The sequence below is a fragment of the Camelus dromedarius genome, chromosome 8 (genome assembly GCF_036321535.1).
Source record: "Camelus dromedarius isolate mCamDro1 chromosome 8, mCamDro1.pat, whole genome shotgun sequence".
NCBI classification, from domain to species: Eukaryota; Metazoa; Chordata; class Mammalia; order Artiodactyla; family Camelidae; genus Camelus; species Camelus dromedarius.
The window spans coordinates 50,321,778-50,610,135 of NC_087443.1; the positions used below are offsets into that span (position 1 = coordinate 50,321,778).

At 39.5% G+C, this 288,358-nt stretch overlaps 4 protein-coding genes across 9 annotated transcripts; 3 read left to right on the forward strand and 1 right to left on the reverse strand.

The window, feature by feature from the left end:
* Positions 1-5,706: 5,706 nt before the first annotated feature.
* LOC116155668 (anthrax toxin receptor-like) lies at positions 5,707-10,856 on the forward strand. Its single transcript, XM_031460779.2, has 4 exons — positions 5,707-5,963; positions 7,199-7,237; positions 8,345-8,425; positions 10,574-10,856. Exons 1-4 carry the CDS (start codon positions 5,712-5,714, stop codon positions 10,799-10,801), a joined length of 600 nt encoding a protein of 199 aa, XP_031316639.2. The 5' UTR covers positions 5,707-5,711; the 3' UTR covers positions 10,802-10,856.
* A 19,925-nt stretch (positions 10,857-30,781) lies between these two features.
* PANK1 (pantothenate kinase 1) lies at positions 30,782-135,447 on the reverse strand. 4 transcript variants are annotated; one of them, XM_064488200.1, is made up of 9 exons: positions 134,743-135,447; positions 122,676-122,823; positions 88,747-88,856; positions 54,976-55,328; positions 46,689-46,942; positions 41,175-41,351; positions 40,532-40,655; positions 36,256-36,381; positions 30,782-32,275 (listed from the first exon to the last, which is right to left on the reverse strand). In XM_064488200.1, the coding sequence occupies exons 4-9, from the start codon at positions 55,309-55,311 to the stop codon at positions 32,216-32,218; spliced, it is 1,077 nt and encodes a 358-aa protein (XP_064344270.1). In that variant the 5' UTR covers positions 55,312-55,328; positions 88,747-88,856; positions 122,676-122,823; positions 134,743-135,447; the 3' UTR covers positions 30,782-32,215. The 4 variants fall into 4 exon arrangements, with proteins under 4 accessions (XP_064344270.1, XP_031317234.2, XP_064344269.1 ...); XM_031461374.2 differs by lacking the exons at positions 88,747-88,856; positions 122,676-122,823; positions 134,743-135,447 and adding an exon at positions 83,798-84,804; XM_064488199.1 differs by lacking the exons at positions 88,747-88,856; positions 122,676-122,823; positions 134,743-135,447 and adding an exon at positions 82,891-83,409.
* Positions 87,509-121,368, forward strand: LOC105102841 (proteasome subunit alpha type-1-like). The gene is given in 4 exon segments (XM_064488596.1): positions 87,509-87,568; positions 89,502-89,567; positions 120,208-120,615; positions 120,617-121,368. Coding segments are annotated over 4 exon segments (984 nt in total). The 3' UTR covers positions 121,067-121,368.
* Positions 135,448-135,605: 158 nt separating the features above from the next.
* KIF20B (kinesin family member 20B) lies at positions 135,606-203,209 on the forward strand. 3 transcript variants are annotated; one of them, XM_031461373.2, is made up of 33 exons: positions 135,606-135,717; positions 139,128-139,275; positions 146,824-146,910; positions 147,018-147,134; positions 147,631-147,769; positions 148,340-148,524; positions 150,240-150,276; positions 150,766-150,993; positions 151,960-152,071; positions 152,974-153,045; positions 153,130-153,276; positions 153,961-154,123; positions 154,681-154,971; positions 157,395-157,534; positions 157,804-157,942; positions 159,090-159,198; positions 160,057-160,109; positions 161,485-161,604; positions 166,292-166,445; positions 169,368-170,607; positions 170,923-171,061; positions 176,244-176,363; positions 179,750-179,810; positions 185,114-185,239; positions 185,934-186,061; positions 187,681-187,836; positions 191,444-191,620; positions 193,536-193,646; positions 195,049-195,246; positions 197,806-197,907; positions 198,287-198,437; positions 201,692-201,834; positions 202,962-203,209. In XM_031461373.2, exons 1-33 carry the CDS (start codon positions 135,695-135,697, stop codon positions 203,037-203,039), a joined length of 5,394 nt encoding a protein of 1,797 aa, XP_031317233.1. In that variant the 5' UTR covers positions 135,606-135,694; the 3' UTR covers positions 203,040-203,209. The 3 variants fall into 3 exon arrangements, with proteins under 3 accessions (XP_031317233.1, XP_010994592.1, XP_064344273.1); XM_010996290.3 differs by having other exon boundaries at positions 158,970-159,198; positions 202,962-203,176; XM_064488203.1 differs by lacking the exon at positions 193,536-193,646 and having other exon boundaries at positions 158,970-159,198; positions 202,962-203,177.
* The last annotated feature ends 85,149 nt before the right edge of the window (positions 203,210-288,358 follow it).

Below are 288,358 nucleotides of genomic sequence, written 5' to 3' on the forward strand. Positions count from 1 at the left end.
TCCCTTGAGAGGCAAGGATCTGAACCGCAGGAGTCTGCTGGTAGGATGTGGAGGCAGCCCCAGGGCCCTGAGTCTGTGTCAGGTGCACTGGTAGCTCTCCCAGGAGGGTGCGGTACCTTGGATTGAGAGAGGATACCAACTGGGCCTGGAATCCTGGCTCAGGCCCACATTACATGTGTGACCGTGACCTAGTGAGTGTTCTGTTGTCAGCCTCTATTATCTGTACTATAAAATGGGACCAATACGGCAGGTGCGCTAAGTACTGTCATGAATGTAAAGCTGCTATTTGGAAATACTCAGGCGTCAGGTGTTCCTCCATGATGGGTTCGTGGCCTGAGGAAGCACACAGCTGGGGCAGCATCTGTGCCCTCGGCACTGAGGTCCCTCGGTGCTGAGGTGGGGCTGATATCCCCGCCCCACAGAGTGCTTAGGGACAGTGGGACTTTCTGCTTCCCCCTTAACTCTCCCAGTAAGCTCCCTGATACATTGGTTTGATATAATTAGATGACGTCTCATTGCAGGGCCATCTGGTCAGCCCAGAGCAGCACCTCTCACCCAGCACATTTCTGGGCCAGCTCACCTTCATCCACGGGTGAATAGAATGGGCAGGACTCTGCCACTGCCACACTCCTGCACCACACAGTGTGTAGATGGCTTCAGGGAGTTAGAATCCCCTTGGTCTGTATTTTTTCAAGAGTGGTTAGGAGCTTAGAAAATCATTTACATGGAGAGCTAATGTTTACTGAGAACCTATGACATCAGTTAATGTGCTAAGTGTGTTATATACATTATCTCAATTAATTCTCAAAAGACCTGTTGTTATTCTTTTGTTTGGATCTGGAACCAAGGGAGGGGTGATTAACGTGTTTGCCCAAGGCCAGGAGTTGGTGCATCAAGAGGTGGAACGAGGACACAGGTGATCTGATTGCCTAGTCTGGACCTTCCGCCTGACTGATGACAGTCCTTGAGTGAAGCTAGACACAGCCTATCCTCCAAGAAGCGTGTTCAGATGTTTCCTCTGCTCCTCAGCAGTGTTGTTTTCCCGCCCTGGAGATCACCAGTGTTTCTCTCTGAGGTAGACCAGCAGCGAGTCTCACACAGAACAGCCCATCCCACAGTCCTGGGCTGCCTTGCTGATCACCCTGCTGCATGTAGTTGGAGGCTGGCCAGAAGTGGTGGATCAGAGCTGTTTATTGCCAGGAGCCCTGATGCACCAATGAGGTTTGATTTGGTCTCTAATTGTATTTCCCTCTTATTAAAACACCTGGGAAAACATTTTAGCAAACATGGAAAAGCATAACAAGTTTTAAATCAGTATTTCTATGTTTTATTGTCAATCTTTAGTGTATTGTGATTTTATATATTAACAAATCTTTAAAATATGGCAACGGAATTATTTGGTTTAATCAGTTCATATCGGTTAGAAAGCTCCTCCCCAGTCAACCATGCTTTTCTGGCCCCTCAGTAGGCGAGGTGCCTGCCCTCCTTCTCGCTGCTCTGTGAACGCTGTGGAAAGTTCATCACATTTCCTTGGGGTTCTTTTCACAGTAATCCCAGCCATCACACCCCTCAGGCACAAATGCTTTCCCTCACGCATACTTGGTGATTAGTTTCATTGTCAGCACTCATGAAAGGATAAAACAGTTCAGAAGTTCATAGCTAGTCTGACAAGTGAGTCATGGCAAAAAGCTGGTCACCTAGAAGTGAACCCTCCGTAGGGAACAGGCCTGACCTGTGGCCACAGTCGGGGGTGTGAGGAGACTTAGGGCTCAGGAGAGAGAAAGTTCCACAGCTGCCAGCTGTGAACTGTCTGAGCCCCGTGAGTGCCACCTCCCAGCTCTGCCAAATAACAGAACACACACCCACACAGAAGCCCTGCCCCCTCCCCAGGCTCCCCGGTGTCAGTAAATGGCACCCCCACCCCCAGGAACTCAGGTCACTTACCTGCACATCGTCCTGGATCCCCCTTGGCTCCCACCTCCTCATCCAGTCCCCCCCGCATGTCCTGCTGCCTCTGTGTCCAAACACATCTGGACCTGTCAGCCCCTCGACTGACTCTCTGTAAAGCCCCAACCCCTTTCCAGGGCTCCCGAGGCCAAACCCCCCCCCCACTCACCTCTTTCCCCTCAACCAGCTCAGCTAGTTACACCTCAGGCCTCTGCACAGGCGCCCACAGCCTCGGCCTCTCTCCTCTGGGACTTTCCCTGGCCGTCCCCTCAGCTGGCCTCAGCTCCAGGCCTACCACCTCAGAGAGACCTTATCTTACTGGGAATTTTCAGTAATATACAAAAGTATGAAAGTTGTACAGGGCACTTGAAGCCGCCTTCACCTACCTTCAGTGATGGTCAACCCCAGCCAGTCTAGTTTTACTGATCCCTCACCATTGATTATTTTGAACCAAATCCCAGACATCACACCATTTCCTGTATAAATATTTCACTTTCTCTTAAAGAAAAATTGTCTTTAAAGACAGGACAGGTCACCTGTTCTTAAACAGCTGTCCCTTCCCTTGTGTATTGACGTCACAGCACTTTTCATTTTAGCATTTGTTTGTTCATTGTTTGTTACTTTATTGTCTGTCTCCCTCCCCAGTCCCTCCAATGTCAGGCCCTGGAGAGCAAGGTGTCTTCCTGTCTTGTCCCCACTAAACCCCCGAGCCCTGCACAGTGCCTGGTGCACGGGAGGTGTCAGAACAGGGCAGAGAAGAGAAGCTGCTCCTGCCAAAGTGTGAGCTCGGCTCGCCAAGGGCAGGCAGAAGGGGAGGGATGGATGGATGGACAAGTCCATTGACATTCTTTTCTTGTGGTTTTCTTTTAGCTAAAAGACCCAACTCTGTGACTCATGAGAAAATAATTTGCGATGGACATGTTTTTGAGAAGCGTGGACAGTAAGTGTTCAGGGCTGGGAGCCATTTAGGCAAGTTTTGCCACCACGAGAAGTCCAGAATGTGGGATGCACGCTTTTCTCAGGCAGCACGTGTCTGTCTCCAGGAGGGTTCAGGGCTTCCTCCATACCTGCCCTGGTTGGTGGTCCCCTGGGATGCTCAGGGATCTGCCATGGTCCAGGCTCTGCAGAGGAGGGCAGGATGTGTGAGATGATGTGCAGCAAGGATGGTACCTTTACTCCAGGCAGCTTTTTCGAGTGAAGCCAACATACTCAATAAATACAGAGGAGTCGGGATGGTGACACTGTAGTGCCATCCCTGGTCACTTAGCTCATGGCTGCGAGGTCCTCTGATTCCACACAGGACTCCTCTTTGCCTGGGCAGCCTTCATTGCAGTGGTTGACTAGGTAGTGCTTGGGGACGAGCTCTCCTTACCCTTGCTGTCTGCCCTCCGGTAGCCCCGAATGCCTGATGTTCAAAGTCATCACAGCGAGGAGAGCTGGGGCTACAGAATGAGCCAAGTGTGAGAGCTGCGTCAGTCCCAGCTCCTGGTCACATCTGCACTTTCTGTGCTTTAGGGTGGTTGAGGTTGATTACACTCTGGACCAGGGCAACTCCTTCAGTGAGCGAAGGTTGAAAGTCACCAGCAAGGACTGTGTGAGTAACATGTTCGGGCTTCAGCCTCCCTCCAGGGCTGTCCAGAGAATCTGCTCTTGAGGGGCAGATAACCAGGGGATGCAAGACAGGGGAATAAACTCACTAGGGAAGGACCAGCACGTAGCCTCTGCAGACAGGCACCTTGGGCAGCATTTCACAGCCAGCTCAGTGCTCTTAGCCCTTTATTGGGAAGTTGTCCCCCCACTCAGGTTTGTGAAATTCCCTGGAATGCTTCTATAAGACTCATGGAGTACAGCCAGCCATCCAGGTCCTGGAGAAATTCTGCTATCTCTGTGAACCAAGTATCGTTGAAGGCACGTGGAAGGGACAAATTAGAGAACAGACTTCAGAAACAGTGCTGAGGCTCTGCCTAACCTGGACACACCTGGCCACCCCCACTGGCCCAGGCCCTGTGATGGGGAGCTCTGAGGTCCATCCTGGATTCCAGCTGCGGTGAGCAGGAGAGGCTGGGACACTGTGTCCTAGGAGACAGAGTGCAGGACCTCTGGGACGCTCGGGTCCTCCAAATCGGGTTCCCGGGCACAGGGGTTGGGAGGACTGGACCAGCTGTGGCCGAGCACAGTCAGGGACTGTTTCCATGTTGGTGAAGCAGCTGGGAGGGCTCTGAACCCACTCCTGACCATCACAGCCCCCACCTTTTGAGCCTGTCTGGAGACACTGGCTGTCACTTTGCAGATATCATCAGCCACCCTGTGCCTCTCCTCCTTTCTCGTGCTCCTCAGCTGTTCCTCTGTCCTGACTCGCTCTGGTCTCTGCAGAGAGACTCTCTCCTCTGTCGGTGGGGAAGCTGTCACGGCCGTGGGGAGGGCGGGGGTTCATCTCGGGGAGAGGAAGCTGGGAACACAGGGATGCTCTCCTAAGACCCACTTTTCCAAGCTCCGCATCATCTGGGCACCTTAGACCGGGGCTGCCCAAAGCGGACCACAGAGAGCATTAGGCTGGAGTGAGGTTTCCCCCGGGGGGAAGGACACCTGTGCCGAATGGCCACCACCCTGGTGTCCAGTACCAGCTGGTGAGGGTTCCAACCATGTGACAGTCTCCCTGTGTCTGTCTCCCTTGTCCCTGCACATCCCCCTGCAGATCAGAGACTGAACCTACACATTTCCCACCAGGGTCCCACTCCCTGCAGCCATCCATCTGCAGGCACATTTAAGAGAGAACTCAGGAGCAGCCTGGGGCACCGGCCCAGCACAGGGTCCCCTCAGCCTGACTGGACCTCTGCTTTTGGCCGCCCTGTTTCCTGGGCACAGGCTCTCTCTGCCCACATCCCTGCCCTGCTTCTCTGAAGCAGAGCACTTGACTTAGGGAAGGCTGTGCAGTGCGCGAGACCTCGGATGCAGCACACGTGCCCGTGGTTATGAACAACAGCACAAGAACAGATCTCGTTCCTTAAGCCCCCACCTGGGCCTGGCGTGTGCTGGGACTGTCTGTGAGCGCTCTCTGAAGCTCTCAGGTGCCCGCCATTTCCTCACTGCAGGTGTGGGGACAGAGGCTCAGAGAGGTGGAGTAGCTTTGCTTAAGGTTGCATAGCTGGAAAGAGGGGGAGAGAGACTACAGAGATGTGATCAGGATGTCCTGCCTGTGTTCTTGCACCCCACCTCTCAGGGGGCCCCAGCCTCCCCTGCCTCATCCGTCTGTGTATCATAGCTCTTTGTGGTCCTCCCAGAACCCCTGTGCTCTCAGCCAAGGCAGGCTGTGAGGACTGGGTTGTCACTGCTTGGAGGACTGGAGTATGGGGGGAGCCACTGAGCCAGCACAGTGGTGTGATCCATGGCCCAGGGCTCCACAGGGGCTCTCTGGGTACTGGCTCTGACCCCCTAGCCCTACTGTGGTCCCCCTAGATGAGGCAGCTGGAGGGGAAGGCTGTGACCGTGTTGTGGGGTCTACTGTGGGAAATGTATGTTGGTTGCACAGGAAGAGGTCCCCCAGGCCCACCCCAGGACTTTGGCGTGTGTGCCCTCTGCAGCTTTCGCCTACAGAGCCCACGACAACAAAGACAACAACCACAACGACAACAACGACCACAACAACGACCACAACAACCACAACCACGACAACCACAACCACCACAACGACCACGACCACACCAATGACCACAAAAATGCCAACGACCCCAACGACCACGACGACCACGACCACGACCACACCAATGACCACAAAAATGCCAACGACCCCAACGACCACGACGACCACAACGACCACCACAGTTACTACCATTCTCACAACAACCACAGTGACGACAGTTGTCACGGAGCCTGAGGTTGTTCCAGAGGAGGAGACCACAGTGGCCATTATTGTCACTGAGAGCCCAGTTCCCAGCAGTCCTCTCTTGTGCCTTGCACTCATCCCATCCTTGCTCATGATCCCGTTGCTCCTGGTCTGCATCTGCTGCTGCAAGAGGGTGAGTGGCCCCTGCCCGCACAGCCTGTGACAAGCCCTCATCAACCTAGCGGACCATCAGCCTGAGACACGTGGACCAGACACATGTGTGACCCAAGATCCTGCCAGTGGGTTCCCATCAGCGCCGGGTCCTCATACCAGCAAACAAGGCACAGACTCTGCCTCCCATCCCGGGATAGACACAGCCTGGACTTCCAGGGGGCCGCCTGCCTCCTGCTTTCACAGAGAGGTGGCCTATGGGCTGTCTCAGCCTCATGGAGTAGGGACCCCAGGCCCCCTGAGACCAGAGCTGCCTCACAGCAGTCAGGCTTCTGGGGTCTCAGGTGGACCAAGGCTGGAAGGGCTTTTGCTCTTGGGGGAAGAAGAGGGGTCTGCAGGGGCACTGATGGCCTGAAGGGAGGAGGATGCTAACATCAGGGGAACTGTGCCTTTGAAAACAACATGGTCCCTTTCCGTCACTCCTTCCTCAGTCATTACTGTGTCACCAGGATGTGCAGGGCCCCAGAAATGAAGCAGCCCCACCCCTGCCCACAGGAGCTCGTGGGCTGTGGCTGGTCTGGTATGGGAACCTGGGAGGCACTGAGGGTAAATGTCACCTTCGGGGGTGTGGCAGGTCTCCTGATAAAGCAGGAGAATAGCCAAGGGCAGAGATTGGCCTGGGAGGGAGGGAGGCAGAGGCACTGACTGGGTGGGTTTGCAAGGACACAGGCCAGAGAGCTGGGTGAGGAAAAGGAAAAAGCAGAGCTGAGAAAGAACACGCAAACCAGCAGAGGAGCCAGCAGGTCAGGTTTCTGCAAAGGGGGAGAAGTGAGGAACGACGGGGGGAGAGGGGGTGGACTGGCACCCCTGAGGGCTGGGAGGCCGGGGCTGCAGGGGACGGAGGTGAGGGGAGAGGAGGAAGGGGTGGGGGTGTTCTCTTGTCTTCATATGACATCAGGGCTGTTCATGAAACTCCCAGGGGGGCCTCTACTAGGGACCAGCTGCCTTAGTCTGCCTGTCTTCCCCTCCACCCTGCAGGGAGGGACCGATTCCCCTTTGATAACTGAGGAGCCTGAGGCTCAGGAAGGTGGAGCGTGTTGGTTACAAACCCCTAGGCAAGGGACACCCAGACCGATACCCCAAAGCCCTTGTTCTGTCCCCCTGCTGCCGCTGAGCAGGGTCCCCTCCTGTCCTCCTGGCTGAGCCAGAGCCCCACATGCCCTTCCAGCCTATAATTACATCTTTTTAACATTCTAGATCGTCAAGGAGCCACCAGCAACCCAGAAACAAGAAAAGGTAAGTGGAGTATTTGGTACTGATGTTGTCAGCATGCCTGATGCACACACTGACCTGCACAGAGAGGCCTCCTGCCGCCGATGGGGAGACGTCCTCCCCTACCTATCTTGGCAGAAAGAAGGCATGACAGAGGGTTATGGAGGGGCCCAGGTAAAGAAGTGCCACTGAGACAGTATTCCTGTACTCCCAGCATGGCATGATCCAGGGTCTTTGTCACCGAATCAGCAGCGTGGCTTAGCCTTTTTTGGAAACTACTATGGTCCCTCCTGAAATAAATGGGCTTTTTGTCAATTCCCAAGGGACTGTTTGTAGGATGAGCCTTCCCCAGGACTCCAGAGCATCCTTTTTGGAAAAGTACCCTCAGGTTTCAGGGATCTGGTCCCCCTTCTCCAGGCTCTGATGTCCATCGGGCTCCATTTCCTTGTCTTCATCTCCGTGTCATGTCAGGGGGAAGGTCTTGGCTGGGGGTGGCCTTGAGGGACATGGGGCTGAGGAGAGGGGAGGGAGGAGGGCATTGAGCTGTGAAGGGGGTGCAGCCCAGGTGAGCACAGGGACCAAGGGACAGGGGAGCAGGCTGTGGCTCACCAGGGTAGGCGCCCAAACCAGGGCCCATAAGAGGCAGTTGGAGCAGGGGCATGGTGTCCCAAGAAAGGGGACCTAGGCCTGAGATCTGGTGGGAAACAGGGTCCCTGCCCAGGCTGGCAACTGCGCTGGTTGCAGTATGGCCTGAGGATGCTGGATCTGTCAGAGTCAGGTGAGTACCACCCTGTCCCTGCTCGTGACCCGCCACCCCACCCCCACAGCCTCCACCATGTGACACCGCCCCAGGCCCAGCTTCTCCAACAAGGGCAGCTCCGGGAACCAAGGGGACAGGACAGAGTTTGTTGTCCTTTAGAGAAGAGACATCTTTGTGAACCAGAAGGGGTTGGCTTTTTTTTCACACGGAGGACTCTTTCTTACTGTGCCCATTGCTGCTCATTTGTCCCTGATTCTCCAGCAAACATTCCCTGAGTGACCAGAACTTGACAGGTGCTGGGGCCACAGATGTCATGTGTCTGCAGCCAGGAGCTGCCAGACAAGGAAGCAGACAGGGTTTTCTCTTTCTAGAAACCATGTGCCATACAGCCATGTACCAGGGTGATCTTTCCCCACTGTGAGTGCCAGGAAGACAGCACAAGACCAATGGAGGTGAGCAGGGCCCTTGGGGACGGAGGGTTCACCCCCTCCAGTAGGAGGTGTGAGGAGAGGGGAGCCAGTTCAGACCACACAGGCTTGGGCCTGGAAGGCGTGGCTTGGATGGAGACGAGCTTTATGGGCACTGGGCTTTGACCATTTGTAACACAAAAAATTCAAAGACCCTCCCTATCCTAGTGGCCCAGGACAGGCCAAAGGACTGAGGGCTCAGGCACTCACCACGTCCAGGTGTCCCAGCACCAGGGTCTCCCCCTTGGATCAGGCCCAGAATTCTGGATATCGGTGGCTGGCTCACAGCTGACAAGTCCCTGGTTTGCACAGAGGTTGTCATCAGCTCCAGCACTGATTGAGTTGGGTTTCAGTAACTATCAGGTGGGTGACTAAAAACATACCAAATCAGAAACAGCATTACGTAGGTCAGGGAAGAAAAAGAAGAAAAAGAAAGAAAGAAAGAAAGAAAAAGTAAACTTCTGAGCCACGTCCTAACCACCATTAAACCACCAGGAGGTTCCCCAGCTCCTGCTTGGTGAGGGGAGGAGAGCGCTCAGTGCTTGGTCCTTGTGGCCCCAGAGATGGGTGACCAGATCCACAGGGAGGAGGGGCCTGAGGACACTTCCTTCCCTGGGGAGTAATAGGCCCATTCTGGTGACTATGATCCCAGTCCGGCAGGGGGCAAGAGACGACACGGATGGAGAGGGTCCCAGTGGCTGGTGGGAGGAAGAAAGAACCCACTATCTGTGCCCAGGTTTGCCCCCCCAACCCCCCTACCCCGCATTGCCCTCCCCCTGCAATACACCCCCTGCCCCTGTCCTGCCTCTGTCCATGGTCCTATCCACTGCTTCCTCCTGGGAGCTTCAATAGCAGCTGGAGGGCCAGAACCATGTCTCTCCTGACAGTCAGTGTGGGGCACAGAGAAGCCACATCAGCCCTTCCGGAGAGGGAGGAAGCCACCTGCCTGGGGCTTGTTCCTGATCACAGGGCCAGGCCCCCACCCCCGTCCCCCCGGGTCCTCTTTCTTGTCTGCTCTTGGTCCTCTGGAGGAAACTGGTTTGCACAGCAGTCCAGTCTTTTGTTGGACTGGACCACGTGACCCAGTGGTCAGTGACAGGCCTTCCATCAGTCTCCCAGCAGGCCATCCAGGCCAGAAGTCAGGAGCCTAATCTCAGCCACCACAACCCCCCTCCCCAGTTGTCACAACTCCCCAGAGACAGACAAGTAATGATAAAGTCTCAGAGATCAGGCTTCTTGCTCAAAAAGAAACACGATTTCAGGGTTCATAAGAAAGACTGAGTAGGAACAGTCATTTTTGTTGGAAATGAAGTTAAGGGGATTCATAGACAAGGCAGAGCTTAGGGTGAGTCTTAAAAGGTGAGTAGCAGGCCACTAGGCAAACAAGATAAAGAAGGACACTCCAAAGAGAGGGAATAGCTTATTTAAAACTTAGAAATATAAACTAGTTGTTCCAGGAAAGAGTTTTATCTGATTGCCTGTGTCGTAAGCAGCCCAGAGACGCTGTCAGCTTGTCAGTGAACCCAGGCTCTGTCACACCCAGGACTCTCATCTGGGGACAAGGGGAACATGACAGCAAAGCCAGGGATAGTTGGTGCTACAAACAGATTATGCTGTCTCAAAGGGTCTGCATCCATCTCTACCCAAAACAGGGGACCGGTGTGTGCTGCTGACTTCACAGTCCATCACCCGTCTGAGGGTGCCCCCACCTGCCCTTGCCCTGCAGGCCCTGAACCTAGCCTGAAGGTTGTGGTGAGGCTCATCCCTTCAGCACACACTCGCCAAGAGAGCCTTGGTGCTGGTGTTAAAGTGGGTGTCAGGCCTTGGCCTTGCTCCCCAGGCTCCCAGTCTAGCAGGTAACAGACAAGTTCAACATCAGAGCAGCGAGAGTCAGAGTCAGAAAAATGGGGCTCCCTAGGAGAAGGGAAGGCAGATGTCCAATGCCTAAACAGAGTTTACAAATAAGAGCATAGTCTTGAGGCCAGCACCCAGGGAAAGGAAGGGCATCAGAAAAGCCCACCTTGTGGAGCCTGACAGGTACTGAGCCTCATCCCCTGAGCCAAGGAAACCACAGCCTTCGACTCTCAATTCCAGTGGCTTCTCAGCAACCCCTTCTCTTTCCTCTTCACACAGGGGAGAGGCATCAGCTGCACCTTAATGGAACGCCACCCCTCGCAAATGCTCTATGGCCCAAACGTCTGCCTTCCACCCAGCCAGGAGCGCTTCCCCCTCAACAGCTGGTGCTCGCGTTGTCAACATGCTCCACCCATATGCTCTCAGCCACCCTCCAGGATGCCACTACTGATCCCTCCCCGTGCCCTGGAGCTCTGCAGAGCTACTTTGTCACTCCCACCCCCATAGCCCAAAACCCAAAATACCAAAAATACAAAATTGTTAAGAGCCCCTTTTGTACTGATTTGGACATATATATATTGTGTCTTGGTTTATAGTCAAAAGGAGTTGGAATTTGCTGCTGATCAGCAAGAGAGTGTTACCTAATGAGCATTGCTCCACTGTATGAGAAGCAACTATACTGCTCCTTCCAGGACAAAGCACCCTGGTGGCCTGTGGATGTAGGCATGATGAGTCCGTTTCCCCACAGACAGGTCCTTATCTGTCACCAAGGGATGAGATGCTTGGGGTTTTACCCAAAATATGCTCTTTCAAAAAAGCCCCAAATATCTTTGATGTTTGAATACAATCTGGTGCCCATTACTCACTTGCTGTTACTTAATCTCCTGGACAATTTACTTAATCTCCTTGTGCTTCAATTTCCTCCCTGAAAAGATGTGGATAATAGTGTCCTCTACAGGTTGCCTTGAGGGTGACAGTTAACTGCTGCAACATGCTCAGCATAGGGCAACACTTCTGGTAAAGAAACCCATTTGTTAATGTCTCCCCTCCCTGCACCTGGAGAGGAGAGGATGATGAGCTCAGAGATATCAAGAAGTATGTGGTGAGGACAAGGGTGTCAGAAAAAAAAAAAATCATGACTGCGCCTTTCAGCTCTGGATACCAAGATGTGTAGTTGGCACATGTGAGAATTCTATGTAAACTGCTGACCACATGTGGGTTAACATCCAAGGCCACCACTCATGTAATCTTCAAAACATCATCAAAAAAGTTCCTAATGCCTACTACCTCCTTCAGAAATGTTAGTTCCCTTCTGTTACCTTAATATTTCTCATAATATAAAGGCAATTCCTAGTGCCCAATTTTCCAAGCTTTCAAATCAGCTCCTCCATTGACAGAGACGGACCTCCTAATTTTTCAGATCCCTCCTGCAGAAGCCTTAGAAGACGTAAATTTCTCCTTACACACTTCTATACTAGAGGACTATCAATAGACAAGAATTCACTGTGAAAATCACAGAACAGGTGTAAAGATGAAGCAACACCCTGGACCACAAAGTCCAAGAAGGGAAGAAGAGACTGCTTATTCAGATGTGCACATACCAATGCAACAAATCAGGGACCATGAAGAATCAAGTAAACATGAAATGATGAAAATAAATAAATCTCTAATAATTGTCCCTAGAGGAATAGACATCTATGAACTGTCTTACAAAGAATTCAAAATAATCCTCTTAAAATAGTTTAGGGAAAAACAAGAACACACAGACAAACAACTATATGAAATTCAGGGGAAAAAATGCATGAACAAAATGAGAAGTTCAACAAAGAAACAGAAACCATCAAAATACTAAATAGAAACCAGAGCTGAAGATTACAATGACTGTACTGAAGAATACAATAGAGATCTTCAGCAACAAATGAGCAAGCAGAAGAAAGAATCTGAACTAAAAGATGGGTCACTTGAAATTATCCTGTCATAGAAGTGAAAAGAAAAAAATTAAAAAGAGTGAAGAAAGACTTTGAAACATCAATAGAAATAATAATGAATTTGGGGGCCCCATAGGAGAAGAGAGAAAGAGAAAGTATATTTAACCGAAAGGGTTGAAAACTTATAAAACATGGAAAGAAAGATGGACATCCAGATTCATGAGGCTCAAAGGATCCCGAATAGGTTGAACCTCCAATGGCTACAGCAAATTACATTGCAAGTAAATTGTCTGTGGTCAAAGACTTAGGGAAGTTTGAAAGCAACAAGAGAATAATGAATAATCACATGTAAGTCACACGCATGAGACAAGATGGATTTCTCAATAGAAACTTTCCAGTCCAGGAGAGAGAGAGAATGTATTCAAATATAAAAGAAAAAACCTATCAAACAAATATATGGTACCCAGCAAACCTGTTCGTCAGAAATGAAGGAGACATTGAAAACATACGAAAACCAATAAAGCTGAGAGTTCATTACCAGAAGACTTGCTGTACAAGAAATGCTGTAGGAATTTCATCGAGCAGAAATAAATGGATAATAATTAGCACTGTGAAAACATAAGAAGTTTCTCAAACTCTTCCAAAGAAATGAAGAGGCGGGAACACTCTCAAAGTCATTTACAAGGCCATCACTATCCTGAATCCAAAGCCAGAAAAGGGCATTACAAGAAAACTACAGACCAATATCCCTGGTGAATATAATGGAAAATTTCCCCCCAAAATACTAATGAACCAAGTTTAGCAGCACCATTAAAAGGATCATGCAGCATGACCTAGTGGGATTCTACCCTGAAATACAAGGATAGTTTGACACGCACAAAACAATAAATGTCATACATCACATTAATAGATTGAAAGAAAAAATCATACGTTCATCTCAATAGATGCAGAGAAAGCATTTGACAAAATTCAAGATCCATTGATGAATACAGACATGAGCCATTAACTCCCTAATATGAGCGTTCACACAGCTTTTGTGAAATTATTGAATGTCTAGGGCAACCTTGAAAATAATCTTTCCACTTAGAATTCTGTGTCTAACTGAACTGGTATTCAAGAGTGAGCACAAAACAGATATTTTTACATGTACAGAACCTAAGTTTAACATCGTCACAACCTTGTTGCTGAAAAACCCACTGACTATTGAGAATAACTGTGTACTGAAAATCACAGGGACGACCACCAATTTGGAGAGTTTTTCTCTTGAAAAGGATGGAGAGCACGAAGTAGGTTGGTTAGGAAGAGTCTCAGAGGGTAGAAAAGTCTCAAGTGAGTTTCAGCCTTGCAGATGGGGAGACTTGGATCCATCAAAGGAGACTGAGCTCTCCTACACACAGGCCGGCATCAGTATCCTTGCTGAGCTCAGCTCTTGGCTGGCAGCAGGTACTTGCCTCTGTTTGAATGAGGGGGTGGATTGTGGTGGTGGATGGTGGACCCAGAGCACCCTCCTCTTCAATTATACTCCCTACTGTCAGAAATCTGAGTGGTGCATTTTCAAGACACCCACTATGTACATGGACTTGACCTAACAGTTAAAGACAGAGTTATCAGATTGTTTATAATTCTAGGTATATACTTTTAAAAGGAAACACATCTAATACATAAGAACAATAAAGAGTGGACTGTAAAAGAATGGATAGTGATATGCCAGAGATGCTGGGAAAACCAAAAGGAGGCTAGAGTCTTCAACAACAACGACAAAAACAGCATTAGGGCTAAAGAGGGTAAGTTCCTAACAATAAAGTTTCATTTTTTACAAAGCTACAAAATTGTTAAACTGGCATGCACTTACGAAAGGAAAATTATAACTGATGAGAAATTGCCAAATCCACTGTTATCCTGAGAAAATGTGAACAATTATCAGTCAAGACAAAATATTACTTAAACTGTAGAAGATTTGAACAGTACAATAAACTTGGTATAATGGGACTGGAAAGAATCTTCCACTCAGTCATGTATTAAAATAAGTCCCCATAAAAGTGAAAGAAATAAAAGTAAAAGACCATATTCTCTGATCACAATGCAGTTCGTTTGGAAATCAATGACAAAAAGAAATTTTGAAAAAATGCATACAGCTGAAAATGTAAAACCATACATGTAAATAATTGTGGATCAAAGGATAAATCAAAACTAAAATTAAAATATTATCAGATAATAATTGTTACCTGTGAAAACACATGACATATACAGTGAAAGAAAAACTTAGGAAATTTGAGGCTCAGAAGTTTCATATTACAGAAAAAAAGGTGAAAATTAATGAGCTAATAATCCAGCTAAACATTTTAGAAAAAGAATTATAAAATACTCAAAGAAAATAAAGATGTGGAAGAAAGAACAAATACATTAAATAGAAAACCAAAATTCAATAGGGAGTAATAACAAAACCAATTGTTTGAAAAGTTTACAAATATAGATAATACACTAATGGAATTGATCAAAAACAAGACAGTGTTTCCCAACCTTTTTTTTTTTTTAAATGAACATCCCAGGAGCTTTTTAAAACATTTTTTTCTTACAGCCATGCCCTCTCATGAAATTTTAGTACCGCAGATCTACTGTTTATCACTTGTGTGCTGTGCCTCATACTTCAAAAGAGAAAGGCAATTTTTACCCCCTTGGGGCAATATCCTCCCTGTTGTGAATGCATGGAATAAGAAAAGATACAATTAAGTTATAATAGGAATTACAAAGAAGGTATAAATAAGGACAGCAGAACCATAAAAATCGAACATATTCTGAAAACCTTATACCAATATTCATGAATAGATGTTCAAATTCCAAGAAAAACATGATACTTGAAATGACTGATAAAAGAAAAAGAGCACTAAAAATCCTATGTGTTAGTCTGCTCGGGCTGCCACAACAAAATATCACAGAAGAGGGGAATTAAACAACGGAATTCCTTTTTCCCACAGTTCTGGAGCCTGGACATCCAAGATCAAGGTGTCAGCAGAGTTGGTTTCTGATGAGCCCTCTCGTCCTGGATTGCAGGTGGCCGCCTTCCCTCTGTGTCCCCAGCTGCCTCTTCACTGTGACCGCGTGGACAGACAGCTATGGGGACCCCTCCTCTTCTGATGAGGACACCAAACCTGTAGGATTAGGGCCCAACCCTTACGACTTCATTTAACCATAATCACCTCCTAAAGGCCCCACATCCAAATGCAGTCACATTAAGGAAAAGGGCTCAATATATGAATTTGGGGAGAGATGCACAATTCAGCCCATTGTGTTTAGTAAATAGTAAATAGTAAATAAAGTGTACCAGTAGTTTAAAGACTTCCTTCAAAGAAAACACCAGGTATAGGAGATATCATACCAAATATTCAAGAAGTGGATTATTGTGATCATGTTCAAAGTTTTTCCAAAGACAACATAAAACACTTCCAGATACATTTTATGAGGCTGATATTACCTAATATCAAATTCAGATAAGAACAGCACAAAAACAGAAAATTACAGGCCAGTTCCTCTCATGAGCAAAGGCAAACAAAACAAAACAAAACAAAACCCAATAGTAATTGCTAAGACAATGCTTTATTTTTGTTCTACATGTTGAAATATCTATTTTAGACCTATTAGAGAATGAGTTTTAGTATATATCAATCCTTTGTGCATATAAAAGAAAATAAAACAAAATAAATTGGTTAAAATACTTCTAAAAATTTGTACATACACAGTGTGAGTTTTTGAATCACTTTTGACTCAGAGTTGTTAATGCCCAATGTTGATTCACAGAGCAGAGACAGGCCATCCCCACTCAGCCCTCTCTGATTTCTCATCACAGAAACTGTGAGCATAATAAAATTGTTCATTTGTTGCCCTTCAGTTTGGAGTGGTTTGATAGCAGAAGGTAACAGGAATGCCCCTCATTCATAAGAGACTTTGACATTCTTGCTGGACCTTCTTCCTTTTCTGGATCCTTCCATCCACTGGGTCACAGGAATGACCACTGCCACAGTCTGGACTCCCAGGTCCTTGACCTCCTTCGCGACAGTGATGTCCTTATCTAAGCCACCACAGCTGCCCTCTTTCAGCCGACAAAAAATTTCAATAGCTTAACGCCACTTCAGGGCAACTGTAATGATCATTTTTTAAAAGGAATTTGATCAAAATTGTTTAAAAACTCACCCAGAAAAACAGTTAAGAATTTTTGAAGAGGAAAATCAATGTGTGAAGATTTACCATATCCTAGACTCCGCCAATTAAAATAACTAATGTAATGGGCCCATAAAATAATGGCCCCAAGTCAAACGAACACCAGCTGGAAGAGATTGTATAAATGAAACGGAGGCTCACACTGCTAATGGCGCATGTTTGAGCATCTGTGTGTGCGTGAGTGCTTGGCTGTGCTTATATACGTTTAATGATTCCTAACATGGTTTTGTAAAATTTGGCAAGCTCTTGAGGAAAAATATAAAGGCGATTTCATGAGCTACTAAAAAAATTCCGAACGTTTTTAAAAGTTAACTATTTTATATAGGGCATTTTCAGGCACAAGGAAAGAGATAGTATTAACTGTAAAGAAGAAAATCGTATTGTCCAGTAAAAATCTCCAAACCCTATAGCTGTTTTGAGCTGACAGCAACATAGCTCTAAAATTCTTTGAATTTCTAAAAGAATGTGGTAATAAAAAGTGAAACTATCAAAAAAAAGTTAACTATTTTCAAAGCATTACTATTAATAACTAGAATAAAATACAAGTAAATAAATACACAAGAGCCAACAGATGATGAATGAATGGCCTAGTGTCTTAAATGCTCCAAGCCTTATCTTTCTTATCTCAAAAACAGGAATAAAATAATAAAATAATGCAGTTATGAAGAGAGCTAGGTTTTTGATGAGGCTAAGGGAATATCCATGTGAGCCTGAATAGTCCAAAGGCCAAAAGTCCTGGAGTCCCCCTGACAGATCCAATGCGGGTGCCTACCAGTTATTCCATCTGGTGGTAGTTGCCACTCCAGCCTCAGTGTAGACAGGGTTTGGTTCTGGCTCCTCGTTCTATCTGGGATGGACATCAGGAGAACAGCAGCATGTCTAAGAATCTCCCATGTTCACTGTTGCCCGTCTCCTCTTCATGCTTCTCCGGGAGGATGATGAAGATGGGGACCCACTCTTTGCCTCCTGTTCTGGAGAAGAGCTTATCTGTTGGGTCCTCACCGTGATGATGTACCCTCCCTCCTCACAGTTGGAAAGGGAACAAACTTAACCCCCAACCCAGGAAAGTCACTTATGGCATTATATTTCAACTTGTGGCATCTCAGTCTGTGTTCCTATGGGACTTATTCTTGAGGAATAAAGAAGACGTGGTGTGTGAAAGCATCTGGCATGGAAAAACGAATGTGGAGCTCTTAGGAATGAAGAAAGGGAAACTTAAAGAAGAAGGAAAGAAGACAAAATATCATCTGAGGTGGAACATGCCTGGAATGAGGTGGTGAACAGGAGACAAAGCCTTGGCACTGCAGTTGATGGATGCCATGGGGAGACAAGTGGTCAGCAGCTGGCACCACCCCTGAACCTCGGTCCCCATAGCTGGCACCTCTTCCTCCCTCAGTGACTAGCACAGGTGGCTCCTTTCAGCATCACCACGGACCCTGCAGCTGGGTGGGAAGAAGCTGAGGATGACAAAGGCCCACCCTTTCCTGGCTCTTGTCCTACCTGTCACCCAACAGAACAGGATGGCTTATCAATTATTACCCCAAAGGCGATGCAGCTATAGGAAGGACACATAAAGTAGGGATGGCCTGTCTGCTTCAGAAGTCATCCTACGTAGGCCCGGTTTATGCTAAAAACATCATGGTCTCTAACCTGTGCCTTAAAATATGTGAGGAGTACAAAAGGGGAGACAATCAATGAGGGGGATTTATTCTGGAGGCGATTGGCTTGCATCACGGTCCAGCTTTTTGTTGGACTTAACAGTGTGAGCTGGCGGTCTATGTGACAGGCCTCTCCTCAGTCTCCCTGCAGGCCATCCAAGCCAGAAGGTAGGAACTTGACCGCCTCCACCCCTCAACTGTCACAACTCCTGGGGGACTGACAGATAATGAAAGAGTCTCAGACCTCAGGCTTCTTGTTAGAGGACCTGCACCAGGAAGACAAGTTCCTGGAACATATGGCTTTGAGAACAAGTGGGACTTATATCCAGGAGAGCTGGAAGGCTGTAGGAAACTGAGATTTCTAAAGAACTAACACACAAATTCACCCACTCCAACTCACAGCACAGAGGCAGCAGTATGAAAATTGCCTAGGTCATATACAAAGGAGATTCGTTGACTAATTTTACGTGGAGTGCCGAAGGGGCAGGAATCTGTTGGAACACTATCTGAGGGCATAAACTCTTGAAGGTGCCACTTTTTAAATTCTCCCTCTGCCTAGCTGGCACAGCACACAAATGAGTGCCGTATCTGACATGCACCATCTACCTTGTTAACGTCATTCACCCTATCCCAGCATTCCCCTGCACACCTGTCCCAGCTGGTGCCTCCTCAAAGCAGCTCCCACCATGCCAAACCCAGCAGGTGGGCTCACCTGGGACTGATGCTGCCCCGGAGGGGCTCCCATCTCTCTACACCCAATTTTTGGCCTCACCCAGACCAGCACCTCCCTCAACTCCCACTCCAGAGGATTAGACCCACCTACCAGCACACCTGCAACCATTGCAACCAGGAGCCCCGGCCAGCCTGAGCAGAGCCAGTCTCATCCACCGTGGTGCCCACAGCAGCTGCAGCAAAGTCTGGCAGAAAGCCATGCCAGGGGCAAGCCACACTCACCAGTATGTCAACAATTAATAAAAGCTTGCTTTGAATAGAATTTTTAATATAATATAAATATTTATTAATGATAAGATATAATAGCAATCTATGAACACATTGAAAGTCCACAAAATAGCTCTACAGACATAGACGTAGATAAATGTATATACTTTTGCAGTGAAATGATTCATATACATGCCTTAAGCTTTCAAAATGTCTGGCCTTGTACTTTCAGAATAAGAGAGTGTCTACGGAGCCAAAACAAAACGTCAGATTTTTTCCTTTATATTTTCACTTCCCTTTCACCTCTAAGCGGGGGGGTGGGGGGGGTGGGTGTGTGTGTGTGTGGGGTGGGGGGACATGTTTCTGGTTCTAGATAAATTACATGACCCTGGGGAGAAAATTTTTTAGCAATTACATAGTAAGAGGGGAGACAATATGTTTATTTTAATGATTTTTAATTTAATATGGTACATGTTTTCAGAGTAATTTCCAGGATCTACTGGAAATTAATAGAGCTTTGTAAAAATAACGAAATACCCAGGTGAATTAGTGATTTGCAGTCATCTGGGAATTTTGACATTTCAGAGCCTGAAGAGTTTAGAACAACAATTCCTCTCTTCTCAATTCATAAGAAGCACTACATTTTTTTTTTTAAAGAAGTGAAATTTGGGGGAAATGAAAAGACATCTTTCAAGATACTGATAGAGCCTTGGATTCTGCCAACCCAGAAATGGGATTGGGGATGAAACACAGAGCCAGGCTCATGAGAGGTGATTAACAAATTCTTGTTGAATTTAGTAGCTTAACTTCTGCCATGGAGCCCTCGATGAACATGCTGTCTGCTAGAAAGCTGAGGGTTTTGGTCAAAGGTTTGTGCTGTTGTTGGAGAAAATTTGGAGGATCCCTAGGTGTAGCGAGACTTCATGATGGCTGTGTTCTATAGCCTAAAATAATTATATCACAGTGCTGCCTCTGCCAGTTAGTATAAAGGTCTTCGGGGAAGAAAAGGGATCTTTAAGTTTCTGCGCAAATTGTCCTTAAAGTCTGCAGTGTGTTTAGAGAGCACTGCAAAATGCGAAGTGTTCGTTCAGTAATCAGAGGTGGCAGCAACAGTAAGTGCAGGCTGACCTCATGGAGGTGTCTTTTGTCACTTCCACACTTGGAGAGGGGACAGTGGCTCACCCGAGACGAACCTCGGACAGTCTTAAGCAGAGTAACTGCCCAGCGAAGACGTTCCTTCCACCCTGCAAACTGAACTCAGAACGCCAAAGGATGTATTAGAAAAATGTGGGAGTGGAACAGAAACCGAAAACCAGGCTACAAAACTGTACTGTTTGTGTCGGTTGTTTTGAGGGGTGCTGGTCATTAGGTAGTGGCCACGGCTGATGGACGTCTACGTGGTGTCGTCGTGTTGAACAGAGACAGCAGTCAGGCTTACTTCATCAGTAGCTGATCATCAAACAGTGCTGTTTCCTGCATTGGGTGTCACCTGCTGGAGACTGAAGAAGGTTTGTTTCCAGTGTGGATATGACTTTTTAAATATGATTTTTAACGTTGGTAGTAACATAACCTCTAAGACAGTGATTCTCAAAATTTAGGTTTTTAAGGAGAAGATTTTTTTTTTTTTTTAATGCATTCTGGGACTCCACTCCCAGAGATTCAGATTCAAGTGTGAGGAGAAGGCCTCAAACAGGCATTTTAAGCAAACTCTCTGGGTTGTTCTGGGGCATATTGGCCTCCACCACACTTTGATACTCTGTATTCTGAGCATCTCCTTCTATAAACGTCATCTGACATCTGAGATGTTACAATTACTTAAGCTTTTGTGCTGGGCTGAGTTATTGAGAACACAGGATTCTATTTTAAAAAAGAAAACTGTCTTCGACCTACATCATTTCTAGAGACCAAAAAAAATTGAACAGGACTGAAAATAACTCAATCAAGATTTCCTTTCCAACTATCTTTAACAATGGTGATGGATTTAGAAGACAAACTCTCCTTAATATAAATAATAATCGAGACAAAGTGATAGCTCATTTAAAAATTAGTTATTGAAAAGAGATTTATTTGCTGAAACTAAAAATTATATTACCACTAAAAATTAAAAACCTAATAAAAATACTAAAAGCCAAATACCAACATTTCTATATACCTCTTTTTCAAAATTTAGTAATTGAAAGATTAGTTTAAAAAATCACATCAAGATGAACTGTTTTATGAGAAATATAAATTTTTAAAAGTAACATCATTTAGGTCATTTTTTTGAGACTCCACATAAAAGTGATATCATATGATATTTGTCTTTCTCTGTCTGACTTCCTTCACTTAGTATGATCATCTCTAGGTCCATCCGTGTTGCTGTAGAACTTATTTACAAAACAGAAACAGATTCACAGACACATAAAATAAATCTATGGTTGCCAGAGGGGAAACAGAAAGAGAGAGAAGTTAGGAGTTTGAGATAAGTAGCTACAAACTACTGTATACAAAATAGATAAACAACTAGGTTCTACTGTATAGCACAGGGAACTATATTCAATAACTTGCAATAACCTATTATGAAAAAGAATATATATATTTATGTATAACTAAACCACTATGTTGTATACTAGAAACCAACACAGCATTGTAAATCAACTATACTTCAAAAAAAAAAAAAGGAACATCAGAGCTAAGAAATGTAAGTTATTGACTAAAATAGCAATTATTTCAAATCAATTTAGAGAAAATTGGTGTAGAAATCAATCATTGTTTCATTTTGCAAAAAAAGAATTTTGCCCTGGGTCTTCACAGTGACAAGTCAGTATTTTGTTGACTCAAGTATTTCTTCCTGGACAAGATGAGATACATATTATTTAACCACATCAAAGTTCAGTCAATAAGCTTTTGTTTGCTGTTTTTTTTCTATGCACTCTACAATGTACAAATCTGGTATCAATGTTTGTGCAGAGTGTGGTGGAGGTAATGATGAAAGAGAAGAAGAGAGAAGGCCAAGTAAGGGTGTTGACATTAACTGAATAACAAAGAAGGAAGGCCCTTAAGCGAGGACCTCAGACCAGCCAATGTGAAATTTTGAGTCTGAGCATGAAGAAATCTCATTGAGATGAATGACAGGAGGCGTCAGACATGGCGCCTGTACACAACCCCTTTTGGAAAATAGAAGCAAAAATCTGGGCCATGGGGACTCAGAGAAGCCTTGATTTTTTTCCAGATGGCCATCTCAGGATTCTTGATGACTGGTACATGATCATGTTCCTCTCCAAGCCTCAATCTTTTCTGTAAAATGAAGACAGGAATCCTACCTTGTTCATTTTCTGGGTACCTTAAAGGAGGTCATGTACTGGAAGAATCAAGCCCATGAAAGGCTTAATCCCTCAGAGCTGTCATTGTAATGAACTCTTTTCTGTGTAAATATCGTCTATTCCCATGTGATAACTTTGTGAAGGGCAGGCTCAGAGCCCGATTCTTAGAATCACAGAAGCTCAGTTTTGAAAGGACAGTAAAGGTCTCTTTATCCCAAGTCCTCCCTCTTCATCCAGTGCCAGGTCAGAACTGTTTAAGAGTTCAAAGCAGGATAATAATTTGGCACCTTTCTAACTGATATTCCCTCAACAGTTGTTCAACATTTCTTTAGGAATTTAAAAATTAGAATAAAAGCAAAAAGGATAATTTCTACTTCTCATACTTGGTAACCTTGCTTTGGGCAAAGCTTTTAGCATAGTTTTGCAACTTACCACTTGAATGATCAAAATCAACTTCTGAATTGAGATGTAAGACTCCACTATTGCTTCCAAATTCTCTTTTGCAGCAGTGGATTGATGAGTGGCTGCTGACATTAAAACGTGAGCAGTAATTATTGAATAATTAACATTATATAATGAGTTAATGAATCTCTACATCTTAAAGTTGGCATGTCAGTATATTTGGGATTCACTTGGCATCCAAAAACTAGGCAGAGTTTGGCGTTTTCTTGCTAAAACAAATCTCAATGTCATATACCCTTTTAAAAAGGTTCATTTCTTATACCCAAGGGAGGTTATGTCTTGGTAGTATCTTTCTCGATGGCCACTAAAACAAATTATGCCACAGATGAAATGGTCCCTAAGGTCCTCTGAGAGCAAGCATTATAGCAGACAGGAACCCTTACAGCTTGATTTTGCCGAGGCAGTCATCATGGTTAATTAATGACCACAGCCATGACTGCCACGGACAGCTGAGGTCAGGCATGGACTGTAGAAACACAGGCTAAGGAGTGGGGAGAACTGCATAATTAACTAAATGTTCAGGGCACAATCAACAAAACTCAATTGTTCTCGACAACCAAGCCATTTTCTCTGCAGTTGCTAAAAGTTGCGTGGGTCGGATCTACAGAGAATTGCCTCCCTTCTCCATTTCATTTTGCCTGTCTAAACATTGCATAAATAACTCCTTGATAAATTCAATGTTGATGTTGGCGCATGAACAGACTGACAAGAGTGACTGCTTGTTTCAAAATTTATAAATCCAGTAGAAATAGTAATCAAACCCCAACGGAGAATGCTTAAAAATAATCCTGTTTAACATTCATTCACCATCCCATTTCACTTGTCTAATTTCAGCCCACACACTTGTGGAGCTTCATACAAAAACATTCTTGGCCTATATTTAAATAATGTGACATTTGACAAACTGTTCAACTGCTGAATTTAAAAATACACTCTGCGTAAATTATGGTTTTAATATAAACTCCAGATCCATCACTTGCTGGATTAAATTGGGGCTGATCTCCTCCCCAATACACCCTATACACACACACACACACACACACACACACACACACACACAAAACGTAAGGCTAGAAACATAGTCTGAGAACATACCATGAAAAAAATTTAATATGTAAGGCTAAATAAACTTGAGTAGTTAATGGAAAACAAGTAACTTAAAATTTAAGTTTTCTTTCAGATTACAGTGTAAGTATCTCTTAAAGATACACAAGAAGACGTAGACCACCTGCCTCACTTACGGAACGTGCTAAAATAGACGTAATTCATTAACCGTGTCATGGCAGCCAAATGGCGTGAATTCTTTAGATGCCGAACCTGGTTAAAATAGCAATGGCAAATTTCATGAACACAGTGATGGAGAGAAGAGAGAAGAAAAAGTCTAACGTAAAAAAAAGTCCAGTGCTTTCTAGTTGCTTTAAAACCTAACGGAAATTTTTAAACTCGTCTTCATAAGCTATAACTGCAAAAATTTAAAAGGAAACCCATTTGTTTAAAAAACTAAAACTGAGACAAATGGGGCTGAGGCTGCTGACATTTATTTTTGCTGGTGTTTATTATCTATCCTTGTAACCACGTCAGCTTTGGGATACACAGATTTGACTAAGTGCGCCTGGTTGTGTCTAGAAATGTGATAATTCAAGGAATGCACAGCGAAAAGATGGTGGAAAAGCAAACACAAAAGTAGAATATTTTACAAAACTGAAAAATGTCACCAGCTAGGTTAAAATAAAGAACATCCAATTAACATACATAATTTCACTTTTGTGCTATATAGTTCAAGGAGTTTTTCAACTTTCAAATTTGATTTGTGTTTGAAAAACAGCTTTATGGAAACATAATTCACATACCATTTAATTAATTCGTTTAAAATGTATAATTCAATGATTTCTAATTGAGTTGTACAACCACCGCCTCAATCAATTTTAGAATATTTTCAACACTAAAAACAAAACCTCATAACTTTTAGCAGTAACTTCTCATTTCTCCAGAAGCCTCAGCCCTAGGGAACCACTAATTGACTATTTATTTCCCTGAATTTGCCTATTCTGGACATTTTATGTAAATGGCCTTTTGTGACTCTCTTTCACCTAACAGTATTTTCAAGGTTCATCCATGTAATAAGTATCATGGATGACTTTATCTCTTCAGGCTGTTTTTTTCCCTTGCCTTTTAGTCTTTTATTGAGAAACAGGTTAAAAGGCCTTTAGTATGAGGTTTATGGTCATCTGGCTAGAGGTGGGCTGTGTTTAATGTTTCTTGTTCTGATGTCCTTTTTTTTTTTTGGTGGTGGGGGTAGGTAACTAGGTTTACTTATTTTTGGAGGAGGCACTGGGGATCAGAACTCAGGACCTCCTGTATGCTAAGCATGTGCTCTACCACTTGAGCTATACCCTTCCCCTGCTCCCCTGTCCTTGCTTTTGACTCCTCTATTGACTTTGGGTTTCCCTAATCACTTCTAATTGCATAGAGTCTGCAATCCATTGCATCTGTTATACTATAGACCCCTATTGCGGTGGTGTAAGATGTGAGGAGAGGAAGCAGTCCGTAATCTTATGATTAAATCTGTCTTTTAGTGGACCTGTGTTCCAGGGCTGTGATTTTCACAAGCATTTCCTAGCATTCCCATTCCCGGTTCCCCTCCCCAGCTGCACCCCATCCCCCGTCCTGCCTTAGATGAACTAGGAAGGCAAGAGGAGGCTAAAGCTGGGTAATTGCTGTTCCCCCCGGAGATGAGATTAAATCCCTGATAAACTCTTGTCTCCTGGGAAGCAGCCCTTTAATACGCCGCATGTATTTCAAAATGGTTACTTTCCTTTTCACTCTGCTGGAGATACAAGGAATTTTTCTTGGCTCGTCACCGTGAGAACCTGTTGGGGCTCCTGGAAATACAACCCATGAAACTATGGAGAACCCTGCTAAGGCTGTAGCCCCCAAAACATTCCTCACTCTTACGTTAGTCCACACTCAGCCTCCACCAAGTTGTCAAAAATGACCATTTACGTAAATTGATTTCAGCTGTGATTTTCTTTATTTTCCTGTCTCTTCAGGTTTCTAAGTGGTGATTTGCCCTCTGACCTCAATTATCTGATGGGTCCAAGAAAAGTCTTTGATTTTTCAATTTGTTCAGCTTTTTTCTTGCGAGGATGGGAGCAATGAATCCCAAGCTTTATACATCTTGGAGCTGAAACTTGAAAGTCAAAAAATTTCTAAAAGCTTTCAGGAAAGGGGGGCGGGGGTGGGGGATGGTCACATACAAAGATCGGGAGCCAGAAGGGCATCAGGTTTTCTCACAACCGTAGTGGATGCTTGGCAGTAATAGGGCTATGCCTTCAACCTTCTGAAGAAAAATAATATCTAACCTAAAATTCTGTACCTTGCCAAACGATCAGTCCGGTGTAAGGGTGGAATAAAAATATTTTTAGAAAGTTTTAGACATGCAGGCACTTTAAAAAAAAAGCTACCCTCATCACCCTATCTTCTTTCCTGGGAAGCTGCTATGCTCAAAATGGTGAAATAAAACAAGAAAGAAAAGACATGGGTACTGCTATTTTTCACAGTCTTGTGGAACTGTTAGAGCAGGCAGATAGCTAGATATGAGCAGAGAAAGGGGGACACAGACCAAATGGCAGGAATTGGGCAGAAAGGAGGGGCACAGGCCAAATGCAGGAAACCACACATCATGTAAGCAGCAGGGATCCTTGGGCAGAGAAAGAAAAGCAGGAACCTTAGGGCTGATAAGGGATCATGCCTTTTGGGATGACAAGTGGCCTGGAGAAGAACAAAGATAGGTGAGAAAAGGCTGGAATTTCTAGTGTCCAAACGTAACCTTTTGCTCATTATGCCCTCATTTCAATAAAATTAGCCTTGCAGATCAGAAGTACCCATCATGCACCGACGCCATGACACTTCTGATCCAGACTAAATAAGGACAAAAATCCCTCCTCCCTTTGGGAAGGTGGAGTTGGGATGATTATCAGGGAATACGACCCCAAACCCTTCCCTCCCCAAAGAATATTCCGCCCGTTCATTTTTACACCCTATGTAACTAACTTGCCAAAGAAACTCCGGGCAGCCGCTCATCTAAGCCTGCCCGCTCTCCCCTGAGAGTGTACTATCCATCCTTTAGTAAATCCTCACTTTACCTCTTTTTAACGTCTTGTCTCTGAGTTCTTTCTGGGACGGGACAAGAACCTGGAACACCGGTTGCGTCTATCGGCAACAGAACTATCTGACTTCTTAGGTTACGTGCATGTAAAGCTTGTTGAAATTAAAAAAAAAAAAAAGAATTCTCACTGGGGACTGGTTGAGAATTGTTTGGTGACATTAACTGAAATTACTTCAATTAATTCTAGTTTGGAATGTGAGTGAGTTATATAAAGAGGCAAAGAATTTTAGTAAAAATTTGCTTTTATATTTGTATTACATGTGATGAATACTTGTAAGCTAGCCTTTAAAAAAAAAAGGCTCTCCACAAATAGTGACATTATCAATATACAGCTTTTGGAGAATGAAACAAGCAATTGAGTCCATTATGGAGCAGGTGCTATGATTTGGTTAAAAAGAATCCAGTGTCAATATCACTCACAGATTCAAAAGTGCTGTGTGTCAAACTTGGAGTGCTCTAGAAGCTACTAAATGACTCTGGTCAGGACAAAGGTACTGGTAATGAAAATTCAAATAATATTGTTTCAGCAAATGAGTGAGTAGGAAAAAAAGATACATTACTAAATTAATATATCATTTCATGTAACATATGGTTTTAAATACATATGTAAACTAAATTAAACACTCTAAGTTAAAAAAAATGGATTAGTTATCAAACTGCTTCACCCCAAATCTTTCGTTTTCATTAAGAAGGTGGTAATGAACGAAAGCAAGATGAACTTGACTGTCACTCCTCAGAAGCTGAGGCCGTAACTTAATTCATATTTGTATTTCATGCCCATCTGACCAAGGAAGTCTTTTTCTTTCCTATCGCATCACTGTGTTTCTTTCTCTCATAGAAGTTATTACTATCGGATTATTTTCTTGTTTATTGATTGGTCTATGTGCTTAAAGTCAATTTCCCTCACCAGAATGTAAGCTCAGTGAAAGCAGGGATCTTGGTGTCTTATTCACAAGTGAACGTGTCCTAAATGTTACCCAGTGCCTCCCAGATCACAGGCATCTGATCAAAGTTTAAAAGATGAAGGGTGAATGAGTGAGCACCTGGTAGACCCAGAAGAAAATGTGCATTAATTAAATCTTCTTCAACAAATTTGGGAGGGTCATCTTCTAATCACCGGGAGGAAAAGTGCCTAGTCTCTAAACAGTTCTCACCAGTAATGGAGTTTATGGTGATTGCTGGTGTTGAAACCTTCCTACTCACTAAACACTTTGAAGCCAGATCAACTCTAGTTTCATTTTACTGGAAACTCTCTGATGACCCCACACCGACTGCAAAAAAGACCATCTTTATCATGGAATACGAGTCCTTCCATAATCTACCTGTTTTCTCCTCTCCCTGTATCTGGTTTCTCTCACTGACCACGCTCCCACTGAAGCAAACAGAATCCAGTTTCCTGAAAAAGCCAAGCTGTTTCTTCTCTCAATCTGCTTTCTCTGCTTGGGAAGCCCTCCCCTCCTGCTCCGCTCGGTGGTCTCTACTTGTTGGTTAAGACTCGATGAAAACTAGGGGCAAGGATGTAGCACAGTAGTTGAGTGCATGCTTAGTATGCAGGGGGTCCCTGGGTTCAATCCCCAGTACCCCCATTAAAAGAAAAAAATATATATATAAATAAACCTACCCCCCTCCCTACCAAGACTCTATGAAAACTTTCCTTACTCTCCTCCAGGAGAGGGGACCACTCCTCCTTCAAGTGCCGCTTTCCACCCTCATCTGTGCACTTTGGATAGGACCTGGCTCGTGGCTACTCCTAAAACTGCATTCCCGCCACTCTCTCCATTGTTTGCTCTAAGCACAGCAGCCTCCTTACAGCTCCTCAAAACCTCCCGTCACATTTTTCAGGAGTGAAAAAAATTTCCCCCGGGTATTATACACGGTGTGTTCTCAAACTTCATTCAACTCTGCTTCAACCTCACCTCCTAAGAGAGGTTGTCCTTGCGCACTCTAACACAAAAAGTGTCTCCACTTCTCATTTTCTAAATAGAACTACCTCCCTCTCTAGCCCTCCTACCTCACTTTTTCTCTTTGTAGTACTGACCTAACATTATATTATGTAATTAGTAATGTGTCTGTCTTTCCTTCTAAAATATAAGCTCTGTGAGGATGGTTCTTTGTTTTGCTCACTGCTGTTAAGTATTTGTGAATGAATGAATGACACCTGTGATACTTAATTGCACATGTTGGATTAAGACTTCCCTCCCCCACTGCCTGACAGCAGGGGTTGTATTCTATTCCACCTAGCCTCCTCAGCTCCTTCCTGGCACAAAATAACTTCTTGATAGTCCTTGTATGATCGAATGATGTCAGGTATAAATTACCTGTGACAATGATTCCCAACAAAGGGACTTTGAATCCATGTATACTACATGAGTCGAAACACAAGTAAATATTTCCACAATCCCCGTATCTGAAACTCGGGACCAGATGTGTTTCAAAATTCAGAATTGTTCCCTACTTAACCCCTAGTAGGGGTAGTACCCTGTAATCAAACACATTAATAGCTTTGCCACAAAACATGTGTAGAGTATTCCAAAGTGTGATCAATAACGTTCAGATGGGTTCCCCACATTCCAGAAGGTTAGAAATCACCAATTTAATGCATTAGTTTAAAAACATCTAGTTTTTTCAGTACAGCAAGCATTCATGAGGCATTTACCATGTGTCAGCGCTTGTGCTAAGCTCTTTGAAAATGTAGGTAAAAATTACTCTTTGCCGCACGTTATGAGTGAGGAAACTAGGGTTTAGAGAGAGGGTTAGCCACTTGCCCACAGAGCTTGTCAGTCGCGGAGCTGGATGCAAACTGAACCTGTCTCACAACCAAAAGCCATACTCTGGATCACCTGGCCACCCTGACTTCACGCAGGTCAAGACAAAAATTCTTTAGTCTTGTCAAGTTTCTTCATGATGTTAAGCCAAATGATTGTAAAGAAATTCAAATGATTGTAAAAAAAATTCCTCAGGCTACAAGTCCTTCATTGTAAAACAAAAAACAAAAACCAAAAAAAAGCTGGCTATAAGTAGCCAACATTTAACTGATATTTGTACAATGGAATAATTTATTTCCTCAGCTAAACCAATGTTTTAAACATTTGTAATGAGAGATCAAGTGATTCCAGATAATTAAAACAATTATGTAATCACACTAACTTGCCCTGATTTATTTTGCAGAACCATGATCCAAGAGGCTGCTGTTCCCTGACAGATGAGAGTAGGCTTGGTTGAAGAGAAGTCTAAAAAAAGGCACTATCCCAGATAATTGTGGATTTTTACACTGATCTTTTTCAAGAACATCTTAGTTGCTTGAACTTTTTTTTTAGCATTTAAAAATTATTTATTTATTCACTTTTGTTTATTTTGAGGGGGAGGTAATTAGGTTTGTTTGTTTGTTTATTTCTTTAATGGAGGTACTGGGGATTGAGCCCAGGACCTTCTGCATGCTAAGCATGTACGTTAACCACTGAGCTATGCCCACCCCACTGAATTTTTTTTTAAGCCAGGTGGAAGTTGATCAAATGTACTTGTGACGACCAAATTTTGAAACTCTTTTGGAATTATCAAATGTAGTAGTGATCTTTGGGGAATAAGGAATCAATTCTATAAGAAATATAAAGCTATATTAAAAAAAAAAACACCCTGCATAGACTACAGCATCAACTGAAGACACAGTATTTTGGACCTTACCACACTTAAGTGAATGTCTCATATTATGAAATGCAGAGTAGCAAAAATACAACACACATCCATTTTATGGTACAAAAGCAGATAATATGGACATGAAGATTAAGAAATGAAAAATAACATATACACTAAAAAAATCACAACAGAAACAGGCTTTATTTCAACCAGACAAGTGAATACTTCAATTAACGACAACTTCTTCAAGACCTGAAGATATGGAAATCAAAGATGGTGCCCAGAAGGCAGAGAAGGAAAGTTTCATTATGGAGCAATTATACTGCCCTTCAAAAATCCCTTTCAACAATATGCTCAATTCAAAAGATTAATTAGTTCCTAATCATTAGATTTCATGTGTTTCAACATTGGTACAAGATTCTCATTTGAAAGTTACCCAAACAGAAAAAAAAAAAAAGAGATCAGTATCACAATTGTTTTTTAATTTTAGAAAGTGGGATTGAAATAGTTTTCAGCTTAAAATATTTCAAATAAAAAACCTTTATTATTATTTAAGATGCCTTGTTACAAAGCTCCTAGGTACGTACATATACAAAAAACATAGATTATTACTACATGACACCTCAACCCATGACTTCTCCTGAACCTCCTGATGTGAACAGTTACTCCTCTGGGAGAATTTCCCCTGTAAATTCCAACATCTGGCACGAGGATTTGCTGCCATTCATATGCTGTGCACAAACGAGGACATTTCATCATTGAACATTTCAATTTAATATAACCTAATATAAAATAAATCCAACACAACGTGGTATATTCATAAGGGATGAGACAAAATTGCATATAATTTTCAGCTTTTGCTGGACTTACTAAACTCATGAACACTTTTTCAGAGTTTCTTCTTCAAGGGCACTTTTGCGAGCTTTAGATCTCATGCTTTACTTTGTCTTGAGTTGGTCAGCACCTTGATTAAAAATGAACAATTACATTAAAGAATGATATGGAGGGGCACAGGGAGTCATCCGAGGACAGAAACGGGGAAGGATTCTTTTTCCATAAGACATTCAAACAGAAAAAAAAAGACCAAAAAAAAAGAAACAAAAAAAAAAAACAGGTCAACGAACAAACAAAATAGTGTTCACAGTAAAACATGCCAGATTTGTAGTTTCATTTGAAACCAACAGCAAATCATGAAACGTCATGAAAAATATAAGTAAAGGTAAAATCTCCTAGAGTAATTACTAAATGAAGTTAAAATTACCACACTGATCAGTAAACCCCAGAAGAAAAATAAACAGCACTTACATTTCAGGTCCTTCTTAAACACCATACAATTTTTCAAAGTCAATGCATAAAATTGGTAGGTTTGGCTACACTGCACGAATTTTTTTTTAAATGCAGTATACAGAAAAAAATTCTTATATTCCCCAATTTGAATCATAAGCTCAAAATCCAAGAGTAAAAGATCAGCTAGAAGGATTTTAAAGTATTTACAAATCCAGCAGGTTCATCTTCCATAATGGCTTGGCTTCCATCCCACAGTGGCTTTCACCCTCTCCAGCAGCAGAGCTCAGTTCCCTGTTCGCACAGAAGGCTGTTCCATCCATGGCTCGTCTCTACTGGTCATCAGACATTTTGAACAGTTCCAGCAGTGCCCCAACAGCTCCAAAATAACCCTACAACAACAAGGGGAAAAATTCTGTACGATTCTTCCTGAACCTTAGCCAAATTCCTATTGTTTTTCTTTTCTTTTCTTTTTTTTTTTAACAATTCTAGGAATGTTGCCCCCTACTGCTGTAGATAAGGGAAATTTAAAACCTAAACTCTGCCAAGAAACATGATATAATAATAATAATAAGAGCATGTATTGGGTATCTACCTGTTTATACACATTAAATAAGTAAACTGATGTAAAGGGCTTATAAAAACGTCTGGCACCATAGTGTGTGCTACATCAGTGCTGGGTCTTTTTAGTAGCATGATTAGTTCATCTGAATCCTTGTCATGGCAAAATTCACATTATTACCCCCATTCCACAGATGAGAAATGGAAGGTAATAAAGTGAATGACCCTTTCAGGGTCATATGACTTAGGCCAGGGCTCAATCCCAAATCTCTGTGACTTCAAAGGTGTACTGTCTCACTGTAAGCGTCTCTCAGTAGATCTTGGGAAGGCATCTAAATCAGTCCAAGCAACATTTTGCTCATCTGTAAAAGAAAACCCCAAGTATCTGTGAAAATGAAAGAAATCGAAAAATAGAAATTTTTAGAGAACCTGGCTTCCAAAAGGTAGGAGACTCTACTCCTCTGGTATCTGCTTGATATACCAGTTAGTTACTGCAGAAATGGGTGGCAGATGTCAGAACACCCCATGGCAGGACCTTTGCCTCCACCGCCACCAGCTAACATTTATCGAGCGCTCTCGCTATATGCCGGAAATTGTTCTAAGCACTTTACGTGGATACTCAATCTTCACACAATAACTTTATGAGACAAATACTCCTGTCACCCCATTTTACAAACACAAACAGAAATGGAGAGGTAGAGTCACTGCCTAGGGTCTCCAAGTCGGTGAGAGGCTGTGCTCTGAAAGGCGTGGCTAGCCGCCCTTCTCTTAGAGATGCTCACTCGGACAAGCTGAATGAATGAGAGACTGAGTGAGCGCTGACTCTGAGGCAGGGCAGGAAAGCCGCCTCACCAACTCTCTCAAAAGTTCTCTCTGCATAATATCCTCCAGTACGACCTGCCTGAGCCAGAGTGAACCTATGAATGCCAATAATTCTCTGAGAAATATTAAAAGGAGATATAAAAATGCTCCACTGTCATTGGCCACAGAGACTGAGTTATGATACAAACCAAAGCCATTATCCAGAGACCTTAGCTTGTACAAAGTGATATGCATTTGTACCCAGAGAACTGGGTTTCCCTCAAACATTGGATTTCATCCCATATCTTACCATCAATTAACTACCTGGGTGCCCTTGTAGATAGCTTTTAATCCCTGATGGCTTCCAGGATTTGTTTTCTGCCTTAGTCCAAGAAGCTCTAAACTTAGGGTTGCCAAATAAAACACAGATAAATGTCAGGTAGAATAACTGTCGTGTATTTTGAATCGCTACATCTGGCAGCACTAGATGGACCAGAAGAGTGGTTTCTTTTTTCATTTTAATTGTTTTTTTTTTCCAACAAAATCTTACAAGGAAAATCGATAAATAAGCAGATAAAAAGGGAGCTGCTCTGGTTGGGGGAGGGGGGTGAAAATTCTGAGACTCTGTTGCCCTTACCCCCTACGAAAACATTACAGCACTTCGTACCTTGGCCTGCTTAAAAAAACAAAACCAAAAACTTTCTTTTGTATTAATTTCTATCACTGAGCTTTAAAACTATTTAGTATTTAACTTCCTATTGTTTTATGTGCTTTGATAAAAACAAGAAATAAGTTTAGAGAGCTCTAAATAACTTATAAATGCATTGGCAACTTTTCAAATGAATAATTCAGTTTGGAGATGAGAAAAATGCCACAGTAGTTATTCATTACATTTGAAATTTATGATACTAGTTTTCCCAATGTTCTGTCTGCTGCAATACACCCAAGGCATTAAGTACCTCCTGTGATAAACAGTTACTACTCTCTATAGCATTGATTTTATTTATTTTTATTTAAAAAAATTTTTATTGAAGTATAATCGGTTTACAACATTGTGTTAATTTCTGGTGTACAGCATAGTGATTCAGTTGTACATATATACACACACATATTTCTTTTCATATTCTTTTTCATTGTAAGGTATTATAAGGTATTGAATGTAGTTCCCTGTGCTGTACAGTAGGACCTTGCTGTTTATCTATTGCATGTAAAGTAGTATCTGCAAATCCCAAACTTCCAATTGATCCCTCCACCCACCCTCCCCTTTTCCCTGCTGGTAAACCAGAAGTTTGTTTCCTATGTCTGTGAGTCTGTTTCTGTTTGGTAAATAAGTTCGTTTGTGTCATTTTTTAAAGATCCCACATATAAATGATATCATATGGTATGTTTCTTTCTCTTTCTGGCTTACTTCCCTCTAGATACATGCCCAGGAGTGGGATTACTAGATCACAGGGTAAGTCTATTTTTAATTTTTTACAGAATCTCCATACTGTCTTCCATAATGGTTGCACCAAACTACATTTCCACCAGCAGTGTAGGAGGGTCCCCTTTTCTCCACAGCCTCTCCAGCATTTATTATTTGCAGACTTTTTAATGATGGCCATTCTGACTGGTGTGAGGTGATACCTCATTGTAGTTTTGATTTGCATTTTTCTAACAGTTAGTGATACTGAGCATTTTCTCATGTGCCTATTGGCCTTCTTTGGAGAATGTCTTCATTGTCTTCAGTGGAGAAATGTTTGTTTAGGTCTTCCACCCATTTATTGATTGGGTTGTTTGTTTTTTTGTTATTGAGTTGTATGAGCTATTTGTATATTCTGGAAATTAAGCCCTTGTCAGTCACATCGTTTTATAGAATTAATTTTAAAGGGGGATAGAGGAGGTGGGAAGAGAGGAGGACCCCTCACTCACTCTTAGAAAACCTCCAATTTGTATTAATGTAGACACTGGATATAAGGGACTCTCTGAATTAGGCGAGCTCCCTAGTTCTCTTTAGGAAGGCTGGCTCACATTTAGGCACACCAGCCTCTCAAGGCCACTGGCCTACCCTTAGTAGCCCAAGCAAGTCGATTCTCACCAGCTGGGTTGTTTACTTGCCAAGAGTCAGCTGTGTTTCTCCTCAAATTTGTTTATGACAGTTTTATTAATGTAATCCATCTGATTTAATTATATGCCACCTAAACCAATACAAAGAGGACAAAATGAATGGTCACTTCTGTGAAAATCCAGTTGAATTCTTGAAGAAGATGAAAATGGTAGTTAACAATAGTGAAAGTTGCTAGGAGAGTAAATCTTAACAGTTTTCATCACAAGGAGAAATAAATCTTTGTAACAGTATGTGGTGGTGGATGATAACTAAACTTATTATGATAATCATTTTACAATATATATGCATGTATCAAATCATTATATTGTGTACCTTAAACTTATACAATGTTGTACGTCAACTATATCTCAATAAAATTGGGGGAAAAAATGAAACAAAGCTTGGAAAAGGTAATCACAAACCACTGCCGTCTATTTAGGTGCACACTGCATATGAAAGATTGGGGGGAAGAAAATCTAGGATTCTGCAACTGAACTGATTCATAAGTATCTTTAATTTCTTGATCCACTTTTAAGAAACAAACAAGAAAACAAAGAAGGTACCTAATACTTGTGCATTATGGGGGAGCAGGGGACAGTTACAAGCTCTGACTGGCAGAACCCTTGCTCAAAAATAGGCCTTGGTCTTACATCAAAAAATTGGTGAATGAATGAACATTTATACATTTTGTATTAAAACAGAATGGTGAAAGTAGGGAGATATTTTTTAATGATTATCTATTTTAACTGATTTAAAAAAAAATTAACCAACGACTACTCCTGACTGTTGGATAAGACAGTTTCCATTTTATATATTGTTCTTCCTTACCTTTTGCATAAATGCAAATGAAGGCATCTGCCCAACCCGTAGACAACCCAAAAAACTTCCATGTAGGAAAATTAAGTCCATGTGAGCTCAACCTACCTCATGTTCCAAAAACAGAGCTTTTAGCTGTCCTTTGGACCAAAAATCCATGGCATATGCTAGCAGCTTCATGGAGACCATATTGATTCTGAGAAAATTCCCAACAAACACAACTCTGTCAATATTCTGGAAAAAAATAAGAGAAAAGGGAAACAATTGAATCATGGCATAAAAACAGCATTTAGCAACGACCCAATGTTTTGTACATCATTGTACTCCAGGATCTTACAGAGTGAATTTCTTTTTTTAAGTGGAATTATTTCAGGATTTCCAAGATGAAGCCAAACAAACCTCACAGTGCGTTCCACAAGAACACAAGGGTGAGACTCTGCTTGGGTGAGGCAGAGACTGACACTGGGCTTATTTACAGGTAATATGTTAGGTTGCCTTAGGTCTGACAAGAAATTAAGCTCTCAACATTCATATGTAAACTTGCAACTGGAGTTCAAGTTCAGCTAAATTTGCTTGTGCAATCCCCCAAACTTCCATCTATAAAACAGTATTATTTACAACTCATAAATAAAATGGCTAAGGTATGGGTTATTTAGCTAACGAGTTTGGTCAGGTTGCTCTGTGCTAATCACTGGGAAACCAAAAAAGAAACAATACCCAGTCTCTACCTTTAGGATACATGGTGAACTATCCTGTTAGGTCAAAATGTGGGTTATAATACGATAATGAAGAATGTATTTCAATTTTTGTTGTCATGGATACAGATATGCATTCTGAACACACACGTCACACTGAGCTCAGCTGGTCAATCACACAGAGGCTGCTCACCATGCACTCACTCACAGAGCCAGTTGCTATGGTCACTCATATCAAAGGGAGGAGAGTCTTAGAAGCTGGCATTATTTTTTGTTCAGTCTATCAAGAGTAATCAGGGTCTGGGAACATTGCCCTTTAACTGTCTCAAGTTTTAACAATGCATCATTAACCACTGTGAACATTTTCCAGGGGTAGAAGGGTGGGAGGTAGTTTTAATAAGCTTCCACAAATAACAACTGTAGCCACAAACTGCCCAGACTAAGAAGGGGCAGGGAATACTCAAAAGAAGAAACAGATTAAAGAGGAATTTAATTAAAATAAGGAGTTTCACCTTTTCCCTCAAAACAAGGGCATCTGAGATATGTCTTGTTCAAAGCCTCAGTCCTGCACTTCTCTGGTGGAAGGTCAGAAGAAATAGAAATGGCATTAAAAGCTAGTGGATATTCCTCATTTTAAATAAATTCCAGGTGGGTCAAAGATATAAATGTTAAAAAAAAAAAGGAAAGAGAGACTAGAAGTAAACATGAAAGACTTCCTTTTAAAAATAATGTTGAAGAAAACATATTAACACTCAGAATCCATTAAAAAAAGACTGCTATATTTACTTCAAAAATCAAGTATTTATTCAGGGGGAAAAACATCACCATGAACAAATCCAAATGGAAAGCAATAAGCATAAAAAATATTTTCAGTACCTATCAATAGGATGGATTAGTTACCTACAAATCAATAGGGAAAAAGACCAACAATCTAATAGAAAAAAAATGGGTGAACAGTATGGATAGTTCACACACGCACAAAAGGGGAAGTGCTGATGGCTATTAAATAGATGGAAAATGCTCAGCCCCACTTATAAGAAGACAGATACAAATTAAAACTAGGTAGCATTTCTTACCTATGAAATTGAAACAGATCAAAAAGTTTGACAGCTATCTGAGGGAAACTTGTACACTTTGCTGGTGGGAATATAAATTAGACCCATCTCTGTGGAGGGGATTTATGCCAAAGTACAATCAGCATATCCTTTGCCTCAGCAATTTCCATTCTAGGAATATATCCTATAGATATACCCAGATGTACATGAAATGATATGAAATGTTTTCCAAATATATATATACACAGACTATATATATATATATATATACACACACACTATGTATATATATATATATAAAATATACTACAGATTTTAAATAATAGCGGAAGTCTAGATAATGCTCTATATCAGTAGGAAATTGATCAGTCTTGCTAACTGCTGGGTCAGGGCTGATGGTTACATGGGGATTCTTTATACGCTTCTCTCTCCATGATGTATGTTCACCAATTTCCTAACAAAAAGTTGATAAACAAACAAGCAAAGCAAGATGTAAAATAGTATGTAGAGCGTGAACTGTTGGACATGTGATTCTATCTCAGTAAAACTCTTGTTTAGACATTGTAAACTGACAACACTTCAATGAAAAACAAAAATTAAAAAAAAACCCCAAAAAACCTGTTGTTTAGAAAAAGAATTTATATGGAGTTTGCTACCTTTGGAAGGATACGTTTATCCTATCTTGCAAGCAATGTAGAGTGAAAACAAAACAAAACAAAAAACCTAAAAACAATGGCTGCCTCTAGTGAGGTTAAAATTGAGGGAGCAGGTGGAAATGGTGACTCCTCTGCAGACCCTCCTTCTGGTGTCTTCAGGGCTCTGTATTATGCGTTTGTACTTTCTATTCAAAAAAAGGAACAACAAAGTTATTTCTAAGTTGATGGAGAAGCATTTCATAGCATTCCAATAATGACAGAAAAAGATTTTAGATTCAGGAAATGTGGTGTCTCTCTATGGCTGGAATCAAAGCTTCTCCAATCAGCGACCCCAGGGAGCAAAGCAATGGCTGAAGAACCTATGTCACGTCTCACGGGGGAGCGTGACACTGCCAGCTGCTCGTGCGGCCACGGGGAGCCTGCGCTGGCACGATGCCAGCTAACCGAGCCCTTGCCCCGGGCGATCCGTGATTCCTCTCACTCATTCAACGCCACAGAAACTAAAATAGTTCCTCCGACAAGCATGTAACCTGGCTACACTTTCAAACAGCCATTTTTGCTATACTCCAACAATAAATGGCATTGAAATTGAAATAAAAAGTGAAAAATAAAATCAGTTGCCCTCTCCCTAAAGTGATTACGACACCTGTAAAAAGACCTGCTGGCTTCCTCAGGCTCTGTGGAAAGCAGGGGAAAGGGCATCTATTGCTCTGTGGGGCAGGAGGCAGCACATTCAAGTGACCTGTGAGAGTCCACGAGTACAGCCAACTACACACGTGCTGGTCTTAGGGTTTGTTTGGCTACTTGGAAAAACTCTTTAGAGGTTAAAGTCAAAAAACAAATGCTCTGTTAAAATGGGTCTCATGACCACAGTGGACTTTGAGATGGCATGTCTCTGGAATACATTCTTTCACCCAAATGCCGGCCTCGTGTTTAAACTCCAGCTGAAACGGGGACTTACAAAAAGTATGACCCTGATCCATGGGCCAGTGACAGATTCTGTTCAGTATTGTGAAAGGAGGGTGTCTCTCTTGTAACCCCAGCCAGCGTTCAAAGGCAGGGCTGTCATCCACCTACGGTAAAGACTGCCTCAGACCTTGTTTAACACGCCACTATGCAACCAGAAAGGGGGCTGGAAAGGGCTTCTGCAGGACCTGTAATGTTGCTTCTTGATCTGAGTGGTGGCTACACAGGTGTGTGTGTGCGAGTGAAAATTCATCAGGCTGTACACTTGTGATTTGAACCCTCTTTTATATGTATGTCATATTTCTATTAAAATTTGTATTTTAAAACTATTACTGGAGCATTATTACCGATGACTCTTTAATACTTCTCCTATGATCTATTCCTTGCTCCGACTCCTCTTTCTTGTCTTCCTAACACAGCTCAGTGAGATCTGGTCTACTTGACTTGTCTCGTATTTCAGAAAAGGGTTCTATTCTTTCCAAAGGAATTCTGCAATGTTTTAAAACCTGTTACCAAAGCTTTGTCTGTCACCAGCTCCGCCCCTTCTCGTGCCTGGGGCTCTGCCTGGCTGGCCTCGGCTGCAGCAAGCTCTCTGTGCTTTGATAGCCCTGTACAATGCTGCTTGAACTCCATGCCACAAGGCAACACTGTAAAGAAGCTGAAAGCAGAGAGAAAAATCAAATATCGCAAGTGGAATCGTTTACCTGCAACTATTGGGCAGGAGGCACTTCAATAAGTGCGTGTCCATGAGGCTGGAGAGGCTCCGGCATAGATGGCAATTTTTACCATGCTTCCATGGTTAGATGGTTTTGTTCTCATCCAGTGCCTACTTAAAAGGTAAACACATACTCCTCTCACTCCCCCAACACACACCCTTCACATGCTACAAGGTGTGACTCCATTGGAGGGCGGGTTTCCCAAGGATCCGGAGTTTTGTGAGGGTCAACAGTGACTGCACTGCCAAAGACGATGTTTATGAATGATACACGGCTTTCCCTGGTTAAGGCCTTACCTCATTCAATGCACACATCCGAGCAATGGAACCGATGTTGTTGGTGATGGTGACCAGGGTGGCTCGGGCGAGGTCTTCCTTGCTGATGGAATCTCGCTTTTCCTTACTCATCATGTTGCCAAAGCTATGTTGGAAATATTAGCGAGAGTGTTCAAAATCGTCCTCAGGCAGGCCCCATGCTTCCACCAAAGTACTGCGGAGAGCTTTATGAGCAACTCTGATCACGCTCAAGTGACCTGACTTGGCTACCATGGTTTACAAGCAGACAGGCTTATGATATGAATGGTTGGCTGCCCTTTTCTTAATAGGAACAAAGTAGCATGGCTATTAATGGGGAAAAAAAAATTTAAATGCCTCTAGATATCTGGACAAGAATGGAACGGGGGAAACTGTTGCAGTTTTCCAGAACCTTCTTTCAAAGCTGCCTTATTTTAAGCACAAGCATCAAGAATTAAACATCTCAGTGCTTCATCAAGGGCAGGAGATCAAGTCTGAGCTCCAATACCATAGATCCTTGCACCAGGCTGGTGGGTTGGCATTAAAAAAAAAAAAAAAAAAAAAACCAAAAAAACTAAATGAACAGCAGGGGTGGAGAGGTTGCCTTGTCTTTAATCACTACTGCTCCTAGCTACTCAGTCTCTACCTTGATGCTACCGCAGATCCTTGAAGGCCAAATCGCTCATAGTCTCCTCCGTAAATGTCCTTCACCAGCTTATCAACATTGGTGCTGTCGCCTTTAGCTGCCATTTCCAGAGCTTCTTCAAAGGTCTCACAACCAGTCAGCAAGCAACATAGGCCTAGGAATGTTCCACCTCCAAGACTGAAGGAACAATAAGGTTTATTTTTAAGTTTTACTTTAAGAGATGCCCATCCAAATCCCCAACTACATCAAGACCATGAATATGGGTTAATAAAAACAGGAGAAAAACAAAGGGGCACTTGAGTTTAAGTGCTGGGTGAAAAAGAGCTTTAGGGTAGACTGGATTTAAAAAAAAAAGAGGGCAGAGACTAAAAGAAACATCAAGGAAAATTTGCCCTGAAATTGAAGAATAAAACCAGGGAAAGACTCTCACTGCTTTCTGTTGTGAGACCTTCAACTAGCTATTTACCTAAGTGCCTCATGCGAACTTTCCATCTATAAAATGGGGCCCAGGGGGTGGTGATTAATAGCTCAGTGGTGGAGCGCATGCTTAGCATGCATGAGGTCCTGTGTTCAATCCCCAGTACTTCCATTTAAAAAGAAAATTATTAAAAAAAAAGGGGTCAAATCATGACCTATCTCCCTTATTTGGGGGTTCTGAAAGCAGCAAATAACCAGAGAAATGACTATTATTAAAATATATATATACATATATACAAATGTAGCTAAATCAAACATTTAGAAAAAGAAACTGTATACGTGAAGCGTAGTCCACATCTATAAAGCCAAATTCTGTGATGACAAAACTGAACTGGGGCTCCGCCAGAAGCAGCCAACCCAAAAGCTGTGTCTTTCACTTGACCTTGCTTATCTGGCAGAAATAATCTCAGTTAAGCACCTCAGAAGTTTCAAAAAAGAAAACCACTGATGGGTCTCATATTGGAATTTTTCTAGTAAACTCTAGAAAAGGTTATCAGTATTTTACTTACCACTCAATAGTCAAAAAATAGTTAAAAAAAAAATCTTAAAATGGTTCCAATGCTGAAACTAAGTTTTAAAAGCTTTCAGCTGTTTGCGGGGAAATTCCTTGAAAACAGTCTTTTAAGACAAAATTAGAAACCAAAGATGATAGCTGAAAGTGAACTCAATTGTCTGTTAACACCAAAGTTACCGGAGAGGAAGAAAAGCAGAATCAGAACAAAGCTGTCACCAGTGAACTCCTGGCACGAAAAAGAGCACTGATGGGTCTTACTCTCTGTACCATGCAGAAGGGTAAATGCACACCAGTTTGTTCTGAAGCCCCAAGAGCTGCTAGCCCTGGGAATTCCATGTATTTGGGTACTGGCTTTTAATTCTAAGAGAAAATTCAAGTTAAGATTGAGGTTATTTTTAAAACTTAAATTTGAAAAAAGAAATCTAGGGAAAACTCTATTTACTGTCAATAACCGGTAACAAGAAGGTACCAGATTCTAGCTAGACACAGTTATTTAAATCACATCTAAAGCAGTAACTGTAATATTTCTTAATAGTGATTCTTGATTGAAATGATGGGTTCTCGTGGAAAATTAGGTAGCTAGGCACCACCAGTCACAGCTATCCAAATTGTAGGTGCAGTACCATGAGGACTAAAAGAGCTCTGTTGGCATTACTACCTTAACAGCTCAGTCACAGGAGAAATTCTGGATTTCCTTTAAGAAAGTTTGCCTTCATTTACTTTTAACATGGCGGGTCTTGATACATTGTTGTTTTCAGTCGACCCTACAAAGCTAGTGGTTTTAACGGGAACACTTCTTGGTTTGAGTGTCATCTGAGTCTGTCTTGTTTTCCCTCTGTATATTTTTTAAAAATTTTTGCTCATCTTTCTAGCTTCTATCTCTCATCCACATGAATAACCCTTCTTTGAACCTCAGGTGTTTGTATTTATCGAGGTGTTCAACAACCAACTCCAAAAATAGACACCTGAAGACACTGGCGGACTTAGAAAGAAGGCAACTCATCATCTGATGGGTTGGTATGAGTGAAAAAGGACAGGGGCTTTGTATGACTGGAAAATGACAGGTGACTCCAGACACAGAATCGGAGCTGAATGGGGAAAGCGGGCATGCACGGGCACAGCTGGGACACTGCAGAGAGGAGGAAAGAATGAACAGTCGCAGAAGAGCACTTTATTAACATCCTCAACCTGCTAACCATTATTTCATCTAGTGACTCTCTCACTCACAATCAGATACATCTGTTTGTTTCAGCAGACACACAGCAAGACCCTCACCAAATCAGGGTCCAAAACATCATTACTTTAAAAAAAAGAAAAAGCCCAGCAACCTTGTAGTGAGGAATTTTAGGGAGAAGTACAAGAAAATCTTCAATTCCTGAATGCTCATGCCCTTAAAACAGATTCCAAAAGAATGAAATAAGCTGCACTGCTCATTTCATTGAAGTTTTAAACTTCTTTACATTCCTCTTTCAATAGATTACACATGCTAACAGCGTCAGCTGTTAAGTCCTGCTTTTTTCATTGACTTCTATAATAAAATTGGAGCTGTCAGTAGGAAAAAATGTTGCTACTAATTAGGATGTGATAAAATTACATATAACACTGAATCGAACCATACAAAATCATATGTTTAAAAGAAAACTGATCCTACTGTATGGCACAGGGAACATATTCAATTTCTTGTAATGAGCTGTAATGGAAAAGAAACTGAAAAATATATATATGTATGTATATGTACAACTGAATCACTTTGCTGTACACCTGAAACTACCATTGTAAATTGACTACACTTCAATAAAAAATAAGAATAATAATTTTAAAAATTCAGAGAAGAGAAGAAAACTGATATCCTGTAATGATGTGGCTTCCTAAAAATAAAAGTTCTTATATTGGGAATAGAGGGTCTAGGTGAATACCAAAAACCTAGTTATACCTGTCGGTTCACAATAGGAGCAGCAAAACTTAAAGCTTAAGCTGTTTGCTTAAAGCAGAGTCTCCCAAAGTATGTTCCACACACTGATGTTCACTGCTGACCAAAATACAGGCACACCTCATTTTACTGCGCTTCACTTTATCACACTTCTCCGATGTTGCATTTTTTATAAATTGGAGGTTTGTGTATCCCCAAGTCTATAGTGCCTTTTTCCAACAGCATTTGCTCACTTTGTGTCTCAGTGTCACATTTTGGCAATTCTTGCAATATTTCGAACTTTTTAGTTGTTATTATAATTGTTATGGTGCTCTGTGATCTTTGATGTTAACTGTTGCAAAAAAAGATTCATTCCCTGAAGGCTCAGATGACAGCATTTTTTGGCAATAATGTATCTTTTTAATGGTACTTTTTTTTTTTAAAGATGTAATGCTATTGCACACTTAATAGACTACAGTACAGTGTAAACACAAATGTTATATGCACCGGGAAACCAAAAAATCTGTGTAATTCACTTTATTGTGACATTCACTTCATTGTGGTGGTCTGGAACCAAACCTGCAATATCGCTGAGGTGTGCCTGTAGTTTAGATCTGTGGTTTTCTAACTTGGATTAAAAAAAAAAAAAAAAAACCTTTGGTAGAACAATTCTGGTTGGACAAGGAGGGTCTGGGGCCCACAGATTTGATGTTTCATTCACCTCCCTGAACTGTGGCAGTCCTGGAAAAGGCTCTCTATGAACCTTCGGTCTCCTGTAGCACATTTCCAAAACTACTGCTTAAAGAGAGCTTATAAGAGAGCTTGGACATCCAGACAGGATTTATTGATGATTGCAAAGCACTGGTTAGTAACAGGTGTTTACCAGTAACTGCAATTTATAGGCATTACTGCATCTGTAACAGAAGCCAAACACCACAGCTGGCTCATTAGCAGACGATGACCCAGATCCTTGGAATCTCCAAGTTCAAGAGAATCTAACTGTGATATAATTCATGAATTTGTTACGTGTTCATCAACAAAGTTATAACTGTCTCTAATTGTGGGGAATGTTTACCTTGTTGTTACCCTGGGGCTAGCTCTACCAACACAATTACTCCTTTTGGGAGGAAGTTTGTAGTTTCTTAAAAATTATACCTTTCTCAGGAGATCACTCTCAATGTTAAACCAGCTCAGCTGAAATCTTCGTTTGTCTCTGATACTTCCAACAGTCCTGATGGGGCCCTGGGGCTAGCTGTGACTCTTCTGTGAGCAAGTGAGCTTAGTTCTGTTTTCTCGGTGGGAACGTATTGTCCAGTGGCAATTAACTTAGACACCAAAGCCTATGTTCTGGACATGAGCAGGACCAGTCAGAATGTGTGTGCCAGGGTTTCTGAACATCACTACTATTAGCATTCGGGGCTCAATACTTTTTTGGTGGGGCTGGCCTATGCAATGGAGGATATTTAGCAGTATCCCCAACCTCTGGTCACTAGATGCCAGTGTCACCCCTCCTCCAGTTGGAACCACCAAAAAATGTCTCCAGGCATTGCTAAACATCCCCTGGAGGGGCTCAACTTTCCCCTCCCTGGCAGTGAACCACTGATCTATGTAGCCCCTTCACAAGCCATGTTAATACGGAAGAAAAGCAGTGCTCTCCCCCTAAGGGGTGAGCAGTACGGCAGAATGTCAGTGCTGGGAAAGCTGCAGAAACTAAGAAACAACTCATTCATGGCACGGACAAGGGTCCAGAGGCCCAGAGAAGTCACACGATTATCTCCATCTATCCAAAACAACGGTTTCAATATCATGTCCCAAAGCACCTGCCACAAAACACTAGTTTCTTAAGTTGTTCCTCCAAAAATGCTTCCGTGGTCCAAGAAGTTGAAGAAACAATTCATACATAGCAAATCCTCTTACAAGTAAGGAAAACCTACCTAATTTTGTTTCCACTAGGACTTCTCAAAGACTTCTGACCCTGGGTCCTTCTGACCCTGGAAGCTGAGCCCACGTGCCCTTGGGGTGTGTATGCTAAGAAACAAGGCACTCTGCCCAGCTGTGTCGCGGGGCTGTTTTCCTGTTCACTACACTCTCAGATTCTCTGTGAGGAGTGCCGACTACTCCAGTTTGCAGCTGGAGCATTTACCTGAGGGTAAAAAACACTCTGTGTAAATCCAGTTTAGCTCACTGACTGCAATGACATTATTTCAAGCAATTTTCCCTGGACTAGGCACCCAGGTAGTTCCAAAAGAAGGTTTCCTCTGAAGCCCTCTCTGACCATCCCCAGCATCCTTCCCCCTGGATTCTGCTGTGCTTTTGGTCCCTGCCACTCGCCTGGCGCTTAGCAGGCACTGCCTTTGGGGAAACTTCTGGTATGTGGGACCCTTATTCCCTCAGTCTGACCAGTTTCCAGCAAGAGCGAGGGCTGTGTTTTATTAACCTTTACATAAGTCACCCTGTGTAACATATCCAATAAATCCTTTTTGTTTGGCCGAGGAGGGTAAGACCTTTCTTTTACAAATGTATTCAATGTAAATAACCTCTTGATAAACTGGTCTTCAAGCAAGAGGCCTGGGTTTAAGCAGAAAGAGTTTCTCCTAGTGGAAACCACGTTTACCTGGTCCCTGTAACTCTTTTATAGTTGTCCTTGGAGTACACGGCTAGGATGCTGACACCTGAGCCCATGTTCACCAGCAACATAGGGTATGGGTTATCGAGGCAGTACGGCTTTTTTTGACACAATTCGGGATTTGTGGGGTTCTCAAAATAGTAACATTCCGGCTTGCCGTTGAAGCCCACGGAGTCAACGTAAAGCAGGCCCTGAATCAGACAGTCCAGTTCATCCAGCTTGTGGAGCTGCAGGTCAGCAATCTGAAAGAGAAGGAGACCTTGTGAGAGAGGCCGCCACCACCTCAGGGGAAGCCCCGCAGGCTTCCAGCTGGACTTCCTGTGTGTTGTTAACGCGAAAAGGACGGACACGTCCTTAGAACACTGCCCCGTTGTGCAGTCTTGCTGACAGTCAGTCATTCCACTGGAAAAGCAGCCTCTGCCTGACCAGTGCGTGCCAGAGGACAGGACCCTGCTTGACGGCTGGCCAAGCACCCACTAGCATGGGGAGTGCCTGTCCCTGACAGACGGAGCCACGGAGCCTCATTTTCAGAACCTGTGAAGGTTACCTCATTTGGAAAAAAGGGTCTTTGCAGATGTAATTAAGGATCTTGAGATGAAGAGAGCATCCTGGATGATCCATGTGGGCCCCTAAGTCCACTGGCAAGTTTCCTTCTGAGACACAGGAAAGATCTGATAGACCCAGAGGAGGAGGCCACAGGAATTTGGGAGGCAGAGACTGGAGCACTACACCACAGGCCAAGGAAGGCAGCAGCCACCAGACGCTGGGAGAGGCAAAGCATGGATCCTGCTCAAGGGTCCCTGAAGGACATGTGGTCCTGCCAGCAAAACCCAGATTTCTACCTTCCAGCCTCCAGAACTATGGCTGAATAAATTTCTGGGGCTTTAATTCACTAGGTTTGAGGTATGAGAAACTAACACAGCATACCACAGGGTGAGGAGAGTGCGAATGTTCTAAAAGCAGAAAGAAGCTTCCACTTCCTGGCAGGATATGAGGTCCTGGGGAGGCACAGTGAGCCTGGGAGTTGGGGACAATCTCTGGCTCTCCTTTTCCCAGGCCTGGCCTTTGGAGATGGACCTGGCATTGAATGCTAGCACTAATAGTTGCTTAACTGAGGGATGTGGGGCAAGCTACTTAACTTCTCAAGTCTCAGTTTCCTCCTCTGTAAAATGGGGCCAACACCCACGGCATAGTGTTGTGCAGGTTATGTGATAGTAATATATGTAAAATGCTTACGCAGGGCTTGGCATGTACAAAGGACTCACAAAATGTTGGCTCTTTTACTAATACCTGAGATGGTTCCAGAGTGCCCTTTAACACTCCTATGAAATAAAAACTCCTATTCTCCTAAACATAGGAGGAAAAAAAGCAAAGAGGAAGTGGGCTGTGGGCTAGCCTTAGGGAACAGTGGGCACTTTGTATCCTCAAAAGTCTAACCCATGTTCCTCAAGAGTGATATTACTGCTGGTCCAAAAAAAACACACCAAAATTTCTAACAATCACCAAATGAACAAAGATACTTATATGGTCTAACTTAAATATTTTAAAAATTTCTTTAAGAAAATAATATCTAGTATTTTTTGTTTACTATAGGCCAAGCACTTGTAACAGATCATTTAATTCTCACAAAAACCCTGTAAGTCGGTACTATTATCCTTACTGTATGGTTAAGGCTCACGGAGCTTAAATCAGTCTCCCCACGTGGTACAGCTAGCAAACGCCTCCCAATGACCCGCTGTTCTCCTCCTGTCTTCGTTCATAATGAGGACTGCTTCTGGGATCTGGAAACCACCTACACAACTACTGTACGTAGACATTTTGCCCAAAAGGCATCACCTTCATTACAAAAGTTAACAGCTAGAAGAAAACTCTTGACTTTTTATCACTCATCTGAATTTCCCATTCAACAAAATCCACTGAAGCTACACCTGCAGAAGAGAATTAGTGAGAAGGGGTTAACCAGCAAGATGGTAGATGTGTTCTTGATACACAGAAACAATCATTCTAAATCACACTTGGTGATAAAGTAAATCTATCTCATAGATGATTCCACACATTTCATTTTTTACCAAGTGAAACTTTTGGGTGAGATGCATGTAATTATTCACAGATTCAGGGGGTAGTCCTATTAGTATAAGACTATCTGGAGACCGAAAACACTACAGCGAGACAGCGGTGTAAGCGCCATCTTCTCAGTCCTCCTGGATTCCTCAGCCCTGCCCAGGTCTTCCACCACATTCATGACATGGGGCGCATTCTAGCTTGTTTCCTGGTTCATTGGGTGCCCCTGAGCATCACACTGGAACTGCTTACTAAACATTTGTTAAGTGCAACGGAGAAAGCTATCACCACCTGGATCATCTCAAACTGAAAACTGGTGATTTCGTCAGCCAGTCTTGGGACCACAAGTTAACCTGCTTAAAAATTAATCAGAGGTCCATCAACAATATTGATAGCAATGCCCAGAACCAACATCACAGACAGGAACAGAGAGACAGTTTGTCCAGCTGGATATCCTGAAACGACGCTCAGGAAAAAGAAACACCTGTCAAGGCAAATAAACAAAGCACACAGCTTTGCTCTGAACAGAAAGGCTGTGATTTCACCTTTCCCCTCAAAATCGCTTTCAAATAAAGGCCTAGCAGCAAACAAATATCTCTTCTACACATTTTACTGAGGGGGTGGCTATTGCTTGAAGTCTAAGGTCATGCATCTTCAAACTGGGAAACAGAAATATTAGTCACTTTCCTTGAGACTGAGAGAGACCCCCCTCAAAAGTCTTCCCCATCCAGGAAAAAGGACAGGCTCCCAAGACAGGCTCCCAAGTGTAAGCAGTGAGTGAGATCATTTCTGGGGCTTTCTAACAGGCCACCTGAAATTCAGAACAAGACTCTGGAGGTCTTAAGTAGAACTGAATTAACTTTGTGGAAAGCCTAAAACAGATCAGCATGTTCATACTACAGAGAAACTTTCTCTGGGCTTAGCTTTCTTTAAATTTGGGATAAAGCAGATGCCTACAGGAAACAGTAGGAAAACACAAAAAAGGTAAGTTCCTTGACTAAACATTAAAGTGACAGAATGGAACTCTGTATTTTCTGCTCAGTTCTGCTGTGAACCTGAAACTGCTCTAAAAGAATAAAGTCTATTAAAGTGACAGAATGATGGGGATTGTGACGCACAAGACAATCCTCACATTTAAAATTCACCTGCAGCCCCTGGTTGCCATGTGGTAATGGGGGGCTCAGAGTGGCCAAATGATTCCATTTCTCAAGAGCCAGAAATCCAGATTTTTTTCTGAAATATCCCAATTTTAAGTGCTGGCAGCTAATTTTAAATTTTAAAAACTGTTGAAGGCCGACAAAACACATCTGTGGGTTACATCTGACTTCCTACTATGAGGTAATCAATTCCTCCTAATTTTCCATACATTCTAATGTTGATCTCTATGATGGGTCTTAAATGGTGATAGATCTGAAACATCAGATCCAGCCAACATGCAGATGAAGCTTCAGCTAATGTGAACGTAACCTTGTAACCAAGGTGTGCTGGTAAATGTTTAAGAACCAGCTCTCTGGGCACAAAAGCCCTGGTTTATAGCTCCAATTTCCATGGTATAATCACCCCCATTGTGGCCAATTTCAAGTTACTAACACGATGTCACTAAACACAAGAGTTGGGAAGACGTGCACACAAGGGGCTCCCAGAAGCCAGCAGCAGCCGACGCCAGCACTCCTCTGCTTGTAACTCCTTAGCACTTTTGGAAAGAATGAGTTCTGCCAGTTCCTAAATCATTACGTTTAAACTACCCCCCCAGCTTAAAAACAAAAAACCAAAGCTGGCCCTGAGACTCAAACTCTGTAAATAACGGAAGTAGGGGAAAAAATAAAGTAAAAAGAAAAACCATTTTTTTCGAACTAAACTATGATAAAGTCACCCAAACAAGCATGTGCAGTGGGGGGGGGGGGCTCAAATTTTACATTCCATAGGGGTTGTTAAATCACAGATTGCTGGGCCCCACTCCCAGAGTTTCTGACTGCATTTTTAATTTAATTTTTTTAAATCATTTTGTCCAACTATTTTATTTTTTAATTATTTTTTATTTTTATCATCTTTTTTTGGGGGGGAATAATTACGTTTATTCATTTTTTTAAAAGATGGAGGTACTGAGGATTGAACCCAGGACCTCAGGCACGCTAGGCACGTGCTCTACCATGGACCTATACCCTCTCCCCGCTCTGACTGCACTTCTAACAGTATCCCAGGTGATGCTGATGCTGTTGGTCCTGGGACCACACAGATTTTGAAGCTGAAAGAGCAGGGATGAGTCTGTCACCACACTCCAGCACAGTGACAACAGACGTTCCGTAAAATCACAGACTCTCCCTGGTAGCAGCGGCCCTAGCTAACTTGCAGGGCTGTTTTCAAGAATCAGATGAGACGGCCATGAAAATGCTTTGGAAACATGAGTTACACGTGAGCTATAATTACATGAGAAGTAAAATAATTCAGGTCTTCTTATCTCAAGTGGAAAAACATTTGGAAACACCATTTCTAAACTAAAGACTCTAATTTCTCGAAAGAATTCAGTGATTCCCTGTAGGCCAAAATTAGAAAAAAATACGGATTCTAAACACAAGGCATGTTCCAGATACAGCTGTTTAAGAGGTTCCCCTTATATGCTTCAGCTCAGTCTGTCAAAAATCACTAAATAAATAGCTAAATCAATCAATCTGGTAAAAACCATCATCCCAAGAGGTTCCATACCTACTCTCTATGAGAATATTCTGTGGACCTACCCCGAACCAGGTACGTCACTCCCCTGTGCTTGAGAAATGAGTCACCGAATTGTTTTCCACAAAATGAATAAAACACACATCTGTATGATACCTCACACTTCCCAAAGTGCCTTTGCTGACAGTGACTCCATAAATCATACTGAAAGTGGCATAAAAGGTTATCTGACTAAACCTAGAACAATCTGCATATAAAATGGTTGATTCTGAATTATAAATTACACTCAGGGCTCTTCTCTCTCCACGCAGGAGAGCTAACAGAGACCTGAGAGAGATGCATTTCAAACACATTCTGTGAGTGAGAAGAATAACAAAACCTCCAAGAGATGCCTTCTTCCTCCTGGCACCCAGTGATAAAAGGGGCCGTGCATGAAAGGTCAAGAGGGTCAAACTAGAATGCAATGGAGAATGATGCTGTCTACCAAAGCTTATACGTCTGCAATATCATGAATCAGTCCCCAGATTAATAATGATAAGTGTTCTTGAATGGGCACTTAGATTTAGATCTTCACATCCACAATTACCCTATCCCCTCCTTATTTTTCACCCTTATTAACTTGTTTTAGATTGTGTCCTTGGAGATTTCTGGCTTAATGAAGGCTAATTTTTATGTTCTCACCTTGGAAAACATGCAGTGAAAGCAATAAGAAAATCTATTACTGTTCTCTAAAACTCCTGTCAAGCAAATAAGACTGTTGCTATATCCTGCTTGTTTAGGAGGTAGGTCCTTGGTTTTTTCTTTTTTCTTTTTTCTAAATAATTAAGAGTCACTCCTAACTTCTAATAAATGTTAGTCTTGTACTGAACAAAACTCACAAGGAAAAGTACCTCTCGTAAGGAAGAGCTAAGTGGACAAAAAGGATGATTTTTTTCTATAAAATTTCTATTGTTAGAACACTTTGCATTCGAAAGAGGACTCTTGTTGAAGTTAGGAGGTGTAGTTGTGAACAAAAATATTAGACTTGGTACATAAAACATTCTGGTAGATATATATATGCACCGCATTATTATTTGTCAGATTGTTTACTACGTATAGTACTATAGATTGATCCTTGACAACTAAGTATGCACCTTCAACTTTCCATTCTGGAAAAGGGAAGAGCTTGGATAGTCTACATCTAAGGGCCTTAACACTTACTGTTCCCTCTGCCTAAAATACTCTCCCCACTACCAGCCTGGTTTGCTTGATTACTTCTTCTGGTTCCTGCTCCACTGGGACCACATCACACAAAGACCCTCCCAACTCCCCCTATGCTCCCAAACTTATAGCCGTTTGATATATTCTATATTCACTTATTTGATTACTGACTGGCTCCCTGCACTAGAATATAAGCTCCAGGAAGGCAGCGGCTTTGTTTTGCTCATCATGGTACTTGTTGCATACAAAGAGCACGATGAATACTTGTTGAGTGAGAGAATGAATGCTTAGGAACGAGGATGACAAAACCTATTCATCCTCACAAACTCTGGAAGGATAAGAGCAGGTCACTGAGTGTACTGACAAACAGGCTACAGGAAGAGAGCTGTCTTCTTCAATTCTGTCTGCACTTTGGCCAAGACTGAGCATGGAAACAGAAGGCAGCCCAGATACCTTCTTTTATAGATGGCCAGGCTGTTTTGCAAACACCCTGGCCTTGCTCCCCACACCAGTCTGTTCACGCGGCTCCTGCAACCTGCCTGAAGGAGCAGAAGCTTCTCTATCTGGGTTGTAACAAGATATGACCTTTCTCAGTTCAGACCCTTGAGAAACACGCTTGCTTGTGGCCAACATATACTGAGTAACTTTCTTCCAGGACACTTCCCCAGCAGAGGGACATGGAGCTTCTGATAAAGCTGGCATAAGTGCTCCAGGTCACCTCGGTTCATTTCAGGCTCCCACATGGAGACGGACGCAGAGGGTGTCCTTGAGGGACCTGGGGAGTTCACAGCACTGGGGGTTGGTCAGCGTTTCCTGAATCAGAATGGAGCCGACACCCCGGCTCTAACCTAGGGGCACTACTGGCTCCTCTTCATCTCTCTTTAGCTTTAGTTTCCTTATCTGTTGTAGAAATCTTACTGCCAGCTTCTGAAGATAGTGAAACTGAGACCCAGAGGAGGGACATGTCTTGTTCAAAGTCACCCAGCTAGTTAAATGCAGAAGCAGGACTAGAATTCAGGGTTAATGATTTTCCATTTATACACCTGCATTTAATTTTCAAGTCCTTGGATCTCAACCTTCTCAGTTTCAAAACTCTTTTGATCACTGGGTCTCTTCGGTGGGAAAAAGATCTCATGAATCATTTAAGTAAGTGGCAGTGTCAAAATCTACTGCTGGGGAGGGAAAGGGGACACAAAAGGAAAAGTCAAAACCTGAATGTAATCAATCTCACTTCAGATAATACTCTAGGACTCACTGCCTACTCTTGTAGAAACTACTTACGAATTGAGATAAACGATGTTACTTCTGCTGATGCAAATACAGTTTGCATTTATAACTGTATTAAATACTGTGAATAAAGCACTGATTTATTAATTGATTCATTAATATTAAATTTTCTGGCAAGACTAAGCCCCAGATCTTCCAATCCTTCCTTCTCCTGTGTTCAATCACTTCTGTTAATTTAATTTTCTTTATTTCTCCATTTCTTATTTCTCTTTATTCTCATTTTATTCCTGTGAGATGCAGCTGGACAGTATAAAGATTACCTTGACTGTAGAAATGAGGAAACTGGAACACATAAGTGTTAGGTATTACTCAATAAAGAGAAAGTTAGGATTTCATGTCACTCATCCGTCTCTTCCATTTAGCCAAATTTGTCAAATCTAAATGAGCAACACGGAGTTGGAATGTACTGCCAGTCAGGCTACAGCATTATTCTTCTTATGTAGAATCATATCCCCTAAATTATATTCATCAACAAAGTTATTCACTTATAAATAATATCAAAAATTTCATTTTTCCTTGTGAGCAAAACTTCTGAAGGACATTCATAAAATGAAAAAGATACAGAGCACATGGGTAGACAGAAATAATAATGTTCAGTAAGATTTATAAAAAGCCTTTCCTGCAGGCCTCAGTCTGTACATCTAGAAAGCTGGCACAATGATTACGCCTTACATGAAACTGTAGTAAAAACAGTGGAAAACTCTAAAATACTTCAGAAGCGGATTTAGATCACCTTATCTTTAGCATGTTTTACGGGAGCAATTGTAACAAGAATGATGAGGCGGTAGGTGATATTTATTGAGCGTTAACTAAGGGCCAAGTACGTATTATCTCACTGAATCCTTCCAGTAGCAACCCTATGAGGTGGGAACTATTTTCATTCTCATATAGATGAGGAAACTGAGGCACAGACAGGTGAAGTAAGCTTGTCCAGAGTCCCAAGCCTAGGAGTCTAGTTCGTCCACAAGAGATGCCAGGATCATGGTCATGTGAGAGGTTTTCCCTTCTTTCTCTAAGAGGTGGTTCTGACGGTTGAACAGGGGTAAACGGGACATACCGTTCTGAAGTCCTCTTCGAACTTGAAGGCGCCGCCTCCCGTGGCACAGAGCGTGGTGTGCAGGCTGGAGAAGTTCTTCTCGCTGCCCATCTGGATGAACCTGTGCATCGCGCAGCTGGGAAAGCGGATGAAGTGCAGGTTCCCCTTCCGCCCACACATGGTCAAGTTTTTCAGTTCCAGGTGGACGTCTCGGATCCCGGTTTTGCCGTAAGCAGTGTTAGAAGTCAAATACTTCCTGATGCTCTTCAGGTTTTCCACTTCCTCTTGCTCCTCTTCAGCTGTAATATCCTTCGGTTCAAAGTAGACCAACTTAACCAGCGTCCCGCCAATATCCATGCCGAACCACGGGAATGCTAGGGGACAGAAAGACAGAGGGCCCTTGAATTCTGTACATGCAAAGAACCCAGCAGGTTTTGAGTATTCAGTGTTGAAATGCAGTGGTGTCCCATCTGTTTGCGCATTTACCATTCAGTCTACCTGAATTCACCTGTCTCTGCCTAGGAGAGGAGACAGGTGAGAAGGAATTTAAATGGTGCCCATGATTCTGCCCATATGCCACTCAGAGTCAGCCTTGGAACCGAGCAGGTAAGAATAGGATTCCCTAAAGCCAGCCTCAACTCCCACGTGCTTCTCAGGGCTCCAGAATCTCACCGAATGGAGACCAATTCCAATACACATTTTGCTTACACCCCGGCTCCCAAATGCTACTTTATCAGAATCTCAGCCAAAGAACCAGTGATCTGTTTTGATGCCAGGGGAAAAACTGGCTATGCTAGGTGTACTAACAGATGGTACATTGATCTCTAAGCCTCACAGTGTCTTCTCAGGGCCTCTTTAATGATCATTTTATAGTATTCAACTTTTGCCTTCATGAATTGACTTTATATGATGTGACTCCACTGGTTTAAATTTATTTATGTAAAAAACTTTTTGGGAGGAGGGAGTAATTAGATTTATTTATATATTTATTTATTATTATTACTTTTTATTTAACAGAGGTTCAGGGGATGGAACCCATGACTTCGTGCATGCTAAGTATGTGCTCTACCACTGAGCTATACCCTCCCTCCTCCACTGCTTTAATCTACAGAAGAAATAGGAAGGAGGAAGGGAGAGAAAGTGGGCTATGAGAGACGAGGGGCAGGATTCTCAAAAGAACACCCCATGTTCCGACTCATTTCTTTCTTCATTCAGGAGGATTACTCTCTCCATCTCAAACGGCCTGCCCCCAAGTCCTCAGCTCGGCTGTGTCTCCTCTCCCACAGGTTCTGATTTAATCCTGGGGTGGGTCCGGGGCCTGAGGGTATTTTTGAAAGATCCCCCAGAAGTTCCAGCTTGCAGGCTTGTGAACTACTGTGAACTCCTCAACCACAGGAACCAGGACCACTGACAGGGGAGCCCACAAATGAGCACAGGTCCTGACCAGTCTGCAACACAAAGGCGTGCTTCATGGTATATATTTATGTATAAATACATATTTATATTTAATCTGCGGGAGAGGTGTATCTATGACAAAATGAATTTCCATCATAATTCTTTCTATTGTTATTAAGAGAAAGGGCTGAACTCCCTGAACAGGCTGACGTTATTCAGGGGGAACCTGAAAAGTTGCTGCTGGCTGCTCAGATGCTCTACAATAAATACTGAGTAAACCCAAATGGGAATCCAAACTCCCACAAAGATCAAGAGGAGCAAATTCCACTGACAAGACCAAGTTAACAAATGTCCTGTCATCTTTGCAGAAGTTTGCAAAGCAAATCCCACACAGCCCAGTGTAGGCTGGGGGAGCTCGCTTACCCTAGCAGGAGAGAACAGAAGACAGGAACAGTTCCTCCCTAGCAGTCAGCTGAGCTCACAGATGATGTTTCTTGGTCCATTCTCTAAAAATTAGTGTCAGCATGGCCCACAGTATAGGTAATGCATAAAGCTCCCATTCAGAATTCAGAACAATTGCCTCCCAGAAGCAGCAGCCAGTAACTAGCTCACTTGGATTCCCTCCATCTCTCTGAATCGTGATTTCCTTATCTGTGAAAGGGGTGGATTGCATCAGAATGGCCTCCGATTCCCTCCTTCCTATAAATAAATTTTCCATGGATTCTTTAAAAAATACACAAAAAAATCACAACTACCCCTAATCATTATAGGCCAATGAGAGTCCTAGTTTTAAACCCCAGTGAAATACACGATAGCACGTCAACGGGTGCCTGGGCTATGTAATCGGTGTTGCCGTTGTAATCCTACACCAACTACTGGACAGGATGGGGCAGGGTATTCTGGAACATGACTAGGATAACTATTTTTGAAAGACTCTGGCAACATCTATTACAATTAAAAGTACGTATATTTTAAATGCAGTTAATCCCTCTCTTGGACCATATAAAAAAAGGAGCAGTATTGGAGGACAGGTATAGGATGTTCATTGTAGCACCCCTTTGAGTGGCCAAATTTAAGAAGAACAAAAAACCAAGTTCCAAACAAATTGGAAACAAGGTGCATGCCCTTTAACAGAGAAACTTTAATACTGTATGACTTCCAAACCGTGGAATATTAGGCAGGTGATAAAAAGAATGAATGAGATCTATACTAGCTGCCTAGAGAGATATCCCCAATTGTCTCTTTAAAAGCAAGAGATATCTGGAAGTGCAAGTAATTTATTTACCCCATCTGGTTTGGAAAAAAAGGAAAAAAAGGAGGGGAAGAAGGAAAGAAGGAATGAAGGGAGGCAGGCAGGCAGGTGGAAGGAAGACCCTTAATGGTTATGATTAGATAAGCCCACAGGAAGGTCTAGAAGGCCATCCCTCCAGGTTGTTAGTGATGTCAGAGGGCAGCAGGATAAGCAGGTTGTACAGGTAGAGGCTATAAATCAGAGGAGGGGATAGAGAAAATTCTTCACATAAAATTTTCAGTACATGAAGAAGTGGAGAAATAAGTATTCAGTGATAAGGGGAAACAGGAGACATCTCAGCACAGAATGGACAGAACAAGCTGTGTGAAACCCAGAAAAGACCCCACATGGCCTTTTATTTGGCTGAATATTCTTAACTACAGGCAACTGAAAAGAAGTCTCATTTTTTAAAATGCTACAGAGGATAGCTGAGCATTTTGCAAGTTATTTTCAATTTGGTTTCTTCTTCCTGCTTCACCTCCTGCTCATTTTTGAGCCATTTCAAAGCTTTCCTTAGCAACTCAGCAAAACAGGGGGAAAAAGTGTAGAGTTTTGAAAATTCAGTTTAGTGTCACATCAGCAATTTGGGTTAAGATAAAAGGGAACAAGGACTGGAATATTTATCGTTTAAATGGCAACAGAAATTGCTTTCACTTACCTACTCATTTCTTGTCTTCATGACAAGTTAAATCCTCTCCTATTCACATTTTAATGCTTTTACAGGACACTGTCATATTTTAAATGTTTTTGTTTATCTTCCCTTTTTGGGGGGGGTGGTAATTAGGTTTATTTATTTATTTTCAGAGGAGGTGGTGGGGATTGAGCCCAGGACCTTGTGCGTGCTGAGCACGCATTCTATGCTCTGTCACTTGAGCTATACCCTCCCCCCTTATTTATCTTCCTGATATCAAGGTCAACCTAAACTGTACTTTCCATATGCAAGCAGTGGATGGAAACAGAAGAGAAGGGAAAGGAAGAAATCCCAATCCATGACTCATGTGTTCATTAATCCAGGGCATGCAGATGCTTTGATAAATTCAGCTGAAGTACTGATAAGAGTCTGTTCTGTGTTTACTAAAAGTAATGTTCACTTTAGACACAGAATGTCTGCATTTGCACTTTTAAATCCAGATGTCATTCTAAAAAGTTTCCAGAATATTCATCAAGGATGTTTAGCAGTAGACCGAGTTCGAACTGCACAAGAATTCCACTAGAAGAGTTAACTGATCCACTCATTCAAACTGGTTTCCTCATGTAGTGAATGAATTAGAAGCTGATGTTCACAAAACAAAGTGCTACAGTTAAGTAGCTACCTTGGGGCCCATATTCTCTCACTATATTTTAACGAATAAAAGGAACTATTTCCTAAAGAAATTCTTGCACATGTGCACTAGGAGACATATAAAGATGTTCACTTCAGCAACGTGTAATAACGAAAAACCAGTAACAATCTAGGTGTCATCAATATGTAAATAAAGTGTGATACACTTATATGGTAGAATACTATGTAACTATGAGAAGCAACTAGATTTATGTCTCCAGATAGAGAGAGCTCAAAAACAATGCTGAAGGAAAACTGCCTTAAGGGTGAGCGGAAGTGATGTGGAGGTTGTCACTTCCAGGCCAGAGTATTTAATTACAGGCATGAGACCTTCCAGAGCTTTTCCAGAGCAATGGGAAGCATTCCAGATAGCAGCTGATCTGTCAGCCTGGGTCCTGGAAGCAGTCAGTCTTCAAGACACATACAGCACGGGTATGAAATAAACCTTTGTTCTTTAAACCACTGAGATTGGGTATTGTCTGCTACTGCCAAAGAACCTGGCCTATTCTGACTGCTACTTGAAGTGGAGTGCTGCTTTAACAGCTAAAAAAAAGTGTAGCACTGGCTGAGAGGCCAGGCAGCGGGGAGGGAGGCACTGGGTTTTGGAGGCTGGCAATGCAGCTAGTGAAACCATCATGTACTTGGAAGGAACATAAGGTACCTGAAGAATTAGATCTCATGCGAGAGGCTGAAGTCAAATGTTAGTAGCATGTGTTGGCTACTACTGGCTAATGTTGGCTGCATTTTAAAAGGTGTAACCCTTAAAAGAGAGATGTGCTCAGAAAGTCATTGACTGGTCTACAAAGAAAAAGGGAAGGGAACAATCCATCAAGTCAGACTTGCAGGGTTGGAAAAAGCAGCTGCTTCTTTTCCCTCAACAGATGAATAATAAAACTGGGAAGGGAAAAAGGTCAATTAACCCATAGTTTGGGGGTGAGGGTCAAAGGAAGGGAATGACTATCACCCCCTCTTCACACTCTGAAAGGGTTAAGATGTCTCCAAGAAAAGATGCAGGTAAGGTTGTGGCTTCTGAGTGAATGCTTGCAGTTAGAATAGCTCAGGGGAGAAGAGACTTGAGGTATGGCCTCCCCAGCAAAGCCTGACAGGTTCAAAGAATCATCAATTAAGTCAATAAAGAAAGGCATGGAAGCAAGAGCACAAAGGCATCCTGTGAACATAAGTGTGCCAAGAACTGAGGGCTTGACTACTGGCATATGGAAATAAACCGGAGGTAAAGAGATAAGAAACCTGCTTCCTAAAGAGTTGTCCTACCAAGGAAACCAAGAGCCTGAGCCTGGGAAGGCTGGGGAAACTGTTAAGACCTAAAAGAACTCTGGAGCCCCCAAACCTCCAGAGTCAAGAAGCACCTGGGAAAGCCACTCAGCCCCTTACGGAACGTATATTCTTTACTTAAGATGCATGAGGCTACTGGAAAAAAACCAAGGGCTGAAGAGGACAATGGACCAGGGAAGCCCTCCCAGAGAGAAGAATCAGGACCCCAAAGGGACAGTTTTCACCTACAAGACAGGGATCTCAGAAATGCTTCAGCATTGTAGAATGACCGAGGACCAGTGAATGGATGTGTCTCATTCACCCCCTATTCAGAAAGAATAGCACCATTAGATATTAATATAAGCATGGGGGAGGGAGTCAACGGCAGGTTGACTTTTTTAGTTCAGAAGTTTCTAGATCAAGAGGACCCCCATTCAGAGATGATGTCAAAATGACTTTGTACCTATCACCCCCTAATTTAGCACCTCCTGTGCATCATCCAGATGCTTTGACTGGGTGGGACTGCGGGGGTCTCTCCTTTGGGGAAGGGATGAGTATTTTACCTGCAGGTGACAAATATTTGGTAATCAGAAGAGGAAACTGTGTTAGCAGTCACTAATGCCGCTTGGTTCCCTTCCTTCCCGGCCCATGGGGTCAGACTGCAGCTCCTGGCCATTTTCTAATGGAGCTGGGCAATGTGCCTAATCTTGCCCATGAGCTGGGAATGGAAATGGCGGGGGTCACTTCCAGGCAAGAGCATTTATGGCTAGTGTCAGACCCTGCAGACCTCTTCCTCGGTTACTCTAACCAACAAAATTCAAGATAATGATGGTGCCGCCAGCCAGCAGAGTAAAGATGAGCTAGATTGGAACCCCAGGCACCTGTCAATGGACTTACAGTGTGAATGAGAAATAAACCTTTGTTGTTTTAAGGTACCAAGGATTGGGGGTTGTTACTCCAGGATGATCCTGCCTATCCTGACTAGTATGCTTTCTATCAAAATCTTTGGTTAGGTATTTCCCCCTGGAACCCTCGCTGTCCTGCAGAGCCAGATGCACTGACTGCCAGTGTCACTGATAAACATGTAGGAACTGAGTGTTCATAAAAAGGTACGTGGGTAACATTTCCATCACTCCCCAAGAGGTGCAGTTTTCGAATTCCCAGTTTACCCCTTCCCACCCTCTTTGCCCCCTAGACACTATGGAAATGTTAGCTATCTTGATTGTGGTGGTGGTTTCATTGCTGTTTGCATCTATCAAAATTCACCAAATTGTACATCTGAAATATGTGTAGTTTACTGTACAGGAATCATACCACAATAAAGGTGTTAAAAATAAAATAAAAGGTACATAGACTCTTGCATTTATTTGTCTAAAAATTTCTCCCAATAAGGACCTGAGTTGGCAATCTGATAGTAGTTAAAACCCTGAAATGAATCGTATTCTAAATAGTGGTGAAAATATTTTAGAATTTTATTGGCAGTTGATGGCTTTAAGACAAAGCTTGTTTCTTAAAGACCTTTTCAGAACACTGGAATAGTCACTGAGGAACAGTTAAGTTTCCTGCAGAAAATATCAAGGGTTACACAGGGAACTCCAAATAGCATAAATGAGTAAAGACCAAATAAAAAACAAAAACAAAAAACCAGAAAGAGAAAGAGAGAGAAAGAGGTTTCCTACGATTCAAAGAAACAATTTTAGAGTTAAGGGAGCCTGACAGGAGAAAATCTACCTCCTCTAGAGCAACCAGCCACAGAACTTTAAGAGATGTTCCTGGAGAGGTAAGGCAAGGGTCCCTCCCAAGTATATTTTCTCCTGTGTATAAATTAGGCGCTCAGGGCTAAGATCAGCTCCTCTGGGCTTGCTTGGGTCTGACTCAGCAAACCTGCAGCTGTCACGGACAGTTTAACAGTTCTCCCTAGGTTCACCAAGTTAAAATTTGTTATAATAATTGTGAATAGGGAGTGAAAGGATGGAATTTCATTCTCCACTACTTGTTAACAGATTTGTTAAGCAAATTAATAGATGGAAAAGATGTCTGAGGCTTTTGTAATCAACAGGAAAAAAAAGACTTTTCAAGCACTTTAGAGATACTTTTACACTATGTGAATCCCCATTATGATCAAGTTGCCTAAGAACCCCTGCAAGTTAAAACAAAAACAAAAAAAAACAAAACAAAAAACCTTTAACTTAGATCCAAGTGTGTAATATGAATTATATTTCTTTACAAATTTCCTGAGCGCTAGCCTTCTCTTCACTACGTCTTAATTTGGTTGATAGTATAATGGAATTCCTTGCTAATATATTCATAAAAACACTGAACTTTTAGAGGTGGAAGGGACCTTTGGTTAAGCCCAACTCCCGGTTTACAGATAACAAAACTTAGGGGTAAAAAGATCAAGGAATTACCCAAGGTCAGTCACAATAGGTATAAGAACCTACATTCAGTTTCAGGAGCCAACAAATTCCCCATTTCGCTAGGCTAGTCTGAGTTGTCTGTCACTTGCAACAGAGAGGATTGTGGGCAGGTTTCCTTCCTGAGCTACTTACTAAACTGTAAGATGGAGGTGGACTAACCCATCACTAAAGTTCTGTCTAGTTTTCACATTCCATCACCCTAAATACATGTACACAAAATCCTCCAAAGTCATACTTTTAACAGCATAAAACGTACGAGCTGAAAACCTAACAACTATTTAAGGATCATGAAGAAAATGGTAAATGTAAAATTTAATAAAAGGGTTTCCATAACATTGCAAAGAAACCCATAATTATTGCACACAGAGCAATCTGCTAAACATTACTCTATGCAAAGAAACTTGAGGTGTGGTTTCTTTCAAATTAATGCATACCAGATTTCTTCAGTTTGAATTTCAGTCGCGTGGTTATACCCAGTGTTGGCAAGGGTACAAGAACATAAATACTTACAGGGTACCAAGGAAAATGTAAACTGTTGCAATCTTCCCTCTGGACTATTTGGAAATATATATTAAAAAGCTCCAGATTTCTGTACCTTTTGACACATTAGTTCCACTAAAGAAATAATTATGCATGCATTCAAAAATTTACCTTAAAAAATCATTAAAGATTTACTACTAATAATGAGAAAACAAATTTAATGTCCAAAAATAGAAGGCTGGTTAAGTAAATGATTATCCATTAACACAAAGGAACAATACATCACCATTAAAATCACTTTGTGGGATGGCAATTAATGACATGAGGAGAATATTCATTATATATCATTAGGTGAAAAGTGCAGGTGATTAAATGGTATATTTCATATGATTACAATTTTGTGTAAAAAGTAAACGGCTATTTGTACCCAGAAAACAAGACTAGAAACTTCAGTGATAACAGGTAGTATGGATAGTGAATTAGGGCTTTTTCTTCTTCTGGCTTTGCTGATGATGCTTTTTGATTTTTTACAATCAGTAGGTTTACTCTTCTTAATCAAGAGTTATTTTAGAATTCTCAACCAAAAACTTCTCTGTAACAATGCAAAAGAAAGAAAAAATTGTTCTTACTTTGCTTCAAGGAACTCTGGTCTTGCCCACGAAAAAGCCTGCATTCCTCATCTCAACAGTTCCTTCCTTCCTCAAGCGATACTCTGCCCATATCAAACCTGTTACCGAAATCCATTAGACACAAGCCATCAAGAATGACAGAGAATGGACGGGCCAAGATGGCTAGAAAGAGCCCAGCTCACCCACCTCCTCTGATGAGCACACCATATTTAATTTGCAGAACAGCCATCATTGAGAAAGACCAGAACCGACCAGAAAACATCTTCCACAATGAAAGATATAAAGAAGGAACCACAACAAGATGGGAAGGAGGGGTAGGGTCACAGTATAATCAAGTACCCTACCCCTCAGGTAGGCCACACACAAATGGGAGAATAATTACAACTGCAGAGCTCTCGCAAAGGAGTGAGGCGTCTTAGCCCCACAGCAAACTCCCCAGCCTGGGGGTCCTGCACTGGGAAAAAGAGCCCCTAGAGCATTTAGCTTTGAAGGCCTGCAGGGCTTACTTTCAAGAGTCCCAGAAGAAGGAGGAAACAGAGATCTGACTCTCGACATGGGTACAAAATTCCACATGCTCTGGGATCAGGGGCAGAAGCAGAAATTTGAAAGGAGCCTGGGTCAGACCTACTGCTGATCTTGGAGAGTCTTCCAGAGAGGCAGAAGGCAACTGCAGCTCACAGGCTCTGGTAGCAGCAATTTTGGAATCCTCCCGCCAGCTTATTAGCCAGGCCAAGCAACTAACTGGGTCGGGGGAGGGGACAGGACACACAGCCCTACCCATAAGCAAACAGGCTTAGACTCCCTGAACCCACAGCCACCCCTTGACACAGCCGTTCCCCTGCCCAGGACCCAGCCCCATACACCAGTGTGCAGGCACTAGGCCCAGGATCACCAGGGCCTTCCAGCCAGAGACTCTGAGACCCAGCTCTACCTATCAGTGGGCAGATACCAGCCCCAGAATCCTCTGGGCCCTGGCCTGGACCTCCAACCAGCCTGTTGTAGCCTCGGCACCAGCCTCACCCACCAGTAGGTAGACACCAGACAAGGATGCCCACTCTTGCCACTTTTATTCAACATAGTATTGGAAGTCTTAGCCACAACAATCAGAGAAGAAAAGGAAATAAAAGGAATCCAAATTGGAAAGGAAGAAGTAAAACTGTCATGGTCTGCAGATGATGATTCTATACATAGAAAACCCTAAAGACACCACCAAAAACTACTAGAGCTCACCAATGAGTTCAGTAAGGTTGCAGGATACAAAATTAATATACAGAAACCTGTTGTATTTCTATACACTAATAATGAACTATCAGAGAGAGAAATTAAAGAAACAAACCCATTTATAACTTTATCAAGAAGAAGAAAATACCTAGGAGTAAACCTACCTAAAAGGTAAAAGATCTGTAACTCAGAAAACTACAAGACATTGATGAAAGAAATTGAAGACAACACAATTTGATGCGAAGATATACTGTATTCATAGTTTGGAAGAATTAATATTTTCAAAATAACCATACTGCACAAAGCAATCTACAGATTCAATGCAACCCCTATTAAAATACCAATAGCATTTGCACAGAACTAGAACAAATAAGTTAAAAATTTGTATGGGAACATAAAAGACCCTGAATAGACAAATCAATCTTGAGAAAGAAGAACAGAGCTGGAAGTATATCACACTCCCTAACTTCAGACTGCACTACAAAGCTACAGTCATCAAAACGGTATGGTACTGATAGAATAACAAATACATAAATCAATGCAACAAAATAGACAGTCCAGAAATTAACCCATGCGCTGATGGTCAATTAATCTCTGACAAAGGAGGCAAAAATATACAATGGAGAAAATACAGTCTCTTCAATAAGTGGTGCTGGGAAAACTGGACAGTTACATGTAAAAGAATAAAATTAGAAAATTTTCTAACACCATATACAAAAATAAACTCAAATGGATTAAAGACCTAAATGTAAGACTGGAAACCATCAAATTCCTAGAAGAAAACATAGGCAGAATGCTTTTTGACATAAATCATAGCAATATTTTGGGGGATCTGTCTCCCAACCAAAGAAAACAAAAGCAAGAATAAACAAATGGGACCTGATTTTACTTAAAAGCTTTTGCACAGCAAAGGAAATCGTCAACAAAATGAAAAGACAGTCTACAGAATCAGAGAAAATATTTGTAAATGATATGATCAATAAGGGGTTAATATCTAAAATATATAAACAGTTCATACAACTCCACATCAAAAAACAAACAACTCAATTAAAAACTGGGCAGAAGACTTGAATAGACATTTCTCCAAAGAAGACATACAGATGGCCAACAGGCACATGAAAAGAGGCTCAACATCATTAATTATCAGAGAAATGCAAATTAAAAGCACAATGAGTTATCACCTCACACCTGTCAGAATGGCCATCATCAAAAAGACCACAAATAATAAATGTTGGCGAGGATGTGGAGAAAAGGGAAACTTTTTACACTGTTGTTGGGAACGTAAATTGGTACAGCCACTGTAGAAAACACAATGGAGGTTTCTCAAAAAACTAAAAATAGAACTACCATATGATCCAGCAATTTCACTCCTGGGTAGACGTCTGAAAAAAACAAAAACACTAATTCAAAAAGAAACGTACACCCCAAGTTCACAGCAGCATTATTTACAACAGCAAGGTTATGGAAGCGACCTAAGTGTCCATCAACAGATGAATGAATAAGAAAGCTGTGGTACACACACACACACACACACACACAGGAATACTACTCAGCCATAAAAAGGAATGAAATTTTGCCATTTGCAACAACATTATGCTTAGTGAAGTAAATGAAACAGAGAAAGACATACTATATGTTATCACTTATATGTAGAATCTAAAAAATAAAACAAACTACTGCAATAACAAAGAATAACAAAGAAGAAACAGATTCACAGATACAGAAAACAAACTGGTTACCAGTGGGGAGAGGGAAATGGGGAAGGGCATGATAGGGACTCAGAGATACAAACTACTATGTATAAAGTAAATAAGCTACAAGGATATATTGTACTCACAGGGAATATAACCAATGTTTTATAATAACCTTATTTTTTAATTTTAATTTTATTTTTAATGGAGGTACTGAGGATTGAACCCAGGACCTTGTGCATGACAAGCATGCACTCTACCACTTGAGTTATACCCCACCCCCATATAATAACTTAAAATGGAGTACAACCTTTAAAAATTGTGAATCACTATGCTGTACACCTGAAACATATAATATTGTACATCAACTATGTCTCAATTTTTAAAAATTAAAAAAAAAAAAAAAAAAGAATGACAGGGAAAGCCTGACGCCCAACAGCAGAGTTATTTCGCCAGTTAGATGCTTGACACCAAGGCTCCTCCAGGTCAGAAGAGACCTGATTTACCCATCTATCGTCAGGGAAAGCCTGTATATTAAACTTGGCAATTCAAAACACACTTAAGGGGGCACAGGTGTGTTTGTGGGAATGGCTTGCCGTGGGAAAGGCCACACACCCCTGTGTGACAGTAACCCTTCTTCCACTGGCACAGCCTTCGATCCCCATCAGCTTTCTCCCTCTCACCCAGACAAGGGTGGGAACAAAAGAGCTGATCATATTCTCATCCACGAAAGGGGAAAAGAATAGTGAGGGTTCCTTTTAGAACTTCTGAACCAGGGAGAAGTATTATCCCATCAGCCACCAGAACTAACTTCTGGATTTCACCACCTCTGCCACGCAGGCTCAAACTAACCGTTTGGCACAACAGTCTCAGTACTGTCGACTGAAATAAAATGCACAACCTAGAAGCTGAGAGTTAGCTTTTACTTGGTGGACATTGCTGAGGACTTAAGCCCGGGATGACAGCCTCTCAGATCGCTCTGAAGCACTGCTCTGAAGTGGCAAGGCAGGAGCCATGGTGTATGAAGACCAGGTAGTTGGAACATCAAAAGATTACTGTTTAAAGAAAAAACAGGTATCTCAAGTTAAGGAAGTTAGTGATTTTATGTATGGGAAGGTGCAAAGGTCTGGGTTCCTTGAAATCATTCCTTTGATGCACATCTAGCTATCTAGGACCAGGATCCCGTTCTTTCACACGCCAAGTTTCCTCACGGTGCACCATTCGGGGTGGCTGCAGGGGCTGGGCTGGCTGCTTGTTTGCAACCCGAGTTCCCTCCGCTCACTGTCGGCGGGTGACGGTAGCTGATGGCTTGAATGGTTACAGCATTTCTTGTTTACTAACATGGCTAGCAATATTTTTCTTTCACAGTACCTATAATATTTTTAGGCAATCAAGAAAATACTGCAATTTTTTTTTAAATCAGAAGAAAACATCTGAATTTTCAGGTCAAAGAAATGCTGCAATACATTCATCTTTATACCAACAGAGTCATAAAATATAATTGTATTTCTTTCTTTCTTTTTTTGGAGCAAGGGGCCCACAAATGCAAAAGTGACTGAGTTAAGTGACAAAAGTTAGTCTCTGTTTACATTTTGCTCTACATACAATCCCAGGTTAGAATTGACATGATATCTGACCACAGTCCACTTTGCATTTGCAGTTTGAACTGGATCTCTAGGTTGTGTTTACAATTGTATTTCTTAGAGCAACTTCCATTTTAGTATTTTATGCAACTAAATTTTAAAGTCAAATGTTTCAATTGTATTTATCTTTGAGAACAACTGGCTGCATTCAACCTCATTGTTTCTCAAATTTGCCTCATCGTGAAAACCACCTAAGGCACTTGTTAAAAATACAGAATCCCAGGTCATTGCTGGGAGAGTCCCATGCAGTGGGACTGGAGAAAATGTTTTCAACGAGGGGCCTCTGGAATTCTCATGCGTCAAGTTCAGAACCACTGAGCTCGCCCACTGTGCTAGCCAAATGGAAATGAATGCTCTAAGTAGCTAGACCGCAACTTGAAAGTGAGAATCAGAGTTTGAATGAGCTGCCCTTCCTCGTAACTGCCAGGGCACTCAGGCTGCCAGCTGAGGGCAATGCACGCTAATGACCCGGCAGACATCCGTGTTCCCAGCAGGGACGTGAAAACATCTAATTGCTTGTTAATGAAATTATTTATGGACACTTTAAAACATGAGTGCCGCAGGTGACCTCCATATTTTAAATACAGTTTCTGAAGTTTCCGGTTATCATCCATCCATGACTAAACCCTATGGATAGGAGTCTAAAAACAATCCACATATAATTAAATTTCTTCCGTGCTCTCCACTGTCCCAGTGGCTCCCATTTTAAAGGTAACCACACATTTTCCATCAAGAAGGGAGTTCAGGATTTGCAGATACTAATTACTATTTATAAAATAGATAAACAACAAGGTCCTGCTGTATAGCACAGGGAACTATATATATTCAATACACTGTAATAGCCTATAATGAAAGAGAACATGAGAAGGAATATATATATATGCATAACTGAATCACTATTCTGTACACTAGGAATTAACATAATATTGTAAACTGACTATACTTCAATTAAAAAAAAAAAGAAGTACGCAGTGGCAACAGCACTGATGTATTAAGGTCTTTTAGGTCAGGCAGGCAGACCTTTGATTTGCAACCCATGACACAGACAACCACATGAAATTAGAAGAACAAACAGAAACACCGACAGAAAAGCTATGTTACTTTTTTTTTTTTAAGGTTAGGATTTGGGAGGAAAAAAAGGTCTTGCAGGGCGTCATTCTGGTGGCATCAGTAAATGTATTCTTAGCTTGGACCTGGGCCAAGAAGCAGCAGGGCCAAGTTGGACACTGACATGAGGGGACCTGAAACATCAAACCCATGGGTTAAAAAAAAAAAACATTTCCTTGCGTCTCTTCCCCAAGTCCCTAAGAAGCTCAATGAGATGCAGTTTCCTAAGGTCCTGGAGCCTCTCCACTCCACCTTCTTAGGAGAGAAATCAGAGCAGACAGAGGGCTGGCATTCCAGGGACCACCGAGCTCATCTTCTCTCCATCACCCCCACAGTCAAGCCCTGTATTTCTGTCTCTGGCCTTCAGTAGGGGAAATGATAGGCAGATGAAATTTGTTTCCCATTCCACAGTAATTTCTCAGGCTGAGCAGGCGGGAGGAAAACACAGTTATAGACAGCCTCGGTCATCATCCTAATTTCTCATGAAGAAGCTGCCTGTCCCACCCAATCTAGAGGTAACAGAACGTGTGTATCAACCTTCCATGTGGTCTTCACCTTTAATGACACCACCTTATTCATCTGAAATACAGTCCCCGGACTAAAAAGAAGAATCCATAGTTTTGCGACTGCAGAGATGTGCCAAGGCGACACAAGTACAGTGCATCTACCTCTCTGACTATCTCCACTGCGATCATTTCAGCCACAAGAGCTGATCACAGCGTCCACCCAGGAATGGTCCTTCCAGCTACCTAATGCCCTGCCCTGAGGCTCAAGGTGGTAATCTCATTACCTGCTTAAACAAATCCCAGTTTAAACCACCAAGAGGTTTAGCTTTCTGTCTTGGCAAGCCACGAGAGCATGCTTACTTACTCCAGGGATGCTGTTGACAATTTAATACCAGGGAGTGGTTTAATTAAAGAGGCTTCGGGGAGAACAGCATTGCTAGGCGGCACTGCAGGGCAGAAGAACAGCGCTACCAGAAATGGGCTCTGTCCATTTATCTTTGCTCGACTGTGAAAGCCCAGCAAATCCTTCAAGTCGTGCTGGGTGGGGAATGAGAAAAGATGTGCCGACTACTCACATGGCAATGCAAGCTGAAATAAAGAGGAAGTAACAAGCTACATGCTTATGCACCCATTGATTCATTGTTTGTTATTTTGTTCCTAGACACGGTGAGGCTGTGGCACCGAGTCAGGATGTGGCAATGAACCTGCCCACCGGCACTTACATTCTAGTCCGCAAGGACTGATCATTAATCAAGACAGTCTGGAAAGAAGGAATGAAAACTCTACTATAAGTGAAATCCACACTGTCTAGTACGAGATGGCACTTAATTAAAATAATCCTTTAATATTTACAAATGGTAGCAGCTCTGTGCAAGGTTCCCTCTTCAGCACAGTGACTAGCACAAAGTAAAGTGTGACACTTCCTGGCCATTCAGAACCTTATAATTAAACTGGAGATGATGCTGGAACCCACAAAAAGTTTAAAAATCACAGGATGTTGGTGCTAGAGGGACTTAAGAGCTCTTTAAGGGAAATGCACATCAAAACCACAATGAGGTACTACCTCAAACCCACCAGGATGGCTATAATTTAAAAAAATGGAAAATAACAAGTGTTGGTGAGGATGTGGAGAAACTGGAGCACTTACACACCGCTGGTCAGGATATAAAAAAGTACAATCTCTTTGGAAGACATTCTGGCAATTCTGCAAGAGGTTAGACACAAGTCAATACATGCTCTAGCAAGTCCACTCCTGGGTAGTAGGAGGTCCATGCTTGGGTCCACCCAAGAGAAATGAAAACACATGCCCACACAAACTTTTACTGTTCAGAGTGGCATTACTCATGATAGGCAAAAAGTAGAAACAATCCAAATCTCCATCAACTGATGCATGGATAAATAACATGTATCTCCATACAATGAAATATTATTTGGCAAGAAAAAGGAATGAAGTATTGATACATACTAAGACATGGATGAGCCTTGAAAACACTATGCTAAGTAAAAAGAGCCAATCACAAAAGACCATATATTATATGATTCCACTTATGTGAAAAATCCACACTAGGCAAGTCTGTAGACAAAAAGATTAGTGGTTGTCTAGGGCTGGGAGTTGTGGGGGAACAGGGGAGTGACTGCTAATAAGTTTCTTGGGGGTGAGGAAGAATTCTAAACCTGATTGTGGTGATGGCTATGCTCCATGAATATGCTAAAAACCACTGAACTGTACACTTTAAATGAGTGAACTGTATGTGAATTATATCTCAATAAAGCAGATTTTATAACATATATAAAGCTCTGGCCCAATCCCTTCATTTTATTGATAACTTTTAAAATAGAAATGCCAAATTATAATAGTTACTGAAGAAAATCTTTCCAAAATGCAAGACCCATTTTCTCATATTCTTAAAGAAAATAGAAGAAAGTCTTAGTTCTTTCTCATGCCTTAGGGTCATCTGAGAATCAATTATTGTGCCCACTATATACTGATGCCCTCCAGAACCACATAAACTTGTGCTTCCCAGGCTGCTATGGTCTGAGTTTTCTTCTGTCTCTATTACAGCTTTCTATGTCTTGCTTTTCAGCTAGTGCTGTTAATTTCTTAGCTGTTGTCAGTGTACTGCAATGTTTATCCCGAACCTGCTATGTATAAATGCAGAGAAACCAGAAAATCAAGTCTGTTAAAGCTGTGACTTTGGTAAGAGTAAACAGACTCAGAGAGAGCACAGGAAGTACTCCAACTGTAAAATGCATAAGCATCTCCAATTTTATCTACTTTCCAACAGTGATTTTGGTGGCTCAGAAGTGTCTGCTTCTTTCCAGGTTCTCAGCTGCCTTCTGGGTTATTGCTGCCAAGATGCCAGAGTGATGATCACTGTGATTAGTAATAAATGTTATTTTTTTACCATAACAAGTTTTATCAAGGGCACAGCTAGATATAATATCTAATTGGAAAAAGAAATTAAAACTTTGAAAATATAAATATGAGTATTCAAAATACTTTATTTATCTTATGCCCTTCTCTCTCATTATGGTAAGATTTTCAAACTCTTCAGCATTGGAATTTTTTTTTATTACATCTTAACTCTGGACCTCATACATGAAAGAGATAAAAGCAACATCATTCATTTATATTGGCTTATTTTATAAAATATATCATGTATTTAAGGTAAAGTTAACCAATGAGAACGATGCTGTTTTGCTGAACATAAAGGCTGGAAAATTGTCACTTACAGATAAGAGCTGCAGTTTGAGGAACTTCAGCATCTAATTTATTTCTGAACTGTGGATTACACAGTATGGAGAAAAGCTTCATTCACAGAGAGGAGGTGCAAATCCTAACTGTCTTTGAACAGCTTTCCTTGCAATCTCAGGAGTTTCTTGAATCAAAACTGATTCAGTAGCTTGAAAAGATTTACTGAAAGTGTTTCACAAAAGAGCTGAACACTAAAAATAACTAAACTCCTCAGTTTGCTTGTAATGAATACAAATATCAAACAAAAAGCATCTAAACCTTAAGATAAGTGCTAAAACTCTAGGACAACATTGTCAGGACTTGACAGGTTACCCACTTATTTGTTATTACATAACTGACCTAAGCCAGAGTGAGAGCCTTTGCCAAGCAAATGTGCCTAAGCGTTGCCCAAAATTTAATCGAGAATGGTATACGTGTGCTGAAGTGGTATACTAGCTTGTTCAAATTTATGTGGACATATATGCACAAGTCAAACTTTTGAAAATACTTCAGAGCCACAAACTTGTCAATTAATGATCTGTTCATAAGAATTCAGAAGCTTATTCCAGGGCCTATGAAAACATAAGTTAACCCAGCAGCAATACTGTACCAAGGAACCTTAAGGGCTGACTACGTGACAGGTGCTGAGCTAGGGGCTTCACATGCAACATTTAATTCTCATTGCCCAATGAGGTAGGCAATATTATGCCCATTTTATAGATGATCAAACTAAGGCTCAGAGAAGTTAAGGAACCTACTCAAACACTGGTTAGGCGGTCTCCAGCTTTTTAACTACAGCTTTTTAAGTAGATAAAAATATTTTTAAAGAAGCATTTTGGACAAAATATTTGGAGCCCCTGAAAGTTCTGTTCTGTATATAGATGATGGATAACAAATATCCATGGACTGGAAAACAAAAGATCAAACATCATTTTGTACACCATTACTTACACAACCAGCATAAAAACTGGTATTAGTGATGTTCCCTAAATTATGAGATGATACTAAATGATACTCATTATTCCATCAAAGAAGGCAAGATGTATAAAATGCATTTGAAGCACCTTTTTCATAAAACTGAAAAGAACCACAAAACTGACAAAAGTAAGCCAGTTCTGGCAGTTAAACAGTTAAGAATTCACTGATGTTTAACTGGTTTGATCCCTAGGAATGCTCAACAAACAAGAGTGGTACTAGAGAGATAAAGGATCCTTTTCTTTGTTCTTGGGGTTAACTTGAAATACAGGGTCATGGGTGGAGAGACTGCTTGGAATCTTGAATCTCATAAATTTCAGCAATATCCCTCCTGGTTCAACCCTGAATCCAGCACCTCCAGATTCCCAGGTCTGAGCACAGACCTACATCCTGACTGTCTTCAGGATGAGTGCTAGCTTGCCTACTCTCACCCTAATGATTCCAGATGAAAGAAGAGGGGTGTTATTCCTAACCTCTCAATCTCAGGACAAACACTACATAGGAGATTATCAATCACTTCTTCCAGTGATTTTGTGGTGATCCTAAAGCACCTATTTGGGGGCACAGGATGATTTCATTCCAAGAATGAAGTTTCAAATCTCAGACCATGAAGAAATGGTTAAAAACTAATCCTAAACAAACAATAAAAGGTACTGTTAAAGGAATCCTCCAGGGCAACACAGTATCAGATTTTCATGCATCAACGAAGAAGATGTAACAATTTAAACTGTGCTTAGATAACTGAATTTATTCATCTAATTGTGCCTCAGAAAATACTGTGGTCTCAACTGGATATAACACACTGTCCACACTTTCCAGCAAATAACATTATGGTTATGTTTCTGTGGTGAGATAACTAAAATTATTCACCTAATTGTGCCTCAGAAATACTATGGTCTCGACTGGATATAATACATAGTTCACTTTTTCAGCAAATAACATTACAGTTATGTTTCATTAGAGAGTTCTCATCTTTTAGAAACACATACGAAAATATTTACTAATGAAATGATGTGATATCTGAGATTTGTGTCAGTATCATCCAGTTTACGAGAGGAAGGTTTGCATATAACAGACAAAATAAGACTGGACATGAGCTGATCATTACAGAGGCTGACTGATGAGCTCTTCAGTTAGTTGTACTATACACTGTAGTTTTGTATCATGTTTGAAATTTTACTAAATAACAAGATTTTTAAAAAAAAATTCTAACACTCTCCAAATATTCCTTCAGGACAGTGAAAGGGTAAATGGAGCACACGGAGTTACTCTTGGAGTAAAATGCAAATGGTGGGGCAGTCCCTCTTTTGCCTCACAGATCCTGCTTTGGAACCAAACATACATACCAAGCTCCTTCTCTTGGCTGGGACAAATTTCAACCTGCCCGCCTTAACCAGAAACATGAAATGAAGAAGTTCTGGCAACTCCACCCTGCTGTTTCAGCAGCAATAAATTACAAATCACACTAGAAAAGTATGAGGCTTAAATGGGGCCAGATTCATATCTATTTAAAGAAAAAATTAGGGTGTCCCCCAGTCCACAAGCCATGAGCATGTAACCCAAAATAATTCAAGTAACAGTGAATCATAAAATAAGTGCAAAGAAGCCCACAGCTACGATTTTCCTATAATTACTACTTTGGTACATACATGTATCTACATATCTATACACATAAAGACACGTATGTTGTTTTCTTATCCTTTTCTTGGTTCCTGTGCTTTGTTGCTGTTATATTAGCACCTGTTTGTTCTACCTACTGGGTAATCCAGCTCTGAGCCCAACTGTTTTTTGAGGTAGGAATTTCAGAGGGAGAAAAGGAGGCAGATAATACAGTCGCCCATCCATATTCAAGGGGGATTCGTTCCAGAACTCCAAACCCTCCCTGTCAGTGGACACCAAAATCTTTCGATGCTCACATCCTTTATATAAAATGGCCTATTATTTGCATATAACTTACACACATCCTCTCATATACTTTAAATCATCTCTAGATTACTTTTAATACCTAATTACAATGTAAATGCTATGTAAATAATTGCCAGTGCATGGCAAATTCAAGTTTTGTATTTTGGAACTTCTTGGAATTTTTTTTTTTTCAAATATTTCTGATCTGTGGTTGGATGCAGAATCTGCAGATCCAGAGGACTGACTCTGTAATGTGATTCTAAATTCTACCCTTATACTACAGTGGGCTCTCAAATATTTGCAAATATTTTCTTTCCTGAGAATGACACTCATCCAACTTCTCATCTTCTGGCCTTCTCCTAGCAGAGGACATGGTGAGCTTTTTCTCCAATTCTCTGCTTCAAATGCCTTAATAATTTAGTTTGTATCACTGATGCTCTTGGAGACCTTTCTCTCAGTGACCTGTGACCTGTATTCCAGTCTGTGGTATCCTGGTAAATGTTTAACAACTGGATCTCTGAAAATAAAGCCCTAATTTTCAGCATTTGTCAATTTCCAATGTGTAAATACACCTACTGTGGCCAATTTCAAGCTACCAACACAAGGACATTGAAAGTAGAGTTGGAAGTGACGTGTACAACCAGCCTGTAGGGGCCGGCTCCAGCACACCTCTGGAACTCCTGGTTTGCCCAAGTTGGTCCTGGCATAGTTATTAATGCTACCCTCTACCACTCTTAAGACTGCTGATGAAATATTATGTGGTCACTCCAAAGAATAAATCACACTTGGGCCACTTCCTCACAGTAGAAAACTTCTATAAAAAAACCTCTGGGGACTGGCTTCAGGGTATCTATTTCTATGGAAGAAATACTTCCACAAACATAAAAACTTTTCTTCTATAGTAGGAAACATTTCTATAAAAGGTAAGAAGATGTGATATCCTATCTCCTTGGCCAAACCGGTATTACCTTCCTTCCCCTAAATACACAGCATCTCTTTAGATGTTTTTCATCAAACGTAGGTAAGTTGGAGAAATATGAATGGTAAACAGCCTCAATGATGTTCAGGTCCTCTGACTCATACACACAGTTTAATGACTCAAGGAACTGCCGTAGCATTTGAGTAAAATCAAACCCCGTAACTGTTCAGGCTACACTACGGCTTGTTACCAATTGGTTTAGCACAGTGCTTTGCCCAAAGGGATAATAACTAATTGGCCCTTGTGGGACCCATGGGGACTATTAACTCTCAGGGTTCAAGATCACCCAGGTCAGTCCTTACCTGATCTCCTTCATGTCAACCCAAAGAAGCCACCCTGCAGCCTAAGTTTTAAAAACTTCTGTCAACTCAATACAACCTGTACTGAATCACATGGGTGATGGAGTCTGGCAGGTGAGAATGTGGCTCTTGGTTTTTCAGAGGGTGGGTCAGGGAAAAGTTAAAATAAAGTAGCTATCTTTAAATATCTAATGAGCTGTTATGTGGAAGGTAGATTAGATATATTGGAATGCAGAGTAGAAATTAGCAGATTCTGACTTAGTGTAAGGAAGGATATCTAACATCACCACCCATAATTTTTATTGAGTGCTTATGTTCTGACAGAAGACTCACCAGACTGCTGACCCATACTGAGTTTCAAGGCAACTGCGTCTTTCTCTGCCTCGGACCGCCTATCTCAGGCTGTAAAGGACTTATTGTCCAGAAGCCCCAGAGGACTCCTAGTAACTGGCACTGCCCAGGATGGCCCCAGCTCACAGAGGTTCACGCAGGTCCAGACTGTCTTGAGCCACTATCTAAAGTCCCGTGGCCTCCAATTCAGCGTAGAGTCAAGGCCAGGCACACCAGGTTCACATGCTGCTCTTGCAGGCAACAAGCATCCAGAAATACTCATCTCATCATCTGCCAGAACGAAGTTTGCTGGGCTGAGGGTTAAAAAGAAGGTTCGAGAACTCGATGCAGCTGTTCTGAATTCCGAAGCCTTGTTCAACTCATGCAGCTTTTTATAAAGGAAACGTGTTCCCTTTCCTAATCTTTCCCATTGCTCTCTTGTGTCTATCTGCCTCACTCAAGGGCTGAGATATCAAACAGGAAAGATCAAAGGAAGATACTTCCTCTTTTAAAAATAACTTTGTCCTGACACTAGATTAGCAGTGAAATAAATCACAGTCTTCTTATTCGCAAAGTTGCCAACATCACTTCAGGCAGGGCACGCTTGTACTCGGTCTCAGGAGTTGCAATGGAGCAAGCTATGAAAGTGACAAGGAGGTCAAGATGTGACACAGGCCATGTGTTCTGCTTCTAGAAACCTCAGAGGGAAGCTGGGAAGCTTCCATTCAGGACGTGATGTCAGATCGGGCAGGGTATCCACCCTGAAACCCAGTCCCCAGTTCTCAGTCGAGGATGAAAATCCTGAGATTTTAGAGAGTTTTAAAAGCCCCTATGACTTAATAACAGCAAAAGTATTAACATTAACTACCCTTTACTAGTAGTAGCCAGTATTAATAGTAAAATATCTTTTATTATGCATATACCAGAGGGCATTCTACTCTAGACTTTATCTACATTTTCCACATTTGGTTCTCACAACTGGTAAAATGAACACCGTTATTTCTAGTCAATATACCGAGCCTCTGAGAAGTTAAGCATCTCACCTGAGGCTACACTGTTAGTAAGTAGAAGAATGAGGGTCTGAATCCAGATCTGGCGGCTCCAAAGCTGCTACAGAACACAACCCACACTTCCTGGGAATTCACCATGGTCCTAAGTCTGGTCCCTTGGCCCAGCAGAGTCAAAATCTGAACTCAGATAGTTTTCCCCCTGAGTCCTAGAGCCCTCCCTCTGTTTATTCATCTGCAGAAGGAAGATCATGATAGTATCTGTCTCAGGCCGTTCAGGCTGCTATCACAGAAATACTCAAGACTGGGTGGCTTAAAAACAACAGAAATTTATTTCTTACAGCTCTGGAATTCAAGATCAAGGCATTCGCAGTTTTGGTGTCTGGTGAAAGTCTGCTTCCTAGATGGCTTTTTGCTGTAACCTCTAGAGAACTCTCTGGGCTCACCCTCATGACCTAATCACCTCCCAAATGTCGCATCTCTTAATACTATTACCTTGGGGGTTAGGATTTCAATACGCGAATTTTGGGGGACAGAAGATGTCAATATATAACCTATCTCACAGGATGCTGGAGGAGATAATCTATGTATATAGTGTTTAGGGGGGAGGGTATAGCTCAACGGTTAGAGTGCTTGCTTAGCATGCACAAGGTCCTGGGTTCAATCCCCAGTGCCTCCATTAAAATAATTAACCGACTAAATAATTATCTCCCTCTCCCCCTCAAAAAACCCCAAACAAAATTTAAAAATTAAGTGTTTAGCTTTCTGGCAACATTAAATGTCCCTTAGTGTTGAATACTGTTAACTTCCACACACACATGAATGAGCTTTTTGCCAAAGGTGTACAGATTGCATCCACTTATCTTTTCTACACATTTTACAGAACACACTTCTTTTCCCCCAAATAATATGCTTATTGTGCCTTAAAAGAAAGCCAGCTAGCTGGCAATGGAGTTGAGACTTGGTTTTGAATTCTAGCCCTGTCATTCACTGTCTTCAGGTAGGTTGCTTCACTTCTGAGCCTTTCTTTCCCCATCTGTAAAATGGAGCGTGAGAGTAGTAATCGCACGCTTTTGTAAAAACATGTACAGAGCAATGGGGCACAAAGCTGTTGCTCAATATGGCTACGCTAATTACTCAAAGTGATTAGGTACTCACTATTGTCACGCGTCTTTTCACTCTTTCTGAACTATAGAGGAATCTGTTAGAGGGCCAGATCATAATTTTGATGTAACTGCCTCTAAAAATAACAATCTCTCACCCCTTGGAATCTTCAGCTGCTTTCAAATATATTCCCAAGGAGAAAACACAGACACACGTGTGTGATTAGCCAACTCTAAGCATCTAAAAGATGTCATAAATTAAGTAATGAGATACCAAACTTGACAGCTGCACTATCTAGAGAAAAGGTCTACTTAGAAATTCTGTGTGCCATAGCTGATAGAGAATATTGTCAGTCCAAGGTGAACAGTGGCCTACATAGTAAAGCTAAAGCACCTAATTAAGTATAATGGAAGTCAAACCTTGATTGATTTTCCTGGTAATTGGTTTGTATTAACACACACACACACACACACACACACACACACACACACACACACACAATTGAAAGTCAGGCTATCACACACATACAAAAACCAACCCCAACCTGCTAATTAAAACCAGTACTCTTTTGTTTCCCTACCAATTCTGTCTCCAAAAACCATGCTGGATTTTGCTCTATTCACTTGTTGAATGTCCCACATGTTAAAAATTAACAGCACTCTTTCCACCTTTGGTTACCATGCCAAACACAATATGCTTTGTATTAATGTTGAAACTCACTTACTGGTCTTTTGGGAAAAGTGGTGTTCATGTGCCTAACAGACCCTGATACCTGACTTAACCACTTGGACACTGGATAATTGGGCCCTTAAATTCTTAAATCTCCAGATCAAATGTGCATCGTACAATTCCTAAGTACACTGACAAACTTGGGAATCTGACCTTACCTCAGAAGGAATTCTAGAGTGTGCCCTTGCTTTCCATCTTAGTCTTTTGCTCTTGATTTGCAAAGCTCCCCGTCCATCTAGAAGTTCTGATTATGTTTAAAAAATGCTCTATGCACATACAACTAGAAAATTCTACCTATTTATCTCTTTATTCTCATTTTTCTATCTGAAGTAGGGGAAATTGTAAGTGCCACAGCTAAATATCCCAGTATTTGGAAAATTGAAGCCTTATACTTTCACAATGGTGGTTAGCTAAAACTGGTAACAGATTTGGGTTCCTTCAGTTTCTACCCATGAGTGTGTTACATGCATAATGAACTCTCACCCATTTTCTGCAAGTGTTCTATCTAGATGATCTAAGAATTCAGAACTTTCACCAGGAGGCCGCAGGCACTGATCCAGCCCTCATCCCTGCCTGTTGCCACACACTGGGCAGGAAGAGGATAGCGCACATCCTTGAGTCTTCTGATGAAATGCAAATATTTGCCTTTCTGCAGCTTAGTGTTTGGTGGCTCAATTATCTCCTTCGCATTTTTCTCCTCTCTTCACTAGTGTGGCTCATCTACAAGTGTCCTTAGGATCTAAAATATCCAGGATTTCAAGGCAACAGCTATATACTATTGTGTGCCATTTCTGTTTCTTCCATTAAAAGTATATATTCACCAATTTCACCAAAAATAAAGACTTATGTACAAAGTTGTTGCTACAGCACTGCCTATGATACATAGAGATGCTAGCTACAGCCTATAGCTCTGAGAGACAGGTTAAATTAATTATGGTATATCTATATAATGGAATGTTGGGAATATGATACAACCATTAAAATGTTTTAATGCCGTAAGAAAAATAGCATAAGGCAAAAATAAAAATTTAAAAAAAATGCTAAAAAAAAAAATGTGGCAGACCAGATAAGTAGGGAGAAGTCATGTAGGAAGAACTGTCGGTTCTGAATTATCTTAGAATTTTTGAAGGTACAAGAAGCAACACTTGAAGACCATCCAGCCAACTGCAGCACTCCAAGATGAGAGCTAACTTGTTTAAGGTCTATAGCTGCTAAGTAGCAGAGGAAGGTAAAGAAACCAAGGAAGTTCGATGAAGCAGTTAGTCTTAGAAAAGCTTTCCAAGGTTAAGCCGAGTGAGTGAGGTGATGGTAATTTTGATGACAAAACTGGACAAGGTTCCCCTTTCCTGATTTAGCAAAATTACCCTGCCACTATTCTGATTTTTGGACTACAAGATTATGAATATTCCTTGCACTGAGGGGTCAGATTTAAATTTTTTGAATAATCAAAAACTACTAAACTGTTTCATTCCATTCATTGCTATTAAAGATTAAGTATTTTAATGTGTATTGCACACTATCCAAAATACTACCAGATAGAAACACACTTGCCCACGTATGCATTCCAGGTGCCTATATGAGTGAAGTGATATCTGACTGCCCTGAAACATCTCTGGTTTGGAGAGGAGCAGGTGTCTGAAGTTGTAAATTCTAAGTAAGAATTAATTATTTCTCCAGCTTTGCTTCTACCACTGACATCCTCTTAAGTTGCATTTAAAGCATGTAAATAACTGCTTATGTAAAAGCTATCAGTCATCAGAAAAATAGGGATATGCATAAGTCTAAGTGAGTTTGTCTTAGATTACCTAAGTATCAATTGATTGGGCAATATATATATATTTTTTAATGAAAAGATACCTGAATGTTAATAGGCAAGGTATAAATATACTAAATTAAGCCTGATTTTAACAAATAAATTGTGGTAGTAAACAGCAGATGTGACTCAGAACATTTACATTTATTTCAGAAATGTTTGCTCAAATTTGAGAAAAGAAAACATTGTGGGATAATGAAAAGTCAATTCTGATGAATTTTTAAAAAAGTTTATAAATAAGTATAGTCACTCAACTTAAAATAACTAAGGTTTTCATTTTTTAAAAAAATACACTACTTTAATTCCTGACAAAGCACACAGGCATAAAGTTATATTCTTTCGTATTCTAAAATACTTCCTGTGGATTTGCAAGCAAAAGTTAAGGCTCAAGATTATTTTTTCTATCCCTTCATGCTATTGTTAGGAGAGTGTATTTTCAATTCCTCAAAAATTATTTCAAAAGCTGTTATACACTCAATTAAACATAGACCATTTAAGTTATACTAAATACTATATTAAACAAAACTTCAACACACTTCTCTTTTGTTAATTTACATTGCAAACTCTCATACAATTTGCTAATGTAAATCAGAGAAATAACTGAAATGTGGCTTCAAAAGAAGTAAAACAGGTTAATAAATCATAAGTAATCACTATTAAATCCATAAAGAAAGTCATTTTCTAATTAGACTCTAAAACAAGAATAAAGAGAAATTCAGATGTTAGATGCCTTCTTTACAACCTTAGCTAATCTGCTTTGTGGCTTCAAAGTTCCCCAAAAGACCTTAACTTTCGACCTAAACATTTCAGACCTACAAAACACAAGTATCAGAGTTACCACATCCCACAGTCGAGTTAAAATGCTTTCCAAAGTCTCAGAGACTTTAATTGAATGCAGAAAAGCTAAGAGTCTAAATTGATAAACAGAAAGAAACAGAAAAAAGTGAAGCTGTTTGCCAAATACCAAGCTTTTACAGACAAATCCAAAGCATATCTAGTAATTTCCCTGTATCTAACAGGGAAATCTAACCTATATGCAAAAGATGCATGTTTGAATACAATCACTTATTAGCATGCATACTACTTACTTTGCTTTTTGCCATTTATAAGCTTCATTAAGACCCAGAAAGAGGTAACCAGTTGAATGAAGTTCGGCTCAGATAAGAAAAACCAACTGTAAACTCAATCTACAAATTTGCATCTCAGAACATCCAGCGGGGAAGGGTCTCTTTACAAACTAACATTATATACAGAAGCTTTAGATTGTGAAATAACGCGTTTCTACTTTCTGCGCTGTACCAACAGAAACTCTCAACTCTACCTCCCCACTCCCAGAAAAAAAAAAAATACACCTCCAATCTTCATTGGTCCACATAGTTCCGGCCCACATGGTATCAGTGGGTGTGTCCCTCCCAACAAGTCCTCTCATTGGCTGCGAAGAAACCGCGTTTAATAGGCTGTGATTTGGGGGGGGTTGTCAAACTCCACGCCTCCAGACCTCGCGCTCGCCAATAGACCCAAGGAGCTGGCGGCTTCTCTGCGATTCAAAGGACAGGCTGGCTGCTTGAGCGCCAACCCCAGAAAGACAAGCTCTGAGAAGGGAAAGAGGCGGGGGGCGGGGGGGGGGGCAGTTCTGGCTCTCCCCGCGCAGCTCTATCCTTACTCCCGGACCCCACCAAATGTTAACACACGTGCATTCTCCCAAGGACAAATTAGAAAGGCGGCTAGTGCGTTCGCCTTCTACAGAGCGGTGACCCAAGGAGCAGCTCAGGCTCCGAGTCCAATCGGCCCATTCTACAGATGGAAGCAAGCGGGTCAGCCTCAGGCGGCAATCTGTAATGCTTCGCATCCCTGGGGAAAGAATCTGTCCCGGGCGCCCCCTCGGAGCCGGCGCTCGACTGCCGGCGCTGGGGCGCACAGGGCGCGTTCCGGTGCACGCCCCGCCACTCCCCGGTGCCGGGCTCCGCGCTGCGCCTGCCTCCCGGAGGGACTTACGCGGCCTGTTCTTCCTTCCCGAGTCCATCCTCCTCCGCAGCCGGCATTTCTTGGCCGGGGAGTCGTGCTGAGGGGGCGGCGGCTGTGGCTGGAGCTCGGGCTGGAGCGGGAGGCGCGGGGGCCCCGCGTCCCCAACGCCTGCGGGGCCCCGACCGCAGAGGCGCGGCAGCTGGACCGGCGTTGGGTGGAAGCCGTTGTGCAGCAGCCCATTCACGGCTACAGCGCCGGCGACGGCGGGACTGCCCGGAGCGTGCGGGTCCGAGCGCTCCGGCAGCCCGCCGTGGTCGCCCATGCCAAGGGCTGGTGGGGCGGAGCGCGGGCCCCGGCTCAGGCGGCCTCGCTGGAGGTCATTCTCGGTCGTCTTTATTTCCCCGGATCTTCCTCGCGGCTTCCGATTCAGCAGCCGCAGAGCCGGCGCCGGGGGATGGCGAGGCTGGCGCTCCTCCCCTCCTCCCGCCGGCTCCCCCTCCTCCTCCGCGCCCTGCCCCCCGCGCGCCGGCCCCGCCGCGCCGGCCTGGAGCATGCCCGCTCCTGGCGCGGAATCGGGGATCCCCACGCACCCCCAGGCGGGGCCCACGCAGCCCGCCTTCCCCGGATCCCCCACTCGCGCGACTTCAAACACAGCTCCTTCGCCTCCCAGACCTGTCCCCGTTACTGAGCATGCCCAGTACTGCCCGCCACCGCCACCGACAAGCTTCAACATGGGGACTGAAGTTCTCCGGCTTTATGAAGAAGAGATGGGAGGGTTGGGCTTTGTATGGCGGAGCGAGCCCAAAGAGGACTGGGCGAGGCAGGCGCGAGAGGAGCTAACAACTTTGGGAGGAATGCAGGGGGAATGCAATATATATTTGCAGAGGTTTGGGTTTGTTAATCCTGTCCCCAGTGAGCTAGATACCTTTGCAAGGTCATTCACGTTGTCCCCTCCTCCCCGAAACCTTTGTGGGTGAGTGTGTGAGAGAGTCAGTGTTAAGTGACCAAACTACTCACTGGCCTGAGGGGAGGGAGGAGAACGATTATTTATAGAAAGGTAGGAGGATTTGGAAAGGGAGGGGAGTGTAATTTCTTTGCTGGCGCACACAGACACCATGTGCTCTCGTGGAGTTGTCTTTTGCAGGGAGGAAACCTAGGAATACAGTGTTAAGGACAGTGAAGGACACAGCTGTAGGCGGGATTAACCCGCGCTGGAAGAGACCAAGTAAACAGAAGCGGTCCCAAGCTATAAAAAGCACTTTCCTCACCCAGAAAGGACGCTGAAGAGACAATGTCACCCTATTTATAGAGTAAGAAGTTGCCTGTGTTTTAAGAAGGGGAGGCAGCATAGCAGGGTGGGCAACTGTGTAACCTCTGGAGTCAGAGTTGGGTTCAGATTCCACCTCAGCCACTGAACAAACCCAGAGGAAGTCACTGCTCAGGTTAACACACCTGGTGACAGGAAATAGGACCCGGCATGCTCAGTAGACAGGACCGATTTGGGTGGTGAAGACCTTCTCAAAATTGTGTAATCTCCTGAGGCCTCACCTTTGGAATCTAACTAGTTGCTGTCCTGAGAAATCCACCTGAAAGTACCTAATGTAATCTTGGTGCACAGTAAATGTCCCCCAAAGGTGGTTATCCCTATCACATTGTTATTTATTAGTAGGTTATCCTTCATTTCAAACAAGGGGAACAAACCATGCTCACAGTCGTATTTATTGTGTAACTTATTGTGTGTGATGTTCTCCACATCTGTATTTACTTAATGTACAGAGGAGTCAGAGGGAGGCCTCAGTGTATTCAGCAGCAACCAGGGCCTGCACCTCCGATGGGAATTCCTTCCAGCAGAGCCTGACCTAGAATCAGCACCCTAGAACCCAGGACTACTTGAGTGCTCTGGTCCATTGACTCATTTTTTCAGATCAGGAAACTGAGCCACAGAGAGATGTTTGAGATTATTAAGGATAAAGCTAAGGATACACCTTAATTCTCCTATCTCTGCTTCCCTGACCTTATCATACTAGTTGAAGACATTGAGAAAAAAACCTAACCTAGGTGATCTGGCCCCTGCCTAGTTCCTCTGCCCCATCTAGAGCTCGCAGTGCTCCCTCTACAGAGCAGCTTTTCAGTTCCTCAAACAAATGTATATCCCTTTGCACCTGCTGTTTCCATTGCCTGTTCCCAGACCTCTCTGTCTACGAGATTCCAATTCAATCCTCAGATCTCTGCTCCAATGTCTTACATTTAAAGATATCTTCCCTGACCCTTAGTACAAGGTTAGGGCTCCCTAATCCTTCATGACTCTTATCAGTTTGTAACTCTCCAATAGGTATAATAATAGAACATCACTGAGTTGTTACAGTGATGAAATGAATATAGATGTAAAGTGTCCAGCACATCATAAGCGCTATGAGAAAATTAGATGTTTGGCTGTCTCTCTCAGCTACACTGTAATCTCCATTAAGGTAGATGACTCTTGTTCATCATTGTATACCTAGGCAGCTCTTGGTAATTATTTGTGACTGAATAAACGATTTAGGTGATATTTTACCTGGGGTGTCTCTCACTTACTCCTGTAAATTTGCTAAAAACAAAACAAAACAAAAAACTCCATTGTTACTCCTAAATATTCAAATACAAAGTTTTCAAATTCCCACATAATTCAAGCTGAGTAGTTTAGGAAGCACTTCACATCAAAGATGCAAATAGAAGCTTAAGCAATGCAATATCTCCAAGGACATGTTCTCTCCTCCATGGTGAGGAAGGCCTGAGCCAGGTGGCTCTGACCCAGGTAGGGCAGAAGTCCTGGTCCTGGGGACAGAATGTCCTCCACCTGCTTCCTTTATCCCTCCCTCGTTGGACTGGTGTCCAGATCAGTACACCAGGCATGTGGTAAAGAGGAAGCCAGGTGGCATCTCACAGGTTTATTTGGGGGGGGGGGGAGGGTTGTTGCAGGTGTAATTTTATTTGGTTTATTTTTGCAGGGGGAGGAGGTAATTAGGTTTATTTATTTACTTATTTTTTTAATGGAGGTACTGGGGATTGAACCCAGGACCTTGTGCATGCTAAGCATGTGCTCTACCATTTGAGATATACCCTCCCTGACAGAGGTGTCATTTTGAGGCATGAATTATGCGCTCCAGCAGGGGCATGGAACAAATAATGTTTGGAAAAGAGTGAGGGAGGAGGAACGTGCAAGGCACTTTTCTCCCTCTTTTCATTCATTCATTTATTTACCTATCATTTATTAAGCATGTTCTATGTTGTAGGCACTAAAACAGATGCTGGTAATACAAAGACAAAAATAGATGCCTTCACTGCTCTCTAGGGGCTTACAATTCATCGAGAGAGAGAGGTAAATTAATGGTTCTCCATCATCTGTGAATGTAAGAATAACCTAGGGAGTTTTCCCTTTTAAACTTTTTGTTGAAAATAACATACATACAGAACTGTATACATATCCTAAGAGTGGCGCTCAGTGATTTTTGCACAAATGAACACTCTGTGTATGCTGCACCTGATCAAGAAACAGAACATTACCAGTATCTAGGAGATTTTTTTAAAAGCTGATTCTGGGCCCAGGTTCATAGCCTTTCAGTAGGTTTGGAGCACAGGCGTCTGCATGGTGATGATGGTGATAATGATGATAAATGTTTTTTAAATTAAAGAAACAAAAGAGTGACAGTAACTGTTTTAAAAATGGGATTATAATGCAGATGGTCCTTGCTTGGAGGAGCAATGAATGAAGCAAAGTACGTCGCCTATGCCATGGAAGGGAACTGCAGAGGACTCCAGAGAGTGAGCAATGGTGGAGGAGGGGAGGAGAGAGGAGGGAGATGGCACTGAGGTGGATGTTAAGACAGACTTCAGGGAGGAAATGACCCTTAAACTGGATTTTGAACGATAACTGGATTTTATCAGGGAAGGTTGAAAGAAATCCATTCAAACTGAGGGTCTGGAGACTCTGCTGGTGGGTTTGAAACCATCTGGCATGTTTGGGAAGCTGCCAGGAGTTCGACAAGCCTGAAAGACAACCTATGAAAGGAGGTGAGCGATAGCAAAAGAGGGTAGATGGGGTCCGAATCGCAGATGGCTTTCTGCACCAGAGGAAACAGTTTGGACTTTTTCCTGAAGGCCATGAGACCTGGAGAATAGATTGGAGGAGGGGGTCCCTAGTTGGGAAGACCATATAGAAGACCACTGGGAACAACCAGGAAGGAGGTGATAAGGGACTGAGTGAAGGACACACCATTTGGAATGAGATCATCGAGTGGATTCAAGAAATATTTAAAGAATCTGTAGGACTCGGTGACCAATTGCAGGGTGAGGGAGAGGTAAGGCCAGGATGATTTCTATGTTTGGACAACTGGGAATATGGTGGTTTCAACATGCAAGATAAAATATGCAGAAGAGGAACAAGACCTTCTAGCTATATTCTCCTTGGGTTTTACACTTTAAAAAGGGTGATGCTTCAAATATATAGATCTGATCATGACATTCTTGTATCTAAACTCCTTCATGGATGCTACACAATTCACGATACATCTAAACTCTTTAGCAGGGCACACCCAAGTCCTTCTTGTTCTGCCTGCCTCAGCCTTTATTTCCAGCCACTGCCATCACACCGTATGCTCCTGTAAAACCACAGGTGCAGTTCCCCAAAGGTACTGTGTGATTCTCACCTACTCATTGCTGGAGACTCAACTAAAGAACTCAGTGGAAGGCCTTCTCTGAGCAGATCTTCCAGGTGGCTTATACCTTCTCTGGTGTAAGCCAGGCCACTCACCTCTCAGTCTAACTCAACACAAATCACATTTCATTGTAGTTTTTTCTTCTGTCTCTTCAAGGATGAATGAACAAGAAACCAAATCTCCCCCCGCCCCAGCCAAGAAGTGTTCTTTTTGACCAGCCGCATGTTTTAAAATTTAAAGTTTGAGTTAGAAAGCGAGTAAACTAAATTTACACATGTATGTTACCTGCGTGGCTTCTGAAGCACTTCTGACAGCTCTCAGCCTCCCAAACGAGGTACAAGGACTCTCATCTTCAAATCCCCAGGACTGAAGACAGTGCACAGCACAAATGAGAGCTGAAAAAAATGTGTGTGGAATCAATGGAGGATGCAGTTCTCTCATTGTACAGGTGAAGATGCTGAGGTTTTACTTTCTACTGAACATGGGTAGTAAAACTCCCCAAAGAGGTGGGCCCAGAATCAGGAGAACATTCCTGATTGGCCCAAGTCTATGATTGACTTAGAAGTAGTCTGGCCAATGAAATAGCAAGTAAAGCCTGGGGGATTCTGGGAAAACTTTCCTCCCCTAAGAAGAGGGAAGTCAAGGATAGTTTTTAGTTACCCTAAATTACACTTGTAACTTAATGTTATTTTCTGAAGACACAGATAAAACCTGTCCACCATGCCATCATTAAATTCTAGTCCCTTGCTAAAATGGAAATAGAGGCACATTTGCCCAAGCTTTCTACCACTTATTAACCATGTTGATGACACAGTGTGAGCTTGGAGAAAGGGTACTCTTCAAGACATAGTTTAAAATAATTATTAGAACTTTAACTGCCAGAATGATATTGACCCAAGATGAACGTCTTTTTTCATTTTTGCTTTTTTATTGTGTCAGTGCCTTTCTTAGAGACTCACATGGGGCCACCTTGTACAAAAGACTATTTTTGAATACAGTGCTATTTTCGAGTACAGTGATTTTTATACTTTTTTCTGCAGCGCCCTGGGGAGCTGAGCCACCCCAGGGAGTCAGAGGCCACCAAAAAAACCTCTAAAACTGCTCTGGTGAGTAGTAGTGTTATATTGAGGTTCTGATGACCCCTTCATCAGAGCCTCCCTCTTTTCCTGTCTTCAGAATTGAGCAGCTACTACACAGCAGGCACCAAGCTAAGTACTAGGGATACAGTGTTGAGCAAAAACAAAGTCCCTGCCTTTATCTAGGTTACAGAAAAGACAGGCCTTCAGCACGTAATCACCACAGCAGCAAAAGTGTAAGTGCATTCCGCGAAGTGCAAAAACAGGTTAAGACTCCCAGTGCCACCAAGGCACATACCAGGGTGATCCAACCTCATCTAAACGTGAGCAGGTGAAACAGTATTTAAGCTGAATTCTGAATATTGAGTAGAAATTAAGGAGGGTGGGGGGGGGGAATGTGGAGGAGGTATTTTTAGCCCCTTACATCATAAAGATGGTAGGCACTTCGTAAGTACTTGCCAACTGGAAGGATGACTTGACCCTGACCCTCTCAATAGGGCAGATCAAATGTAAGGAAGATTATTCATTGGAACAAACCACTGGAGAGGGTTTAGGCCAACCCCATTCTCTTTATTGTTTTTCTATATGGGTTGCTTTTCTCTCTGGAGATGGAGTACTTTGTACTCAATACTGTTGTTGCCTATTTTAATTTTTTGTTGTTGGTTTTTTTTTTTTTTTGGTCAACAGAGATGGAAAAATTAAGCATCAGCAGCTGCCACTACCAGTAATAACCGTGTGTACAGGAATGAAACACACCCCACATGAACAAACTTTCTGTCAGTCACTAATATTTTCTGAGCACTGACTAATTATGATTTGGTGAAGGGGGAGATGGAGTGTGGCTGCCTAGAAATTTGATAAACTATAATCAGAGTCACCCCAAGTACTAGGCATAATTTTAGGAATGGAGCTGGATTTAGCAAAATTAGTAGTCTTATTATCTAGCATTTATTGAGTTCTTGCATGTGATACACTGTACTAAGTGTGCTATAAGTGTCATGTTTTTAATTAGCACAGTAGTCATGTGAGTTGGATACTATTATTATTCTCATATTTTGGATGAGGGAATTAAAGATTTGAGAGACTAACTTGCCCAAGTTCACACAGCGGACAAATCAGGTCTGGGTGGCTCTAGGACCTACACAATTTCTAACTCACTCAGCCGCAGTATCTCTCAAAAGGTGATGTATCTCCTATCACCTGCAGACTTTACACCATGGTTACAAATGCCTGATATATTCCACTGCCCACACAGAATTGCCTTTCACGATAATTATTGGGTCCTTTATTTCTCACTGAAATATTTTTGCAGCATCTTAGATTTTGGTTTCCAAAAGAGGCTTTTTTCCCTTTAAAAAAATTCCTAGCTATACCAAATCTCTATTTTGTAGATTTATTCAACAAATATTTTTAAATGATGCTACCATGTGCAATCCACGGTTCCAAGTTCCAGTGGTGAGCAAGGCAAAAAGTCCCTTCCATCCTGGAGCACAATTCTTCTGGGGAGGGGAAAAGAAGACAGAAAATAGGTAAATAAATAAGTACAGACTGTGTTAAGTGACACAAAAATTAAACAAAATGATATGAAAGAGAATAACTGGACGAAAGGGGCCAGTTTAGTTGAGGAAGCCACATTGATATGGTTCCTGAAGGTTGAGAGACTGAGATTCCAACTATCGTGTAAAGAGATTTGGAAGAGCATTGCAGCATACGGAAGAGGGGAAAAACGTGTATCTCTGTATCTGTGTGTATGTGTGTGTGTATACACACACACACATACACTCACATATGTTCTCTTCATCATCAAAGGTCCAGTATTTGGGGGATGTTGGTGAACAGGGTGTATACATGTTCCTTTGAAATGCGAGCAGTGGAAGGGAGAGTCTTCTATTGGGGTCCCAGCATTCAAGATATTCCATTGGTCTTATAGCTTCCTTGTTTTCCGGGTGAAGTGCCCTCTGAATACTGAAGGTTCTTCAACTGCAAATAATAAAAGCCACTTTAACTCATATCAGCATAAAATGAATGAATACAGGGAACTGGGTGAAGAAAAGTCACTGGCAAGGCTGAAGGGAGAGCCTTTAGGCGGGGCTCTCAGTAATGAGTTCCAGAATTCCACTACAGGATCAGCTTCCTGAGGGAACTGCTATAAGGAAGCTGCTATTTCTCGTACAACAGTAAACCAAGAAATCAGGGCGTCACTGATTTTACTGTTTGGTATGGGACTGACTGTTTCAGGCTCAACTGAAACCTACAATAGCTCACAGTGAAAAAAAAATGTGACAATGAATATATGCATGTTCATGTATAACAGAAAAATTGTGCTCTACACTGGAATTTGACACATTGTAAACTGACTATAACTCAATAAAAAATGTAAAAAGAAGAAAAAGGAAAAGAAAAAGAAACCTACAAAATGCATGCTCTGTATTGTCTCTCCAAATCCATGATGTTCGAGACAAGACGTGCACCACCCACCAGAGAAAACAGCAGAAGTGCAGCCTCCTCCTCAGTCTGTCCTTCCAGATGTTGCCCGAGTGCATCTGCTTGGCTGAGCTAAGCCATGTACAGGGACCCTGAGAAATGAAGTCTTCAATTTTCTCACTTCTAGCATGCAATACGGCCTATTAGAAAGGGTTGAAATGAGCCTATCTATTTACCTGCCACAAACCTCAATAGAGAATTTTGATAATTAGGTAGCATGGTTTGCCTGGGACTTTTCTGCTCAGGCTCTGGGACAGTTGGTTACCTAAGTAGCCAGGCTTGAAGCTCCCTGTAAATTCTTCCAGCGGGGCTGAAACTGAAAGCAGGACTAAGCAAGTAGTAACAACAATGATACTATGTTATGGTGTTTAGAGCTCCATCCCTGAAGTCATTCAGACATAGGTTTGAATCCCAGCTCCTCTTCTTTTCCAGTTTGTTCTTTTATAGAGCACTTTCAAATAGAATTCTGTGAAGAGGTGAATGCACTATATCTACATAGTGGTGATAATCATCAGCCACGTGTGACTTTTGAGTACTTGATATGTGGCTAATGCAACTAAACAACTGGATTTTAAATTGTATTTATATTTTAATTAATTTACATTTTAGAAAATTAACTTATTTTTAAAACCACTTTATTGAGCTATGATTGACATATAAAAATGTACATATTTAATGTAGACAACCTTGATGAGTTTGGAGATAAATACCGTGAAACTGTCACCACAGTCTTTGCCACAAATTTATCCATCACTTCCAGAAGTTTCCTTCTGCCCTCTTTCTCTATTATTACATTATTATGATGATGATAAGAACACTTAATATAAGATCTACCTTCTTAGCAAATGTGTAAGTATACAGTACACTATTATTAAGTAAAGGCATTATGTTGTACAATAGATCTATAAGACTTGTCTTGTGTTACTGAAACTTTGTACCCTTTGACTAACACCTCCCCATTTCTCTCTTCCTCCAGCCCCTGGCAATCACCGCTGGACTCTGCTTCTGTGAGTTTGAGTATTTTAGATTCTTCATATAAGTGGTATCATGTAGTATTTGTCTTTCTGTGTCTGATTTATTTCACTTTGCATAATGTCTTCTAGGTTGCAAATGTCAGGATTTCCTCTTGTTTAAGGTTGAATAATATTCCATTGCGTGTACAGATCACATCTTTTTTTATCCATTCATCCATTGATGGACATTTAGGTTGCTTCAGTGTCCTGGCTACTGTAAAGAATGTTGTAATTGACATGGGGGTATAGATATCTCTTCAAGATGCTGAGATTGATTCCTTTGTGTATATAACCAGAAGTGGGATTCCTGGATCATATGGTAGTTCTGTTTTTAAGTTTTTGGAGAACTTTCATATTGTTTTTCATTGTAGCTGTACTACATTTAAATTTAAATAGCAACATGTGGCTATTACATGGCTAGAGGCTACTGTATTGGACAGCACTGTATACAATGGGGATAATAGCCTCATTACTGTATTTATACAACAAGTATTTATAGAGTATCTTCTGTGGGCACCTACAGGAATTCTGCTAGGGAAAAAACATTATGAAACTTACAACTAGTGAGGCAATCAGGCCTGTTTAACAGGTGAATAAATAAAAAAAAAACTACAGCTTACAGTTAGTAGTATAAAGGAAGTAAACAGGATAGAGTTTTGTAGAATAATGGTTGTGCATTCTTTAGATGAGGCATGAGGGGTAACCTCTTTCAAGAGATGGTGAATGACTCAAACTACCACTGCCTTCCAGCTCAGGGTGGCCATATGACACAACTCTGGCCAATGAGATAGAAGTGGAAATGAAACAAGCAATGTTTCAGGGAAGTTTTGGTTGTTCTCACAGAAAAGGAACAAGTGAATCAATCTGAGGACACTCCCAAAGGCCAAAGATGGGACAATATGAGCATCAATAAAGGCAATAACTACAATGTATTAAAACACAGCAAATATGTTTAAATCCATAAGTTCAAAAAAAACAATTTTTTAAAAAAGCCTGACTGGTTATCATTGGAGGATACTAGTGAGTCAAGTCATTATTTAGAAAACTGGTAAACTAAGGAAAAGAATCAAGCATTTATCTTTTCCTTATTGTCTATACCCACTTGGTAACCTAATAATAGAGGGAGGCAGTTTCCCTTTATAAAAATATTCCAGCTAATAAGTGAAGAAGGAATGACAGAATTAAAACACCACCACTTTGTAACGTAATTAATGGATCTAGACAGTAATCATCAAAAGCTGCTATTATTACAAAAAGAGAGATAATCAGACAGATACTTTCAGACAGCAGAACATAACAACAAAAGCCAAATCTGAATCTAATCAAAACTGTAGCTCCAACTACTAATGTAAGATACAGACGACAGAGGACATCAATCTGAATGCAATTAGGAAAATCTAGGATGCAGGGAACTCTAGAGGGCAAAGGACCTGGTTTCTTCAAAAAGTAAATTGGGCAGAAAAAAAAAAAGATGAAGTAGGATCATACAGATCAAAAGGGACTTCAAGGACATATCAATTCCAAGTATTAGTCTTATTTGGATACTGTAAACTATAAAAAACACAACCTTTATGGGACAATTGGATATTTGAATACTGGATATTTGATGATATTAAGGAACTGTTAATTTTTTGTGTGATAATGGTGTTGGGGTTATGTTTAAAAAGGAATAACTTTATCTTTTAGTAAAATATTTGGAGAAAATGATACAATTTCTGGGATTTGTTTCAAAATAAGAAGGGGAGAGGGAGAGGTGTGCGGAGAAGGTACAGATGAAATAGGACTGGCAACAGATTGATAATTATTATAGCTCCATGCTGGATCCATGGAAGGGGGGGTGTCATACTCTTCTATTTTTTATGTTTGAAATTCTGCATAATAAAAAGTTACATAAAAAGTGGCCTTTGCTCCTTTACCATCCCCTTCTTCTGTCTAGATGAGGGAGTTAAGGTCTTAAGATGCACCAGCCATGTGTGACCCTGAGGTAGCAAGTATGAAATCAGACCTGAGAGGTCAACGTAGGCAGGATGGTGGAGCTGAAAGACAGGAAGAGGCTGAGACCCTGCAATCTCATGTGCCAGCCCTAGAGTGCCCATGTCTGGAAATGTTATAAGAGATAAAACAAACCTCCATGTGCTTAAGCCTCTTTTGGATGAGGTTTCTTTTATTTGTGGGCAAGATTGTTCTTAGATCACACTGCTAAGATCCAAAATATGAGAAGGAGTAATCTAGGTGAAGAGCAAAGCAGAGAGCACCACAGTCAGAGCCCCCGGATAGGAAAGAATTGGGAACTTACAGAAGGCCCGTGTGACTAGAGCATCAGGAGGGAGGAGGGGGTGGGTAAGGGGAGGTTGGAGGTTTAGACAGGCGCTTGAGGACTTGAGGCACGGTAGTCTATGGTAAGCAGTTAGGATTACTCTAAAGCATAATGGGAAACTGTTGACAGTCTGAAAGTAGACAAGTGATTTGATTTATTTTTGTTTAGAAAGATAACTCTGGCTGCTACATAAAGAATGGACAGGGGCAGGGGCAAGAGGGAAACCTGGAGAGACCAAACAGGAGGCAGCTACACAGGTGAAAGATGATGGGAGTTTGGCCATGGAGATGGACAGTAATGGATAGTTTCAAGACCTACCTTAGAATTAAAATCAACAGAAATTGTTAAATGAATTTATAAGATTAGGAAAGGGGAAAAGTCAAGGGTAGAATTGGAAGAGGTAAGCTTTGTATGCCAATTGGATATCCTAGCTACGGCACTTAGGCAGGTAGGTAAGTGAGTCTGGAGATATGAGAGGATTGAACCACAGATATACATTTGGAAGCCATCAGCATAATACTGTATTAAAGCTTGTGATGGATGAGGTCACCTAGGGAAATAACGTAGGTATAGAAAAAATAGGACCCAGGGTTGAGTCTTGAGAAATATTAACATTTACATATGGAGCTGAAAAAGGAAAGGAGGCTGAGGATGGAGACTCATAAAGGACAAGGAAAACCAGATTATGGTGTCACAGAAATGAAGAGTGGGGAATATCCAGAGTCCAAGTTGGCCTCATGCAGCTGAGGAATGGAATAAGAAGAAGACGATAAAGTGGACACTGCCGTTGACAATAAGGTCACCAGTGACCCTGACAAGAACAATCTCAGAAGAGTGGTGGAGCTGGAATCCTAATCTGAGTGAGCTGAAGAGATGAAGTAGAGATGGTGTGTACAGAAACTTTCTGGAGAATCTTCCATAAAAGAAGCAGAGAAACAAGGCAGTAACTGGAGGGAGTTTAGGGGTCAAAGGAAAGTTCTGAAAGACAAAGAGATAGTGGAGCCTATTTGAATGCTCCATTGGAATGATCCAGCGAGAGGGTAAATGGTGACTGGATCTAGAGCACAAACGGAAGGACAGGTCTTTAACGGGAGGAGGGGCACTTCCTCCACTGATGAAAGAGCAAGGGAGAAGATGCAGATGCAGAGAGAAGTCTAGATTTGGTGACTGAAAGATGATGTAGTTTCCTTATCGTCTATCAGTGAAATACGAGGTGAAGCCATCAGCTTAGAGTGAGGGAAAGAGGGTCTGGGGAAGTTTAGAAGAGAGAGGAAGGGTATGAAATAGTGGAAAGTTCAGCTAACTTCTGAAATTGCGAGGTAATATTTCTGAAATAGCCAGACAGTGTTGAGTGACCTCGTGAGGGTAGTGATAAGGGGTTTCAAGTTATTTGTGAGATGCTCAGGAAACATCAGCTATCGTTATTCTTAAATGCCAGCTAAGTAAGGCTCATTTTAACCCTAACAACATACCTACAAAGTTAGGTGTTATTATCCTCATTTCAAAGAGGAGAAAATTCAGTGTCCACAAATTCAGTAAGTTGCTAAGAATCTATACATTGGTTTAGGTGGTAGAGCTGGAATTTGGACCCTGACTGGGTACCCATAAAAGCCAGAGCTTTCCTCACTAAAGCAGGTAGCTTGAGGTAGTGCTGTCATTGTCATATCCAGCTGCAGAGTGTCTGGGGCACCGCCGGCAGCTGGAAGAGCACCAGCTGTCACAGATCACGCCTGGTCCTCTGAGCTAAAGCAGTTGAAGAAAATTCTGCCAGGATAAGCTTTCAGCTGTCATTCCTGTTGCTGCTCTGCAGAGATCACACATGTGACTTTGGATCAAAGTCAATGCCAATAATAAGCTACTGCTTTTTACATAGAAGCCAATTCAGCAGCTAGGGTAGGGGTGGCACTTGTTTTCACTGAGTGTCTCTCATTCAAATATCTTTTTCAAATTCCATGGTGGATAGAAAAAGGTTTGTTTGTTTAGTGGCATTAAATAGCATTTGTGGATCTGGAACTAGGACAGGGCTCAGGGGAACTAGCTTGTGTATTTCGTGATGACTGGATGGTTGGGATGGCTCAAATGGTTAAAGATGGCTGGGATGATTCAACTGGGGCCATATATCTGAGGCCTTAATTCTGGTTGCAGTTTGGTTCCTCAGTTTCTCATCACATTGTGTTTGCTGGAGCTGAAATGTCCAGGATGGCTTCTTCACTTCCATGTCTGGCATCTCGGTTGGGATGGGCTAGAGCAGCCTGGGCTGGCTGGTTATCATTCTCTGTCCACGTGACAACTCTGCTGGGCTAGCCTGGGCTGCCTCACAACACGGCAGTCTCAGGGTAGTCAGGCTGATGTGGAGGCTGACTTCAAAAATGTATGTTCATACTGCTTTGATCAACCTACTTTATGGCATAAAAGAATGTCATTGAGAAGACTGGTGCTGCGGTTTAGCCACTAAGTCATTAAGATTTGGATGTTTTTGAGAAGCATCATAGAAGTGTTTTTCATTCTTTCATCCTAAAATTAGATCAATGGCTGCACTGTGAAGTTAGGTCAACTGTAGGCCAAGGCTGGTTCATACTGGGTTGTACCTTCTTAACACTTGTCCTGCTGTCATCTTTAGTCTTCAGAGTATATGGCCCAATCTGCCTGATCATGACTCACCTAGGATGGCTGACGCTCCTGAAACTTTCACCTCTTTGGCATAAGCTAAAGCATGTTAGGTAAAGTTGTTATTGGACATACGAAGATCCAGGAAAATGGCCTCATCTTGTGATGCATCTTTAAATTCTACTCATGGGGATTTATCTTAAGCTAAATTCAAAACATATTTATATATATATATATATATATATATATATTTTAATGGAGAGACTGGGGATTGAACCCAGGACCTCATGCATGCTAAGCAGGTGCTCTACCACTAAGCTATACCCACTCCCTTCTTCTGTTCTCCATAGTGGCTGCACCAAATTACATTTCCACCAACAGTGTAGGAGGGTTCCCTTTTCTCCACACCCTCTCCAGCATTTATCATTTGTGGACTTTTTAATGATGGTCATTCCAACTGGTGTGAGATGATATCTCATTGTAGTTTTGATTTGCATTTCTCTGATTAGTGATACTGAGCATTGTTTCATGTGCCTATTGGCCATCTATATGTCTTCACTGGAGAAATTTCTGTTTAGGTCTTCTGCCCATTTTTTGATTGGGCAATTTGTTTTTTTGTTATTGGGTTGTATGAGCTGTTTGAATATTCTGGAAGTTAAGCCCTTGTCAGTTGCACTGTTTGAAAATATTTCCTTCTATTTGGTAGGCTGTCTTTTCATTTTGTTCATGGTTTCCTTTGCTGTGCAAAAGCTTTTAAGTTTGATTAGCTTCCATTTGTTTATTTTTGCTTTAATTTCTACTGCCTTGGTAGACTGACCCAGGAAAACATTGCTACCATTTATGTCAGAGAATTATTTTGCTTTTGTTCTCTTTTAGGAGATTTATGGTTTCCTGTCTTATGTTTAAGTCTTTAAGCCATTTTGAGATTATTTTTGTGTATGGTATGAGGGAGTGTTCTAACATCATTGGTTTACATGCAGCTGTCCAGCTTTCCCAACACCATTTGCCAAAGGGACTGTCTTATCTCCATTGTATATTCTTGCCTCCTCTGTTGAAGATTAATTGACCGTAGGTGTGTGGGTTCATACAGGCTTTAAATTGATCATTCTGAAGACTGTGTCACAAGATGGAAAAATGTTTGTGATGTAATGTTAACTGATGAAAGAAACCTACTAATCATGTCTACCATTTATGACTATAAATCAAGCAAATATACTCAAAGATGAGGTGAGGAAGCGATAGCAAATAATCAAAATAGTTTGATTTCCTAGCATATTAAGATTGTGGATGGTATTTTTCTTTAATTTATATAAATGCTCCTGTAACTTTGAAGAAAAAATAGTATATGAAAATTATAAAGAAATTTTGTATTTGAAATTTTGCCTTTGTTTTAGATTTCTTTGAATTCCTTAACTCTTCATTTTTTTTGGTAATATCTTAATGGAGATATTATTCATATACCATACAATTAACTCATTTAAAGGATAAAATTCAATGGCTTTTAGTATATTCATAGAATTACCCAACCATCATCAAAATCAATTTTAAAACATTTCATCACCCCAAAAAGAAACTCCATACCTATTAGCAGTCACTCTCCATTTCCTCTTAACCCCTAGCCCTAGGCAAACACACTAACCTACTTTCTGTCTCTACAAATTTGCCTATTCTAGACATTTCACATAAATGGAATCATAAAATATGTGGTCTTTTATGACTGGCTTTTTACTTAATATAACGTTTTCAAGGTTCATCCATGTTGTAGTATGGATCAGTACTTCATTCCTTTTTATTGCTGAATAATATTCCATTGCATAGATGTACCACATTCTATTTATCCATTCATCAGTTGATGGACATCTGTGTTGTTTCCACTTTGGAGCTATTAAGAATAATGCTGCTATGAATGTTTACATATAAATTTTTATGTGAATGTATGTTTTCATTTCTCTTGATTATATATTGGCTTTAAAGTATAAAAATGCAAAGGGGCATGAAGAATAATTTGGGGGCATTGGATAGATTCCATTTCATAATCGTGGTAGTGGTTCCATATCTGTATATATTGGTCAAAATTCATTAAACTGTATACTTATATGTATTTGTATTTATGTTATATCTCAGCAAAGCCAACCCCCAAAATAAAGGATGGAATGGTAGGGAGACAGATTTGGAAGCTTATTAACATATAATGGCTTAACATTATATAATGCTTTTCTGTATACCAATATTTTCACATACATTGTCTCAATAAAACAAACAACATCTATGATCATTTCAATAAGCCAGTGAGATAAGTAAGAAGGTATTATTATGTCCATTTTAGATATCAGGAATTTAGACCTGCAGAGTTTGGTTATGTGGATTGTCCAATATCACAGAGCTGCTAAGCAGCAGAGGCAGAATTTCTCCCACTTTCCACCTCTGCAGCTTTCAAATACTTAACCAAATTTGCTTACAAAAATTGAAGGAGGAAGCAATATCACTAATTATCAGAGAAATGCAAATCAAAACTACAATGAGGTATCACCTCACACCAGTCAGAATGGCCATCATTCAGAAATCCACAAATGACAAATGCTGGAGAGGCTGTGGAGAGAGGGGAACCCTCCTACACTGCTGGTGGGAATGCAGTTTGGTGCAGCCACTGTGGAAAACAGTATGGAGATTCCTCAAAAGACTAGGAATAGACTTACCGTATGACCCAGGAATCTTGCTCCTGGGCTTATACCCAGGAGGAACCCTACTTCAGGATGACACCTGCACCCCAATGTTCATAGCAGCACTATTTACAATAGCCAAGACATGCAAACAGCCTAAATTTCCATCAACAGATGACTGGATAAAGAAGATGTGGTATATTTATACAATGGAATACTATTCAGCCATAAAAACCGACAACATAATGCCATTTGCAGCAACATGGATGCTCCTGGAGAATGTCATTCTAACTGAAGTAAGCCAGAAAGAGAAAGAAAAATACCATATGAGATCGCTCATATGTGGAATCTAAAAAACAAAAACAAAAAAAACAAAGCATAAATACAAAACAGAAATAGACTCATAGACATAGAATACAAACTTGTGGTTGCCAAGGGGGTGGAGGGCGGGAAGGGATAGACAGGATTTTAAAATTGTAGAATAGATAAACAAGATTATACTGTAAAGCACAGGGAAATACACACAAGATCTTATGGTAATTCACAGAAAAAAATGTGACAATGAATATATATATGTTCATGTATAACTGAAAAATTGTGCTGTACACTGGAATTTGACACAACATTGTAAAATGATTATAAATCAATAAAAAAAACTTTAAAAAAATTGAAGGAGGAAGAAGCTACAGCTGTACAGATTGCATATTTGGACACAGAATAAAGACATTCCCCTACATGCTGCATCTTCTTTGATGCACAATAAAAATGAAAAAGTGATGACTTAAATCACAGTAACTAGAACAGAACCTCTGAAAAGCCAGACTTTTAAAAATATCCCACCTTTGACTGCCACGCTCTTTTAAGTTGCTCTAACACTTGAACTTTGATTTTACTGAGAATGGAATGTTCTATAGCTCTTCCTGTTTTTACCGGTTTCTGTGCGTCCTATGCTGACGTGCTCAGATCCACTGCTTGCCGTGCGCCCCCCTGCTCGGTGGGCAGGAGGGCTGGCTCCTGCAGGCTGGCTCTCTCTGGCTCCAGGGTCATTTGTCTTAACCACTGGCTTATTTAATGGGAGGCACTGGTGAGAACTGCAGTCTTCTCCTTTCCTTGCTGCCTAAGGGGCATGCTTGCCTTGCCTGTATCTTCTGCTGGGTGATCTTAACTCCTGGGCTCTGATTATATCACCTTCTCCCTATGTTTGCCAACCTATGGGTGGTGATGGCTTCATGCTGTTGCTAATGTCTGCACTGCCTCACTGTCCTCTGATTAGCTTCTCTGCCTCTTCTTTCCTGCACCACAGCTCCTCTCTTCTGAACACTCTCTCCTCCTGGTTGGACCTTGAATGACAGACCGTCTGTGATGCTGACGCAGGATTGGACCCTAAGACCACATCTGAAAACAATTTTAAGGTTTTAACCACTTCCCTTGGCATCTCTCTCTAGCCCACTCCTCAGGCACATTTAGATATGACATTTATTATTCCATTGTGGATGAGCATATTTGTGTCTGAAACACAACCTCTACAAAATTAAAGTTTATCAAATCAGCTGGTCTGTGATCATCTAACAGCTGAAAAATGTATTTAATAGGTCTGGAATCTGAATAAACATTTAGCTGCCCATCAGTCATACACCATTTAGCACGTTAAATTAGGATAGGGGAGGATTTATTAGTCAGCATGCTTGATACTAGTCTCTATAATAAGTAAATCCAAAATCTCAGTGACTTACTACAATAAAAGTTTATTTGTTGTTCACAAAGAGTTCAATGTGGTCAGCTAGCGGTGTCTGCTCTGTGCAGTCAATTAGGAAGCTAGTGTTGCTTGAGATGCTGACATCGGCCAGCAGATGAGGAACGAAGGAGAGTACAGAGGGTTGTGGGGATGTTTTAGGGACTGGACCTGGAAATAGCATACATCAACTTTGTCCACATCTCATTGGCCAGAACTTAATTACGTGCCTCTCTGGCCCGTCGCCACCCCACCCCACTGCAGAAGAGCCTGAGCAATGTAGTTTAGTTTAATATCTAAAAGAAAAGAAATGACCTTGGAAAGCACATGGTCAGTCTCTGCCACTATTTGTCCTTCTGGTCAATAAATTTCCGTTCCACTCTTCCTCCCACATATAGAATAAACTTCTCTCCATGCCTGTCCCTAGAACATTATCCAAAGTCTCTAAATCCAGATAAAAGCCATCGGTGATGCTCAGTCAGCTCCATCTGGTTCACATGTGGTTCTTTTCAGCTGAGTAATTTATAAACCAAAAAGGAGTCACCTGCCCCCTGCTCCCTTCTCATCCCCAAATACACAACGGTGAGCAGAGACAAGTAACTTCATGGCCCCACTTGGAAAGGAAGGAAATGAAAGATGGAAAGCTGATGCCGGTCCAAAGCAGCAGGGTGGGCATTGTGACGTATCCCCAACCAGGAAGCATTGGGAAATGTCTTTGATTGGACTGTTTTTCCTCTACGAGAGGCATTATTTTGTCTATAGTTCTCTGTGACCCCTGGTTCCACTCTTTGGGAATTCTCTTCATTGTTCATTATCCTCCATGGCAACATCTGAAGTGAGTGACAGGGGAGGAAGCTATCTCTGGCACTACACAGATTTTGGAGTCTGCTTCCTTCTCATGGAACCTCGGAGTTGAAGGCTGGTTACTGTTTTATGCTTTGACTAATCTTTGACTATGTTTTCTTTGGAAATACTATTTCCTCAGAAACCTCACAGCCTTCTCATTGATATTCTTCCAGATGGTTCCTATGCCAACAATTACACCCCAAATACTTTCCTAGAGATGGTTCTCAATATCCTTTACATCTTTTAATTCCTTCTCATGCCTCTCTCATCTCACTAAGTAGGCAGCCACTTTGATGCCACCAGGATTGAGTGGGAAAGCTACAACTCTCATGTGATCTGTGCTAAAACGTGGTGACCCAGAAGTCCTTTGTTGCTTACAATTTTCTCATTCTTTTATTCTACTATTTGGGGTCTAGAAGTAGTCGACTTCAAGACCTCAAATTTATGTAATTTTCCAATTTTCTTTCACTTCTTCCTGCAAACTACCAAAGCTTGCCAGCCAATTGTGGCCAATGTGCACTGACAGTTTGGTTCCTTCCAACTGCTTCTTTGGGAGCTGACAGTCAGTAAGCAGATGGCCTGCCTCTCAAGTTATTACAAGTGAGAATTTTTGCCAAGTGTTTTGCCACTGCACAGCACGGACTGCCACGTTTTCTGCCTCTGGAATCAGTTTCCTATCTTCCCATACCTGGCATGCTAAGCCAGTGCCACTTATTTCAGGGTTTTTTTGTTTTGTTTTGTTTTTGTCTTTTGTTTTAGGAGCACCCCACTTCAAGGTCCCATTTGTGGTTTCTGTCATAGTATTAATGTTTAGTTGCATAAAAGAACTTCCAAATGTCAGTACCTTAACCCAACAAACACAATCAAGTTCATTTCTCACTCTGCAGTCCAGTGTAGTGGTAGGGATGAGGGTGGAGAGAAGGAATGCTGCTCCATGCAGTCAAACAGAGACTAAGCTATCGGAGGTTCCACCATCCTCAAGGCATGACTCCCAGCTGTGCTCTGAGTGTAGACATCCAGCCAGCAGCTGGATGACCACATGGGATGCGTTAGGAGCTAGGTCTGTGAGCGGCGTAGCACTCTGCATACATTTCAATGGGCAGAAACCAATGATATGTCCCAAGTTTCCCTACTTATCAAGAGAGATGAATGCTGCACAAGGAACCAGGCTCTTTTAATCTTCCTGCCTGCCATCTTCAGTGTGTGGCTTTCAGTCCCTGTGTTACAAGGTGGCTGTTGCATCTACAAGCACTGCTTCTGAGTTCCGGGCAGGAAGAAGGGAGGAGAGTGAGGGTTAAAAGGCCCATGTCAGGTATGTCTCTTTTATGAAAATTCAGTAGCTTTCCTAGAAGTCACATCTAGGAGACTTGCTTACTGGCCATATTAGCCACCTTTGGTTGCAAAGGAACTTGGGAAATAAAATTTTTTTGGTTGGGCACATTTCCACTTACTCATATACCAGAGTTCTACTACTGTGAATAGGAGATTGGCTACTGGGTTAAAAAAAAAAAAAAGCAGTATCTGCTGAAGTGCTCAATAATTCTGGATATTATGTTTATATTAACTTTTATCCCAGTTAGTCTCAAGTCTCTTTCCTCTGTTATAATTCCAAAACGCTGGATGCTGGGCAAATGGTGAGTGTGTGTGTGTGTGTGTGTGTGTGTGTGTGTATTCAATCTGGTTTATTGCCCATTTAACTAGTACATCAAGAGCATATTCTTCAAAGATAGATTTAATAAAAGGCTAAAAATTAAAAAGAAAAAAGAAAAAAAAAAACAAAGGGCACTTTTTACATAAGTAACTATGGCAAGAAAATACCTTTGGGTTTTCTTCCCACTGAAGACTGTTACAATAACCATTATCATTATGATAATAGTTAAATTTTACTGAGCATTTACTGTGTGCCAGAGACAGCAAAGTTATTTATACTCATTATAACCATCATAAGACTCTATAGACTCCATCATTGCTACTTTACCAATAAGACAACTGACACTCAGAGAAGTTAATTTGCTTAAGATCACAAAGCTAATGCACGGTGAAGTCAATATTTGAATTTGGATCTGTCTGACTGCAAAACGTCTGCTCTTTGTCACCAGATAATACTGTCAGATGGCAAGATGTTCCCCACCTACTCTTTCCAAACCTGATTCTAAAGCTCAAATCTTGGCCTCACCATTTGGCCAATACCACAGTAATAATTGTTGTAGGTAAGTCTCATCAATGGACAGTAAAATTAGTGGTACAAAGTTTGATGAGAAACAGGAGATACACATATTTTAAAAGTATCTCCATACAAGATTCTTCTTAATTATAAAGAGAATACTAGTAACTTTACAGTGGAGAAATCAGGCTCACACAACCACAACCAAGGAATCATCAGTAGTAATGAGGCACGTCGACCCCACGGGGCTCCAGAAATGATGCCCTGAGGAGGGCACAGCATCACTTCTGAAGCATTTTTGGCAAAAATGCATAAGCTAAATTTAACTATGAGGACACCAGACACACCCATCTTGAAGGAAATTCTACAAAGTAACTGGCTAGTACTCTCCAAAAGTGTCAACATCATGAAAGACAAAAGAAATCGAGAAACTGTCTTAGACTGAAAAAGACAGAAAATATGACAACTAAATGCAATGTGTGATCCTGGATTGGATCCAGGACCATAAAAAAAACATTATTGTGGCAGTGAAATTTGAATAAGATCTGTATAACAGTTAATAGTCTAATATCCAAGTAAATTTTCTGTTTTTCATACTTGTACTATCATTATGTAAATTGTGAACATTTGGAAACTGGGTGAATATGGGAGAACTGATTTTTGTTTCTTGGTGACTTTCTTTTGCATCTTTTTATAAGTGTGAAATTATTTTAAAATGAAAAAAAAATTTAAAAACCCTATCTACCCAGTTCACCTGCTAAAGTGTTTACTTGTCAAAATTAAATCTGAACTACAAGTAAACGGACTGTAAGCACATCTTCACCAGCCTTCTCATCTGGTCTGCGTTCTGCGTTCTGTCTCTCATAGGCTGCCACGTTCCTTTGGCCAGATGGTGCCAGGCTCAATAGTGCCAGATCTAAGAGTGAACTATTTACACCCTAGATAGCATACATTTGTAGATTCATCACGACAATTTTCTGGCAAATGAAAGAAAAATGTTTTGTGCTAACAAAATCAATGTATTGGGACAGTTTACCATCATACTGAAGTAAAGTGTCTTGGGAAGGACTTTTTTTTTTTTTTTTTTTTTTTTTTTTTTTGCACTTTTCGCCTGTAATTCACAGTAAGGGTTAGCAGTAGCCCTGCACTCCATTCCCTTCAAAGCTGCATCTGTGATACAACCTCTCCTCCTCCAGATTGGATCTAGCCATAGGCCACCTCCTGGCAGAAGGGATAGCCCCCTTCCTCATCCCTTCTTCAGTTACAGAGTAGAAACTTCTCTCGAATTTTAAAATGTCCTGAGGCCTGACATCCCCCAGTTGATTGTGGGAAGACTGCATCAGCTAGCCAGTGGGTAAAGAGGAAATGCAGCAGGAGCAGTTAGACCTCAGAGCTGTAAGATCATTGGGTGATTCTGAAACTCTTTCCCTAAGGGTCCTGAATAGCAGGAAAGAATTACATCAGGTAGGATGCTTTGGGCTGCAAGTAACAGAAAACCCAGTTCAAACTAGCTTAAACAGTGAAGAAGTTTATTAACAGGCAGTGCAGAGCTCAAAAGGGCTCCAGGCCCAAGGCCATAAGGGTTCCACCCCATTTCTTTGATATTCTCTTGGTTTAGTCTTCCTTTGTGTATCAGTTTTGTCTCCAGACTAGGGTCATTATTGTTAATAAATGGCTTATAGGAACATATGGGGACACACATTTCTTTATTCGTGCTCTACAGGAGAAAAAGATAACCTTTCACCCAACTGTACCACAGAAACCTTTCCCTTCAGTCTGATTTGGCCAGCTTAGGTCGCATACCTACTCCTCTACCAATAACACTGCCCAGGGGAGAGTTGTGCCTTGAATGACTGAAGTCTGAGTGCCCAAACCATTCACTGGCAAGGTAGTGGGGTGGGGGAGGGTATAGTTCAGTGGTAGAGTACATGCTTAGCACGTACAAGGCCCTGAGTTCAATTCCCAGTACCTCAATTAAAAAAAAAAAACCAAAACTTAATTACCTACCCCCTCCCCCCAAACAATGGTAAGGTAGTGGAATTACCATGAGTGGTTTAGAGTAAGCAAGATACACTCCCAAAGCTGGTAATGAGGTTAAATTCCTTTGAGTAATGGGCCTTCTGAAGGAAGAGTGGATACTTGAGCAAAATCAGGGCTTTGTCTGTGAAAGGAATAGAGACAAATGAAGCAGGGGAAGTGAATTCCTGCCCCTTGTGAATCAAGAGTTGTTGGTCCAACATGACCCTCTACAAATAGGATATTTCTTTGCATGTCTTCTTCCTTTTTAAATGAGTTATACTGCTATGGAAAAATAATACAGAGGCTCCTCAAAATATTAAAAATAGAACCACCATATGTTCCAGCAACTCCATTGCTGGGCATATATCCAAAGAAATTGAATGCAGGATCTCAGAGGTATTTGCACACCCATGTTCATGACAGCAGTATTCACAATAACCAAGAGGTAGAAGCAATGCAAATGTCCACCAATGGATAAAGAGATAACAGAATTTGGTATATATAAAAAGAAATATTATTCAGTCTTAAAAAAGAAGGAAATCCTGTCTCAAGCTACAATATGGATGAACCTTGAGGATATTATGCTAAGTGAAATTAGCCAGTTACAAAAAGACAAATATTATATGAATTACAAAAGACCATCGCATAGTTCTACCAATGCAGATTGCAATAATATTTCACAGATATACCAGCAAAATAATTTTATCTTCCATCACATTTAACTTAAAAAATTCTTTTCTTGCTTTATCTTAAAAATTCATACACATTTATAGTTCTATTTCATAATGTCTGAGTTGGGTTTATTTTAGAATGAATCTTCTCTTCCAATTTTGTGGGAATTGACTACTCTAAGAAGATACTTATCCTGTGGCACAGAAACCCCTGGCCCTTAGCCACACGTGAGAGGCAAGGTATGGAATCCACAAGAATGGATTTTCTGGAAGACAGTTCATCTGTATCCAATAATATGGAACTAGTTAAGTGAATTGTAATGCAGCCACATGAGAGACTCTTGACCATTAAAAAGGCTTCTGAAGAGTCTACTTTTTCAGTGAGGGAAATACTTATTTTATAATAATAAGTAAAAAAGAAAAAAGAGAATGCAATGTTGACCATGACTATAAAAAAGAAGTAAAAGTAACAAGAGTGGGAATCTGAAACACGGGTATAGGAAAACACCCCCAAAGAAACAGATAAAAAATGGTAACAGCTGTAGTCTCTGGGTGGTGGATCTTCAGGAGAGTTTTTCTTTGAACTTTCAATTTTAGGGGATTTTTTTCATAATGTATGACACGTCAAAAATGTTTAGTAAGGTACAAGAGAACTGGCATAAACACAAAAACTGTGGGTCCAAGGATCTCAGTTATGAAAACATAAACATTATAATCACTATTTTGGCTGTTCAGAGGAATTACAACACCTCCCACATCCCTACTTCTTAATTTTTAATGTGTTTTTGAAGTTGAGGTCAATATAAAAATACCACTGTAAACATGGAAATAAAGATAGATCCGAAATTAAGTGGCTCAGTTTTCTCTGTGATTTTACTCCTTAGCCATTTAAAATTTTATTTCTCTCCAGGTGCCCCCTCCAAAAAAATATATTCCTGAGTAATAACAAAATTTTCCTATTAGCATCGCAAGTAAATTAATTTAGAACAAAGTGAAAACCTTGATTGTTTGAAAAAAGATTAAAATAAAAGTCATCCACCTAAAAATAAGAAATGTTGTTCAAAGGGATACAATTCAAAACTCTGAAAGCACACTGATGTCTAAAAAGTCATTTCATTTTAACTTTCCCTTACACAATGTTAGTATTAAAATTTGATCAGGTGCCTGAGTTTGTTCCATTTAAATGCTCTTGAATAGTGTTACTCTGTTTCTGCCAAGCCCAGCTTGACATACGCATATACGCAAGTGGACATTTCAAGATTAGAATAATTTAGATTCTGTCCTTGGCTCACACTCTGTTTGTCTAGGGTAAGATGATGGAATGTCCCTGTGGATGATATAGTTCTGGGTTTGGACAACAAACTCTGTTAAGACTCAAGTCCCTGGATCTCGTCCATTTGCGATCTCCATCAGCAGTTTACGGGGCCACTGGACCCTGCAGCTGCTGCTGTCCCCTGCCCAGGAGCACCTGCCCTGCAGCAGCTGGGGCCTGGTCTTCCCAGCGTGTTCCAGTTAAGTGGTGTTGGTCTGCCCCTTCCTACTGAGGGGCTTTGGGTCAATCAGTGACTTAATTCTTATGGCAGAAAAACTTCCTGAGAATCAATTTTTCATACTCTCCATAGCCTGTGCTCACCACTCCCTTTCTAAGCAGAAGACTTGTGGAGTTTTCTTGCCTCAGGGTTTTTTGCACAAGGAAAGCAGGCATTTCCATGGAGCAGTTTTTATTTTGTTAAAGTTCAACCTCTGCAAGATTCTTCTACATATTCTTAGGAGAAGAGAAAGGGAGAATCTTTGAGGATAGCGAGGAAGAGACAAATATACCTATCACTATACAAGGGGGTCTGGGTGTGAGAGAATTCCTGAGGTCTGAGCAGGCTGGGTGTGGCGGTCAGACGAGAACGCTAGTGCCCAGAGAGGATGGCTTGTGTGATGAGGTGCACCCGGACACGCCCTGACCCCTCAAACGTCCTAGATGTCACAGGTCCTGCGGAAGCCATGGAGTGGTTCAATCCAGAGGAAACTTTTCTAGCACAGAAAACGGGCGTCCACCAGATATTCATGCAGATGGAAGGGAGAGGACAGGACAGGCCCTCTCTATGCTTCAGCACCCTGGGCAAGACCCAGAATCCCGATCAAGTCCCGTAAGGGAAGCCCTTGAATGGCTGAGACGTCATTTCCTGCCATTCTACCGGAATCACGCTAACTAAAAATCATCTGGCTAAAAAAACCTTGTGATTATAGTTTCATCCATGAGTGTGTATGTGTATTTTCTTTAAATCTGTTACATGCTTACTACTGTAGAGGCTGAGGACAGCGGAGAGAACAGGAATGAATGGACCTGGTTTCTACCCTCCCAGGGCTTACCGTTTAGCTCGACAGACAGCTTTCCAAGTAAAGAGAGGTTAAGAGTGATTATCGTTCACTGTAAAATTAGAAGAGTGGGTTACTATTCTTCTTTATAAATCATATTTCCCATGTTTTCAACAATAACTATGTGTGCCTTTTATAATGAGAGAAAAGCAATAAAACTTACACTTTAAATAAACAAACACTATTTAAAAAACAAAAAGGGGACCAGGCTATAGGGAATGAATTCACATTCATCAGGCTAACAGTAACTTTCTTTATAAAACAGAATGCCAATTCTATTTATTCAGCTATGTCCACAGTCTCACAATAGCAGCTGAGGTTATACAGTGAGTTAGGAATAAATCCTCGTTCACAAGGGAGATTAAGTTATTGTTTATGTGGTGCTTATGGCAGAGGGAGCTGAGGGAACAGACAGATAAGCAATTAATTATGTTTCTCTGATGAATAAAATAAGGGCTACCTAGAGGTGTATTTTATAAACATGCAATGGAGCCTATTGCTGCATAACTTTTTCCATCCTGGGATTTGGGAAATGCTTCTTATCTCGGATGAAGATTAGGGAGATACTCTAGTACGTATTATCAGCAGTACATTGTCAAAGCATCTCCTAGGGTGATAAAATTTGAAAAATGCTTATTATTCCCATGCTGTCAACCTAGTAACTTCAATGCCAAAAAGACCTTGCCCAACATTTTACTCTCAAGAGTAGGGGAATGGAATAATAATAATTAATAAGAGCACTATTACATTAAATGAGCATTTACTTTGTGCCAGGCATTTTCACATTGATTATTTCATGGAGTCATCACAACATATCTCTATGGTAGGTATTATAGGTCCACAATCTCTTATCCAAAACCCTGGGAATCAGATATATTTTGGAAATGAGAATTTGGGGGGGATTTAAAAAGGAACTGGAATTCACACCCTTTAAACATCTTGGATACAGGCCTGTCCCAGTCACTACCACTTTTAGCTCGTGTGTGCCTGCAGCATTAGCACACCCAAGAACAGTCAACCTTTGCTTGGCATCCTTGAAATCTGTTCGTGTCCTTTCATCAGCCATTGTCAAGGTTTTCCCAGAAACACAGCACAGAACAGAGCTGTTTGATCAGCACTGTAAGTTTATTCAGGGCTAAGGCTTTCATCAGATGTGACCTTTGCAAATTCATCAGTGTCATTTTCAGCAGTTTCATGATCAGCAGCAGCGTTTTCACTGCAGATTTTAAGATGCTTGATACCATGATGCTTTTTAAATGTCTGCAGCCAATTTTCTGAGTATCAATCACTATCAATGTTCAGTTCTACATGGTATATTCTAGCTTGTTTCATGACCAACAAACAAGTCGGTGGCATATCTTTACATCTTTGTTGTCAAATCCATTCAATCATCACACAGTCGAGATCTTCATTTTTGGCCCTTATGTAATGTTTTTCTATTTTTCATTCGTTCTTGGTTACTGTTGTCACTGTAAAATATCAACAACTTGTTCTTCTGTTTCTTCAAGTCATATATGGTGGGGGTTCTCACCCCATATTCTTCGGTAAGATGTCTCACAGATCCATCACCATCAAGCTTCTGGAATAACTTCACTTTCCGAGCTACTGCTCAAGACAGATGCTTTCTTTCCTTCTTTTTACTGCTGCCATGGTCATGTCTTTAACTCTTTTGGGCATTTTCACAGTGTAATTAATCCCCAAGTCATACAAGGTGAGCAAAGAGCACAGGGTGACTGATGGATGGATATGAACACTGAGACATAACCAAGGCGTCATGTTTACCCATGCCAGATTTGGCTGCCAAATAATCCTGGTGCCAAATTTACAAAAACACTTTTGAGTTTCCGAGGGTACTTTTTGTTTTTGTTCTACTTTGAAATTTTGGAGTACAAATTGTGGACCTGTATTAAAAATATATTAATGATGAAAAAACTGAAGCTCACTTAGTAATTTCTTTTACTGTTTCTATTTGGTCTCTTAAAATTTGGTCACTTCTTTGGACAAAGAAATTTTTTTGATACTGTCTGCCTAGATGATTTGAGTTGGAATATTTTTAGCAAAGGAACCTGATACTCTTGGCTGTTTGACACAGTCACTGGTTGAGCCCCATGCTGGATAACGTGAACATGCCTCGGCAAGAAAAGGCTGGATATGCTAAATTCATATAGTCATTGAATAGAGATGTTTCTTTTTGTTTCAAATTATCTGTTTGGTATTTAATCTGCCTAGTTACTTATTGCCCCACAATAAGCAACCCGGAAAAATGAAAGAAAACAGTTCATTTTGGATATGTCCCAAACACTCCCACAACTTTCCCCTAAAAACCACTCATTTGAAAGTCGTTTTTTTTTTTTTTTTTAACAGCTCCATAAATTGTATATCCCAACTGTGACTCAGAATTATTGTTAATCAAGTTCAGAATTAAAAACATATTTTAGACATTCTACTAAAATATGTCCTTCAACTGAGAAAGAATTCATTAGAATTTTGAATGACTTTGAAGCTTTTGTGGATTGGGCCCTACATCACGTGTTATTTTATGAGTTCTTTTTGGAGGGCCAGCTTTTTTTCCTCATTCCTATCATCCCATATTCATCAAATATCTATTATGAACTATTGTAAAAGACTGAAGATTGTTGAGTCAGTCCCAAATCTTTCCTTCTTTTCCCATTAGGTGTCAGAACAATCCTTAGGGCTGAAGGGTTTTATTTTTTAACTTAATTTATTTATTTAGAAGACTTTATTTAAGGTGTTTTTTTGGGGGGGGGAGGTAATTAGTTTACTTAATTATTTTTTTGATGGAGGTACTGGGGATTGAAACCTAGACCTTGAGTATGCCAAGCATGCGCCCTGCCACTTGAGCTATACCCTCCCTCCTTGAGGGGTTTTTAAAAATGAGTAAAGTAAGTTCCTGTAATCCCAGAAGAGCTTAAAATCTAGTAAATAAATATGAGAAATGTATAAAATCCAATGAGGATCCTCTCCCTTAGGAGAGAAAGAGATCATATTTATTAGGTGGGGCTAGATCACTCACGTTATTTCTCTACATTGGTCTTTCCTATTAGATTGTAATAATAACTACCATTTATTGGGTATCTTCTGTACCCAAGAGAAGCTGGCATTTAAGAAGCATCAGACTCAGATAGGTTCATTGACCTTGCCCAGTGTCACAGAATTCTAAGTGACAGAGCCTGAAATTGACCCATTTGCTTGATTATAAGCCCCTATTTATTTTTCCCCCTAACTTAAAATGTACTCTTTCCTTTGCCTTGAACATACATTCTGTGTTCCCATCTTTCCCTTCACTATAGTCCATTCTCCTATTTTATACAAGAAAGGCACACCCTGAAGTATCTGGAATCTGCTTATGGTGTACTGACACAAGAAGTAAAAATCTCCTGGTTGCCCAACAAAGGAACAATTCAAATGACTGAGGAAGCCTCCTTGAATAATTAATCAAAACATATTTTAAAATATGTCTAATGCTTGTCTTTTTTATACATATTTCTGTTAAGGGCAAAATGTTGTTTTAGAATCAGGGTATTCTGGCCAGTGTTGAGATCTTCTGAATTAAATCAGAAAGGGCAGTAGGGAGGCGGGGGAGGCGGGGGAGAGTGTGCCTCTGCCCTTTTTGGAGAAGAACGCAGTGCTTTTGAAAATTCTATGACAGCAATGCAAAGATAGCTTTAAAATCTTTTTTAAAGGAAAGCAATTCTTTTCATTATAATTATTGATTATATAATTAATTATAAAAATACTCATCCTAGCACTTGTAAGCTAGTAAGAAAAGCACCTTCAAATTGCCTAAACAGTAGTGGTAATGATGCTGATTATTTTTTAGTGTAACTGGAATTTCTTTTAAGGAATACTAACTTTTTAAAGATACATTTCTTAACACACATAAAATTTTTACCAGATTTTTCTCAGATCAGTTGTATATCATCCAATAAGAGTTAAACCCTATTTTATCAAATCAGATCATGATATACTCATTCTGATTACAGTTCATTCCCATTTTATTTCATCTTCTGAATTATCTACTATTCATTATCTCCCAATAACAACATATGAATCTGCTAGCTGCTGGATCAATTAGTTATAAGCTATTGTGACAGAGGTTGGCTATATGCTCACCAACGGGGTTTCTTCTTCCTGAGTGTGCAGGAAAACCACATTCCCACTCTGCCCTGCAGTCAGATTAGGGCCACATGCCTGGGTACCTACCACAGGAACACGAGCAGAAATAATGAACACCACTTGCCAGGTCTAATTATAAATACCCCTGGCACCCTTGTTCAAGCTCTCATTCCCTTCTGCTGGGGCCACAGCGGTCAACACTGCAGATTACCAGAGACAAGGAACCAAGCCACTGTTTTGAAGACAGCTGCCCAGGAGTCACCCTGCTCTGACTGGGGCTATGAAATGATTGAGAAATAAAACACTGTGGACTTTTTTTTCAGCAGCTAGTTTTATTACTCTGATTAATACAAACAGTATATACCTTTATCTTTTATTAAGCACGTAAGAAAAATCTGGTATCAGGGTTCAAACCATATACGTGTACATTTCCTAAAGAATATTGTATGTGCTCTCATAGGTCTTGATTCATAAGTAACTTCTACTTTAAGCATGATACTAAATTGCATTATGGTGAACTAAGTAATGAAAAATGTATTGTTTTGTTTTAGCTAATGTAAAATTAATTATATTAGAGCTATGTCATTTTAATCTTGATTGCTTTTAGAAATGTACAATCCAGATTCTGTAACTTATTCTCAGTGTTTTGGAGAGTATTCCTTAAAAGAAGTATTAGCACATCTGACCTGAAAAATGAAATCAGACTTTTTTTTGGAAAGAAAACAAGTCTTATCTGACTGACTAGTCTGAGAATGAGAACTGGCTTTGTCAATTAGGTCATATGGCAACATTTTCCCATACATGCAATAAATGAAAGCTTTAAGATTTTGACATGCGATAAAAGAAGTTTATCAAAAATATTGTACTAGCACAGATGTTGAAATTAGTATCTCCAATTCTTACTGACTATATTGGTTTAAATGAAGCACTGCTGGGTGGAAGAATAAAATATATAATTAATAGTCACTTGATAATCTGTGATAAATTCTTTTTGGTATAGCTTCAGAGACTGAGACTTAAGTCTATTTAATAAAACTCTTTATAAGTCAGATGGTTTCTAATTCATAGCTTTCAACAAAACTAAAATGAAGACCTAATTAAATTGTTAGCTGATAAATCTTTAAAAGTAATTTTGGATAACAAATTACTCTGTTATTTTTGACATCTCATTTGAAAAAAGTTCAAAGAATTGGGTGAGACTGTCATAATTAAATTCTTTCTATTTTTATATTATTATTATTGTGAAAAACAGCAATAAAAGTGGTACTCTGTTCCATTTTAGACATAACTAACATTCTTCCACAAGTACCTGAACTAATGGAAAAATAAATCCCCGTTAATTCCAATAATAGGTACATTCTTAAAATTTTCTACTTGGATATTTAGCAATTATAAAAATGTTTAATATATTTATATTGTTTTAATAATAATTATCACTGTAACTATAGAAGTGCCTTCTTTTAACTTAGAGGGAACTAAAAAATTTTAAATGTATGTAAGTATTTTTGTTTGAGACACAATAAGATGACCAGTGAAAGCTTTTTGAGCACAAACACTTCTAAACTGGGGTAAAAAACTTACATTAGGGTGAAAAACTAGGGGACATGGAATGCAAAGAAGTTTGGAAAGTAAAAAGAAACAATGCTCATTTCCTGACCGCTAAAGAAGAGTTCATGTATTTAAAAAAAAAAAGTATGCAAGTCTCAAAGTTGCTAATATCAGATCATACTAGTCTAATAATTTGTAACTTGGTATTTCCCTTGTGTGTGTCTTTTTTAAAAACTGGTTATGCTCTGTGTATTCACATTCTGGTTCTGCCACTCACCTATGATGAGTGCTCGGGCATGCCATCTAACTTTTCAAGGCCTTGGGTTTTTCCCTATAAAATGCAAAAGTTGAACCAGATCATTTGCTGGCCCCCTGGTATCTCTAATATTCTATATCTCTGTGACTACAGACTCAGAAATATTCCTTCAAACAACTGAAAACAAAAAGTATCTAAGTGTGCACTTGTTTTTTTCCCTTCTTTTTCATTTTCCTTCTTCTCTTCTTCCCTCCCTCTCTTCCTTCTCCCTCCCAATGTCACTAAGGCCCTGTTGGCATAGAGCAAAGATGGTATTTTTTGTGGGATTTACAAAAATTGGTCTCATTATGTGGCAATTAATTACAGTAATTCATTGGTTTTCCTCAGTCAAAAACAATCAAACTAGTCATGACAGTATTATTTTACTAGTAATTGAAATCTGAAAAGCATATAATAAAGATAATAATATCCAAAATAAAAAGTTCATATTGACATGATGATCATACTTCCTCCTTCTGAGGTAGCTAGAATTGTGAAATAGCTCATCAGAAATAGAACTCTTCAGAATAGTTAAGTTCACCAGAAAATCTCTAACTGTTAGAAAATATGTATGAAGTCCACTAGCACTGCCCTGGGCTATTTTCAAAACAATGCAAGTTACGACACATAAATACTATTTTTGGTTTTAAATATTTCCATTTGGGTAATAGAATGCTGTAGTTTTTCATATTTGCAGTGAGAAAAGGGCTTGAAATGCTAGTCCTATGTTTTTTCTTTCTTGCCCCACACTTCCATCCATGAAAGAGTTTATTAGTTGGATGTATAAATGAATTAATACTGTACACTTTCTTATATGCCATCTCATTTAGTCTTAAGACCCTAGTATTTTTCCAGTATAAATATATACACATAAAAAATATACATATGTAAGTATATACATATACTCGTGCATGCATAACCAGGAATAGGTTTCCCAGTCTAGACTCTTCCAAGTGCCAAAACTGGAGCTTCTGTTTCTACTTCATCTTTGATGTCCTCTGGTGGTGAGGGATCTCACACTGTTTTGAAAAGAGTGTCCTGTTGAGAGAGGGTGAAATTCACAGAGAGCAGTTCATGTTGGAGCCCAGCGAAGCCTGAGGGCAGAGGTGGACATTCTTCACCTGGATGAGCCATCAGATTGATCCATCTATGCTGGCCTGGGGACAACTGAGATTGATAGATCAGGGATACAGAGAAAGAAACAGTTAATATTCAGTTGATTGACTTCCAAAAAAGGGCAAAGTAGGGGAGGGAGCCCATGTGAGGCGATGGTTACTGACCCACTCTACAGAGGTAGATGGAAGGGAGGCTGGTGATTGCAGACCATCCCTACCATTGGAGTCAGCATGCCACTTCATGTAGAAGAGCCACAGGTGCTACTGTCATCGCTGTCAGGTCATTACAGCACCTGTACTCGGCCTCTTAGCTTATCCAGGTGAAGAATGTCTACCTGTGCCCTCAGTCTTCGCTAGGCTCCCACATGAACTGCTCTCTGTCAACTTCACCCTTGTCAATAGGACACTTTTCAAAACAGTGTGAGATCCTTCACCGCCAGAGGACATCAAACATGAAGTAGAAACAGAAGCTCCAGCACTTCCGGAGCACTTGGAAGAGTCTAGACAGGGAAACCTATTCCTTCACTAGGAGGTGATGGGGTCTTACAACTTGACACACAGTAAGTGCTTAAAGGAATGTGTTGTTTCTCTGACACATTACGTTAGGAAATGTTTATTAAAAATTTAGAAAGAGTTTATAATACAAAGCTTCCCCTGCCCTCCCCCTGTCCTGGTCCTGTTTCCCAGAGGCAATCACTCTTACAATTTGATTTTAATTCTTTTGGCATTTACTATACATATCTTTGAATATATACTGCTCCTAATACTATTTCTTCATGTATCAATTACAGACATTATTTAGTTCCTACAATGACAGATTAGGATTTAGCTCAAGAGAATTATGGTTATTTTTCTGCCTCTACTGGTTACCTTTGCACCTATAAATAACATACTTAAACTTCTATGTCCTCTTTCTTCATCTCTTGACTCCCATACTATAAGACTGAGATGTTACAGATACAATCCTTTCTGCTGCTTTTCTTCCTCCATGACCCTGCTGGGCACAACCTCCTATGCCTTATAGAATATAGTAATTCTAACTCTTTTTTAGCATGTCATACAGGGTCCTTTATGATCTAGACTCTGCCTACTTTTTTCAATCTCCTGTCATTGTCCACTTTAGTTATACACAGTCTTACTGAGCCATATACTTAGAGTTTTTGTAAACTTCTGCGTGCTCTAGTCTTTTTTTTTTTTTAATTAAAAAAATTTTTTTTGGTAATAACCGAAAACTTCCCCAATTTGGGAAAGGAAACAGTCACCCAAGCCCAGGAAGCATAGAGAGCCCACACAGGATCAACCCAAAGAGGTACATACCAAGGCACATAGTCATCAAATTGACAAAAATTAATGGTAAGGAGAAAATATTAAAATTAGCAAGAGAAAAGCAACAAATAACATATAAGAGAATTCCTATAAGGTTATCAGTTGATTTTTTAGCAGAAACTCTACAGGCCAAAAGGGAGTGGCAAGATACATTAAAAGTGATGAAAGGGAAAAACCTACAACCAAGAACACTCTATCCAGCAAGGCTCTCACTCAGATTTGATGGAGAAATCAAAAGCTTCACAGCTAAACAAAAGGTAAAAGAATTCAGCATCACCAAACCAGCTTTACAACAAGCGTTAAAATAACTTCTCTACTCATCAAACCGTAAGAAAAGACAAAAAGAAGGAAGAGAAAAAAAATAAGACCTATAAAAGATTGTGTTGGCAGTTTGGGGTCTTTTATGGTTCCATATAAATTTTGGAATTATTTGTTCTAGTTCTCTGAAAAATGGTGTGAATACTTTGACAGAGATTGCATTGGATCTGTACATTGCTTTGTGTAGTACATTTTGATAGTGTTGCTTTTTCCAATCCAGAAACACAAGATATCTTTCCATTTCTTTGTATCATCTTCAATTTCCTTCATCAATATTTTACAGTTTTCAGAGTGTAAGTAACCTCCTTGGTTAAGTTTGTTTCTAGGTATTTTGTTCTTTTTGATGCAATGGAAATGTTTATGCCAGTTATAAAATTCTGGTTTTCGAAGTGGGAAAAAAAAGTGAATGAAGGGCTGCAAATGGTAAAGTATTTTTCTTTCTTATGGGTGAGTCGTATTCCATTACGTATATATGCTGCATCTTCTTTATCCATTCATCTATTGATGTGCACTTATGATGCTTCCATATCTTGGCAATTATAAATAATTATTAATAGTGCATTGTATGTATCTTTTTGAATTAATTCTTATTTTGTGGTTGTCTTTATTCCTTTGATAACTATGTAAGTTTAAAAAGCTAAAGCTTTAAACATTCTTAGAAACAATGAACAGTACATATATGTAAATTTAAAAAAAATTTGCAGCATATTGTATATATGTATTTACATGCAATACATTGTATATGTGCAGTCAAATTGTAACAATTCTACCTAATAAAACTGAAAAATGAAAAAAAAATTGCGGGGGAAGTAATCAGGTTTATTTACTTTTTTTTTTTTTTTAATGGAGGTACTAGGGTTTGAACCTAAGACCTCATACCTGCAGGACCTCATACTCTTACCACTGTGCTGTACCCTGCCCGCCATCTTGTCTTTTTTCCTCATTGCCTCATATGTTTTCATTGCCTGGAATGGCCTTCCTCTGCAATTCAATGGCAAATTCCATTCATTCATTTGAACCTACATGCCACTTTAAGAAATAATCCAAGCGCTCCTTGATCCCGCTCCTTGATCCGCAGGTTCACAGGAGGCCTCAGCCAGGCTCCTGCGGGAACCATGTTTGCAACCAGTATGACAATGATGTTACTGTTTGGAGCCCTCAGGGCAGGATTCATCAAATCGAATATGCAATGGAAGCTGTCAAACAAGGTTCAACCACAGTTGGTCTGAAGTCAAAAACTCATGCAGTGCTGGTTGCATTGAAGAGAGCACAGTCAGAAATTGTAGTTCATCAGAAAAAAATTCTCCATGTTGATAACCATATTGGTATCTCAATTGCTGGACTTACTGCTGATGCTAGACTTTTATGTAATTTTATGTGCCAGGAGTGTCTGGATTCCAGATTTGTACTTGACAGACCTCTTCCTGTGTCTCGTCTTGTATCTCTAATTGGAAGCAAAAACCCAGATACCGACGCAACGATATGGCTGGAGACCATATGGTGCTGGGCTGCTTATTGCTGGTTATGGTGATATGGGCCCTTACATTTTCCAAACCTGTCCGTCTTTTAACTATTTTGACTGCAGAGCTATGTCTATTGGAGCCTGTTCTCAATCAGCTCGTACTTACTTGGAGAGACATATGTCAGAGTTTATGGAGTGCAATTTGAATGACCTGGTTAAGCATGGTCTGCGTGCCTTACGGGAGACACTTCCTGCAGGACAGGACCTAACTACAAAGAATGTTTCCATTGGAACTGCTGGTAAAGACTTAGAGTTTATGATTTATGATGATGATGATGTGTCTCCGTTCCTGGAAGGTCTTGAAGAAAGACCCCAGAGAAAGGCACAGCCTGCTCAACCTGCTGATGAACCTGCAGAAAAGGCTGATGAACCAATGGAACATTAAATGATAGACCAGTCTGTATGTGGATTATCAAACATGTATGAATGCAGGAACACATACTGAGGACAATAATTTATACTTTGAACCAAAAGATGCAGAATGGTGGAATGGTATGTTTTAGGAATCAGTCCAGAAGTGAGGTTTTTCCAAGCAACTTTACTGAAACCATACAATGGGGTGCATTTTTCTTTAAGAGGGTCTATATAATCATTTTCTAGAAAGTATAGCTATCTGTACTAATGTTTTTATATGGAGAACATAGTGTCTTTGTGGTTTTAAAGATAACTGTGAAATAAAATTGTTCTACCTGCAAAAAAAAAAAAAGGAAAGAAATATTCCTTGGTAGATGCCTTTTATTAAATAAGAAGATATTTATTCAATGGCTGTTATATGCAAGACACTCTTCTAGGTGTCAGGGCTATAGTGGACCTAGACAGACACACTCATGAGCTTGCATCCTAGTGATTTAATTAGCAGACAATAAAAATAACAACCATGATGAAACATACTATGTGTCAGGACTGTACCTAAATAACTCACCCATACTATTTTAATCCTTACAACTTCATGAAACTTTAAGAAGTTAAATATCCTCGCTAGAGTCACTTCCTGTAAGTGGCTAAGCTTATATTCAACTCAAACCTGACCTCAGAGCTGTTACTCATAAGCTGTGCTAGCTCTGCTCCTGATACTCCTTGTACACTTCTATCATATAGATTTCCTCATATAAACCACAGGACATAAAAAATGATTTGTATGTGTGACTATTTTCTCAGGATGGTATAGAAATAACATCATTCCAGAGGCATAGGAGAGAAATTAATGCCTTACATACAAGTATCTTAAGGAATTAGGGATTAATTCTTGAAATCACAGATTGAGTAAGGCTTGCTTTAGACCGAAGGCTTAAGGGTAGAGATATCTGTTGCAGAGTGGGTGCTTGATAAATGTTTGTTAAACCCATTATTCAAACCTTTGAAATCAATACATACTCAGTTCGCGGACTGAAAAACCATGTTAGTCTTGCGATTGGCTTTGTAGCAGGAGCTAGGCACTCAGTCTGCTTTTAATAGAATCCCAGGGGTGTAAGAGGCAGTGGTCAATTGCAGACTCTAGAGCCAAACCACCCAGATTCCAATTCCTTTGTTTACTATTTATACAAGAAGTTATTACTTAACATGTGCCAGGCACTTTAATAAGTACTTTACAAGTATCACCCAAATTAAACCCACAACCTCCATGTAGTAGATGTCTTTACTATTCTTTAACAGTGCCATGTCTCAGGTTGTCTCCTTTGTTAAATGTGGGATACTAGTAACAAAATACTTCACAGGGTTATTATTCGGACTGAGTAAGTATAAAATGCTTAGAATAGTATCTGACACATAGAAAGTTAGCTATTACTATCAGTAGAGGCTGTGACCAGGGCAGGAAATGAGTTTGACATAACTTAACAATTTTTTCATCTTATGCTAATGTTCACTTCAAGGGGACAGATGGAATTCTTTGGGATGGGGACTAAATCTTAAGCATCTCCCAGTCAAGTTGGTTCTATGTTTCTAAGGGAAAGCCCAGTTACTGGTACTGAAATGGAAAATGTAGGAAAAATTACCTCTGAAGTCCGTCCAGTTTTCCACGACTGCTCTGCCATCTCCCAAGTCCACATTAGCATCACCTCTTGATGGGATGTCTGCAAGAGCCTGCTATCTGGTTCAACGGCATCCTCCTTGGCAGCCTCCATTCTTCCACTCCAGGTTAACCTTTTTAAAACAGAAAGGCAAATTGTATTGTATTGTGCTCATGCTTAAAACAGCCCATTGGTTTCTCATTGTTCTTAGAATAAGGATCCAAATCAGTAACTTAGCTGACTAAGTCCTGTAGGATCTGGCCCTGGCCCATCCCTCTCCACCATCTCCACCCCAGCCACAACAACCTTCATTCATTGTTCAACAATTATTTGTCTGATCACCATGTATTTGCAGAATCATCAAGGCTACATCAGCGACCCAGGGAAACACAGTTCTTGTACTCAGAGAACTTAACTTTCAGGAGGTGGGAGAATAGCGACAATGACAACAAAAACCAGACATATGATGATTGTTATAAAAATATAACAACTGCTGGTTATAATAAGTATAAAAATAGAATTAAGCCTGCAAATTAAAAAGATGGCCATTGAGATAAGGTGAACAGAAAGCCTCTCTAAGATGGTAATATAAGAGATGACATCTAAAGGTGGAAGAGAAGTGAGCCACATGATAAATGGGCAGGAGAGAATTCAGGTGAAAGGGAAGCATGCAAAGTTTCATATATGCTGGAAAGAGCCCAGTGTGTTTGAGGTACCCAGGGCAGATCAACTTACTGCACAAAGTCAAGTTAAGAGAGGAGTATGGTTGGCTGGTGCCTGATCTATAGGGTTTGGTTGGCCACTGTAAAGAACTGGACTTTTTTTTTTCCCTTTTCCTTTTATTTTAGAAAATCTCAAAGCTATTTTTAGAAATTGAAAGAGTGGCACAACGTACATCATTATAACTTTTTATCTAGATCCACAAATTGTTACCTTTGTGTGGCATTTGCTTTTTGTTCTAGTCTCTCTGTTCTCAATTCTTTTGTTCTCCTTAATGTTCTTTGTATTTTGTTTTTTTAATTTTTTGCCAAATCTTTTGAAGGTATATAGTTGCAGACACTGACACTTTGCTGCTAAATACTGAGGCAAACATTTTCCAAAAGCAAAGACATTCTTCTACATAGTCACACATTATCACGTGCCCAAAATTTAATACTGATTCAGCATCATCTATTATGTAGTCCATATTTAAATTCCCTCAATTGTCCACAAAAGGTTTTTGCAGTTACTTTTAAAGATCTATGAACCAGACAAGTTTCATAAATTTCATTTAGCAACATCTGTCTCCTGACTAAAGCAATCCTCCATCTTTTGATTTTCTTTTTCCCTAACACTGATATTTTTGAAGAGCCTAGGTGTGTTGTCTTGTAAGATGCTCTACATTCTCCACGCCCCCCCCCCCCCTTTTTTGATTGTTTCCTCGTGATTAGATTCAGGTTAAACATTTCTGGCAGAAACAGTGTCAGGTGATAGATTGCTTCATTATTGGTGACACTAAGTTTCCTCACTTGGTGAAGGTATGTGTAATAAATAAATCTCTATGTTTTAAAAATTACCTTTTCCCTTAATTAAGAATTGATCTTGAACCAGCTGGAGCTGGAACTGAACGCTGCTGACTCCTGGTTTCTGAGAAAACAAGTTGGGCAAACGTCTTACTGTGTGGGCTGTGAGACGCTTGGAGGACATGTCCCTCAGGGCCCTAGGAAACACAGTAAAACCAGTCTCAAGTGAATCCAGTGAAGCTTGCCACGTTGGAGGCACTTTGGTGCAATGGAAGAAGGGCCACACTGGGAATCAGACTGTGTAGATGCCATCCCATCAGCCACTGAACTTCAGTGATCACAAACTCTGGTGCAGAGAAATAGGTGAAAGCCTCTACCTTACTCTCACCAAAAAAACAGAGTTAAGGTACTTCCGGGAGAAGATGGCGGAGTAGAAGGACGCTCGCAGGTCACCCCCTCCCACAAATACACCAAGACCCACATCTACAGACCCACTCAGCCAACCAGAGCACCTGTGGAACTCCGACAGAACATCGCCCTCTTCAAAAGATAAAGACGCCAAAAGTCTGGTAGGAGAAAGGAAAAAAGAAAGAAAAGGCAAAGCAGGGCGGGAGGGGTCCCGCGGGGAGGGAGCGGCAAAGGAGGACTGGCGCTCCCTCGCTGGGTCTCCCCTCTCCAACTGAGAGGCCAGCGGGATGGAGGGGGAGCCTCCGAGGCTCGGATCTGTACAGAGCAGCCCTTGACTAACAGAACTAAGTTAAAAGGGCACAGAGCGTCCCCCCGACACCCAGCCTGAGACGTGGGCCGGCAGCGGCGGGCAGGGCCGGGCTGCACAAGCCGGGCGGAGGACGGAAGTGGCTGCACGGAGGCAGCCCCGGGGGAACGCAAGGGGCTGCGCGCCATGGCTGTGGGTGCACAGGGCAAAACAACCTGGGCCCTCCATAAAACAGCAAGGTTGATGTGCTCTCGGGGGAAGGGTGCACACCCCCATCTCTGAAAACCCGCGGAAAGTTTTCGGGGGAAGAGAGGCGGGGCTCAGGCACAGCCGCCATGTCCTCCGCAATGAGCACTCAGGCGGGGGCGGGGGCGGGGGCGAAACCTGCATCCGCACCGAAGGGCTTAGCAGCCTCAAAGGCCAGACTGAGACTGGCCTGCAGCCCGTGGCAGATAGGATCCTTCCATCCTGGTCCCTCAGAGAACTTGCTCCACAAAGACAAACAAGGAGCTGGGTTCTGGCTCCAAGCAGGGACAGGGCTGTCCCTCGGTCTTCCCCGAGCCCACCTGCGGAGCGCCGACTAGGGCGGAGCGCGCAGCCGCACAGAGCAGCGGAGCTACCGGCGGCAGCGCAGGTAGAGCGAGAGCGGCCCCCCGCCTTTCGGGCAGGAACACAGCCCCTGACCGAGGTGCTGGGAGGGGGCACGACCCGCCCTCCTACCTGGCCAGTCTGCAACATCTGACTGCGGCATCCGGAGGGGCAGCGACCCCCCCCCCCCCCCCCCACAGCAGAGAGCTGCACCTGACCCAGTGTTAGGAGGAGGCGCGATCTGCTTGCCGACAGGTGCTGGGAGCAGCACAGAGGAGGGCGCCAACGGAGGGCCTCTGAAAACAGCAAGCTGAGCTTCCAAAACAGGACGAAGACAGAAAGACTTCACATTAAAAGCACACAGACTCCAGGAGAACACCGACAACCCCCCCCCCCTTTTTTTTAAATCTGTTTTTACCTGTTCTATTTTCTATTACTCTCTTAATCTTTACTTCTTAATTCATTTCTATTTCTCTTGGGTTTTGATGTCCTGCTATTGATTAGACACAGGTTTCAAATACATCTATTCATCTCCCCCCCCCCCTTTTTTGTAAAGGTTTTAAAAGGACGTCTCAACCCGATTAATACTCTGCTTCAACTCACTCTTCTATTATTCATTATACACTGTTTTCAAACCCTCTTTCTCCCTTCTTTTAAAATTCTTTCTCTCTCTCTCTTATTTTTTTTCTTTTTTTCCTAAGTTCTATTCCTAAATAGGCATCAGATAGATAAAATCCTTAAGGACCAAAATAAACAACTGATACTCCAAAAACCACAGTGCCAAAGAGGTATGAGCAAGATGAAGAAGCAGAAAAACTTCTCCCAATTAAAAGAACAAGAGAAATCCCCTAAAAGAAAGATCAACGAAATAGACATCGATAGCCTACTAGATCAAGATTTCAAAAAAGGAGTGATCGAATTGCTGAAGGAATTAAAAGAGATAGTGTTTAGAGATATAAAATATGTCAAAATGAAATTGAAGCTATAAAGAAGAGCCAAGTAGAATGGGTAAACTCATTGACAGAGATGAGGAATGTTCTAATAGCTGTGCAAAGCCGACTAGATAATGCAGAGGAACGAATTAGTGATCTAGAAGACAGGGCAATAGAAAGCACCCATTCAGAAGAACTACAAGAGAAGCAAATAAAAAATAATGAAAATAGCATAAAGGACCTATGGGATAATATAAAGCGTCCCAATCTTCGCATAATAGGGGTCCCAGAAGGAGAAGAAAGATCAAAGGGGATTGAAAAGGTTTTTGAAGAAATCATGACTGAAAACTTCCCAAACTTAAAGAAGGAATCAGATATCCAAGTACAGGAAGCTCAGAGGGTCCCAAACAGGAAGAACCCAAATAGACCCACACCAAGACATATCATAATCAAGATGGCCAGAGTCAAGGATAAAGAAATGATTCTAAAGGCAGCAAGAGAAAAGCAAAGAGTAAGTCACAAGGGAACCCCCATGAGGCTCTCAGCTGATTTCTCTACACAAACACTACAGGCCAGAAGGGAGTGGCAAGATATATTCAAAGCCCTGAATGAAAAAAAGATGCAGCCTAGGATCCTTTATCCAGCAAGGCTATCCTTGAGGATAGAAGGAGAAATAAAGAGTTTCACAGACAAAAAAAAAAAAGCTGCAGGAGTTTAGCAACACTAAACCCATGCTAAAAAATATTGAAAGGGCTATTCTAAATAGAAAAGCAGCAGGATGCTACAGAAATGAGAAACACACAACTGGAAAGGTCATAACTCATGAATTACAAATAAAGTAAACATGAAATTATAAAAGAAGACATACAAATCACTGAGAGTGGGAGAGGGAGGCAGGGAAATATAGAATATTTTTTTCTTTCTTTTTAAATTTTTTTTAACAGTAGGATGGGTTTGAGATCATGTTACTATCAGTTTAATAAAAACAGTTATAGTAATGGGTTGATAGATTTACAAAAAAGGGTAACCACAAGCCAAAAATTTACAAAGGAGTCACAAAAATTAAATAAAATCCATGATAATACAAAGGAAAATTACCAAACCACAAAAGGAAGAAGAAAGGAACAAAGAGGATATACCAATTCAACTGCAAAGATAAGTTCAAAATGGCAATAAACACACATCTATCATTAATTACTGTAAATGTTAATGGACTAAATGCTCCAGTCAAAAGACACAGAGTGGCAGACTGGATAATAAAGCAAGAACCTTCAATATGATGCATACAAGAGACCCACTTTAGGGAGAAGGACACATATAGATTGAGAGTGAAAGGATGGAAAAGGATATTCCATGCAAATGGAAAAGCCAAAAAAGCAGGTGTTGCAGTACTCATTTCAGACAAAATAGACTTTAAAACAAAGGCCTTAAAGAAAGATAAAGAAGGACATTTTATAATGATTAAAGGAGTGATATATGATGAGGATATTACACTCGTTAATATATATGCACCCAATATAGGAGCACCTAAGTACATACAAGAATTACTAACAGAGATAAAGGGGGATATTGATGGGAATACAATCATAGTTGGAGATTTTAACACTGCATTAACATCACTAGACAGATCTTCCAGACAGAAAATAAACAAGGCAACAGAGAAATTAAATACTACAATAGAAAAGCTAGATTTGGTGGATATTTTCAGAGCATTACACCCCCCAAAAATAGGATATACATTCTTTTCAAGTGCACATGGAACATTTTCCAGGATCGATCATGTACTTGGGCACAAAAGAAACCTCAACAATTTTAAGAAGATAGAAATTATCTCAAGCATCTTTACTGACCACAATGCCATGAAACTGGAAATCAACAACAGAGAAACAAAGGAGAAAAAAAGGAAAGCATGGAGATTAAACAATATGTTATTGAAAAAACAATGGATCAATGAGGAAATCAAAGCTGAAATTAAAAAATACCTTGAGACAAATGAGAATGAAAGCACAACCACTCAAAACCTATGGGACACAGCAAAGGCAGTGCTAAGAGGGAAGTTTATAGCGATACAGGCCTTCCTCAAAAAAGAAGAACAATCTCAAATAAACAATTTAACCCACCACCTGAATGAATTAGAAAAAGAAGAACAAAAAGCCCCAAAAAACAGCAGAAGGAAGGAAATAATAAAGATCAGAGAGGAATTAAATACAATACAGATTAACAAGACTATAGAAAAAATCAACCAAACCAAAAGCTGGTTTTTTGAAAAAGTAAATAAAATCGACAAACCTCTGGCCAAACTCACAAAGAAGAAAAAAGAGAGAGCACAAATTAGCAAAATAAGAAAGGAAAATGGAGAAATTACAACAAACAAAATAGAAATACAGAATATCAAAGGAGAATATTATGAAAAACTATATGGAACCAAACTGGATAACCTAGAGGAGATGGACAAGTTTCTGGAAACATACTGTCCACCAAAACTGAATCAAGAAGAATCTGAACACTTGAACAATCCGATCACTAGAAAGGAAATAGAAATAGCAATTAAAAACCTCCCTACAAATAAAAGTCCAGGACCGGACGGCTTCACCGGGGAATTCTACCAAACATACAAAGAAGAACTCATACCAGTCCTTCTCAAACTCTTCCAGACGATTGAAAAGGAGGGATTACTCCCAAACTCATTCTATGAAGCCACCATCACCCTGATACCAAAACCAGGCAAAGACACTACAAAAAAAGAGAATTATAGGCCAATATCAATGATGAACATAGACACCAAAATCCTCAGCAAAATTTTAGCAAATAGAATCCAACAACACATAAAAAAGATTATACATCATGACCAAGTGGGGTTCATCCCAGGGACACAAGGCTGGTTCAACATACGCAAATCAATCAGTGTAATACATCACATCAACAAGAGAAAGGACAAAAACCACATGATCATCTCAATCGATGCAGAAAAAGCATTTGATAAAATTCAACACCCATTTATGATAAAAACTCTCGCCAAAGTGGGTATAGAGGGAACATATCTCAACATAATAAAAGCTATATATGACAAACCTACAGCCAGCATAGTACTCAACGGTGAAAAACTCAAAAGCTTCCCACTAAAATCTGGGACAAGACAAGGATGCCCACTATCACCACTCCTATTCAACATAGTCCTGGAAGTCCTAGCCACAGCAGTCAGGCAAGAGAAAGAAATAAAAGGGAACCAAATTGGAAAAGAAGAGGTAAAAGTGTCATTATATGCTGATGACATGTTACTATATATAGAAAACCCTAAAAGGTCCACACAAAAGCTACTAGAGCTGATTGAAGAATTCAGCAAGGTAGCAGGTTACAAAATTAACGTTCAAAAATCAGTTGCATTTCTTTACACTAACGATAAATCAACAGAAGAAGAAAGTAAAGAAACAATCCCCTTTAAAATAGCATCCAAAGTAATAAAATATCTGGGAATAAATCTAACCAAGGAGGTGAAAGAATTATACACAGAAAACTATAAACCATTGATGAAGGAAATTAAAGAAGACTTTAAAAAATGGAAAGATATTCCATGCTCTTGGATTGGAAGAATCAATATTGTTAAAATGGTCACACTGCCCAAGGCAATCTACAGATTTAATGCAATCCCTATCCAATTACCCAGGACATATTTCACAGAACTAGAACAAATCATAATAAAATTCATATGGAACCATCAAAGACCTAGAATTGCCAAAGCATTACTGAAGAGAAAGAAAGAGGCTGGAGGAATAACTCTCCCAGACTTCAGACAATACTATAGAGCTACAGTCATCAAGACAGCATGGTATTGGTACCAAAACAGACATATAGACCAATGGAACAGAATAGAGAGCCCAGAAATGAACCCACAAACTTTTGGTCAACTCATCTTTGACAAAGGAGGCAAGAATATACATTGGAATAAAGACAGTCTCTTCAGCAAATGGTGTTGGGAAAACTGGACAGCAGCATGTAAAACAATGAAGCTAGAACACTCCCTTACACCATATACAAAAATCAACTCAAAATGGATTAAAGACTTAAACATAAGACAAGATACAATAAAACTCCTAGAGGAAAACATAGGCAAAACATTATCTGACATACATGTCAAAAATTTTCTCCTATAAGAAATAAAAGCAAGAATAAACAAATGGGACCTAATGAAACTTACAAGCTTCTGCACAGCAAAGGAAACCAGAAATAAAACAAGAAGAAAACCTACGGAATGGGAGAAAATTTTTGCAAGTGAAACCAACAAAGGCTTGATCTCCAGAATATATAAGCAGCTCATACGACTCAATAAGAAAAAAATAAACAACCCAATCCAAAAATGGGCAGAAGACCTAAACAAGCAATTCTCCAAGGAAGACATACAAATGATCAAAAAGCACATGAAAAAATGCTCAATATCACTAATTATCAGAGAAATGCAAATCAAAACTACGAGGTATCACCTCACACCAGTCAGAATGGCCGTCATTCAAAAATCCACAAATGACAAATGCTGGAGAGGCTGTGGAGAAAGGGGAACCCTCCTACACTGCTGGTGGGAATGCGGTTTGGTGCAGCCACTATGGAAAACAGTGTGGAGATTCCTCAAAAGACTAGGAATAGACTTACCATATGACCCAGGAATCCCACTCCTGGGCTTGTATCCAGAAGGAAATCTACTTCAGGATGACACCTGCACCCCAATGTTCATAGCAGCACTATTTACAATAGCCAAAACATGGAAACAGCCTAAATGTCCATCAACAGGTGACTGGATAAAGAAGAGGTGGTATATTTATACAATGGAATATTACTCAGCCATAAAAACCGACAACATAATGCCATTTGCAGCAACATGGATGCTCCTGGAGAATGTCATTCTAAGTGAAGTAAGCCAGAAAGAGAAAGAAAAATACCATATGAGATCGCTCATATGTGGAATCTAAAAAACAAAAACAAAAACAAACAAACAAACAAAAATAAAGGACAGAAATAGACTCACAGACAGAGAATACAGACTTGTGGTTACCAGGGGGGTGGAGGGTGGGAAGGGATAGACTGGGATTTCAAAATTGTAGAATAGACTACACTGTATAGCACAGGGAAATATACACAAAATGTTATGATAACTCACAGAGAAAAAAATGTGACAATGAGTGTGTATATGTCCATGAATAACTGAAAAATTGTGCTGAACACTGGAATTTGACACAACATTGTAAAATGATTATAAATCAATAAAAAATGTTAAAAAAAAAAGAATTGATCTTTAGGGTGATTCTTTGCGATAGTGTCAATATCCTGCTCCTCAAAGACCATTTAGCCAATGGTTTAGAATCTTTTATCCATCATTTTAGCATTCATTAATAAGCTTTATCTATGTCAGTCTTTACATTGGGAGTTGCAAAATGGGGATTTTTAATTTATTATTCCTTTTGTACTCATTAACTGACATTCTGGTGTAAAGAAAAACTGTTCACTCTTAAGTCCTTTTTCCTCTATTCCCCACCCCCTACCATGAAGAGAACTTAAAAAAATTAGATCTGCTTTAATCTGTTACCATCATTATTCTTTCTGATGCTCAAATTTTTCCAAACACGGTCAGTGGGAGCCCCTGTAGGCCAGGTCCACTGTCCTTTTCAAAGGACCCCATTAATCTTTACAGACTTCTTTGCTTCCTATTCATTCTGGGCTCACTCTGCAATTTCCCTGCTTCAGATCTGGAATCAGCCTTCTCTCCAAAGAGATCTGGTTCCTTTTAGTGATAAATGGTATTTAGAAACCATTTGAGTGGCTTGGTCCTGGGGGTGCTGATTGTTACAGGGCGGTCAGGGCTTCCAGGCCTCCAGACCCTCTCAATGGACACAATTAAGATTTTTTTAAAAAATCACAACTTCATTCTACTACCAATGTCATGGGGTTCTTCCTTATTTTCTATCATTCCATATTTGTTATTTCCTTTCTCCCACAGTGAGAACCCTGGTACCAAACAACATGAATACATTTACTCATTTGCTTTGTCCTATAACACGTGAATAATAGTTTCAAAATTACTACACCAATACCCCTTCCAATATCAAATCTCCTAAGCCAAGTTATTGATTTTTTTGGCATTTCTTTTTGCTCCTATATCATATCCTCCACTTGCTAACTCCAGTATACAGAGTACTGTGCCCAAATTAATTGAACAAGTTCTTTTTCTTTGTGTGGCTATGCTAGCAATCTGATAATACAGGTAAGTTCATTTCTTTCTTTGTGTTATATTTTAGGGCTTGTTTTTATTTCCATTGGTTAAGATTTAATTTTTAAAAAAAGCAAAACTCTATTTAACAAAAAAGGTACTCAGAGAAGCCACACTCCCATCACTAATCCTTGCAAAACATTCCCATGCCCTATAGATAATAACCATTTTCAATTAATTTTCTCATTTATAGTTTCTGAATTTCTAGCTTCAAAAATAAGCCAAAAATGTGAATGTGGTAATATATACCTAAGTTTGTAGACCCATTTCTCTTTCTTACACAAAAGTTAGTGTATTCTTTTACACCTTTTTCCTTCACTTAACAATATAAATACGTTTTATTCCAAAAAGTCACTGAAGGGCTTTAAGCCAGGAACTGACATAATCATTTCCATTTTGAGATTGGCTGGGCTGCTCTATAAAGAATGGAGGGTTCAGGACCTGAAGCAGGAAGACCAGTTGGTAGGCTGTTGTCTGGGCTACGAAAAGGGAAAGGAATATTTATTTCACTTACAACACAAAAGTACAACAAATAAATTTGTTTATGAACTGGATGAGCATGGTGAGGTAAAAGGACTCAAAGATGATTCTTTGTCTTGAATAACTGGGTAGATACACAGTGGTGTCATTTACTGAGACAGATTGAGGAGGAGAGAATTTGGGTTTTGGAATGAAAAATCAAGGTCCCATATTGAATATGTTAAGTTAGAGATATCTGTTACACATCCAAGTGGAAATGTTAAGAGGATAATGAGATATTTGCATCTGGTTGGAGCTCAGAGGAGAGGTTTGGGGAGGATAAGGAACTTAGGAGTCACCAGGATAAAGATAATTAAATCCAAGGGTGTTGATGAGGTTGCCAAGAAGAAGACTGTAGAGGAGAGAAAAGCAGGCTCAGGATCAGGTTCTGAGGATTCCCATAATTTTGAGACAGAAAAAGGAGACTAAGCTGGGTGGCCAGTGAAGTTAAGAGTAAACAACAAGAGAGTGACATTTTGTTGACTCAGACGCCAAATGAAGAGTGTTTCAAGGCGGAAACAACTGTGTGTATGAAACATTAAACTATGCAGAATGTTTCTGGGACCTAGAATAAAATAAGGCAGAGAACCTACTGGATTTTGTATTTATCCTTCCCCTGTGCCTGGTATTATGTTCCCTACACCTGGAGTGCTTATTTCTCTCTTTTTTTTAAACCTAGTTACTGCCTGAAGACCCTTGGAGACCCAGATTAAACATTATTTGCTCAGGTTCCCGTGACATAGTCTTACAGCTCTAAGAACCATTTCCTTCAAATCACTCAGTAATTTCTCAATTATTTGCATTTGTAATTTTGTTCCCAGTTATTAGAATACAAGCTCCTTTAGGGTGAGTGTCTGTTTTGCTCACTCTTCTCCACTGTTTCACTAACTCCTGGCCTACTGTTTGGCACATAGCAGGTTTTCAATAAGTATTTAAATGTAGCACCTGGGGGGCTCAAAAGCTGGAAATGAGTAACAGCTAGTAAAAGCAATAAAGGCATTACCAGGTATGGCCGGAAGTGCAGATTTAGCCGTAGACTTGTCTGGAGGAGCAATGGAGAATTTGACACAGAGGACCCTAAGGACTTGAGTTCCAGCTGGACAGTAAAACACAGTTTTTATTTTACCTTTCCTCCTTTCTTCCCTTTCACACCTACTTTCTCTGTTCATTTTTACTCCTGGTCTCTCATTCTCTTCTCTACTCCAAACTGGTGCACCTCAAATATGACTATTTTGTAGGGGAAGAAGGGAAACTGAATGAGGAGACAGTGGGAAGTTAGATTGGGAAGGGGGAGGTTAATGGGAGATATAAATATAAAATAAGGAAGGGAAGACAGTAAGTTTCAAACCAGTTACTATTCTACAAACTATTAAAATAGTTGAAAGTGAGACCACATGTGAGAGGCAGGATCTTGAAATCATTCAGCTGAGAGTTTAAAATTCCACCTCCATTAATAGCCATATGCCTTTCAGCAAATTACTTAAACATACGAACTCAGTTTCCTCAGAATCTATAAAAAGGGTATAATAATAGGACCTACCTGAAAAGGTTGTTCTCAGGATCAGTGGGACGATCCATTTTAAATGCTTAGATCTTGACTGGCACAGGGTAAACGCTCCATTAACATTAGCAGTTACTTTTCTTTAAAACGAAGTACAGCAGGAAGAGACGGTCTAAATACTTGTCATTTGAATGTAATAACACTACATTCAAAAGAAGAGGACCACTTTAAAAGAAGAAGAGATGTACTGGCACTTACATTTTGGGCATTGCAAACACCTTGCCTCTGCATGGAAGATAGATTGTCACAGTACAGCGCTTCACAGCAGTAGCTGCTTTATATTTTCAGGAAGGCAAAAAAAAAAAATCCCAAAACCAAAAATGCTTATGAAAATTTATTCTGAGAAAAATTTACTTCTTTCAGGAGGGCCACTGTGGACGACAGGCAGGATCATGCAGCGAAGGAAGTGACCCTCCGAGTGCGGGCAGCGCTCGTTCTGACTCTCCGGATGCGGAGCCCGTTCCGGCCTGCAGGGACAAGGCCATTTCTCGACCGGTTCCTAGGGGACTCGCGGGGCTAAGTGTAGTGGCACCGGCCTCACCTCGGGACCTTCGCCACACCTTTATTGTCTCCAGGACGGAATCCGAGATCGGCGTCCCATCCGGCAGAGGATGGTCCCCACCGTAGTCGCGAGGCAGGGTCCTACCCTGCCGGGCGTGTGGAGCCCCGCGGGAAGCTCCGCCCACCGTCCTCCTCCGCCCATTGGTCGCCCGGCATTCCGAGACCCGCCTCCCAGATTTGAAAGCATCTCCCGGGAGCTGGTGGGAAGCTCACAGCGGCTGTCGGCTGCGCCTGGAAGCCCCGCCCACTCCCAGCGTTCAGTGCGGGGCCTTGGCCGCCATTGTTTGAATTTGAAAAGGAATATACGTCTGTGGTGCTCGCTGGTCGGGCTGGCAGGACGACGTTTGCGGGTGAGGGTGCGAGGAAGGCGATGGGAGACTCCGCACACACCAGGTGACTGGGGCAAACGGTTCAGGCAGCGTGCGCACATTCCGACGGGGCTCGTGACGCCCCTGAAATTACTCAGGAACTGGGTTGTGGAGCAGTGAGGACGCCTTGGGCACCGGGTGCGCTTTGGAAAGCTGAGGCTTAGGGTTTAATCTGTGTCCGCCGCCTCTTGTTAGCTGTGTGACGCAAGGCAACGTCTTTAAACTCTGGGCCTGTTTCTTCGTTTGTTACCAGGGATTAATGATAGAACCTACCTCTTCGGGCTCTTATGAAGATAAAATGATAATATATAAAGCTGTTAGAAAGAGTGCCGGTATATAGTAGGCACCAAGTGTTTGCAATCGTTAATATTTTTATTATTGTTGCTTTTGTTATTGACAGATCTAGCGTCCTGAATCCCTAAGGTGAGCAGTTCGCTCGGCAAGTGGCATGCTCTCATTTTGTGGGATTCCTGTGGTGGCAGTCTGCAGTTAATTCCCAGGTTGCTGCCGGTGCCTGGGGCTCGCACTTCTTGAACTTTGTAGTGCTAAGCGGAAGGGGATGTGTGTGGCTAGTGCTGTCATGACCAGTTTGGAAGGTTTCCCCCATCTCCTACTTTTTCTTTCAGTGATAACTGCCTGGTGCAGCACTCAAATATTCCTTGCAGAAGGACTAGTTGACAAAAGTTCACGCCTTATGGATTAGCTTGTTTATAATCCCAAAGATGGTTAAATTCAGATTTGTTTTTGTTCTTAAAACAAGGTAGCAGTTTACCCAGAAGCAGCATAGCAGTGTATACGTTTTATTAGGTGTACAAGATCTGAGACTTCAGGTTACAAAATAATATAAAGGACTCATTAGTTGTGAAGACTTAAAATTTTTTTTTAATTTTTTTTTTGGTGGGGGGAGACAATTAGGTTTATTATTATTAATTTACTTTTTAATGAAGGTACTGGGGATTGAACCCAGGACCTGATGCATGCTAAGCATGCACTCTACCGCTGAGCTATATCCTCCCCACAGTGAAGACATTTTTCAGACTGTATATTGTGGATGACATTCAGAAACCACATTCAGCAGCAGTTATTTTTCACCAGCCTTCAATCATGGAATCTCACTGGCGAGATGATAAAAGATACAGTTTCTCAGTTGTGGGAACAGCCTTTCCAAATTAGGTCTTGAACCCTGCTGTTGCTAAAGATATCTCTAAAGAGTAGGGCCAAATAATTTTTTGGGGGGGTATAGAGGACTTTATTTATTATTATTTAAGTCACTATGCAGAGAATCTTCATCACTACATGAATCTCTGAATTTGTTGTCAGGGATTCAGAGTAGTATAAGACGTGGTCCTTGACCACAAGAAGTTTCTAGTCAGGGAGGCCACACAAAATTAGAAGTTAACTGAAAGTACAGGAAGTGACTGTATATCTCAACAATTTTTTAAGTGTTAAGAGGCAGTTTATTCATTGAAAACTGAACATATAAGCAAGTAGAAACTACTATAACCTTACTCTTTTTTAGGAGGTACAATATTCTTTCTAAGTTACTAATTTCATAAAATATTTATCAACACTTTTTTTTAACCAAAAATTAATTGAAGGCAAAGAATGACATCTCCCTGTTTCCTGGACATTTCTATGAAATCTGAGATATGAAATGTCAAGCCAGTACTTTCATGTTTTTGCAAACTTTTCTCTCATGTTCTGCTAGATCAGTGTTTTTTTTTTATTCTATCAGTTACCTTTTTGCTTAATTTTCATCCATAAATTACATGTTTGAAGTATTCTATTGGACTTCATTTAAGTAATTTTCTCATTTGATTACATCACTGATTGTACAATAAAAAAAAACAATGAAGGTGTTAAACTTGCTTAATTATATGGTTGGTTGATCCTATAGTTTGCTGGGTTTTGTTGAAAGCAAATGTATAACTTCCTTAAGTCTTTTTGCAATTTAGGAAAAACAGAAAATTGAAAACAGCCCTATTGTATTGAGTTTGGGGAGTTTCAGGGCTGAGCAAGGAAAAAGATACCACCACAAGGCGGCAGTAACACACAAGGGGCTTTACTGGGGTAACACTTTGACAGGACTGCATGCTGGGAAAGTCACCCGCAGTATGAGACCTTCCAGAGACTAGAGTGAAGGGCCATCACCTAGAAGGGGAAGAGGGCAAGGGAACTGGGAGGGGCCAGGGGACTGGGAGAGGGAGTGATGTTGCTCAGCAGCACAGTAGGGAGTCCCTGTGTCAGAGGCTTGGGGTCTTCATAGTCCTGGATGTTATCTGTGGCTAGCAGATGATGGGTGCAGTTTCATTGGATATACAAACCAGTTAGGCTCTGTATGGCTAAAAATAAGCGTATTTTGGCTATATTTAAAGTAAATGGATATGGGGAGGTGTTGAGTGTAGCTCAGTGCTACAGTGCATGCCTAACATACATGAAGTCCTGGGTTCAATCCCCAGTACCTCCACTAAAATAATTAATTAATTAATTAAAAATAAATAAAGTAAGTGGATGTGTGAAAATTTGAGTTTCACACCTCAGTAGATTTTTGAAGTAATGTTTGTGGCCTGCTGTGAAGAAGTAAACAACAAGGACTATCTTTGACTCATTTACTTAACGTCTGCGGATGCCCATTACTAACTACCTTCTTGAGCCAGGAACCCTGGTTGGCAGTCGCTGTCCTGGATATTTCATAATGTGCAAAGAGTAAAGCGCTCACTCCTTTTCCCCCTGGTATTGTGCAGTAAATATTTGAATGTTAATATTTTATCAGTGAAGGTTACCTCTGGGTTTACCTTTAAATTTAGTACCTTGGTGTTTAATTTAGTTGTAATAGTTTACTGATGCATTATTTCATGTTAAACTTAATTTTTAAGACCTGTGATGTATCAGGTACTGTTTCGAATGTGTTCATATACTTTTTTTCACTTTTATTTAGAAGAATTCAATTGAAAGTAATTGTCCAGGTAACTGACTTTAAATTCTAAATGCAACGTTACAAAGTCTATAAGTAACATTCTTCAGAAGACACTAAACAACGAAAAACAGAAGGTTATAATTTACTCCACCCTCACTGTTTGATTTCTGAGAGGATATCAGGTGGAGGCTGAATGTTTTATACTATCATACTTTCTGGATTATCTTTACTCATGAAATCTCTTTGGATGAATCTACCCATGCACCGGTGGTGTGTGGATCATATGAATAGTAGTGGTAGGTTGTGTCCAATATTAGTTTTTTCAGAGTCTGTAAATAATTTGATCTTTTGTCTTTTCCATGGGTCGTCACGTTATAGATGAAGTCCAGTGTTTTCCTTTTGGAAATCTAGCTATATGGCGGAAAGTAATGGGCTGGACTCACAGACTTTTTAAATAATGGATGGCTTGTATATTGATTTATGGAGGTTATCTAAAGAAATTACTGTTATTCTTGCAGAATGGAATCTAACTTAAATCAGGATGGGGTGCCTAGACCATCTTATGTTTTCAGTGCTGACCCAGTTGAAAGGCCTTCGGAAATAAATTTTGATGGCATTAAGCTTGACCTCTCTCGTGAATTTTCCTTAGTTGCTTCAAGCACTGAGGTAAGTACAACAGAGTTATGTTGACTATCATGATTGAGTGGAACTGGGTACATGCATGTGTGTGCTTGTGCACACGTACACACACGTGGACAGATACAAAAGCAGAGGTTTCCCCACTTTGTAGACTTAAGGCAAACTTCCATCTTAGTAATTTTTTCATGGTGTCCTAAACACATAACAGTTCCTCTTCAAATAATAGGTGCAAACTATTTAATAACTGTTTGTGCCCTAACCTAGTAGCCATTTGGAAAAAAAATTAATGTTTTATTTCATTCTTCAGTAACCACGGTTACTTCCTAATGGGCTTTGTGTGCCTTTTGGGTGCTGCACAACTTCTCAAGCTTTGGAATTAGATTGGATACTGCCACCCTCATTTCCTGTTATTCGTTGTTTTGGGGCTGTACTTACTTTTTATCACAACCACCACTGGAAATCCACCTTCACTAAGATATGCCATCACCAAAGAAACAGTGTGATCTAATGTTGAAACTGAACTACTTCGAGTTAATAGTTCATGGTGTTCAACATATGTCAGGTGCTGCTGTGGGTCTTTCAAAAATGTAAACTGTCCACTATGCCCCTAGGAATTGCAGGCCTTAGTTTAAAAAATAATGCAGATTAAAGAAAAATTTACTTAGTAGTGTTTAAGAAATAAAAGTCCTTCTACCACTCTACCTTCAATCACTATGTTTGCTGCTTTTCTTTATAGACTTGTTCTTATGCATTTACTTTCAATCCATTTATATTCTGTTTATTGCAGATTAGACTTAATTTTGATGCCTTAGAGAGATGGACTAATCCATTTTATAAAGAATGATGGAAAGGGAAAGGAGAGTATAGGGGACTTAGATAAAAGAATAGTTATTTAATACCCATCGTATGCCAGGCTCTTTAACTTTAGCTAAGTTAATCAGAAAAAGAAAAGGGAGGAAGGGATAAATGCTTCTCGATATATAAATGGAATTATACATTACATAGTCTTTTTTGTGTGCCTTCTTTCACATAACACAAAGGTCAGTATACAAAGGCCTATTTTTGTATTGTTCACAAGCGAAGAATGATTTTTACATTTTTAAGTGGTTGAAGAAAAATCAAAAGAAAAATAACGTTTCATGATGTAAAAATTATACGAAATTCAAACTTAAAGTTTTGCTGAATCACAGCCATACTTACCGGTTTACTTATTTTCTAGATCTGCTTTTGCACAACAATGGCAGAGTTGAGTAGTTGTGACAGACTGTGGGACCTGTAGGGCCTAAAATATTAACTGTCTTTTCTTTACAAAAAAAATTTGCTGACCCTTTGCTTATTTAGCATGATGTTTTTGAGATTTATTGACACATCATGTGTCAGTAATTTGTTACTTTTTGTTTCTGAACAGCAGTACCTTGTGCAGATATGCCACATTTCCTTCTACAATTTGATGGACATTTGATTTGGGTGGTTTCCATTTTGGGGCCATTACAAATACTGCTTCTCTGAACATTCATTTGCAAGCCTCTCTGTGAACTTGTGTTTTCATTTCTCTTGGGGAAATAGTTAGGAGTAATTGTGGGTCAAATGATAAGTGCATATTTAACTTCATAAAAACTGTTTTCCCAAGTGGCCATACAGCACCAGCAATGTATGCAGGTTCCAGTTTCTCCACCTCTTTGCCAGCTCTTGGTAATTTTCTGAGTGTAGTAGTAGTACCTTATTGTGGTTCTAGTTTGCATTTCCCTAAATGAGCACTATTTCAAGTATTTCTTGTACCTTTTTTTGTAAAATGTCTCTTCAAATTTTTTCCCCTTTTAAAAAGATTAGGTTGTTTGTTTTATTATTGACTTGTGAGAACTCTTTATGCATTGTAGATACATGTCCTTTATCAGATAAATAGGGTCTTGATTAATAGAGGTTTTTAATTTTAAAACCCAATTTAACTTTTTTTTCTTTTATGGTAATTTCTTTTGAATCTTCTCTAAGAAATCTTTGCCCAAGGTTGTGAAGGTTTTTTGAACATTTTCTTCTAGAAATGATTAGAGCCTTGGTTTTAATGGTTGTATTTGTTATCCATCTTGAATTAGTTTTTGTGTATGGTTGATGTAGGTGTCCAGGTTGGTTGATTGATTTTCTTACTGCCATTTATCTAGTTATTTTAACATTTTGTGTTGAAAAAACTTTATTTTCCCCATTATATTGTTTTGGTGCCTTTATTGATTATCACATGGGTGTGTATATATGTGTGGTTCTATTTCTGCATAATTCTCTTTCATTGACTTACTTGTCCATCCTTATGCCTATACTTCACTGTCTATTTCTGTAGGTTTCTAATAATACTTGAGATCAGGCAGTATGAGTTCTCCAACTTTGCTTTTCTTTTTTAGGAGTATTTTGGGTTTCCTAGGTTCTTTCCATATTCATACATTTTAGAATTGGCATACCAGTTTTCATAAAATAGTCTCCTGGGATTTTGGACTGGGATTGCGCTGAATCTATGAATCAATTTGGAGAGAATTGACATTTTAATAATACTGAGAGTTTTCATCTATAATCATGGTATATTTCTCCATTAATTTAGGTCTTTAACGTTTTAGCAATGTTTTGTACTTCTCAGTGTAGAGGCCTTTAACATCTTTTGTTAAATACACTCATTAACATGTCATGGTATTTGATGCAATTGTAAATGATATTTTTAACAGCTTTATTGAAGTACAATTGAGATACAGTAAACTGCACATGTTTGAAAAGTTTTGGATGAGACCATCACTACAACCAAGATAGTGAATATCTCTATTACTCCTAAAAGTTTCCTGTGCCTCCTTGTAATCTCTCCCTCCCATCACATCTCCAAGTAACCACCGATCAGATTTTCTGTCAGTATACATTAGTTTGCACTTCTAGAGTTTTTTTATAAATGAAGGAGGGGATCTGGTTTCATTTACTGAGCGTAATTATTTTGAGTTTTATGCATGTTGTATGTATCAATAGGTCATTACTTTTTACTGCCAGTTGTTTGGCTATGCCACAATTCGTTTATCCATTCACTTGCTGATGGACATTTGTGTTTATAGTTTCTAGCTATTACAAACAAAGCTTCTATGAACATTTGTGTATAAATCTTTTTATGGACATGTATTTTCTTTTTTTTTTTTTCTTGGATAAATACCTAGGGGTGGAATGGCTGGATCATTGTCAAAAATCCGCCAAACTTTTCCAAAGTGATAATAGCATTTTACATTCCCAGCAGCAGTATGTGAGAGTTCTAGTTCTTCCACATCTTCGCCAACACTTGGTGTGGTCAGTATATTTATTTGTTTGTTTGTTTTTAAATACTTTATTTTTTAGAGTAGTTTTATGTTCACAGCAAAAATGAGCAGAAGGTACAGAGATTTCTCATATACCCTCTGCTCTGACACATGCATAGCTTCCCTTATTATCCACATTTCCCACCAGAGGGGTACATTTATTATAACTGATGAACTTAACATTGACACATGATTAATACACAGAGTCCTCACAATATAGTTAGAAATTATGGCTTTCTCTTGGTGTTGTACATTCTACGGGTTTGAACAAATGTGTATCTGTCATTGTGTATCCATCATTATATATCCATCATTATGGTGTCATATGGAGTATTTTCACTCCCCTAAAATTCATCTGTGTTTTTCTCCTGTTTGTCTCCTCTCCACCCCCACTAACCATTGGTCTTTTAACTATCTCTATAGTTTTGCCTTTTCCAGAGTATTAAATAGTTGGGATTATACTGTATGTAACCATTTCAGGTTGACTTTTTTCATTTAGCAGTGTGCATTTAATTTTCCTCCATGTCTTGTCATGGCTTAATAGCTCAGTTCTTTTTAGTGCTGAATTATATTCCATTATATGGGTTTACTGCAGTTTATTCATTCCCCTAGTGAAGGGCATCTTGATTGCTTCCAAGTTTGGGGGACTATGAATAAAGCTGCTATGAGCATTCATGTGTAGATATTGTGCGGACATAAGTTTTCAATTCTTTTGGGTAAGTACCAAGGAATGTGATTGGTGCATTGTATAGTACAATGGTTTTTATTTTAGTAAGAAACTGTCAAACTGTCTTCCAAAATGTCTGTAGCATTTCACATTCTCACCAGCAGTGGACGAGAGTTCCTGTTGCTCCACATCCTCACCAGCATTTGGTGGTGTCAGTGTTCAGATTTTGGCCATTCTAATAATTGTGTAGTGAAAGCTCATTGTTTTAATTTGCATTTCCCTGATGACATACAATGTTTTCATATGCTTATTTGTCTTCTGTATATCTTGTTTGGTAAGATGTCTGTTAAGGTCTTTGGCCCATTTTAATTGGTTTATGTGCTTACTGTTGAATTTTAAGAGTTCTTTGTGTATTTTGAATAATAGTGCTTTACAAATTTTTTGGTACATATTATCTCTCATTCTTTGGCTTGTCATTTCACTCTCTTGACTGTGTCTTTCACAAAGCAGAAATTTTTAATTTTAATGAAATCCAGCTTATCAATTATTTCTTTCATATATCATGCCTTTGGTGTTGAATCAAAAAAGTTATTGCCAAACCCAAGGTCATCCAGATTTTCTAGGACTAATAGTTTTGTGTTTTACTTTTAGGTTTGTATCCATTTTAAGTTAATTTTTGTGAAAGGTGTAAAGTCTATGTCTAGGTTAATTTTTGTATGTGGATGTCCTGTTGTTCCAGCACCATTTGTGGAAGAGACTGCTTCATTATACTACCTTTGCTTCTTTGTCAAAGATCAGTTGACTATATTCATGTGGATCTGTTCCTGGGCTCTCTTCTGTTCCATTGACTGATTCTGTTCTTTTGCCAGAACTGTCTTGATTACTGTAGCTTTGTAGTATGTCTTAAAGTTGGGTATTATCAGTCCTCGAACTTTGTTCTTTTCTTTCATTTTTTTGTTAGCTCCTCTGTGTAGTCTTTCTATTTTTAGTCATTGTAAGAGGTATGTATTAGTATCAAATTAGTATTCATGTTTACTTAATGACTAAAGATGTTGAATATGTTTTTATGTGCTTATTTGCCTTTTGTGTATCTTTGGAGAAGTGTCAGTTTAAATCTTTTGCCCATTAAAAAAATTGGGTTGTTTTCTCATTAAATTGTAAGTGGTCTTTATATTTTCCAGATACATCTGTTTGTCACGTGTATCCTTTGCAAATATTTTCTGTCAGTCTATGGCTTGTCTTTTCATCCCTTAACAGTGTTTTTGAAAGGGAAGTTTTTAATTTTGAGGAATTCCAGTTTACCAATTTCTCCTATTATGGATTGTGCTGTTTGTGTTGTGTCTACGAAATCTTTGCCTAACTCAAGGCCACAAAGATTTTCTTTTATGTTTTCTTTTAGAAGTTTTACAGTTTTAGTTACATTTAGGTCTGTGATCCATTTTGAGTTAATTTTATGTACAATGTGAGGTGTGTATTCAAATTCTTTTTCTTTCTTTTTTTTGTTTTTTTTTTTTTTTTGCATATAGCTGTCCAGTTACTCTAGCACAATTTGTTGAAAAAGCTGTCCTTTCTGTACTGCATGTCTTTTGCACCTTTGCTATAAATCAGATGTCCTTATATATGGGGGTTTATTTTTGAATACTCTATGTATTCTGTTTCATGGATCCATTTATCTGTCTCTCAATACCTCTCTATTTTGATTACTGTAGCTTTAACGTAAGTATTGAAATCAGGTAGTAGTGTTAGCCTACCAAGTTTCCTCTTTTAGGGTTGTTTTGACTGTTCGAGGTACTTTACATTTCTGTGTGAATTTTTAAATGAGTTTGCCAGTTGCTACCAAAAAACCCTCCTGGGATTTTGATTCAATTACATTGAATCTATAGCTCAATTTTGGAAGAATTGACATCTTAACAACATTGAATCTATTAAATGACCAACAAGGTGTATCTCCATTTATTTTGGCCTCCTTTAGTTTCTCTGAGCAGTGTTTTGTAGTTTTCAATCTACAGGTCTTTCACATCTTTTGTAAGTCTTTTTCCTGAGTATTTCATAATTTTTGAGGTTATTGCAAATGGTATTGCTTTTAAAAATCAATTTCTGTTTCTTCCCAGTATATAGAAAAAACAGTCGATTTTGCATATTGATCTTCTGTTATGCTACATGGCTAAACTCATTGAATAGTTCCAGTAACTTTTTTGAAGATGTTGTCAGATATTTGTAGATGTTCATGTTGTCCATGAATAGGGACAGTTTTATTCCTGTCTTCTCATTGTGGGTACTTTTCTTTCCCTCTCCCTTTTTCCTTTTCCTTTTCTCCCTGCCCCATCCAACTTTCACCTGATTACGTTGGCTAAAACCTCTAGAACCTCTAGCACAGTGTTGAATAGAAGTGGTGAGAGCAGAAATCCCTGTGTTGTTACTCATCTTGCTACTCATCTTTGATTCAGTCTTTAATTAAGTATGATCTTAGCTGTAGGTCTCTTGTAAATGCACTTTATCAGGTTAAGGAAGTTCCCTTCTCAAATTTGCTGAAAGTTCTTATTAATGGATGTTGAATATGTATATTAAATTTATATCATCATTCAAATGCTTTTTTTTCTACCTATTAGAAATAAGTTTCTTCTCATTTATTCTTTTAATGTGTCTAATTACCCTAATTAATTTTTGATTGCTATATTGGCCTTGCATTCCTGGGATAAACTATTTTGGTTAGGATGTGTTAATCCTATTTTATATATTAGCTATTATTTTGTTATGGGATTTTTGCCTCTATCTTAATTAGGGATATTCTGTAATTTTTCCTGAGGAGATCCTTTTCAGGTTGTGATGTCAAGGTTATGTTAAACTCAAAATTAGTTGAAAAGTATTCTCTCTTCCTTTATTTTCTTAAAGAGTTTGTCTACAGTTTATATGATTATATCCATACATGTTTGAGAAAATTCACCCATGAATTACCAGGGTTTGGAGTTTTTTGTTGGGATTCTTTTGTTTGAATGTAAATTGAATTTCTTTAATAGATACTGGATTATTCAAATTTTCTACTTTTTGTGTCTTATTTGGTGAGTTGTGTTTTTCAAGTAATTGATTCCTTTTCACTTTTTTAAAAAATTTAAGGTATTTCGTTAAAATATCTTAAAAAATGAACTAATCTTTTTTCTTCCTCAAAGGAAGCAGTAAGGAAAATGCTATATAGCAAAAAAAAATTCTAAATGCAAAGTGGAATTGAACATTTGGGTTAACAGACTATTCTAGTTACCTGTGATTATTCTGTAGTTAGATGTTTTAGTGACTTAGATCCTTGTTAATCTGTATTAGTTATAAAGGTTAGAATTTTATGGCAAAGAAGGATATTGTAAACTTCAAGTATAAACATAGAAGGTAGAAGAAATTGAATCTCTTGTGATATATATATATATATATATATTTTTTTAAAGATTTGTTTTTCTTTAAATGTATAAAATAGTTAAAACCAGAAGTCACTGTTTGCTTAGAGATTCTGTATAATCTCACATTATTCATAGCAATCAGACACTTTAAAGAAAGATATCTCTGAAAATCCATATTTAGTATTTTTAAAATATTTTCTTCTTTTTAAAGGTAAACAGATTGGAATCCAAAGATTATCTCCAGGTTTGTCTTCGAATAAGACCATTCACACAGTCAGAAAAAGAACATGAGTCTAAGGTTTGTGTTGAATTTAATTGGGTTTTAATATTTTACTTTCATTAAATGGGCAAAATATCATTTTTATTTATTGTAGGTTTACTTTTATTTATTTATTTGTGTTCTAGGGCTGTGTGTATATTCTGGACTCGCAGACTGTGGTGCTGAAAGATCCTCAAAGTATCATTGGTCGGTTAAGTGAGAAAAGCTCTGGGCAAATGGCACAGACATTCAGTTTTTCCAAGGCAGGTACCCATGTGAAATTGAAGATTTTACTTTTAAGAAAAAGAGACTTGGCTAAGGCTAAATTGCTACCTAGTTGTATGTAATGAACTATATATATCTAGTACTTATGGAACTTAGACTTTAGGCACTGGTATTTTTTTCTTAATGGTAGGACTCAAATTTCAGGTGTGTATATATATATATGTGTGTGTGTGTGTACATATATATATATAATTGGAAGTGAATAAATCTCTGTAGAGTTCTTACCTGTTTTTTTAAATGTTCTTTTCAAAATTTAGATGAAAACTTACTGGTTGGATCAGATTTCTATCTTGAAAACTTTTTGACAGTAAACTATCAAGTATATTTGTGGGAATTGGAGGATATGGCAGCTATTTTAAGAATGAGTTTTGTAAAACAAATCTTTTAAATTTAAAAAACATGAGAGTGTAGAACTCACTGTGAATAGTAACTTGATTTTTCTAAAAGGACTTGTTTTTAAAAACGCTTCTTTAGGTTTTTGGCCCAGAAACTACACAGAAGGAATTCTTTCAGGGTTGCATTCTGCAGCCAGTTAAAGACCTCTTGAAAGGACAGAGTCGGCTGATTTTTACTTACGGGCTAACCAATTCAGGAAAAACTTACACATTTCAAGGTAAATGGTTTTATTTTTGCTAGAAAGGAAACAAAAGCAGCACTAATGTTTTACTCATCTTTATAATACTTGCATGTAGTTATGTTTTCATTACCTAGCACATTTGCCCCATTTGTAGTATGTAATAGCATATCAAATGTGTATTGCTGATGGCTTTTAATTCAGATTGACTTAATTAATTTGTGAAACTACTCATATAACAAGAATTATACGATGAGAAAAATTCAAAAAAGGATTGATGTGACATAGGGAATTAAGCATGGATAACCAGGGAAACACTGTATTTTGTTTTACTTTAATAGTTTGTGATAATGGATGATAGCCAATCTTAAAGCCTGATCTCAATGTACAATTTCAGGCTTTGAATCAGAATAATAGTTGATGAAATATCAATTATACAATGAAGACCAAAGTGTTAGAAAACTGAGTAATCCTTTAACTTCTCTCACTTTTGTCTCATCTTTTTCTCCTGCCTATTTGTGGTATAAAAGGAGCTCTGGCAGTTCAGGAATGTATTTTGCCTCTTTCCTAATACTCTTAGAGAGTATAAAACAAAAATTCTTTTCGTAGGCACAGAAGAAAATATTGGCATTCTGCCTCGAACTTTGAATGTATTATTTGATAGTCTTCAGGAAAGACTGTATGCAAAGATGAACCTTAAACCACATAGATCCAGAGACTACTTACGCTTATCACCAGACCAAGAGAAAGAAGAAGTTGCTAGCAAAAGTGCGTTGCTTCGGCAAATTAAAGAGGTATGGGAGTATGTTAGTATGTAAAATATACGTAAATCATGACCTCTTAATAGCTCTTTCGTTTGTTTCAGCCTATATTGGAATGTTCTGTGGTTACTGTTTCTTTTTGAAAAAAGTTTTAAAAGCTTATTTGAAGATACCTCTTCTTATTTTATATTGTATGAACAGCAGAAATATTTAAACAATGCAAATGTAAATGGTTCCGAATTAAAAATCTTTTTTTTTAATTGTAAGAGTAATATGTATACACATCTAAACAAGGGGATGTGAAAATTAAACAGTGAAAATTTCCTATAATTCCATTCCCAGGTAGAAAACCGCTATTAACAGATATGAACGTACCTTTTTTGATCTTCTTCTCTCTACACAAAAAAACTTACATATAGAGCTTTCTGTATATGTCTGTATATACACATGAACACAGTCATATATAGTTGCATATATCATTATATCTTTTTCTTTATGTGTAGGATATATTCTTTTTTATGAAAAACAAAAATGAGATTTTATTATACAGACATTCTGTAACTTGTTTTATTCAATATATCTTAAATCTCACACTACTTTATTTCATGTTGTCTGTTATAGGTTATGTGTTTACCTCCTTTTCTTTCTTTTTAATAATTTTTAATGAGAAAGAAATTTTTGTAAACTTGTGCTTGTCTATTTATTCCTCCTATGCCTTCTGAATTTTGTTATATTTTCAGAATTCTATTTAATGTTGTTAAAAGCTATTAACTGTCTTTATAAATATATTCAAAACATTGATGGGGATTTTCTTTTTAAAGAAATTTAAAAATCAGGGTTCCAAGGTAATAAAACTTTGTTGCTCAAGGAAAACAAAGTTCAGAGTCCATGATTATGGTCTCTGTAAGTAAAATAGTAGTTTAACAAAAATTATGGAGATTGGTGGATAATTGAATAGATAATTCATAGAAGAAATTAAAGTAATTAATAATGAAAAAAATTTTCCCTAACAAGTTACTTTGTTACAACAAAATATTATTTTGCCTATGAAATTATTAAAATGTTAAGGAAAATGAGATACGCACTTCTTTTTTTAATTTCTTTTTATTGAGGTATAGTTGATGTACAGCATTATATAAATTTCAGGTAACAACATGAGATACACACTTTAACTTTCATAGGTTGATTGTAAAATGTGTTTCTAGAAAGCACTTTGGCAATGCTATATTAAGAGTGGGAACTTAAAGTTCTTATCTTTTCATTCACCAATTTAGATTTAGGTATATATTCTAAGGAAACAATTAGATTACAGAAGGAAAAATAATATGTTAAGATGTATATCTTAGTATTATGTAAGTCATCTCACATCTATTCAGTTATGCAGCCACCAGATGTTTACAAATAATTTTTAATTATGGAGGAAAAAAACTTACAAGGCAATAAGTGTGGGGAAGAGAATAGAATGAAATATGTTGAAATATTAATAGTAATTGCCTCTGAGTGGCAGGGATTACTTATAAGGATATTCTTTTTGATACTTTTTTGTAGTTTCCCAAATTTCCTGTTATGAGAATATGTTATTTAACTAGGAAAAAATTAATAGAGGTCGTTGAACTGAGTAGATGAAAGGTAGAAAAGTAGATGACTTATTTGGTTCATGCCTTATTTGATAAGTAATTAATTTACTGGTTATTTAACCTTAACTGAAAATGTTTTTTAACTTTAAAAAAAAATCTTTCTTTTTTTAGGTTGCTACACATAATGACAGTCATGATACTCTTTATGGTAAGGTTTCCATTCTCATTTACTTTTAAATATTGATTATTTGAAAAGCTTTTAATTTTTGAATCACTTCTGTGGGTGATTTAATTTCTTTAATGACAGTAATACTTGGAAAATGGTACATTAACTGTATGAAATACCAGTCACTGTGAAGTCTTACTTGGATTTAATATCACCGCTGTCCCTTTCACTGGTTGTTAACTTTCATATTGAATTCAAGAAAGATTATTTTTTTCTTTGTCCTTTACATTTAATTTCAGTGTGGTTTATTAGTATATTTGTAAAAGAAAAGGAGAGAAAGAAGCCAAGTTTTGGTTAATACAAATATTTATATTTATTTATGTCTGCTTTGGTCTAAAAAGTTTTTAACATTGCTGGTCAAAAGATTAAGGATACTTCGTTTTTTAAGTCCAGGAGTCTTGATCTATCCTGTTGTCTCATTTTTTGTTGATTGCTTAATTTTATGATTATCTTTTTTTATTCTTTCTGTAGGGAGTTTAACAAACTCTTTGAATGTCTCAGAGTTTGAAGAATCCATGAAAGATTGTGAACAAGCCAGCTTGAATATGGATAATAATATAAAATTTTCTGTGTGGGTTTCTTTCTTTGAGATTTACAATGAATGTATTTATGATTTGTTTGTTCCTGTATCATCTAAGTTCCAAAAGAGAAAGATGCTGCGCCTTTCCCAAGATGTAAAGGGCTATTCTTTTATAAAAGGTATACTAATGAGTATTTTTTACTTTATTGCTCTGAAGTTCTTTTCTAGGCTTTGTTACAGGAAAGCAAAGTAGAAATTGAATATTTTTATACTAATTATTAACATCAAGATAATGAGAATAGTTTGTGCTTTGGAAGTACGTTTTGGTATGTTAATTAAACCTGAATATATAGGGTTCTAGTTTAGTACTATGTTTGCTGAGTATTGTTGATTGGATTTTAGAGAATGGGAAAAGCCATGTGTGTTGATATTCAAATTATTTTGCTGCTTTGTAATAATATTCAAATTTTAGAGCTATGTAAATGTTTCTGTCCCACAGCAGTGTTTTTCCAACCTTTAAAAACTACTACCCCACTGTAGGGAATACATATTAATAACATCATGATCCTGTACCTGGGGGGTGTGTGTGTGTGTGTACACATACATATATATATATATGCATATATACAATTGAAAAGTTTAATTAATTATATTTACCCTTACTACAAGGAATGTACTTTGGTGTTTTCTATATTCTACTTCATTTTTACAAAATGCTGGGTATGACTCAATAAATTTAATTTCATGACTCATTAATGAATTGCAATCTGTAATGTCTCATAGCTAGATAATTTTTTAGATGTAATCTATACTGTATTTTGTCTTTATTTCCTGAATGTTTAATTCTAAGGAATCTTACCTATTTTTAACTTTCCCTTTGACAGACTCTGTTTAAGAACATTTACTTTGTATGTTAGTACAACTTAAATACTGGAAAATCATTATAATATCTTCATCTTCTGTACTTCTTTTCTGGTAGAATATGGAATAGCTAGCTGAGTTGACTATACCTAGGGTATGTTATTAAAAGAAAGATTTCATTATATGTCATTGGGAAAAGAGATAACAAATCTTCAAAGACATTGCATTGTACAACAAATGCCATGTTTTTATAAATTGATATGTGCCCTCTTTATTTTTTGAAGACCTACAGTGGATTCAAGTATCTGAATACAAAGAAGCATATAGACTTTTAAAACTAGGAATAAAGCACCAGAGTGTTGCCTTCACAAAACTGAACAATGCTTCTAGTAGAAGGTAAGGAGTAAACCCTACAGTATAAACCTGAGGCACCCAGGGTGTTCTGTGCTAATTTAAATACAACTAATTTAAAATTAAAGTGGGCAGTAGGTTCTCTGATATGTTAAATGAATCTATAGTCATAATAACATTCTGTAAACTGAAGAGAACTGAACACGTAAGATTATCAAGACTATTTCTTGTTACAACAAAAGATTTACTAGTTTGCACTCAGTCTGATGTATTTTTACTCTTTCCATGTGTGAATATCTAAGCTCAATATTTTCAGCTGCCTGTAATAGTGGACTTTTCTCTGTGTTTCGCCTCCTTACCTCATGAACACAGACATTATACATATACTGAGTTATGCTACAATCTCAAGGGGTTAAGGAAGGATGTTTTTGATGGAAGGGATTAGGGGATGAGAGACAAGTTTAAGCAGTGAGGTACTTAAAACAGGTTTTCTCTTAAGGGGGAAAGAGCCCTGTCCCCCATGTATAGCATGAGAATAATACATGATCCAGATAAGCCTATATTTAGGTCAAATGTATGCTTTGCTTTAGGTATATCTTCAAAGTCGATTAGCTGTACATATTACCATTTAACTAATAATATCATCTTTGCAAGCAAATTGAGACTTTATTATAAGTGATTCCATTAATGTAAGTTGGAATGTTAAGAGGAGTAAGTTTGAAGGATTGGGGGCTAAGTGAAAGATAATTGCTTTTAGGCAGTTGGGTATGTAGGTGACAGTGGAGCGCTGGATTGAAATATCTGGCAGCTGGTTGGAGAATGCAGTGCAAGAGCTATGGCTAGTATTAGGATATAAATAGATGTCGATTTAGATGCTTGCCTGTCCTATTTAGAATGCAGAAATTTAAAGTGAATGATAGTATTTGAACTTTGTGTATTTCTTTTAGTCACAGCATATTCACCATTAGAATATTACAGATTGAAGATTCTGAAATGCCTCGTGTAATGCGAGTCAGTGAGTAAGTTGAGCATTCATTAAATTGTAATTATTTTGAATTGTTTTGTTTTGAGGAACTTTTAAAGTTCTTTTTTTGTTTGTTCAGATTGTCTTTATGTGATCTTGCTGGTTCAGAACGAAGCATGAAGACACAGAATGAAGGTGAAAGGTTAAGAGAGACTGGAAACATCAACACTTCTTTATTGACTCTAGGAAAGTGTATAAATGTTTTGAAGAACAGCGAGAAGTCAAAGTAAGAGTTGCTGAATGTGTTACTAACAAATTAAGTATTAAAATATTTACACTTTCAGCTTTGCTAGTTTTAGAAAAGCTCTCTTCTTTTTAACTTGCTTCTTATGTAATGACTATGGATTGTGATTAAAATGTTTAGGCATTTTGGATTTTAAAGAATGATAGGAACAGTGTCAGTTGGTGCCATTGGTTCATCAGGTAAACACAGTATTTTCCATAGCACGTCTATATCTACAGACACCTTAGATAATAAGCTTTTAATGATGCTGGTTCAGCATCTAAAACCACGTGATTCTTCCTAGTGCATTGTGTTCTTTTAGATGTGATAGATTTCTGCATTAATTAGCACTTTAGGCTGAGTAAATTATAAATCAGCCTTTACTATTTCTAGTTAAGGTGTATATGTTATATAATTGCTCTACGCTAGAGAGTACAACCCAGTTCAATGTGATTTTCTTTGCATTTTGCCTAGTAGATTATTGTAGTTATTAGTAGTAGTATTATTACTGGTGGTAGTATTTAAAGAAAACAAGATAAATAAACAAAAATGACTGTTACAGGTAGAACTAATCACTGACCTAGAATTTAAGTCAATGATATCCAGATTATTTTTGTAAAATTTATCAGCACCCTGAATTCATGAGATTTGTTTTAACTTACAATTTTTTGAAAAAATTTTCCACAGGTTTCAGCAGCATGTGCCTTTCCGGGAAAGTAAACTGACTCACTATTTTCAAAGTTTTTTTAATGGTAAAGGAAAAATATGTATGATTGTCAACATCAGCCAGTGTTTCTTTGCCTATGATGAGACACTCAATGTGTTGAAGTTCTCAGCCATTGCGCAAAAAGTAAATATACTTAAATTTCTGCAGAATTTATTAAGCTTCTTATGAGAATACTTAGACGATTTTTTCTTAAGAGTAGATAATCCATTTTGCACTTACAGCTGTAAAGCTAGAAAATAATTGACAATCAAAAAATGTAATATTTGATCAAGTAGGAGGATATGGGGAAAGATTGAAAATTACCACTGCTTAAGATTAAAATGATCTCAGTAATAAATAAAATTACCCATTACAAATTGTGAGTATTCTTGCAATGAATTGTCTGCTCTGCCATCCGTCTGGTTCATTTAGTGACTAGTCAGGAAGATCCTTGCTAAGAATAATACTAGGAACTTAACCCGGGAAAGTAAATTTACCTGTAGTATTAATGTATAATTAGCTTTTTTCTTATCAAATATTTATTTAAGGATGCCAATTCCTTGTATGTTTGTTTGCATAAGTTTTTTTCTTTTTTTAATTCTCAAGTTGTCATTCAATGAATTAAAATAAATTTATAAATTTTTTTTTGTGGACAGTTCTTGCCTTTTCTGTTTTAAAAGTTACGTTGAATATTTTAACAGGTTTGTGTTCCTGATACTTTAAATTCCTCTCAAGAGAAATCATTTGGATCTGTCAAATCTTCTCAAGATGTATCACTAGATGTTAATAATTCAGATAATAAAATAGTAAATGAAAAAAGATCCACAATTTCATGGGAAAGTAGTCTAGAAGATGTGGTGGAAGATGAAGATTTGGTTGAGGATCTAGAAAAAGCTGAAGAAAACCAAAATGTAGAAACTGAATTTACCGATGAAGATCTAGATAAAACATTAGAGGAAGATAAGGCTTTAATTAGCCACGAGGAGAAGAGGGTATGTATGTATTAAGAACTCAAACTTCCAAACTTGGTTTTTTTTCCTGAAGTTAGGGTTAATAATTCTTAGGGCTCCCGTTCCCATTTTTTTCAATAAGACTAAGTTTATCTTTCATCTTCATGTTTGGAAAATTTTCAAACCTGCAGAAAGAGAATACAATGAATACCCATTTGCACTTCACCTGGATTAGTCAGTTTTTAACATCTTACCATGTTTACTTTAATTCTCTTTCTGTGAATGTGTGAATGCACATGTTTTTTGCCTGTGTCATTTGAAAACAAGATGCAGACATAATGACACCTCACAACTAACTACTTCAATGTGTGTTTCCCAGAAATACAGTTTCCTCATAATCAAAAGACCATTTTCATACCTAAGCTATATCACATTGATACAATAACTTAATGTTACATTGTCCATACTGAGATTTCTCCAGTAGTCCCAGTATTTCCTTTAAAGCCACTTTGTTTTTGATCTACAACTAGAGTTAATACATTGCTTTTGATTGTCATATTTCTCTGGTTGTCTCTAATCTAGCAGAAATATTTTTGAAAAATTGTGATTAGTTATCTTGTAGAATACTCCTGGTCTGGATTTGTCTTATTAGTTCCTAATGATTCAGGTTCAACACTTTAAGCAAGCCTATTACATAGGTGAAGTTGTGAATTTCCCATTGCACCACATCAAGAGGTACATGATGTCTGATTTCCTCATTTTTGGTGATGCTCAGTTTTGCTCACTTGGTTAAGTTGTTGTTAGATCTCTCTTCATTGTGAAAGCCTATATGATCTGTGGGAAGATGCTCTGAGACCATGTGAATATCTTGTTTCCCTGTATCCTTTCATCCAATGGTTTTAGCATACTGCACCAAAATTCTCCTTTGTAGTCTTAAGTACAAGTATGTAAAATGTCTGCCCAGCACCAATTATTCTGTTTATTCAAAAGCAGAAATTTCTTGGTCGTCTTATATTAATGGTAAACAAAGTTTGATGGCAGTTCTTTTAACCTCTGTCTAAGTACAGTTCACACATCAATTTAAGTGGTATTAATCCTGAAATGTGGATATGTCCACATTACCAGTTCCCCTCATTAACTGGACGTAACTACATATGTACACATGAAGCCTTCTTACCAGTGTCCTAGGACCACCAAATATCCTGTACTCATGAATATGCTTCAGTGGCGTTGACACATCTGACATCATAGAACTCTTAGACTGTAGAAGTCTAAGTAGCTGGATGATGTTTTGAGTTAAATACTCTCACTTTAATAGTTTATTTCAGTGTCCTTGAAAGCCATCATTATGCCTTTGTTGTTTGGAAATGAAGATGAAAGCTTTAGATGCCGCTAGTCCCAGTTTATCTCGTCACTATGTGATTTGACCTTATTTACCTTGGATCTCTAGAATGTATTTCCCTCAATGACAAAATGAGCTGTTAATAGTCCTATTTTAGTTTGTATTGATCTTCTCAAAACTGAAGTTTATGTGTAATGTCAATTAAACTTAAAACGTTAGTAGAATTTGTGAATTTATAAGGGAAAAATAATGCTGTAGTTTATAAAGGATTACATAGTATAAATGCATATCTTACAACTGACTAGATAAAATTCCATCAGAGTCAGGATATCTATAGAAATATTTTCAAATATAAAATTCAGAAAGTGAAAGATCTGTAGCTTTGAGAGAGTTAATGTATTGTTGAGAAACTTTTATCAAAAACCTTAAAAAAGAATATCAGAATGTTTTTTGAATCCTGTAATTTATTTTATTACATATCTACACTGGCTATAATGTCAAGATTAATTGCTTTATTGCTTACATGATTAATTATGTATGTGTTTTCAGAGACTGTTGTTGCTAGAGTTGTTGCTCACATTTGGATAGTTATAAAAGCCTAATAAGATAAGTTTATGTAACATTTCTCTTTGCCATTTTGGAAAGTGTTTGGGGGTTCTTAGTAGCTACACTGTATAAAACTTAAGCTTTATATTTTGGCAGACTAATTTTAAACTCAACCTTAAGCGTTTACCACAGACCTGCTCCTTAACTTTCCGCACCTGTGAAATGTGGATGCCACTACCAAGTTCATTAAAGATTATATGGATTAAATGAAATAAAATGTGAACTCCCCAAAGTAGTTCCTGGTAGATAATAGATGCTCAAATTTTCTTTTTCCATCTATCTTTGTGTAGCTAGATAGTGAGGCATTTATTTGAGTTACTTTATGTTTCTAAAATGTGGAGAGGTGTACTTGATTTTTCACATTAGTGAATTTCTGTAAATACATAATTTTCAGTAAAAATATCTCTATATTAAAATGATACATAATTGATTAAATGAAAAGTTTATTTTTGAACACTTTGTCTTTCTCTTCGGATATATTTGTTCCTTAGTTAGAATTTTAATATTTATGTTTTAGAAACTGTTGGATTTAATAGAAGACTTGAAAATAAAACTGATAAGTGAAAGAAAAGAAAAGTTAACATTGGAATTTAAAATTCGTGAAGAAGTTACACAGGAGTTTACTCAATATTTGGCTCAACGGGAAGCTGACTTTAAGTAAGTTTTTTTGTTCTTGTCCTGGTAATTGAGAATTTTAGTTACTTGTTTAAATTTTGGGGGAGCTTTTTATTAGGTGACTTCTGAATTCTGACCTTTATACAGGCTTGAAAATAGCGGTTACTAATCTCTATGGTAATTGTGAATTACACGTGAATAATTATTTAAATTGACTTTTAATTTATAATGTACTTAATCTTAGAAATTTAAAATAAAAATGCAAAGTAGTGCTTTTTCTGTTTCCTAATGGGACTAATTTCTGTATGAAGGGAAACTCTACTTCAGGAACGAGAGATACTAGAAGAAAATGCTGAATGTCGTTTGGCTATCTTCAAAGATTTGGTTGATAAATGTGATACTCGAGAAGAACTGAAGAATGAAGATCGTGTCATGAAAGTTGAAACTGAAGTATGTTAAATGAAATATTAAATCCATGGTGTTTTGGTACTAGGATTTAGTATACTACATCAATGATATACTTTAATATGTTATGTATATATTAATATACTTTTGAATTTAAAAAAAACTTATTATTATAGCATTGTTATAATTGAACATGCTTTGTTAGGAATGTAAGCACAAATAGTTTAAATATAGCTTATGAATTTGGAAATATATATATATATATATATATATATATATATATATATATATATACATATATATATCTGTTACATTTATATCTCAGTTTGGTGTTGCTTGAGTCATTGTGTTGATAGTAGGTAGATCACTTTTTGTTGGATTATGGGATACCCCTCTCAGATCTGTCTTAAACTTAAAGAATTTAAATAGATAAGAGATCTAAGGGGTCATTTAGTTCTGTTCTGATTAAAACAAAAACATTTATTTATAGAAAAGATGACTCTTGCTTGGCTGACTGACCATTCCCTACTGTTGAGGAGACATTCTTTTCTGCTGCTTCTGTTGAAGCTGAAATTGATCACATCTTTTTGGAATGGCTGTTTTTGTTTTGTTTTGGATTTTAATTACTCAGTTCAGGGGTCTGGGATGGTGATGTCCAGGCTCTTGCTATCCAACCATCGTTGTGTGTCCCTGACATAGTTTGGGATTTGGTCTGAATTGTGAAAATGGAGATTTGTTTCCTCAGCTATCCCAACAAAGCCTTTGAAGACTCATTGTAATGAATATAACTGAAAGTATATTTGTACTAGGTAATCATAATTGTTCTATAATGACCTATCACAGTTTATGACCTTGTTTTTATGGAAAAATATGTCTCATGTTCCATTAGACAGAAAAATACATAACAGAGCACACCTTTTTTTTATAATTAGAGATATTTTATATAGTAAAAAAACTTCAAGTTGTGAATTTTTTTGCTATTTGTTTTTAAAACTGTCTAAATCAGATGGTACCACACTGAAATAGTGAAGGCCACTGTTAACATTAGGTATGTGGTTTTTGCTATTTTTAGGAAGGACATAATTATGTAGGAATTGAAGATATTATTGATTCTCTTCAAGATGATGTCACTGATATTAAGAAACAGGCTGAAATTGCTCACTTATATATTGCATCTCTTGCTGACCCCCAGGAAGCTATTGCTTGTTTAGAAATAAAGCTTAATCAAGTTAAAGCTGAATTAGCTAAAACCAAAGAAGAATTAATCAAAACCCAAGAAGAGTTAAAAAAGAGAGAAAATGGTAAGTGGATGTATTTTACTCCTATTTAGATGTTGTAAATGCATAAAAAGACAGTTGGTAAGTATGAGATTTATGCAGCTTATTTACCATAGTGACCAGACAATGACCTAAGTAACATATTTAATACTTTACCATTTGTATGAGTTTATAGTAATGTACTAATAAAAGTATTTTTTCACTTTTCTTTACTGTTAGACCAATATTATTAGCAAATGGACTTCTCAAAAAAACCGAAAAACCAAGTATAGCTTTATCAGAAAATTAAGAAATCTCATATAAAATTGTAAAGTTGTAAATTTTTTTCTTTCATATTCTTTCTGAACTCTTACAGTGTGGTTGATTCTGCTCTGGACTTGTAAGTTTGGGATGGAGTTACTCCTGTGGAGTAGTCTTAAGTTTGTTAGATAGTGCCTCATTCTAGCTCTGAAGTCACTATATATAAATATGGGATTGTTTGTTGTTATTATATATATAGGATTATTTGTCACTTCTGGGTTTCAAGTGTTAGGTAAAATACTCTGCCCTTTTCTGTGTGAAACAAGATGGGTAGAAAATCCTAATTATGAAGTGGAACAGAGAGGTACTAGATACTTCTCTTCTGACATTATACCAGAAATTTTTTATCATTGAGGATATGTCATTCATTTTTACCCTGAGTTTTGAAAGTGGCTTTTTCAGAAACAGCTATTCTCTGGTGGTAGAATTTGTAGCTGAGGGCTTGTGTGCTTCTAGTGCTGTTAAAAGTCTTTTTCTTGAGTATAGCAATAAAGTGTCTACTATAGCAGCTTGTGTTTCATAATTATTCAGTGATACATTATTTTAGGTGCTTAGGTATTTATTTTTAATACTCTTTTTCAGAATCAGAAATTAATTTAAATTCATTGGTTCAAGAGCTTGAGAAATCTAATAAGGTAATACTTTTAAGCTTTATTTTGTCTTGATAAGGAACTTAATAAAGTTAAATAAGTGGCATGAATTATGACTAGGTGCATCTATTTTAAAAATAATTAAAGAAAAAGTAGTAAGTGAATGTGGTTTTAAAAATTGAGACGTGTAAGTGCCTTCACCTTATACCATCTTTCTAAAGATGGCCACTGGAAAGTTTCTTTAGTCTTTCCAGAAGAGATTTATGTGTGTGTATGTATATAGAACAAACATACACACACCTTTGAAAAAGTTTATACAAATGGGATTGTAGTTCTGTGTCTTGCTTTCTTCCCTTAGAAGATGTCTTGAAGATAATTCTATGGCAGCACATACAGACTTATGTCATTTTACTAGGTGCATTGTGTCAATTATATATATTTAAATGGTGTTTATTTTGTCTGAAGTTACTGTTTAAAAATACAGTATATGGCCTGAGCAGTGTGCTTCGGAATTGTGAAACTCTCTAGCACTTTGTACCTTCAGGTCAGATAATGACTCCAGATTGTTGTAGGTGGATTTGACATTGATAGATCTAAATATGAAATTGCAGGTATATGCAGAGGTAAAGGGAATTTAAAGCTCTAAACTTAATATTTTTCCTGACCTTTTCTGGCATAGGTCTTCTTAGTTTAAATCTATCCTTCTGAAGAGCTGAGTATTTTAAAATAAGATTAGGTATAAGTAATTCAAGATCTTGGTATCTAATATGCATACTTGTAAGGGTAACCAAAATAATGTGCTTATTTAGCATAAGACATTATAGCTACTGTTTAGACAATTCCTGATCATTTCCTTTTCCTTTATTTTTTTAATTATAAAAATAGCTACTAGTTGTAAAAATTCAATTGAATTAAACTATGTAAAATAGTCCGCCATAATGTTTCTCCTATGTCAAAAACAAAACAAAACTAGGTTGGTTGGTAGCTCTTTGAGACTTTTATGTATATTCATTTTTGTAGAACACTTACTATGAACTCTTTTAATTTCTTTACATATATTTACTTATTTAAATCCCAGAACAACCTTATGATGTAGATACTGTTATTTTTTATTTTTACAGAGACATTAAATAAGTTGCCTAGGGTCATACAACTAGAAGGTAGAGAAGCTAGAATTCAAACTCAGATCATCTGACGCCTGATTCCTCTTATCCAATATGATATGTTGCTTCTGTTTCCTTTTGTATATAAACATGTTGTGTTTTAAATGAAAGTAAGATCAAGTTATGCATAATATATTGCTATTGGTATTCTTGCTTAATCTTAAAATGTGAAAGAATTCTAAACTGCATCATATTTGCACTCTAGTTATCCCAAAATGCATTTACTAAACTTTGCTTTTTTTAATCCCTTCCCAAAGAAAATAGTTGTGCAGAATCAAAGAATTCAAGAGTTGATGGATAAAATTGATCAAAAAGAGGATACTATCAACAAATTTCAGAACCTGAAACTTCATATGGAAAACACATTTAAAGACAGTGTAAGAATTTAACTTTATTTGCCTGTGTTATAAATTACATAAGAAAACCTATGTTTGGCTTGGTTTAAAATAATTTAAAATAGCTTATACAGCTAAGACTGATTACTAAAAGTGCTGAGCTGCTTATACTGGCATTGAATTCAATTTACTATTCTGCAAATCTGAATTTTTGAGAACTTAGCAGAGGGCAGTTTGACCTTCTTGTACGTAATATCCCACAAACTAAGCTGGCAGTTCTTTGCACATAAGAGGGACAAGACTGTGTAGCCCTTAGAAGTGTAAGCCTCAGCAAATTGATTGGGGAATTATGGGGTGAAAAGAACTTAGATGTGCTTCAATATCTGCAGATCATGAGGTCTCTATCTCCATGTAGCTCTGTATCTCTATATATCTGTCTATATGTGTATCTATATAGAACTAGAAGTGAAATTCAGTGGAATTTTTTTCTTTAGAAACTTATTTGTATTATATGCAATTTTGCTAATGTTCATATGCTTAATAGCAAGGGTTTTTTAAAAATTATGTTGCTTACTATGTTATATAAAGCCTTTAAGGATTTTAAAAATAGCCTTTCATCTATAGAAATTCAGGTGATTTCATATTCAAATAGTTCAGTATGGGATGATGAGCCTGTCTTTTCAGCCTTTTTTAAAACAATGGTTTTTGGGGGTTTTTTTATGTTTGTTTTTTATTGCAGGCTCCTTCAGATTATTTTTTGATGTAAAAATGGTAAAATATATGTTAATAACATAATAGGTTGAGTAAACTAATAGCTAAAATTCTCTGCTTTTGTATGTCTTTTCTCTGACCAAAAAGGGTATACAATAGTTGTCCTTTCTCTGTTGTTTCACTTTCTGTGGGTTGACCGTGGTCCAAAAGTATTAAATGGAAAATGCCAGAAATAAACAATTCATAAATTTCAAATTATGCACTGTCCTGAGTCGCATGATGAAATCTCATGCCATACTGCCGGGGACGTAAATCATCCCTTTGTCCAACATATTCCGCCCGTTAATCACTTAGTAGGTGTCTTGGTTATCAGACCAGCTGTTGTGGTATCACAGTGCTTATGTTCAAGTAACCCTTATTTTACTAATGGCACTAAAGGACAAGAGTAGTGATGCTGACAATTTGGATATGCCAAAGAGAAGCCATAAAGTGCTTCATTTAAAAGTAAAGGTGAGAGTTCTCGACTTAATAAGGAAAGAAAAAAATTGTATGCTGAGGTTGCTAAGATCTATGTAAGAATGAATCTATTTATGAAATTGGGAAGAAGGAAAAAACAATCTGTGCAAATTTGCTGTCACACGTTAAACTGTAAAAGTTACGGCCACAGTGCATAAGTGCTTCAGATGGAAAAGCCACTTTTCTATCTTTAATTTTAAGATTAAATTTGTACAGTAAGACATTTTGAGAGCAAGAGAGACTGCATTCACATAACTTTTATTATGGTATATAATTGTTCTATTGTATTATTATTATTAATCTCTTACTGTGCTTAATTTATAAATTAAACTTTATCATAGGTATATATAGGAAAAAACATAGTATATATAGGGTTCAGTACTATCCATGTTTTCAGGCATCCACTGGGTCTCTGTAGTTAGAGAAGGACTACCGTGGTTGACCCTGCTTTGTATCTAGACAGTTAAGCTCTAATACCCACCAACTTTCCCTGTGTCATCTCAACATCAGATGGACTTTTGATACTATAGGGGTAAATAAGGAACATTTTCTAGAGAAGAGTAGCTCATCCTTTGTCTAAGCTCTTGTAGCAGGCCTTTCTTTTGGTATTTATTAGATGAATTATTCACTCTATCTGACTTTTCTGTCAGTTCTGTTGGAAGTATTATCATAAACTAGCAATAATTACATTAAAAACTTAGAATTATGTTAATATAATTATTAAAGAGAGTTCGATAATGTATTTAATAATTTAATCATATATTATTTATAATTATATATTATTAGATATTTTTGTCAGATCTGTTATATGCATTATTCAGTCTAACTTTCCTGAACTAGGAGAAAGCCCCTTGTAATAAGGTAGGGAGTAAGGAAGAAAAGCATAAAATGATTTATTTTAGTCAGAAAACACTGAGGTTCTACTGTGTGCCAGGTACTGTGTTAGATTCTGGGAATTATACAGATTAATAAAAACTAGTCCCCTTAACAACTCCCCAGTAAGAGAGAAACAGTGTAAACATAATTATAATGAAATGTGCAGGGGTAATCAGTATATGCAAGAAGCTGAGAAGAGGTGGGGATTTAGAGAGTACATTCTGGAGATGAAAATGATTAAAGTGAACCTTAAATGGTGAGTAAAATTTAGCCAGTTAAAAGTAGAGGGAGGTAGCAGCTAGTAGCTGTAGGGGACATGAAGATACACTGGCCTTCCAGATGTAGGAGTCAGAATGTGTAAAAACATGAACATGAGAAGGCTTTCAGTCACTGTAGAAAGTACAAGCAATTTGTTGTTCAAGAAGAAAGTATGAAGCAAGGAGAGGTGAGTAGTGAGGCCAGGAGCAGTACATTGGGGTAAGATGGTAGGAGGCCTTACATCCTGCATTAAAGCGTTTGAGTTTTATTCTGAAGGCAGTGAGCAGTCGTTAATTTTAAGGAGCATAGCAAAGTTGATTTTTTATTTTGAGTAGATATTTTTAGAAACTTGGAAGTTGGGATTCAGATGGAATTAGACTGAAGGCAGAGAGACCTCTGGAGGAATTCAGGTGATAGTTGATGAGAACTTTGATTTAAGGTGGTTGGGTAGCAGTAGTAGAGATTAAGAAGAGAAAATTGATTTGTGAAACAAGAGGGGGTAAACTTTTGGGAACTTAGGGCTTAACTTTTTCTAGTAACTTAATTACTGGGCTTGCAGGCTCTTCGCACTTTGATCTGGTTATTCATCATCATCTGCTTATTTGCTCTGAGCACTAGATCTGGATATTAAGTCTGGCCTTTGGTTTGGTGAAGGAAAATAAAACAAGAAAAAGAAAAGCCAGAGATAGATCACTTCTCTTGACTACTGACTTTAAAGAAAATTGTTGGAAATTTAATAAGGAATTGTATCTATTTCTGTAGTATGTTTGCGTACCACATGTGTTAATAATGTTTATGTCAGTAATAGTAAAAAAGCAATATAAAATAAACAATATTTCTAATTTACTAGTCCTTGCCTATAAATAAAATTTTTAGGTAGGTTCTGAACCTCTTTTATCAACTAACTTAAAACAGTGTGCCCAGTTGTTCACATAAATACATAACTAAACAAATGCAAAATCATTTGGAACTTAACCTGACTATGTTGATTAACTGTTGATCTCAGGTCACTGTTCCAAAGCTTGTCTTGAAAGCAGACTCTTCCAATGATGAAAAGTTTGTTTTGAATGATTCTTTAGCATCCTTCCAACCAAGCACACCCTAGGGGCAGAAAATATTCCTTTCAATAACTGAGACTTATAGGGGGTAGATTTTTTTGTGGAGATTATATAATTTGAAGGAGGAAAAAAAAAGATTAGGTCATTATGGTAGGTCTGAGAGTAGAAGTGACAACTTGAAATTGTCATGGAGTGTTTGAAAACTCAAACTCTGCCACGGATGTGATCCCTCTACCCCAGGATTTGTCATTTATCAGTGACACCAAGGGACTAATTTGAGAAAGCTTGGAGGTATTCATGACATCCTTTGTTTAGGGATATCTAATAAGGCTTTGCCTTTTTTTTTTTTTTTTAATAATCTGTTACTTTAGTATAAAGTCATATTTATCTATATCTTTTTAAGAACAAAGCATTCACTGATTTTATGATATAAAATGATGTTTTGTCTTCTCATATAGGTTTTTCCCCCAAAATGGATTGCCACCAGTATGCAGCAATTTAATTAATCTCTGCCTTTAAAAAAAGAAGTCTCTACCTTTACCATACCTTTAATTACTTTATAGACATACACTTAACTGCTGAGATTTCACCCTTCTGGTTTCTGGGTACCTTTTTCTGCTAGCCCTTTAGGGAGGCATAGTCTTTGCCTTAAAAAGTAAAAATCTGAGTAATTTTTATCATTTAGATAAGCTAGGAGCTCAGTTTTAAAGCAGTATGTAGATTATATGTCTTTGAATATACATAGGCTAGAAGCTAAGGTTAAAACTTCGGGGATTTGTTAAAAGTGTAAGACATTGAGAAATTTTGGTTACAAAACAAAACAGTTGATTAGTTTCTCAGGTGGGACCTCAAGATTTTAAGTAGAAGTATCTATAAGAAACAGTTTTGTCATAATGTTTTCATATTTTTGTTTTCAAAGAACATTTTGTTTATCACTTAGAGGTGAGTGTTTTAGGGTTCTACAGCTATCTACAAACAAGTCTATAGCCCACTTGATTACCTTAGAAAATCTAAAGATGAATTTGTTTTTAGTGTTAGAGTGAAACTACACACTTAACTGATTTTAGGACAGGTTTTTTTGTTTGTTTGTTTGTTTTGTCCTCCTTAGTAAATGTACAAGTTAGTTAACATTACTCATTTCCCAGAGCCATCAGTTATTTTAGGGTGAGATTTAAGAAATAACTTAGAAAATGTTTCAGCAAACTTGAAAATAAAATTTTTATGATACAGTATTGAATCATAAGTTACATAGTTTTTACATTTATTAAAACTTTCTATACGTGAACTAATGTTAATTTATTTTATTTTAGGACAATGCTGGCACATCATCTTTAATAATAAACAGTAAATTGGTTTGTAATGAAACAGATGAAATGTCTAAGGATAGCAAAACTAAAACCTATTCAGGAAGAAAAAGATTAAATGAAGTTGAACTTCAACAAGATGAACCACCAGCAAAGAAAGGTACTTGTTCAGCTGCCAGCAGGAGGCCTTTAAGAAAGCTAACCCCTAAACCAGTAAACAGAAAAGTTACAAACAGAAGGAAATTTTCTTGTCTAAGGAAAAAACCTGAGAAAGTCTAAGTGTCCCTAATGTTTACACTAACATTACAGACTGTCTAGAGGATGAGTATATTTAAAGCTGCCTTAATTTCAATAAATATGTTTTTAGATATTGTGCTTTTGTCACTTTTACATGACTATAATTCTTTTACATCTGTACTTACAGTAGTTAAAAGTCAGCACTTCCACTTTCATGATTATAGTACCTTTTCTGCCAAAGTATTTCCACATTCTTTTTTCTTCTTCTGCATTCTTTATTCATTTGGAGAAAAGGACATTTGACAGTAAGATTTTGAGCTGAACATTACTAAAGACAAATGTGGTCAAGTTGTGTTCTCTATAGAATTACTAAAAAAAGGTGGTCTTGTGCTTACTCTATACTGTACCTCCCTGTATTGGTCAGCTTTTACCTTCTCTCTAAGCCATCCATTCTGTCTTCTAGAAAACTTTTATAGTATAATACAGGGAGGGAGGGCTTTTTAAGAGAAGGTACATTAGCTTTAGGAACCTGATTAGCTGCTTCACTTTGAGAAAAATGAGTAAGTTAAGTCTTTCTTTACACCTGCCTCCTGAGGTTGTTAACACTAAAAACAATTGGGTGATATGCCAGTATAATAAATGTCTCATGGAACTTCAGTAAAATTAATGTTTTCAAAAGTAGATGCCTTTAGCGATAAAACAATACTAGATACATGTGAGATTGAGATGAACCGTCACCTTCTGTTATCCACTGAAGAAGTGGTGCCTTAGCTTCAGCGAGTGAGCCTTGCTATGATTTCTGTTGCACTGTTCATCTCTCTTTTCACCTTGATCAGTGCCATAGAGTAGTTGAGAATGTAGAATCGATAGATCACTAGGAAGTGGAAGTGGGCAAGAATGAGTGATCTACATGGTGGGACTTATCCTAAGGGTCACTCATTCGTGCAGAAAATGATTATAGAAGACCTATAGTTGATAGCTATAAATAATTTGGATGCGGGTAGATTTAAGTAAGTTTAAGTAACAAAAATTTTTTTTCTCCTTCAATTCTACTATTTCCCAGTTATTTACGTTATTAGCGACTACAGGGATCACATAAAGGATCATATGAAAATTGTAGGTATAACCACCCTTTTTCCTCTCTACCTGCTACTGAACAATTTCTGGAACAAAATATTCCTTTAACCACTAGAATAGTAATAGGGGATTGATAGTTTCATGGGATGTATGTTTTCTGCTCTTAAAAGGGAATGCAAGGCCATTTCCCTGTGAAAGTGAATTTACTTGTTTGAGGTATCTGTACTTTGGGGAAGCCTATAATCATGTAAACAGTGCAAGAAATAAGCCTTCAGAATAGTGATTAGGGGGCCATCCAGAGAAATACTGCCTATCTGTGACTTTTCAACCAAAACTGATTTTTGTAGCAAAATATAGGTATAGGTTGAATGTGGTATAAATATTGAATTAAAGTAACTTTCTTTCTCATTGTTTATGTTTACTTTTTATGTTAACCTTACTGTGTATAGGCTAGGTTTTATATACAGTAAAACCTATCCTATCTTTATTGCTAGACTGATTAATACTTTAATTACTTCCTGACAAGGCTGTTCTGAATATGTTCTAAGAGTCTTTTGATATAAAAAATATAAAAATGTCTGAAAGAATAATATGAATATCTGAACAAGAAAATCAGGTGCTAAACACATTAGCTTGAATTACCTTATATTATGTAATTAACCTAGTTCTTGAAGTATAGTAAAATTCAAAGAACATTACTTGATCACAAAAGCTTTATTGTGCTTACTGTAATTCACTTCAGAGTTTAGTGATTATATTGTATGCATGACTCAAATCTTTTCTCTCAGGATAAGTATTTGTGAGCTCTGAGTTTCAGGTCTTTGTTGTTTTTAACGTGCATCGATCCCATCTCTCTCTCTCGATAAAGGGTTCAGACATTTTTATAATTCGTCTTCTTAAAGGGCAAGAGGATTTTTTCGAACATTTCTAAGTCATAAAAAAAAATCTAAGAGTGGGAGGATACAGCTCAGTGGTAGAGTGTGTGCTTAGTGTGCACAAGGTCCTGGGTTCAATCCTCAGTACCTCCATTAATTAATTAATTAATTAATTAACAAACCTAATTACCTTCACCCCCAAAAAACAAACAAAAAAAGAAATTCAATGAATCCTAAGAAGGATAAATATAAACAAAACCTCACCAACGCACATCATAATGAAACTGCTGATATTATTTCCATTTTACATTTGAGGAAACAGTCATGGGGTCAAGTAGTTTATTGACACTTATGCAGCTAGTGAGGGGTAAGGCTACATTAGACTTGTCAGAATTTTAACCATTTTTCTCTTAACTTTAGCTGTGAAAGTATAAGCTATTCAGTTCACAGATCACTAATTTAGTAGATCTGTAATGTAATTGTACTTCAAAACTGTTCTTTTTAGGATATGTTTGCCTTAGGGTGTGATCCCCTATTGTCTGTCCCATATTAAGATGATAATAAAGATTTGTGGTAGACAATTTAAATACCATTGAAAGTTACTAGAAAGTAGAAACAACTGGTAATCCCACTCTGGTGGCTACCAGTATTTTCTTGCACATTCTTTGCTAACTCTCTCTGCCGTGACTTGTGGAACTATACCTTTTATATAAATGGGCTTATTCTGTGTATGTTTTGCAACCTGTTTTCTCCTTTTTGCTCAATAACTTATTTCTATCTTTCACTAAAAGTTTGCTTTCGTATGTTTCTTATGTTTGAATATTGACTTACATGGTAATTTTTTAGTTTTAGTGAGATTTGCCAGGTTAATAATGATTTTTTTATTTTTAAAGGACCTACACGTGTTAGCCCAGCCACCACTGAAGACCAGAAGGAAAGTAAAGACATGCAAGAGAGCATTTCAGAAAATGAGGAAAACATTAAATTTTTACAAAAAAATAACGAAGAGCTGGAAACACGTTTACTCATTATTGAGAATGAACTTAAAAATGAAAAGGAAGAAAAAGCAGAATTAAATAAACAGATTGTTAGTTTGCAGCAGGAACTTTCTTCTTCTGAAGAAAAGAGTTTTAGTTTTAGTATAGAGATCCAACAAATTCAGTCGAATTACGACAATGCGATTTCTGAATTACACGTGCAGAGAGGTATAAATCAAGAGCAGGAGGAAAGGATCATGAAATTGTCAAAGGAGATAGAAACTGCTAGAAGAAATATTACAAATAATGTTTCACAAATAAAATTAATGCAAGCAAAAATAGATGAACTACGGACACTTGATTCAGTTTCTCAGATCCCAAACATAGATTTACTCAAACTCAGGGATCTGTCAAGTGGTTCTCAAGAGGATGATTTGCCGGATACGCAGATAGACCTTTTGCAAGATGATTATTTGAGAAGTAAGCAGGTTAAAGAACATGGTATTCAGGAACGTAGTAGGAAAAATTCTTTCCACTGTACTGTTGAAGCCATTTGGGAGGAATGTAAGGAGATTGTAAAGACTTCTTCCAAAAGATGTCATCAGATCCAGGAACTGGAACAGCAAATTGAAAAGTTACAGGCAGAAGTAAAAGACTATAAAGATGAAAACAATAGACTAAAAACAGAGGAGAGGGAGAATAAAAATCAAGATGATCAACTGAAAGAAAAAGACACTCTTATACAGCAGCTGAGAGAAGAATTGCAAGAAAAAAATGTTAGTCTTGGTGTTCAACTACAGCATGTAATTGAAGGAAAAAGAGCACTTTCAGAACTTACACAAGATGTTACTTGCTATAAAGTGAAAATAAAGGAGCTTGAGGCAATCTTAGAAACTCAGAAAGAGGAATGTAGTCGTTCAGCCAAGTTAGAACAAGAAATTTTGGAAAAAGAATCAATCATTTTAAAGCAAGAAAGAAATCTGAAGGAGTTTGAAGCAAACCTTCAAGATTCTGTTAAAAACGCCAAAGATTTAAGTGAAAGAGAAATCAAGCTGAAAGAAGAAATCACACAATTAACAAATAATTTGCAAGATGCAAAGCATTCACTTCAATTAAAGGAAGAAGAAGAAGAAACCAACTGGCATGAAATAGAAAAGTAAGCTAAATGTTATTACAATGTTTAAAAATGTGCAGAGTATTTATTTTATAGATTTTTCTGTGTAGCTTTTAAATTTAGGTGGGCATGACAATCTGATAAAGTGTAGCATGTAAGATGAGTGAAGAACTTGAACATGGTTTGTCTAAACCTTTTGAGCCAAATGTTATATGCGAAGATCTCTTGATAAAATCTCCTGAAATCCTCCTTGGAGGACTCATTCATAGTTTGGACATTCCATATTTGTGAAAAGATCTAATTTTGTAGATTGTCAGTAGCTCACGCATATGATCCAAAGTGATTTGTGTTTTTTAGGTTGAAAGAGGAGCTCTCTGCAAGCTCTGCTCTTACCCAGAATCTGACAGTCAATCTTCAGAGGAAGGAGGAAGATTATGCTGAGCTGAGAGAGAAACTGGCTGATGCCAAAAAGCAGATTGAGCAAGTACAGAAAGAGGTACGTTATTGGAAAAGTTGTGTGGCCAATTTAATTGATAAAGATTGTTTTCCTCATATCAAGTTTAGACACTGATTTTAGAATTGACCAGAACTTTTGTCAACTTAATAATTCTTCCTAAAATGAGAATAGTTACTTAACAAGAGAAAACTTAGTCAGCTTAAACAAACTGAAGAGTGTCCAATATTAGGAAAAATATATGCCTTATGTAAGATTAGAACCTTTTCTTTTAAGGACTACTAAATTCAAGCCCCTTCCCCCCCACAAAAAAGTAAAAAGCCAACTTCTGTTTGCAAGATAGTATTTAGGAGAGTATATAGTGCATTTGTAACAAGTTTTTATTATAATTTGATTAAAATATGAAATATAATCACGTGATTATATTTAAAATAAATGGAAGTATATATATATATAAAATTTAAAATAAATGGAAGGATATATAGTGAGGAAAAAACTGCCTTCTAGCCATCAAGTTTCCCTCCACCCTGTCAAATATTACCAATTACTTTTTTCTCTTTACTTCTCCCTCTTCTCTTTGTCCTTCTTTCCTTCTCTTCCTATAAGGAAATGGAAACATCCTGCAAACACTGTGTGAACCTTGGTTTTTTTCACTTAATAGTATATCTTGGCTGTCTTTCTATCTCAGGATATAGTCTCCAAGTAAATTTGTATGACTACAAGCATATATTTACCATTAATCAGTCCCCTATTGTTGGAATTAAGGTAATTTCCAATCTACTGTTGATACAAATTATGCAGTGATGTCATTTTAGACATTTGTATGTCTTCCTGTGGTATAAATTCCTAAAAGTGGAACTTGTGGCTCACTGGTTTGTATATCAGTAATTTGGATATTTATTACGCTTTTTAGAGATTATGCCAAATTTGCTCACCAGAACTAATGTATAATAATAGGAGAGTATCTTTTTATCTACAACCTTATCCACAAAGTAGTATTTTATCATGTTTCTTTGATATTTGCTAATTTGATAGGTAAATAGTGTATCTCAACTATAATTCTAATTTGCATATTTTTCATTGATACAACAAATGCTTGTGGGTTTCATCCATATTATGTTTCCTACCCCCACTGAAGTTATATACTGAATATTTTGTGTGTATCTTTTTTATCTGTTAAAAATATAATTTCAACCATGTTTGGTTTTTTTATCTCTGAACAATATATTATGTTGTTCTTCTGAGACTTCCATTTTCCACATCATATCCTGAGATTCTTTTATGTATACTTAATCGCTTTCACTGCTGTGTAATACTCTGTTGTGTGACTCTGCAGTTTAGTTATCCATTCTCCTAGTGACCGTTTAGGTTGTTTCCATTCTTTGCTCTTAGAAGCAGTGTCCCTATTTATAAATATCCTTGGCACACGTGTGCAAGAGTTTGTGTAGCAAGTTAGAAGATGTAAAGGGGTGTCCTGAGTATTCCTCTGATAACTAATAAAATGTTCTTATTGACTATTTGTCTATTCCAGTTTTCACTCTGTGAAATCCATTTGTTCATATTTTCTTTTAATTTTGCTGTCCTTTTAAAATTACTATTGTATTAGATTTCTTTATTGTTAGCTCTGATTCTTTTTTTTTTTTTTTAGCTCTGATTCTTTGTCATTAAAATATACTGCAAATACCTTCTAGTTTACCTGTTGAAAATCAGGCCCCTTCATTCTACGAATGTCCTCAAAATAAAAGCTAGTTAGTGCTCCATTTATTTCTGTGATTCTTTTTTCGCTTAGTTTCTTTTTTTATCTCAGTATTTCTTTACTTTTTTTGTTAGTTCCTCAGTACTTTTAGAAACATTTAAAACTTTTTAATCCAGCATTTTTTTGTTGTTTTCAACAGAGGATTTGTTGGTTTCTTGTAAACTACTTGAAATTGAACTCTGGAACAATTTATGTAACATAAAAAAATAATCTCAGAATAATATAGCATTAATGTAAATTAAAAACGAATGGAAAGAATGATATGAACTTTTTGATTAAATAAATAATAATTTTCATGGCTATTAGGCCTGTACTGGTAAAGAAGAAAAGCTCTTGCTGGAGGCTTGGTACCCTCCACATCCATCTCCTTTTCCTGTGAGCAGAGGTTCTTTTTTTCCCTGACAGTTTCTTAAGTACTCTGATACCTGGAAGCTTTGGCCTAAGTCCTGTTGCTTTGTTTATAATGATTTGTAGTGATGTTTAATGTGTTTTCCATTGCTTTATTAGTGGTTAAGTTCCACGATTCATTGTTAATGTATTTAGCAGGATTCTGATTTAAGTTTAGTGATAAGTACTAAGTTTTTATTATAATATGGGAAAATGCTTGTGTTATAATGTTAAGTAATATAGAAACTGAACTCAGTTTTTTATGTATAATAGGATTAAAACTATGCAAACAGTCTGTATAATATAGACTGCAAAGAGATATATAAAAATGTGTATTTTGATTATTTTAGGTAATGGCATTCATTATAGGTGATTTTTTTTAAAGCTCTACTTGTTGCATTATTTCTTATAACAGATATGTATTCATTCATAATGAAGGAAATGTAATAAAGTTTTTAATCAATGGAAAAAGATGGATATGTATTCATTCATAATGAAGGAAAGGTAATAAAGTTTTTAATCAATGGAAGAAAAAATACAAAATTTATGTTGTTTTCTGATAATTATATACAAAAAGTTTCCAGGCCAAGCAATAAGTATTTGAAAAGTAGACATGACCTAAACTGTAATTAGGTGTAAGAAAATTTTTACTCAGATCAGCAAGTTAAAAGCAGTGCATAATTTAGAAAAGCACTTGTTTGTCACTCAAAAGATTTGGATTGTTTGCTTTCTTGGAGTGTAATTTTGGCCAGATCAGCCTTTGTTCCCCTCCTAGTTGGATATAAATTACTTATCTTTGGATTTAGTGTAGATTGTGAGCTTGTAAAATAAATTTAGAATGAAATTGAGGTTTTAACACCTCAGGATCAAGACTAGAGTTCCCAGAGGTAGTAGACAGGCTTGAAAGCTTTATAAATTCTGGACAAATGACAGGTAAATGGATTAAATTCTCCAAAATATAAACTGCAGTCCTAGTCTTACGCACCTTATTACCTTTTGTTAGGTTCCCTTCACTTAGCTAAGTTGTCCAGAGGAAACTTTAGATTTATTGTAATTCCTACATATTATAATAGGATTTATTATAACTCCTATTATCAGTCCATATGTTGTTCATAGTATCCTCAGCAAAACAAATAAGGAAATAACCGTTAGGGTGAACTTACAGCCTTCATGCATTTTCCACGTTTCTATTAGTTGAAGTATGAGTGAGGCCTGTGCAGCTTGATTTTGAACTACTGATTCTGAGATCTGGGACTCAGATCCTCTCTTGACTTTTCTACAGTATGGGAGAAAATACCATTCCTTTGTCTTTTCTGATCTTTTTTTTTTAATGTATTTTTTATTTTACATTGCTTTAATGTCATTTGTTTATTTCTGTTTTAAGTGATATCTTAGCTGAAGATTCTTAGAGTATAGAAACTTCCTGGTTTAAGATACTGTTTCTGAACACTGTGATTATCAGTAAGCATTATCAAACATGGTGTAATTGACTTATGTTCGTATGGAACTAGTTACTCAGTTTTAAAAAAAAAATAGCTTCTTTTTCCAGTTAAAAGCTTTTCATTATAATACAGTATTAGGAAATTTTTTTTTAAGAAATGAAGATAAAAGTAAAAGCCTTCTCCCTGATCTCATTTTTCCAAATATGACCATTCCTGACAATTCTTCTGTGTTCTTTTAGCTCTTTTTACATGCATTTTACATAATATATTTTTGTAATTATATGTTTATATATTTTTATTTTTATAAATCGGATCAACTATATATAAATACTGCTTTTTAAATTTATGCTAATTTTAAGATTTTTTCATAGCACAGTTTAGGAGGTATCCCTTTTTAAGTGATGTTTTATTTTATAGATAACTAACATTAATCTAAGGGTATTAAGAGTGTTTTCTATTTTTCAAAATAAACAATGTGTAATGTCAATGCTAATAATTATAATAGCAGCTTACTCTGGATCAGTTGTTCTGAATTTACATGTATCATCTCATTTAATTCTCACGCAAATATTAAGAATAGGTACTGTTTTAACTTGCATTTTATGGCTAAGGAAATAGGCATTGAGAGATATAACTTATCCAGGTTTACTTGGCTGGTAAATGAAGAGCCAGGATGGAAACTGAAGCAGTCCTCATGTGCATCTTGCTGCAAATAGTTTATATCTGTAAAGTTGATGAAGATGGTGTTTATTACTGGAAGCCCCATATTTTTAAACAAAATAAGCCAGTAAAAATATTACTAATTGGTGATTACAAAAGGAATATATATATTTATTGTAGTAGATTTGAAGCATACAGAAAACCTAAAAAGGGATGTAAAAATCCCCTGAAAACAAACCACTCAGAGCTACTATTATTATGGCACCCCCATTATGAGGGGGAACTTTGTTCAATTAATTTCCTTCAGTTTTTGAGATTTCTAGGATTGGTACAACGGAAACTGGCCTAAAAATGTACATAGATTACCTGTGTTTGTTTGTTCCTTCCTTCCTTCCTTCCTCCCCTCCCCTCCCTTCCTTTCTTGCGAAGATTTGCATACTAATTCATAGTGCTTTTTGATTTCTTTAGCAAGTTTGTAGAATTAGGTTACCAGTAACACCAAAATCGATTGACCTTCACTTACGTGGGTACTTTTTGATCTTGTAATTGTTCCATTTTCATCCTCTACGTGCTAATAGCTTTTAAAGTATTTCTTATATTTCTGGATCACAGTAATTAATAAATCTTGGAAATCTGAGCCAGTATTTTTCCCCTAGAGTATCTCTATTGTTTTTTCCAAGACAATGGTTTTGCTATTGCATGCAAGGGGCTATGTTGATTCTTTTTTGTGAATACTTACAGAGTTTAAGATTCTTAAAATATTGTAAGAAAAATATGAACTCCACATATGTATCTCCTTTGGAATGTCAAGAAATTTTCCGATAATTTGAAGTCATATCACGTGTGTTCGAATCTGTAGTTTTTCTTACATGCTTTAAAGGACATAAATCTTTGAGTCAGTGGCCATGAATTTTAAACAACAAAAAGCAATTAGTATTTATAAATATATTTAATTTAATTTATAAATATTACTTTGTAGGTATCTATAATGCGTGATGAGGAGAAATTATTAAGGAGTAAAATTAATGAACTGGAGAAGAAGAAAAACCAGTGTTCTCAGGAAATAGAGATGAAACAGCGAACCATTCAGCAACTCAAGGTAACAGTTTTGTTTTTAAAGATGATTTAAGTAGCTTCTGTTGGTATATTTTAGTGTTTAATTAAGTGTGTAAGTTTTTTTATTTTAAGTAAAATATGGATTTTATTTGAGCCGATCTGAGGATTATAAACCCGGAGACAGTCTTTCAGAAAGCTCTGAGGACTGTTCTACCTGCTAGAGGTCAAAACAGAGTTATATACCTTTTTGAGATAAAGGGTTATATATCAAATGATGTCTTGTTGACGGCTTACACACAGTCCAGATGTACAGTACAAGTGAGTAGTGGGTCATCTTGATCCCTTACACGTTAAGAAGGAAGGTTATCTCCTAAGGAGTTATCATGCTGGCACCAGGAGTAGCTCTTTACAATCCAGTAGGCATTCCTGTGTCTTCTAAGGAGGTTTGGTTAATACAGATGCATAATGCACACTACAGGGGCAGGGTGGCCCTAAGGGCACAGAGAGAATTGTATGTTTGAAGAAAAAAATTTTTTTCTTGTCCTGCCTTAAAATTAATTTTGTTTCATCACCAGCCAGTGAGAACTCTGAGGTGGTAAACCCAGCTTGGTTGTGTGGTCAGTGTGAGGAGCACTGCTGGGGCTGCAGCAGACACGCTTTTGCATGTGCTGTCAGGGAGGGACCCTGCAGCCACATCTCTGCGTGAGTCAGGGGTAGCTGGGGAGCCCTGTACGCGATGCCCGAGGTCAAGGGGGTTCCCCTCCTGGGTGTTGGGTGTTCTGAAACTGTTTGGACAGCAGGTGGCTGAGAAGTGTGGGCTGTGGCTCCCAAGGACCCCACCCTCTCCTCAGTGGAGCTGGCTCTGAAAACCCCTGTTTCTGGGTCTGAGACCAACTGTGTCTCTGTCTTGTGCTGCAATAGGACCTCCCAGGGTTTCTGGGGGAATTGTCTCCTAGCCTGCCTCCATATCTGCCCCTCCCCCCCAATCCACAGAACAAGAGTCACCATGTTTTCAGTGGACTTTTTGGAGGCCTTTAGGGAAAAAAGCTGTTTAAAAATCCTACTTTCAAGAAAAATGACAATCATTTCATGATTCCAGCAACTTAGGGAACTTTAAGAGACTTCGGAGAACAGCTGTGAATGCTTGATTTTAATGGGTGACTTCAGCATCAACCCAAACATATAGTGAGATTTCAAAACAGATTGAAAACCTGTTTATAGTGTGGCCCGTATATAGCCAGACACAATCTAGCTTCTTCCTGTCACCGTCTGTCCACCTCCATCATTTTCTGTCTCTTTCCCTCACTGTCCTTCCACCTGTGTCATTCCCTTTCATCCTCTGTCTCTTTCATTATTGTCCATCTCCCTCCATCAGTCTCTATCTCTGTTCATCACCGTGCGTCTCCTTGTGTCATTCTCTGTCATTCTCCGTCCCTTTCTGTCACTGTTCGACAGTCTCCATCGTTCCTGTCATTTTCTCTCTTTGTAAGATTAGGTTCGAGGTTTGCTCCTTTCATCACACGTCCTCACTCCCTGGTAAGGCTTGGCTCTTGGTTGACCCCTCATTCTTCTCTCCCTTCCACTTTATCGCGTATTCACTCTGTTGTCCTTCCAGGCCTGTCTCTCCTACACAGATACTCCCTTCCTGTCACTCTTCATTTTGGTCCACCAGCTTTAGTGCTTTCTGTGTCCTCCTCTCTGCACCCTCAGTAATCTCTGTTACTCTGTCATTCTCCATTAAGCTCTCTTTGTCTCACTTGTCACCATGCTCTTTGTCCACCCCTGACGATTTCTGCCATCCTGGCCACTCATTGTCATATCGCTGGCCCTTCACTGGGGTCCACTCTACCAGTCCTTTATGACAAATTCTCTTTTGACCTTTTCTGGAACCTAAAAATAAATTGCTTAAAATAAAATAAGGCCCTGGTGATTTGCTTCTAGCAAAGGGTATGGAAAGGAAAAAATTGTAACTTTACAGTTGTATCTTAACCAAGGTGTTTAAGAATAACATCAACAGTAGTAAGTCACTGTGAACTTCCTGATTTGATGTGATCAGAAGGGCACAGTGCTTTTGTGGCATTTGTCTCTAAAATCCATAACCTCAGAGAGAAAACAGCAGATCAAACTGAGGATGTTCTACCAAATACCTAACCAGTAAAAAGTGTCAAGGTCATTAAGGTTAAGGAATTATGGGGCAACTATCACAGATTGGAGGAGACATGGTGACTAAATGCAGTGTTGTATCCTGTATGAGATCCTGGAACAGAAAAAGGACATCATTGGAGAAACTGGTGACATATGAATAAAGTCTGTAATATTATTAATAGTATTATACCAGTGTTCATTTCTCTTTTACAAAGATGTTTCCATGTTCTAAATAACAAAGCTTCAAAACTCAGGTGCTCACTTTTGTGTCCAGTGTTAATTTCTTGATTTTTAAATAAGTGTCCCATGGTACTATAAGTTAACATTAGAGAAGCTGAGCAGAGGTTAGACAGGAAATCTCTGCTATCTTTGTGACTCTTTTATAAATAAAAAGTAAAAAGAAAATGAAGATTAAGTCTTGTAAAAAATTTTTTAGAAGGGCACTTGGAGAGCAGAATCCCTTTATAAATGGTTATATTTTGCTTGACATCAATTAAATGGATAAGACAATAATTTAAAAATTGAACTTGTTGTATTTGCTTGTTTGCTTTTAAATGAAGGAAACTAATGAATATTTAGATGTAAATACATCTAAATATTATATTCAGCTTTTGACTGAATATAATTCTAATAAAGCAGTCAATACTTTCATAATAGGATTTAGAGATTTCCAGGTTCTATAATGATTATTCTAAAACTTATAATATGAGAAGATAGTGCTGAAATTAGATGAGAGAGGGAGTGAAGTTTGGGTTACATGACAGGTTAAAACTGGAACTGAAGGATTTCAAGTGCCCATACATTTATCTTGCATCTTTTTCAAACCTCCCAGCTACTTTCTACATAAAGGGCATGTGGGAGCCCTATTTTTCCTGCATTTTGAATTTACTGAAAGGGAATTTGTTTATGGTTTTTTTTTTTCCTCCTACATTAAATACACAGTAAACTTCCATTTCCCCTGTTTATGCTTTTTGTGATGTGTGAAAAAAACATACATGCTAGCTTAAAAGGTTGAGTAAAGAAAATGATTTGGCATTTTTCATTCTCATTAATACCACTTAATAAAGGTATAAAGTTTTGGGGGTTTTGTTTTTGTTTTTCTTATTATCACTCTCACCCTGCCCTTTTCTCCAAGGTGAAACTGAAGAGATTGAGACTAGTAGTCAGCCTTATAGGAGATAGATTCCAAATTTAATATTAACCCCCATTTTCAAGCCCCACTATTAAATATCGGGGCATAGTTAAGTTACAATTGCATTTAATTCGTATTCTTTCATTTCACAGGAGCAGTTAAGTGATCGAAAAGTGGAAGAAGCTATACAACAATATGAGAGAGTGTGCAAAGGTCAGAAACAAACCTCTACTTCCAGTATTAAAATGACTACAAAATAAGTAGTAAGAATAACTACTATTCCTTAGACAATTCTTAAGTGAAATAAGGCCAACAAAGGATGTAACTTCATCAAAAGAGAAAAGTATTGATTTTAAAGAGTAACTTATCAACGTAAAGTTTATTCTTGAAGTAAAACATTAAGAAGTATTCAGTCAAAGCAACATTGGTTTCTAGGTAGTGGCCAGTACGTTGTGAAAAATAAAATCAGTCAAAGTTGTATAGGTCACAGTGAATGGAATGGATTTCTAGACAAAATCATTTAAAGAAAATTCTTCAAGTAAAATAGCTTTAAAAATTTTTTAAATATTTTAAAAAACCATTTAATAATTTAGATTCAAAGTATATCTGCTGAATTTTTTTCTCAAATTGTATTGACAGTTTATTTGAAATATCACAAAATTATCTTTGTAGATGATATATACATATTTCTGTTCATAAAATTACGCAGATTCCTCTCCTTCCCATCACTCACCCCTTCACTTCTTAGTTGTTTGAGTAGTAGACCTGGGCTTTGAACCCATGTCTGTTTCACTCTTAAGTTTCAGACTTTCTTCACTAATTCATGCTATTTGTACTTGGCCAACTAAAGAGGAGGGGTAAGACAACCAGATTATTATTTATTTGGATGACTTGAACATTTAGAGGATTAACTTGAATCAGTAACTTGGATGTGAAAATATCTCTCTGCACACAGTCGTATTTTCTCCTACCCTTTTTAGGCCATTATCCCTTAACATCTCTTATTTCCATAATCTTTTTAGAGTTTCCATTTACTTTGGCTCCTGTGTCATTGTTGGCAGACGTGAATAGTAAGAAACTGTTGCCTAATCTCAAGTTATCTAGGTTTTCTTCCAAGAGTTTTATAGTTTTAGCTCTTATATTTAGGTCTTTGATCCATTTTGTATTAATCCATTTGAGTATAATTTTGTATATTGTGTGAGATAGGTGTCTAACTTGATTCTTTTTCATATGGAGATCCAGTTGTCCCAGCACCATTTGTTAAAAAAGACTGTTCTTTCCCTCATTGCATTGTTTTGCCCCTTTGTTGAAAGTCAGTTGACTATATATGTAAGGGTTTATTTCTGAACTCTCAGTGTGTTTCATTGTTCTGTATGCCACTTCTTAGGCTAGCACCACACTGTCTTGTTTCTTACCTTTTAAGTAAGTTTTGAAATTGGGAAGTGTGAATGTTCCCACATTCTTTCTTCTTTTGCAGGATTCTTTTGGCTATTTTAAATCTCTTGCATTTCCATGTGAATTTTAGAATCAGCTTGTCAATTTTTGCAAAAAAGCCAGTTGGAATTTTAATAGGGGTTGTGTTAATTTTGAGGATCTATTTGGGGAAATTGCTAACCTAACAATATTAGTCATGGATGCAGGAGATCTTTTCATTTATTTAGGCCTTCTATAATTCCTTTTAGTGATGTTTAGTTTTCAGTGTGTAAGTTTTACACATCTTTTGTTAAATTTATTTCTAAATATTTTGTTGTTTGTAATACTATTGACAATGGAATTCTTTCCCTAATACCATTTTTGGATTGTTTTTTGCTATTGTATATAAAATATAATTGATTTAATCATACTCATTTTGTATCTTGCTACTTTGCTGAAATGGCAAGAGAGTCTTTGTGCACACATGTGAATATATTTGTATAGGAAATTCCTAGCAGTGTAGTTGTTGGCCCAAATGATGTATATTTAAAATTTTTATGACTATTGCTAACTGCTTCCCAAAGTGGGTATACTAGTTTGTATTTTCAGTGATAATGTGTAGAGTGCCCATTTCCCCACATTTTTGCCAGTATTAAGTATTATCAAACTTTAAACTTATTGCCAGTGTGGTAAGTGAAACATGGTATTCCCCATGATTTGAAGCTTTCATACTTGTTTTATGTATACCTGATATACTGGTATTCTAAAGTAAATTTGAGCTGTCACTAAGTGAGTATTTCTAATCCAGAGTTTTACAGGACATTTATGTGTCATTTCTTTCCTTAGTTTGTGTGGTGTCCCTTTTTCTCCTCCCTACCTGTTCTCAAATGTTATGCTTAAGCCTTTTCTCCTTGAAACCTGATGTAGCTTTCAGTGATCCTCTTCCCTGAATGTTAAGCATTTAATTACTTGTTCATTTGACAGGCATTTATTTAGCTACAATAGTTCATAGCTACCTTTAGATAACTTTGATATGCTATCTCGTAACTGTTTTTATGTTGCTTTATTTTCTATTTTGCTGCATATTTCTGGATTCTTCCCTGAAATAAAATGTAAATTATTGGAGGCAGTGACTGATATGATAGTTCTCTTTTTTCCTTTACTGCTCCTACCTTTCAAATAATAGGTATTTAGACAGTGAACTTACCATCGTTGTCCTGGGACTTTACTGATTAATAACCAGATACTTAAACTCCTTTCAAGCCCTCTAGTTTAGAGCAAAAAGTAGGGTGTAAGAGGAATGAATTATTTGAATACAATTATAATTGATTATATAATCTGAATATATTTACAAATCATGCTTTTTGAAAGAAAGACTTTTAGATAGTAATACCAGTACTCCTTTAATCCTAAGGAGGAATTCTGTTTTATTAGCTCCCCTGCAGCTTACATCAAAGGACAGAAGTACTGAAAATTACTCAAAATTTTTCTTACTGTTTTAAGCGTGCTTTATATTTAGAATTTTAAGGGAGCCATCTTTTGAGATTTGTGTCATTTTTAATGTCATTTTTAGTGACCTGAGTTTGAGCTATGCATTTAAAGATTCATCACCTCTGACATGAGCAGTCATTTTGGTAAGAGGTGTCTGAAGTGAGCCCTGATACTATGTGTCTGTCACCAGAGACAGTAAACCAGTTTTTCCTCCTTTCTGTATCAGGCAGAATTAGAATAGATTTGTTTATAAACCATTACTTCAATCACTTTTAAAGGGCCAGAAGCAATTTTGGTAAGGCTATAATAATAGCACAGTTATTCCTGAGGAGTTGGTTTTAAAAACACTAGAAGTAAATATTTGGCTTTGAACTTTTTTCAAAAATAATTGCGATTAAAAAAAATAAGTTTAGGCTTGAGAATTTTTTGTTTTTAGGAGGTAAAGATTTTAGTTTGGTTTGAGAATATTAACGCTAAAAGTAAGTGTTTTGACAAAAAATATTTTTTCTAAATCCTAAGATTTGTGTTTATTAGTACAGACATACCTTGGAGACATTGCGGATTTGGTTCCAAACTACCACAGTAAAGCAAAGATCACAGTAAAGCAAGTCACACAAATTATTTTGGTTTTCCAGTGCATAGAAAAGTTATGTTTACACTATTTTGTAGTCTGTTAAGCGTGCAACAGTATGATGTCTAAAAATACGATGTTCACACCTAATTGAAAAATACTTCATTGCTAAAAAAATGCTCACCATCGTCTGAACCTTTAGAGAGTTGTCATCTTTTTGCTGGTAGAGGGTCTTGCCTTGATGTTGATGGCTGCTGACTGCTGAATGATCAGGGTGGTAGTTACTGGGGTAAATACCCAGTTAGTCAAGTTAAGTTAGTTAAGTTAGAAGGGTGGGACGGCTGTGGCAATTTCTTCAAGGAAGACAACAAGGAAATTTGCCACATCACTTGACTCTTCCTTTCACGAACAATTTCTCTGTGGCATGCAATGTTGTTTGATAGCATTTTACCCATAGTAGAATTGGAGTCAGTCTTCTCAGACTCTGCCACTGCTTTATCAACTGAGTTTACGTAATATTCTAAATCCTTTGTTAACATTTCAACAGTCTTCATAGCGCCTTCACTAGGAGTGGATTCCGTTTCAAGAAACCACTTTCTTTGCTCATCTGTAAGAAGCAACTCCTCATCGTTCAAGTTTGATCATGAGATTGCAGCAATCCAGTCACATCTTCTAGATAACTTCCTACAGCTTCTGTACCAGCACTTCCTGCTTCACCTTGCACTTTTATGTTATGGAGACAGATTCCTTCTTTAAGCCTCATGAACCAACCTCTTCTAGCTGGAAACTTTTCTTTTGCAGCCTCCTCACCTCTCTCAGCCTGCATAGAGTTGGAGGGAATTAGGGCCTTGCTCTAGATTAAGCCATAGCTCAAGGGAATGTTGTGATTGGTTTTGATCTTCCATCCAGGTCACTGAAACTTTCTCCATATCCGTAGTAAGATTGTTTAGCTTTCTTACTGTTTGACTGTTCACTGGAGTAGCATTTTTAAATTTCTTCAAGGACTTTACTTTGCATTCACCACTTGGCTGTTTGGTGCAAGAGGCCTAGGTTTCGGCCTGTCTCAGCTTTTGAGATGCCTTCCCTGCTAAGCTTAATCATTTCATATCTAGCTTTTGATTTAAAGTGAGAGACGTGCAACTCTTCCCTTCACTTGAACACTTAGAGGCCGCTGTAGGGTTATTAACTGACCAAATCTCAATATTGTTGTGTCTTAGGGAATAGGGAGGCCCAAGGAGAGGGAGAGAGAGAGGGGAACAGCCAGACATTGGAGCAGTCACAGCACAAACAATGTTTATGGATTAAGCTTGCTGTCTTATGTGGGTATAGTTTGTGTAACATCAGCAGGGAGGGCATAACTCAGTGGTAGAGTGTGTGCTTAGCATGCACAAGGTCCTGAGTTCAGTCTCCAGTACCTCCATTAAAAATAAACAAATAAAACCCGAATCCTTCTCCCCCCCAAATAAATAAATAATTTAAAATTTTCAATTAAAAAAAATCAAAGATCAGTGATCATAGATCACCATAACAAATGTAACAATAATGAAAATGTGTGAAATATTGCGAGAATTACTAAAATGTGATGGAGGCAGGAAGTGAGCAGATGCTGTTGGAAAAATGCGCGAATAGACTTCCTTATGCAAGATTGCTGCAAAACTTCAGTTTGTAAAAAATAAACAATGTATGAGAAGCACAGTTAAGTGAAGTGCAGTAAAATAATAGTTTTATTATTTTATCAATAGTTTAATTGTATAGAAAATTGTTAATTTTATCTGAAAAAATTCCTTTTCCATCCATTTATTCTTGCCGTCATCCAAGCATCCATCTGTATATCAGTTTCTTATTGGGTGCTTCACATATACCGGTACCGTTTTAGGCTCTGAAAATATAGCAGTGAAGAAGACAAAGTGTTCATCTTTCTGGAACTCATCTTCTATTATGGTTAATAAAACTGTATTTTAATTTTAGAAGAACTCAAGAAAAAAATAGAATCTAGATGTCTATGTTAGTAATTTCTAAAATGTTCTTTCCAAATTTTTAGATTTAAATGTTAAAGAGAAAATAATTGAAGACATGCGAATGACTCTGGAAGAACAAGAACAAACTCAGGTAGAACAAGATCAAGTGCTTGAGGCAAAGTTAGAGGAAGCAGCAAGGCTGGCCACAGGTACAGCAAGATTACTTAAATATCTCAAGATGCACTCTTCCATTTTCTTTATTTTCCTAGATTTCCTTCCTTCTTAAAATAGTTTAGTGTTTATAATAATTCATAGTGAAAAAGTATTTGGTGTGTTTTTGGGATATCCCGTCACTTGTCATTTTCCATTGTCATGAAAATTGTTTTATCTAAGTAAAATTGTATGTAAATAAGGAAGGAATAAGGACACTGATAATAACTGGGCGATGACCTGTTGCAGTGTTCCGCAGATGTTAAGAATAAATTTTCAACTTAATTTCACATCTGCGCACCATTTGATGTCATCTTGTATGTTTATCTCAATAAATACTCTGATTCTATCCTTCAGAATACCATCAGTGGGGGTTTTTGCCCCCTTTTTTGTTTTTGATTTTGGTTTTTAATTTATTTATTCATTTATTTGTTTTGAGAACGTGAAGTTTCCTGTTTATTGGTATGCATTTATACTATATACTTTGAACACTATGCAGTGGGTTATTGAGAAGTTTTTTAAGTTCTTTAAGAATTTGATAATCTCTTAGAACAGTCTCAGTTCTGTCTTGGTCTGTGTACTTCTGTTTCTGGTCTCTGCTGATTCCTGATCTATATCTCATGCTGCATATATCTCTACTTGGTATAACTTTTGTATGTGCTTTTTAAAATAATTTTTATGTTTTCAAATCAGAATTGGAAAAATGGAAGGAAAAATGCAAAGATCTGGAAACCAAAAGCAATCAGAGTTTAAATAAAGAACTTGAGGATAACACAGATGTACTTAATACAAAGCTTAGTAAGCTTCAAGATGAGTTACAGGTATGGTTTTTACCTATGTATGTATATGTATCTATATGTTATATTTCTCATAAGAGAAGAGTTTAGTAAGTATTTTATAATTAATTTAGATATAGGTAAAGCGATACTGGGGAAATGTTAATAGATATAATTTTTCAGTACGCATTAAAATGAAATGGGGAAGAAATTCCCAAAGTACAAATTACTAAGCGCCAATGAAAATGCAGTGGGCCTTCAGTTTTGCACTTTACACATTTAATTCTAAAATTGCCACTTTTTATGTCTTTATATCTCTTTTGCTACTCCTTAAATTTCTAACTCATCAAATACTGTTGTGGAGAAGATGACTGTTAGGAAAATTATTTTGATTATTGTAAATTTAGTTATTAATTTGGTAAAGAATAGAATTGTATATCTGAATACTGGAATACATTTGAAACCATACTGCTACATAGAAGATATTCTGTTTTGTGTTTGTATTTGCCCCCATGTTCAGCTTTCACATACTATGTATGTGAAAGGCAACAGCATATGGAGGAAATAGCTTTTTAATGGGATTTAACGAATACTATGTAAAGTTTTGTACATTTTATTAGAAGTTGTATTCATAATTGTAGTTTTGAGATTGAAGAAAACATGATTTTGAAAAGTTGACTGCATCTAAATTATTCTCTTAAATTCAGGCTGTATATAATCAGATACTGAACAAAAAAAAAATCAGTTACTTTCTTTTGTAACTGTTAATTATGTACTTTGGAATTTACCCTCTCCATTGTCAAAACCCAAAAGCAACTGGAACAGAGTAAATACTCTATTAGTTATGAAAAAAAAAATACATTAACTACATTGAGAATGTTCACATTAAGGACATTGTATAACATGTAGTATGTTTTACATTGTTCTCAAATGATGTGATCACATATCTTAGATAATAAACTTTGTAATCCTGGAATGGACTTGCCATAATTTATCAAGTACAGTGGGTTTAGAAGTTTATAAAACAGTGGGATTTTTAATTATATAGTTTTTAATGTAGTAGTATTGTTTTTGTTAGAAATGAATTTTTATTTGAATTTTGAATGTATAAATTAGATGTTTTTGAACCTAAAGAATCCATGCAAGCCTCTTTGAACTTTACCTATGAACTGTATTCTCTGTCTAGCTGTTCCCAATGTTCCTTAAATTAATAAATGTTTGTCCTGTTGCACAAGTTACTCTTTATTTGGCATCCTGTGTACCCAGGAAAATTTTATTTTTGTAACCATGCAATTAGAAATAACCACCATAAGTTAATTTCTTTTTTTTAATCTGGCATTTAAGAAGGCTTGCTTCTCTGTAACTCTTTCAGAAATTTAAATTATTTCTTCTTAAGCTCACTGATGAAGGAAAGCCCTTAAATGGACTTTATAGCAAAATTAAGTTTATAGATGAAATACTGTTTAGAAAAGCAAACCAGCAGTGTTCTTTGCATAATCTGAAATAAACTCTAATCTTGTCACTTATTTAAGGAAAAACACTTAGTTTTAAGTTTTTGAAAAGTTGAAGTGAAAAATGATGGATTATATGGAATGTTAAAAGTACAAATTTATAAACTGCATTTTTAGCATGTGATAGTTAACTTGTGCTATTTATACATTTAGGAATCTGAACAGAAATATAAAGCTGATAGAAAAAAATGGTTAGAAGAAAAAATGATGCTTATCACTCAAGCAAAAGAGTCCGAGAATTTACGGAACAGAGAAATGAAAAAATATGCTGAAGACAGAGAGCATTGTTTGAAGCAACAAAATGAAATGGTTGGTAAAATTTATACTTTATCTTCAGTGTATTTCACCTGCTTTGTTTAGTTTGTTAAATTTTCCCCTGAGATCCTTAGGTTCTTATCAGTGTCTGTATGGTTGCCTGTTTTTCTTTTTATTTTTTTTAACGGCAGTTTGTCTATTTGTAAGATGACTTTTCTATCCCAATTTATCTTGAAGTTCATTTAATGTTCTTATTTAAACTTTTCAGTCCATTTAGCAAGTTGGGAAAATAACTGATTACATCTCAGTATCTAGATTTAGAACTTAAAAATCTCTTCCTTTTGACCACAGGGTTATCCCTACTAGATTGTAAAAATTTGCATTTTGAACTTTAGATTCTACTAACATGGTGTTATATTTTACCTCGTAAGCTGATTTTATCAGGACTTTTTTTTTTTAAGTCAACTAAGTATTTCTTAGAAGACCATACATAGAATAACTTCTAGTTTTACATTGACTAGCTATGGTTCTTAAGCGATTCTATCTTAGCGTGTTTTTTTCCTCCTATTTAAATCAACATCTTAGTCTGTTTGGCACCCAGTATTGCTAATCAGAAAAAAGAAGTTAAAAGTCATCACTGATCCTAGGAAAGCTATTACCTAATAGATTAACATTATTTTTAAATGAAAAATTAGTTCTCTGTTTACAGTAATAGTAACTTAGCAGTGTCACATTGTCATCTGTTGGCATTTCCAAATTTGTTTATAACAGAATGTTACTAGTATCAGCTACACTTTCCTGTGCAAACAGGAATGTTAACTTTCAATATGTTAAGGATGATTTTCCCACTGATTTTTAAAAATATTGTTATCTTGTTATTTTGAAGTAATTTTATTTCCAATAAAGTTGCCAAACTAGTACAGAGAGTTTCTATATACTAATCACCCAACTTCTGATGTTAGATCTTACATAACAACAATACAATGATTAACATCAAGAAAAAATATTACTGTAGTACTGTTAGCTAAATTACAGACCTTATTAGAATTTCACCAATTTTCCCACTGTCTTTTTTTCTGGATCTAGGATCTAATCTAGTATACTACCATTTCATTTAGTTGTCATGTTCCCTTAGAGACTTGACTCTCTTTGTTACATGACAAATTATGTGAGACTAATACTTGTCATTACTACAGCACCGAGATGGCAGTATATTTCATTTCATGTGCCAGTTGCACATGATTGCAGGTACCTTCAGGAAGTGTTGGGCTGAGCAGGATCGTGATGCTGCATCTGTCTTAACAGGAGAGGTTGCTGCTGGTTCTGTTTCTGTCCCACAGCCCACATCCACCCTTCCTGGACAGTAGTAGGAGGCAAGAAGTGAAACCAAAGCTGTTGGCTGTCATAGTTACTCCAGCTCTAAACCAGGAATGGGCCTATTTTTTTTTCCTAGTCAGTGGTCCCTGTGGCAGCTATGCCTGCAAGTAAACCTACTTTGAGTTTTTAATCTAGCTAGCTTTCTCCTTTCTCCCATATGTTTCTTTACAGTCATACCTAAGATATATGTTAATGCCATATTTAAGAAATAAATTGATGTTTAAAGCTTTTTAAATTATAACCTATAACACAGTAAACAAAGCAAACATGTAGTTCAGTGAATTACTGTAAAGTCAAGCACCCACTTAACTGTCAGTTTAAGAAATAGAACAGTATCGGTATCTAGAGACCCCCTCTTCTCAATGGTAATAACTATTCTGTTTTTTAATGTTAAACTTTAATTTTGTGCATTTTTGAATTTTAAATAAATGAAAATTTTTAGAATGCATTTCTTTGTGCCTGGCTTCCTTCACGTGGTATTATGTTTGTGAGAATCATCTGTGCTGTTGTATGTAGCTGGAGTAAGTTTGTTTTCACTGCTGAGTATTTCAGTGATAAGTATACCACAGTCTGTTCAGTTTAAAGGTGAAGACATGTAGATTTTTTTTCTATTTGGGGCTGTTATGAGTAAATTCTTGTAGAAACATTTTTATACATTTCCCTTAGTGCCCATGGGCATGCTTTTCTGTTGCACAGCCAAGAATAAAATTGCTAGTTGACAAAGATATACATATTTGGAACTGTGGTAGAATGCCAAACTGATTTTCAAAATAGTTGTACTCATTTATATAACTCATTCAGTTAGTACTGATGGATGCTTTGTTTACTGGCTCTGCCTATGTAAGTCCCCTTGCTTATTTACTGTTGAACTGTCTATCTTTTTTCTTGCTGATTTATAGGACGAGTTCCTTATACTTTCTGGATAGCAGCCCTTTTTCCTCTAATGTGTTGCAGTTACCCTTTTTCAATCGCTAGTTTACCTTTTCACTCTCTTGTTGCCTTTTTATGAACAGAAATTCTTAAACTTATTTTAATTCATTTTCCCAGTCTTTTCCTTTATGGACCTCAAGGACATGAAGATGTTCTGTTATTCCCCAAAGGTTTGGGGTTTTTGCCTTTCATATTTAGACCCTAGAATTGATTTTTGTGGTGGAGTGAGATGGGGTAAAGGCTGCTGCTGCTGCTGCTGCTGCTGCTGTTCTAAATGTGGATTCCCAGTCGGCTTGGTAGTGCTTTCGGAAAAAACTGTTTCTTTCCCATTGTTCTGCCACTTTTGTCATAAATCAGTTGTCCAAGGGTTTGTATGTGGTATGAGATTATGATTAAGGTTTTTTCTTTTTTTTCCGTTTGGCTACTCAGTTGTTCCATCACCCATTGTTAGAAAAACTGTCCTTTCCTCCTTTGAATTTCTTTGGTATTTTGTCAGTAGGCCATACATTTGTGGACCCTCTCCTCCATTCCTCTAATCTCTGTCTGTCCTTTAATCAATATGACACTGTCTTGATAATTATTATAGAAGGCTTGAAATGACATAGTGTGATTGCTCCTACTTGTTCTTCATTTTCAGAATAATTTTGACTATCCTTTATCATTTGCGTTTTCATATAACTTTTAGTCAGCTTTTTCATTTCTGTGCACGTGCACACACTCACGTGCATGTATAAGCCTGCCTAGATTTTGACTGAAATTGCTTTGATTCTATGGATCTGTGAGGAGAACTGACATCTTTACAATATTGAATCTTTTGATCCTTAACACAGATTCTCTCCCCATTTATTTAAGTGTTCTTTAATTTCTTTCAGTAATGTTTTGTAGTTTGTCATGTTTAGGTCTTGCACTGACTTTCTTTAATTTACCACTGCTTCATGATTTTTGAAACCAGTGAAAATGGTATTTTAAATTTTCATTTCTCTATTGTTTGTTGCTATTAGTGGTTTTTTTAAATTTGCTTTTCTGTAATTTAACCCTCTTATTTCCCAAATATTGGGGGAGATGCTAGAATTAGTCTAAAGACTATAATTTTTTATTGAAAGAAGTACTCAATAAGCTGTTTTTTGGAATGAGGTGGGATAGGATAAATATGAATTTGGACATTTAAGATATATGAAGGTATTATGTATTTTGTTTTACCAGTAAATGCTTCATCTAGACCTGATTACATAATTTGTTATGTATCAAGTTCACAGTTGTATTTGTTGTGTTACTTATAATAAAAATTGCAACAAATTCTTAGATTCATAATGTTTCAAGGTTTACTTTAACATTTTCTCTATTTTCCGTTCAGGAAATACTTAAAGCACAGTTGGCTGAGAAGGATGGTAACCTCCAGCAGTGGCGGGAAGAACGGGACCAGCTGGTTGCAGCTTTAGAAATACAGCTGAAAGCCCTGATCTCCAGCAACACGCAGAAGGACGCTGAGATTGAACAACTGAGAAAGGTCACACCAGAGGCTTCTGAAACAGTCAGTAGAATCTTGTTCTTTCTATGCCTTTTTTAATTAAGCATAGGAATTTTTCAAAATTATTTAATTAACTTTTTGGGGTTTTTTTTTTTGAGGTATAGTTTACAATGTTGTGTCAGTTTCTGATGTCTAGCACAATTCTTCAGTCATAGTTTTTTGGGGTTTTTTTTATGTCTAGTGTTTTTTCTTTTTTTAATAACATCACTTTATTTATTTATTTATTTATTTATTATTTATTTATTTATTTATTTATTTATTTATTTATTTTGGTTGGAGGAGATTCGGTTCATTTATTTTTTAAATGAAGGTACTAGGGACCTCGTGTATGCTATGCATGCACTCTACCACTGAGCTACACCCTCCCCCCTGAGTAACTCTTAAAGAATAAAAAAGTAAGTTTCAATAGATCAGTGGGGAATCAGAGTTTGAAAGATTATTTGGACATTTGTCATGAATTTTGAGTTTTCAGAGTTTATCATTATGATTGACTCATCAGTGACTCAAGAATAGCACTTTCTCCAATATTTTGGTCATCTCTCTCAGGTAGAGTAATTAGAAAATAAACAACTTATGATTTAGTCCCTAATCTACCTTTAAAATGTAGAAATGTGATTCAGCTTGAACTCTTGGTAATATTTAAATATTTGAGCCCATCCTGAATTTGCAGTAAAAATACAAATTATTTTTGGAAATAAGCACAGTGGTGAGGGAATGTGTCATTCAGGAGTTACTTTCGTAATATACTGGGGCTCAGACCCCTGGCTGAAGAAAGTATTTGCATTTCTCATACTTCGCAGATGAATTGAATCAGGGTACATCTGAAGCTAGTCTTTTCAGAGTAAATGATCTGCACTTAAAAATCTGCTGTTCTAAAGCCTTCAGACAGTAGGAAAATAAATGTGTATATGTGTTTATCTCTTACATCAAAAGACTTTATGATTCTGAGAGAAAGACTGTCTCCTTAAAAAGATATATTAGCATGTGGTATAAATTGCGCAGAATACAAAGTTAGAAAACCTAGGTATCAGCTGCTGTCATTGTGGTTTGGGGAGTTTTGGGGAAAATTACTTAACATTTCCAAACTTTAAAACAGAGATGATGATGTCTTCCTAATAAAATTGTGAGAATTAGTTGAGAGTGTTGTAAAACAGTGCAGTTCACAGTGGAAGTCAGTACATGCTAGTTGCTTTCCCCATTATGATTGTAATGGAATCTTTTTCATTTATCAGTAAGGGGTAGGTACATAAGAGGTGTATTTGACTTCTGATTTTGATGGTAGCAATAAGAAGGTCCACATTGGAATTTCTCAAGTTTAAAAATGTAATCCTATATTTCTTTACAGACTTGTTAAGTAAGGTTTAGGAATCGAACATACCCTATGACCGAGAAAGTAGAATGAAGAAAGTGCAGCAAGGAAAGATTTAGCTATCAGCGTGGTCTTTTCTGGTCTAACACTATAGTTGCATTCCTCAGGCACCTCTAGTTTTTCAAAATTGTGTTAACGTGATTGTTGGAGTCAAGGTCCAACTTAGGACAGACATTGGTCATGTCATTTGACATCTCTAGGTCTCTATTTCCTCCTCTGGGAAGTAGGACTAATGATTCTTGCCAAATCTAACTCAGAGTTGTAGTGAAAGTCAAGTGACAGAATGTAGGTAAAACACCTTGGAAGTTGAAAGTAATCTTCAAATTTCTCTTTACATCAGACTCAGAGGAGGCTGGAAAGTTGCCTAATCCTTCCTAAGTCTCTGAGGATGAAAGAGAGGAAGGAGGAGAGTTTGGTGGTCGTTGAAGAAGTCTTTAATTAATTCCACAGCTTAATGCACCCAAATCTTGATTTTGTATTCTTTAGATGAAGTGTTTTAATGTATTTTCAGTTACGATGGCTTGCTGCTTTAATATTTCCTTACTTTAGGGAAAACAAACCATGGATTTCCAGCCCAGACGTGTGAGTTCAGTGGATCCTGACAGGGTTGAAACTGAACCTCAGTCAACAGGGTTTGAAATTTCCAGGGATGAAGTAGAGGTGGGTATTGGATAACATAGCCCACTTTTTAACGCAGTGACCATTAATTTCTAAATAACACCTGCAAGTATAATTTAATCAGTTGTTGTAGGTACCTTGCTTTACAATTAGTTGTGTGTGCTCTTGGCTATGGGAAGGAAAACTAATGGCTTTTTAGGAGAGGTGAAATTCTTTTGGAGAAATTTGATCCCCAAATGATACTACTCTCAAAGTGATACTGATCTCAAACAGATCTTTTAATATATACAAATTTGGTGGTCAGAAATAGAAAATCCCACAAAAGATAAAATATGAATGACTATTTGGAGGTCATTATAAGAAGTCCTTTAATAAGCATTCTATTAAATAGTATTGTTTTGGAAATTTTATCCATTTAATAAGTGTCACCAAATCTCAATAACTCATAATGAGTTTCCTTAATTTGTAATGACTCACATTGGATAACATAGAGTTTCTCAGATTGCATACAAAATGGATAAAAACTCTATGTCACTTTTTGAAAATAGAATTACCATTTAAAAATTTACTTAAAAAACACATTTATTGGGCATGGTCAGTGTTGGGAATCTTGCTAGGCACCGAGGATGAAGACATAAATAAGAAATGATTGCCATTCTCAAGGAGTAAGGAATCTGATAAGACAGGTGTGTAAATGACTACCTCATTTGACCTTATGGACTAAGTGTTAGGAAGAGGGTGCTAAGAAGGAACACTGACTGAGGAGGATACGATGAATTTTGCCTGAGTGGCTGTGGACATGGATTAGAGAAGGTGACATTGTACTGGGTCTTAAAGGTGAATAGAAGTTTACCAAGCAGAGAATGGGAAAAGAAGGGCATTTTAATCTGGGGGAATAACACAAGTCATTCCTTACAGAGCTTCTTATAATCAAACCTCAAAAGAATCATGATGTCACTTGTACCCCATGCTGTTGGTCATGGACGTCATTAAGGCCAGCCCAGGTTCAAGAGAGGGGAATGAGACTCTGTCTCTCAGTGGCAAGAATAATAAGGAATTTGCAGCAAACTTTAGTTAACTGTAACTAGGGTGCTTATTAAAAATCTAGATGCTTTCATTGGAGTTATCTGATTTAGCAGGTTTGTAGTAGGGTCCAAGAATCTTCTAAACAGTTTCTCTAGGTAGTTCTTATGATCACACAGGTTTGGGAAATAATGGATCTCTAAGTTTCTCTCAATTTTAACATACCATGTAGAAACCTTGAGAAAAGTAGGTGATAACTCAATCTTTCTGTCCTTGCTGTGGTGAATTTGACCCAGAAAACTTTTCATCTTTCCCAATTCATTCTCTTTAATAGGTATTGAGAGAGGTAATTTTTGGCAATTTAGAAAATCATATTCTGCAAATAAGATTTGTTTTCCCTTTTAATTCAATTCTGTTGCAGGATGGATCTGTAGTCATTGACTCTTGTGAAGTGTCAACAGAAAATAATCAGACTTCACGATTTCCAAAACCCGAGTTAGAGATTCAGTTTACACCTTTACAACCAAACAAAATGTCAGTGAAACACCCGGGTTGTACCTCACCAGTGATGGTTAAGATTCCCAAGGCCCGGAAGAGGAAGAGTAATGAAATGGAGGAAGTAAGTACTGTTAACTATTAATAGAATTTAACAAGTAAACCTTATTCTTACTAAACTTAGTGATAATATATAGTTAAACTCTTGTTACATTGCTTTCCTGTTCATAAGCACTGCTATTAGAGACCAAAATCATAATTTACAGTATATTCAATACTCTTTAAGAATATTACTGTGGTGAATAGTCCTCAAACAGAAAACTTATGGATTTTAAAATACGTAGTTTATTCCTTATTTCAGTGAAGCTGTGATAGGTCAAAAGCTGGCAAATTTTATTAGAGAGCTGTTTCAATATACCAGTCCTGTTCAAACTTAGTCACTTTCCCTCCAATGAATGAGGAAAACAGTTGATAAAGAAATTAGAGAAACTGAAATGGCTAATTAACCTCCTTGAATATAATCTTTGTCTCTTAACTAAAATCTTAGGTTTCTATGGTCATAATAGGTTTAGGAAGAGATTCTTTTTCAGCCAGCCACTGTTAAAATTTGGGTCTCTGTTTAGTGGCAGGCTGAAAACCGTTTTAATTCTTCCTACTGCAGTTTTCTAATTACGGAGTTTCCAAACCTTCTACCATATCCTAGCCACGCAGGTTTGACAAGTCACATAAACTTTCTGATCCTCACTTTCCTCCTTTGGGAAATAAAGGGTTAGATATACTATGTTTAAAATGCTTTGCTTTTGCTCCACATGTGGTAGATACACAGTAAATGGCAGTATTTATTTTAAAAGAGACTGTTTTAAGTTTAAAACTAATTATAAACTCTCTAGCGCAATAACTTTCTCTCCAACTTGTTTTTTTCACTTCTTTAAAGAGTAGTATTTTTGCAAGCTGGTGGAAGAGCAGAAATAGTATTAACCATACTCCTGAGGCTCTCTGTCAGGTAATACATTTGCTAAATGAATACTAGTTAGCATATTTCCTGCTATACGTAGAACACCTTTAGAGATTGTTTTGGAGAGCCTTAGTTAATTTTTATTCTATCTTTATTTAATTTATAGTTAACTTTTATTCTGTATTTAATTTATGTTTAATATATTTTAGATACCATTAAGATACAATTGACCCTTGAACAACAGGAGGGTTAGGTACCAGCCACTGCATAGTGAAAATCTTGTGTACCTTACAGTTGGCCCTCTGTATGTGAGGTTTCTCATCCACGGATTCAACCAACTATGGATCGTGTAGTAACGTGGTATTTACTATTGAAAAAAATCAGTGCATATAAGTAAACTCACGCATTTCAAACCTATGTTGTTCAAGCGTCACCTGTACTAAGTAGTTTAATTTCATCATCATTTATGTTAACATGTTGGCTAACATCTGTGTTGACTTTTCCTTGATTCATTTTTTCCAAGAGAAAAAGAAAAATTTGCTGTGTACTCCGGGTTAAGACACAATTATTTTATTCATTTTACTGTTGGTATATACCCCCCATTTCAGAACAGATACACAGATTGTTGTACATATATCTTGTAGGAACTTAAAAGTTTTAACTGATTTTGCTAGCACTTTACTGTCGTAATAAACTGAGGAAAATAATTTACACATTGCTGTGTTCTACTCCCGTGAAGACTCCAAAGAGATCTTTATTGTCGCTACAAATATGGTGGAGTTACAATCTTTCTTCATTTGCTTCCTCTGATTCCCATCTGTCTGTCTTCCCCTTTTGGGAAATTTACTTCTTATGATCCTGATGACTTGACTTTGTAATTTGAATTTTGAGGTTCAGTCATGGTCTTCTCTCTGCTTCTTTTGACTTTCTTTTTCATTTTATGTTTATAATCTTTAGTACAACTAGGATTTGTTCATGTGTAATTCAGTTAATATACTACAAAAGACTTTGTCTTAAGTGAGATTATGTGTGGAAAAATAGAAGATGTCAATGGTATAATAAGGAAGACATCTTAACTTTCACATTTTACTTGTACTTATACCATAGATTTTTATTTGTTTTTGTTTTGTTTTGATTGAACCCAGGACCTCATACATGCTAAGCATGCGCTTTACCACTGAGCTGTCACCCTCCCTTTGTGCTGTATTTTAAAGATGGGGTTCAAAGATGTTACCCTTTTTACTATTTTTCATTTAGCCAATGTAATTTCATTATTATGCAGGTGAAAAGTTTATACCTTTAATCATTTTGCAGTAAAAACATGTATTAAATCAACATGCTATACACTTAAACTTACGTATGTTATATAACAATAATATTTCAGTGAAGATGGGAAAATATACCTTCAAGTCAAGGTCTCTCAACTTCAGCACGATTGACATTTTGGACCAGATACTTCTTTGTGTTGGAGACTATCCTGTACATTTTAGGGGGTTTTAGCAGTATTCCTGGCCTCTACTCACTGGTTGCCAATAAACCCTCCCTTATTCCCAGCAATGACAACCAAAAATATCTCCAGATATTGACAGTGTCCCCTGGTCAGGATTGCCCCCAATTAAGAACCATTTTCTTGTTTTTTGTTTATTTTTATTCCTTTTTTTTTCATAGTCTAGAAAGGGAAAAAATATTGTCAAGAAATTAATCAGAGCTGGAAATCATTATTTTTAGGACTTTGTGAAATTTGAAAATAAGAAGAATGCTACACCCAGAACTAATTTGAAGTCCCCTGTTTCTGAGCATGGAAATTCTTCTGTCAAAGAGGAAAAAAAGGTTTGTCTTTTAAATTTGTCCAAAACTGACCATTTTCATAAATTTATAAAGTAGAAAATGAAAATAAAGATGTCAAATTTGATTAGTAATTATCCAGTTATAACTAATTTATCTTCCATTTCCTGTTCATCAAATCCAGCTCAGAATATAACCTTCAGCATTTAGCCAGGAGCAGGTACCTCTAGATGTTCACTTCTGACTGTGCACTCTGCCTGTCACACTCATTTTGCCACTTTCTGGCCTTTTCATCCCTCTCATGTTTTTAATCCCAAGTTCCCTGCCTGAGAATTCATAACCTGTGTCTGGCTTCTTTAATTCAACTTTAATGTTTCCTTCTAACATTCCTCATCAGCAGTAACAGAAAATGTTTGTTTATTAGGTTTCCACACGTCCATCATCTAAGACAGTTTATTCTTTACGGAGTCAGGCGTCCACAATTAGTATAAACGTGCCCTCTAAGAAAAAAGAAGGAACGCTGCAGAAATTTGGAGACTTCTTACAACATTCTCCAACTATTCTTCAGTCAAAAGGTTTGTAGAATGTTAATTAAATGACCTTTAATGTTAGGTATATGGTACTTTCTAATATCTGACTGGTGTCTTAACTCAACAGTGACTGTTATATTTCAGATAGACGTTGTCCTATGTTAGGTACTGTGAAGGAAACGTGAAAGGATGATATGCCTTGGTGTTCACTATGTAGTGGAAGAGAAAGACCTGTATTTAAGTAATTGATCCAGAGCAGGCTGCTTAACGTAGTTATAGAGATGTAGGCAAAGAACTGTGGTAGTATTGGGGGGAAGAGAGCTGTTTTGTCTGGGGCTATGGGAAGATTTTATAGAAGAGATAGGATTTAACCTCGGAATTGAAATGTTGGAAGATTATACCCTCTAGAGATAATCACTTTTAATATTATGGTATATATTATTCTACCTTTTTTCCTCTGCATAGATAAATATTGCCTGTTTATATATATCAAAAACATATTTCTGTAAATACCTATTGGGTTTAATTGCTTAATGCTTTTTTCTTTATGATGTAAATATATTAATACCTGTATATTAATATATGCTAAGAGATATACTCCCTATACATATATATTTATGTACACATCAAGCAGAGGGAACAGTTAATACAAGCAGAGTATCAGGGAAGTGTAGGGGATGTGCAGGTGGCAATATGTGTCTGGCATGTAGAATGTGGCGAGGGTACTGGGGGGGAAGGGGCTTTTCATGAGATTACCTGAGTGGTAGCATACAATAAATTGGAGACTTGAGGTGGGGAGAATGAGGCAGGGGACAGGTGAACTGAGTCAAATTGGTTGTATAAAAATACTTTCTATAAAAACTTTACATAGAGCTTCCCAAACTTTCTAGGCTCACAGTGCCCTTAGTGTCTCAGTAATTTTTTCCATTGTGTCTGTGTACCCAAAGAAACACCTAATAGTTCGATCCTTTAGTATTTAAGGCCGAACCAACCACTGAAAATTCAACTTCTGAAAATTCAGGTTGCCAAAATACGGCATCTTCAAAAGGAAGGTAATGTGATATCTTTTTGAAACCGTGAACTACCCTAAGCTATTGAGTGTCACTGTTTACCTCAAAAGTTTAAAATACTCCGAGGCACTCTTGTGAGTTTGCTGCAGCAGTCTTGGTGCACAGTTCGGAAACTTCAGACTTATCAGGCCCATTTGTCTATATTTTTCAAAAAATACCTGTATTTTTTGTATAAGTTTAGAAATAGTTTGTATAAGCATAGAAAATATCTGGAGAGATAAACGGTAAGCTGTTAAATGTCTGAATTTGGAGAAGTGGGACTTGTTGTTTTAGGTTCTTGTGTATTTTATTTAAATTATATTGACCATCACTTATATATAAAAAGGAAATATATTTTCAAGGAAAGGAGGGTACCCACGTGGTAATGACTCTGTTACTTGGTTGTCTCAGCTCCTTAACAATTTCCCTACCCATATACATGGTGTGGATTTTTTGTTTGTTGAACATTTTTCTAGGAATGTAAGGTATCTCTATTTTGGATTGTAACTACCATACATGTCTGTTGTTCACTTGGAGATACAGGGAAAAAAGAAGAAAAGAGATTAGTTCTTAAAATTCTGCTGCTCTGTTAACTACCATTAATCCATTACTCAATGTCTCTGGTCTCCCAGCTTATCCCCTTTGCCTGTCTCCTGGTCAGTACTTGGCGGCCAGAGTGATCTTTTCACAGTGCAGTTGGATTATTTAAACTATAGTTTTTTTGTTTTCCTGTTATCTTTTCCAGTAGAATATAAGCTCTACAAGTGCAAAATGTCTGTCTGGTTTACATCCTTAGCTCTCAGTATAGCGGCTGGCACAGAGCAGTGAAGAGTTTGGAGGCTCCAGGCCAAAATCCTATGTGTGATTTGATTCAGACTGACCACAGGCAATTACAAAGACTACCTATTAGGCCTCATGGGGGAAAGCTGCCCTTCCCCTGTCAGACTTGGTACACAGCCAGTGCATTGCAGTCTCTGCAGCGAGTTAGTCAGGGACTCGAGTCTCCTGCAGGCCATGCTCTTATACACATCTGCATTCCTAGCCTAGGAGCCTTTGTCTGGATGCTCTTCACAGGGAACCTTCAGTAGAGAACTTCCTCAGGTGCCTCTGCTGAAGACCTTCTCTATGATGCGGAAGCAGGGGATCCTTGAAAACACTCCTTTCCAGTCTGACTACCTTTCCATTCCTAGCCCTTCTCCCTTGTCTCCAGCCCCAAGGTCCATAAACCTGCAAGTGCAAGGACCTTTTGTTAGGGCTCACCCCGCAGTGAGATGACCCCCACTTCTGTGCTGACCCACCTGACCTAGACCATGCACTATTCTATGGGGGAGTATGGAAGTGGGGTGGGGTTGGTGCTTTCTCAGGATCAGCTTCTTTCCTATTCTATTGCAGTAAGTGGTTAGAGTCTTGACTGCTAACTTTCATTTTGACTTGTTGTCTTAATTAGCTACTCTGACATCTGGCAGCTCAGCTCTCAGGCTCAGCTCAGCCCTTGACAAGTATACCATCAATTCAGCATATTTCCTTAAATGTGGTTTCTTTTTTTTTTTTTTTTTTTTTTAAATACAGTTGATGTCATATGTGTATGGATTTCTATTCAGGAGTTTTCCCAAATGGAAATATGTTGTGTGTTAAAATCAATATGTGTCTGTTAAAAAAAATAAAACAGATGTACAAAGTAAGAAATTTAAAAATTTCTATTCTACTTCCCAGAAGTAATCAACTGTTAACAGTTTACTATGTGTGTGTGTGTGTTTGTGTGCGGGCATGTGTGTTAACTAAAAGTAAAGGGCTCACAATTACACGTTACTTTCACTTGATATTCGTTGTGGACATCTTTACATGTGAGTACTGAACTAGTTCTACTCCCTTATTATTTTTAATGCTGCGTGGTCCACCATATGTGTGTCCTGCTCTTTTCCTTAATGTAGCATAAACCTCTTGCAAGTTATTAAAGACACCTGAGTTTTTACTCTTGTACTGTAACTTACCATACCTTTTCACTATGTTGAACATTACTGAAATGATGTTTTATTTATTTGTCTTTTTGTTTTTACTGCTGATCACTATTTCATGTGTTTATTAGGCATTTAATTTTTTTCTTCGTGATTTTTCTGTTAATGTCCTTTCACCATTTATAAATTGCCGTGCTTTTCTTTTTAATACGGTATGTTCTTTCCTTATTAAGGATTTAGAACCTTTGCAGTTAGATTTTTTTTCCAAAATTTAACTAATGTATTTTTTTCATAGCAAAGAAAATAATTGAAACAATGAGCTCTTCAAAGCCCTCAAATGTAGAAGTAAGTAAAGAAAATGTGTCTCGACCAAAACGGGCCAAACGGAAATTATACACAAATGAAATTTCATCTCCTATTGATATATCTGGCCAAGTGGTGAGCTACCATTTCAGTTTTCTTAAAAGTAAAACTCTTCATGTTCTTTTTAGTTCTGAATTATTCATAACTTTGTAAATTTTATAATGGTTTGAATTTTCATTCTGTTCATCAAATTTCTTAAAACATGCTTTAAATGTTACACTTTTGGTATTGGATGTGTTAAATTTGTAGTAATTGGATATAAATGCTGCATTAATGTATACAGGTATCATGTATTTACATTTATAAACTCATCAGGAATTTTAATTCCATCAGTAAAATTATCATTATTTAATAATTCATTTGCTTCTAACATATGTTTTTCTTATTATCTTTATCACAAGATCTGGGCCTAAAGTCTGCCTGGTAAAGGTGTAGAATTGACATTCAGTCGTTTCCTCCCACCTTTTCTTTAAGGCTTCTAGATTCTCTTAAGAAAAGACTGTAGTTTGTCATCCTGGCTCTATGACTCATTCTCCTTACTCAGAACAGGCTGTGCTATTACAGAGAAAGTTCTAATTTTCTATCATGCTTGCATTTGCCTAGTGGATGAAAGTGAAGATAGAAAAGTAATTAAAGGAAAAGCCTTCAATAGGAGGTGGCCAAGAAAAATCAGGGGAGAGACGTTTTGCAACAGTAACTATCAGATGTAAGACACTTAAAGCGAGTGGTTAAGATTAGGGTCAATTAGGACATGCTTTCAGAAGTACTGTTTTCTTGGTCACTTTTCTCCATCTGTCTGATAAGTACATAATTTTCTCCCCTGGCTGAAATTATTTCTTTTCTTAGTTGCAAAATAATGCTCTTTCTACTTTCTAAGTTATGTACTTGTTACTGCAAAAGATCATTTCTTAAAAGTTATTTGAGGCATTTACCTCCAAAATTTTAGTAATTATTTCAAATTTGAATTCAATACAAAGTGTGAATTATTTTAATTCTATAATTCAGTAGTGTTGAAAGACTCTTATAGAATCTGTCACTCTAGGCATGATTTATTGTACAAGATAGTATACCTGCAGTCCAGGAGGACAAAAAAATACTGTAATGTACTAATTATTTCAGTTATTAATAACATGAACATATCTATTAATTATAAATAAGCTTTTATTTTTATTTATAAAAAATTATGAAATTGTTAATTTCAGATTTTGATGGACCATAAAGTGAAGGAAAGCGATCATCAGATTCTCAAACGACGACTTCGAACTAAAACAGCCAAATAAATCACTTATGGAGAATGTTTAAATATAAATTTTATATTCATAATCATTGTAACCTGCATCCTGACTTTTTAAAGATAATTGTATATACTATGATGCATCAAATCCCTTTGTATATACATTGCTATTTTATAATAGTATAATTTTAATTCAATAAAGAAAATAAGTCAACAATAAATTTACTTGTCTATTTTCTAAGATTTTTTAATACTAGCTTTTCAAACTGTATATATTTTCCTATCATCTCAAGCGTAGAACCAGTGAGGATCTTAGGAAAGATGCTGTTATTTTTGTTTTTCTGTACATGGATGTCATAGGTTAGATATTTAGTTTACTTATATTTAACAGTGTTTTAGGGATTGCTTTTATTGTAAGTACCTGTTAGGAAATTTGGATGATTTTACTTATCTGTTTGGAGTATAGCTAAGATTCAGGGAGTAAATGTGTATAGGTCTCCTAGTTGCTAAAATATGTACACACATAATTTAAGACCTCAGGTCTTTAATTAGAATGTCTTTTATTCTTAAATAATTGAATAGAGTTGGCTTTCTGATTTTGCAGGACACAATCAGAGGCATAAAGTTAGCAAAGAAGAGGAGTTATCTAAAGGCCAAAAAATAATACTGATAACCAGAAAAGAGAATTTTAGACCCACAGAGACCTTAGAAAACTGAGACCCATAAAGCTTACTTTCTCAAGATCACAGCGCTAGGGTATAATAAGCTTTGGTTTAAAAAAACACCGACAAGAAGCAAAAAAAAAAAAAAAAAAGCAGAGGCATCAAGAATTATTGCCAACTGGGGCTTTTTAAGAGCACACATTTATACATCTAAAGCCTTTAAGATTTCCTTGGATTTTAGCATTTATTATAATCATGACCCTGAGTCAGGAATATTATCTTTGGTGGCTTGTTTAGAAAACACTTATACCATATTTAGGGACAATTTTCATCAAAATAGTTAATTTAAAGTTAACCTCTTTAAGCACAAAAATATTTTTATGATGCTACATGATTTCATTGTGCTAAAAATATATACAAAATTGGTCCTCATTATTCACAGATTCCATATTTGCAAATATACTTATTTGTTAAAATTTGTTATCCAAAATCAGTACCTAGGCACTTTTGTAGTCATTTTTAGACCTGCACAGAGTGGCAAAAAATTTGAGTCACTCAACATATATGTTCCCAGCTAAGGTTGAACAAGGTGACGCTGATTTCTTGTTTCAGCTCTCATACTGTAAACAAGTGTCCACTTCCCAGAATGTAGTCTGAAATCAAGCCTCAACCATATTCACAAAGGAGAGAGAGTTTGTCAAATTACAAGGGCTTGAGAAATACCTTGGGCTTTTTACACATTTGTATTAACAAAGCGTAAAACCAAGTCTGTGTAAATTGAAAGTAATCAGTCAGTAAAAATGCCTACTGGAACAAAAATCAACATTCTTAAGAGAAAAATATAATACAGATTCTCTACAATGTATCTTTTATAAACATGATACATAGTCGAAAATTACTATGTATGGAAAGAAACAGGAAAATGAATCCTATGTAAAGAAAAAAAGCAGTCAAGAAAAACTTTGACATGGGCCAAATGTCAAATTTTGCAAAACTTTAAAGGAACTGTTGGTGCGCATGTTGAAGATTTAAAGGCAATGCCATCTTAATGAATAAAGACAGGGAATCTCAGCAGAGAGATGGAAAGTATAAAGAAATCAGGTGAAATTGTTACAACAGAAAAAAAAATAACTGAAGTAAAAAAGCCTGGCTGGATTTAACAGCAGATTAGAGATGTCAGAAGAAAGTGTCAGTGAACTTGATTCAGTTTGAGGAAAAGAAAGGAGATCAAGGAAGAACAGAGCCTGAGGGTCCTATGGAACAATATCAAGTGGATTAACCCAGTGTAACTGGAGATCCAGAGGGAATAAAGAGTAAAAATAGAGCAGAAAAATATATTTGAAGAAATAATGACCAAACATTTTTACAAGTTTTATGAGGAAACATTGACTTTTAAACTCCAATTAAGATAAATCGAAAGAAAAGTGCACGTGGGAAGATCATAGTCAAACTACTAAAAATCAGCAATAAAGAGTACATTTTGATAGAAAATCAACAAAATCTCGAGAAATAATAACATGTTGCATATAAACCGCTGACCTGGAGATAATATTTTGGTACACACAGACAAGGACTTACATATAAAAATATATACGTAAAGCTACAAGTAGAGGGGAAACTACAGCGAGAAGGAAGACCATGACTGCCTTGCCTGGGGTCAGGAGATGGGATCAGAGGACATGAGGAAACGTCTTGGGGAAATGGCTATTTTCTATACCTTGATTGTTTTGTATTCTGTATGCAATTACTAAAAATAAAATTGTCTACTTGAAATAAATAAATTTTATTGTATGAAATTTTACCTCAACAAAAAGCTGGGAAAAAGGATTTAAAAAAAAAACTGTAATGAGATATCATTCCAGGGAGACTAGAATAGCTAAAATTAGAAAGACTGACAGTACCAAGTGAAAGATTCTGGCTTCTAGCACATATACTTAAAAGAGTTTTTTGTTTTTTGTTTTTTGTTTTCCCCTGTAGAGTTACCACATTTGTTCTTTATTGTGGCAAGAGATCATATTTTGGAAAATGTTTTGGGGGCATCTTCTGACAACTGTAAGGTATGGTGAGTTAAAAATAATAGAATTATAACTGAAGAATTTTATTAAAGTTCACTTTAGAATACAGCTGTTAATAATTCCACTTGATGAAATGATTGATAGATTTGGGGGACAGTTTGAAAATTGTAAATGGTATTCAAAATGGAATATAAGATAAATGTAAGTTGAATTAATTCTACATGCCTAAGGAGAGACCATTTTAGGAATCTATTGCAAACTCTTTTGGTAAAGAAAATCAATTTTAATACTTAGAGTAATCACTTTCTAATATATGTGTTTTACAAGTTTAAAATTTTATTTTTTCTTGCATAAGATTAAACCTGATTTGTGATTACAAGTCACTTTAGCAAATGCTTATCAAAAGTTAATTATGATAAATAACTACTAAAAACATAAGAGAAGAAAGCCAAACATTGTTTATCTAAAAATAGGAAAAGGATATATACTGCTAAGTTCTCTTTTTGATTATAATTTTTTGATCTTCAGTAGCATTTAAGAGAATTTAAGATTTTATGTTAAAGTCAGGGAAACAACTTCAAAGAAATTTAGGAAACTATTATTGGTAGGCATGTTTAATAAGCCTGTTATTTTTGGTCCCTTTGGCTTTCAGAGATTTATTCATCACTTCATCCAATTATACCCAGGTTTTGCAAAGTCATAGTCCAAATATACTGAATGTTCTCACTGATCTGAGTCTTGAATCTCAGCCAGAGGAAGAACCTATGAACTTGATGTTCTGGTTACTCTAATCCACCATGTCAAATTGTGCTTCACCTCCCAGCTGCCCGGGGTCCCTAATCTTGATCTTCCTCACTTCTTTGGAGCAAGATAAAAGTACTTCAGCTATTTGATCTCTGCCTACAACCATCACTGCCGCTGTAATTGCTGATTGCAGTTTGATCAACTTTCCTTCCCTTCCATACTTTTTGTAAAGCATAGAGGCTGTTAGTGTATCTGCTTTAGCCAAATCCCAAAGAGTGACCAGACTGGGTACTAGACTGGAATTTTATTGGCTAATTTGATTCTTTAAAGCCTTTTATTTGTTGTAGGTGACTAGCACCTTTGGACCAGTATCTGAACTCTGTCTCAGAGTCACACACACAATCAGATCCTTAGTTTCCCAAAATAAGGGACTGATTAAGGAAATTTAGGCTTTGTTTAGACCTGTTTCATAGCCAAGTAGGCTAAATTTTCATAAATGGGAGCCTTTATTGTGGCTTTCTAAACATAAGGCTTCAGCTAGCAAAGCCTAGTCTGATTAATAGTACACACAATAAAAATGATTTTTTAAACATTTTTTATAGAAAAATGATTTTTCAGCCCTAATTAGCTAAAAGTTTGGTCAGTTTGGTCTTTGATTCTAAAACTCATTTTTTATTTTCTCTGGTTATATCTTCCACGTGCATCAAGAACATGAATGTATGTAAAATAGCAAATGGGCCTCATGGTACGGACTTGGCATGACTAGGTTCTATATACCATCCAAATTCAGATATGGAATTTTTGTGCAATTTGTGTACCAATTCATCAATGTGATGACTAATGGCTAGTCCCATGAAACTGCAGTGTAGTATATGGTTCAAGAATGCAATTTATATGCCAACACTTACCCCTCTGTATTATCATTCTGTTTATCACTTATTTGGGGACTTGTCTTTAGGTGACCATTTAAAAACTTACTTAGCAATGAATAACCAGGGAATAAACATTCACAACAGCAAACTAGTGTTGTTGAGATAAAATATGTACATTGATTATTGGTCAAAGTTAAAACTAATTTTTGAAACTTTTAATAGAAAAGAAATGAGACATTTAAAATGTTTTCTCAGATTACATATTCAGTCACTACTCTCTGTTACTGAAAGGTAATCCACTATCTTAATTTCTGACAGTGTAGAATGCAAAAATTGTGTGCATTGATTGTGTCTTACTCCATTTGTGCTAAATTATACTTGTGACATTAATCCATGTTTTTCTTTACATTTAGGGTTTTCACTTTTATTGCTATGTAATATTCCCTTATATATCACAATTTATCTATTCTACTGTTGATGGACATTTAGGTTTCTAGTTTTTGATTATTTACAAATAATGCTGCCATATTCTATGCATATCTGTGGGATGTATGTAGAAACTGAAGTTGCTCAGTCATAGGGTATATTTTTATGTTCAGCTTTAGAATATACTACCATTTTCCCAAGGTGGTTGTACCAAAGTACATTATCACCAGCAGTTGCTCACAATCATTTAGTATTATATGGTTTTAATTTGCATTTCTATGATTACTAATGTGGTTGAGAACCTTTCATATATTTATTGATTATTTGACTGTCTCCTCTTGCTAAGTCCCTTGCCCATTTTAAAATTGTGGTGTCAGTCTTTTTCTTATTTATTTGTAGAATTCTGTATCTTCTGGATAGGAGCTCTTTTGTCATTTATATGTGTTGCAAGTATTTTTTCCCACTCTCTGACTTGCCTTTTCACTCTTTTAATGATGTATATACTGTATAATTTTTCAAGTTGTATTTAGTGAGAGTTGATCAGAACCATCAAGTCCAATATTGCCAGAAATAGAACTGGCCTGCTTTTTAATAACTAAATTTTGTACCAACAATGTATGTGTCATGATGAAAAAAGCCATTATGTGTGGGAATTAGTTTGAGAAACTTTTCAAAAAAAGTTTTCAAAGAAAGCTACATATTCTAGAAGACTTCACTTGAAGCAGTAAATAAGATGTATCATCCGTGTTAACCTGTATAATAGCTTCTATAGTTGTACATGTGCCTTTGATATATTTTCCCTCAAGATTACCAACTGTGTGCTTAACAAGTGCATATTAAATAAATCTGAAATTGGTTAAAAGACAAAGATAGCAAGCTGAGATCTTGGCAAAGTAAGTTTATAAAATATATTTTTAAAACGTTTCATTTGTAAATAACTTCAAGATTACCAAAAATTGCAAGAATAAGAATATTAAATGAAATACTAATTTAATCTTTACCCAGATTCTCCTGTTCTTTTCCTCAGCTTTATTGAGGTATAATTGATGGGTAAAATTATAAGGTATTTAAAGGTACAAAGTAATGATTTGATATCCATATATGCTGTGAAAGGATTCCCCCCCATCAAGTTAATTAACACATCCATTGCCTCATATATTTACTTTTTTTGTTTGTTTGGGTGAGAAAATTTAAGATTTTTCCAATTTCAGTTATACAATATGGTGTTATTTGGCAAAGTAAGTTTGAATGAGAAGATGCAGAGAAAAGCCGGGTTTGAGTGTGCACCTAAAATACTCTAGGGCTCTCTCTGTGCTCGTAGTGAGTGTTGGCACTCGTGGGAAGAGGGAATACCCATCGTAATGGGTCCTTGAGAGAAATAAATGAGAAAATTTGTAAAAAGGTTATCTGTGAACACATCAGGTATCAAAATGAGATTGAAACTACTTGACAGTTTTGCCCAGGGACGAGTTTGATTGTGCGTGTGTGTTTGCTCAGCATTCTCTCTGTTATTAGGGAGAGTCACTCAGGAACTAGATTTAGATGTCTTGTATTCTTAGCAACTCCTTGATGGTTTCCCCTCTGGCAGGTGGAAAAGGGCCTCTGGAAGATTATAGAATTTACCTACGTATATTGCTCTTTTTCCTTGTAGCAATCTTCCAGGAAGAATGAATGTCCAGTGTTCATCACAGATTTAGAACTGCTTCAGTGGTTCTTGACCCCAATCGCACATTCAAATTACCTACTCACCTTTTAAAAAATACTGATGCCTGAATTCTATCCCAGACCTGATTTAATTAATCTAGGGAGGGGGCTGGCTATTACCATTGTTGACAAGTGCAGCCCAGCCTGAGAACTACAGCTGGTGTTGAAAAAAAATGTTGTCCACCAGATGGAGACAAAGCACTTCTCCGTGAAAAAGTCTGCACTCAAACAAAACCCATCCTCTGACTTTATAGCTCCATCAACTCCAGTTTATGTAATGTGCCAAGTGGGGCAAAAATGTGGGAAGATAGGTAAAATTATCTTTGGTACTGTTGCTTGCCAAACAAAGAAGTTCTTGCCACCACTGGGGAAAATTCCAGGAACTAATTAAAAAAATAATGCAGTTAAAAATATATCTAATTCACCCAATTACCTGAACTAGCATCTAGAAACATTTTCAATCCTAGCTCACTTTGATAAAATAAACCATATGAAAAAGGAGGGTAACACTGTTCAAATGAAGTGGAAAATTTTGGCATAAGATCACTCCAAGAATCCTGCAAATAGAAATCAACTGAGGAAAAGTCAATTAGCTTAAGATATGCTCACAGGATTTTAGGAAATAGGCAGATGTAATCATGTGACAGATTTTTTAAAAAATTTTTATTGTATTGAGTTACAGTCAGTTTACAATGTTGTGTCAATTTCCAGTGTAGAGCACAATTTTTCAGTTATACATGAACATAACTTAGATTTATTTTTAAGTCTAAAGTACTTGATTTGGCAGCTCTCGGTCTTCATGTCTCCCATCTCTTGCATACCTCCATCATAGAAGCTATAAAAGCTACAAAATTTATCTCTGTCCCCATGTGGCTGAAGATGGCCAGTGACATGTAGTGAAAATCACTGGGGAGGGCTTCGTTTCATGACTAAAGTGATAAAGAAATTTCTGTTCTCTCTTTTCCCCACCCTCCTTTCTCCATCTTCCTGGCGACATTAAACTTGGAAGTGGAGCAACCATCACTGTCCACGAGATGACCAGCGTGGGGATAAAGCCAGTATTACTAAGGATGGCAGAGAGGACAGGCAGGAGGAGCCTGGGTCTCGACGGGCCCCCCTGGGCAGCTACTCTGCTAGTCCGGGACTTCTTAACTCTGAACATGTTGGAAGGAAAAAAGTCTCCGTGTTATTTACAGATAAATTCATTCCTAATTGATCCATCACTGACAAGTTATTATATTGGCATATAGGCTTAAATATATTTATCATATTGACCTTGGACATTATCCCTTTTAGTTTTTTTTTTTAACTTTCAAGTTAAAGAAACCCTGTGGGCTTTAGGCAAAGCCAGAAATTTAGAAGCCCAGCTTCCTATTTTGGTTGTTATTTCTAAAAAGCATATATATTTCTTAAAAAGCATAAAAATTATAAATACCTGTCAATCAAGCATTCCTGCCCCAACCACATTTACTGAGCCAAAATATATAGTTTGACATATCACCTGGTTGTGGGGTTAATATTTTCAATAGAATGGTGTTTGAAAATCCAGGAGGCCCAGTGACCTTAACTGACACAGCCTGTGATCTCTTCAGGGTCTGTACTAGGGCAAAGCATACAGACTGCTGCAGTGGCCAAGCACACAGTCAACAGAATAGAAACAATAAGCCCAATGGTGATAGACCATTGGGACTTCAAGGCAGGCTGAATTTGTTGTTAAAGGTAGGTGTCAAACAAAGGTATTTAATTTGAAAAACAACTGAGAATGAATTAAGATTTCTACATTTTGATTAAGCAGAGTGGCAGTTTGCTATTTGATGGCCAGGATATTCAGGATAATTGCTACTCTATGGTCCATTGGGGAGGATTTCATAGAAGAGGATTGTCCTGGATATTAGGGGTTGTTTAGAGAACCTGGTTGGCAAAAAGAGGGGAAGATAGAATATGCATATGATGTCTCCTTGGAAAGATCATAAAGGTGTGTGTGGGCCCCCCCTGGTGCACACTGTAGCACTGTGTCCCCCGGAGCTGTGTCATACGCTCCCTCTGGGAGCTGCCCAGGGGACAGTGACTGTACTTCCAGAAGGCAAAGGTAATTGGCTAAGAAATAGGAGGAAGTAAATCTCTTTGAATGTTGAATTTCATTAGGGTCTGCGTCTGATACTCTTCTCACTTTCAGGCTTTCATTACATGCTGGTAACTTTCAAGTCTTTATCTTCAAACCTAATCTCCCTGAGTTTCAGACTCATTTCCAGCTGCCTCCTGGTTATCTACACCTGGATTTTTGCACAGTCATTTCAAACTCACTGTGTCCAAAAAGAACTCATTGAAAGTGTTTTTTCCCTTATATATTCTCTTTCTCATTCTGTAGTTTTTGGCAACCATTTATTTAGCCTTATTAAGTTATAACTGACAGAATTCTAAGATCTTTAAAGTATTCAGCGTGATGATTTGAGATTATATATACATTGTGAAAGCATTCCTCTCACCAAGTTAATTAACACATCTATCACCCCACATTTTTTGGTGGGGTGAGAACATTTAAGTTCTCCTCTGTTAGAAGATTCCAATTATACAACACAGTGTTATCAACTATAGGTACACCATGTTCTACACTGGGTCCTCAGACCTGGTTTTTCTTGTAACTGAAGGTTTGTACCCATTTACCAACTTCTCCCTGTTTGTTCCAACCCGCAGCCCCTGACAGCCACTTTGCTATTCTCTCTTTCTAGGAGTTAGGCTCTTTTTTTTTTTTTTTAATATCATATAAATAATACCATGCAGTATTCGGTATTTGTCTTTTTCTCTGACAACTGTTTATTCAGTGCTGACTGTGTGCCCCTTGCTTTGCTAGCGCTGGTGACACCAGGAGGAGCAAACCAGACGTGGCTCTGCCCCACCGCGTTCTCAGGCTAGAGGGGCAGACTGCCACGAAACAAATAAACCACAAATGCTTACACACTTCAGTCTGTGATGACAGGAGTGGACACAGGGGTATCTGAGAGTCCACAGGGGAACTTCTGTCTATTTAGGCAGAATATTACCCACCTGGTCACCTGGGCGTCATCCTCTCTTTTCCTTCTTAACATTCACATACAACCAACTACCACATCTTGCCTACTTGACCTCCTAAATATTTCTCAAGCCCATCTCGCCTTTCCCTTCTCATTACCCTAGTTGAGACTGTCTCCATCTTCTGTGTGGATCAGGCATTACTCTTTGATGCTTGTCATTATTCCCTTTCCCCCTTGCCCTACATCCCACTCCGCATCCCTTTCCATACTGCCTCCAGGCAGCTTTACCCAAAACCTACATCTGACCATGTCACTTTCCTACCTAAAGCTTTTCTAGTGGTTTTCTGTTTTATGTTAAAAAGTCAGGTCAGATTTTTAACCTCGTCATTATTTTTCTTCCTGAAACTTATGCTTGAGGACCACCAAACTGTTCCTAGTTCCTCGAGCGCACTGTGGCATTTCATGCCTCTGGGCCTTTGAGCATGCTGTCCTGCCCCTATGGTGGCACCTTCCCCTCTTGTCTTGTCTAACTTCCAGTTTGCTTCTATCTCACATGCCCCTCCTGTGCTCATCAAAGTGGTTCATGCTTATTTACCCCCATTACAGCACTCAGCATTCTACATTATATTTGTATATTTCATGTTTGCCTCCCTTTCTGAAATGTGGGCATATCAAGGAGGGGGGTCTTACTTTACCCATCTCTGTGTCCATCAGTATGCTTGGCAAATGCCATATGTGATGGAGCTCATAATGGGAAGGAACCAGAAGTGAAGAGATACTAGTTTACCTGGAAAGAAACCCAATTTGATGCCAAAGACAAGGAAGCAACTGATGATTTATGGTTTGATTGTTTAGTGGGCCCCCAAAGTCAGCAGCACAGATATTACGGCTCCCTTACACAGACACATATTCTCAACAATCCCAAATGGGCTCATCCACTTGATCCACTAAATTGTGAACATGCGTAGGGCATTATCTTTAAGATAACACTGACCAGTTGTGTCTTCCACCTTCACCAGGGAAGCCATCATTTTTCCCTAATGAATGGCCAGGATTGTTGTGGTAATGGTGCTTGATCCTGACTCCATCCATAATAGCACACTGGGGAGTATGATTTATGAGCTGGGTTTTTATCCTTCAAACTGGGAGTTAAAGAGTAGTCTCTTGATAGCAATACACTGAAAGCCTCAGTGTTGCTGCAGCTTCTAAGATGGAGCACTTATGGACCCTGGTGTTTGGACAGCTGGACATTTACTATGTGATAGGCTGTATCCGAGACATACTAAAATATTTTTTGTTTATCTGATATTCAAATTTAATGGGCATCAGCTGTTTCATCTAGCAACTCTACGTGGAAGTGGCTTGAAAAAACATACCCCCAATTCAGGGCTCATTGACATGTTAGGAAGAACGTTGGAAAAAGTGTCAGAAGGACTGTTTTCTAGCCACAGCTCTGCATCTTTCATCTGCTGTTTCTTTATCTTATGAAATGAGAGGGTTTCAGATTCAATGGTTTTCAGATTTTGCTTGTCTTCAAAAACTTCGCCCAGGTGAAATTTTATTCAGAAGCCCAATATATAAAACAGATAAAGGCTGAGTTGCTCTGATTGAAGCTGAGTATGGGCTACTCCCCACCACAACGTGGTGGAACAGAGAACAGCCTGAACACCACAGGACTTGATGATTTCTAAAATTCCTTCTACCTGTGACCGTCTGTGAGTCCAGGTGAATTCATTTTACATACAGTAATCGTCTAGTTTGTGGTTAATCATACCTTGTCCTTTCCTTTAGCAGGACCAAAGAAGGACAAATAGAATTATTAACTGACTTCATTTATTCTTTCAACTGACATTTGTTGAGTACTTACTACAGGGAAGGCAATGCGTGAGGCACTTTGGAGGGAGAATACTAAGAGAAAACTTCAGAAGGACTTCTTAACTTTGTAGGAGAGCTCAAACTTGTGTACAGGTAACTATCTGCAATTATTGAAATTTACCATGTGATAGGCATGTTATTGTTTCCAACTTTAAAATGTATTTCAATGAACATTAGTCCTACTTAAAATTCTTATGCCTTTCCACCTGCTTTCATCACAACCTTATTACCTTCCAAATTTTTTTTTCTAAAACTAAGGAGATGATTCCCCTCCTTGCTTTTATCTCTGAATTTGCCTAGCTGATTCAGGATATTTCTATTCATAACAAGCCCTGCCTTTGCTAAGTGTAGGATGATTAAGTCATAATGTGTTTGGTTTTTTTTTTTCCAAAGACCTAGCCTCCTCCCACAGCATGCTGTGTCCCCAGGTCTGTGGTAGAAGAGGTCATTTTGGACATCATTCTCCTTTTCACCCACCCACATGCTGAGGCTGTTATCAAATTTCACCACTTCTTGCTCTGCAGGATTCCCTGGCTTTCTCCTTCCTTCTTTCTCTGCCATGCTGGTTTCCTCACTTGGGTTCTCACATATACCTCACTGCTGTTTTCTACTCCCTAGTCTCTTTTTCCCTGTCTTTAATATTTTGCATGACTCAGCAAAAGTTCTTTTTGGTCACCCTAAGGCTCACAGTAAGCTGTTTGAACCCACTGCTTTGTCCTTGTCGTCCTGTTACTGAAAATCCCCAGGTGCATATCTGAACAAATGTCAACATTTTGATATGGCTTTCAACAGCCAGGTATTATTGCCGAGAATCTGATGGATAACGTCTTTATTACCTCTGCCCACCCAGGTGTTTGGATTGTCCTCCACAAACTTGGACTTGTGGGACCGGAGTCAAGGGTGAACGCCCTGGAAGCTGTCAGACTGGCAGGAATCAGGTGCAGTGGGTAGACGACTTAGGACAGCAAGGTGGCTGAAGATAATGATGATGTTACTTAAGAAAGTGGCATTTTAAACCTGAAATGATCTATCATTTCTATCTATCTCTCTAAAGAAACTTACTAGATTGGGTCATTTTCCAGACTGGCAAAAATTTAGTTTCATTTCTGAGAATGAATGAGTACTCATAAAAGAAAAATTCAAGTACTTATAAAAGTAAAGTGAATTTTATGCTTGCACATAGATTATTTATGGCCATCTTAAGTCACATCTGCTTTTCTATTTTCCAGGTGAGAAATGAGGCCCAGAGAAAGGGAGTGATTTACTCAAGGATTTAGTTATTGAGCGGCAGTGTTGGTCCTGGAACCCCTGTGCTCGCTCGCTCTATCAGTGCCCCCAGTGGAAAGGCACCAGAGACACACTGTGATCAAACAGAATTGTGCCTATGGACTTGCAGTGAGGGAGAATGAATGCCATGGAGACACATGGCAGGGCAAGGAGAGGGGAGGTCCTAGGATGGACTCCCAGGGTTGGAGCTTGTAGTAGGTGATCTGGGGGCAGGTTTAAGGAAGTGGGCCTTTACTGTCTTAGCTGAATTGGATGCTGAAGTAAAACATTGCTGTCTGTGAGACAGATGATGTATCTGAGGAAGGAATCTGCAGGTCAAATATACTTTGGGGCACCTTCTGCTAACACAAACAGTTGGCTTGAGTCAAGATACACCCAGGTTAAAAAGAACAGCAGATAATTTATAGGGAACATATAATATGATACCATTGTTTTTCCCCCAATATCAGAACAGGGGAAGCCAGGTTGTCTTTTAGAAATTTGAACATTGTGAGTTAAGAGTTAGATCAGGTGTGACATCTAGGCTCCAACCTTAACATGTCATCACAGAGAATAAACAGTCTACAAAGAGATCCAAGATACTCGTTTCTCCTCTATTTTTGCCAGTAGGGGTTTGTCTTGCCTTTCTTCTCCATGACCCGCACAACGTAAGAATCTGAAAATCTCTGCTGTCCATCTAATTCTAAAGCCTAAGTACCAATCTAGACAGAAAAGAGTGTTGAAAGTAAGAATCTGTACATACATTTTGATATCACTGTAACTGTGGTTATAATTAAAAATTAAATATTCCTACTTACCTGGGGGCAGTAACCAAATACTCAGAATTCCTCCTGAAAATAGCATTTGCATTATGCCTCAGCTTTTTGGAGAAGAGGGATATGGAACTTCTGACGTGGAAATGGGGACTTTTTCCAGGTTTCTTATTTGGTATCTGAGCTTGGCCTCTGACTGGAAGAGGATAACCCCTTGAGGGAACATCAGTGAACCTGAAGGTTCAGGGTTGGTGGAAAAAAGCTCTACCTTATGGAAAAGCCAGGGAAAGCTTGTGGATGTGGTGTTGTGCAGGGTTGCATCGATTCATTCCTGACTAAACTCTTGGGACTGATGAACAATATATGGCCTGTGAACTCTAGAAAGACCTACCAGCTTCTCCACACACCAGTCAATCTAGATAGAAATGACATTTTTTCTTAAGTCTTATAAAAAGAAGAGGCATAATGGATGTAAGTGAATCATCTCAGATGCAGAGAAACCTTGTTAGAATCCTCTGGAAACATCCAGCAGCTGAGAAAGCTAGGAGACTAGCTGAGAGGCCCAGGGGGAGACAGGCTGGGCAAGGGGACGATCACCCAGTGGGAAGGGCAGTGTCGGGTCCCTGCCAGAGTCAGGAGACGTCAGGGTCAAAATGGGTTGCTTGTTGGGGACAAATCTGAGAGCGTGCCTGCATGCTGCCCTGCTGTCTAAGAATCCAGGTGCTGCTCAGAGGAAGTGAGGGATCCTGGGAGCTCCCACTGCTGAGATCTGGGTTTTGAAAAGCTTCCTCCTTGCCTGCTCTGTGTTAATTAAACTGAACATGGGAAAGGAGCAGGAGCCCCGTGGGGAGAAGCAGAGCATGCCAGGTGAAGGAGAAGCTGCTGCTCAGTCCGTTTCTGCTGCTTGGATCCCTGCTCTGCACCTTTTAACTCTATAAGCTTGACTCTGCTACCTAGGTTGTCTGTATATCGAGTTCCTCATTTGTCAGGGGGAATTGTAAAGATCTTCTTCCTAGGTTTGATCTGAGGATGAAGAGAGAGGCGCTTTTAAAAGAGCTGTGGTGGGCCCCAACATGTAGTTGGTTCTCAGTGAATACTGGCTCATTTCTTCCTCCCTGAGCAGCAGAAAGTAAAACTCCCCAAGTCGGGGGTCTCAGAGACCAGACTCAACTTGGAGGAAAAGGGATTTCACATAACCCTCTTTCTAATTCTTGCTCTACCACAGATTACAAGGAACGGAGCAGTTCTCTGCAGGAGGCCTGTCACTTGGATCTGCTACAGTCCTTCAAGCCACGGACCTGAAGACACATACTTCTGATTATCTGGAGCCAGAGAGAGGGATCTGATTGTGTGGACTGACAATGCTCACAAACACGGACACTGGTTTATTAATTATTCTCTCCCAAAACAGCATGAGAGCCAGGTAAAACTTGGCATGTCTAAGTGTCTGTGGGCAGCCAGCAGCTAAAATTGACAAGACAGTTCAAATTCTAGTTCTTACTCCTGTTTCCATGGATCTAGGTAGAAGTTAGATGGATGAAAACAAAGAAGGCTTAGAAATGGTTGGAGTCAAAGAAACCAGCCCTACTAGGAAGCATTAACTCTTGTTGTTGTTCTTCCTGACCTGTCTTTCTACCATTTCAGCTGTTACAGAAGCACAGCTGTTTGTAGAAGGCCAAGCTTCTTGCCACAGTGACTAACTCATCCTGAGCTTCCTGGATGTTTCCTGTTTATATCACTGAAAGTTCCAGTAAACCTTTCTGTCCTGGACCAACCAGGACAATTGGTCATCCTCCTGGAAAGGACCTAGAAAAATCGTTGAGAAAGAGACAGCCTTGATAAACTCTGGAGCTGTAGGCTGGGGTCAGGAGTAAGGGAAGTCAGGTAGGGGACTGGCTGCTTGAAGTCAGCCCCCAGAGTCACAAAGTTGGACTCTTTAGTTATTGGGGAAACCTGGAAGTTGGGGAGGCCACTGAGGCCACTTTAGATAACTAATAAGCGAAATAATCAAATGCCATGAAAACACAAAGACAAAGAAATTCCACTCCCCACCCTAAGTTGGAATGTAGACTGGCCTCAGACAAAGACCTCCTTTGGGACATGGGACAGAGGAAATAAATTAGTTTTCTAGGGAACTGGGCTGCAGAGCAGGCCTCATCAAAATCACCTGAAGTGTTTAATCAGTAGTTTCCAGGACCTCACCCCAAATCTACCAAATATAATTATTAAGGGTAAGGACTGGAACTCTGTCCTTTTTATAAGCACCTTGGGGAATTTTAATATGAAGTGGGGTTTGGGGATCATTTGCGCTGGGACAGGATCTTCAGATGTTTCTGACCACTCATCCCGAGTGGTGAAAAAATGTTAAATATATATTGTCAACAAACACACATGCGTCTATCGAAGAAGTTCTCTCCCTCTATTACCCTGACTCACCTTTTAGGTTTCTGATTTCACACATCTAGGAATGGTTAAATCAGACTCGGTTATGTTCCTCTACCTGGGATCTTCCTTTTCAGAACACACTCCAGTCTGTTAGGCTGGAGTTTCATGAAGGCAAAGGACTCTATTTTATTTACCTTTGTACTCACAGCAGCACAGTGCTTGGCCCATAGTAGGTGTTCTATAAAGTATTGGTTTGAATTGAGTTTGGGACTCCTCCTTAAGAGATAGAAGGGTTGCGTGTCCATGGAGCAGTGCTGGTTAATGCTCACATTGCACGTCCAGACTGCTTCACGTTCCCATGGAAACAACTGGTAGTTCACGTTGCCACCTCTGCCTGCCAGTGCCAGGTACCTAAGGAGAGTTTAAAGTCCAATTTCCTGATCTACAGCTGGTTTTCTCCTGCAATGGCAGAACTCCCGCTGCAGGAGAAAGGGCCCTCCGTTGAAAGAGCAGCAGGAGGCATCAGTAAGAGGCTTTCAGTCCAGACAAGTAAAGGAAGGGAGTGGGACAGCTTCATTCTTCAAATAATGCCCCCTCTCCTGTGGCATGACTCAGGGGGACGCCTCCTTGGACAGGTAGGCGGGAGAACACATCCACTTCGTCCTCTCAGGGGGCCTTATTGTTGAGTTCCAGTGATTGCTAACATCAATTATGCCATCACTCCTTAATAGCACCTTTGAAAATAGGGACTGCTGGCTTTGGAACAATCTAGTTAGTTTCTTTATCTACCATTGACTGAAGAGATCAACATGAAAATGAAGATTGAAAGACAAGGAGCATTTTCATGGTTATATAATTGTTTCCCGGCATGGGAGGTAGATGCTGTGCACATTTGAGGGAAATTGGGAAATTGTGGACTGTTGCAACTGGACAGATCTTCAAGATTCTGACCCTCAGTCTGCATCATCGCTGAGGTAGGTGTTGTGAAATGACCCAAACTAATTTGCTCTTGTACAACTAATGCAGGAAAACAGATGTGGGGCATGAGGAGGGCCATGTCCCAGGTCTCGGTTGAGCCCTAGGGACGTGCCCCGCCAAGTGTGGGTCCTTGGCTTTGCGCAGGAAAGAATTCAAGAGTGAGCCACAGTTGAGTAAAGGTAGATTTATTCAGAGAGATGCATTGAAAGGCAAGAGAAAGGCCATGAGGTGTGGGGGTTGGGTCTCAGATTAAAAGTGGGTACACACTCCATAGACAGAGTGTGGGCTGTCTCTGAAGAGGGAGAGAGGGGGCGGCCGCGAGGCAACTTGTTGCTGGTTTTTATGGGCTTGGTGGCTTCATATGCTAATAAGTGGAAGGACCATTCAAGTAGCCTGGGGAAGGGGCTGGGATTCCCAGGAAGTTAGCCATTTCCCACTCTATGACCTTTTGTGGCTAGCCTTGGGACTGCCATGGTGCCTGTGGACGTGTTATTCACCATGTTGATATCACAATGGGCGTATAATGAAGCTCAAGATCTGCTAGAAGTTAAATCTCTTATCATCCTGAGCTTCAAGGCCTACTGGGGGTTGAATGTTTCACCATTTTGATGTTAATTGCTGTGGCATTCCTTGAATGGCTGTGCCTTGCCCTCTTCCATCCTGTCTCACAACCATTAGGTTCTTTTTGGCAATGTAAGTAGCTTTAAATGATTAGAAGCTACAGAGGGTTATATGTTCCTGCTCATAACTTTCTACAAGATTTTGATAAAAGCAAGTTTCAGACCAAACCTGCCACACATGCTCACATTTAGTAGCAAGCAGGCCCCCAAGTGATTGGATCTGATCTTGGAGGTCTTTTGACCATTGTTAAAAAAATTTTTCATGACGCTCGTTAGATCGGTAAGGCAGACTTTATTCAGGACTACTGAGATGGGTACAGGGACTAGTGCAGTGGGGTTTTTCTGTGAGGGAGAGAGATTGGGCTAAACTCCTAACACAGCAAGGAAAAGTGGGAATTTATAGCTAAGGAACAATGTGTGTGCTGGGGTTGTTGGATGAAAAATTAAGAGTAAACATCAAGGGTAAGGGAGGGATTCTGGCTAAAATGATCTGATGGGACTCTTCCTGAAGGCAGGCTAGGATGATGAGACGTCACCTGGGGAATTAGGTGTGAAGATGCCCAGGATGGGAGATTCTGGCTAAACTGCCTTAGTAGGATTCTTGCTAAAATTGGGCTCTTGAGAACATGCCCAAGGATGGGGCTTATTGGACAAAGAGCTCAGAGGATACTGATTGGAATTTGGTAGAGGAGAAAATCTTTGTCACCATACCTCCAGAAAAGGAAACTGTGAAAATACTCTGAACTCAGCTAACTTTACAGTTAGATCCCAGCAGCAAGAATCCCCCAAATCAGTAGCTCTTCTGTGTGGAATCAAGCTTCAGGTACATTTCAAAGGATACAGACTACTGCATTTGCTAGATTTATTTATTCTATTTATGCTAGAGCAGGAAGAGCCTTTGTAATACTTTTAGCCAAGCCACGTATCTTGAAGACCATATCAGTGAAAAAGCATAGCTCACTATCACTACTAGGAGTTGTTAAAGATGGTTTTTAGAAAGTTGTAGGTGTCATCTGTGTGGTGTGGCTTTCTATCACAGTCTTTCAAACACTAGCTGCCACCTGTAGAGTGATGTTCCCCTTAGGGTGATGGACCACTCAGGAGAGTAGCTTGGAACTAGCGAGCAGTTAATGCTGTACTTAATATAAATTACAGACTGCAGGATAGTAGTGTTACGGAAATGACAGGCCAGTCAAGAAACAAGCACCACTTGGAGGGTTGGAGTACTCAGATGTATTACGCCGGCGGGCTCAGAGGGGCTTCTGCTCCGAAGCTCTGAGCACCTTCAAGATGTGCACATGAGGTTTTATAGGGTAAAGTACAAGCTTGGGGTATTTGGCCAATAGGCATGGAACAGCTTTAGCAGCATTATCATCACAAAAGTGGAGGCAGGGAGGCAGCAAACCAACATTCCAAAGCCAGATATGTATCTTTGAAAACCCAGCTGGCTAGCAAAAAACATGAACAGCAAACCAACACTAATTAACCTAGATTTACAAGTTAGTCTAGCAGAACTCAGATCAGTATTCCAATACTTAGATTTGTGTGTTATCTTGTTAGCCCAGCCCAGCCTCTCCTTCACATTCCTAGACTTGTGAGTTATCTTGTTAGACCAGCCCAGCTTTTCCTTCACAGTAGTACTCAGGATTTTAAAAAATCTATAACTTGAATTAAAAAAGGCATTTGTGCTTCTGATGCAGGAAAATGGACGTGGGGTGTGAGGAGGGCCATGTCCCAGGTCTCAATTGAGCCCCTAGGATGTGCCCTGCCAGGTGTGGAACCTTGGCTTTGTGAAGGAAAAGGGGTGAAACATATTGGCTACTTGCCTGGTTTCCTTAATAAGCCTTGCTCCCATTTCATGGCTCCTGTTTCAAGTAGAATGGTTATGCTGGGGATGGGGAAGGGTGATGTGTGGTTTGTTTGTTCATTTATATATTCATTCAGTCATTCAACAAATATGTGGTAGGTGCCTACTATGTTCTAGGCTCTTGTGACATAGAGATGAATGCAATGTGATCCCGACCATAAATCAACTCATGTTCTGGAGAAATACATAAGCAAATAATTGCCTCACAGGATGAGAAGTTCAATGACAGAGAGGCTTTCTAGTTGCAGTGGGGGTAGAGGAGAGGGCTCTGAACAGGAGGGCTGCTCAAGTCCTCCTTGATGAATCTTGAAGTTAACAAGTGCTAAAAGCAGCGCAGGTGCAACCTGAGCTAAGGAGAGTAATTTTTGGCTCATGGGTATTAAGGATATTAAATTCCTGTAGAGTCCTCCAAAGTTCTATAAAACAATTGACAAAGCCTCATTCCAAAGAAAGCAACTGTCCTAAATGGGCACATCTTCATGCTGAAGTCTTCAGGATTCTGAAACCCCATCTACTAAATAAATGCTCCTGATGAAACCTGGGTTTTGAATATTCCATTGTGCCTCTGCTGGCCATCTGTTGTGCCTGAATTTCTATGGGAACAGCATTTAACCTTTGGGTTAAATGGTTCTTAAATGGCACAGTGAGGAGTAAAATGTCACATCAGTACACTATGAATTGCCTCTGCCCCTCAGGTGGCATTTTGTGCTCTGTGAGACCCCAAGGTACAATTTAATAGGAACTATTGTCACCATAGGTTGGGTGAGGGTACTTTGTCTCAGATTCAGTACTGGCTTAGAGATAGGAAGCAAAATGAGTAGGTAGAAATGCACACTGTTTAGAAGGAAAAGGGTAAACACGGTGGGGTTCCTCAGGGGTTGGTCTGGGTCAGTCTTGTTTCATACCTTTATAAATGATCCATTGAAGGGCTTGTACAGTAGAATCTCCAACTCTGCAGTTAATGCTGGACTCTATTTTGAGTAGGGAAAAACCAAGCCAATGAGTACCAATTGCAGGGAAGACTTAGGAGGCTGTGTTAATGTATGGGAAGGTGGTAGATGAGTCTAAGTGTGGACATGGGCAATGTAATGTGTTTAGCACAGGAGCATTCAATGTTTTAAAAGGATGATTCTAAAATGTGACATAGGAGTCACATTAGGTAAATTCTTGCCTAATGGCATAAGCCCACATCTTTCTGCAGCCAAATATGTGCATTATCAAGAGGGAAAACAGGGACAATTGTTATCATAAGTGTGACATTTGATTTTCTAAAGCTCGGGCTCTCTGTCATAGATTAATCTATGTGTTTATGGAGCACGTACTATGTGGGACGTTCTTGGCACTGTGCTGGATGAAGACGGGCCTCCAAGGGAGATGGCCTGATAAGTAGGCATCATCTGATAAGTGAGAGTGATGAGAGGAAACCAGTGAGGGTCCTTTAAATTGCCAGGAGCCTGGAAGGCAGCCTAGAGTAAGAAGCAGCCAAGAACCTCAGGCACCAGTGGGAACAGCGACTGATGAGGAAACTTAGTGATGTGGTCCTGGGAAGGATCCCTTTACTCTTCTGCTGATTTGATACAACAGTTGTTACCACTTAGAAGGGCCTACCAAGTGCTCCTAGTCTCGGTGCTAAATGTTTTACAGACTTTGTTCTGACAGTGTTGCACTTTATCTGAGCACTGTGTTCCTAGAGGAGCAGCATGGGTGGAGAAATCCCCTCCACCCTTGTGTTCTGGGAAATGGCTAACTGCCCCACGTATGCCAAGGTAGGACCTGTCTCAGTCCTGCATGAGACTCAAGGATGACTCCTTTGTTTCCCCAACTCTATAAAAGCCCAGATCCCCTCCCTTTCTTTGACAAAATGAATATTCTCCCTGTTGCAGTAACCTAATAAAATCACCATCTCCTTAAATGTCTGGTACATTTTGTCTTTTACAATTTCAAGTAATCAACTACGATTGAGTATTTATTTGGTCACCTGTGCTCTGTACATTGGCTCATCAGGCACTGAGCTGGGCTCCAGATAGCATAGCACCGAACAAGGCACACACAGCTCTTTCCAGAACCCCCAGCTCAGTCCAGTAAGGGCATTAGATGATTAAGTAGGGAATTACACTAAAGTGTGACGATTGTTGAGATAGGTGTTGTAAGTGCATTATTGACTGTAAAACAGAAAAGGATTTAAAAATGTATTTAAAATTGCATTTCCATTAAATGCTTCTTTAATTTATTTCTTAAAATATGGACATTGCTTTTGCCAAGGAGCCATATGACTAATCATACAGAGGCCTGATGTAGTTGAGGCGGGGCTTGCTGTGCCTCTGTCCTGGCAGCTCAGGGGGCTCCCAGAATGAAATGACAGTGGCCGGATGGATTCTCTTTTTTCTTTCATGCTGGAGAGGCCTCCACTGCTGAACAAGCAGGCCACCAAACCAAAGGTCGGCTGCGGTCTCCAGACGAGTTTGAAGGTGGAGAAAGGGAAGAAGGTATGTTCCCTTGTGTGACTATAAGCCTGAGTTGATCTGGACTTCTGATGTTTGACAGAGAGCAACAGGAACTTGCTGATGGTCTGTTTAGAAGACAAAGAAGATTTCTGCACCAAGGTCTCTGAATAAGAAAGCCTTAAAAATACTTCCTTTGAGCCTATTTTGTTTAGTGGGTTACCATGGTAATGGGCTTTTGGGAGGAATCAGTTCTACTTACACATTTTTGTGTATGTGAAAACTTTGCTCAGAATTGGATTTGGTCTAGGACTTTGCCTGAGTCCTGTAGTGTGGGAAACTCAGTGTTCAATGTTTCCTAAGATCTTGGTGCCCAAATATTTTCTAAATTTTTATAAGTTACCTTGGGGCCTTGAAAGGGGCCATGGTAGGTATAAACACAGATCCTGGTTGCTATGAAGATTTTATCATTATAATAAATATTATTTATTATGATGACTATGAAAGTGATCAATTGTAAAAATTCAGAGAAAATAACAAGAATAAAATAGTATTTATTAATATTCCCTCCCCAATGAGATAGTGATTATCACCACCATTTTACATATGAATAAACTGAGGCTTAAGGTTGAACACCCAGGTTGATTTGGCCACAAAACCAACACACAGAACCACTCTGCTGTTCAGCTTCCAATTCTTCACATTGTCACATGACTTCCATGGCCATTACCTTTAAACACTCTGACTGCTATAAAAGAGAATTTGTCCCAAACCTGGTGTAGGAAGGAATCTTTGTATATGATGTAATGTGCAACCTCTTTCCTGGGAAGAAATTAACATTCCCAGTAAAACACTAAAGTAATTTTCTGGTAAACATTAATGAAACAAAATCTTGTTCTAGGAAACCAGTTGCCTATCTGCCCTGGTGACTTGATACTCTACAATCTAATGTCTTTAACAGGCATTCTTTTCTTTTTGTATTTTCCTATAACATTTTCCTATAAAGAATGCATTTTTGATCACCTTACAAGAGGCTTTTGCTCTTACAGTAAGATTGTGATAAACCATGATGGTTCCCACAACTAAACAGCCTGAAGGGTTTCCACGAATGCTCTAGACTCCATCTCTGCTGTGGAATCTAGCTTTATTATAAATCCAATGGATGAGGATCCCTTCAGCTGCCTACTGCTTACCAGCTTCTTTCCGCATCTCCAGTGCCTCCTCCACCCCACCATGATTCTGTTCCTGGTTGATCTGACAGAGACACTGAGAAGGCTTGGCCTTTGGCTCTATTGGAGCTTTGTCTTGGAGCATCTTTTTCTTGAAATGGTTATGAGCCACATCTCAAATGCTAAGTGCAGTTTTTTTTTTTTTTTCAGGAAAGATGTCCTGGTAGGGATGGCTCATGAGGATAAGTTTAACTGCCCAAGATCTAGCCTGGAAAGAGGGGAGGTGAATCAGGAGATAAATTCCCATCTAATCTATAAGGTCAACTGTCTGATCTGGATAGCGAAAGAAACTGTTTCACCAAATCCTGAACAAAAGAGAAAGCAGCCTTCCCTGGAGCTTAAGCAAGTCATCCTTAGGGTAAATAAAAGGAGATACTACTTCCTGTGGTGGACAGTAAATAAAGAGAAATAGTATTAAGAGATTAAAAGTATTTTGATATATTCACAGATTAAAGGACCCTGAAATGCTTGGGAAATGTTGTCCCTGTAAAGATTGTAACCAGGGGCAAATTACAACCCAAATGTACTATTGAAGATGCTGCTGGGCAGAATGCACCATTGAGCCAGTCCAGAAAAGTTATCATTTCTTGTTTTTGTTTTGGCTAGGAAGGGGATTGTTTTTAATCACTTTGATAAAAATTACAGAGTAAGAGGCATATTACTTATTTAGCATCTTGCTAAATTTCCCTGTGATAAAGGAAGCAAGGCAGCTGGCCATGAAGAAGGCTCAAATAGCATTATATGTCATTCCCTAAGGTCTTCATCATCAAGGAGGTTGAAGAGTACAGTGGCTCAGAGTTGACTTGAGAGTCTGAATCCCACCCAGCTCTGCCACATGCCAGACTTGAATTTTTCAGCAAGTAACTTCACCTCACTCAGCCTGTTTCCTCTTATAGAAAATGGAAATACCTTCTCCATAGTGTTTCTGAAGTTACCTGCTCCTGTTTTGTTTTTGTTTTTCCTTGCATCACTTTCTCTCTCTCTCTGTCTCTCTTTTTTTTTTTTTTTTGGTAATAATTTTCCTATTGGAAATAACCTCACCTTAACTTTGATCCAAATAGTTCAAGTAAGACTCATCTCACAGAAGCAGCTCAAAGGGTCAGCAGGTGACCTAAACCTGGTAATAAGGGAACACTCACCACCGCGATTGGTTCAGTGGTGGGCATGTGCCCTGAAAAAGGCCAATCAAAATCAATTCTGGGACTTTTGCTGAGGTTGTCAGGGCAACCCTTCCAGGGTTGTGTATTAGTCAGTTGGGCTGCCATGATAAAATACCATAAACTGAATGGCTTAAACCACAGAGACTTATTTCTCACAGTTCTGGAAGCTGAGGCTTCCAAGATCAAGACGCCAGTATGGTTGGTTTCTGGTGAGGACTCTTCCTGGCTTGTAGGTGGCTGCCTCCTTGCTGTGTCCCCACATGGTGGAGAGAACAAGCTCTCTGGTGTCTCCTTCTTCTCTTACAAAGACACCAATCCTTCCTACCTCATTTAACCCCAGTGAAGTCACACTGGGGGTTGGGGGGTTCAACATATGAATTTGGTTGGGAGGGTACACAAGTCAGTCCAGTGCAGGTTTTTTTGTGGACAGGATGTAAACATGGAGCTAATGTCATTCATCTCCTAATAACATAGGGATAGCCTGAGAATAAAGCATCTTAGAAGAAAGTAGAGCTGAGAGAAGAAAGTGTCCGGATGACATCATTGTGACTCTGGATCCAGTCATGTCTTTAGCTAACTATGTTCTAAGACCTCCAGGTACACAAGCCTATGCTTTTTCTTTTCCTTAAAATTTTTTGAGCTGGATTCTTGCCATTTGCAACCGAAAGATTCTTGACTAATAGTGGATTATTGGGAAGTAATATGAGATTGCACATATAAAATGCTTAACACAGCACCTGTTGGAGAGTGAGGGCTCAATAAACACTGGCTGTTTTAATTATTATTAGTGAGTGCATCAGTGACGGAGTCAAATGATTTTGGATTTTCTGAGACATCTAATGGAAACATAGAACAACTTAATCATCTGAAAAATGGTGTGAAGGTAATTTAGAGAACTTCGAGTTTTGTGGAAACGCATTTTTGAAGGGCAGAGGGTGGCTGGACAGATTGCTCTCAGTGAAAAAGAAACAGCACATGATTTATAACTTTTAGACAATGTGATTTGTCTTTCCAGTGAATTGAAGAAAAGGCCAGTCGAGATATTTTAAGATGGAGAGCTGAAGTTACCGAATCAATTTAACAAAGCATGAGTAGAAGGGAAAGGAAGAAAAATAGAAAAACATATCATGTTTCAACAAGCCATTTAGCTAGCTGAACAAACACAGAACTAAACTAGTGGTCTGGTGTCTTGGTTTTCATACTTGGTGAGACATTACACTGATGAAAAAAAATAAAACCTATGACACCAGTTCTGTCAAATTTATTATTGACTTTCATTAACATCACTGGATTTACTTTGTTTTAATGGCAAGAAATAAATATTTTTCACTATTTTGTTTATGGGAATATTTTACATCCAGATCTTTTAAGAAACTACTTATATTCCATTTAAAAGTTAGATTTTGAACATTACATTTTAAGTTTAAACTGATTTCTCTCTCCCCCTCTCTCTTCCCCAAACCCCCACCCCTCCCTCTCTCTATACAGGGGAATTTTTTTTTAAGGATTCTGGTATTTTTATCTAGAGCTTAGATAACTTTACAATGCTCAGAGATGTTAACAAGATTTCAGTCTTCACCAAGTGAGGAGAAACTAACCAAATGTATGTGTGTGTGCACGTGTGTATGTGTGTGTGCACGTGTGTATGTGTGTGTGGCATAAGAAATTTTGAAAGCAGTGAAAATGTATAATGATGTGTAGGGGTGGAGAACCTGGAATTGTAATTTTTAGAAGTGACTCATCTCCAGTGTTCTCTGTCGAAATGTAGAAGACTCTTTAGAAGAGTCTCTAGTTTTCATAACCTCAAAAAATAAGAAAATAAATACCAGTCCTCAAAGTTTTACCATTTCAAGAGTTGAGGAAATAGAAAACATAAAATAAAATATCTAAAGAGTTTGGGGATGTGTTATTCTGTATCTTCATTTTTAAATTATTGATATAAAGCAAAACTTCCTGTTTTGTACTAAGCATCCTGTTTGATGTGATAAGAATTTTCAACAGTGTGATCTAGATTTATTTTTGTTGTTGCCATTGGCAAGGACAGGATTTTTATAGAAACGTACATTTTGGAGCATCTTGAATTTAAAAAGCCAAAGTGGAATTGGGTCACTGACATTGAGGTGCCTAACTCCTTGAGGGTAGAGCTAACATGGCCCTGATGAAATGTTCGTGTGTCCTTCTCAGAGCTTTCAAAAGTGTAAATATGATTTTGCTTTCTGTTTAGTCCACTAGTAGAAAAGAAGGTAAATGTTTGCTTCAAAAGTTCAGAATCATGTGCTAAATTTGTTCAAAATTTGGTGTGCAGTAATAACCAAATCGATGCTTCCCACATTTATCTCCTTATAGTAAATGATATCAAAAAAAGAAAAATGTCTATTAAAAATGGAGCAAGGTTAGTTTATTCCTTGCCCTCAATCATTGGATAAGGATCTCTACAATATGTTAATATGTCCCAAACATATTAAGATAGACAGCATACACATTATATTGCATGTAAAAGTGTACATGTAGTCAAACTGTAATAATTCTAAATAAACCTAGGGGAAAAAATCCATTCACACACATACAAAAAAAGATAGCATAGAATCATGTGGAGACAAGACCATCCTTATTCTAATGGAGCTTCTTGTTTGGTGGGGGAAACAGGCCAAAGATGCAAAAGGCCTAGAGAATAGAGGAAAGGGACCGAAGTTAGCGACATGACATGAATTGGTGGAAAATGTGACAAACTCAAAAGAGGATGTACTGACTAATGTTCTTCAAGTTTAATGAAAAAGAAAATGCCATATGAGCCATGGACTTTGTCTGTAGGCACTCTAGACCTATACACCACTGGAAACCTCTACATTAAAGGACAATGGCGCAAATAATTACATAGGTGGAAAGGACTATCAAGAATAGTGCGAGGTGTCATGAGGACGTGGCTCCTCACTATAATTCCCCAGGAAGTTACAATTTATCAGTGGCCTGAATGATTAGTAGGAGTTAGGCCAGCAGTGGGCCTTGGGGAGAAGAGATTTACACTGGATGTAACCGTAGTCCAGATTGTGGGATGGGTAACTAGCAAAGGATGAGTCCAAGTTGTAAGGGGCCAATGGGAGACTGAATAGGCTGTCTTGAGAATTTTAAACTTGTCCTAAAATCAACAGGAATTCATTAGAGGATGGTAAACAAAAAGTGATTTAATCATGTGTATATTTTTATAGGAATACTCCGGTTGGAGTGTGTAGAATTGAATGGAGAGGAATGTCAAGAGTGGATGTGGCAGAAACAAGTTAGGATGCTGTTGCAATAGTTCAGGTGAGATGGGTTGGGCTTGGACCAAGTGGTTGACGATTGAAATGGAGAGCCTTTTTATCGTTTGAGATCAGGAGTAGCTGTGACTGAAAACTCTGTATTATAGTAGCTTGGGCAGATAAGATGTTTGTTTCTTGCTCATTTAATTGAAGTCTGCACATAGTTAGCCTAAAATTAGATTGGTGGCTTTGAATCACCAGGGACCAGATCCTTCCATCTTGTTTTTCAACATGTGGCCTCTATCTCCTGGTGCAGATGGCTGCTCTAATTCCAGCCATGTTGTTTTTATTACAGTCAACATGAATGAGGAAGGGAAGCAAAGGTTATGTCCCCTCCCTTTCAGGGCATTCCTAGAAATTACACTTGACACTTTCAGTTACAGATCATCGGACAGAACTTAGTCACATGGCCCCATGTGGTTGCAAGGAGAGCTGGGAAATAAAATGGTTATTCTAAGACTACAGGTCTAGTTGAAAACCTAGGGTTTTATGACAGAGGGCAATGGAGACAACCAGCATCTTCTACCACAGAAATAGACAAAGCTGAGGTATGTTTTGGAGGTAAAATTTAATGATTGATTTAATGCAGGGGAGGTGAGGAAAAGAGAATGAAGTAAACTGATTTCCCCTTGTCTGACATAATCCACAGGATAAGTGGTAATACCTTTTTGAATATGAAGAAAAGGAAGAATGGGCAACGTTGAGGCAAAGATCTAGAATTAATTGGCTGCTGGGAGCATGTCTACCCATGTCTGCCCTCAGCATTACAGGGAAACAATTTATCTGTTTTTTGTTGTTGTTGTTGTTGTAGCAGCACCCTATCAGATGTGCTCTATGACCACACAGGCATGTGCGTGTCAGCCTGTGTATGATCTGTGTGTACACACACTGACTTAGACTCACATACATGCACATACATTTCTGATTTTATTTTTATGAAATGGTAGTGTTCAATCACATCATTATATACCTTGAATTTTTCACCAATGTATCTTGGAGATATTTCCATATAAATGTATGAAGAGATGCCTTACTATTTTTAACCATTACAGAATATTACATTGTATAGCTGTGCCGTAATTTAACTAGTCCCTAAGTTGTTTCCAGTTGTTTCCTATTATGAAAAATGCTGAAATGCTGTAATGCATCTGTCTATACATATATCATTAACACATGATTGAATATAACTAGGGGATAAATTCCTTTAAGTAAAATTGTTGGGTTCAAAGTCCTATGCATTTGAAATTTTGATATGCCTATTTCACATCATGGAGTTTTCAGCAATTTATACTCCCACCAGCAATAGGAGTATAAATTAGAATGCCTGTTTTCCTATACTCTTGCCAACTCAATGTGTTAAACTTTCTGATCTTTGCCAAGCACATAGCTTTAAAAACTTATACTTAGATTTGGTTTCAGTTTGTGTTTTTCTTACTATGAGAGAGATCTAACATGTCAAATGTTTAAAAATCAGTTTTATTTACTTCTCTAAATATGTCTTCAATTTTGCTATTACATTGTTAATCCTTTTCTTATTGATTCCAAGTGATGTATTAAAGAGGTTATCTGCTTTGTTTTGCAAATATTTTCCTTTGTTTGTTTATTCTTTTGTTATTTTTTCTTCACAGTAAATTCCTTTTTGTAAGTTAAATTGCATTATTATTTTTATTGAGATATAATTGACATATAACATTTATTAGTTTCAAGTGTACAACATAATGATCCAATATATGTATATATGGCAAAATGATCATTACAGTAAATCTAGTTAACGTCCCTCATTACACATATTTACAGATTTTTTTCTTGTGATATAACTTTTAAGATCTACCATCTTAGTGACTTTCAAATAGACAATACACTGTTATTAACTATAGTCACTATTCTGTACATTACATCTCCCAGGACTTATTTATAACTAGAAATTTGAACCTTTTTACCCTTTTCACCCATCTCACCCACCTATTCCTGCCCCTTAAACCATCAATCTAGTCTCTGTATCTAAGAAGTTTTTTGGGAGGGGGAGGTTCCCACATATGAGATCACATTATTTGTTTTTCTCTGACTTATTTTACCTAAAATAATACCCTCAATGTCCGTCCAAATTGTTGGAAAATGCTAGGATTTCCTTGTTTTTTACGGCTGAATATTATTCTATTTAATTATTATTAACGGCTTCTTGTTATTATGTAGATTCAATACGGGTACTTTACAGTACTTTCAACCTTATTTTGCTTTCCATACTAATTTTACAAACCATGCTCACACCATGCATAGTATTTAGGTACCTACTTTTAATTTCACTTAATAATGAAAGTCTTTCTATGTCATTCAAAAAACCATTTTTAATGGTTGCATGTATTATTTTGTCATTTGGAGGTGCAATAATTTAACCAATCCCCTTCTCTTGTTTAGGGGTACCAATATTTAGCTACACGTTCATGGTAATTTCCTTAGGATAATGTCTTGAAATAAAACTCGCAGGTCGCAGTGCCAAAGTCCCTCCTGGCGCTTCAAGGCCTCCCGCAGCTCCGCCGGGCTCTGCGGTCCAGGGGGCTGGGGGGCGGGCGAGGCTGCAGGATGATGCTCGGCCCTTCCGCGGTCCCGCCGCTTGCGCACGCCCATCACGGGCCATTAAGGATGTTGATTCCTTACCAAACCGCCATTTAGAAAGCCAGGCACGACTTGGATTTCTATCAGAAAAAAATCGAAATATTTCGGGAGAAGAAGTGGTTCCTTATTTCGGTACCTACTTTGCAAATTATATTATGTAATACCGACTCTTTCTTTTCTTCCACCTCCATACTCCTGTTAGTGAACATAAAATGTGTTAATAGTCGTTCAGCGCATCTCCTAAGGTGTTAAAAGGGAATATGATTCATGTAGAGACGGGATGAACATTCCTCGTAGATAAAGGGACATATGGGACTTCATATCCTTTTGGGGGAGAGGCTTAGGGTGTTTTCGGTTGTACCAAGAATAGCTTCATTATCGGAGGTGAAAGCTAGACTTTGCTATGGGGGGTTGGATGTGGCTAAAAGAGGTGAGTAAGAAGCCAGTTTGACAAGGGGTGGACAGGGGCCTAAGGTGGAACTACACTTCCTTCATGGTTGCATGTTAGAGTTGGCCGGGACAAATATTTGTGCGAGACCTGGAAGCTGGCAGTGAAGCAGAAGCCATTATTCCCTGCAGAAGTGTTTAGATGCAGTGAGAGGCAGAGACCAGTGTGCTAGCAGGTTCTTGTTCTTGTTCTTGTTCTCCTTTGTTTTGCCTCCAGCTTTTTCCTCCCAGTCTGCCCTGCTCGGAACCCCAAGTCCACCATCAGATGCAGAGACATCTGCATCCTAGGGCTTCTTATACCTCCCATCTGTGTCCCCTTCTTAGAGCTGGATGTGCTGTTCCCCAGATTTTCCTGCAAGTTCTGAGTTTCCCCTCACATGACTACTTCAGGGAGGCTTGTCTCTGCTCCTCTCCCTCCTCAGTCTGGACTTGCCTTCCTCATCGCCTCCCATCACTGTGTCAGGTCTCATTCTGTAAGTTATTAGACCATAAACACTGGGAAGGCAAGTAGGGTGTCTGTTTTGTTTGCAGCTCTAGCCCCAGTGCCTGGATCCTGGAAAACATTCAGTAAACATTTGCTGAATTAGTAAAAGATGTAATGCATGTGTTTGGCCCATAATTAGCACACAATGGATGATAGCTCTATTATTCATCCTGTACCCAGATTCTCAAATATGAGGGTGTGGCCTAAGAAAGAAGGTACCTGAGCAACTTGCTTTTACTATTTGGCTTAAAACGTTTATTAGAGAAAATGATATTTTTATATTTTGGACAGCATCTGAGATTTCCTGGGTCTCTAAACTCAAACTGCCTTTTGTGCTGAAATCTCTTTGAGATACAAGGGTGGTCGGGTGTCTCACCGCTTGCTGATACCTTCATCGTAACTCTTCTCTGCTGTTCCTGGATTTTTTTCTTCAGTATGTTAACATCAACAGAATTTGTTTCTTCCTTTACTTCTGTAAAGTGGCAGGATTTCTTTAAACACTCATTTTATGCATAACTAAGTATTTATTCATGCCTGACAGAAAAACCATTTGCTTTTGTGTTGGTCAGAGTATCTTTTCTCTGTTCCTTATTTCCTTTTAAAAATCACACAGCTCAGCCATCCCTGGATGAGTACACAGCATTGTGGTATGACATGTCGTTTTTGGAAAGTTGTTATGGACTTAAAAGAATCCATTGAAAGACGCATTCTGAATTTTTTGGGGGGGGGGATGGTAATTTTCTGTGATAGATTTTCAAGTATCTTTAAGGTTTTTTAATATAATACAGCCTACCTAATATGTGCCGTTTTAGCAGACTGTAATAGTTACTCATAAAATATTATGTTATGTATTCTCTTGTTTTGCTCTTTCCCCAGTGTCTTGTTCTGGAGAGGTTATATATTAAGCTATTTCATAGTCTGCCACATTGACTATAACGTACTGGCTGCTTCTGGCACTTCTGTTTGATTAGATTGAACATGTGCCACTTTCCTCATTTTCGATCATTTTCCTCTTTTCGAAGTAGCTCTCTTCATCCACATCATGTTAGAATTTCACTTTGGCCTCACAATCTGCTCAATTTCTTTCACGTCCCATGAGCATGTCTTTCATGGGTTCTAAGTGTTCTAATATGCAATTCAGTCATTTTTGCACTTAAACTTTTACAAATTTAATACATAGAAAAATAGAAAATTCTTCAAGTAATGTAGATTGACCCTCAGCAATGCTTTTAGTTCCTTTAATTTTAATTTTATTCAAGTAACATATGTTCTCCATCCTGAAGTAGAAAAACTATATGCCATAATGCAAGCCAGCACCCTGTTCTCATCCTTACCACCACTGATTCTCCTCACTGGCAACAGCTTACATCTCTTTTAACTCTTTCATCTATTTACCTTCACATTTCTATCACATCTCCTTCACTAGTTCTTAATTGTTCAGCATATTTCTTTTCTATTTCCTTCCAACTGTAGAATATGAGGAGTTAGTTCTCTTATAGTTGGGCACACATCCCCTTCTCCCATCTTCCTAATCTAGAGATATATACATATTTTATCACATCAATTTTCAGTACTTTTTTTGACAATGTATTGTCTAGCTGATCTAGTATATGTTACGATTACATCTCCTTTCTTGTAGACTTTTTTGGTCTTTCCTTTACTGTATATTGTCTTAATTTTTCTTTGCTTAGTTTTTTCTGTGTATTTATCACTAATCCTTTCTGCCAAATTCTGACTGAAGTCTAAATCACCTTTCCATATGTTCAAATAAAGTCATCCAATTTCTTTTCTGTTTTCCCTGGAGGCCAGGGCCCCATTATGAGTTTTGTAGGTCATAGGCAGTTTTCCCTTTGTGAACCCCTTCCTCCATTAAAAAGATAAATAAGATTATATTTTACAGCTGCATTGAATGTAATGAATGTGATCTAGACTGAATATATATATATATGTATGTATGTGTGTGTGTGTATGTGTGTGTGTGTGTGTGTGTATATATATATATATATATATATATATATATATATATATATATATATATATTTTCACTCTTCTTAAAATGTTCATCCTGACTTTAAAAGAAATGAAAAGGGAAACATTTTTGTAAATTCCTAAAAGTGTTGCTGGCCCTTGGCCCTTGTCTGCTGCTCCTGGTGGACGAGCTGGCCCACTGATGGCAGCCCCGGCTCCTGGGGCCCTCCTTTCTCTTGCTCCGGTCTTTGTCTTACTCTCTAGGCCCAGACATCTTCCTTTACCTTCGTCCTGACAAGTCCTCTCATTTCTCTCACATATCGGATTCTCTGTTTTTTTAGATTGCATGTCTTTCCCCCCCTGCATTATTCCCTCATTTTGGTGGAGTGCAGCTTTCAGAAGGTTCCTGAGAAATGGTGTCTGGGAAGAACATGTACATGTCAGATCAAGGCCTCAATCTACCCTCATAATTGGTTGATTGTGTGGCTAGACATAGAAGTATAGGTTGGAAATAATTCATCTCCTAAATTTTAACTGCTTACGTAATACGTCATTGTAAGGAATTCAAAAACATAGAAACAAGAAAGTAACGGTAGCCTGAAAGCTGCAGCCTAAATTCACCCCCAATATTCAGGAAGCCCTGTGGACAAGAGGCCAGAGGGTCTGTTTGGTGTGTAGACTCTCCCTGGTTCCCGTGTTTTCAGCACAGCCTTACTGCCTACAGGGGAGGCTGGGGCCCCAGAGTCCAGGGCTTTGTTGAATTAACATCTCCGGGGAGTAAAAGTCTTGGGCCAGCGGAGAGGGGGTGTGGGCTTCCAGCCACTCTGTGTTCAGACTTGCAGTGACTCCCCTGATTGTTCACCCACCAGGCCCGGCACGGGGTCCCTGAAGCCTCCGGTTCAGAGCTTTTGAGGGGCTGCGCGGGGCAGGGCTTGCTCACACTGTGCCGCTGCTGGCTTAGGGTCTGGCTTTCTCACATTTGCCAAAAGGTTGCGACTCACACGCATGCGTTCTTGCTTCCAAATTTTATTGCCGTCATCTCTCTGCCACTTCTGTTTATCCTTGTGGTTTCACCTTTTAATCTAATCCCTTTATTATCATTTCAGGAGTTATAGGAGGAGAGTGGAGGCAAATGCTCTTGTTCATTTTTTGATAATTAGTGGGAAGTATCTCATAAAATTCTTATGCACATTTTTACACACTAAGTTTAATCTAGTGCCCTAGAACACTTAGAGCAGAGTAACTATTTTGCTGTCTGTGTGTGTGTGTGTGTGTGTGTGTGTGTGTATTGAGGATAAGAGGACATTACTTAGTTCAGCCTTAATTTTATGCTATTACTATATTTATTTAAAACACAAATTTAATCTCTCTTACTCATTTTTTCCCACATATGTTATAAATAGCTTAAGTTTTAAAATCTAGTCTTTCTTTCACACACTGACATTAAATCTATGTCAAAACAAGCTCCTTTTCCAGGAATGAATAGAACCTGTCTTGGCGGGAACTTAAAATAATTTTTCAAAATATAGCAGACCTCTTTCTTCTTTTTGTTAAATATGCTTGTGTCCCACCTACGCACATTAGGAAAAACTAAATTTTAGAAACTATGGAAAATTAAAAAATATAACATTTGTCATAGCTGTAGATATGAGGGTTCTAAAAAGACATCTATAATCATCTCAGTTTTTATTACCCCATTTACTTATGATACTAAATTTCTCTCATATAAATCCATTTATGCCTGTAGTCCACACTAAGTCAATCAACAAATGTCATACATTTTAAATACATATATTTTTTTAATTCTACAATCTCTTGGGTGTAAGTGGAAACTTATCTCAAATGAAACTCAAAAGGTAATTAATTTTTATGAATACTTGGGAAATCCAAGAGTTTATTCAGCTGTAGTTACAGCTGGGTCAAGGTGAGTGTTAAAAGCTATTGTCAAGGGTCTAGTATGTCTCTGTGTGTGTGTGTGTGTGTGTGTGTGTATGTAGATATATCTATATCATAAAAACATCTTAAAATAAAAATTTCATCATGTCAATAATATTCAAATATCCAAATGAATGTTGTTCATACTTAAAGTAGTTTTCTAGGAGGCTTAAACACTTATTAAAAGAACAAGACATTTCATTTTTATTTTTCTTTTGGATTTTCCTTTTAGGTTAAAGTCATAGAAGGAAATCAGTCTGGTAATTTTTAATCATTGAACATTCTCTGCTCCCCATCTGATATACTTTTTCTTATGGACAGTTGTGTAGTGCATCTGCAATCCCTTGGGTATTTGGTCTTTCTCTAACCTTGTTAGCCATAGTGGGATGCAGAGGTTGCCTCATCCAGTGGGAGATGAAAATACCAAACTTTTGCTTTCCTAGACTCCCTCGCAGCGAGGGCATGGTCCCAGCTGGGGCATGGTCCAAGACAATGACTCAAAGGCAGGAACCGTGACTCAAAGAGGTAGGGACTGGGAGCCTCCACTTGGATTCAGTTCCTAGGGCAGCAGTGGCAGCAGGGTAGGGGTGGTATGCAGGGTGCCATGCTAGAGGGCATGGCAAGATGTAGTGTTTATCTTACAGAGCACCCCAGCTCCGCACCAGGCAGAAGAGAAGAGCAGGAGCACCACGGCGGGAGCAGGGCTCCAGAGAAGCTCAGGTTTGGGCCCAGGTGGGTGAGCACGGCCCCATTTCCGAGCAGCCCCTCCTCTGGTCCCCGTGAAGGAGGATTAATAAAATGGTCACACTTAGGCTAACAGATTGCTCATTCTTATGCTCGCCCTGAAAACGGTCAACTGACCTGACGGACCGGTTGCTACTCACAGTTCCAGGCCCACTGTTAAAAGTAAAGCTATTGATCTTACTGTTCCTACTTTATTCCAGTAACTGAAGGTAATAATCACGCTTGGTCTCTGGGTCCTTCTCCAAGGAGAAGGTCACAGGACTGTAACTTACAAAATAGCCTGAATTACCAAGAAGACCACACCTTGAGTGCTTACGAGATAAAGAGATCTAACCGCTGGCCTCTATAGAATTGGTCGCCTGGAGGCGTCATGTGGCCATTCTAAGTCTTCTGATGAGAGAATGATTCTGTTGCTTGTTATCAATGCTTTATTGTTTGAGCTATGGCTATATAACCACCCCACCCCATCCCCAAGGTGGGCTCACAGTTTTGAATGCACTAGCCTGCTGTGAGTCCCCTTTGCCCGGCAAAGCAATAAAATTGCCTCTTTTTCTTCTAAGCTCCAAGACCTTGTCTCTGGGTTATTTGGCTCGGCAGTGACAGGGCCGTCAACACCCAGAGGGCGGTTTTGGAGGCGATGGTCCTGGAGGCCCTGGAAGTTCAGGCTGAGTTTCAATCCACCGCCCTCCCCTCCCACTAGTCCTGGTGGCCGGCACAGCAGGTCCTGCATGGGCAGCTGCTGGCATGAGCGACCCACGTCTCCGTATCATCTCCTGTCCCTGCATCATCTTCTGTCACCGCATCACCTCCTCAGGCTCCACGGAGTTTGCGATCTCCATCCTCCACCTCAAGTGTCGTGAGCGCCACTCGGCCGCTGGAATTTCCCCTTCATTGTTTAATCACTGCCTTGGCTGCCCACCACGTGAGGATGCAGTGTCTCCCCTCTGTCTTTGATTTCAGGTTCATTTAGGTTCCTCTGACAAACCTCGAACAAGAATTTCTTCCTGTAGAGTTGAACTTCCTGAAGGAGCTTCCAGTGGCCCCCTGCTGGCCGTGACCGTTGTCGCGGGGAGAGGCTGGGGTCTCACCTCAGGGCAGTCAGGTCAGGCATCTGTCCGGTGCCCCCCTGTGGGCGGAGCCCCCTTTGGACAGACCCGGGCTCCACTGCAGATAGACCGGAGGGCACAGGGCCACGCGGGGTGGGGCTGTGCCGGGCTTGGGCTCCTCGCCGTGCTCTCCACACCGCGGGCCCCGAGGCCCGGTTGGGCTGCACTTGGATTCCTGGTGCAGGCGGGCTGGGGAGCCCGTGGCAGAAGCTGAAGCCGTGGCGGCCCTGGACCTCGCGGTCAGGCTGTCTTTCAGGCTCTGCAGGGAGGCCTGGTCGAGGCTGGTCCTCCCCCGAGGACGTGGGGGTTTCCTGCTCTGATTTGTGCTGGTAGAGATCTCGCTATTGGCCAGGGGACAGGGGTGGTCTTCTTCCCACGCTTGCACGTTGGCTGTGCCATGACCCTCTGCACTGATCTTTCTCGGAATCTCCGTTCCTCCTCTGAGTATCTTAGAGGAGCAGTTAGAGGTGGGAACCGCAGGCTGCTGAAAGCGTGCTGCTTGCAGTTGGCAGGGAGCCTGTGCTGTACGTGGGGGCAGGGAAGGAGCGGGGCTGTTGGTCAGAGCAGCCGAAGGCTGAGGCTTTGGGACGACCAGGTAGCTCTCCTCAGATCTCTCATAACCCAGGAGCAGGTGCTGGAACATTACCTCCTATGTCTGGCCTATCAGTGAGTCCCGATCTCTCTCTCCATGTGTAACCATGGACACCATGTATTCTGTCTGCCCAGGGTCCCTGTAGTCAAGAGAGTGGCTTCGTGTACAGCTTTAGTTCTTCATACCATGATCCACAATAATCAGTGATCCTTCATAAATTGCTCTCTTGGTGGGACTGAGAATGAGACATTTCCTGAGCAGATTCTCACATTGACAAGAATAGGTGTTATGTTCTGCTCAGAACCCACTCTCACAACTCCTTAAGTTTCCTTCCTTTAAAAGGCAGGAATCCATTGACCAGTGTAAACAGTATAACTTTGTGTGGTTCTTCCCTGGAAGAGTTGTGGGCCAGCGTGAGGGCGATTGCCCCAGAAGGTATTCAGCTTGTTGTAAAAGGAGAATTTGTCGCTGAAGCCAGAGTTTGCAATCTTGATGTTCAGGTTAGCATCCACCAGCAGCTTTTCTGCCCTTAAATCCCCATGGACAGTACCCTCCTGGTGGCCATCTGCACAGCGCACACTGTCTGCTGGAATCTGCCTTCAGCCTGTTTGCTTTCTTGTTGCGGTGAGCCACGAGGTACTCAAACGCCTCTCCTCCACTAGTGTCCTTCTTAACGAGGCAGAGAGTTTCCTCAGCTGCCATCACTTCAAATATTCACTGTGCTGGGATGATCCAAGCCTTCGTGATTCCTGCTTTGCGGCATAGTCTCTGGATGTTGGAGTCTGCTGAGTCCCACCAGTGATTTTCACAGCTATCGCTTTCCCAGTCGGAGTGTGCTGACCAACTTCACTGTAGCCAAGTCACTTATACTCCCGAAGGTCTGGAGGAGACCGTGTGAATCTGTGTCTTTCCTCAGCTGAGATGGCTCAGAGGCTCCAAGCACGCTGGACTCACTGCCGCACTTGGAGTCAGGGTGTCCTAAGGTCAGCTTACATTTGGGAAGAGCTGGTGAGAAGCTTGGTCCTAAAGAAAATCAGTTCGAAGTTCACCCATGCACTGGTCTTTGTAGCTGAATCAAAACACAAAGCCAGACAAAAATAAACGAAGTAAATACCAACAAACTAAATTTAAAAAGAAGAAACTAAGTAAAAGGAATAAAGAAAAACTGAGAAAAGTAGAGACAAAAGAATAAAGAAAAAAGATCAAGAAAAGAAGAGAGAAAAAAGGGGGGAAATTAGTAAGAAACAAGACAGGAAACCCCCAGTGCCAAGGAAGAAAAAGCTAACTTTGGTCAAAGTCTCCCAGGTCACTGAAAAGCAGCTTTCCGAGCCAGAAGGACTGATAACCTAGGTCCAGACAGGAATTTATTTGGTTCTTGAAATTCCAAAAGAATGGCTCTGTATGAGGTCACAGGAAGAAATGGACTTATGGCTGGGATCATCCAGAGTGTCTCACATTTTGGTCTCAAGAAACTTTTATTCTTTAAAAAAAAATCGAGGACCCCAAAGAGCTTTTTGTTTATGTAGGTTACAGTGATCAATATTTACTTTGCTAGAAATTAAAACCTATAGGATGCTTCAGTGGCCTTTTCATAGTTTGAAAGCTGTCATAATTTTTGGCTTTTAAAGAGTTCATAATGTCTACACTTAAAATATTTAATCCCCTCCTTTTTTTTAAAACTCTAAATGATCTCAAAATGATGCCACAGCTTAAGTGGCATCATGATTTCTGATGCTGGGTAAGCTTGCATTCCAGCAGTCTGAGCTACAGCTCTGGTCTCAGCCACTTCCAATGAGAAAAGTTATGCAGAAACAGCAGATAGCACATCGTCGTATATGCATACAAAGGGGACAGGTTTCTTTACCTCCCTGAGCTCCTGGAAAGGGCAGAGCTTAGTCTAAAGTCAGGTCTGAAATGACGTTGTAAACACTTTTGCGTGGCGTATTAGAGTACTAGACTTGGTGTCCAGAGATCTGCTTTTAAATCCCTTCTTCACCATTTATTATCTTTTTGCCTTTGGCATTTCTATTTGTCTGCCAGGGGTGTCAAACAGAAAACCAATGACTGGGTGGCTTAGACAACAGAAATTTATTTTTTCACAGTTCTGGAGGCGAGATGAGGGAAACATCAAGATGCGTTTCTGGTGAGGCCTTTCTCCCTGGTTTGCAGATGGCTACCTTCTCACTGTGTCCGCACATGACTTTTTCCTGTGAGTGCACACAGAAAGAGAGAGATCTCTGGTGGCTCTTCCTCTTCTTATAAAGGCACCAGTCCTGTAGAGATCACCCTTATGATCTCCTTCAACTCTAATTACCTCCTTCAAGGCTCTATCTCCAAATACAGTCAGATTGGTGGTTAACAGTTCAACATATGAATTTAGGGGGAATACTGTTTAGTCCATTAGAGAAATGTTGGTTAATTTTAGTTTGTATCTCATATGTATCTTGCCAGGTAAGTCTGAAGACCAAATAAGGAGATGTCTGTAGTAGACACTCAGTACTTGATTTTTAAATGTGTATCCATTTATTTTTCAGATCTCTGCCATGCACTGGACTCTTGAGAGAGGAGATGATGAAAGGAATTGAGAATTTATATGAGTAGATTGAGTAGATGACATATATGCTTGGTTTTCAGCATTTGTGAAGAACATGTGGGAGTTTTTGGAAAAAGCATTCATTTCTTGGATATATATGCATTCTTTTCACAATGAACACAAATGCTGAATAAGCCATGTTTAATTATGACTGGTGGAACTGGACAACACCAGGTAATGTTAGAGAACTTCAGAATCTATGAAGTGCAAAACAAACGTATAGCATTATATATTTTGAAATATATTTATACACTGCATCTCTCCCCAAAAGGCTTTGAGGTAGTTGCCAAAAACCAAAACCAACCCCCCCCCCCAAATCATTTGGTTGTTTCAGTTTTCTGTGGCTTATTGACATCAGTCATGGAGAAGTGGGGATGGCATTTTGAGATATTTGTCATTTGTGTGACTGTGAGAATAAGCCACAGCCAATTAAAAGAGCTTTTAGGTTTCAGTTGGCCTGACACTTCCTGCAAATCCGACACGTCACCTAGACTGTGTACATAACCAACTTCTCACCCTCTGCTTTCCAAGCAACAGTTGCCACACAACTCAGCTAATTTTCACCACGTGAAAAACAAGGAATCGTCTGGTGATATAAAAATCCTAATTCTATTTGACAGAAAACACTAGGTATGTACTTGCCATGAGCCAAGGGTCAGTGCCTTCTGGCCAAAACCACCGGGAGCTCATCACGAGCTGTACCCACTGGGCTTGCTACTCACTGCAGCAAGGGAGCCAGAACATCACGAGGAACTGAGGGGTTTCTCAGTAAGTGGGTGTTAGAAAAAAACTAGGATTTGGTTGTTTTAGGTAATTTGGTGAAGGGTTTAAGGAAGCAGGAGTTTGCTTTGGATTGGACGTCTGGAAGGTGGGTTCATTTTGCTAAAAGAAAAACAAAGCAAAGAGGAGAGAGGCCAGGTGGAGGGCTGACTTTGGGAGATGGTGAACACAATTACGGAAGCAAAGTGTATCTTGTCTATTTGGGGCTGTTTGTCTGGGGTGGATGGTTTGTGGAGTTAGTAGTGGTGAAAGAGGGCTGAGCAATAGGTTGGGACTAGATTATGGAAGGCCTTGAACATAGAAAATGGGGAGCCATTGAAGATGTTTGGAGGGGGTGCCGAGAAATTGCAAGAAATATTATCAGAGACTCACAGCTCATCCTGATGTTCCTGACAGGGCTTTCATACTATTTTGACCATGTTACAGTAAGAAATAAGTTTTTCACTAAAACCCAGTACACACACACCTGAAACTTAGGTTTAACAAAACGCGACTCAGCCTTAACTGCATGAGCTGCGCCCTGATTTCCACTCCATTCGACTGACTCTACCTCCCTCTACGCTGCTTCACTCGATTCTATTTCTTGCTGGGTTTTAGTCACTAAATTGATTTTTCTTCCTACTCAGGAATAACCCGAGATTTGAAAAGTACTGTTTTAAGGAGATGAATCAGTGTGAGGGGAAATAGGAGTAGGAGGGCTGTTCATTGGGAACAGTAATTGTTCATTTACCAAAAAATTCATTCATTCCATCAAAAAGATGTGTTAAGTGTCTCCTACATGCCAGGCCTGAAAATGCAGGTTCCCAGACTCAGCAGTGTGCTTGAAGGAAGAGCTCACACTCAGTGGGGGCGACAGGCAGTCAATTCACATTGTAAGTCTTTAATAGATATTTGAGAAGATGTTGCAGGATGATCTAAACTACCTGAGGAAAACAGGGAAGGGTTCACAGAGAAAAGGGCCTTTGAGGTGGTTCTTGAAGCCTGAGTTTGCCAAGGGACGCGACTGGTGGAATGTACTGCCAAGGGGAACATGGTGGGACAGTGACAAGGGGGCTTGAAGGCACAGAGTGTGATCTGGGTAGGGTTGCCATATTTTGTACATAAAAATAGAGTGCACCCAGTTAAATTTGAATTTCAGGCAAACAATAAATAATGTTTAGTATAAGTGTATCCCTTCCATCTGAGGGAGGCCAGGCATTCTGTGTGGCTGCAACGTAGGTGAATCTGGGGATGAATTGGGATCGTGTCGTGAAACGTTACCAGGGAGGAAGACTCTCCCGTGTAGACTCAGGCTCACACTGAAGGCTAATTTGAGGAATAATTATAGAATGCTTGAAAAGAAATTAAAAATAAACACAGAAAAATATGTAGCCCTTGAGTCTTCAGCTTATTAACAATAAAGGTACATCCTAGTGTGTGGTGGAATGAGTATTAATTATTAATGATTATTAGTGGCATTTGAGTAATTCTTTCTCACGTTCTATCCTGCTGATTTTAATTATTTCCAAGATGCCTTTTTCCTCCTGTTTAGTTGAGAGGAGGGAATGAATTCACTTTGACTTGTGTACTGATTTCTTACTACAGTCTAGCCTGAAGTCACATTTAGGTTGGTAACAGTAATGGGATGAATAACACGTGTGTGATCAGCCAAGTGAGTCTTTGCTCTGTTTACGCAGTTTCCCAGATGTAACAGATACAGGTTGTCTCTCTTCCAATCTGTCTCCTCTACTCCCACACCCACTTGTGGTCTTCACCTACTGTTCATAATACCATAAGGATGGCCCCTGGCAGGCCAGGGGAGGCACCTGAACCCAGGTGGACCAGGCCGAGTTCAGCTTCTCTTGTCATAGTTGTACTTGTGACTGTAAACCTGGGAGCTCACAGTAGCCCTGTTTTTCTGCCATATGGACTGGAAAATCAGAGGAAGCCAGTCAATCCTGGGAAGTGGGGGTGGGGGTCCTGGGCAGCGATTCACTGAAGGAAGGATAGAGAATGTGAGCATTTGTGTTAAAGCAAAAGCATAGTAGAGTGAGAGAGTAAAGAATGAAGAGACACAGAAGGAGAGGAGAGAGGGAGAGAGAGACAGAGATAGGTAGGTAGGTAGGTAGATAGGGTTGGTTGCATTCCCATCTTTGTGTTTTGTGAGGTGCCCTTTTCCCTTCTGATGTCTTTAGGTTTAAGATCACTACAGTGATTCTGTTACTTGAAACAAGAGTATTAATCAGATCACTAAAGCTGTATTGAAAAACTGCTATAATAATTGTGGTTTAGTGGGGATTATGAAAGGGGTGTTTATTCATTAGGTAGAAGCTGACTGGAGAACTCCGTTCATGGCAAATAGGAAGAAGCATGGTTTTCATTAAACTGTGTGTGTGCACTGCGGCACCAGCAAAAACTACCCAGGCACATGGGTTTCTCTTTCCTATCTGGAACCCGTTCTGGATTTGTTCTAGGAAGAACCCATGAGTTTAATTTGAAGCCAGTTTATTTTGGTTGGTTGTAGAATTGTTTTGTGGTACTTAAAAAAAAAATATATATATATATATATATACACATACACACACACACACACACACACACACAAATTGGTGTTTCCCAAGGTGTGTTCTGTGTTCTATGAAGCTTCTAGTTTGGCCGTGGAGTGAAGGAGGGCGGGCAGTTCCTGGTCAGGCCTGCTTGGGTTGGGGAAATCACTTGGAAGTACCTTGCAGAGCCCTTCCTATGTTAATATGCTTTGCGAATTTCTAAAAGGAAGAGAGCAGATGGACACAGCATTTCTTAAACTCCCTTGACCACAGAATGGAGTATTTCATTGTACTAGTGTCTCCCAGGACACACTGTAGGATAAGATGGCTGAGCACATTTAAGTGTGTGTGGTTAGACCATGAGAATGAAGCCTTCATGAATGGGATTCGTGCTGATAAAAGAGGCTCCAAAAAGCTCCCTTGCCCCTTCTGCCATTGTGAGGACAGTGAAAAGATGGTTGTCTCTGAACCAGGAAGCAGGCTGTCAGCAGACACCAGTTCTGCTGTCGCCTGGATCATGGGACTCCCCAGCCTCTGGAGCAGTGAGAAATAATTGTTGTTTATAAGCCACCCCACCTGTGGTATGTTGTTATAGCAGCTCATAGGACCTGGGCGCCTTTGGGAGTCTGAGCCTGAGCTGGAGCCAGAGCTTCGGCCTTGGCCTTGGCCTTGGCTGGCAGAGTCTTGAGACCCTTGGTGATGCAGGCAGGAGCACGTTTCCCGAGCTTGGGGTGAACAATGTAGGCAAGTCAAGCTCAGTTGTCGCCCTGTGGGACCTTGGGCTTGATCCCCTTGGTCTTTACGAGAGCCTTGACAGCCTCAGCATGTGCACTCACGGCCTTGGTGTTGTTGGCCTGCATCTTCTTCAGGCCCTTCTTGTTCCTGAGGCACATGTTTCTCAGGAACTTGGGGTCTACCCCCTTAAAAAATACATATCATTGTGATCTGCGTATTTTGATGCTGTTTCTCTGCCATTTTCGGGACTTGTGCATGATGTGGTTCTTCAACTTGGCCCACAGTTCCTGAAGCACAGGCATATATATTCTTTAAAAAAATATTTTTAATTGAAGTGTAGTTGATTTATAACATTAGATTCAGGTGTTCAGCAAAGTGATTCAGTTATATGTATACATATATATATATATATTTTTTTTCTTTTCAGATTCTTTTCCATTATGTTATTATAAGAAATTGAACATAGTTCCCTGTGCTAGACAATAGGTTCTTGTTGTTTATCTATTTTATGTACAATGATGTGCTGGGGTTGGGGAGCAGAGAGAAGGTAACATCCGGCAGGTGGTGTGAGATGGCTTTGAAAGTGTCAGCACCTGCTGACCTGGAGGCAACCTTTACTGAGGAGCTGTGGCTTGAGTCCGCAGACCTAGGAGAGCAGGAGGTGTTTTCAGCAGCCGGTTGCAAGGGGAGAGTGGAGCTTGGGGAGAGCCAAGGCCCAGAGGCCAAAGTTCAGGGTGTGTGGAGGTAATGGTGGGTAAACCCCACACCCTCCCAGGTGGAGCAGAGGTTTAGTACAAACAGGAAAATTGCAGACAGCATTGTAAGAGTCTGCTCCTAAGGAAGGAGAGAGCTAAGAGGAGATCAGATTCCCTAGAGGCCAAGAACAGCCCCAGAGGGAAGCCACGTGGAGGGCGGTGTTGGGGTGTGTGGGGTCCCTCCCCCAAGCAGGACTCACCAGGAGAAATCTCTCTCCCAGCCCCGCTGGGGTGTATTCCCCCCTCCCCATGTAATTCAAAGCTCCCCTGGGCCCTGCGCTGCTGAGTGATGCCGTTGGGGGAGGCCATGCAGCTTACTTTAGCAAACGGCGTCGAGTCAGCGCCAGTGAATCCTGGCAAGGATTAAGGCCGGAAAGTAAATTAAAATTTAGGAAACACAGACTGAAATAAGGCCTTTTAATTTGTAGCCCCAAAGAGGCAAACTGCCGTGTTTAGGCAATTAAGCCGCTGTGATGTTGAGCGGCGGCAAAACCGCACTGCAGCTGCGCTATCAGAACTAAGGTTCACGAGTCCACCAGGCAGCCGGACCCCTCTCCTGGCGGCACCTTGTACGCCCAGAGTGAGACGGCCTCCGCCTTTCCTGTCGGCAGGGACAAGCGAGAAAGATGAGACTGCGAAAAGGTCATTCATTGGCTTTTCCAGGGTTAGACTGGGTGACCTTTGCAAGCGCAGGTTTAACAGGCCCTGGAGAGCGGAGGGCACCAACGGGCTCTTCCACCAGGGGGCGTGCTTGGCCGACTCACCCGCCCCTGCGGAGCTGGCCTTTGCGGGGCTCTCCACCTTCAGCGCCCTTAGCTCCACATCCTGTTCAGAAGTGAGTAATTTTAACAATAACATCATTTCTATTTTGTGCTTCTAATTTGAAAAGGGACATACAGAAAATTTGGAAAGTACAGAAGACCACAGAGAAAAAAAAATTGCCCGCCATCCCTGAGTTCTGGAATTCCTCTGTTGGCGTTTTAGTGTGTAATGAGTTGAATTCTTTTTTTTTTTTTTTTTAAATTAAGTAACAGCTGGCGTCAGAATTCCTGTTTGGAGTGAAATTCTTTTTTCTTTTCTGTTTTTGAGAAAAGTCGGTACATTTTCTGGATTCAACGTGGGAGAACTATGGTACAGGAAGGAGAGAGCTGCGGTGTGGGGGCCTGGTGTCCTCTGACAAAAGGGATTCAGCGGTGCGGGGAGGCTGGGGTTTTTTTGGTAACTAATGCAAAAAGCGTTTGTTGCGTTGTGTGAGTGGGTATTTTTTGGGTGCCGTGGGGAGGTGTTAATTTCAGGTCGAGGGCAAAGCAGGCCGCATAGACGCGGAGTCTCGGAGGTGGGGACTCAGGAGGCCGGGAGCCCAGAAACCCCCGGGAGCTGCGGCAATCTGGAGGGAGCCGTTCGGCAGGGGCTACAGTCTGGTGGGATGACAGGGGTGAGTCAGCTCTACCCAGAAACTTGGGGAAAGAAAACACCTATCTGGGTTATGTGTCGTGCTAGAAATTTATCCTTGGGATCTCATTTGCTTTTTGGATTGTAAGGTGCCTGACATTAAGCTTTTGATTGCCCAGGCATCCACGTTAGACCTCCAACTCCAGCAAACGCATCCCCAGCGACACAGCTGGGTGAAGAACCAGGCCCGTTTCATCCGTGAAGTTCCCCCTTTTTCAGAAAGCTCCGGTTGCCCTAGATAACTGACCGTTTGCCTCACCACTTGCTTTTCCTTCCTGTGCTTTAATTCTGGGTATTATATTTTGTTTTTTGAAAGGGGGGTACTGAATTTATTACTTATTAACTAGAAATATGGACAGAGATTCTTGAACTTTCCTTATGTCGTTGATAGAAATGTTACCGACTCCCAGGTTTTAGACTCTTTAATCAACAGAAATTTATGAAGAGGCCAGAGGAGAAATTCAGGCAAGGCTTTCTTGGGACTCGTGCTCCCTCCTGGGAATGAAAACAAGTAACAGCTGCCCTTGCTCGCTCACCTGATTGGGGAGTGGGAGGGACCTGGTTCCTTAAATGGGGCGAGGGTAGGGGGTAGATGAGTGGGTGGGGCTGGAGGAGTGGCTTAGGTGGTCTGCCCACTCTCTTGGTGGTGCCCTGTGCTGGGATCATGTGCAGTACCCTGCTTTTGCTCCTACGCCTCATTAAGTGTCCATTGGGTTTTGGCCTTTTTGTAGCTTATTGTCTGTGTTTTTTTGTTTGTTTGTTTTTTGGTTTTTTTTTTTTTTTGCCACAGCTGTGCATGGAAGCAGTTATTTTTAGTTCCTTGTAGTTTCTTTGTATTTTGCTGGAGGAGGAGACGTTTGTCCAGGTGCAAGCACTCTAGTAAAGGATCCTAGGTCCCAGCCTGTCTCTGAAATAATAACAAAGTTCAGAAACACCAGATTCTTGAGGGAGAGTAAGGTTCATTTATAGTCTATTCTTCCACCAAAGAGTTGTGACTCTTGATTCACAGGGTCTCCTGGGTATATTTATGCTTTATCTCTTTTTTTTTTCCTGGATTTAGTTTTTCTATTACAGTTTTTGTTTTATTGTGCACTTTTACCGTTTTCTTCTTTCCTGTTTTTGTCAAATATTCTCATGTTTTTAAAAATTGTCTTTTTTTAAAAACTAGCTTTTTGTTGAATGCTTACTTTCATTGCTCTGTTCTTTGGATATGCTCATTTAAGATGTATTTATCTTTATTATTGTAGTTACAGCTCACAAGTCTTTAAATGTTGTAATGTGTTCTTTGTAATTCTGCTCTAAATAGTCTTTCCACTGCAATTTTATTGACATACAGCACTGCATAAATTTAAGTGCATAGCATAATTTTTTGATTTACATATGTCATGAAATGACTACCACAATAAGCAGTGAATATCTATAATCTCATATAGATACAAAATAAAAGAAAAAGAAAGATGATCTTTTCCTTGTGATGAGAATGCTTAGGATTTACCCTCTCAACAACTTTCACATATAACACAGTGTTAGCTATATTAGTCATGTTGTATATTACATCCCTAGTACTTACCTGTCTTACAACTGGGAATTTGTACCTTTTGACCACCTTCATCACCATACAAAAATATTACGTAATTATTGACTATTCTCCCTATGCTGTACATTTCATCCCTGTGATTCATTTATTTTGTAACTGGAAGCCTGTACCTCTTAATTTCCCTCACTTATTTCACTTATATCTCTCTCCACTGACAACCACCTGTTTGTTCTCTGTATCTATGACTCTGTTTTATTATGTTTATTAGTTTTGTTTTTGTTATTTGTTTTGAGATTTCACATATAAGTGAAGTCATACAGTATTTGTCTTCCTCTGACTTATTCCACTTAGCATAATACCCTCTATGTTCATCCATGTTGCTGAAAATGGCAGTATTCCATTCTTTTTTGTGGCTGAGTAATATTCTGTCACACACACACACACACACACACACACACACACACACCCCACATCTTTTTTATCCATTTATCTATCGATGTGCACTTATATTGCTTCTTTTTGGATCTTATGTTTTAAATTTACCAATAAAGAGTGAACTGGCGAAACACTAGGCACCTCACCCTTGACCCCAATAAAGGTAGAACTCCAGGTCCTTTCTCTCCCTCCCTTTTCTCTCTGTGTCTACCTGAGACTTCTCTACATGGCCTTGGGTGTGTACCTCGCAAGACATGTGAGTAATAAGCCTTTATTTTTCAAAGTCCCCTGATGGTTATTGCTCAGGGTATCTTGCAATTACAATAAGAACCACAAGGTCAGTCCAACCGAACTATTGGCTCCAAATGGGAAATGTTCTTGGGGTTCACTACAAGTAGTACAGACCCATTTTAATGTCTCCAGCATTTCTAGCCAGTAGCATCACTATCTATAGGCTGAGACTGACCCAAAACAATATTGTCATTTTATGTGTATGTATGTGTATACACACACACACACAGACACATACAGTTTATATCCTGTTATAATTTTTCTTTATGTTCTTGGTTATTTTCCCTGTCCATTAAAAGTATATACATACATGCATGTGTGTGTGTATATATGTATGTACATGCATGCATATTGTATGTAAATATGCAACATGCATACATATGTGTAAATACATATATGAAACTTAAAATGTTTAAAAACTGCAATAGTCCATCATTTATATGAAACTCTGATGCCTAAATTTGGATGTTGAGGGTGTTTCTGTGGCAGTGACAAAGACAACCTCTTGACCTGATTTGGAGCTCAGGGGGCTGAGGATTCACTTCTGACGTATCCTCCACAGCTCTGGCCGTTCCTGCCCCCAGAGACCCCCAGGACCCCCCCAGGCACAGTGGCAACCACTCTCGCATTGCATTCAGCTATTAACATCGTGTGTTTCCACTTCCTCCACTACGCCAGGGGCTCCCTGATCTCAGGACACCTCCTGTTTCATCTTCCTCGTGCAGCTCAGGCATACTGTGTAGGTTCAGGACATGTTTTAAATAAACACGGGTGTTGAGTCAATGGGCAGACGTTCCCCCACCCCCAGTCGTGGGCGGACACCCACCTCCGTCACGCTTCTACTCTGGTGAGGCAGCATTCTACGCTGACAGTTAAATCTGCTCCCCACAGTGCTTAGATGAGCCCCGAGGAGGCGTGTTTTCATGACTCCTGCGTCCAGGTAACTGCACTTACATAGATTCTTTTCATGTGTGACATCCAGCAGGTTTTCCCAAGAGTATTTTGTATTGACCATTGTTCTGTTTTCTGAAGATGCAAGAGAGTGTGGGGAGGGGTGCATGAGATGGGGAAAGGGGGGGCAAGCTGAGACTTCCCCCTGGCATGCATTCATATACAATTATTATTTTGACTTTAGGTAATTAGATCCTTAAAATATCACATTCCAATTCTGGAAAAACTTAAGACCTCAAGAAGCAAAAATATGAGAACCAAAACTCATGCCTTACTGTTTTGAATTTGAATAGTTGAAAGGATGTCCATGTGCACAATTACACTCCATCAACAGTTTTGTAAACTTTATTGTTTTTGACATTTCTGATATCTGAAGAATTGAGCTGTTAATTAAAAAACAGACTTCTTTTTATTGGCAGCTGAGAAGTACCTTCTAGAACCAACACATCCTTTGTGTGGGAAATAAGTGTTTCCTTTGCTTCTTTTTTTTCCCCCCAGGAGTTTCTGTTTAGAAAAGGTGAGTCCTGGTGCCTGTGTCGAGCAGTTAAGTAGAATAAATGGAGTGGTCAGCAGGCAACATGATTCATTTTTCCCTTCCTGTACCGCTTGCTGAAGATAATGCAGTATGTATATAGTAAGCTCAGAGAAAAAGGAAACTAGGACTTTTTCAGACATTCCATTCAACAGAAGCTGGCTTTCTTCAAAAAAAATTTCCCCCTCTTTCTTTTACCTTTTTACTACTCTAACAGAATTGCAATGAGTTAAGATACTTAAGAGCCAATCAACTATGTGGCTATTATACACGCCACAAAATAAAAACGGAAACTAAGGACAGAGAAATAAATGATGTCTTCCTTAAAAACACGTGCTTTTCAGAGTGTGTGGAATCTTAGAATCTAGAATCTTAGCATCTAAAATCACTGGAGGAGCCCATGGAGGTGATGTAGCAAAACCCCTGGGGAGTCTGCACTGGCACTCCTCTCAGTGACCCTGGCAGACGTCGTTACCCGGTCGCGGTATTCTTTCCACTGTGCAGAGACAGGGCATCGGCATCCTTCTCAGCAAACCATTCTGGTTCTTCTTTATTAATTCATGGGAGTTGGTACTCAAGATAAAAGCTCTTTGCCCAGTGTGACTTAGACATACAACCCACTGTATGAAGGAAGTTTCTTTTATAATGCCTTGGATAAACGATTCAGGGCTTCCCACTTCTGCTTCCAAATTATCTCTGTAGCTCCCAACAATTATATGTACCATGAAGTTCAGCCAAATGGAATGTTCTGTGGTTCCCAAAGAAAGCGTTCGTTGTTCTTGTATGGCTTCCTACGTCTCCAGCATTGGTTCCCAATCTCATAACATTCCAGCATCTTTCAGTGGCCGTCCAAGAGCTGCCATTGCAGCAAAGACTTCTAACCGTTCGTACCTCACAGAATTTTATGTGATCATCGAAGTCCTCACAGCACTCTGCATCTTATAATAAACTCTAGTAGATGTTTTGTCTCCAAGACTTTTTTTCCTGTGTGGTATCTCACAGCCTTAAAAATTATTTTTTTTCTGAAGACTTTAAAATTTTTAAATTGGTTTTAAATTCTCTCTTGCCAGCATTTTTGGGTTTCAGAACATCTGGATGAAATGTAAAAAGACTCAGATAATCCGTCCAATGTTTGGCTTACTCAGTGCCAAAGGAGTCTGAGATTTTTCCTTTTCCTAGATTTAACTGATTAGAAATTTGATGTTTTTCTCTCCAGTGGGAAATCACTTACTCTTGTTTTCATTGCCTCAGTCAAATCTGTATCTTAGCGACTATTTTCAAGGCACTTTTCACCAGTATATGTTTTTATGCAAAAGTAGATAACTGTATCTTTCCCAGAGCGTGACAAATACATAGACAGCTGAGGTCTCACTAGCCTGACGATCACGAATTTTATGGTGGAAACTCACTGGCATCGCGGTCATACTATTATCCGCAGAAGAATAAAAGTGAGGGTGAGGCAAGTCTCTCTTGAAGGTGCTCAGGTTAGGGTACTCTACAAAAAAAAAATCCAACTTCATTTTATGTCAGTCTCAGCCTTGGAAGTGCCCTGTCAAATACTGCCTTGCATTACAAAGGAGTTTTCACGTATGTAGAACTGTGACCTAAAAAACATTCTGAAAAATAACAACTCTTCTGACTTTCGAGAGAACTTGGTGAGTCTACGTTATACGTGTCACGTAAACACAGACTTCCTTAAATCGAAGTTTGACGATTCTTATTCGTCCTAAACCACAGTTTCTCCCATTTCTTCCATAGATTTAATGCAAATCTCTCCCTCTTCAGACTGTCCGTTCCTCTGTCCTGTCCTCAGTGGAATGGGCTTGTGGCTAACTACCATTGTTTGTATGATGTGCTTTCATTGCTTGAAAATTTATAGTCACCTTCTGTTCTTCTGTCTGAAATAATCTTTATTCTTTTAACATTTCCTCAGAAGCTCTGTTGAATCTGTTTTAAAAAATTTGCTCTTCTGTGGACCTCTCTGAGTTCACGAGGTTTTGTTCAATTCTGACTTGAACACAGTAGCTTCATAGAGGTTGTTTACCGTTGTTCCCGGGCAGGTGACTTGGTGATGCTGTAGGAGAAAGCACTCTGAGGCCGCTAAAGCAGCGCCCCCCGTGGAGGAGATGGTCATCGCTTGGCTGCACCCTTGGGGCCGGGGGTTCTCATTTCTGGAGGTAAGATTTAACTGTGTCTTCACTTGGTCAGTCACTCATTCATTTATTCAGCGATAACCTTCCTAGCAAATGCTAAATGCTAGACATGTATTAGAAGGTGGGCTTCTCGAGAGTCTAGCTCAAGAATCTTCCCCTTTGAACACCTATGTGACAGCTCGACTTGCCGTGTGAACAAGTTCTCAGGGGTGGAGTCAGAGCAACTTTCAAAGGCAGCTCTCGCTACCTGGATCCAAAGCAGATTTCCTTTCCCTTTCGCCGCTTACTACTGGCGTCCCACGACACAGCTGGGGCTCCTTGACTCATCCCCACGTGGGGGCAAGTTCACTGTTAACTGGGCCTCACCCTCTCAGACTGAGGGCAGTGTCTGTGTCCTTTTGTGTAAATCTTGAGGTTCTAATTTTCAGTTTTCCCCCCCGTCATTCTCCTCAGCTGGTTCAAAGAATTTTCATATAAGTGGGGTACTTATGTTCATTCTGTGAATAGGGGTGCTATGGTTTAGGCAGAAAGCTTCATCTAATTTATTTAAAAAATCATTACAGTGCATTTGTTGAATGCCTAGAATATTGGATGCCATGCTAACCAGTGTCCGCTCTCACAAGGGACTCAAAGCCCAAGAGGCGGAGGCGGGGATGTACATAAATGAAACTACACAGAATTACGTATAATGTAGAGTGTGGGAACCAATCATGGGGCCAGGGATGGAGAGAGTCTTGAGCTGAATCTCAAAAGATCAGAAGCTACCAACTTCCTTTTCTGGCCATGACAGAGTAATAGGCATAAGATTTATCTTCCTGTCATGAAAAAATAAAACTGTAAAAATAACATGAGTGAACTATTTAAAACCACAGGGACAGGTTCTCGAGAATAGGGAAATGCATGAGGGGAGCTTCCCGTTCACCTCAGCTTCTTTTCTGGGTGCACAGGGAGGGGGGACCCACCCCCACACAGAGATCTGTAGTCTCACCTGGGGGAGCAAACAGAGATCAGAGGTTGGTGCTCTGGGATGATGGAATTTGCTGGGCGGGATACTGAGAAGAGAAAACTGCTTAGAAAAAGACTTCCAGAAATCTGCAGAGGGGTTCTCCTCAGTCTCAAGACAGATTTTAAGCTGTGCACGTGCAGGGTGAGACTCCACGATACCCGGCAGGAAAGAGCTGCTAGGGGCTGTGAGCCGACTGGAGATTCCGTGGTGCTGGGAGGTACTGGAGTTCCGAAAAGCTGGAGTGGGAGGTCTTACCAGACATTCCAGACATAACTAAGAACCCAGAAAGACCGTTCCTTAAGAACAGGGCTACGCTCACCATAGACAAAGGGCTGTTCCAGACACCTTCACAAAGCCTAAAACAGACTCTGTAAGGTAAAGCTGGCCAGTCAGTTAACTGCAGGCTAGAATAAAACTGAATGTGAAGATGTGGAAAAAGTCTATTCCATTTGGCACATCCACTGGTCCCAGATGTCTGGAGCATCAAGGTTACTGAGAAGATGGCAGGAGAGGCAGGTTGAGGCCTGGCGATGAGTGATGTCATGCAGTGATTCGTGATGTACCCCTGCTGTTCAGTCCACAACAAAGGGCAGGACGGGACATTCTTTTAGACTTTGCAGGCCCCATACAGACTCCGTTGCATGGTCTTCATCTTTTTCTTCTTTTCAAACCCTTAAAAAAAAAAAATAGAAGAACTGTTTTTCATTCAAAGGTTGTATGAAAAACAGTGGGCTCAGTCTGGCCTGCATTCATTCTGTCATGTGCTGACCTGTGTCCTGTGCTGAGCTCCTCGGGTCTATAGAGAAACCCTCCACCAGGGCTGCCAGGGAAACTCGGGAGCACACAGAGCAGAGTGACTCATTTGTACCTGGGGGAGTCTTCTCAGAGGAGGTGGCAGCTGGTTGAGTTTTGAAGGGTAAGAGAGAAGAGCAGGTTACAAAGGAGAGATGTTCCTGTGGAGAGTCGGGCTCTGCCATTTGGCAATCTTATGCTGTGGGGTAAGGTTTGCTGGTTCTGAGTTTCTTCATCTTTAGGATGGGTTTTATGATACCTACCCTTCTAATCACAAAGAAGAAATGCAGTGAAGGTAAAATGCTAAAACACCATCATCAAAAAAGAAAAAAACCCAAACCTTGCTTTAAAGAGTTTAAAGTGCCTTAAAAATGTGGTTGTCGTCTCAGACCCTTCATCTTGTGTGAGCCCAGATGACTCATGGCACTCGTGTGCACAGTGATTGCTGAGATGACTGGCTTTATGCCGGCGTGTTTGGAGCCTAGCACACAGCTCTCAGGAGAGAACGGAATGAGTCAGGCACAGACTTTGCCACCTCCTTGTTGACTATTATGTGAGCCATTTGCATATTGATCTAAGGCTAAATTTGTTCAGCTCCCTGCTTAAAAATCCAAGTCATTGGAGGTGGGAGGAGGGGAAATTAGAGGGAGGTGGTCAAAGACACAAACGTCCAGTTATAAGAAAAGTAAGTAGGAGGGAGGTATTGCACAACGTGATGACCACGGTTCACACTACTCTGTGTGACGTATGTGCGGATTAAGGGTAGATCCTGAGAGTTCTCATCACAAGGAGAAAAAATTTCTTTTTTCGCTTTTTCTTTTTATTGTATCTATATAAGATGGTGGAAGCTGACTAAACTTACCGTAATCATTTCACAATAGTGTATGCAAGTCATCATGCTGTCCACCTTAAACTTACACAGTGATGCGCATCAGCTGTATCTGAATAAAATGGGAAAAGTACATGCAAGTCAGATGACTTTTTGGTGTTTTTTGAGCGGCAGTGTCAGGATCTGCCCCCCTCTCCCCAACCACTAATTTTTCCATCATTCCGCAGTGCCTTACGTTCCAACACAGTGGATTCGAGTGCTTCTTTAGAATGAAAATAGCTTTTTGGGGGGTGGGGTGGGGATTCTAGGACACCATAAATTAGCTATCAGTCAGACAAATAATAATAATAATAATAATAATAATAATAATAATAATAATAATAATAATAATAATAATAATAATACCAGAGTCCTAGAAATGAGGAGATAGAGACATCGGGCTCTGAGGAGACACCTAGGTCCATGTTCTTTGTGCAAATTATTTCGCCTGTCTCTCTGTTTCCTTATGCATGACACGGGGATAAGGACACCATCTAGTAGTTGCCATTAGGATGGAATGGACAACCCTATGCCAGGATCGTGGTGCAGTGCCTGCTGGACAGTAATAGACGTTAGCTGTCATTATTTCTAGTTAAGACCAAGCTGGAACAGAGGGGTAGTTTTGTAGCTGGAGCTAGGAGTGGTCAGAGGGAAAAGCTGAGATAGGACTCCATATAAACATCATGTAAGTTATCCTTTCTTTTCACATGCTGGACCTGTGAGTGGTGTCTCTGGCCATGGTGTCTTGCACTGTCAGCCAGTGTTTCAGTCTTGAGTGAAGGATCCCCTATTACCCACTCTCAACGAATGTGCAGTTCAGGCTTCACCAGAGTGAGACGTGGAGCGACCACTCTTCTGTTTCCTGCCTCCTGCATCTATTTGTTTATTAGACCATCTTTTCTGCTCTAGACAGTGAGCTATATAGGACCAGGCTTCTGCTGAATTCATCTTTTTGTTTTTATCACTAGCACAGGGCCACTGGGTACATACTTGATGCTCAATAAAATGTTCTTTGACTGAATGTGTAAATGAATATCCATAAGCCCATATTTAATTCTTGGGGAAAATTAGTTGCCTATATGTGTAGGCAGATGTATTTACACATTTATGTCCACAGCTAAGTTATCTGGGCCATCAAGATTAGATGCCAAGCGCTGTGTACAACTCGGGCAAATTCTAGAAATACTTAATCTGTTACCAGTCAGTCCAATTCATTTTTCTTCAATTCTAGAGGAAACAAAAATCCCAATCAAAATGATCTAAGCCATTTAAACTCCTCAAAAATCTCAGAAAGTGGAAATGTTACCCACTGGAGCATAAGACCCACCAATTTAAGGTGCAGATTTGAGAAATAAAATGCTTTATTTTTATTGACAGTGAGCCAATATGGTATTAAAACCAAAAAAGAAATTCTGTGAAAGAGGCAGCCCATTCCATCTGTGAAAATATATTAAAAAAAAAAAAATCAGACTAACAGGTGATTTTCCTGAAGTTACTTGTCAATTTGTTCAGACAGGTTAATTTGGCAGAATCAGCCTCAAATTGGTTTCCAGGGGGTACCTTAATTATATCACTTTTCAGAAAAATGTTTCTGGCAAGCAAGATGTTTTAAGAACTAACCTGCTTGCTAACCTGAGGCAAAGGAGAACTGGGTTCTTGCCCCAGGAAGACAGCAGGTAGCTGTGTCTTGTGTCACAGAATGGAGAGCGTTCCATGTGGGAAGAGGGGCTGGGATGTCCAGGGAGCGCCTCGGGCCGTAAGTTCACCTTAGCGTGTTTTCTTTGGAGGGCAGTCCGATCGTAGTTGAAAGAGTAAGGAGTCATGAATTCTAGTCTTGGGCGTTCTCCTATCTTTATTTTGCAGGTTTATGACCTGGGGCAAGAGACATCTTTTCCCCGTGTCTTGGTTTCTTAAACTAGGAAATAGAAGATCTGAACTGGGTGCCATCAAAGTTTCTTTTTTTTTTTTTTCCAATTTTTTAAACTGAAGTATAGTCAGTTTACAATGTTGTGTCAGTTTCTGGTGTACAGCATAATGTTTCAGTCATACATATACATACATATATTTTGTTGCATATTCTTTTTCAGTATAGGATTTTTTTTTTTTAGCTCTAAGCCTATGTGAGTATGCAAATGATCCCCCCCCAATCCATTTCTGAGATACGGAGGGGTTTTAAAAAGATATTGGGGGATGTTTACAAAGTCAGAGATATTTGGTGTTTTCAGGAGCAGAACTGTTTGCAATTCAGGGATACCTGAGGTGCTGCACATCTGGCCTTGGGGGTGGGGGCAGCCAGGGAGGTTCAGGAAAGAGGCAGAGAGTAGATTCATTGTCTCCCTTCAGCTTCAGCTGTGGTGGGGTCATTATGACCTGACTGTATTGATGTTTGTGCTGAGCAAGACCAGTGTGTGGGGGCCACATATCCAGAAAACAGGGAGAAGTAAGGAGCTTTTTGATGGGGGAGGGTGGTTAAAAAAATTCTGAAAAGATTTCTGTCCAAGGGAAATAGCAATAAACAGATAGATTTCAGGCTGTTTATGCCATAAATACCTATTCAGTGCCTAGTCTGTTTTAGACACCCCGGATATGACGCTGAACAGCCCAGGCAGCTTTCCTGCCTTTATGGACCTTCTGCCCTGTGGAGGCAAAAATGAGGAAACAGCAATCCTATTACATACCGTGTTAGGGGCCTATGAGAGTACATAGGTGGGACATCTGACTCAGGTATACGAAGCTTGGGAGGTTTTCTGGAGAGAGAGATGTTTAAGCAGAAAATTGAAAAATACATGGGTAGGAAAAGAAGGAAGTCTTTAAGGTCGAGGGACCAGCATGTACAAAGGCCTGGAGGTGAGAGAAAGCAGGGCATGTTCAAGGGTCTGAAAGCAGTATGTCTGGAGGGCGAGAGGGGGAGGTCAAAAGTGAGTGGTGGAGAGACCACAGATTCTGGAGTGCTGTGTTGTAGACCTTTCCTCCTGCTGCAGAGTGGAGAGAAGGTTGGAGGGGGCAAGACTAGAGACGGGAAAGATAGGAGAGAGGGCTGGAAGGCTTTTGAATTCCAGCTTGAGAGACAATGGCAGTTTGGATTACGTCGGGGGCAGTGGGATTGCAGAGAAGTGGTGGATTCAAGAAATGGTTAGGGGGTGGACTAGGCAGGACTCAGCGAGTGAGGTGATGGGGAGATACGGACATTTAGTCCATAACAGGTGGTATAATTGCACAGTGTCGCTCTACCATATTGAGACCCTGGCACATAGTCGGTTCTGAACTAACACATGTTGGAGGTGGCTACTGTATAGAACTTTCGGAGTTCTCTAATTGAGGAAGTAATAACCATCTCTTTCTATGAGAATTGGCCTTCTCTCTGTTTCATCCTGTGATTCGTAAAGATTGGTTTCCAAGCTGCGATTTTTGTCCTCTGTGACTCTAGGTCTCCTGGTGTTGGTCAACTGGATGAAAAGTAGAAACTTAATTTAATAGGAAAACTGGGCTCTTTCTCCAGGGAATTTAAACCTGAGACTGAACATGTCGCTGGAACCTCTGACATGTACACTCGGGCTCTGCAGGGTGGACGTATTTTCTGCCATGTAGATTGGGAGGCAAAGACAGTAGAAAGAAGCATGAAGGTTGTGTAAAGGTGAGCAGAAGTGAGAGATGGAAAGAGAGGGTTTTGTTTTGTTTTTAATGGAGGTACTGGGGATTGAATTCAGTGTAACCGAGCAGGACCCTGTGGGGCTTTCCTGGGACAGACCCCTCCCCCAGAACGTCTGTTGTAGGTCCTCTCTGGTAATAGGATCTCATCTATATTTCCTGAGTTTTTCAGATGCTAAAAACCAACACCAGCACATTAACTACTTGATGATGGAGAGCAAGTAGCCCCTAGACCTGGCACCTAGAGGCTGATAGTACTGACAGTGGGGTTACCTCCACATCAACCAATCAGAGAACTGTGCACCAGCTGATCACTTACCCTGTGACCCTCCTCCCTCACCTGGCCTTTAAATATGCTTTGCTGAAACTCTTCGGGGAACTTGGGGTTTTCTTGGGCAGGCGCCACCCTGTCCTCCTTGCTCAGCCCTGCAACAAACCTTTCTTCTCTGTTCCAAACTCTGACATTTCAGTTTCTTTAGCCTCGCTCTGCTTTGGGCACATGAACTTGCATTCGGCAATACCAAGACCCTCATGAGTGCTAAGCATGTGCTCTGCCACTGAGCTATTACCCTCCCCACCAGAAAGAGAATCTTAATGTCCTTCTCGTCCCTTCCTCTAGTTCCTTCCTCAGACCCAGCTACATTTCTGCTACTGGGTTCTATGAGATTCTCTTGTATCCTCTTAGAAATTCTCACCTCTCCTTTTTTTTTTTTCCTTCCTGGCTAGCTTGAGTTGGTTTCTGCTACTGAAACAAAAGAATCTAAGTAAAACACATAACACACTAGATTCCTGGCAAAACAAAGGTTTTAACTGAGCCTTCTTGCCTGCACCACTCCTGAATATAGTCCTCTTTTCATGCTCTGCTTGGGCATGACATTTTCTATGGAAGCATTCCAGAGTGATGTCCAATTAGCTCAGTGGTGGCTCTGGACAGCTCTGTCTTGGCCATGACTCACAGGGCAGCTCCCTTCCATGGTAGGTATCAGAAAAAAAGCTTAGAAATAATTGCATCCATCTCCTTTTTGTAGCAAAGCTGCTTTGATTTGGCATTATGCCAAGCACAGCAGCTCGGCTCTGATGGGGCCAATCCTTGTAACAAACTCAGGATTAGAATCTGGAATACTGATAACATTTTATAACCTGTGGAGGGCAATGTTTTTCTACAAATAATGCTCATAAATATCTTAAATTTTCTGTAAATCTATCTCTGCACCCAAGATATTTTGGCAAGAATTACAGAGCAATTTGGGACCTTCATCACATGCTGCTCTCTGAATTTAGTAACTGAGTGAATACGTTATGTACCAAATTCTTACTTGTTTAAAGAAATAAAGAACTGTGTTTTCAAATTGAAGTCATTTTGAGGTTTTGCAGCTGTTAAATTGAAGGAAAAAAAAAAAAACAAAACCCCATCAGCCTAGCCATATTTGGGCTGAATCTATATAGCAAAAGGAACTCAGGATGTTGAGGCAATTGGCTGATCAAATCCTGATAATTTAGAAGGGGACGTACTACTTAGCGTTAGGAGATCTTGCATTGGACTTAGAGATGACACCACACCTGGGTTGGAGCCAAGCCCTATCTTTTTCTAACCAGGTGGCCTTGAGCCCATTTTGTTACCTTTTTTACACTTCAGGCTTCTTTTTATAGAAACTTTTAACAACTAGGGCTTTTAACAACACAGAGGCCAGGTCTGTGAAGTTTTCCATTTGGGACACTGTATGTCTGAAGATACAATTTCCAAGATTTAACAAAATCTGTAATTCTTGCTACAGACTATTTTAATGTATACAATATATACTTTTTAGGATTCTGATCAGTGATTCTCAGTGATGATTAGGATGGGATAATAGATCATTTTAAAGGGGGCACACCCCAGAATCATCAGAGGAACTCCCATTCTAAATATTCTTAACAATTCTCAACATCTTTGAGATTCACTCTTTTGGGGGTGTGTCCTTAGGTTTTTGGGATGAAAAAAATATGTGAATACCACTGTTTAGATACATGTGCTACAAGTTATAACTTAAAAACTGTGAGAACAGTTTGCAACCTAATCCAGAAAATTAATGGTGTCATTTTGTCCCACTTAAATATATTTAATATTATTTTTTTCAAAGTTACATTCTTTTCAAACATCCCTGTACCCTGAAACCATTTTGGAAGTGGAAGTAATTTTTCTTCTACCTGCTTAGCTGTTGCAAGTGAATAATTGATTTGAATTTAATACTACCATTTCCTGTCCCCAGAAGCATCCTAGTGTAGGTTTCCTTTAAGCACTTAAAAGTTCATTAAAATAATGACCTTGTTTTGTTTTTCCATTTTTTTCTGGAAGTAAAAATGATTAAACAAATCCTAGAACAGGTTCTTATGTAGATGTATTAATTTGATGTAAACTATATTTCTTGTCATACCTTGCTGCCCACCAAGGCTGGGACTGGTGGGTAAATTACCTGCTTTTACTAATCTTTGAAATGGTTATTAGAGGTCTGTTTCTGCAGAAATAGTGTGCTGTTAGAATATTGGTTCTGGAAAACAGAATAATATCTTTTGTTTTTAAAAGTGAAAGTTTATTTGTGAACTACAAGATTAATGTTTTGTAATATTCTGAAAGCTTTGCATGTGCATGAAGGAATTATTTAGGGTTTAAAATTATTCTACTTCAGCTTGTCAGAGAAGTGTCTGTTAATTTTGTGTAGCTAGTGCCCTGGGCAGAGAATCTCTTTGACATTCAAAAGTTATTTTAAAAAATTGGTTTTTCAATGGATGTAACTTGACTGGATTTTCAAAGAAGTTTCAATTTAAATATAAATGGTTAGAGATTAACATTCAACAATGCCTGAAGGTTACAACAGGGACCCACATTTGTCATCATTTTGAGATTTTTCTTAAACAAGAATCTGGTTTTAACTTAGTAAAAGCTATGAGGAAATACGAATTAAAAACACACAAAAATTTTAGAAGGGAAACATACACACATCCGGAACAGATAAATTGAGGCTCATTAAAGCTTTTCTAAAAAAAAAAATACCAGTATGAATAGCTTCCATTTCTTTAGTTTTTTTTTTGTCTGCTATGTGCTAGGCATTAAACTAATTAATATATATTATCTTGTTTCATTCATTTAATAATTCTTTAAGAACTATTCTCCCCATGATAAGAAAAAAAGTTGAAACTTAATGAGGCTAAAGGAAAAACTGCCAAGCTCTGTCTCTAGTAGAAGAGGATTTGACAACAGTTCTGACTTCATTGTTAAAGTTCTTTTGACTACTAGTTAGTAGTCACCAGGGCCAATTAACAGGATGTCATCAATATGGTGGACTGACATGCTGTTCTGTAGAAAGTAAAGATGACCAAGGTGTTTTGGATTCCATTGCGTCAGAGAGCAGGAGGTGACTTGCTTTGGGACAAGACAGTGGATGTACAGGGCTATCTTTTCCACAAAAATCAAACTGCTTTTGATCTCTTCACCAGTGAGGATGGAGAAGAACACATACACCAGATCCATTGCTTCATACTGAGGTCCAGAGTCTGCTGCTCTGTGCCAGTTAGGATAATTTACCCAGCATGGCACCTGCAAAATTGCAGGGACCACAAATAGTCCACTTTCATCTAACGTGACCGTTTTGTTTTTATGTGCTTTACTAGTAAGTCGAATGGGCCTCGAGATCACCACTCTGTTAACAAAATAATCCTCACAACGATCTCAAAGGGTAGGTGTCCATTGGACACTGGAGGAAAATGAAGCTCAGTCATGTTGCATGACTTGCCCAAGGATGCACAGTAAAGAGTGGCCAAGAACAGAACAGACCCTGTTCTCCCTCTGAAGCCTATGAACTGCCCAGCACATTACATCGCCTTTCTTTATGGCTCCTACCCAGTCATTCTGCATGGGAGGCACTTTCTGTGGGAGAGATTTTGATCTAGTGACTGGTCATTAAATGGAAAGAAATGGTGAAGCTAGATACTTGAACTGACTAGTTCATTTTATCAACAACTTTGTGATTGGTTCAGTTAAAGATTTTACGAAGACCTGGGAAGATTGCAAAATAATCATACGTATTTCTTATTCTTTTGAGCTTTGTTAGTCAGTTTTGGAGAACTGAATTTATATATTACGGAAAATAAGGTATGGTTGGTTAGGCTGGGAGTCAGCTTGGACTCAACTTACTTGCTGAAACTTCAAATACGATAAGCTAGCACTCTTGGTAGTCAGAATCATGCTATGCTGAGCCATCAACTTTGTGTAGCACCTACTTCATACGACACTCTGACTTCACTGACTTCTAATCACACTTGATTCAGTTGTTCACGGTGGATGAAGCAGAGTTTATCTGGAGTTCAAGAGTAAGGCTGACAAGTGGGGGAAGGTACAGCTCAGCGGTAGAGCACATGCCTAGCCTGCATGAGGTCCTGGGCCCAATTCCCAGTGCCTCCATTACATTAAATAAATAAAGCTAATTGCCCCCCCCCAAAAAAAAAACAAAAAAAGATTAAAGCTGACAGATTAAATTTGTTTCTGTAATCTATTGATTTTTTTGGTTTTTGTTTTGTTTTGTTCTAACATTAAAAGGGACTTCTTATTATAACCGCAGTCCATTCACATTGTATACTACAATGGATTACATGTGATTAAATTAAGGGATCTAGATCTTTAATAATAAAACCACCTTACAGCAGCAGTAGTTCTGTCAATGGGTATCTTACCTATTAAACAGAATGTAATTGAAAAATAAAATACGCTGTCATCCAAATAACAGCTCATGTTACAAATAATCAGTTTGCATGGAGCTACGAAATTTTTATGTCACAGTAGTAAATTAAACTTCAGCAAATTTGTCAAAGTGATGAAATCCCAATCCTGTGTGTTTTGTTTTAATGATGTAGAAATACGGACAAGATGTTTTCTTTCTTTTATTCACATTAGCGTGAACAGAAGAATAATTTCACAAAGTTTCTAGTTTTTTTTTTTTTTGGAAAATTAGGTTATGGCAGTCAGAAATGCTATTAGTAGCTTAAAACAATAGCATTTATTAAGTTTTTTCCTCCCATAATTGGCATTCAAGGGGTAGGTGGCTACTGGTGTAGGTGGCTACTGGTGTAGGCTCACCGTATCAACTGTGCCGTCAGGGAACCGCAGTCTTTCTATCCTCCTGTGCTGTCTTTCTTAGCAAATGAGTTTTCATTCTCCTGTTGGTTGTGAGATGGCTGTGATAGGTCCAGCCATCGGGAGAAGGGGAAAGATCAGGATATTGTGCTTCTTTGTCGGTCCGCTTTCACATGTATGTCCTACACGAGAGTATGTCCTATGTCCATGTCTAACTGCAAGGCGGCCGGGCAAGTGAGGAACAGGCCTGGCATTGTTGGTATGGCCAACTGTGACTTATCCTCAGGAGGAGCTAGGCAATTACTGCCTTCCAGCAAAACTGTGGTGCTGGTCAGAAAAATGAAGGGTCTGGATATTGGTTCCACTTCAGAGGTTTCTCTATCTTGTGGTCAGCATTCTGCTGTTCTTTTCCTATTTCCTTAGAAATGGTCTGGTCAAAGGTGCCACCTTACTGATAGCTGTTCCCAGTGGGTGTGGATGCTTAAGTGTGGACTGTGGGGATTCCAATGTGGAAAAGGTCAGTGAGGACAAGAACGGTCAAGGAATATCTTACGCAAGAATAGAATGGAAGGGTGAGTAGGATTAAGGCGAGTGGTAGGGAAAGGAAACAGCTTCTCAGCTGGAGGGACTGCATCAGTGAAGACTGGAGGTTGGCTAAGCACTGTCTGATGAGAGGGAAGGGAATCACCATCCGAGGGGAAGAGCTGAGACTCCCTGTGTTCAGTGTGCCTTTGTGTTCTGGTGCTTTGGCATCTGGGACCTTGCTGACCTGGAGAGACTGTCCCTCCCAGGGCTGGCCAGTTCCTAGAGACAGTAAATGACTTGCCTGCAAGCACTTGCACACCAACCAGTTCAGAGACACTACCCTCCCACTACCTCCTTTACTGAGCTCTTACACTCGGGGACACCCTCCACCTGCCCTAATAACACCAGGGCCAGGTGTGAGACAACCAGAGGCACCTACACCCCTAGACTAGCTGAAATTATATAGTCAACCCTGTGTCTTCTCATCCTGCCTCCCTGGTTCCTTCCGTGGAAACCACAATAAAGTCTCTCCCCCATGTTTTCTCCTCACTCCCTCTGCTTCCCAACTGCCCTGGTGCTTCCCTGTGTGGCTCTGCCCCAACCCCCCTCCCCAAACTGTCATGCCGTGCCTCCTGTTTCTAAGGACCTGTGAGTCTAAATGTCTTCCTTCATGGCAGTCATTTCTCTGTCTCTGTGTCTCCTTGTACTTGATTAAAATAATTCCATAACACCATCCTTACCTGAAAATATCAGCTAGACTGGGAAGAGTGAGAAATAAGGTCTCACATTGTGGTCTGAGACTGGGAGGTTGCTGAGGAAGAGAGACGCTTGGACGTGGTCCTTATCTGGCCACAGGGATCGCAGGACTCGAGGGTTATTTGGTGGCATGTGGATTTCTCTTCCGGAGATTCCTCACAACATGACTCTTACTCTGAAAGTCAGTTATCTTTCAAAGTGATCTTCAGTTTGCTATTAGTGTCTGAGAAAGATCAGTGAGATTATTAAACAGATTGAGGCTGATGAGAAGCAGTGAGCTCATTTGTAACCTCGTTTCTATAAATGGCACAGGTTTTTCAGCCTTAGAAAAAGAGATGTACTGAGAAGGGAAAGGAAACTAATCTTTTCCCTTCAAACAGAATCTCTTCCTTCTTTTATTTGACTACGAAATATTTCTGTTGACCATGTTAATGTTCTGTTGTTAAAATTCTAGGAACCCCTCTTTGGGAGTCTCGAGTTCATGAGCCCAAACGAATGTTAATATTTTGTGGTTGAAATAGCAGGGCAAACCAAAACTAATAACAGCTTGAGGGGATTACCATTTCTGCTGGCATAAATTTTCCTACCCAAATAGGCTGCAGTTAAAATGAGAAGAGAGGGAGCTGGGAGGGTGCATGGCTCTGACAAGGATACCTTGGCAGTATTGAAATTTCCAGAAACTTCCCCTGGCAAACCACTGTGCTTCCTGACAGGAGTGGGCCAATTTAGAGAAGAGGCTGAGTTACCCTGTCGAGAGCTGCGGAAGGACTGTGACAGCTGTTAACTCCTCAGTGTACTTAAGCAAGGAAGATTCAGTTCAAGCCAGTTCTCGCATCTTCAGCTAATCTGGTTTCAGAACTCTTACCACTAAAATTGAACTTACCCAGCTACCCCAAAATATTGTCTCCACCGAATTGTGTGTAGAATATGTGAAAGATAGGAAAAGAGGCAAATGAATATGGCCACCAGGAAAAGACTGCCCCCCCCCGCCCATTTCTTGTGTATTAGATGGAAGCCGGAGCCCCTCAGAGGCTGAGATGCCGAGAGAACCAGTGAAGTCGTCCGAAACAGCGGAGCAGCGATCTTAATTCATGAAAAACCTCATTGTAACAGCCTTCATTATTAGGCGCTCATTCTAAAGCCATTTAAGAGGAAGAAGAACATGTTCAGATGTAGTTAAAAAACAAAAAGCAAAAACCAGGAAGGCAAAATCCTTTTAGATTAGGTCTAGTTTTTTTTTTTAAACCTATTTTATAAATGGGTTTTCCACCTGATTTAAGCCAAACATTTTGTTCTTCAAAAATTTGGGTTGTTGTTTTACATTTTAACATACAGTCATTCCCCAGGGCACTGTCTCTGTGATTAGAGAGAGAATTTTAAATCCCTTTTGCCGCAGGTAGGTGTGCAGAGGAAGGAACACCAAACTGAAAAGGCAGCTTGGCTCCGCCACTGAGCGAGTTAGGTAAATCTGGGCCCCTCCAGGCTTCACTTTTCTCCTCTATAATATGCTGAGTTTGGGTAAGACGGTCCATGCAGTCTCCTCCAGCCCCGGTGTTTTGTGATGCCCATGATCTCCATGACTCATGACTCAGTCATCCAGACAGGTAATGTAATGGGAGACGCGGGGCAGGTGCCAGGTGAGGGACATGGAGGAGTGTGTGCTTAGGGTGAGGACCACAGCTGCTGCTCAGCCCAAGACCACAAACACTGCTACAAGGACAGGGCCTGTGTTGCAAACTCCGATCTTTCTTTTTTTAATTCTTATTTTTTATTGAAGTTTAGTTGATTTACAGTGTTAGTTTCATGTATACAGCAAAGTGATTCAGTTATACATATACATACATATATATATTTTTCAGATTCTTTTCCATTACAGCTCATTACAAGAAATTGAGTGTAGTTCCCTGTGCTGTACCATAAGTCCTTGTTGTTTATCTATTTTATATATAGTAATGTGTATTAATCTCAAACTCCTAATCTGTGCCTCCCCTCTCTCCCTCCTGGTAACCACAGTTTTCTATGTCTGTGAGTCTTTTTCTGGGCAAACTCGGATTTTTTCAAGAGAGGCTGCCCAGCAGTCCGTCCTTTTTGCCCTCAGACCTGTTCCTCCAACCTTTCCTTCTCTGCTCTGCAATGTGGGGGCTCACTCCTACAGGCTTTGGTTGCCTGACCCCCATGGCAGCTGGCTCTGCCTGGCTCCTGCCGGGGGGGCGTTCAAGATGGGGGTGGGGGGAGAAAGGGTGAAGCCGGGGTATTTCTGACCTTGCCTCTCTGCCTTGGACAATGAATGCCTCCTGCAACAGAAATATCTCTGCAAGGACCCCAGCTTTTGCAAAAAGGGCCGGCCCACTATGTATCCAGCTTTCCCCGGGCAACTTTAGTCAACTTTTTGTCCCGTCTTTGTACACCTCCTCCCCTTGTCTCTGCCTCCTCCTCTCCCTCCAGCCTAGACAAGAGACTTTCTCCAATCTCATCCCCCAGGAAAGTTCTGGAGCACAAATTACGGCACAGAATTGGTTCCATCTTGAGGCAGAGGGTCAACTAACTCTACCCCTGTGTGTTAGTTATTGGTCAAGTATTCATACCGCAGAACAGGCATCCTTGTTTCAGCCAGATTTAAGCAGATGCGATTGTTTTAAACATATGACTTGGGATAAGGGAAGGTGAGGTCAAGGAGAAAAACTGGAAGGAGTTTTACAGTTTTGTATTCACAGGACCTTGGGGATGTCGACTGAAAAGAAAGTAAACACACAACCTTAAAGTCATGAATTATGTTTTATTAGGCGGATTTTCTGAGGACTTCAAGCCCAGAGACAGCCTCTCAGTTAGCTCTAGGGACTGCTCCGAAGAGTTATGGGAGGAGCCAGGATATACAGGAGTTTTTGCATCAAAAACCATGTACTCAGAGCATCAAAAGATTACTGTTAATTGAAGAAAACCAGATATCTCAAGTTAAGGAATTTAGCAGGAAGATGCAAGAGTCTGGGCTCATTGAAATCATTCCTTTGATGTGCACCTTAGCTGTCTAGGGCCAGTCTCCTTTCTTTCCCATCCTGGGTCCCTGCTGGGTGCCCCATTGAGGGTGGCTGCAGTGGCTGAAGGCTTGGCAGTGGGCAGCCTGTTTGTCTCCTTCCTGAGTTCCCTCAGGGTCACATTTCCAGGCAGCTGTAGTGGCTTGATGGCTACAACATCCTGTTTACTAATATGGCAGGTGCATTTTTCATTCACAGGGAGAAGCAAATAGGCCACACAGGGAAATACCAGGGTTGGTCATGCGGCAGAGGGCATGAGGGGAACTGGAGATAAATGCCTTCATTACGGTTTCTGCGGGAAGGAATGCGCGAGGCAGGGTAAGCAGGCTTAGGACTGGCTAATGTGAGTAATTTCAGAGGTGCTGTAGCATAGGAGCTGCCCCTGGTTGTCTGGTACCTGGTCCTGGGTCCATTAGTGTGTATGGTGTATAGAGACAAGGAGAACTGCCTAGTTCTCCATCTTTGCCAAACTGCTGAGTGATGGTGCCAACACTTCTCATTCAGCAAACGGAGAGGTTGGAGGCAGCCAGTATTTATCCCAGGCAAAGGTCAGGGCCAGGAGCACACGCCTGGCTACACCACGGCTCCTCCTGTCGCTTCTCCCGGCCTCACGGAGGTGAGATGCGCTCTAGACTTGGCAGTTTTCCCCTTGGTATGAAACACAGCACATTTAGCCTAATGATCATTCTTAGAACATCTCCTTAAGAATGATCTTTTGTATTTCAGCGCACTCAGAGTTGAGAATGACTAGCTTTGAGGTTAAAAAAAAAGATCACACATTTTTTGTCTCCTTCACCCAGATTTGTTCAAAGTCCAGAAGCAGCAAACCATAGACAGTGAGCACTAAAAGGAGATTCGTCTTATTCCCTCTTTGGAAACAGGCTCAGAGAAATTAAGAGACCTGCTAAAGTCATGCAGCTAGTTTGGTGACAGTCAGAACTAGGATCCGGATCCCTGTATTGCCTTGCAAGTGGCTGGAGGCTCCTGTAAACCAGTTGTCCCATTTTATAACACACCAAAGAAATCAAGCTCAATACATACCTAGAATTGCAAATATGAAGGTTGTTAAGGCTTAGCTTTATTTGTTAAAGGCTGTGAGAGGGACATTTCCCTGCCCAGTTTCTCTGTGAGTGTGTTCTGAGTCCAGACTCGTTCTGCTCACCACACGACAGGCCAATAAATCAGGAGACCAAGTGCTGGGGCAAGGAGTAACGACTTTATTCAGAGAGCCAGCAGACCAAGAAGATGGCAGACTAACGTCCTGGAGAACCATCTTCCCAAGTCAGAATTCAGGCTCCTTTTATACCAAAAAGGGGAGAGGGTGTGGCTGGTTGTGGCAAACTTCTTGGTGTTGGAATCCTTTGATTTTGCAGCTGTTCACGTAGGTCAGGTTATGATGTTCCTGTAAACCTTCAACAAGACAAAGGTTATTCTCTGTTCTGCAAACTTTTTCTCTCTCTGTGATCGGGAAAGTGTTATACCCTTAAAGGTAAGAGTCTTGAGAATGAGCTATCCTGTATATTTCAGACTACAGGCTACATTCTTTGACAAAAGGCTCAGAACCAGTATGGCTAAGCACAGGAAACAGAGCACAGGGTTAGAGCTAAAGAAGCAGATCTAATATGGAGTCAGATTTGCTCTTCCCTATTACAAGGGCAGAGTAAATGACTTGAACTTGAATCAAGCAGAGGGTGTGTGCAGATTACTCTGAATGTCTGCTTATGTGTGTGTTTTCTGCTCAAAGAGAGTATTGCATTTAGCCAAGTCTATGTAGCTGGGTGAACAAACCTGACTTAGCACTGTAGCAATTTTAAATGACTGGTCACTGATTATCTACCTGTTTAGTGTGGATGCTGCTGTATTTAATCATCACATCATCCCTCTGAGCAAGGTAGGCTACTTAGAGAGCCCCTGAAAGAAAACATTAGTAGAAGGGCATCTCCGCTCAGAGAGGTCACGTGGAACCTCTGTGAGCAAGAATGGGATGAAAGCATGTTTGCACAAAGTCTGCCCAGATTCTGTTCTCAGGTTAGCCCAGCTCAGTACCCCAGGGCAGCTTTGTGATTTTTGGCAGAGTGGAGAACCCAGTTCAGACTTGCCTATTTGACAAGTCTCTTAATTGTCTGGGACCCATCGTCCCTCATTGGTACTAAGCATGAATTTGCAGACAGCTTCTCCTTTTCAGTTGTTAACAATGATCTTGAAGTGAGTAATCACCAACAGCCTCATTCTTATTTTATAGATAAAGACAGACTCCTGTTTGAAGGCCTTGGGTGGCTCCCGACTGCTCCTAGAACAATGTGAAAACTCCTTGGCTCACCGTGCCAAGAAAGCCCCTCTTATCTCCTGATGCTGAGGTTTTATTCTCTCATACCTCTTAGGCTTCCCTAGTTTGAACTCGTTCATTCACCTGTGAACCAGCACTGTCCCAGGCACCAGGGGCAGAGTGAATCAGACGGGCACTCTCCTGATAGTGCCCATTGTCAACAATGCCAAACGCTCCCTGGGTTTTCTCCACCCAGTGTCTCTAGTCTCCCTGTTCCCTGACTGCAGTGCCCTCCCCTCATCCTCTCATCACAAAACGACCGATTACCCCCTCAAGTCCTCTCCTCTGACGCTGTCCTTAATCTCCCTCATTCCCATGTATTTCTGTGATACGGACCATGTCTAATCCTGTATTCTAGCCAGGTTTTACAGAATAACTCAAATAATTAAAAATACTCAGTTGTAGACTCCTCATGAGCAGGAATCACATCTCATTCATCTTTTAGTCTTCGCTGCCCGGCATGGCACCTGGCAGTCCTGTGGGGATGAGCAGGGGTGTGCTGGACCGATGGGGGCAGTGACACTGTCTTTGGCCTCCTGGTCTTGTGGCTGGCCTCCTGATTTCCTCCACATTTTTTTCTCACTTGTAGTGACTAATGTAACTATTAAGTCCAAGAAAATGTCCATCGCCCATGATGTGGAAGTTTTAGAATAGCTTGAGCAGAAGTCGGTGTGTGGGAGTCTCCCCCATGTTCAGTGAATCACTCACTGAGAATCATGGGGTTCATGTACACTTTTTAAAAATATTTTACTTATTTATTATTGTATTTAATTATTTTATTTTGGTAGGGGTCAGGTAATTAGAGTTGTTTGTTTTTAGAGGAGGTACTGGGAATTGAACCTAGGACCTCGTGCATGCTAAGCATGTGCTCTACTGTTTGAGGTATACCCTCCCCCCAGATTCATGTACACTTGATTTTTGAGTGTATTAATTTGTGAAGGTTTATTAATATTGCATTTACTTATTCTGATAAGGAATCTTGGTTATTCCCATTTCTATTTACTATTTTTATTTTACGCTTTCAGCAGGTACTTTGAGTAGAGTGAAAGTATTTCCTTCCAAGAGAACAAAGTGAATATTGTGTGGAGGAGAATCTCTGATGTGTAGTGCTTGGGGCTGTTCGAATGACCTAGTTATTTATGTAAAACACCCTTTTCATTTCACAAACTGTTGACTGGACCTGATTGCATTTTGATTGTAGTGCTAGCAAAATATACGAAAACTAATTACCCTGGATTCTATCATTTAAAAAGATGAGGTCTTTATTTCTGTTTCAGTCTAGAGCTAAAGAAAGGATATGCCCTTCTGTAGGATTTTTCCTGGAAAGTACATAGCTGCATGCTTATTTTCATACATTAGTTCAGTTGTGAATTGCATGGAACCTTCTCGTCCATTTTTAGAATTTAGGGGGTTGAAGCTTCAAACTAAAGTCATCTTTGTATATCTGTCTTTATGTCTATACCATCATCTGTGTATCCCTCTCTATTTATCCATCTTCTGTATCTGTCATCTATTCATCCATCTAACTTCTCTATAGAACGAGAAGCAGTAGGATGTGTTTTACGTTTATTATTGGCTACAGTGTGTGGTTGGATTTTTCACCTCTTAATTTTGGTTTTATAGTCTAAGGTTTTGCTACAACTCATCAATGACTTTGCTTACTTACCCACTGTTTCTAATCTTTGAGGAATCACAGAAAATGGAAAAGATGACAAACTATTGGAACACATTTCTGGGTGCATTTGATTCTTTCACAAAAGAGAGAAGAGAATGGAATCTGCAACCCAAAGACTGATGCCTTGGAGACTAACATCAGGAAGGACTCAAGAATCAATTATGGAAAGATAGTTACTGAACATACAAAACAAACAGTAAACACTCAAATTCTCAAGGGTTCTTGAACAATATGTTTTGTTAAACTAATACTCTTTTCTGGCTGCTTTATTAAGCAGATTCCTCATCGGACTCTGTTTCCTGAACAATTACATGCCAGCCTACTCTCTCCGCTGTGATTTTTGGAGCTTGGAATACCCTTTTTATCCACTCTTGTCTGTTGAAAGTTTATCATTTTTCAAGGCACAACTCAGTGTTTTAGTGATGCCTTCCCAAGTCCCACAATCAGAGTGAAGTGCAACTGCTCATGGAATAAGAGATGTGTATCTTTTTTCCCTTCTTTAATTCTGTGTTATATTTTAGTGCTTCCAAATCTGTCCTCTCTCTATTTATTGAAGACACTACCTGCCCAACGCAGCCCATGGCTCCCCTTTAGTACAACTGTGAACTTAAACATATCAGGGTTGCTTTCTCCTAGGGTGCCGTTACATCTTGTTTTCCTTCTTCTTCCTTCTTCCTTCTTCGTATTAGTTGGGGGAGATAATTAGGTTTATTTATTCATTTATTCTCGGAGGAGGTACTGGGGATTGAACGAAGCTAAGCATGTGCTCTACCACTTGCATTATACCCTCTCCGCCTCATCACATCTTATTTTCTTTCAGCTTCTCCTAAGTAGATAACATTAGCTGTTGAATTCCTCTTCCTCTTTCATTTTCTTGTCTTCAAAAGGATGGTACTATGACAGGAAGCAGGTCCAACATTGGTCAGAATCTCTGTCTTCAGCAGAATGTAACTTCTGTCTCATATATCTTGTCTTAGTGCCAGAATTGTGATTCCCGCTAGGGACACACATTTCCCATCTTCTCTGTATGGCAGGGAAGTCTACAGTTTGCTGCATTCTGCTGTTACTTTGTCTTGATGGTATTTAACAATGGGACATCCTCTGGTTTAGATAGATCTTCTTTGCATTCAGGATATTCTTTGCTCCTTCTTTAAAGAAGCCTGTTTCTCTCAATCAGAACTGAAAATACCACTCATTCACTCATGCATTCAGCAAACATTTATCGAGTCCTAGAATGTACCAAGCACAAAGATACAAAAATAAATGAGATACCTTTTCTGTTTCCTAGGAGCACTCTGACCTCCTAGCCTCAAAAGGAGCATTTCGATTTAGTGTTCTAAGACAGTGCCAAAGAGAGGTACAGACCTCATGGGAGCCCTTGGGGACTGCGGTGACCCTGCTCGTGCAGTGAGGTAGGGTAAGAGAAGTTCCCAGGAGTTATGTTCAAGCTCAGCCTACAGACACGAGTAGATATTAGCTCTCAACAGGAATTAGCTACGTAAAAGCGGAGTGTGAGGGATGGTGGTGGGGAAGAGTTATTCTGGGTGGCAGGCAAGCTATGAGCAAAGGCATGGAGGTAGAAACATCACGATGTTAGCTGGGAAATACCAGCCACTTGGTGTTGTTGGAACATGGAGTTCAAGGCAGGGAGTATCAAGAGATGAGGCTAGGGAGCAGATCTTAGTTCAGATCTTGAAGGATCTTATACTCAGCCAAGGAACTTGGCAGCACTCTTGTCCTGAGTTCCACTCCAGCAACTCCAGTAACAACTCTATTGTTATATTTCCTTCTTTGGGTTAAAAACTTAAGTTTTCTTTGTCTCTTTTCTGCAGATACACAAGGCTGGAGCTGATTTGTATTGACCATTGAATTTTTTAGGAATTTTGCAGGTTGATTGTTAAACATAGCCAGTATTAAAAATTATATCCACATACACTTAACTAAGTTAAATTAAATACAAAGATAATAAATACTTAAAACTCATTACTCTCCAATTATTTTGCTGCATTGCACTGCACTGTACAGTATCTGCCCTCTTAGGGTTATGTCTGCTGTTCCTGGGTGGGAGAAATACCAGATAATGGTGTACCGCTATCCCTTTCCAACTCTGTTTATTACGTCAAGTTGGTAGCTTGAAATTGGCCATGGTGGGAATATTTGCACCATGGAAATCAGCAAACGCTATGAGTCAGGGATTGCTTCATTGTTTTGTTGACTGTCTAGACTTAAGAAAGCCAGGGAGCAAATGTAAATAATGCAGATTAAACATAAAAATGTGTTTGTGTCTGTAGCCATTACATTGGGAGTAGTGTTAAAAAAAAATGGGAGAACATTCTTCCAGTATCTGAAAACTCTCTTCCAGTTCAGCAAGGAAAGCACTCACATTACTGACACCTGAGTAAAGTTCGAACATGTCTTGTTGTTTGGCCTTTGTCCTTACTAGTTAGTGTAAATGAAAACATCAGCCAAAATCCATTTCAGAACTATGCTCATCTGTGATTTGCAACCATAGGTTGGATATAGATACAAGAGTTCAGCAAAAATCAACAGAGGCATTTTGTCAGAATCAGTTGGCTATACAGAATTTACAATAAAGAGTATCATATTTTATCATTATTTGTAAATTGTGGGCTATATATCTTTTACATGCACAAAATTCATAATCAACTTTTATGAATACATATTATAGGTACATTTTTTTCTCAAAGAGCCATTGTTAAACATTTTCCAACATGCTATAGCTTAAACTTATCCCTGACTCCAAACTAGTTTATTTTCTTCTGTTGATTATTGAGTTCTGTCCCACAATGATTACTTTTCCTCTGTAGTACACTGAACTTATTATATTTGGTTTTACAAAGACCTGGGCATTTTCTCTTACCTAACTTTCAGTTTCAATCTCTATTAATCACATTAACAACTCTCTGGGAAAATACGTCTTCTCTCTCTTTTTGTGACCTGCATCATGGCCTTAGCCCATCATTCCACTATCAGGTCCAGAAAATGGAAATTAATTGTGCAGCCCTCCATATAGCTAGCTGTTCACTTCCCACTTCTCCCGTCTCATGCACATTCCCAACTCTCAGTGATAAGTTGAAATATGTAAATTCCACTTAGATTTACAAGCACTCCATCTTCCCTCCATGAAGTTCATTGTCCCAAGAGATGTTTTCTAAGCCTCTTACAGCAGGATTAGTAACCTCCACAGGATCAGTAGAAACAGAGAGAGGGTCACTGTCATGGCCTTCATGTTCTCCATACAAGGGGCTGCCACTAGGGGAATGTGTCAGGCTTATGAGAACCAAATCCCTGTCATTCCAAGAAGCTGTCATTGAGGACTGAGTGCTTCTTACTAGAGACCAAGAAACTCGAACCTTCTAGAATCAACCTTCTTATCATAGAAAGCGTAAATAATTGCTTCTTCTCTCTGAGGTGCCAGTTCTTCTGGAAATACGGCTTCAGGCTGTTACACAGTTTTATTGCTTCTGTTTCCTCTCATTATCCTCTTGGTCACGTACTTCCACCCACCAACCTCTCCCCAGGTTCCTCGTTGTCATCAACTTTAACTTCTTGGTTATTTTATGTCTCAGATTAGAAGTCTGCCCTGAGGGGTGGTGCTCCCCGGCCCTCTGCAGTACCCTGTATCCCGACTGGAGAGGTTCTGGCCTGACTTCTCAGCTGTTCCCACACTGCCGCTCTGTGAGGACAGAGATGATGCCTCTGTCCTCTAGGACTTCATCTCCAGCTCCCAGCCCAGTATCTGGTCAACGGTAGGCACTCAACATACATGTACTGCATGAAGTAACGAGTGAACAAATAAACGGTTTCAGGGCTGGATGAGGCACCTCTTGATTCAAAGATGGATGAATTAAGAAGACAAATGTTCGGCTAACACGTGATATACAGTAGTGATGCGCACTGTTAGTGTGGAAGAAAGTCAACCATTCTAAAAGGGTAGGTACACAGCACTGGTAGGTAATCACTGGTTTACTACAATTTTGGAATTTCACTAGGCAGATGCTGCCAGGTCCTCGTACTCTCAGAGTAGGGAGTCTTCCTAGTTTAGGCTTGGGTTCTGCTGCCTTGGTGTGGCTCTCAGTTCATTGTTCTCTGTAGCTTCTGGCTTCTTACCCAGAGATGTCTTTCTTTTTCCATTAACCTGCTGGCCACTTCTCAAAATGGAATTGGAATATATCCTTTGAGTAAGTTTTTAGCTTTCTTCCTGTCCAGAGAAAGTTGGGGACCTACAGACTCTTTCCCAACTTGAGCTCAGGCTGGCAGTGCTTCTGTCCACACAATTCTTTGTATATTTGTGGGTATTCTAAAGATATGACTTGAGTTTACTCTATGTGCCAAAGGTTTTTCTCTCTACACTTAATTACTCCTATGCTGTGGGACCATCCCCTAAGCTTTACAGAAGCTGTTTTCTTTTTGTACAGCTGAGAAGATACTTCATTTCTTCCAGAGGTCTTAAGAAGGGCTGTGCCACCAAATTATTGATCTGATCTTTACCCTGAGGGCATGTCTAACTGCAGTGCCTTAGACCTTTGTCCCTAGGATTTATCTTAATTTGAGAATCTTTTACTGGTTGGGGAGGCTGGATATGAGAAACCATTTTATTTCGCAGACTAGCAGGTCCCTGCATTTCCGTGCTGTGCTCACTCTCGGTTTTGTTTGCAAATTTGCCACTTCTTGCTCACACTGATCTCCCTCTTGTAGTTACCAGATGGTAAATATTAAAAGCAACCGGAAGATGCTTTCAACCTTGTGTCTAGAGACCTCCTTGAACAAGTTCGAAAGCTTATTAGATGCATTTTCCATCTTCCAAATTACAAAGGTGACAGTTCAACCAAATGTTTCATGTCTACACAATGCAGACTGCCAATCCTCAAGCCTCTTACACCTTTTCTAACCATTTCTTGAGATTTCTTTAACAATTTCTTTGCCTTTTCCCCAGCCTACACACATCCTCTAGTTCCAAAGTTAATGCTTTATAATTTAGGTTTTTGGTACAGCAGGACCCACTTCTAGGCACCAGTTTCTGTATCACTTAGCAATTGCTGTGTAACAAACTGTCCCCAAACTCGGTGGCTTAAAATAACAATCATTCATTAAGTTTTAATGATAAATGGCTCTAATCCACATGGCAAAGGGAATGGCTACAGGAAGGGGTGTGAGGTTGCCATTAAAATAATCTACTCCAAAGATCAAGGCTTTTTACTTTAGAATTACAGAGAAAACATTTTTGTCTGTTGGGTAATGGTGTTATTTTCTCTTCATGCATTAAAAAAAATGCTTTGATAAAAGCACACTGATTTCTTTCTAAAAAAAATCAAAGGCAGGTTTTTAAGTCTGCAAAAATCAGTCAGTGAAAGGAACTGGGGCTTAAAAATTGTAAATCCAAGTTTGAAGCAACTAAGATTTCTACAAGTTCCTACTTCAAAGGGTAGAGAACTGAGCAGGGCAGCTTGATGGAGGAAAACCTACTCTTTATTGGCAGAGCTACTCTAGGAACCAATATGTTTTCTTCCTGACAAGGCTCACAGAAGGAACATACAGAGCTTTGAAGTCAGTTGAACTAAAACCTTTGGGGGAAATTACACAATAGGGCAGAGACTGAGAATGCAGAAATTGGACCTGGTGGGAAAAGCTTCAGACCTGTATGACCTTAAGACCTGGGAGCTCTGGGGTACACAGTGAGTGAAAGGATGCAAGTTACGGGCTCTAGCCTTCAGTGTTCTGCGAAAAAGGAAGGAAGGGTTGGAGTTCATAATGGGAAGAAGGGTTACAAATACAACCTTTATATGGAACTTTAAAAACATCTTGCTCTTTGTATTACTTTTATACAGACAGTAATTAGCTTATATTTGAATACTCTGAAAGGTTTTTGCTCAAACATCATCGCAAACCACGTGCTCCATTTTTTGTAGTTTGGTGAACTAGTCGGGGGAGGCAGAACTCCCTCAGGCTCAGTGGTTGAATGTAATAGAAGTTTCTTTTTCGCTCGCATCACAGTCTCTCCGGTGGATAGAAGTGGGCACTGTGATGGGCGGTCCCTCGGGAATTCTGGCTCCTGCTGGGTGGCTCCATCCGGCGATGCTCCTTGTAGAATGGAAAAGGGTGAGGTGGTCTTAAAACAGCCACCGATCCTTTGTGACCTCTTTTGTGCACACACTCATATGTACTTGATGAGGTGGTCCCTATTCCCTTCCCCTGGAGTAGGGACTTGCTTCTAATGAAGAGAGGAATGGAAGTGATGGTGTGTAGCTTAGGAGATTAGATCATAAAGGCACTGCAGCTTCCTGCCTTCTCTCTCCATCTCTCTCTCTTTCTCTGATCACTCAGTTTGGGGGAAGCCAGCTGCCATGTCACAAGGACATGCAGGCAGCCACGTGGAGGGAGAGGCCCACGTGGTGAGGAGCTGATTTTGCCAATTGCCAGCCAGGAAACAAGGCCTCCTGGGAGGTGGGTCCTCCAGACCCAGGTAGGCCTGCAGATGACATGGTCCCAGTTGATGGCCTGACTGCCACGACCTCACGAGAATCCCTGAGCCAGAAACACCCACGAAAACCACTCCCAGATTCCTGATATTCAGAAGTTGTGTGAGATGATATACGTTTGTTGCTTTAGGCTGCTGAGGTCTGGGGTGATTTGTTACACAGCAATAAATAACGAACACAGAGAGTGAAGAATTGTGCTTGGGAGGGCTTTCTATTTTGGGCCTGTAAGAACCATAAACTACTTCCTTCCCCATTCATTTGGCTCCAACTGACTCATGTGGTCACACCCGACACCCTAACTGAAAGCAAGAGAGGCTTGGGGATGTAGTCCAGCTGTGGGCTCAGGAGGAAAGGAAACAGTCGGGTCAACAGCGGGCCAGTATCTGTCATGTTCAGTGAATTTATATTTGGGGATATTTGGACCATAAGGAACTGGTGGCTGTTTATCCAAGTTCAGACAAAATTCTTAAAGAAAATAAGTAGAGTCTTTGAAATATGAGTATTTATATTAGTCCCTGTCTATGTATTTTCGTATATATTATTAGTCCCACTCCATCATAGAGTGATGCCAAATATCTCTGGAGTTACTTGGGAAAATATTAAGAGGCTTTGGTTGGTCTGATTTACTAGTGCTATCGTCATCGTCATCATCATCATCATCATAAGCAGTAACAGTCGTACCACTCCCAACAGTTAACAGTACTGAACACCCAGGCACGGGGGGAACCAGTTTATTCGTCATCACGACAAGTGAATGAGGTAGTGTTATTGAGTCCAAACTCATTCTGCTTGCCGCACAATCGGCCAGTAAATCAGGAGACCACATGTTGAGGCAAGGAATAAGGACTTTATTCGGAAAGCTGGCAGACTAATGTCCTGGAGAAACGTCTTCTCCAAGTCAGAATTCAGGTTCCTCTTATACTAAAAAGGGGAGGCAGTGTGGTTAGTTGTTACAACTTCGTGGTGTCGGAGTCCTTTGTTCTTGTGGCTGTCTACGTGCGTCAGGTCATGATGTTCTTGTAAACCTCCAGCAAGACAAATATCTCTTTTTATCTCTATGAATGGGAAAGTGTTATATCCTTAAAGGTCAGAGCCTTGAGAACAGGCTATCCTGTATACTTCAGGCTGTAGACATTGTTTGATACAAGATGCAGAACCAGCAAGACTGAGCACAGGAAACAGAGCACAGGGTTAGAGCTAAAGGAACAGATCTCATGTGGAGTCCGATTTGTCCTTCCTTACTACGGTAGGTAGAATTATCTCAGTTTTACAGATGGGAAAACAAGACACAGAAAGCCTAGGCAGCATGCTCAGAGTCTCATGAGCATTTGCAAGCCGCAGATCCAGCTCTTGAACCCAAGTCTGTACTTCTGCAGAGCTTAGCTGCTTGACCTCTCATCAGGACTGACAGGGAGCTGAGGGGAGGGACTGGGCTTGGCCCGGTGTTTTCAGCGGCTGTTGTGGGAGGAGCTCTGAGATGCTGTCCCAGGCAGGGGGCATGAGGGTCTGGCACACTCTTCTGCACTGGGGAGTAACCTGAGGGCACTGGGTGCTTCCAGGGCACGTATCATCCTAAAAGCAGGCCAGAAGACGTAAACTGGGTGAATGAAATCCCACCTTGGCCAAATTCACATTGTTTTTCTTCAGCAGAGCTCTAGGTAGTGTATCTCTGAGCCTCAGTTTCTTCTCTATACCAAGAATAAAAACACCTACCATGTGGGCTTCTTGTAAGGTTCAAGTGACTCACTACATGCAAAAACATCTGGAACATTTCTTGGCAACACTACAATTTTTTTTTTTTTGAGTCTTTCTGTTACTAATGCCATTACTTTCTGGGGAATAGAGGCCAGATTTTATTCATCATTGTATATCCTTAGTGCCTAGTGCTGTGTCTGGCACAAAGTGAGTGCACAGTAGTACAGTTTTGTTGAAGGGACAGGTGAATACATGATAGGATCTTTTTTTTTTTTTTCATTCTTCCTGGGAGTGGGGAGCTCAGTCTGAGATGTGCAGTGTAGCCATCATCTCTTCCCTCTGGGTGCCTCTCAAGGGGTCACAAAGTGCTTTCACACATAGTATCTCATGTCAGTTCCCCACTGGGTCACTCCTGCAAGCAGTGGGAGGCAACCCTTATTAAAGTACTTTGTCCAATTCACGTTTGAAGAAAATCTAACGAACTCAGAGAGAATGCCCAGAGGAGAGCAATAAAAATTGATTAAACAGACCTTCTGAAGAAAGGTTAAGAGAACTGGGATCATTTCAGCTAGAGCTGCTGGTGGAGGGAATCATAAATGTTAGAGAAACAAAAGACTGTATCTTGCAAAACTTTTTTCTTTTTTTAAAGTGGTTACAGTGGGCTCTTCCACTGAGGACAGCAGAGAAGGAATTTTGATGACTTTCCCGTTTGACAGTAACATGCAGCCTGTCTCATCCTCTCTGCCCTTGGGGTTATAACGGCCACTTGCTCTCTGAAAATTCTTTATTGCACTGGGGCATCCTCTCATGACCGTGGTGGGTCTCAGGCACTGTGAGGTCACTGGGATGGTAAAGAGGAGACATTTGAACTATAAAAGGTTAGATTATAGTCATCCCCTGACTTGGCACTCCCAAGGGAGAAGACCATGAACCCAACTAACCAGAAGCCCCAAAGATAGCTATAGACGCTACGCCTCCCTTCTTTGCTGACCTCCCAAGACTTTTCAGGGTTAACTGTCATATATCTGCTACATGACGTAACACGGGCATGAGTAGCATCCTCATTTTATTCTTGTTCAATTATCCTGTCATATTCATGGATAGAGGAGGCTTTCCTAGGATGGCAGGAGCTTGGAAATGGGTATTAACACTACCATGAGGACCATGATATTCCTTTCCTAAGCCCTGAAGTTAATTTATGTTAACTTTACATAGCTTAATAACATAACAGATGTTTATTGAGTGCATTCTTTATGCCAGGCGTTGTGTTAAGCACTGGTGATACATACAGTGGTGAATTGTATATATGTGACCCTTGCCAACACAGGGCCTTAACACAGGCCAGTGAGGACACAGATAAACCAAGAGGCAATTGCTATATAGGAGACCATGTGAGGAACCAACCTACTCCAGAGTTAGGGGGTCAGGGCAGGCTTCCTGGAGAATGAGATGCCTACGTGATTCATAAAAGATGAATAAGCATTATTAATTATCACTAATTTCTTCTTTGGTCATATTATCAGTCCAGAGAGCTCTTGTCTTGGGAATGGATGTCTTTACCTAATCCATTGTCACCCCCCCCCCACCATTTACTACTTTTCATTTTATTTTTTAAATTATTACCTCCATAATCCAACTATCACCTGCATGGTTTAGTGATGAAGAAAGTCTCCCAGTATTGTTAACCATCATATGAGGTATAGCCTCCAGGTGTAGTTTAATGCCAATAGTTATTTGCCAAAAGTTAACGCTCTCGAAACACTGTATTAGTAAAACATCCAGGCAGCTCGTGTGCCAGTGAGCCTCTTGATCAAGAGGCTCAAACAGGAAAGGGCCTATCCTCCCTTGCACCAGAGAGAACCGGCAGTCCATTCAGGGAGCCCAGAGCGGTGTCTCGGCATTGGTGCACGATTATAGCCTTTATTAATTCTTTTTGGCTCTATGATAATCAGAATGAGGCCCCAGTGTAATGATAGAATTTTCTGGAATTAAATTTGAGCTGCTCAAAGTTAAATAATTGATTATATTCAGTTTCGTAACGAACATACAGAGTGGCGAGTGGCCAGCAGGGTGGTTCCCCCTGCCTTGGGGCGGTGCCCATGCAGAGCCTGGCCTGCAGTGTCTGTGCATCTCTGCTGGACAGCTGACTGGGCCCTGGTGGACACCTGTGCAGGCTGGGCCAATCCTGTTCCATCTCAGGGATTTTGAATTGGAACAAGAAAGAATGTGAACCTGTCTCTCATTGTGGTAGCTGCTGCAGGACACAATTCTTGGGCACTGCTAGTGGGCACAAGCCTTTCTTTGGTCTGCATGGAAAGGATGTGAAGAGAGACCCAGGCAAAAATGAGAGTTGGGGAACAAGAGAGAGAGAATCAGAGAGAAGAAATGAGAGCATTTTTTCTTTTTTTGCAGTTTTTTTTTTAATTGAAGGATATTCAGTTTACAATAGTGTGTCAATTTCCGGTGTACAGCATAATGTTTCAGTCATACATATATGTACATATATTCCTTTTCATCTCCTTTTTCATATAGGTTATTACAAGATACTGAATTAAGTTCTCTGTGCTATACAGTAGGATCTTGCTGTTTGTCTATTTGATATATAGTAGTTAGGATCTGCAAATCTCAAACTCCCAGTTTATCCCTCCACCCCCTCCCTCTTTCCTCCCTGGTAACTGCAAGTTTGTTTTCTATGTCTGTGAGTCTGTTTCTGTTTTGTAAATAAGTTTATTTGTTTTATTTTTTTAGATTCCACATATGAACGATATCATATGCTATTTTTCTTTCTCTTTCCGGCTTGCTTCACTTAGAATAAAGATCTCAAGTTCCATCCATGGTGCTGCAAATAGTATTGTTTTATTGTTTTTAATGACTGAGTAGTATTCCATTGTATAAATATACCACAACTTCTTTATCCAGTCATCTGTCGATGGACATTTAGGTTGTTTCCATGTCTTGGCTGTTGTAAATAGTGCTGCTGTGAACATGGGGGTGCATGTATCTTTTCGAATTAGAGTTCTTTCTGTATGTATGTCCAGGAATGGGATTGCTGGATCATATGGTAACTATTTTTTCTAGTTTTTTTGAGGAATCTCCATACTGTTTTCCATAATGGCTGCACCAAACTACATTCCCACCAACAGTGTAGGAGGGTTCCCTTTTCTCCACACCCTCTTCAGCATTTATCTTTTGTAGACTTTTTAATGATGGCCATGATAGAGAGCATTTTAACTGCGTGCATGTCCCTGGCTCCCATGGTTCCCAAGGCCCAGTTATTTCTGTGTATGTCTTACAGTTTGGTTATGTGAGATAGGTCAGTATTCTCTTAAATCCCTTGGGTCTGTCTGAGCTACATCGAGGTGGGATTTTGTCCCCTGCCACTGAGTCCTGGTGAAGACAGGTAGTTAGAAACCTGCCCATTTACCACGTGGTGGCAGATGGTCATGGGACAGAGATAAGTCTCTCTGACCTCTTGCTTTGCGAGCTGGCTGATTAGGAAATCTTTGAGGGGCATGAAGAGTCTTAAGAGGCCACGCATTTGGCTCAGCTCTGTTCTGTGCTTGCATCTGAACCTCAGTTTCAGGCTGTGCACTTCAAGCCATCACCTTTTGTGGCTGTTTCCAGGGGAGTCTTACTAGGAGGTCATGCTATGTGGTAGTTACCCACTCGGATTCTGAAGTCGGACAGATGGACCGTGCTTGGGATTCCAGCTCTGCTTTGTTGGGGCAGGATGTGTGTGGCCTTGTGCTAATGACTCACTCCTCTCAGCTTTGGTTTTCTCATCCATAAAATGGAAGTCTCACTTGGTGTTGTCAGGATTCAAGAAGAGTTTTCACAGTGTCTTGGGCTGAACACCTGGCATGTATTAACCACTCAATAAATCTTAGCAATTATTCTAATACAAACCAAGTCTACAAATAGCAAAGAAACATGCTTGCCCACTCCACTAGGATTAAGTCAATGGGTGAAGTCAACTTTTCTGATGAATAGAGTTACTCTAATCCTGGTATAAAAGAAGGCTTGGATAGTGCTTTAATGCCTCAGAATGTGAGAGGGAAGAACAAATCTGACTCCATATTAGATTTGTTCCTTTAGCTCTAACCCTGTGCTCTGTTTCCTGTGCTTAGTCCTGCTGGTTCTGCATCTTTTGTCAAAGAATGTTGCCTATAGCCTGAGATATACAGGAGAGCCCATTCTCAAGGCTCTGACCTTTAAGAGTATAGCACTTTTCTAATCACAGAGAGAGAAAAAGTTGCAGAATAGAGAATAGCATTGTTGGAGGTTTACAGGAATATCATGACCTGATCTACCAGACAGCCGCAAGAACAAAGGATTCCAGCACCAAGAAATTTGCAACAACCAACCCCACCCCGTCCCCTTTTGAGTATAAAAGAAGCCTGCATTCTGACTTGGGGAATATAGTTCTCCAGTTCATTAGTCCCCCATTTTCTCAGTCTGCTAAGCTTTCTGAATAAAGTCATTATTCCTTGCCCCAAAACCTAGTCTCATGATTTATTGATCTGTCGTGTGACAAACAGAATGAGTTTCGACTTGGTAACAAGAAGAGACCTGAATAAGATAAGGGTAAATTATGATTGCATTGCTGCTTGTGACATAATCCGACAGCCTTGCTCTCCTTCCCGTCTTCCCTCGGAAGAACCATAGCAGAAAACGTGAAACCATGTGGTATAGCCTTTCTGTGTTCTGCTTCACTTCATCCAGGAATCCCACAGATCCTCCCCAGGGGTTTAATTACCCAAACTATCCAAAGAAACTAATTATAACAACCCAAGGTTGCCCTGGTGTTGCATTTATGCTCAACTAAAAAGGTCGTAAAATCTTCCCTGCTCGTAGCTCCTGCTTATTTTTTTCACAGTTTGAGGTCAAGATTAGAAAGATCGGAAGAAGAGTTTAAAGTCAGCCAAATTTCTTCCTGGCCTTGTTTTCTTTCTCTGCTCTGAGGCTCTGTTTCCATGACATGCCCTACCTCCCCAGTTCCTGCTCCCCCAATTTAACAAGAAATTTGAAACAATATAATTGTTGATAGTGGCTTTAGAACCAGATAATCTGAACTTCAATCCCAGCTCTAACATAGCAATATCTCCTTCCCTTTATGGGTACACAAGTGCTCAATAAGTAAGAATTAGTCATAATTATTATTATTGAAATTTCTCCTATTTCTTCTTTTGAAACACCAAAGTCATGATTCTTGAAATGTGATCTGAGGATAATTTTCATCAGAATTGACCGAAGTTCATAGTAAAAATGTAGACTACTGGGTCTCACTCCGAAGTTATTAACCCCTAGCAATGGGACACAGGAAACTGCCTTTTTTAAAAACAAGCTTCCCAGATGATTCTTATGCACACTGAATTCTGAGAGTCACTGAGATTATAGTTGAAGATGACAGAGATGTGGTCAATGTGTTACCTTTCTCAGTGGTATTTATATTTTGGCCTGACCTCTGAGAGTGGCGTGAGAGA

Coding starts and splice junctions, on each gene's coding strand:
- PANK1 (XM_031461374.2), bottom strand. CDS start 84,500: ATGTTGAAGCTTGTCGGTGGCGGTGGCGGGCAGTACTGGGCATGCTCA. Junction 36,382..40,531: donor GGATGTGTGCATTGAATGAG/GTAAGGCCTTAA, acceptor ATTTTTTTCCAG/AATATTGACAGAGTTGTGTT. Junction 32,276..36,255: donor CTCTGTTTTTGGAACATGAG/GTAGGTTGAGCT, acceptor TTGTTGTTGTAG/GGTTATTTTGGAGCTGTTGG.
- LOC116155668 (XM_031460779.2), top strand. CDS start 5,712: ATGACCACAAAAATGCCAACGACCCCAACGACCACGACGACCACAACG. Junction 5,964..7,198: donor GCATCTGCTGCTGCAAGAGG/GTGAGTGGCCCC, acceptor TTAACATTCTAG/ATCGTCAAGGAGCCACCAGC. Junction 7,238..8,344: donor CAACCCAGAAACAAGAAAAG/GTAAGTGGAGTA, acceptor TTCTCTTTCTAG/AAACCATGTGCCATACAGCC.
- KIF20B (XM_010996290.3), top strand. CDS start 135,695: ATGGGAGACTCCGCACACACCAG. Junction 150,277..150,765: donor CAGTCATGATACTCTTTATG/GTAAGGTTTCCA, acceptor TTCTTTCTGTAG/GGAGTTTAACAAACTCTTTG. Junction 201,835..202,961: donor TTGATATATCTGGCCAAGTG/GTGAGCTACCAT, acceptor TGTTAATTTCAG/ATTTTGATGGACCATAAAGT.